The 224,167-nt window shown below is 40.0% G+C and overlaps 11 protein-coding genes across 21 annotated transcripts; 7 read left to right on the forward strand and 4 right to left on the reverse strand.

Annotated features, from left to right (window-relative positions):
* Nucleotides 1–6,046: 6,046 nt before the first annotated feature.
* LOC114361230 (uncharacterized) lies at nt 6,047–7,800 on the forward strand. Of its 2 annotated transcripts, none has more exons than XM_028316215.1 (4): nt 6,047–6,262; nt 6,380–6,574; nt 6,651–6,991; nt 7,128–7,800. In XM_028316215.1, exons 1-4 carry the CDS (start codon nt 6,127–6,129, stop codon nt 7,644–7,646), a joined length of 1,191 nt encoding a protein of 396 aa, XP_028172016.1. In that variant the 5' UTR covers nt 6,047–6,126; the 3' UTR covers nt 7,647–7,800. The 2 variants fall into 2 exon arrangements, with proteins under 2 accessions (XP_028172016.1, XP_028172017.1); XM_028316216.1 differs by having other exon boundaries at nt 6,651–7,025; nt 7,128–7,387.
* Nucleotides 7,801–10,137: 2,337 nt separating this feature from the next.
* On the forward strand, nt 10,138–28,018 carry row (relative of woc). The gene is made up of 21 exons (XM_028316206.1): nt 10,138–10,310; nt 10,376–10,626; nt 11,024–11,124; nt 11,478–11,660; nt 13,370–13,534; nt 13,982–14,191; nt 15,328–15,524; nt 15,925–16,128; nt 16,736–17,073; nt 17,467–17,608; nt 18,305–18,454; nt 19,149–19,397; nt 19,814–20,035; nt 22,085–22,264; nt 22,870–23,002; nt 23,359–23,450; nt 23,577–23,713; nt 24,573–24,730; nt 25,407–25,585; nt 26,449–26,559; nt 27,123–28,018. Exons 1-21 carry the CDS (start codon nt 10,269–10,271, stop codon nt 27,258–27,260), a joined length of 3,582 nt encoding a protein of 1,193 aa, XP_028172007.1. The 5' UTR covers nt 10,138–10,268; the 3' UTR covers nt 27,261–28,018.
* Nucleotides 27,840–28,794, reverse strand: LOC114361220 (U11/U12 small nuclear ribonucleoprotein 25 kDa protein-like). The gene is made up of 3 exons (XM_028316205.1): nt 28,547–28,794; nt 28,403–28,474; nt 27,840–28,279 (listed from the first exon to the last, which is right to left on the reverse strand). The coding sequence occupies exons 1-3, from the start codon at nt 28,682–28,684 to the stop codon at nt 28,040–28,042; spliced, it is 450 nt and encodes a 149-aa protein (XP_028172006.1). The 5' UTR covers nt 28,685–28,794; the 3' UTR covers nt 27,840–28,039.
* Nucleotides 28,795–29,710: 916 nt separating this feature from the next.
* On the forward strand, nt 29,711–30,370 carry LOC114361244 (mitochondrial import inner membrane translocase subunit Tim13). The gene has a single exon (XM_028316241.1). The coding sequence runs from the start codon at nt 29,831–29,833 to the stop codon at nt 30,101–30,103; it is 273 nt and encodes a 90-aa protein (XP_028172042.1). The 5' UTR covers nt 29,711–29,830; the 3' UTR covers nt 30,104–30,370.
* LOC114361243 (serine/Arginine-related protein 53) lies at nt 30,284–31,822 on the reverse strand. The gene is made up of 3 exons (XM_028316240.1): nt 31,309–31,822; nt 30,731–31,062; nt 30,284–30,495 (listed from the first exon to the last, which is right to left on the reverse strand). The coding sequence occupies exons 1-3, from the start codon at nt 31,697–31,699 to the stop codon at nt 30,409–30,411; spliced, it is 810 nt and encodes a 269-aa protein (XP_028172041.1). The 5' UTR covers nt 31,700–31,822; the 3' UTR covers nt 30,284–30,408.
* An 899-nt stretch (nt 31,823–32,721) lies between these two features.
* On the forward strand, nt 32,722–113,097 carry Patronin (calmodulin-regulated spectrin-associated protein patronin). 10 transcript variants are annotated; one of them, XM_028316227.1, is made up of 26 exons: nt 32,722–33,115; nt 50,320–50,415; nt 68,711–68,847; nt 69,027–69,105; nt 71,197–71,388; nt 73,262–73,506; nt 74,894–74,985; nt 77,303–77,434; nt 80,078–80,236; nt 80,907–81,143; nt 81,970–82,299; nt 83,303–83,431; nt 83,919–84,109; nt 86,975–87,034; nt 89,575–89,639; nt 90,390–90,624; nt 92,205–92,471; nt 93,257–94,096; nt 94,597–94,833; nt 96,472–96,697; nt 98,131–98,205; nt 100,748–100,849; nt 102,452–102,559; nt 105,320–105,496; nt 106,736–107,018; nt 111,992–113,097. In XM_028316227.1, the coding sequence occupies exons 1-26, from the start codon at nt 33,053–33,055 to the stop codon at nt 112,134–112,136; spliced, it is 4,902 nt and encodes a 1,633-aa protein (XP_028172028.1). In that variant the 5' UTR covers nt 32,722–33,052; the 3' UTR covers nt 112,137–113,097. The 10 variants fall into 10 exon arrangements, 9 of the variants coding, with proteins under 9 accessions (XP_028172028.1, XP_028172022.1, XP_028172025.1 ...); XM_028316221.1 differs by lacking the exon at nt 32,722–33,115 and adding an exon at nt 35,168–35,412 and having other exon boundaries at nt 90,402–90,624; XM_028316220.1 differs by lacking the exon at nt 32,722–33,115 and adding an exon at nt 35,170–35,412.
* A 2,992-nt stretch (nt 113,098–116,089) lies between these two features.
* Nucleotides 116,090–138,338, reverse strand: LOC114361227 (zinc finger protein 271). The gene is made up of 19 exons (XM_028316212.1): nt 138,124–138,338; nt 137,444–137,542; nt 137,125–137,230; nt 136,405–136,637; nt 135,783–135,963; nt 133,068–133,282; nt 131,158–131,353; nt 129,976–130,106; nt 128,978–129,118; nt 128,014–128,169; nt 126,674–126,818; nt 125,836–126,040; nt 125,495–125,776; nt 121,990–122,194; nt 120,180–120,197; nt 119,361–119,531; nt 119,007–119,075; nt 118,346–118,495; nt 116,090–116,286 (listed from the first exon to the last, which is right to left on the reverse strand). Exons 1-19 carry the CDS (start codon nt 138,259–138,261, stop codon nt 116,200–116,202), a joined length of 2,928 nt encoding a protein of 975 aa, XP_028172013.1. The 5' UTR covers nt 138,262–138,338; the 3' UTR covers nt 116,090–116,199.
* A 323-nt stretch (nt 138,339–138,661) lies between these two features.
* Tctp (translationally controlled tumor protein) lies at nt 138,662–141,031 on the forward strand. Its single transcript, XM_028316214.1, has 3 exons — nt 138,662–138,802; nt 139,022–139,280; nt 140,605–141,031. The coding sequence occupies exons 1-3, from the start codon at nt 138,775–138,777 to the stop codon at nt 140,834–140,836; spliced, it is 519 nt and encodes a 172-aa protein (XP_028172015.1). The 5' UTR covers nt 138,662–138,774; the 3' UTR covers nt 140,837–141,031.
* A 4,126-nt stretch (nt 141,032–145,157) lies between these two features.
* LOC114361219 (insulin-like growth factor-binding protein complex acid labile subunit) lies at nt 145,158–157,010 on the reverse strand. Its single transcript, XM_028316204.1, has 3 exons — nt 156,950–157,010; nt 146,873–148,324; nt 145,158–146,788 (listed from the first exon to the last, which is right to left on the reverse strand). The coding sequence occupies exons 1-3, from the start codon at nt 157,007–157,009 to the stop codon at nt 146,333–146,335; spliced, it is 1,968 nt and encodes a 655-aa protein (XP_028172005.1). The 5' UTR covers nt 157,010; the 3' UTR covers nt 145,158–146,332.
* Nucleotides 157,011–210,257: 53,247 nt separating this feature from the next.
* On the forward strand, nt 210,258–211,893 carry LOC114361246 (uncharacterized). The gene has a single exon (XM_028316243.1). The coding sequence runs from the start codon at nt 210,258–210,260 to the stop codon at nt 211,884–211,886; it is 1,629 nt and encodes a 542-aa protein (XP_028172044.1). The 3' UTR covers nt 211,887–211,893.
* A 6,162-nt stretch (nt 211,894–218,055) lies between these two features.
* On the forward strand, nt 218,056–223,571 carry LOC114361228 (uncharacterized; the record flags this gene model as incomplete). Its single annotated transcript, XM_028316213.1, has 2 exons — nt 218,056–218,496; nt 223,444–223,571. Coding segments are annotated over exons 1-2 (569 nt in total), but the record flags the coding sequence as incomplete, so codon positions are not given.
* Between the last annotated feature and the right edge of the window lie 596 nt (nt 223,572–224,167).

Below are 224,167 nucleotides of genomic sequence, written 5' to 3' on the forward strand. Positions count from 1 at the left end.
TTGAGTTTTTAACCGGCGAATTGATTCGTGTGAAGTTATTTTCTCAGATTTGGTGCAATATTACTGTAAATAAACTTTTCTGTCGTTTACGTTGAGTTGATTAAGNAAGCGTGGATGAAATAGGTATAATGTTCGTCGTACGTTAGATATTCAATTGAATTTGAGTCTTATTTTGAAGGTCATAAGTTCCTAAATGCCTTGCAGCTAACCAAACACCTAACGTTATAATTATCACGCTTGCTTGAGAGTTGTGGAAATAACTTCGTTTAAAAAAAACTAGTTTTGAAAACGTTATTCGTGATTCGAAAACCGTCGCGTTTAGTTATTTCAAAAACCCATAACGACACATCTTTACTGACCACTGTCTCATACTCTCTAATCTGTGCACTGTCTCATCCAGTGGGTAGACACTTCTCATACAAAAACTAGTCTCTATATGTAGCAATTGATATACAACCTTATCCCTTAAACAATAAAGTGCATTTTGGATTGATTTCACTATAGCAGGGGAACCCGCGGATCAATACCACCATACTAAAAATAATTGTTAGTGTCCTTATGTTGGTAGTATTGTTAGTTTGACAAATGAAAAAAAATGTCTGTCAATTGAGTTTGAGTTTTTAACCGGCGAATTGATTCGTGTGAAGTTATATTCTCAGATTTGGTGCAATATTACTGTAAATAAACTTTTCTGTCGTTTACGTTGAGTTGATTAAGTTCCTCCGTATCGGGCGTGATAAAGTTTGCTGTTCAGTGTTATGTTTTTTGTGAGATAGAGACTCTTTTAAATAAGTTGTGTTTCAACTTCTACAGAAGTTTAAACTCTTATTTACTTTTCTGTTTAATGGGTATGTTATCTACTTACTTGAAATATTAGATCTATTACAAATCTATTTTTCATTAAAAACAACCCTATGTGATGAAAATGTAAATGTACTTTCAAAACTGGTAAATGCATGAACCAGGGCATTGACACTGGTTGGAGAGAAATTATAGGCTTTGTTTAATTAATACCTATTTCATTTTAGGCTTCTACTGATAATGGAGAGTAGAAACAACAAGAAGTGCGTTATTTGTAATAAGAGGCGAAGTCGTGGTGGATCACCCTTACTTTTGAGTAGGTTTCCTCTGGATTCTGACCGGTAAGTTTCTAATAACACTCATTTATTACAAGATAATTTTACTGATTGTGTAAACTTAAAGGCTGGGATTAATATTTTTAATCATACAGTAAATAACCATAACCAATTTTTAATTTCAGTATTTTGTTTCGTACTCTGCAAATGAATTGCATAACAATACTAAAAGAAATTAGTTGATGAATAAATTTCAGTTTGTTATTCTTTTTCTTTTCTAATAGGTATTTCTTATTTCAGTTGTCGAATGTGGGTTAAAAATGCTGGCATAGAAGACTTAGCATATGTACCTATTGAAAAGTTACACCAACTGAAGTTTGTTTGTGGTGGGCACTTCACTCCTGAATCCTTCAATGCCAAAGGAACTCGGCTGAAGAACTCAGCTATTCCAACACTGGAATTGAGCAATCCCATCTTGCCAGATGAAGTTTTGACAGAGTTTCCTCTTCATGTAAAAGACTCCAATAAAGAAAACCTCAAGACAGGTATGATGATGACTTCAATTATTTTTTTTAAATTTAATTTACTATCTATCAATTTTTCTGAATTATTTAGATGTCTTAATTAATTTTCTTTGGTTTCCAAAACAAACCAACCGAATGCAATTTAACAAGGTTCTTTCTTTGTAACCACAAACATGTGTTGTATGCTTATCAATAAATAATATATAATTTCAATTATTAATTATATCTATACTTTGTTACAGTTCTTTATGATCATTCATATTGCATTCCAAAGAAGTCAAATCCAGTTGAACGAGGTATGTTTATCTAAAATTATACTAATAATATAAAAAGGAAATATTTAATTGTTTGTTTGTATTTGATCGGCTCCGTAACTCGAAGCCAAGATAGCCTAAAGTGCGGGTTAGAACCCCACAGCTTGAATATTGTAGTAAACCCACTCGTAACACAATTTAGCTTAGAATGTGTGTTGAGTTAGAGGGACTTTAGTAATTTGTGTAATACAAATTCTTCAAAAAAACTACCGGACCAATTTGAAAAATTTTAGGCAATCTACATTAATTAGCCAGGTCAGCTAGTTTAATAATATTTTTAAGCTAGTAATTTTTAATGTGAGCAAGACATGTACTAGACTGATTGTACCCTAAAGTTGGGTAAGAACATGACATTTTATTACCCAATTCACATTTCATTTTCTGCTTTCAGTTCCCCTTACAACTACAACCAAACAACTAAATTCAACATGTTTGGGAGCTGTGGATATACCAGATTCTGGTATTTCTGCGAAAACAACTTTTGAACCTCTTCCTTCTACTTCCAATGCACCAGAACATATGACCTATAAACCAATTACTCATGGTAAGTGTACAAACTAATTATTTACCTTCTAAAATATGCCTTCCCTCAAACTAAAGAATGCCACCCTGGATGCGTTCTGCAGTCTGCAGTCAGGTCAAAATCCCAACTAATATTATAAATGCGAAAGTAACTCTGTCTGTCTGTCTGTTACGCTTTCCCGCTTAAACCTCGCAACCGATTTTGATGAAATTTGGCATAGAGATAGTTTGAGTCCCGGGAAAGAACATAGGATAGTTTTTATCCCGGTTTTTGAAACAGGGACGCGCGCGATAAAGTTTTTCTGTGACAGACAAAATTCCACGCGGGCGAAGCCGCGGGCGGAAAGCTAGTGAACTTATATGTACAACATTCTAGGTCTCTGTACATTTTATATTAATGCGATTTGACCGTGCGGATACGAACAAAGAACGCAAAGCACACGTGACTGATTGCCTTATCACGACCACTTACAGATTGTCTTGACATACCCGCAGACCGCATCCAGAATGCAGAACATTAAAACCTCTAAATGCCTTTAATTTAATATTATGTCATTGTTATTGAAGGTGGGCCCACGCTTCATATTTTATGAGAAGAGCTATCATTATCCTGTCTTTGCATTTTTTTAAAACATGATAATGATTGATTGATTTGGAAATAATATGTTTCATAAAACAACTAAATAAATTTTAAACTAATTAGCATATTTATAATATTTCAGATGATAAAAACATTTGCCATCAAGATGCACAGGCAGAAATATTAGTCCACAGTTATAAAAGACCTAAGAAAAACATTGAAATGAAAGGTAAGATAAAACATACCTAATTTAAAAAACTAAGTAAAATTGCTGATTAATTAACCAATATTCAATTCAATTTGCTTTAATGTTGTTTTTTTTACTAATGGAAATGTTTTTATTACAGACACTTCATCAACATTTACAATTAAAGAGAAGAGGCTTTGGCGACAGTTACAAAATGCAAAAAAAACAATAAGGAATATAGCGAAGTCAAGAGTGAATTTAGACAAGTTAGATTCGGAAGTGCTGACATCGTTAGTAAAGGATGTAGTGCAGAATAACAAAAAAAAGTCACAAGGAAAAAGGTGGACTTTAGCCAACAAAATATATGCTTTGGCTATATTTAAACGGTCCCCTAAAGCATACCGCTATATGCAAAAGCTGTTTACGCTACCAAGCACTAAAACGCTCCAAAGGATTTTAAAAAATATACCAATGGAGCCTGGTATAAATAAAAATATAATTGATATGTTAGAGGCAAAAGCATCAAGTATGCCAAAGGAAAATAAATATTGCTCGTTAATATTTGACGAGATGGCGTTAAAGAAACGGATAATTTATAACGAAATTGCTGATAAAGTGGATGGCTACGTGGATTATGGAGAGGGCGAGAACATGGGACGAGAAAAGAAAATTGCAGACCATGCGTTAGTGTTTATGATACAGGGTGCTAAACATAAATACAAACAATATATTGCGCACTATTTTGTGGAAGGCACAATATCAACAGCAAAACTGGCAAAAATTATATCGGACATCATCAAAAAATTAAAAGAAATCGGATTTATGGTTCTAACAACAGTTTGTGATCAGGGATCTACAAATATAGGAGCTCTTAACATGTTAAAAAGAAACTGTGGACAAGGCATAGATAGCAACTTTTTCTCTGTAAATAATGACAAAATTTTTATAATCTATGACATCCCTCACTTGTTCAAATCATTACGAAACAATTTCTTTAAAAGTGGAAATATGTCTTTCGATGGAAAAATTGCACAATGGAGGCATTTGGTAGTTGCAGAAGAACACAACAGAAATTTTTTAAATTTTAAAAAACTGAATAGTACCATTGTAAATCCAACATTCAAAACTAAGATGAGGGTGAAGTATGCTGCGCATGCTCTGAGTAATACCGTGGCAGCTATTTTAAAAATGATGGCATGGAAAGAAGTTTCTGATTGCAATGATACAGCATTTGTGATTGAACAGTTAGATAAACTATTTGATTGTACAAATGGTCCATCATCTTTAAATGACGTAAAGAAAGGGATCCGGGAAAATGTTTCCACATCAAGTAATCACATTGAGTCTTGGACCTTTTATACTGATAAGTTAAAAACCATAAAATTTATAACAGCAGAAAACACGATACTAAAAAATGTTAAATGCGTAAAGGGATATCAAATATCTATCAAATCCTTAAACGATATTTGGGAAAAGTTAAAGAATGAAGGGTTTAAATATATGAACCTTAGACAGTTTAACCAAGACTCTCTGGAAAACTTATTTGGAATCATTAGGCAACACAGTGTAACCAATAGAAATCCCACTATCACGCACTTTACTGCAGCGCTTAAAACAAGCATGGTTACTGGGCTGAAAGTGCCTCATAGCAGAAGTGCTAATTGTGAAGCAGACAACAATAAACATATGCTGGAATATAAAGACATTTTAAAAACTAATTTAAAAACAACAGAAATAAAAATTAATGTTCAAGATTCCACAGACACTGAATTTTATCCTGTGTTGTCTATCCCGGACCCTGAAAACTTAGAACAGCCCATTGAAAATTTGTGTAGCCTTGAAAACCAACCAGTAGTATATGTAAGCGGGTATTTAGCTGCCAAACTATTACAGAACAGTTCTTGTTTAATTTGTGAAGAGTGTTTGAGCGTGAAAACTCCTGTTGACAATGATTTGTATGCATATATATCTCTTCGCGAATGGTGGCATGATAAAAAAAGTCTCGTTTATCCAACAATTCAATTATGTACCACCGTAAATGAAGCTAAACAATTTTATCATGACCATATTGCCGACCAGATATATATGGAAAATGTTGGAAAATTCATTTTCTTAATGTTGAGTACAAATTGTAATTTTAGTTGGTTTAAATGTCAACAACATAATAAAGAAATTTATGATAAGATGTTTAAAATATTAAGTTACCTTTTTCTAAGAAAAAGTTGTAAAATCATTAATGACAGCTTCATAAAAAGTGAAAACAATTTTGCTGACAAAAGTAAAAAAGCACAGCAACAAAGCATTGAAAAGTAATCTTGAGGCAGAGGTTCGATCAGCTGATAAGAAAATTAAAGATGTTTATAAATAAAAATCCTATTTTTTCTTAGAAAAAGTTGTGAAAATAAAAGTTTACAAAATTATCATTTCTGTACTTTGTTATAATATTCAATAATTCCTCAAGCCTACAACTGCTATGTCATGTTCAATACTTATTGTAATATACCTATTTTATTTCGAAATAAATAATTTACGTTACAAAACTTCGTTTTACTTACACATAGTATAAAATAAAAATAGCATTAAAATATTGAAAGTTCCTATACTAGATATCGATATGCAATTACAACCCTAGCAAAGTATCGATAATCGATAAGTTATTACGAACGTCACTAATACTGTCAGAAAATAATGCATTATGCTGGTAGCTCCGCCTGTAGTTTGTGCAGTTGGTAAAGATTTGCGGGTCGTTCTCTAAAATGCATATGTGTGCGTGAGCTCAAAAAATATCTATGGAGTGCCGTCTCTTACTCTTTTATGCTCTTTGCCCTGCTGTGTACTTTTTCTCTATGTCTATGGGTCTGTGGTTTGGTTTGTGAATTTTCTTCTCTTTTCTTGTTTGTTTTCAACTTTGAATTTCATTAAAATGCCGAGAAAAACGCTTTCTGTCGCTTGTAAAGAAATCGTTGTAAAGCTGAAAGAGTATTTCCGAAGGGAAAAACTACTTGATGACTCTTTAATTCCATTTGAAAAAGTAGATGAACGGGTTATCGCTGCTACTGGTCAGTACCCTAACCTTAGATTAATAAAACCAAAACTTTAAACTAGTCGTTTTGTTTACCCCTGTTTTTCCTCAAATTTGTATAGATACATAATTCAAAATATGTTTTCCTTTCTAGGCATATATTTATCGAGAATGTTGACTGGAAAGTTATCAAAAAAGATAGTTACAACTGAAAAGAAAAGCCAAATTATTAGCGAAGATGTTATAGAGCTAGTTGTAAAAGTTAAAGATTTTTTCCAAAGGGAAGCGCGATGTAACGGACCTATTATTCCATTTCAACAAACTAATCTGCGGGTTGGTGAAGCTACAGGTCAGTGTTTACCATACCAAACTACTTGCATAGTTGTTTTCACAATTAAATACCTAATCCAAAATATTCTTTCCAGGCATGTCTGCACGTACAGTAACAAGGATTATGAAGGAGAGTAGATTGGTTAAAAATAACAAATGGCCAGTAAAGAAAAAAATAACAAGGAGTGATAAAATTATATTAAGCAAGTTTGATATTAATGTACTTAGGCGAAAATTGTATGAATGTAACATCAGAAATGAAGTACCAACAGTAACAAAATTACATGAGATACTACAAAAAGAAACAGGATTCAAGGGCTGTAGAGAAATAGTAAGGAGGCGTATTAAAGAGATGGGTTTTCAATATTGGAAGACAAAAGACAATGGAGAAGAGCAAATTGACAATAATGATATATCTTTGTGGCTTGGCTTGCAAGTAGGTAGCATATTATTTGTTTTCATATTTAGAGGTAAATAGGCTTAGTTCGGGAATTACTATTGCAATACAAACTGTTCATAATTATTTTTATTCATTAATTAAAGTAAACTATCAATTTGTTCATTTATTTCAGGATCCTACTGGAGACTCAAATGAATCGCAATGCATTGAACCCTGTTTAAATCAAGAAGAGTCGAACTCAAATAGTAATGAATCTATATCAAAGGAGATTGCCTCAATTTGTCGTCGGCGCCATAAAGTAAAAGATTTAAATATTGTTAAGAAAGAAAAAAAAATTTCAAACAGAGATAGATTAGTGCTAGAGTATATTCCCACAAATGATGAATGTGACATTTATGGAGAACTTTTAGCACAAAAACTAAAGAAAATACATAGAGATAATAGATTAAAATTGATGAGTGAAATTGACAATTTGATGCTTAAATATACAATGGCAGAGAAAGAGCAGAATCAACTACACTCATTTACATCTGCCCTACCAGAAGAACTTCTACCATCATATTCAATTCATCATCGAAATAAAAATGTTAATATTCCACTAGGTTTTTCACAGTCATCAGCTCAGAAAAAAACAGAATTTCATCTGCATAGTGCTTTGAAATCAGGAACAGAAGATTTATTTATGATTTAAAATAATAAGAGATGTGTTATAAATTAACTTTTTCTTGTGCAATTTATTTTGCTACGTACCTCCCGTTTTGTTTAGTCCTGCTGTTAGTGATTCTTTATTTAAAGTTAATTATTTTGTAATGTAAATAGAAGCTTGTTTCATAAAAAACATTTTTAATTTAATAAGCATCCCCCCAACACACCCCTTAATTTCAAAACGATCTTGGCGGGAAAGTGAAGTGAATAGGCGACTTATGTTATCGATTACTGTATCTCAAACATGGAGGTATAGATGACCCACGCTGAACTGTCCCACCAAACTCAATGACAGGGGGGCGCTACCATCGTTCAACTATATGGTTTCCAACATGGCAAACATGAAGCTACAGATAAAAATGGAGGGCAGAGTTGGAACAAAAACTTGAGTCAAATACCTACTTATATCTATCTCGCTCTCTGCGGCCCTACCTCTCTTTTTAGTGTGAACTGTAGTATTGCTATCTTCTGATTTAAATCTCCTTGTAAATTCTTCGAAATAGCCAATTCACTAACCAAATCAGAAGTTAAACAAATAAATAATTAATATTTGAAACTAAGATTTCCTAGTTAAATAAAAAATCTCAAAATTGTCGGCCATTTAGGCTTAATGTATTGGCGAATCAGGGAATTACAATCCCAATTCCTGGGTAATCGGTACCATGTGGCAACATCGGCCCAATCCGGCCCATCATGGCGGTTGTTTACTATTTTGTTTATTAAGCAGTTAATTTCGTTTGAGATTGTTTACAGGAAATAATCATTGTTTTATCACAAGAATTTTACAATCCCAATTCCTGGGTAATCGGTACCATGTGGCAACATCGGCCCAATCCGGCCCATCATGGCGGTTGTTTACTATTTTGTTTATTAAGCAGTTAATTTCGTTTGAGATTGTTTACAGGAAATAATCATTGTTTTATCACAAGAATTGGTGCAAAATTTTGTAGTGCGTGGTTGCGGTAGTACGTGGTGTCCTGGAAGTGACATAAGATTCCACGCGTAAGTGTTTATTTCGTGATTTCCGACATTGGATCATTGTAAACATTTTTCACATTTTTTACAGTAATTTCTTCCTAAAACGTTTTACCAGTAATTACACTTATCATTTTTAATGATACCTATGTCAAGAAATAAAGATTTTACATTGGTTTCATTGAATTTGAGCAATTTTATATTTTTTGTTTATTTAGAAAGAGCGAGTCTGCCCACAGAGAGCGAGATAGTGATACTTAATTTGTGCTTCAAGTAGGTATTCGGAGTGTGGCCTCCATTTTTATCTGTAGCTTCATGATGGCAAAAATCGGAACCAGCGATCCGGTATTGACGGTGGCGCCCCACTGTCAATGTCATGGATAGGACAGTTCAGTATTTTGGAACTATACTTATCTCGAAGTAGATGGATGAATGGTATAGCCTGACCAGAGCCCGGATTACGGTAACTTTTATAACGTCTACAATCCAGACGCGTTTCTGATTCTGCGATACGATTGGTCAAAACAGCTGACGTACGCTGTTGAACGATCAATCGTATCGCAGAATCGAGAAGCGTGTCTGGATTGTTGACGTTAAAAATTACCGTAATCGGGGCTCAGGAACATAAAAACCCTCGCCATGTTGCGGAAAATTAATGGTACTAATTTCTTTTAATGGCAACAGTAACTGAAAACTTCATTGACATGTCACCTTGCATGTCAGTCTATTGCTGTCAAAGTGTAAACAAACTTTATTTTAAATGTGCGCAATTGATTTTGTGAATTAAATTGCTAAAATCTTTTTATAGTCGTGAAAGAAAAGTGGTTCACAAATTCACAATGTGTTAAAGTATTTGTCGAAGAGAAATACTATGGGTTCGGACAATATTTTCATTGAATAATGTTTCCGACAAAGGTTGTCAAATTGACTGACATGTTTATCGTATAGTACAGTCAACTATGAAAATTAGCTGTGGTTTGTTTCAACTACCTATTTTAAAGTTTTTTGTCACTTTGTAAGTATTGAATTTTATGGAATTGGGAAAGAAGTACCGAGTTTGAAGCGTTCATGAGCAGACATTGTAGTTGAATATTCAAGTTCAGAATTTGATTATTGATGAATAATAATAAAATCCTACTTGCTCGATTGATGGTTTCATTTAATTTATTTAAACCAGTTTACCTATAATATAATATGTTTTTGTTAATTTATAAAAATATTAAATTAGCCTATAATCCTGAATCCTGATACATAAAGTTAGCCTATTAATTTAATACAGGTACGACTGTACCCAGTGTTGCACTATCAAATGCAATTGAAGCGCCTCTATGCCAGGGTTTTTATGTTCCTGGTCAGGCTATAGATGAAAAATCCGTCATTTATCAGTCATTATAAATATTATTAAGATAAGCTAAAAAATGATGACTTGGCTGTATACCGTAATGCCTTTGCTTTTTTAAAAGAATCGAACAAAAAAAATGTCAAACAATCATGGCGGCCGAAGATGACATTTTGTTGACAAATGACAACACAAGCAAGCAAGTGGCTTCGCATTTTGCTTCATCAAAATTTAAAGAAACAAGAAAGCGTTTCTTCTTTTTGAAATGAGTTAGCGTTATAACAATATCTAACCATGAAGTTGAAAAAGTTAAAAACTGACACTGAAGCAACTGCTGTGAGTACCGTTTGTTTATTTACATGTCGGCTTCCTTTCCTTGTGCTAAAGCTAAAATTTTTCAGGAGGTTGTTCCTCCTCAAGCTGAAATCATCGAAGCGGACCTGTACAAACGTTCGTACTTTGGCCCTGACGTGCCGACACTTGAGCTTGAGTGTTGGGAAGAGGAGCTCTCGGAGGTGCAATTGCAGGCTTACAAAAATGCCGACGATGAGTACAAGAGCATACAAAACAAACTTGACGAAATGGTCAAGGAGACGGGGGGCGAGATTGTGTACAACGGCGACCAGTTCACTGCATACCAGTTACTCGGAAAGTTAGTATTTATGCATTACATTATTATTAATTTGTATAACCTATAATTTTACTTTACTGAAATTGCTTCAAACCAATACTATTTACCTATTTAATTGAAGGCATTTAGCTTGGTTATCTGGCGAAATACAGATAATTGAATTAAAGCAGCAGAACTCTCTGAAAAACATCACTCTTTTAAACTGCGATCTCCAACCCGCTTGCCAAGCGTGGGGATTATGGCAAAACTCTCCACTAAGTAGAGGAGGCTCATAGTCCAGCAGTGGACTGTAAAGGGCTGTTGATGATGATGATGATGAATTGAATTAAATCCACATTTAGACGCTTGCCAGCTATGTAATATTACATAGAGTTACTTTAATTAATCTGTATAAGTGAACTAAATATGTTATTTACAGGCAACCAGTACTGAAAGACTTGGAGAGACAGAGTGCAGACATTATCAGATCCAGATCTCGCTCACTCTCCATATCCAAGGAGAGATCAACAAGCAAAAGAGGTAATTGATTTGTTTGAAACTTATAATTAGAACAGTTAATATAAAGGTTCATGAAAATTGATAAAATGGTCTTAGAGTAGGCGCACACCGTTGATTTTTCTTCGGCCGATAGTTTAGTCGGGCAGTTGATCAGTATGGGGTGTGGAGTGCGCACACTACGCCGACTCGATTTGGCCGATTCTTCATACAATTAAAAATCGGGCACAACTATCGGCCAACTAAAAATAACGGTGTGCGGCTACTCTTAGGCTCTTTAGTTTTAAACAAAAAGGCTTTAGAAAGAACCTCACGTTATTGTCATGTTATTGTGTTTTATCATCAAGTGTAGATTGATCTCCTTTTCTCTTATTTAGGACGACCTAGGAAAATCCGGGAAGCAGATAGAGATTACTCTCCGTCCCCTGAAAGGGCTAAGTCACCGGAATCACGGAGTCATAAGAAGAAAAAGAAGGACAAAGAAAAACACAAGGAAAAAGAGAAGGACAAAGAAAAGGAAAAGGACACTAAAACTAAGGACAAGACTTTGGCACCTTCTAGTGAGTTATAGAATTAATATTTACGATAGGTTAATTCAAAAATAACTTCTAAATTATATCAGAGTAAATACAAATGGATTTCCACAAAGACCGGTCCTGCGCCGCTTGCATCCAGGTACTTCCCGCGACCTTCACCAGATCGTCGGTCCACCTAGTGGGAGGCCTGCCCACTAGGGTGTCCCGTCGTTGTATGGGAAAAAAATTTTTTTGAGCTACGGTTACGCAAGAGGTGTCAAAAGTTGCGTTTTGACATATAGATTACGATAAGCATTAAATTTAATTAGATATCTGTCATCTTGAGGCCTCTACCTGTCCTTGAAATTTTTGAAAGTTGCTATTTTAGGGGTTCCTAACATAAACTATAAGTAATACAAAAATAGCGTTTTTATGAAATTTGAGGGTACACAATGAGTCACATCAAGGTTTAAAATAGTTTAAAAACCAATAAATCCATAAATACGTTAAAAACAGAATTCGCTTTTTGACCAGAATTAGGCATTTACGCGCGCGATTTTAATGTATTCCTAATTAATCCATGGGTCAGCCAAGATATCGATTTAATTTGAGGATACTCAATTCCCTTCTCACAGCAGGTTAATAATTTTACTACGCTATTATAAAACAATGATTGGCATCTCTAAGTGGAAGCTAACAAAAATGGCAGTCAATTTTAGAAAATCAACCATAACTTGAAAACCATTTGTCCGATTTCATTACTTTTTTATTTAAATCAAAGCTCTACGTATACGCTTGATATTTTGTAGTATAAATTGTATCGATAAAATCAACCTTTAGTTAGTAATTAAAGGAAAATTGATTTTTTTTACATTGTTGTGATACTACTTTTTAAATCATTTTTTTACAAAATGTCTTATACTCTACTAAAAGTTTTACACGAGCCAAAAAAGTGTATTAAATTGTCTTTAATTTGATATATAACATGTATGCGTTTCATAACTAAAAATATTTTTTTACTTCCGTTGAAGTTCACCATTGATAAAAAACTGCGTACAGAACAAAAAATTCAGCTAGAAAGTTTATGTAACGTACATAAATGTTATTTATATTTAATAGTATGCTAAAACTATTTATCATGTCAATTAGTATTCTGTTTAAATATAATATTTTAAAGATTTTTGCCAAGGTAGTTTTTACCTGAAAAAAATCCAAAAGTATATTACTACCATGTTTGCTAAATTTTTGTTAAATTTATGCTAAAAGTATGTAATATTATAACAAAAAAGTGCGGTGCGATACCTTACAGCAATAAAACCTCAACAGAANACTGCCCACGCTACGTCTTCTTCCAGCTCGTGGTCGCCACTCAAGAACTTTCCTGCCCCAGCGGCCATCAGCTCTTCGAGCTATGTGCCCCGCCCACTGCCACTTGATTTTAGCGATTCTTAGGGGAGGCCTTTGTCCAGCAGTGGATGTCTTTCGGCTGAAACGACGACGACGACGACGACGAAATACAAATGAGTAGGTTATCTTCATAGAAACGCACTGAGCGTTAAAATTTATCGTGGATTAACGGGGAGTTGCGCCGAATATTGTCAGTGTGTGCGTGCGCGCCGCATACGTATTGGCGCGCTCACGTAAAAACCGCGCTCGGTGCGTTTCTATGAAGATAACCAACTCATTTGTATTTACTCTGATCATATTGCCAGATATTTCTTGTTATAGTTGGTTTCATTAACTTTTTTTTACAGATGTGCACAGTGTGGTCACAAATGTGCGTCCATCGGAAGCAACAGCAATTGGGGGTCTACTGACTGGCAACACAGCTAAGACAACAGCCATTGTTGATCTCACCAAAGAGGATGGCAACAAAAATGTTGCAGATTCTCGTGAAGTCTCATTCAATAAGCTTCAAGGTATGTTTTACAGGAACCTTGTATTATACTAAAGCCCGGTCTGTGAGCACGTAGAATTTCGCACACTCACTGCGGGTGCCAGTCGCACAGTCGCGACAGCAATATAATTACGCGCGAGCGATAAGGATGGGTAGCTTGGGGTCATTGGACAAAATTATACGTGCTCACAGACCAGTGACTATACTTGTGTACTGATTACAAAACTTGCATGTATGAGAGTTTACATTATGCAGACTAAGAGTGCATATCTCCCTCCCACAGATTTTGTATGGCAAAGACTAACAAATACTAAAGGCATGTCATACATGCCTTTTTGGCCAACTTGGTAGACTTACTAGATAATGAATTAAAGGCCTAAATAAATAAATAATTTATTTATATTTGTATTGTGTATGTGTTCAATCTGTCTGTTGTTTTTTTAAAACAGACCTAAAATAATGTCCCCAGGCAAAACGTTCCCATCGCTGGTGGTGGTGGCGCGGCCGTACCTCCGCTCGAAGGAAGCACCGCCGCCGTCGGACCGCTCGGCGCTGGACAGCAAGGTCAAGTCGGTGCTCATGCACACGCCCATGAAGTTCACGGAGTGGCTCATACAGCAGGGGCTCGTGCGCTCCGAGCAGTGGTGCGCTATACACGCCGGGAACAAACTCAAACTTGGTGAGTTTTCTAAACTACCTTCTGGCTATAGTTTAACCTGCAAAGTTCACCTGTTATTCGTAACCTGACTGGACAGGCCACAGATTATGTTTGGACATCTTTGCTTGCCCTAGGCCCGGAGACCGAATCCACTTAACATAGATTTCACCACTCCACCACTCTCTCGTTTCGTCATTTCCCGGTCGAGACCCCCTACAGATACTTGAACTGCTTTTTAACGACTGTAGTGACATAATATGATATCCCCAGGCCTATTCCTGGACGTGACCAAGTTCCCGTACTCGGGCGGCTACGTGTGGATTTCCGAGTGTTGCCCAACTCGCTTCGAGTCTGTGTTCTCTCATTAAACTGTGTTGTGTGCACACAGCATCTTGTTGCTAACTAAAGTTACATCTTATTTAGCAAACACAAGTGCTATTTTGCAATGAAACTTATGCTATACATACTATGATATCCCCAGGCATATACTCAACCAAGGACTTAACCAAGTTCCCGTACTCGGGCGGCTACGTGTAGATTTCTGGGTGGTGCTCCATTCGCTTCGTGTCAGTGTTCTCTCTTTGTGTGTAGTGTACAAAAAACATCTTGATGCGCTGGCGTGAACACTGCTACCTCTTATTTATTAGTTCGTTTCAGCTAAATGACGTCCACTGCTGGACAAAGGCCTCCTCCAAGGTTTTCCACAATGCACGGTCCTGCGCTGCCCGCATCCAGGCTCTTCCCGCGACCTTTACCAGATCGTCGGTCCACCTAGTAGGAGGCCTGCCCACGCTACGTCTTCCAGCCCGTGGTCGCCACTCAAGAACTTTTCTGCCCCAACGGCCATCGTCTCTACGAGCTATGTGCCCCGCCCACTGCCACTTGATTTTAGCAATTCTGCGAGCTATGTCGGTCACTTTGGTTCTCCTGCGGATCTCCTCAATTCCGAATCGATCACGCAGGGAAACTCCAAGCATGGCCCGCTCCATCGCCCTTTGACCTTGAGCCTTCTTATGAGACCCATAGTAAGCGACCACGTTTCAGATCCATAGATCAACACTGGCAACACACACTGCTCGAAGACTTTTGTCTTGAGACACTATTTATTAGTAAAATGTGCTATTTAGCAATGACTTTACTTAATATGACGTCTCCAGGCATGTACTCGGACGTGACCAAGTTTCCATACTCGGGCGGCTACGTGTGGATATCCGAGTGCTGCCCAACTCGCTTCGTGTCTGTCTTCTCGAGCTCCATCTTCGAAGGCGCCACCTTCCCGCCGAGTGTGCTGCTCAAGCTGATCTACCACTGGGCCTGCCAGACCAATGTGCAGAACGTCGTGCAGTGGGTTAAGGTAATGCTATTTATTTTTTCCCTGATCTCTAGATGAATTACTCCAAAGTTAAATATAAAATCTAAAGATCATACAATTACAGGGTCAAATGGGCGAATTTGCATTCTCAAAATACATCCACGAAGTTTGTCTAACCCTTTACCAAACACTCTGTCTTGTGTTACATACATAGAATTACCTTTTTATAGAGACCAAGAAGAGAGTTAACAATGTCAGTAGTTGGTCTGAAGTTTTCGTCATAGTCGCCACTGCTGGAGCACAATTACTTTCTCCAAATAGCTAAAAGCAAGATGCAAATGGAGGATTTGGTTCCCTATAATGGCAAGTCGGATTGGGGACAAAAAAAGACTCCTAAGTGACAAGCAATATGGTTCTATTAACATTGTACTTGGCTTCCCAGGTGGACAACCTCTACGTGAAAGGCTTATTCACGTGGCTACGAGCGATCTGCACATCAGCCATCCACCAACACATGCAGTTACTGGGTGGCGCGGGAAAGAAGGTCGAAGTGGGCGTGATCTCGTTAGGCACCACCAGCCACGACGGCACGCAGCGCCAGGTCAAGGTCGAAGTGCTGGGCGTGCTCGACCCCACTGAGAAGCTGGTGAGTGTTGTCCACAGCGGCTGCTGGGCGCCCAGCAACAAGCGAAGTGGGCGTGGGTTCGCTGGGCACCACCAGCCACGACGGCACGCAGCGCCAGGTCAAGGTCGAGGTGCTGGGAGTGCTCGACCCCACTGAGAAGCTGGTGAGTGTCGTCCACAGCGGCTGCTGGGCGCCCAGCAACAAGTGGAGTGGGCGTGGGCTCGCTGGGCACCACCAGCCACGACTGCTGGTGAGTGTTATGGAAGTAATGGCAACAGGGGCCTACGCTAAAACTCTTCTGTGTCGCCAAATATGAACGGATGAGCAGCGCAGTGTTTACGGACGCGTGCGACGAGTTTTCACACGCGTGTGGGGCGGGCATGCAATTACGTACGAGCGCACGCGGCATCCGTAACGCGTAAAGGAGCGGTAACTTGTGCTTTGTGGCGTTTCTTAGGCGAGGCATGCGTGATGCGTCCAGCAACTGAAATAATGATGACATGAGCCAAACATTTCAAAGATTTGTTTCCGCTGTTTCAAATTTGTCGTCAATCGTGATGTCTTTGTGCCTATTTTTGTTCACCCAAAGATTCAAAATGTTTGAATGAAATTCATTTTCGTTGCGCAGATTCGCCTCCGAGCCGTTGAACCTTTGGCCGAGCATGAGAAAAACTACAAGAAGCGTTTCCAGAAGATTCTCGAGCCTCTCACCGGCTGGGTGCATCCGTCCTCCATGATCCTCACTGACCTGACCGTAGACAAAGGAACCCTTGTGTCTATGGGCTTCAAGAGCGTCCACCAGTCGTCGTCACACTCTGATAGTACGTCGCGAAGCGGCAGCAACAGTAATGCCAACATAATGGAGTATCTGCGACGGATCGTGCCGAGAATGTTCCAGAATACGCTCTCGCTGTTATCCCGCCAGATTATTCAGCAGTTCCTGGATGAGCTCGTGTGGAGGGAGAAGTGAGTTTTGTATTTTGATGTGTATTATTTTGAATATGCGGTAAAGATGTATTTTTTACTGTATTGCCCCCTGCTTGTTTCTGAATGTCAATGTATGTAACACACATACAAAACTAGATATCAAACATATGAGCAGCAAAAAATGATAACCATAACTTATGATAGATTGAGTTCAAAATAAAACAAACCTTGAAATGTTGCTATCGCGCTCGCACACTCACTGCGGGTGCCAGTCGCACAGTCGCGACAGCAATATAATTATGCGCGAGCGATAAGGATGGATAGCTAGGGGTCATTGGACAAAATTATACGTGCTCACGGACCGAGCTTTAGCTCTACCATTTACTCAGATTATCTCCGAATCTAAAATGTAATACGATGGATTGTCCTCAGGTACGGTATTTCCCCGGGGCAAGCTTTCGACAACATTGTCCTCCACATTTCGGAGCAAACCAAGGTGGAGGCAAAGGACGCGATCACCGTCCGCCTAAACAAGATAGCCGCCAATCCGTTCAAAATCTGGAAGTATCCTAAGGTAACAACAGTTTTGATGAAGAAATATCTTTTCATAAATTATTTTATCAAAGTTATTGACCATCGTATAAGATTCCACATCATTAACTTCCTGAAAACCAGTTTTGTATCTGGACATAACTATAAAACTACAGATACATGCTCATAAAATGTCTTGCTTATTATCATTCTTAAAACAAGCGTGCTCGAACACCTCGAAATGAGCATGCTTATTATTAGCAATGTTTCGACACATGCTACTATAAGCAGTGAGGGTTTTCGCGAATGAAAAATCCGCCAGATGGCAATACGTAGACGCGAGGTCCAAATGCTGCATGATTGGTTATTTTTGACATGACATTGACAGATATGTCAAAATCCACCAATCACGCAGCAGTCAGACCCCACATCCACGTCCCGCCATCTAGCGGATCTTTCATTACAAAAACCCTTATTGCTCAATATTGGTATGCTTTCGTGCTAATAATGAGCATGTGTGTATCTGTATCTTTTTGACAACCAAGGTGCTTGCTATTGATTCATTTTATCGCTCGCACTCTAGTGTCTACCTCGCACCCTGGTGACCAGCTGTGATGACGTCATACCTTGACGAGCGGGTGGCGGTAGATGTAGCCGGTGCGGAAGCCGGCGTTGTCTCGCTCGCACTTACCTTGGCTACCATAGGGTATAGTTTTCTAACTCGATTGCCTTTACTCAGAAGAAGGACAAAGGCGACGAGCCCGAACCGGAGCCCGAGGCGCCGCGAGGCAAGCGCGGCCGCAAACGCCGCGAGCCCGATCCGCCGCCGCCGCCCAAGAAGAAGCGACAGAAGACCACGTACATCGACGAGGACGAAGAAGACGAGGAAGTGAGTAACCACTGGCGTTTTTAACCTTTAATCGTATAAGTTCGTTTGTTTCATAATCATTAGACCTTAGAACCTAAAGGTCCGGTTTCCACCAAACGGGAGAGGAAAGACGATGTTTTTTAAATAACCAATCAGGATTCATTATTTCCACACCTCTCGTCTCCTCCCCTTTTCGCCTTTATGAAAATCGGGCCTAAAACAAGGCAATTAAGAAGATCAAAATAATATACAAAATAATCACCTTCCTGAAGATTAAATAGATAAAAAAAAGTATTTAAGTATGTTTATATCTGTTGTCTAGTACCTTTTTACCTTTGCTTCGTTTGGGACTAGCGGCGCAGTGTAAAAATGTCCAAGGATATTTATTTATTCAATCAAAATCAAATCAATTTTTTTTTATTCAATTTAGACCACAAGAGTGGCACTTATGATTATTTTATTAATTTATTTAACCGTTTGATCAGTCACATCTTCAGTATGAATTGGGTATTGACGCATTGAAATAAGAGTGTGTTACATTTTTCAATGCTTACGGCAGTTGTACATAAAGCCATCTTAATTTTTCCCTTCATTGTTCTACGAAAAATTATACCTTATTCCACAACAAAAAGCTGGAAAAAATAATGCAGAAAATAGAGCCAACCAACAGCCGAGTATTCTCTTTTCTAACTATTCACTCCTTCTACCAAAACAGATACCGCTCGCGCTGCGTCGCACCAAAATAAAGCAAGAGAAAGACAAGGACAAAGTGAAAGACGAGGGCACGACTCGCCGCCGTAAGCAGCCGAAGACATACGTCGATGACGACTTGGACGATGTGCCTCTTAAGAGCATCAAGAAAGAGGCGAAGCCAGAAGAGACCGTCACGGTGTCCATGGAGAGATACTACTTCGGACAGATCGGGGGTGACGAACCGGTGCAAAAGGTGGCCATTGCTGTGGAGGTATGTTTATTGTTTTACTATCATAGTTTTTTACTTAACAGCTTAATTTGATTGATACAGGTAGAAGAACTGCCCAAATAGCTTCTCTTTGGGCAGTTGAGCAGCTTGCCCTTTACTTATAGCTAATCGATAAAACAATCGATTTTATATGTTAATAAAACCCCAATCGGGGCAAACAAGAGGACTTAAGACTTATCTTTTTAAAAATTGTATAAAACAAAACTTTACAGTTTGAATGAGACTGTTAGTTTTTATCAGACAGAAAAAAATGTGTTTGTTTTTCGACGTAGTTCTGTGGAACGATAGATTAATAGTGCCGACTATTCAATCGAAACGATACTGTTGTGTATCCAGCATTTAATTTTTTTGTTACTTTTTATGTTCAGCTTTTATGTAAATGAGCATCTCTTCCCCAGTGTCCATTCTGCAACATGGAGTTCACCCACAACATAGACTTCATGCTGCACGTCTTCAAGCACGTAGTACCACCACCATCGGGTGTCGACGACGCGCCACAGTGCGAGTTCTGTCTAGCTCGCTTCGCGGGAGACGAGGAGCTGGCCACCCATCTCAAGAACATGCACCCGGCTGATACCAAGTCGCCTGAGCTGTACACTTACGCCTGTCTGATCTGCGAGGTTAGTCATGTACTTAGACTTCATGCATACTTTGCAATTGCATCTTCAAGCATAGGGTCGCATCGCAGTGCGAATTCTGTCTCGCGCGCTTCGCGGGAGACGAGGAGCTGGCCACCCATCTCAAGAACATGCACCCGGCTGATACCAAGTCGCCTGAGCTGTACACTTACGCCTGTCTGATCTGCGAGGTTAGTCATGTACTTAGACTTCATGCATACTTTGCAATTGCATCTTCAAGCATAGGGTCGCATCGCAGTGCGAATTCTGTCTCGCGCGCTTCGCGGGAGACGAGGAGCTGGCCACCCATCTCAAGAACATGCATCCAGCTGATACTAAGTCGCCTGAGCTGTACACTTACGCCTGTCTGATCTGCGAGGTAAGTCATGTACTTAGACTTCATGCTACATGTCTTCAAACACGTAGTTGCAGCACCATCAAGCGTTGACGACGCGCCACAGTGCGAGTTCTGTCTTGCAAGTTTCCCAGGAGACTAAGAGCTGGCCACCCATCTCAAGAACATGCAACCGGCCGTCGCCGGAGCTGTTCCTTATGCCTGTCTGATCTGCGAGGTAAGTTTTGTACTTTATACTTCATGCATACGCATATGCATCTTCAAGCATAGGGTCGCATCGCAGCGCGAATTCTGTCTAGCTCTCTTCGCAGGGGACGAGGAGCTGGCCACCCATCTCAAGAACATGCATCCAGCTGATACCAAGTCGCCTGAGCTGTACACTTACGCCTGTCTGATCTGCGAGGTAAGTTATGTACTTTATACTTCATGCATACGCATATGCATCTTCAAACATAGGGTCGCATCACAGTGCGAGTTCTGTCTCGCGCGCTTCGCAGGAGACGATGAGCTGGCCACCCATCTCAAGAACATGCACCCGGCTGATACCAAGTCTCCTGAGCTGTTCACTTATGCCTGTCTGATCTGCGAGGTAAGTTATGTACTTTATACTCCATGCATACGCATGCATTTGCATCTTCAAGCATAGGGTCGCATCGCAGTGCGAGTTCTGTCTTGTAAATTTCCCAGGAGACGAAGAGCTGGCCACCCATCTTAAGAACATGCATCCAGCTGATACCAAGTCGCCTGAGCTGTACACTTATGCCTGTTTGATCTGCGAGGTAAGTTATGTACTTTATACTTCATGCATACGCATATGCATCTTCAAGCATAGGGTCGCATCGCAGTGCGAGTTCTGTCTAGCTCGCTTCGCAGGAGACGAAGAGCTGGCCACCCATCTCAAGAACATGCACCCGGCTGATACCAAGTCGCCGGAGCTTTATGCCTGTCTGATCTACGAAGTAAGTTTTGTATAGTCTGACTATAACGGCAGTTGATCCTGATCTGCCAGTGTGAGGCACAAATATTTATCCTTCAAGCCGGATATAAGACTAGTGTTGGTTTGATCTGCCGATATCTGTTGATAAATATCTTTTTTTATTGAAGATTATGTGGCTGATCGTGTGGAAATTCGTTTTAATAGTTGACTATACCTGCGCGGGTGAGAGTATTGTAAAGCACAAGCAAGTGGTGTCTTGTAACGTTTTACAAATTGGTGCTGTCAATAATGCATTTAAATCGCGCGTGTCGTTGGGTGTGAGCGATCCCGTTTTACCCCCTTAGGGGTTGAATTTTCCCATCTTAGTGAGCACCTACGTTCTAAAAGGCGTTGCGCGCCTTCTTGACTGGTAGCCTCAATATGGTCCCGGTCAAGAGGGCGCGCAATCCGCAATCTTCATCGTGTTGGTTCCCGCTGAAAACCAGCTTCTCGACATGGCGCTTGTTATGTCGCGAATATAGCTGAGCGGACGCCTCTTCAGCATAGCTTGTAGTTTAATGTTATATGTACTGTATTTTTATTTTATTTTTCTATGCTAAATAAAGTATTCTTATTCTTAAAAGGAACTCCCATGCAAAAATTGAGGCTCCGAGCACTTGTAGTTTCTGAGATTTTGTGATGAGTGAGTCAGTGACCTTTCGCTTTTAGAAACTATATGCATATAGATTTATTTTACGCATACTTATTTGTCCCTTCCCAGGTCCGTTTCGCAGCAGTACTGACTCTAGCCACGCACATGCAGAAGACGCACGTGCCGCTCGAGCTGCCGTACGCGTGCGGCGCCTGCGCCTACCGCGCCTCGTCGCACCGCGCCGCAGCCGAGCACTTCCGCCGCCGACACCGTTCCACTAACAACGTGCATTGCCCGCTGTGCCTCAAGGTATGAGATAGACTTAGCTGTAGTAAATTAAGCCTGGCGCTGAGACGGAGTTATAGTTAGAATATTTTGTGACAAAAAGTACACAAATAGACCAAAAGTACAAAAGGACACAAATATACCTAAAGTACAAAAGGACATAAATAGAGAAAAATATAACAAAAATCGTGCAACTGTTTATGTACCCTTTTGACAAAAAGCATCGACAGTCACAATGAACTGCTTCAAAACTGTATTAGACACCTATAAGTGTAAGCGGATAGGCCCCACTCTGGCGGCAAATGCTTTCCTTTACCTTCCCCCATGCCTTCCTGAAAAAAATGTGATATGTGTCCTATTCGCAGCCTTCCATCTAGGCACCCCACACGGAGCGTCCTAACTTAGATCGTTCCTACATCAATATCATAAAAAGATTGCTGATCAACTTGACCAACAGCAAAAATGTAGAGAAGACCACTACGCGCCGGGTTTCGCTTCGCTTTAGTTTATTGATTTGTAAAACTAATGTTGTATAAGTGTTTGACCATGTGCATCGTTAGGCCCACACCTATTACTACCAACCAAAGGAAGTACTGGAACTCTCCTTTGACCATTAGTCTATGTGCCAGGTGCTGACAATTTACGAGGACGGTCACGAGCTGTCTTCCAACATTCTGGTGTACATCGACCATCTCAAGACCCATCAGGACAAGGACTTGGAGGTCCGCTGCAACCGATGCGTGCTTAAGTTCGTGCATCTCGGTAAGTCATAATAAAAACTACATAATATGTAATTTTGAACCACTAAGACCAAAATTACCATTTTCAATAACATTCGTTCGTAGGTTCGTTTCAGCCGAAAGACGTCCACAGCTGGACAAAGGCCTCCCCCAAGGATTTCCACAAAGACCGGTCCTGCGCCGCCCGCATCCAGGCACCTCCCGCGACCTTCACCAGATCGTCGGTCCACCTAGTGGGAGGCCTGCCCACGCTACGTCTTCCGGCTCGTGGTCGCCACTCAAGAATTTTCCTGCCCCAGCGGCCATCAGCTCTACGAACTATGTGCCCCGCCCACTGCCACTGTCAATAACATTAATTTATCTTTACTTCTATCGCAGGTCAGATGAAAGAACATCAAATCCGTGAGCACAACACGGTGGAGAACGCAAACCCGTTGTGCTCTGAAGAACATCTGATTATTCAACCCAAGGTAACTTTCATTCTTCTTGCACCTTTCCTCAATAATATTGTGCAAATAATCACATGAGTTATCAAACTTGTTTCTTCTTCTTTTTTGTTAGTTTATTAATAATTGTTTAATGTTTTCAAATCGTAGAACAAGGCCCGACCACCAGTAAAGGACACCTCGAGCCACACTATGAGCGACACGTTCGAGGAGCTGACACTAGTGCTGCCCAGCGGCATGGTCTGCCGCGAGTGCGACACGCCGCTGGAGAGCGACAAGCACTTCCTGTGAGTACTGTGACGTCATAACCTATACATATAGTCTTTACTCTTACGTTTTCTGCTGGATTGTCATCCGTGCCTTTCGTGGCAAAACTGGCATTGGACTGCCTGGCCGACTGCATTAGAAATAAGTATTAGAAACAGCGCAACATAATTGACGGAACATTTTTCTTGATATCGCTGACAATCCTTCATAACTCCCAACCATCAGAAAGAAGAGAAAGGCTTTATTACATGTTGAACACTTGTTTAAAGTGACATTTAGCATGGAAATGGTCATTGTAATAAGGCCAAAAGTTCATCATATAACCAGGCCTGTTCATCTCCGCGAGTTTACATCGAAAACAAAACACGCACGATGGCCCACCTACAGGATACGATTCGACAAGGCCTCACATACGAGCGAACATTGACTCACGCACGCGTATTCTAGTGTATGATGGAAGAAAATGATGTACTAAATACTGTGCAGTATTTAACTGCCTAAATAATAATAAAAACACAGAATGTACTTTTTTAAGTTGCCTCAAGACACTGAGAGGTAAATAAGTAGTTAATATTATTCATTATAATTCATGCTAAATCATGTATTTCCTTCGCCATTTTCCGCAGTTTGGCACCTCACGTCACATCATTTTACCGAAGTCAGCCCTATAGCTTCGGCGCAGTGCCGATCACTGACGTTTGTCAACAAAATGGTGCTTGACTCAGACAGGCTAAATTACACCATATTGTTAATGACATTGAGCATACATTTTTTTAAATACCTTCGCGAAGTAAAACTTCTGTACGTAGTACTTATTATTATTCTGTGGTAGTACTTATTATTATTCTGTGATATAACTAACAAGCAACCATCTCGCAGGGGCACCACCAACTGTAGCAAGTGTCCGTTCTCGACGTCGTGCTACCGCGGCATGCTGGCCCACAGCGCGTACTGCGCCGGCCCGCATTCGCTGGAGGATGCGCCGCGGCCCGCGCCCGCTATGGCGCACTGCGTTTGCGGGTATAGCACGCGGATTGGTGAGTTTGATTGTGAAATATTCTACTAAAGCCTGGTCCGTGAGCACGTAGAATCCCGTCCAATGACCCCAAGCTACCCATCCTTATCGCTCGCGCGTAATTATATTGCTGTCGCGACTGTGCGACGCGCGCCCGCAGTGAGTGTGCGAGCGCGACAGCAACATAATTACGTGCAAGCGACAAGGATGGGCAGCTTGGGGTCATTGGACAAAATTCTACGTGCTCACGGACCAGGCTTTAGACATAAAAGTGACTGCTAAATTATACAATAGGGTGTGTAGAGTAAATAATGTGTTGTTTGTGCACTGGTTACCTTAAGTAATAAAAAATACAGATGAATTGGGAACCTCCTTTTTGAAGTTGAATAAAAATGCGCACATTACAAGATTATTGACTGGTAACTTTAGTCAATTGACATACTTTTTATGAGCAGTGAAAACGCGACTCTCTCATAGATTTTGTATGGCAATAAACAAGCTATGACGTCACTTTTTAAACAAGTTATTTTGACAAAATTGATGTTATTGACAAAATCGAATTTTTACAACCAATTGAAAAATAACTCAGTTTTGAAGAAATTGTGACTTGGAATTATTAATTTATTTGATCAAGTAAAAAAGCTGCACTAAATTAATTTTCCAACCACTTCATACTTACACATTTCCACCTTCTCCAGGCACGGACATGCTCACCCACTTGCTGATGTGCGAGCACAAATCGGCGTACGCGTCCGAGCAGGAAGCTCGCGAGAACACGCTCGGCGCGAACGACGAACAACGCTCGGAACCGCCTGCGACCGCGGGTGCTGGATCCGCGAGCAATGAGACCGCGCCTGCGGCTGAAGCGGTGGCTGAGGTTTGTGGACCCTTAATTACCTTGCTGACCAGTTGGTCACTAAAGCCTGGTCCGTGAGCACGTAGAATTTTGTCCAATGACCCCAAGCTACCCATCCTTATCGCTCGCGCGTAGTTATGTTGTTGTCGCGCTCGCACACTCACTGCGGGCGCCCGTCGCACAGTCGCGACAGCAATATAATTACGCGCGAGCGATAAGGATGGGTAGCTTGGGGTCATTGGACATAATTCTACGTGCTCACGGACCAGGCTTTAGGTGAATCGACGATTTGGTGAAGGTCGCTGGAAGAACCTGAATGCGGGCAACGCAGGACCTGTCCTTGGGGGAGGCCTTTGTCAAGCCGTCAAGTCAAGTTTGTCAAATAACCTTGCTACATTACTACACTAGCTTTTGACGCGACTTCACCCGCGTGAAATTTAGTGTCACAGATCGGCATAAATTAAAGCCTATATGTTAGTCTGGGTTACAAGCAATAATACTGTAAAGTTTCAACAAAATCCGTTCAGTAGTTTTTGCGTGAAAGAGTAACAAACATCCAGTCCAGACACACTAACTTTCGTATTTATAATATTAGTAGGATAGTGTTTGTTTACTTATGTAAAGCAACAAATCACTAGGATAATGATTACAATCTGACCCGAAGGTTGATACCTTTTCGGGTGAAAAGGTATCAACCTTCGGGTACCATACAAGGGTTTGTATGTGTAAAAAGTTGCAATGCTTTAGGAAAATTATTCCACTGTAAACTAAACGTTATTATACTCTCTTGTCTGTAAGTCTATAATAACGTATAACGTAATAAATGGAAGGAGATCACGAAATATATTTTCAATAAGTTTTGACTCTTTTATCATAATGTTTAGAACTCGGCGGAGAGCGTCCCGGCGATCGCGGACTACGCACCACCCTCGGTGCTAAACACTCAACTGTCGCTCGATGACCTCGCCCCGCCTTCGGTGTTGCAGTCGGACCAGGTAAGTCACTAATAAATAAGTTATATGTTAATTACTTTTTTCAGATACATACAATATTTGTGTGACTAGCACAGATTTGGATATTCAAATGTTAGGCGATTATCACACTGCGCCGCGCTACGCCGCGGTCCGCGTGATTTCATATAAAAGATCCCGCGCGCAGACGCGTTGTTCGTGTGTTGTGCCGCGCGTGTTTTCTATACAAACTGAGGTACTTGCATACAATGATTAAATCTGTCGTCCCGCGTACCGCGACGCAGTGTGATAATCGCCTTATTGACATCATTCAATGATTCAGTCTCTACAGATATTTTGGTAACATAGCACTGTCTATTTCACAATCAATTATTATGAAGTTGATAAAAGAAAAATCTATCATTGTTTCCCGCGCCAATGCACAAGTTTGAGCCAACAAAAAAAACGCCATACAAAATGGCCGCCCAGCATTTTTCTCAAGGGGCTGCCTTAACTGGCTGATGTGCATGGATTAAACCGCCTATTTCTTATTTGGTTATTATATTACACTCATAGAATCTTTGCTAATCGACTTAATATCCTCGCAGCACGACCAAGAGCTTCTGAAGGACGCGTACGACCGTCCGCTGGCCACGCCGCGCCACGAGGAGCCTCACTACAGCCTCGGCGACTTCGAGCCGCTGCCGCAGGAGCCGCCGCCGCAGCCCGACTTCGAACAGCTCTAATAACTAAGCCGCCAAATGTAGCCACACGCATAAACACTACTACTTGTTGCATGGGTCTTGAGTACTATTTTGTAACAATAGACTATTATAACTCTTTTACAATTAAACCACTGAACTGATTTACATGAAATTTGGTATAGAGATGTTTGCAGCCCAGGAAAAAACATGGGTAAAATAATCTTTTTTTCTAGTAGTAGAAATATCAAAAAATATTTGCATCTTTCACTTAGCACTCAAGGTCTGTGCCTGACTTACTGTTAGTGTGCAGTGGACTTATTCATGGTGTATACTTTGCTATGCATATTATGTTTTGTGTAATTTTTCAATGTATGACAACTGAAGTTGACCATCAAGAATTATAGTGTGTAAGCTAAGATGCAATATCTATTTTTATGTATTGGAACTAATACTACCTGGCTAAATTTGCAGCTATAAAAGTGATGTTACTTGGCTGATTAATAATGTAAGTAAGTAATAGGAATTATCTTCATATTTGGTAGCAGCCAAAAGCTGATACACATTTGCAATTTGACCTATGTTTCATGTCAATTCATGTTTTCAGTTCTTCACTATCCATTGTCCATCCATCAGTGGAAAGTTTGTCCACCAGTATTTCATTTCCATCTCCAAGTCTTAACATAAGTTGCAAACTTAGCCACAAGGTGGCTGACATGCCCTGTTTATTCCACTAGGGTAGTATTGAAATGAATTATAAGAATAGATTTTAAAATGGGGATATATTTAGTTGTGTAACAGATTTAATTTGAAATAAATGTCTTCTAGCTATTTTTCTTCTTTTTCTTTCTTTTCTTGAAGGTTAATGTTACTTTATTGCATACTCCGTAATCATCAATGTGACTGTAGTCGCTGTCCAGTATTATACCGTCATAGTTTAAGTCGTATGTCTTCCAGATGTATTTCCAGGATATTTTGACCTTGCTCCTCATTCTTGACTGGTATATCTCGAAGTGCCTTGCAATTGCCTTCTTGAGTTCAATGACTGTGGCATTTTGTGGAACCTGCAAGTAATGAATTGATGAGCCAACCGGTCTTTAACATTAACACATAAAACCTTTTCTCAGGTTCGTAATATGCACAATTACTAATGCCTACTGAATTTTTTGTTATTATAATATACTTACAATCACTTTCAGTGCAGGTTCATCTTCTCTGGATACATTTATTGTGATTGACTGACCATGCTCCACAGCAATCTGAGACAAAATAAATTAGTAACTGGACATTGTTGACCTGAGATTTCAAGATAAGATTATTATATCAATTACCTGAGATATAACTTCTTCTAAAATAACGTCGGAAGGAAGATCGCACAACAGCGTGTCTGATTTTAGTAGAGCCGTTATAGATGAATTTGTAACTTCTATTAGGTCGTCGTGTGATAAGGTATCGGCGATTTCATTCATTTTATAACCTTGAACCGTATTCTCATTTAATTTTCAAATAAATTAAACACAGAGCACGCAGTAAAATAAATTGGGTTTGTTTGTTTACTTTGGACTTTTTGACAAGCACCATAAGCAAGCACAAATTTGACATTTTACTTTTCTAAGTATCTGGGGGCACGGCAGTGCCCCCACCAAGTCGAGCAAAAAAGCGGCACGGCCGTACCATCCTTTTCTCGAAGCAATTCAGGCCATTTTCGACCGCCTGTAACTTCGTTGTGGATAAAACTAGAAGGCTGAATTTTCATTAGCTATGCAGGCATTGTAAAGACACGGTATATTTAAAATTTCATTCAATTTGAACCAGTAGTTTAAGAATTATAACGGGTCAAAGTTACTTAATTTTGTCACTCACTGACTCACTGACTCACTGACTCACCGATCATCAAAACTCTAAGGCACTTCTAGCAGACCTAGAAGCTTCAAATTTGGAATATAAGTAGTGTTTGGTGTATGAATCAAGGAAAAACTAAAATATTTGGGGGCACGGTAGTGCAACCGCCAAGTCGAGTAAAATTTTTCAATTTCGGTCCAGTTTTCTAGATACATAACTGCTGTCTACAAAATACAAAAAGAAATGAGATCCCATCAAAAACAATACTTGTCAAAAAAACCAAGTCTCGCAACTCAGTTGTTCTACGGTAAAAAGTTGTGAGATCCATGTAATACCAAGTCCAGGCCAGGAAATCTTTAACGTTTTACATAAATATATTGACTTGGCCATCGCATGAAAACACGTGTAAATTAAATTATTTAGTGCGATGGCCAAGTCAATAATTTATGTAAAACGTTAAAGATTTCCTGGCCTGGACTTGGTATTACATGGATCTCACAACTTTTTACCGTAGAACAACTGAGTTGCGAGACTTGGTTTTTTTGACAAGTATTGTTTTTGATGGGATTAATTTAACCCTCCATTCTTCCAACCTTAGCTTACTGTGAATGAACTAAATGGACATCACTATACTCACAGTTCATCTGTCTTGTCTGTGAATAATGTCAATCTGTCAAAAGTCACGACAAATTATTGGAATTTTGAGGTTATTTCTATAGACCGTAAAAGTGGATTTATTTGGGACAAATTAAATAAAATCATAATAATATACAATGGATTCCTTATCAACCGGTTCATTGAGTGGAGTTCAAAAGGAGGAGTTAATGGATCAAGTGAAACAGCAAATCGCGATAGCAAACGCCCAAGAGCTCCTCACGAAAATGTCAGAAAAGTGTTTCAAGAAATGTATCAACAAACCAGGCACAGCTTTGGACAATTCTGAGCAAAAGTGTATCGCCATGTGCATGGACAGGTATATGGATGCTTGGAACCTGGTTTCGCGGACGTACAGCAGTCGTATCCAGCGCGAAAGACACAACATGTGAGGGCCTACGCGAACCGATGGCAAAATCTCAGTGCCACCGCAATGCTGTAAATATAGAAGACATAGTAGTTCCAGAGTCCGTTTCAAATTGTGGGTTGCAGCTGGCTGTTGTTACGTTGTGTTCAATAAAAATATTTTAGGTTGTTATTAGTTTTAATTATTCTTACTGTTCTTATTCCTACTGCAAAATGTTTAGATCAAAGTGCATCTGACTGAATAATGCTATTTCTTCATAGTTGTTACAAATTAAATGAATCACACTGTGAAAATGTTAATAAAACCAATGTTCCGTTATTTAATTTATTATTATAAATCTCCCCTGAGCATCTTCTTTCTGTATTGATACATCTTCTTTATCCACATTTCCTTCAATTCTTCTTCACTTGGAATCTCCTGAAAGAAGTTAAATAAAATAATTATTATCAGTGCCTGATGCATCCTAAGCTAATATTTCATCATCCTGATTAGTGGGACAATGGTATAACACAAAATAGATTGTTTACAATGTGCAAAAAAAGATTTACTATGCATTTATTGCAAATAAATGATGAAAGAACTTATTAAATTTGTTTAAAATTCTAAATTACAAAAGTTACATGTATAAAAAATCTTTTAATTGTATACTTACATTGAAATCAATAATAGAATCGTCCCTCTGCACTTTGATCTCAGTCTCTGGCACAGTCACAGTTTGTGAATTCAAATCAATCACAATATTTTGGTTTTGTTTCTTGTTTCTGGACGAAACAAATGCTTTCTGAGTGAAGGATTCACTGTTGAGTTCCTCGAGCAGGTTTCTGTCGTGAATGGTGGGCATGTCCTCCTTGACTTCCACTTCTTTATACTCATATGTAGGAATTTTGGTCATCGTGAGCCCTGCTGCTTCCGCAGCTTTGATTGCTTTCTCCAGTTTTGTCTCTGTGTCATCAAGATTCACAAGCCTTGATGGTAATGGACGTTCTGAAATATAAATATTTTTGACATTATTATATTGCAATCAATTTTCACATTTAATGAGTTAAAAGTATGAACTACAATAGAGCTTCTGTCTATCATATGTTAGGGGCACTGTATGAGCTGCACATACCCTAGGGGTCAAAACAAAAATTGGTAAACTCACAAGCAACCTTGCAGATACATAAAATATAGATAGGAAGTAAAGTGGTTGAAGTGTGCATTCATTCAGACAGTAATCTATAGACTTACCTATGTCAAATGAGCTCGATCTACTGCTCGAAGAACGGGACCTTCGTCTCGAAGACTTCTTGCTCTTACTATGCTTAGTTCTACCCCGCGAACTAGACCGCGAGCGAGAATCCCGCGACATTGACTTCCTTGACCTCTTCCCTCGGGATCTCGACGTTGACCGTCTCTTCCTTGATTCATACCGGTCTCTAGAAACACTCCTTGAGTAACTCCGCCTCTTATGCCTCGATCTGCTACTAGAACGCTTTCTTCTGTGGCTACTGGACTCTGAACGATCTCGAGAACGCGACCGCCTTCTGTGTTTGCTTTTAGATTTCTTCCTTTCGTACGATGATTCGCTACTCCGAGACGAGCTCCGTCTGTCACGGTACCTGCTCTTTTCACGAGGCATGATGAATATTTATCTAAACATTGCAAAATTTTCTAATCTAATCCACATATTCCAGGACCTCGTATTCTTCTATCTTCTTTTTAGACCACAAACACGAGTTTGGATTCAAAACAAAATGTCACACGTATGTCATAATGACAACTGACAGTTAGTTGGTGTTACCCGAATTTCTCTAAATTACCCTGGTTGGGTTGAAAAAACGACTCATCAAAACTGAGGCCCGTGCGCACGTGGTAGGTAGATTTCTTCTCATTACCTACTTTCCTTGCTTTTGAACATTGATCATCATCCACTGCGTAACATTGGTCCCCTCCCCACCTTAGGTTGTCCCTCAACACAGGATGGGTCCAATCTAGTATGACTGGGCTAGCATCCAGATTCCAGCGCCTACCTGCAACCTTTTTAACAGTAATTTGTCTACTTACCTCGTGGATGAACGGAATATTCCGCATTGTGTTGTTTACAGAACTTGCTACTATAACGACTGTTTTTCGTTCGGCGTGCTATGTTCTGTCTGTCCTGCTGTGATCCTGTCCTGCCGTGCGTGCTGAATATCATAAACATTTTACTGTGTGTAAGCCTAAGCGTCGCCAAATGAGAGTAATGGCTAAATTTAATAAAGCAGAATGTTTTATAGGTATTGTAAAATCAATATGCAAGATATTTTACTCATAGTATTATCATATTTTCCTAATCAAGTTATTTAAAAATTTCTTTACATTCCTACAACATAAAAATATTTTTATCATATGGCAAGACTAAAATTTTTATTGGTCACTAGATGGCGTTGTTGGCTGTTATCCGTTGAGATTCCGTTACACGGAGTTTTATCCATGTAATTTAAAAAAATAATGTTTTAAATGGTTTTAGGGACTATAATTACTGCTTATAAGAAAATTATCAATAAGATTAATATTAAAAATGCTCTAGTTATAAATATAATTGTGAAATATGTGTACAAATTAAACAAAGGCACTTATTTTATAAAGTGACATTAGAAAAGTATGCATGAATGGGAAAATTGCGTAGGGCAGCGACCGTCAGTCGGCCTCGATGACGGAATGTGTGAAATTTTTAAGATGGTGATGAACTCTGTTTTTCGTGTAATATCCAAAAAGACTCTTGCTGGTGCTTTATAATTTTGCAGAAACATTCAAAATGTGTCAAGTTTTGTAATTACGCATTCACGATTATTTTTCCGTTGGTGTAACGAACCGAATGTGTCGAACGTGTTAGTGCAACCACTGACATTGTTTCGCTAGATTGTGGTGTCCATCGAGATTGTTATGTTCAAGCTTGTATTGTGTGCTTTGCTGACACCCTGGTATAGAGAGTTCTGATGAATTCTAAGTCATGGAGAGACAGGAACGACCCCACGCCAACATGGAGCCTGCAGACTTCGCGGACACGAAACAGGTGAGTGAGTCGGCCACGGTAGTAATTGCCGGTTGTTCAATACTGCACTGGTGTGTGCAGTGGTGAAATTGACCTTTTTCAATGCTCGAATCGGCTGCGAGTCTTTATAAGGCAATTAGTATTGTCGTTTTTGCACATGTGCATTGTGTAACTGATGTTTTGGACAAAAAGGTTGATTGGACTTGGACTAAATACTTATTTAATTAATTTGTTGAGTGTACTCTAATAAATCTAGTTAGCCAGTCGCCCATGTTACCTTTTAAACAGACTAAATGGAACCAAGGTGGCTTGTGGGCGAAGTTGGCTGCAGCCCACACGACTGATGAATAAATTATTGGTATTAGAACATTGTTATGAGCCTTATGTGTCATATCAGATGTGATTGTGTTGAACGCCATTGTCTTTAAACACATTTGATACATTCCAGTTCTTTCACATTCCAGAATGTGCTACAAATGTCATGAAATTATTTTTTATAAACTGTTCTAACATGCTCTAGTTTATAAAATATGATTGGACATCTTAACAAATTCCCATTTTATGAAGTTACTTACAATTTCACACACATTTTAACATTTAGAGAATTTGTTGATAATCGTAATGGCAAAAAAGAAAGTTGTAATTAAATCTCATTGTAGCTAGCTATTAGTCAACTTAGAGACGATAGAAATATAAATTCATAAGCATTGATTTTGATTTGAGTTAAAATGTTGAATGTTTAAAAGAAGTTCTACTTGACTGCACAATTTCGTCTGGTCTTATGTTCTGTGCATATTACCTATATCTTATGCATTTGGATGCATTTTCAGAGTTAATACAAGTATTTTATCTGTCAATACATAAGTTGAAAGTATCCATCGATTTTGCATGTCAACTACAACAACTAGCATGTCAACGCAGCCTTGCAGGACTCCCAAATGACTCATCATGAGTTGCTACCAGGTTCTCTTAAATTACACTATTATCTTCATTTTTAACAGTTGTGCTCATTATGCTGTTTATCAGTACAATTAATTACGAATTGATCATGATCACCAGGGTCTGGAGGCCTTTATAATAATGTCTGTCTTGATTTAACACTATGTCCACATTGCATGCCGTGGCAGCCTTTAATTAAGACGACACTTAGTTCTAAGCACTTTTAGTTATAGTAATTCCATGTATGCGTGTTAGTCTTGTTGGTTGTCCTAATAAATAAAATAAAATAAGTTAAGTTCTCAATTTAAAACTGTTTCCTTCTAAAATCTCTTGTGAACTAAATTTTACTACTTATGCAGGCTACATTTTTTTCTCTAACTTCTAGTAAATGCTAAGTTTTCATTATATTCTGGAATATAATAATAATGGGATTTTTTGAAATAAAACCTTTTAAATGCAGAGTATTATGTCCCAATAAATTAAAACTAGCTTTCAGAATTCAGATTACTTTCATTTAAGCTTGTTTTTTATTTAATTTACAAATACAAAGCCCTTATAAGACCAATGAGGATCTATGAATCTTTACAGTAAGAAAATGTGTAAAAAAGTACGAAATAAGGCTATGGTATGGTCTTAAGATTCACTTGTAGTCCTTGTAGATGATGGAATTGAAATTATTTTTATTGGTGTTTACATTTTTTCTGAATGCATTGAGTTAAAACAAATTATTATTTACATACTATTCATTCATTCAAAATGTTATAGTACTGTACATATTCAAGATATTTATTTACATAATGTGACCTTATAAAGAAGTGAGATTATTAAGATCTGATAAACATTATCCATTCACTTTAACACCTGTCAAAGATAGCAAAGATATTAACTTAAAAATAGACTGATGTTTTTATGCAAAACAAGTCCAAAAAAATTTAGGATTTAAAGGCTTTCATCTCTTTGACACATCTCATTTTACAGATCCAGCAATTTATAATGATATTCTATTCAAATTCGACAAAATATGCGCCGCCAAGTTTACGTCTTAAAAAAGGTTTGAGTTTAAAGTTCCATCAGTGGCGCCGGAAATACTGAACTAATAGATGGTTAGGCTTATCTTGAGCCGTTCGGAGGTATTGGTAGGGGGCTGGGCGGCGTGCGAGCGCGCAGTTGACCCGCGACAAGCGCGCACGTCGCGCGCTGCGCCACGCCCGAGTGATGTCACACGCGCCCGCGCCCGCTGTGCAGTGATTGTGACCATGGTAGCGATGGTAGCTTCAGCCTCCGGATACGGCACCCTCCGCCGCTTCATGAGCGCGCCGGAAGGTCAGCCCGGCATGGAGGAGGCCGCAGTCGTGACCAGCACATCTGTCGCCGTTTCGGTGAGAGAAGACATGCGTTGCGAACCCTACCTCTACCTGTACTAGCATATCTAGATACCGCACGATGTGATAACGTTATGCGTTCGGAATGCTCTGATAATGACTTGTTTACCCATGCGTCTTTATCGCAAGCCGAGCCCGCGAACGCGGATAAGTTTCTAACGATTAACTTATAATTCGCTATTTCTCGAATGCCTAAAAATATTACAACATTCTTCTGCGCTGTCGATACGTTCATAAACTCAATAAAATTGCGAGTGAGTAGTAACAACACATTTAACGCAATAAATTGGCTTGGTGGAAGTATTACAAAAGCTTTTAGAAAGCGGCGTGTGGCGACTACCATCGGTGTCTATAAGCAGTCGTTATTAACTTGAGAACACTGCAAATAATACTTTTCACTTTGGTATTGTAGAGCGATCAGTGTAAGCCAGACTAGAATGTGGTCAGCTGTTATTTCACAAACCGTTTTGTTCCTTTTAGATATCGTAACCGTAAGTCGAATCGATCTGTCTGTCGTTTCGTAGGTATCAAAAAGACGAATGATCAGTCCATCGGAAGCGAGCAACGAAAGGGTCATTAACCCAACTTTCCTTTTTTATATTCTGTTGCGTTATTAGCATCGATCGACAATCCGGCCTTGGCCTCGCATCACACGTGTGCCACAATAACTCTTTCCTCGATGATGTCACCGAGATCTGGCCGGGAACGCGGGATGGAGCCAAGGTTAGGTCATCAGACCGTGGCTGTATCGTGGAGACCCACGGCTCGTTGGCCACCACCGCGAAAGGAGCGCGCCGATGTGGCTACCGACCCAGATCACTCTAGCGCTTACTCGCTTTTTAGCCCCTAAATAAATGTGGGACATCTCGAGAGTAACACAGCACATTATTATATTGAATCTGATGTCCCATTTGCTCAGCCATACGGAGTGTGGTAAAGATTGAGCAGTAGCGGAATGTAGCCTTTAATCAACTGATTCTGAGAGTTATGCCGCTATTGCATTGTTGCGCTTAACTGTTTTGAGTAAATTACACGATCTATCATTGGCATGAAGTTTAAAATTGCCCGTTGCAATGTTTCGAGCGGGTATCGGCCAGGAAATCGTAAAGCGAGCAGGCCCGCCGGTGCGTAGAGAAAACGCCGCAAACTCAATACGATCGCCGTGATAATAGTGTGCCATTGGAAATGGAGAGTCGTAATTCAATGCAATTGTTCGACGAGGTTTCAAATCTCACCCATAAATTTTCTGCAATAACGATTTCCACATATTCATATTTTCCAAATTTTAGAGAATTGCCTCTTCAAAAGGCCTCGAAACCTATTAATATTTAAAATACCTCGCTTTAGAAGTGATCTTGCGTAATTCAAAATCAATGTTATTGTAAATAGTTGATAGCCCAGTGTGTGTGTGTGTGTGACGAATTCTAGTTGGAATGCTACAAACGTAAACGGTGCTGTAGGACGCAAGACCAGTTTGTCGCAAGAATTCTAAATAGAGTCAACGGAAAACTTTAATCTTTGAACCCATTCACATGCACCTTTCCGACTAAATTTAACCTGCGCAAGAAATTTTAGAAGCATTTTTCAAACGCCATTTGTGGGAACGGCTTTTAACATACCATTGCGATTACCAAATAAATCAGTTAAAGTAATCGGCCAGTTGATACGTTTAAGATTGATGTGGTCGGTTTCGACATCTGTGTCCATTGTAGCACTATGCTACCGTCGGTGTGAGCGCGCACTTCCGCCCACGGGCTTCGTATAAGGCGCAGGCGCAGGCCTTGCTTCGGCTCTACGTGGGCATGGGCATATCTGCCAGACTGGACGTTTCGCAATCACACCGTTTAAATATTACTTCGGAAGGCTGCATAGGTCGTTAGATTCACCACAACTACTCATAACTGGACCTCGCATAATTGTTTAATGTGATTTTGATTTGCTAGTCCTTGCCATCTCCTTGATGTGCAGGTTTAACTTCACAACCATTATTATTGGGTTCAACTAATTACGACGCAAAAATATGTACAGGTCCAAATGTGGCGCCTAAGGTGGTCTTTAACCAGTTTTCTCGGTTGATTAATCTCAAAAAACAATCATTGTTATTTCTGGGTTAACAATCCAAAAACGTAATTTCATTACGTAAATGAGAAGCTCTATAAACAAATTTAATTATTCAAGGCTTTGATGAAACGTAAATTTGATCGGCTGGGTTGCGTTACAATAATCATTCCCATAATCAAAGCGGTTTTATTTTAAATTAGAAACGCTTTCGAGCCACACGGTCTCTAGGAGATCGAATTCCAGATAGCAAAGAATTTCTTCGCCATTATTTATTACCTACTGCCACATTAGTTATAATAGCTATGCATAATCTTAATGTTAATGTCCAAATGTACGTCAATCTAATTTTACACGTGTTTTGAACAATCCGTCAAAAAATTCTACACGTGAAACAGTTCACGGCGACAAGTCTAGCACTAGTTTAATTATTGAGCAATTTGAAATGAAGACAATAGAAAAGCATCCATTATTAAATGGATAAGAAAGCCTTTGCATTTCATTCCACATTATGAACGCGATCGAGGAAATATTGTTGTTGAAGAGAGAAAGATATTAGTAAATGTTTCTGATATCTGATCTGCTGATGGGTTATCAATCATCGCAGTTTGCTATCTCTGTCTGATGAATGCTAATGCCATTCCTTCTAGATACCAGATACTGGTATTTAGGCACTTGATGCCACAATACAGCGGCTGATGGGCTCAGCAGAGAAAGCTATATGCGGTTCGCATCGTGTGGTTACTTTCATGTTTGAGCTTTAGATCTCATACGGCCAGCGATGAAATTGGTTTTTCTATCTAAAAAGACATAATTGTTTCTGCTGTATCTACATTGTCTTTATTGGTCTTCGGAAAAAATACTAAATTGGAATCTAGCCGACCGGGCGAACATTCCGATTTAGTTTTTGCGGTAACTGAATATTTTCAGTATTGTAAAGTCATGCACTTGCGATGTCAGTGGAGCAGTTAATTAACACGCGTTCAGTCAGTGTTTATTCAAGCATACGCTCAAGTATTATAACCTACGTTATCTCATCATTATAAAAATTGAGAAAAGTGAAATTCAAGCGCCAAAGTCCGGATGCGAATGGCCAAGACGATGTTTATTTGACACAACTAGCTATGAATGGTTAACTTTCCATCCGCTGTCAACTATTCGCTCAATTAGAAATGAAAATATCACATCACATAAAATTCATTCACCATGATAAAGCAGGCAATATTTAAATGAACATGAGATTGAAAATTAGAAAGATGAATGAGAATTTAACTGGATCTTTCTGTTCATCTTAACTATCTTCTGATGGATAGATCGCGTTGTTTCTTCTATTGATTTTTAACCGACTTCATCTTGATAAGTTTTCGCATCGAACCGATACGTAGGGGAGACCTAGGAGAGTTGTGACAATTTTTGCTTTAGGGGCCATATCTCGCTCAAAAAACATTCTACAGCTATGAATCATACAAATTAATGTAACACCGTTCCTTCTGTTTATAAAACAATCACCAAAGTTAACTAAAGTATTAGGGTTTCTAAGAAAATCACCAAAATCTTAGACCACTTCCTTTGTCACAACTCTCCTAGCACCGAGGTAAGTTGTGACAGGTACCGAGGTGAGTTGTTACCGCATTGTATTTCATCTATTAGATATAAAAATACCATAATACTCAATCAAATATGATTTTTTAGCAAAAAAGTATTTTAATCATCCTTTAGTAACAATTAAAACAAATAGTTATAGGATATCCTTACACAGATTGAGCCACATTTCTCCAGCTTTCATTTTTCTCCCACGACACTGGATTTTTTTTATTACATTTTTAGCTAATATAGTCACTTAATATATTTTCTTCCTCTTCTGTAAAAATAAAATAGTCGCGGTGGTACAATCCATAGACGGAGCTTCGCCTTCTGGGTTTACTTGATAAGCCTATTTCTTCTTAATATATCTTGACAAGTTTAGATTGTAAGAGGTCGCAGCGTATCTTAAACTTTAACCGTTTTTAACCTAATCACTTCATAAGCCAGGTCCTATATTTCGACTCCAGCAAGCAGTTCCTCTATATGGCATTCATGTATAGTTATTAGGTATTCAGAATCAAAAAAGTAGCAGAAGGCAATTAAACAAATTATGAACCTACTAACACACAAAAAAACATCTAAAAACATCGTAGAAATGGCCCATCAGAAAAATTAAGTAAACTAGGAGAGTTGTGACAGGCTGTCACAACTCTCCTAGGTGTTTAAAATGACGACTTGTATCGAATAATATTTTTTATTTTCTAAACACGATGTGCACACAAAATATCAGTGCTACATTTTGAGACCTGAATAACCATGCAACTTGAGAAAAAATAACACAACAGTGCACATATACTAAAACATGATTTAAATTGAAATAAAATTTTGACGAAAAACTTACTTTTCGCATTTTTTTGTACACAGACGTCATATTTACGAAACCGTGCCTCGTGCGCCGCCCACAGGTACTTAGTCAAGAAGAGCGTCTTAAAAGCGACAAACAAGCATTTTTTCCAGCTTCCTAACTATATTAAATAAGGAGAAATCGTCCTTGTCACAACTCACCTCTGTCACAACTCTCCTAGGTCTCCCCTAAGTGTGAAAAGATCCTATTTCTTTTATAACTAATCGTAACCCTTTAGTGTCACCAAAGCTATAGCTTTTATTGATTCCAACAACGCACCCGATGTAGTTTAACTCGACGTTTACTGTTTTTACTTTCTACATTTCGAGTTATGTCTTGTAACTGGGTTTCAGAAACGGAATGGGACATAAATTATTCATTGCATCCCATTCAATGACTAATTTATCCACCTGGCTAGCGCCTACGGTTCTCACACTTTCGAACGCTTCAGGGCATCTGGCAACGGCGTCAATGGAGACATGAAAGTGTCGTCCGGTGCTCCCAGCATCCTCGGAGGCTCTGGGAGGCTCTGAGATTCTCTGAGATTCTTGTGTAACTCCTCGCGAGAATCCAGTAATGTCGTGCTGTCGGTGTCGGTATTGTGCCGCGCAACCTCCGTGGGAAATCTCGAAATCGAGCCGTGCATGCATAAATAACTAGTTAGCATCGGCCACTTTACCAGTTTCTTCGTTAACTTTTAGCAGTCAGGGCTAGTTAATTCCGAGTTAACACTTAAACTGTGTTATTTCCAACACAAATAATAAAAAAGAAGTAGAGCATACACAATTAGGGTTTCTGCTCGAGCTTTCTCGAACTCGAGAAAACTCGAGAAATTTGGCTTCATTCGAGACGAGAAAAAAATTACCGGAGCTCGAGAATTCTCGAGTTTCGATTTTGAAGCTTTAATATTCTTGAAAGCCTATTTTCTTAGACAAAAGTAAGTTTTTAATTATTTAATAGGTTAACGTTGCGTTTAGACTGGCCTAGTCTTTCCTTTTTTAACTAATTTGATTTGCAAGTAATGATCTTAACCGAAACTAATCATGTTCACCTACGATGCTATATTTTATTATGTTTGTATAACTGACTGATTTAAAGACTGAAACTTTTTTGTTAACTATCTGTTAGTTTAGGTACTCGTAAATACGTTTATTCAAGTCGTTATCTTTAAGTTTAAAAATTTATTTAAAAGTTTTTTTTGTTTGTAAATGTAGGTTTATTATCGTAATTTTTCAATTAATTTGGACTTGTGTTCTTTGGAAAACAAGTGATTCAATTTGAGCTCCAGATATTTATGGTTATTAATCCTTAAAGTACACGCGACTTTATGACTTTTGTTCCTTTAGTTAATTACTAAGTTATAATTATTCTACTAATATTATAAATGCGAAAGTTTGTGTGGATGTCTGGATGTTTGTTACTCTTTCACGCAAAAACTACTGAACGGATTTTGTTGAAACTTTACAGTATTATTGATTATAACCCAGACACATTATAACATAAATAAAAACCCGTGTTTTTATTAAATTTCAACCAATTTCAACAGTTTTAATTAAAAGACTCGAGACCCGAGAAAACTCGAGACTTTGGCCTCGAGAATTCCCGAAACTCGAGAAAAAAAATAAGTCGAGAAATCAGAAACCCTATACACAATCCTTATTTGCTGTCGCTTTCAGTTTGCTTGTTGGGGATATAGGTAAGACTCGAGGTGTTAGCATTCTACAATATTACTTACTTAACCTGTGTTTAATGAAGTAACACAATCGGCTATTATTACATTATTGTTAAAATTAGAGGCTGATAGAACGCGTAAGAAAGTATAACTTGATTTTGTTGTAATAAGTTTCAATTTTTCCAAAACATCTGGACATGTCTATAATCTTATAACCATAAATTTAAAATATTTTATCCCTTAAGAAAGATGTCTTTATGCAACGTTGAATGCCCCTCTATTGGCAAACGCGTGCAATCTCATCCCTTTACGGCTGAACTTGCAACCTGAGCCGAGCACAGCTTATCGGCTTCCATGATTGCTTTTTGATCCTCCAGCTGTGAAGGCATCGACGTTTGCGTTGCATGACCTACTGTTTGCATTGCCAAAATGTAACCTTCACAAGGAGCGTTTGTAAATAATCCATAAAATTACACCCACGTTAAATCTTTGAATAAATTAGACGTAAACGGCTAATTTTATATTGATTTGTGATTTAAGGCATGTTATTGTGAAGTTCGCAATGGATTCATCCCTTTTAGGTTTTCTAGGTCATTCTGAATGCCATTCGTGTAACTTTTCATCCAGGAATATAAATAACCCTAGGAAATATTGCTTATGATGACTTAGAAATAGCTGAGCTAGTTTGATTATATTAAGTGACAGTAATGTAGTCTTCTGAATTACATACTGATATTAAATACCTACTTGTAATTACTTTTTTCATTGTCATTTCCAATGTAATAATTAGTTTATTTTTTAGAAATGTGTTTACAACTGTTTCTCTTCGTAACTTCCGGACTCCGGTGTCACTCAAACAACTTTCGATAGTGCAGCAGCAATTACCTCAGCCTGTAATAACATATTTGCCTATCAATATTTTGGTCAAGCAATGACGTAACCGACTATGTAACAGTAAGTGTGCCGGCACAGCCATCGCGCCATCCAGTCAGATCGATCGCCACAGTTTGCCGTCTATACCAGCGGTTACGAAATGCTGATACCTACTGACGTCTGCTCCCTTGGCCAGTCCACATAGCATCTTACTTTCACCGAGATGAATAGCGCAGAATACACAGCCTGTAGCTTACCAACTAGGTCACATCGCATCGTACCGCACTCACGCCAGATACACATCCAAAACTATATTACTCGTGATCTTACTTGGATTATAAATGTTCATTATGAAGATACAGTCGTGGAATTCTAAAATGCCTGGCAAAAGAAAGTGTGATTAGTCTGATTAAACGTTTGTAGCGTTTATATTAGTAACGCAAATTGAAAATATTGTCATTTATACTAAATAGATCTTTCTTCAATTGATGGCGTTGAAATGCACGAAATTTGAAAGAAGTTGCTCGAAAAGGAACGTCATTGTGTTCTTATCGTTCACGACTTTTATCTTTACCTTCACTGTTAAAATTTCTCTATCCATTGAACTTGCCAAGGTTTCGTGATTTTGTCAGTTTGAAACTGCGACTAGCGTGGTTTCCTGCCGCTTCCTACATGCGGTATCAACACGAGCCTCGCCTTGACAGTGCCTCGCTAATGCCAGCGTAGGCTCTGAGGCCACTGTAATTTTCATTGCCAATTGAGTTACGTTTATTTGTTTCGCTAAATATTCTACCCTAATCATAGTACGTGACAATGTAGAAATTGCTACATTTCTATCGTAACAGTGTTTGTAGAGTCGTGAGGATTTTTCGCAACCCTGATTCTATAGGATTAGCCTTTTCAATCATTCTATGTAATTATCCATGAATTAATCATAGGAGCTATGGAATTTAGTACGCCATTCCTATTTAGAAGTTAAGTAGACATACCTTAATGGACTTAATGGTTGAAGCAACTTGGTTATTATTTCCTGATTTACTGTAGTAATTATATTCATACTTAATGTAGAAGCCGTTTAAACGTCAACAAACGTGGATTTCTTTATGTAATAATTGACATATGATTGCGAAGGATTTGCTTTATGTCGAGGTTGCGTGGGCGCAATATTTATAGTTGTCATCATGACTTCATCGCGGCGTGCTGTTGACGCTCCGCTCCGTTTCAATGAGACCAGTTTACTGTTTGTCAACGTTGGATTTACAATCATATCGACCGATTTCCGTTTATGCTCCCTGTATTACATTTTTGGTATCACCTCGTAATCGTCGTGACTAAGTAACTTATTTTGCAAAAAAAGTCGGATTGTGTGACCATTCTAAGGAATCATTATGACTAACGATCAGTCGAGTGGATCGAAAAATGCAACCCCAATGACTCAGAAGAAGCCTAATCATTTCTCACTTCCTGTACTACAAAACTTAATTGTAATATCATTAGTTCCACCAGAAAAGCTGCCCTTGACTGTAGCAACCATTCTCGACAATCGATTGAATGTGAAATGTACCTAAAGAAAGCAAGTGAACAACCACCGCAAGGCTAACCACATCTATATCTTTCAATTCATCAGTCATTCCATCCAATCACTTTGAGAATAGAGTTTTCTTTGTCAAGTTACTGCCAGTATTCTAAAGTCTACAACTGTTCAATGTGTGCGGATGGAGCATTATCAGACTTCCTTTGAACATCTAAGGAAACAGGATGGATATCTTCAGATCACCTTGTGAAATTCCACACGAGATACGAATGTACTCATAAGGGATAACCATATAAGGTTGTTCAATTGAATATCAATAGATGGAGTGCATAAAAGCACATAGTTATTTTTCCCGTGTTGCGGCCTGCTCGACTGGTCTGCCATGTTTGGAAGTCGTGAATCACTTCTTGTTCCGTTCAAGTCACATAAGTCGGTTGCTCGATAAAAGATTTGGGCTTGTTCGTTAGCTTTTTTGCTTCTCAATACGATTGTATTAGAACATTAAAGTGTGTTTATTTTGTGGCTTCTTGTTCTATTTTTATTGTTTTTCATAATTATTACGTTTTTTGTTTGGAGCTTAAAATAGATATGATCGATAGTTTGACTACGGAATTTCAAGATTGGTTAAGTCGAGAAAGCTAAATCAGCATTTAATCTACTTAATCATGATACAGGTTGAAATATTAGTGAACCTATTTTCATCACAGCTTAAGAACCGGCTGAAATTGCGAAGTTCCAAGTTATTGGTTGAAGTTATATCGAAGCTTGAAGAGGCGGAGGCGGCTGCGTGGGCGCACGGCCCAGGCGCGTGGGCTGCAGGTGCCAACGCACCTTTCCAGTTTCCACGCATCGATCGACACAAATCGACTATAATCGATTCGAATAACTGTACTCGACTGTAATGGATCGACTAACCCTTGACCCCTTCCGTTCATTTGACGTTTATGTTCTCTTTGTTTTGCGTAAGCGATCCAGTCTATTCCATTCAGTATCGTATCGTACAACGGATATTACAGTTTTACGTTTCGTATTTACTCAATTAAGTGTGCATGTAATTTGCTAACCATTGGACGTTTATCGTGATTTCCATATCCATTATTCAGTGCACTGACCACAAATTGCGTTTTGCAAGTTTCTTTAATATTATTTATATTATAACTTGAACTACATACTATGTCATATTTTCAATATAGTTTCTAATACTTAAGTAATTATGTTCAGAAATAAGCTAAGCAATACATCTCAGTCAGTGTTGCCTGGAAAATTAGAAACATCTAATCTACATCGCTGTAAATAAACATGTGATTTCATTCTTTGCTTTACGGCTGGTGTGTTATTGTTTCGTCCAAATATGGCATGATGTGCTACACTTACATTCAAGTGTTTTCCAATTCTTGGCCCATTCATTCGCAATTTCCCACAATTTTACGAGGTTGCCAGCGAGACGCCAGCGATTGAATAAAGAATTGTTTTTAGATGATGGCAATAATGGGAATGTTACGGTCGAGTTCGCGACTGCAAGCGACGCCGGAGTCGTCGCGGCAGACGACCACGTCGGAAGCGGATTCTTCCGCGGCCCAAGGTACTAATGAACTGAGCCAAAACCTCTCGTTAGCCACAAGAGAGAGTGAAGTGAGTGTAGTGGCGATTCCGCTAATTGCTCGGCAATTAACTACTACGAATTGAGTGTAGAGAGTGGCCTGCCCGCTCCACTTGCTATATGTTATGGCGTGGTGCATGAAACTACTTAATAGACGGCTCTTTACGAGCGAAACGCTCCCGACGCTTGCAAATTGAATTTGTTCATACAACCGCTGTTTATACACTTTAAAATTTAATGATGTTGGCGAGAAAACTTCATTACACGCCGAATCACCAACCAAAACGGTAACATTTTCCTCCGATAAAATAATGACTTATGAGCTAGGTTTTAAATAACTCTAAAATGATGGGAAAGAGACTAAAGAAAGTGAATGAAAGATGTTGTTTGCTTGCTAGGCATATCTTTTTATAAATTTGTAAATGTGGTGAATAAATTTGCACGAGTAATGTTGAAATTAAAAGGCTAGTTATTTATAATTTAATTGACTTCATTATTATAAGTATTAACATATTCCAACTTGTTATTTTTGGGCGCGTGTGCGTTGAGATTTCTTTTCAGATTCGGGCGGATTCTTTGTAGTTGTTTATGTGTTTGCTGCATCTTCTGTGTGTTGTTTGACGTGTTCTTGTTCGGTTGAGCGTCCAAGTGGCTTCCTATTTGGGAGTGTCTCTGCATCGGCCTATTTTTAACTCTGGCATGCGCCGGCACTAGAGATTGCAAAATCCGGATTTTTCTTAAATCCGGTTTTCCGGATTTGTGTTACGTACAAATCCGGATTATCCGGATTTTTCGAATATTGGGTAAATTTTTTTAACCATCAATTTAATTTAAATAAAACGTAGTTTTTTTCAAAAAGGTGTAAGTATTTGAAGAAAAGCGTTTTATTTTATTATCGCGCATGGAATTTATTCCTCTTTTTTTCGGTTTGCACTACAAGCTTTCGAAATTATTTGAACCTTGCAATATTTTTTTCGTTTTAGTACAACTGCATTTCAGAATAAAAACTTGCTTGTACCTATAAAATATTTTTTTTATTCTTCTTGTCGTGTCAACAAAAAACCTACACAGCGTCAGTCCAAAACTCCGCCACAAGAGTGGCGTTATCAGTAACCTTCATTAAATCTTCCTGCTTGCAGTTGTTTGGGCACGAAGGGCACGACATCATGTGCTTCGTCGACTGGGGAACAAAACCACACTTCCACTCCAAGTTTGATCCATCCAAGAATCCCCACCTGACACCTGAACAGATTGTCCTTACTACGGCAGACCTGTCCGAAGTCTATAAAGATTTCCAGGTAGGCCAGGGAGCTAATTTTTTTTATTATAATTTTATTTTACACTTTTAAGTTGTATTTCAATCTCAGGGTCCTGGTCATTATTTACGACCAAAGTGCTCGGGAAGACGAATCCAATGAACTCAAACTCTATAAGTTTCTGCCGTTTCGGTTAGGAGTTCCTATGGCCACCTCCTGACTTCATCATCAGGACCCTGAACATCATCTAGCACTTAAGTGCTTGAAAAGACAAATCCAACAAACCCAAATTCGATGAGTTTGCACCGTTTCGTTTAGGAGTTCCTATGGCCAACTCCCGAATCCATCATCAAGACCCTGGGCATCATCTAGCACTAAAGTGCTCGAAAAGACAAATCCAACGAACCCAAGTTCGATGCGATTCCGCCGTTTCGTTTAAGAGTTCCTATGGTCACCTCTTGACTCCATCATCAACCCAGCTAAATGTAAGGTCTACAACCAATGTGTGTTACCAGTGATGACTTATAGTTCGGAAACGTGGCCTCTCACTATAGGCCTTATACAGAAGCTCAAATTGCACAGCGTGCTATGGAGAGGGCTATGCTCGGTGTTTCTTTACGAGATCGAATCAGAAATGAGGAGATCCGTAAACGAACTAAAGTCGCTGACATACCAGCCCGACGGATACAAGCTGAAGTGGTAATGGGCAGGGCACATAGTACGCAGAACTGACGGCCGATGGGGCAGCAAGGTTCTGGAGTGACATGCAATAAATAATTTGAATTTGGAGTGGAGGCCGCGTACCGGAAAACGCAGCGTGGGACGTCCACCCACAAGGTGGACCAACCAGGCAACATGGAAAGCATTGGGGGGGCCTATGTTCAGCAGTGGACGTCCTACGGCTGAGATGATGATGATGACTTACACTTGCAAGGGATATTTTCCGATTTAGCTGCTCTTTAAAACTCAGCGATATGGTGTTTCAGAATCAGCGTCTCGTATAAAACTCACTAGACGACTAGCGTTGTGCAGGCACAGTGCAGGTGAGAGTGTTGTGCGACGAAGTGCGGGTGCGTTCAATCAAAACTTCGCTTGTTTTGCATCCATGTTGCATTCAATACATATTTTGGTTTATGATTTTATGATAAAATTTTTGGGGTAAAAATATTCGAAAAAACCGGATTTCAAAGTCAAAATCCGGATTTTTTTATAGCCTCAAAATCCGGATTTTTCAGATATTTTCGAATTTCGAATAATCCGGATTGCAATCTCTAGCCGGCACGCGCCGACCTCTCTTATGATTTGTCGGCGTTTGATGCCGTTATTGATAGCTTAGCCACTCGCCCTTTATTAACTTGGTTGCTCTTAGCTTCACTCACAAAACATAAATATTTACTCTTAAGCTCGTGAAGTAAATATTGCCTTTGTTTTTTATCATTATACAAACAGATGGCTTGTTTTTCGGTTTGGTATTGTACGACATGAAAAACATCCCATTTACTGCATAACAATTGTTGGATGCTTAAACAGATGAAATGCATTAATTAAATTTCTTCGTCTTCATGCTAATAGGTGGTCCCCGAGACTTCTTATGGAGCTAAATATCGTTCGCTAATAACAGACTGATCCGCCCAGAGCATTGCGTGAATGCTTTCTCACTTGCGTGATGACGTTATCGTGAATACATTGAGAATATTCAAGAGCCGTTCCAATTTGTAGTATCATTAGTATTAGCTAACGGCTCTATGGAGTTACCTAACTGGCCTTGACACGACATTGGTATTGGATGCCTAGGTTAATAGTGTCACGATTAGACACTAACGTCTAAATGTTTGTCTATTCTTGGAGCGTAATTCGTTCTGCATGCATCACGTTTCTTAGGGACTAAGGCTAAGTATACAAGTTGGTAGGCACATCAAATCCATTGTAACTGGAGACATATTTTATCACGATTGAATTTAAGACTATTATGAATCCACCTGTACAAATAAAAAGCCGCTATAAGTGTGTCGCGTGCCTTCTTTTTGTCATCATCATTATCAGCAGCAAAAAGTCGGTTGCTTTCCACATAGTCATCTGCTGCATGCCTCGCAACTGCTAGTCCTGCCTTTGTTTACAACCAGTTGTACGAGCGGCTGCAGTTTTTGTCCGGCTCTATGTATAGGCCGGCCCCAATTTCCGAACTACACCTGTCGGGGCTGTCGGTCTACCATCTGGCCAGCGCAAAATAATCGGAATCGGAATGAGTTATTTGCTTCATTATGCTAATACACATTCTTATGTTGCAAGATGATCAATATGATTACATACGGTGAAGTCTAATAAGAATTTGATCAAAATATTTACGGAGATAATATCGTAACTGAGTTTGAAATTACTAGGCATGTTATCTACGCTCCACTGTTTTGGTACACGAAAACTGGGTTAAAATAACAAAAGTTTTGGGCTAAAGCCTGTCCAATAAACTAATCACAGAGAGTGCCCGCAGCTGATGTTTATTTCATTACTTCATCGCTATTCCGTTCAATTTAATGGAGTGTAAAATATGTCGCAGTGAGACGAAAATATCGCATCGCTCAATTCAAGCCTGAGTGGCGATTGCACATGATGTTGGCTGCTTGAATGTCTCGGTTATCTGATGACCTTTCGAGTTATCGTTTCATTCAACTTCTTGAGTAAATATTGTTTGTTTAATATTAGGAAAGATTCGAACAGCGACTGAAATATGAATGATGAATGAGGCTTGTATCTCTTCCAACTGACAGATAGGTTTCATATTGTCTATTTTACTAGTTCAAATGCTGTTCGTATTATTCATTCATCAATTATCGTGTCTTATGCATTACATAAAATCTTGGCTTTCGACATAGTTCCGACGCAATATTTTGACTTTATTGATAGGTATGAGGTGCAAGATCAACGTACATTAATCTTCTACTAGATGTGTTGTAATGTGATCCAACAGTCTTTAGATCTCATGTCTACATAAGATCTTTAGTCTCAAACCATCACTTGGTGGAACGATGATTTAACTTTCTTTTGCGTGACAAACTGACAATGCTGTTGTTAAGTTTACAAGGCATTCCCAATTAGTTATAAAAAGTAGTAAGTACATAACTACTAAGGCAAATTAGAGCAAGGCTCGGTTGCACTCGACGAATGAACCCAGCACAATCGGCGGACGTTGCCATAACACGGTCGACAATAATCGCGGCAATACAGCCGACAGCTCGCTCAATACCCATTCATACGGTGTCGGTACATCGTCAGCGGCGGCAACGTCGGCGGTCTTTCAGACGTCACCGGCTCGGCAATTTTGCGTTATGATGTACACTTACGCCACTAATGATATCTCAGACACCGATGACTGATGTTTTACACCGATCAGTTGATTAGTTACTGTATATTTATACTGACAAGCCAATATGTTTTAAACGGTGTCAAATTCACGCATTTCTAATGTTAGTTTTTGTTTTGTTCCAGTCAAAGCAGCGAGCGTCGATCAAATGGCTGTTATCGAAGGCCTTCAACAACAGAGTCCCCGAGAATCTTGTGGAACCGTTCTACAGGGATCATGAGGTAATTAGCATTTGCAATCCTTATCTTAATTTTCTTAGGTAAAGCAAACACACTCTTATTATCATCTAATTAATATTCAATGAGATGATTGGATGGAGAACCTGTCATACACATTATACATCTAGTTTTCCCATTCTGTGCAGATTAGCTCCTTTGACTAACTCGTAAAGCTGTTGTTTTACTCTGCAGCCGTATCCCGGCGCGGTTACGGTCGCAAAGTTTATCTTTACCGACTTTATTTTTATTTGCTCTATCTAACTCCCCAGGTTTATTGTGTTTACTGACTGAGTTAGTTTGACTGCTGAGAAGTTGCCAAGTGAATCGAAATTGATTAACTGAATTTTTAATCCTAGCACTGTGTATTACTTGGTAATTGGTATAGTGATCGTATGTAACCTAGTTTTAAATGAGATCCAGGTCTTCATGGTATGTATGTGATGTAGAGTCGAATGCCCTCGATATTTTGTAATTGTTCATATCTATTTTGATGTAATCGCATCGAATGTTTTCCTGCTACCTTCCACCTTTTTGAAGTGAAAATTAATTGTCACTTTCCCTAAAATTATTTTCAGTCACGTCACTACCTCCCTTTTCTGTCTGTGTTTTTTCAAAGCCTGACGATTGGCTATGCATCAGTTCAGTCGCTTCAACCGACTGATTTCTAATTAGATGTCAAATTAATCACTCTCATCGTAAACATTTCGTATAAATTGTTCAAAGTATAAAATTTGCAGTTCTTATCGTAATGGCCAAAACGTATTACCTAACTGAAAGATTTCACTGTACATAAAGATACAAGAATGAAGATAATGGGCCGTTGACCCTCACACCTGAACGCTTATTAAGTAGTTGCTTCTCACGTTTAATTTTCACTACTATTGTTTACCGCAGCATCTGTTTGCGACGTCGCGTGGTTATTCAACCTCCATGCTACACCATATTATAAATAAACAGGAATTTTAATAAACCCCGCGTTCTCAGCTGCATAATTATTGAATATCATTATGCAAAATTGGTTTACAATCATGTTCAGATGCGTTTTCTTTGTTGTAAACTTCTTACTCGTTATACCCATTTTGCAAGTCTCGTTTAGAGAATTGACTATGTATGAAATGAATGGAGGAGAACATAGAAATAACCTTTATTTACCAGTATTAAAATGAACTGAGTACATTCCGTTTAACATTCATAGTAACGTTAAGTTTCCTCACTTAATTCGGTATGTAGGGCAATTAGTTTGTATTGTAAGGCATATTTTCATCCACGCTATACGGTACGCTAATCGATGGCCGTACTCTGTTTAGTAAATCGTTTTGCAAGCAGTGTGTACTCAGAAGTATTATTACGAAGATAAATCATCCCTTTGATATTGCCTCGATTGTGCAACCGAAGATATCGTCCTAAATAACAGCTGTTCATGTCTCGAAACTCCTTGTAATGCGTGCTATAAATAGCGCCATTCGTTGCACATTATTCTATTCCAAGAGTTTCAGTTTTGTTTTTAATGGTTGTATGTAACGCTTTATCGAATTTATAACGTTATTGCTCTTAATAAATTTGACATTGGCACGTTGTCTCGCATTGTAATCATACAATTCAATTTCTGAAAATTACTAACTGGTTTGTTCGACTGGTATATAATTTTTTATTTGAGCTGAAACTTCGTTCGGATATTAGGTTTCGCAAGAATTTATGTGTCGCATAAAATTTTCACCCACATGTACTTTCCAAAGCATTGGCATAAAAAGTTAAATACATGGTTTCATAATGTAGTCGCGGTTGCGTAACGCGATTTCGGTACTTTCACGAAACCTGTCTAAACCTAATTCACGAAGCTCGTGTGTTAGTAGCTGTTGTTACCACAGAATTTAGGGAAAAGACACGAAGTTAATCGTAGTTATGACTTGAAGAAAACTTCAGTTCCCCCACTAGACCCCGAGGGAATCCTGAGTGTAAAAGAAAATGCCTAGGCCGACCCGGTTTCAACATATTGAACTGACCTTCTTACGTGACCTTTTCATTTTCTTCGTGTTCGTTAACTTGGTTCATATTTTAGATTTCCGAATATGGAACCGAATCAGGGACGGGTCTGATGTAAAGCTATTTGAGAGATTGAATTCGTTGTAGGGTGAAAATGTTGTTTCGCTTTTCAGAAGATTCTTTGGAATGGTGTCTAAGAATTTCTTCGAATATTTCAACCACCGATGCACTTTTCTGGTTGGATATTAGAGTATCTCTACTCCTGCCTTTGGACACCTTATTTATCTACCTTAGCATTCAGATTTAGTGACCTTGGTACAAAAATCGCAATGCCTTACCATGTCTGAGTAAATCCGAGCATGATATTGATCCGGGGCATCCATAGTTACGAGCCGGCACAACGAGCGTCACGCGAACCCACATTCAGTAGTACTCAGTACTGGTAATGTGCTCCAGGGAGTGTCTGCCGTGTCGTTGTCATGCGAGTGCTGTGCCCATGGACGCCATGCTATCTGAATAACCGAAGGATATAATGCTACAGAAATGGAAGAGCACAGTAAGGTTTCTGAAATTTGTCAAGATGCCCCATTCAAAATCATCTTTGTGTTGGTTCTTTTAAAATGTAGCTTCATTCCATTTGTATTTTGCTGCAACAGATGACGTAAAGATATCAATAATCCGTTTAATGTCATTCACAAGAGACTTTCTTGATAAACCTTATCGTGTCATATTATCTTGGCTGTCAGGCTATTTCAAGAGTGCATTAGTATTCAGTGCAGGTCTCATTTCCCAGAAGTTGTTTCTGGATACAGTGCCCGACGGATGTCCATTAAGCGAGTGTTGTTGCGAACAAGTTCAAGGACCACCGTGTTTGTCACTGAAATATCCCCGCACGCTCACTGAACGTGAAATATTGCAGTGTACCTATTTCAATGCAATGCCCACATTTTACATCTTAGGTACAACATCTAATACGTCTAAAACCCGCACTTAGTTACGAAGATAATGTGAAAACTTTGCTCTTCTTTTCGAGTTAAGAAACCTTTTTGCGAAAGTAATTTTGGCTGTAGAGTTAAGCTTAATATATTGCCAATCGACATTTAATCTAGCAAAAGACTCAGGTGGAATAAACTAAAGATTACTTGAATAATTTATCTACGAAGCAATTAAGCGCAATTTGAGTTCAACCAATTCAATGTATTATCGGTAGTTTCTTTTCTGTCTCCAGCCTCAATAGTCAATCAATTTGCCGTGTAATACGTATAATTTAGTATAGCTTGTGTATCAATAATTTGGATGGAGTTGGCTGAACCCGCCAGGTCATCAGGGGCGTTATTGCTTTGTCTCGCGATGAGGTGAATAACCAGGACATTAGACACGACTAGTTACTGCGATTTTACATCAAACTAGTGTGTGAGAAGGAATTAAAATAGCGCTGAAAGATTATTGTTTGCATGTACGATTTTACGTCTCAAAATATTAAGTTAATTAAAATAGCAAAGTCTTGTTATTTATTTTTAAGTAATTCCGATGCAGCTAACGATATTAAGCAATCAAACACATGTTTTGGTCTGTTGAACAATTGAGGAAGTAGTTGCGATCATGTTCCAGAAATAAAATATCGTCCTGTCCCTTTGAAATCCAATAGCACACGGTATTCAGCTTCGCCGGTGTAGTCTCCGAGCGTTTTCCACGATGGAAATAACCTAATGAATGCATATTCATCTCCACTCTGCAACAAGTAACTTTGCTCCTCGGGACGCCAATGTGGGCATGCTCCAAATACAAACGTCAAGGGCGTAAGGTTGAGAATGGAATGCCACAAAGTTTTTCAGCGGGGCCAATACAAAACTGTCGTTCCGTAAAAATAGTCGTGCCGTTTCCGCCTTCGGGAAACGGTGATCCTTTTGTTCTTTTCTCTATGACTCAGCTGGTTTTGTCGTAACTATTTCCAGTTATTTTCTTGTATCTTTTCATGAAAATCTGTTACATGCACAGGAAATGCATAAAAAAATACCGACCATGACAATATAGTCGATAGCCGTTCGAGCCATATTTTCTCACGTTTCCAACACAAATTACGTACTTTCAATTAATGATTCACTGTTATTGCCGTTTAATGTCGTTCTGAGTCAGCTCAGCTTCAACACCTAAATCTCGGTAGCACATGATTCATCCATTTTCTGTCTTAGAAATTGTACAATGTGCAATGAAAAGTAGTAAAACAAGCAAAATGGTAAAAAACTGAATGAGTGCGAATAAAAAAAGTTCTGCAGACTAATCACAGACGGTGCAGATGAATTTTGTAGCCGGCGCCTTTCTCCTTGACCCGTGCCTTCGGGGACATCGGAGACGAGCCACAATGCGTTTGTCATTAGCTCTTGGTCGTTTTGTCGCGCCGTCGAGGGCTGATGCGTTTTTGTCGTGTTCTATGCGTAACGTGACGCCTAATGTGTGTGTTCACTAACCGAGCTTGCAAGGGATTATAGCCATAGTGTGATACGCCTGTAGACTAGACAACAGTTGCATTCACGTAGCGAAGTAATTGCGGAAAAAAAGTCCATGAATCTGATATGAAACTTAATCTAGCTATGCTCAAGTACTGTTCTGCTTCCATGAAAAGGCTGTCTAGGTCTAAGACATATTTATTTACGCAGACACTTCCGACGAACTGACATGACACGTTGACGTGATCCAGTCCATTTATAGTTATCAAAGTATTAATTATGCCTATTAAAGTAAGTTATGTTTGTGTCTGTTTGGTATTTAATGCGTGCTTCGCTGCGATTGCGAACAAGCATTCAGTAGCATCAACCGTGCATGCATTTCGAATCGAATGTTTTGACTCAAGGTAGGGTAATTGCGCCGGTTTTCCGTCCAGCTCCTGTTTTCGTCCATTTGACCGACTTGCCACAAACAATTACGGAAAATTAGAATACAAACCTAACTTTCCGTGCAAGTTTGGACTTGTTACAATCTATAATATCTAAGTAACAGTTCTGCCTGCATGAAAATGTAATTTGACAAGTAATAACATCAAAAAAATCTACGGAAGTTGCTGCTGCACACAGGTGAATGGAAATGGTCGTCAAGTTAGAAAAAAAACGTGCCGGTAGGGAACTTTCATGGTATGTTTAATTACTGTTTAGGCTACTTTACGTAATGTTTTTGGCACGTATGTCTAATTATTAGCATAATAAACACTATTTTAAGGGTTTATTAAAGTTTTTGTATAGAAATCTTAGATAATTAAGTGGACTAATACTAGCATAACAATTTTGCAAGATTTTGGTTTTCGTCCACGTGGACGGAAACCCTGACACCTAGTTAATATTTTTAATAATCATTTTACTTCAATGGACCTACAAAATACAATGTTTTTTCTTCCAATATGATCTTTATTGCTATTACATTAAACATTTTAGTTTACGTCCACTTTTTAACAGTGATAAACCCATAAAAACCGTTAAAAAGATGTGGACGAAAACAAAAAACAGCTTTAAACGTTGTTGTGTTTTCGTCCATGACGTCATGAGCAAGCACTGGGGTGGACGAAAACCAAAATTAGCTATTCCTGTAGATTAGTTTTCGTCCATTTGTCCTTCGACCTATTGCAATATTTTCCTAAATTTAGGTAAGAAACTTATTTAAATCTTTTTGATATCATTTGAAAGCTAACAAAATTACCTTTCAAATGATATACCACAATCCATAGTTACTGTATTGTAGAATTGGTTTTAACTTAATAATTCAACTGCACCCTTTTTTCTACACAGTGGTCGAAAACTAGCGTACACTAGGACGAAAACTGATTTTTTTGGACGAAAACTAGTGAAATCGCCTCTTTTGCATAAAATATTTTTTATAAAAAAACCCGTGGTATTTACTTATTGTCATATAATATTAACGGAAAGTAGACTATATAAGGACTAAAATGACATATGATACATATGAGTAAGGGTATTTTAAGATATTCATTTCGCAACACAAAGTTGGCAACTCCGATAATTGGACGAAAACTAGCGCACTTACCCTATGATGCTATTGCCGCTCGGACATTCGACAATGGCACGCGTCAGGATCGGTGATCGTAATTCAATATGTTTACGACCGGTGTTGTGATTGAACCGTTGAATCAATAATGTAATGTGTACTGTTTAAATTATGTGCCTGAATAAATTTATAAGTGGTACACATTCCTAAGTAAATACTCGTATCTACATAGAACTAGTATTCATGGGTATAATTTATGATTTATAGCGACACAAATCACATTCGTTAGATTGTAGATAGAGACAGATTCTAATTCCTGATATGAAATACTGAAAGTTTCAAATTGAAAATATTTTACCCGACTGCGCCAGAAAGAAGGTTATTTCCATTTTGTCCACTGAAAACAGAAATAAACTGAAATGTCCGAATTGGTTCTCTCAAATTAGAATTTTGATACTTCAATGATGTACTTTCTGTAGCAGATGATTTTGGTGTGCAAATGATTCGAAAGTGACTCGTCGATGTCGGGGACGGAGTGATTACCGTAATACGCTGTAATTTCGAGCGACGACCTCGCTCGGATCGCGATGATATCCGCAAAAACTGTAATTATTGTCCAAACGACACTGGACGTTTGGTGTAATGGCTCTTCCTATTTGTCAGAGTTCACTTATTGTTCACCAAACGGTAGTTGTACGTAGCACGTGTGTAATCAACAAGTAGATAATTATGCAGAAGTAAAATAGAAGGGTTAATTTGACGACAAGTTGAACTTTTGCAGCTCTACCGAATTACTATTATTCTGTGACTACTTTTAAATCGTACAACGCACAAGTGTAACTACATATTTTGAGCTAGGCTTACTTTATTAAGCAACTAGCTTTCCGCCCGCGGCTTCGCCCGCGTGGAATTTTGTCTGTCACAGAAAAACTTTATCGCGCGCGTCCCTGTTTCAAAAACCGGGATAAAAACTATCCTATGTTCTTTCCCGGGACTCAAACTATCTCTATGCCAAATTTCATCAAAATCGGTTGCGAGGTTTAAGCGGGAAAGCGTAACAGACAGACAGACAGACAGACAGACAGACAGACAGAGTTACTTTCGCATTTATAATATTAGTTGGGATTAGTTGGGATTGACCCTTTGCCATGTAAGCACTGCCTAGCTAATCCAATATTTATACCTAGGAACTCTGGAAAATTGAATTCAAAGACTGATAAAAGTTACCAAAAATCTGCTGGTTTCAAGACGTTCAAGACATGGCTTGGGAAATGAACTATGAAAAATTTATGAATTGAATCGTATTCTGGCACTTTCATTGTAAAACTAGGGCATTCCTCGTACTACGTCTATCTGAGCGTCTGATATTGTCTCTCGACTGGGTAGTCGCCACGCCAACCCGGACCAATTTAGCTATTTTACACTCGGCTTTATCTTGACCTAACAGATCTAGATTAAAAGTTAGCTATTGAGGCCGCTTATTGTCTGGCATTTCACACGTTGGTGTCGTTTAGACCATGGCCAATGAGATGGTAATTTTGTGCCGTAACACATTGCGAAATCAAACCAGTTTTTTTATTACACCCCACTCGCTCGTTTTTGTATTGACATAAATTTATTTAGGCAATTCAAATATTTTACGTGTGGTTGTAGGTGTTTGTTTACGCGTGTTTGTTCGGCTACAGGCTTCATTTTGAAAACTGTTTCCTAAAACCAAATACAATGGAAATTGATATGATGAATCATTCACAGTGGTGCTATACAGCAGGATGTCCTAGCATAGGTTTTTTTTTGTTTTACAATACATCTGCTTCGTGTTATTTGCTGGGATCAGTTGACATTACTTATTAGTTTAGCAACCTATTCTTCACATAACATTATCTGATTAATGTTCTTCCACTACTACTAGCTTAAATTATATTTCTGTAAAGATCGATAGCGAGGTAAAAAACGTTAATAAATCCCCGTCAAGCCTCGTGTCCCTGCCTCATATAAATCATGAAGTTTCTAGGTATGAAGTTGATAGAGGTAGTGATAAGGGTGGTTAAAACCGCCCGTGACGTCATAGCGGCTGTCTGGCACTAGTGGCGGGCCGCACCCGTCGGCAAGGTTAAATTGTTTCATTTATTTACTTCACTGTGTTACGCCACTGTCACACCTTTTAATTACGTCATGTCACTTAATTATGACGCATTTTATACTGTGCAGTATTTTTGCATTTTAAAGCTTTTATAGGAGCAGATAGACGCTCTATCAATAGTCCAAATACATACTATATTATTTATTTGTCTTTCTAAACCAACCCAAAAACAGTGCGAAGACGACAAGCCATCTCCAAAGATGCTGTCAAGTCCCTTAATCATCATCTTCAAACCTTTTATGATCTAGATGACAGAACTAAAGAGCTGCCGAGCTGTGGCTGCGTTCTAAATTGGGTCGTGACCTAACATTGATCTACATTCGAGAGGCTTTTGCGTCTTCAAGCTTATTGCTTCAAAATTGACTTTGGTCTTTTGATTTGAGTAGCGTACGCTTACGTAACTACTTGTCCTTATAATGTTTCCGATAGTTTATTTTGGGATCTATTGTTGAACGAACCCATTGCCAGCCCACACCTACTTACGTTGAATGCGTAATGAAATAAATGTGTCATTTTTCTTTAGACCGTATCAAGTATCATATTTGTATTCAGGCTTGATAACAAATACTTTATATGGATTCTTTGCCCTTTACATTCAAGACGTAAGATTTGCCTTATTTGGAAAGAATGTCGGCAATTGCGAATTCAAAAGTTTTTTTTTGTGTTGATTTTTCACCAATCAGTCGCCAGACTATAATTAGATTTGTTGAGTGTCTTTGTATTATTAAAGGGAAGCTAAGCTGTTATGTTAAATCGATCTATCTCAGAAGATCCATTCACTAGATCCACGGATACTGAGATTTTATTTTTCAAATAGATCCACGGTGGAATCCAGATAGATCGCTTAAATCACGTGGTTTCTTTTTAACCTTTTAACCACGTTGTCTTCCTCCAGTAATCAATAGGCGAGTGGATTGGGGTGATGAGAATTCAAAAGTAATAGGGTAAANTTCGTACTTTAGTTTCCTTAATAAACCCTCAATATAGCCCTCTCGCTGTATTTTTGTGGCTTAAATACATTTTTAAATAAGGGCGGTAATAGAAACACTTTTCATAATTTGGTTCCTAATAACGACCCATGGCGTTGTTAGAATTTTGATAAAGTTTTTTATTTTAAAATTTATATCTTTAATTACGCATTTAACCTCCATTTTGTTGTCTTGATCGATTCATAAGAATATTTCACATAGTTAAATCAATTAACGCCATACGTTAATTGTCATAGGTTTGGCATAAAACTGCAATGAACATTAAAGAATATCTCTAATAATGTATGACAATAGATTTTATAAAAACATGTTAAATTCTTATTAGTACCTATTTGATATAAAATAAACCTAATAAAAATGATACTTCACTGATCACGTCTTCGTTAAAGTAGATATTTTAGCTGGTTACTGTTTTTTTTTACGGTCGCTAATAGAATAAAGTAATATTCATACTTGATTCTATTACCGCCTCATAACTATAACGCCACCTGCGAAGACTTATAAGCCTGTATTTTGTATATAACTAACATTTATGACATGACACCAAACCAATCATGCTTTATCACAACTATTATGTAACGATTTAAGATCTTTTGAATAATAAAAAAATAATTTAAAATAAGTATACAGACAGTGTCTAATTGTCCATAGTTTAAACTAAAATACACAATTACACACAATTAAAATCAAAAACATAAGTCAAAAACTAATTAAAAATTATAGTCAAATTAAAAATAAAAATAAAATATTAAATGAAAATTATTTTTTATTAAAACTCAAATACAGTTTAAATAATGACCCCCACTACTCACTAGAACACTGGGTTCTGCGTAATCAAGTATAATAGAGGTATTTATTATTTTACTATTTCTGCTTGATTATTTATTTATTTTCGAGAAGCGTGCCTTTTCTTTTATAATAATAAAAAAATGACTTGAAAAAAACATATTTAACTAAAACTAAAAGCAAAACAAATTTAACTTGAAAAAATCAAGTGGTTCCCGAACCTCTGAGCGGGAATCGAGCCCGTGCCTCTCGGAATATACCCAATTGAAGAGCAATATCCTTAGCGGTCGGTAATAGAAACAGAAAAAACGTTAATAGAAACACACCTCGTCTATAGGTCGGTAATAGAAACAACTGCTTTTTCAAATTAAATTGCTATTTATTAATTATTGTGTGATTGAATACTCATTGTTACTACTTGAATTCAAAGATTACTTCATCATTGTTATAAATAAATTAAAGTGTCTTTTCTATCACCACGTCTTACATCTAATTTTCTAAGGTTTATCCGAAGTCAGCTTAAACTGGCGGTAATAGGCGCATTTACGTTATTGCTTATTTATGGAATTGGTTACGTGTAATACAGATAGAATAACCGATTTAAATCCGGGTTTCGATTTTTAAAACCGGTTTTAGAATTCGTCGAAAAAGGGCGGTTTTTCCGATTTTTCGGTTTCCGATTAACCTGTTTTGCATTCCCTAATCATAAAAATCCCTACGTCTACTTTTTGCGGTTTCGATCCACTGTTCAACAGCACGGTACCAGTCAGTCAGATAAAACTGTTAAGTACCTATTGCTACGTCATTCGTACACATGTATAGTAAGGTTATTTTTGCGATGTTCAGTGCCGTAATAAGGGATTAATTTACTTACCTTCTTATCTTGTTTGTTTTTTTCGGGATGGACCGGAGCGCGCGATATGGCTCATGTATGGCAGATAATGTGAACTTACTGTGGAAGTCATGTGTCAAATTGTTTTCATAGAATTCCATACTAAAGTGAAGAGATAATTTTAAGTAAATACGTTAAAATTTGCGATATGAAACTTACTCACTAAAATAACTTCTTGAATTATTTATTTCATATTATTACAATTAATTGTTACTTTCATAATTATTGTATGCCTTCAAGGCGGAACGCAGCCGATCTATATCCATTTATAATTTGACAACCTATGTACCTGTGGTTCACAATAAACGTATTTTGAATTTGAATTTGAATTAAAAATAATTCAGGTATCCATAAAGTAGGAAAGCATTTTTCCCTCAACCATTATAAGAGTATCTTTAACTTCCTACTCTTAACATTAACACAGTAGTTTTATTTAATCATGCCAGAAATATAAATATGAGCTTATCTACTGTGCCAGAACTTCACTGAAAACTGACAGTTGTTCTTTTATTAATACGGCCCAGTGTCAGTTTAGCAAATTGATTGTCGGGAATTCCCCTTGAGATAATGTTCACCCATGCACTATGGATTGAAAATGTAAATTTTAGACATAGTGATTTTTTTCACAATTTGTATTTAAAAATACATACCTACCTATCTATGGGTTACGTTATTCTGATAAACATTTTTATCTAAAAATGATAGTTTGGTTGGAACAAAACTTATTTTTCCTTTTCGTTGTACACCAATGAAACAAAAAGTGATCAATTTCGACTAAGTTTTGACAAATCTTGCACAAAACTAACTACTTGAGCCTATTCTAAGGCTTGCTGACTATCCTAATCTATCAACGCGCGCCTAAAATTGCCCGTTTAGAAGTATAAGGTTTCGAAAAAAAAGTAAATGTCACTAGATCTGTCAAGACTTAGTCAATCGAACACTTTCTGAAACATAATAACCATAGAGGAGAAAAATAAGAAGAACCACGACCACTTTCTGTTTCATTCCATACAACGAAAAACGTAAATATTTTTTCCAATCAAGTATCAGTTTTAGAGAAAAACGTTTGATCACATTTGTTCATCAGAGTAACGAAAAAGTAAAATAATTACTATGTCCAAAATTTGCATTTCCGATCCATAGTGCGGCAGACTACGACTTTGCTCAAGGACATCAAATTATTTTTGAACAGCGAGTCATAACTCTTACGCTTTCTTAGTATTTGCCAATGTTATAGATAAGATAAAAATTATAGAATAATTTAGCACCGAGAAGAACGAAAGGCTGAGTGAAATGCATTTAGGAGGTCATTTTAGATATTAAAATACCTACTTAGGTGTTTAATATCGTCATACAAAATAGGTATAACATCATAATATTTTACTAGTAAGTTTACATTCTGCAATGATATCCACTATGCATGATGTCGTACTTATCTACGTACCATTTCAGACGAAAAAGTGATAAGGAATTATGTATATAAATAAACTTATAACTACAAGTACGAAATTGATCGGAAGTGGCTTGGTTGGTGGCCTTGGTGCAGCCGGATTGGGAACTCGTATTTTATTTTATTTTTAAATCAAAAAATTAAGCATCGAACTTATAAAGATAGTTTGAAAGTGTTTGTTAAATGACTTCAAAGAAAAAAAAAATTCTAGCAATAAGCTCTCGTTATTTTTTAATAAACCGTAACACCAGATTTACGTAACGCTACGTTCAAATAAGTACCTAACTTATCTCTTTCAGTTTCATGTCCCACCCCTTAAGAGAATTGAACCGTTGTGGTCGAAAGTTCTGCCACAAAATGTTCAGTGGGTCTAGACAAAGTGCACAATATTATACTCGCAAACCAATCGAAAAGTGGTTTTTTGTATGAAGTTTTGACGGATTCGATCAAAAAATGCAACTTGTCTGTCTAGGGGCGCTGCACGGAGCATTAAACCATTAGTAGGATAATAATAATGATTCACGACTTATTTGAGTGATATTGAACATACATGTAAACATATTATAATCTAGCTGGAAAATCCATGTTTGCGGCGCGGCGGCGTTCCTGATAAAACAAACATTGTTTGCAAATAGAATTCCTGGAAGGTCGTCTCAAAGTGCGGCTAACTAAACCAACGCGTGCAGCGTGCGTGCTCGATGGCGATGGCTTAGCTGAAACTAAGTAGTAAAACAATGCCCAATTTGCAAATACAAATTAGGTATTAATCCTTTGACTGGTATAGGGAAAAATATTTATAATTAGTTTTGTACCTTATGTTTTCTCAATAAGGTTCAAAATATGGTGGCAACAATTCTGCCACTACCAGGTAAAGGTTTAATAATCCCGTTAACCCCTCGTGGTAAGCTAAATTATGCTTGTGTACGAGTGAGTTCACACACAATAGTCGAGCGGTAAAAGTATTCGAACCCGCGTCCTCGAATCACGAGTCGGCCAGTCCGACTCCTTCACCGTTCGGCTATCGTGGCTTCAAAGGTTCATCAGGTTTATCTTCGCCGTTGGAAATAATTGACATATTTATTATATTCAGTTTGGAAAAACCGAGTCTGGAAATTCCATAATCTTTAACCTTCTGGATAAGAAATGAGAGCACATCTGAGTATAGTAAAGTCTGCAAACAATAGCGCTCTTAATTTATTACATGCAATGTGAGGTAAACAATGTACGTTTAAGTAGGTAGGTAGGTACCTCAGATCATATTCTCTTTCTATGATCTGAGGTAGGTACCTACCTATATTCTAATGATTTATAATTTTACACCAACATTACCAACGTAGGTACATTTCTTGCGCAGTTGGGCCTGGAAAACTATAGAAAATTTTAGGATCAGTCATTTCGAGAAAAGTCATTCCTAGACTAAATGGCGCACCGTGTGAAACGCGTAATGTAGGCTACGTACGTACTTATTATGAGTACCTATATCTAAAATAATAACAAGTGGGTCTAGACAAAGTGCAAATTATAATCGCAAACCAGTCGAAAAGTGGTCGAAAAGCCCCTTTTTTGTATGGAGTTTTGACGGATTCGATTTTCGATTCGATCAAAAAGTGCGTTTTGTCTAGTAGTCCAGGTTCCTATTAAATTTAGGAGTAGGTACCTAGGTACGTAACCTAATGCAAATTGTGATAACTGATAATAGGTAGGTAGGTACCTTTTTAATGTAGTGGAATCTACCATTATACCTAGCTTATAAATTACTTTGTATGGTAGATAAAATCAATGTACCTACCTACTTTTCAGCAACGTTGCCAAGTGGTATGATCTGGCGCCGCACTGTGGATCAACCCCAAACGAACGCCCGGACATGACTATATTATGCGTGGGATTATTAATATTATTATCGTAATAATTTATGAACGCTTTGACAGAAATCCATGATTTTTTTGTAGTATTGAAAAAAAAACTAGCAAAAATAAATCCTATTACCTAATAAATAATTAATTGTTTTTGTGTTAATTTTATTGTTCTAAAATATTCACGTACATCCATTTCTTACATTTTAACTTATCATGTAATTTTGCAAACTAAGTACCTATATGAATCAGTCATAATTTGTCAACCGAAAGTTCAAAATAAAACATAATATTTTTTTTTCTCTAGTGCCTGATTTTCTTTTATTTGTTTTGCTCATACTTTATTTTGGTCGATGTCACAAGCTTTCTATGGGGTCGAACCACAGTGCGCCGTGCTATAAGCGTTATAGAAATATCGCTTAAGGCCGGGTAGCAGTGAAAATGGCGAAAATGAGGTTTTCATTTTTCATTTTTGAGGTACTAAACAGTAAAATTAAAGGCTAAGATTTTATTTAGGCATAGTTGAGGATATTTTCTAGGGCTATTAACGGATGGAAACACGATTTGATGAAGTTGACTCGATAGAATAAATTTCCAAAGTTACCTCTATTCGTTTTCTATTTATGGTTTTATTTTTAAAATAAGCGATTTCAGATTCTAAATCTTTTACTAAACTAAAGTTCAGAAATAACTCGAGGGCTTTTAACGGATGAAATTTTTATATTGCGTCTTATTTAGTTACTATGTTAAAAAATGTGGAAAAAATCGTCCATGACGGCTTGGACAATCTCAATCAGTCGCGCGGTGGCGCTTACGGAGGACGGACGCGTGTCAGTTTTTTGGACGTGACAGTTCGCGATTTGTCAATATTTTTGACAATGATGACTTTGATGAGTCACAGTATAATAATATCAGTGTTACTGGAGAAAGCTAAAATTTTTGATAATTAAGAATTATCAATTTTGTCTACCTATTGAAATTTAAATCTTTCGCATCCTTTTAAACGAAGACTCTACTCATGATACATAGTACATTCCTCGAATATGAGACAAAACCAATAAGTTAAAATTACATTTTAATAGTACCTACATACAATCGTCTTACACTCTCTAGAAGAGCACACTGATACAAATAAATAATAAAAAGTAAAAATACGATCAAGCGTGAGCCGCATGTAAAAGGAGATAAATTAAAAAAAAGGTTTAACAATTTATTTGTCACATATCGTCATAAGTTAGCCTATATGTTAATCTGGGTTATAAACAATAATACTGTAAAGTTTCAACAAAATCCAGTAGCTTTTGCGTGAAAGAGTATTTTTATTGGGGTCAAAATTGTACGTTAGGGAGACCATGGCAAGGCCTATCGATGGTTACAGGGTTATCCATTGTTTTTGGGACACCCTGTATATAGGAAACCAGATTGATGAGCAATATTCTAAGATACTCCGAACTAATGAGCCATACAGTATCATCCATGATTGCCTATTCTTGAAAGTTTGGCCGTACGAGATATAAATCCCAGCATTCTATTGGCCTTATTCACCATGATGTCATAATGTGCTCTGAATGACAGGGTTGAGTCGAACATAACTCCAAGATCGCGGACAACATCAACTCTGCCAAGGGCCTCTCCGTCTATTTGGTACCTGTACAGGTACCGATGCTTGTTCTTGGTAAACGTTATAACCTGACATTTCGCTGCGTTTAACTTCATATGATTATCAGAACACCAATCATGCACGGAGAAAAGATCATTCTGAAGAGCATCACAGTCCTCCAAGTTATATATTTTGTGATATATTTTGACATCGTCGGCGTATGCCAAAAATGGGCTGTGGATTCGATAAAAAAGGTCATTCACAAAGAGCAGAAACAACTGAGTTAGTATCTAAAATTGTTAATCGTTTTTAACAATTACTTGGCATATATTTTGCTTTTATTAAGGCCATAATTTAAGAAATATCAGGCTTAGATGATTCCTAAAGGAAAATGTTGATTAGGGTACATATGATTTTTTATTTTGTGAGACTGTTTCGATTCATCAGAAGTTTTCCTAAGGACGTTATAACCCAGAATAACATGTAGGCTATAGGTAATTTATGACGATGTATGACAAACTAAATTTCACGCGGGTTTTGATACGTCGCGAGTTGCGGCCTATTTACCCCTATGAAAGCACGTGTTTTAGGATTTTTTCTTTCACACGTTGATCCATACACATCTCCGCTTCTTTTGACACTTTACCTGGGATTCTACACCTTCAGAAGCAGCACAAATCGTTGCACTATTGCAAGAAGGGCTCAGCCAGCGGGCTGTCGCACGTCAGCTCCACATTTAAGCCAGTCTTGGGTTTCGAAAGTTTTAAGACGCTTTCGGGAGACTGGTGGCTTTATCCCGAGACCAAGTTCTGAACAGCGTCGGTGCACATCGCAGAGGAATGACCGTTTTTTCATGTCAACCTCTCTATGAAATCGTCATGTGACTGGTATCGACGTCCAGCAAGAGTTTTCAATTGACTCGTACACGTCCTTAGGAAAACTTCTGATGAATCGAAACAGTCTCACAAAATAAAAAATCATATGTACCCTAATCAACATTTTTCTTTAGGAATCATCTAAGCCTGATATTTCTTAAATTATGGCCTTAATAAAAGCAAAATATATGCCAAGTAATTGTTAAAAACGATTAACAATTTTAGATACTAACTCAGTCTGCCTACGAACTACATATGAGCAGATAGAGNTATGACGGGGTAGAGGCATTACTGAGTGGTACCGACTGGCCTCCATCCAGGACTGCCTGCACGACTTCTGCCAGCACTGCCTGCCGCACAACGTGTTCCACATGCTGCCCGAGGACGTCACCTACATGAAAAGGATGGTGCCAGGGTCTGGACCAAGTGCTGCCCAGAATCAACCCATAGTGCATTTTGTTCCTCAGGCCAATACTAATGTGTAAACCGAAGTGCACTGAAATCTATCCCTGGAGTTAAGAGAAAAAAAGAGTTTTGTTTTGAATTATTAACATACAAAATATCATCGATGTATACGTACTTCGCATAAGATTTCGCGATTTTGGCATTAAATAACACTCGATATGTTGAACTTAACCATACTGCATCCGTACACCTTACTTTAGTGCGACTTAGACATTATTTATAAGCGATCTAGCGCTGTTGCAGTAATTTGGTTAGTTGACAGAAATCATTATTTCCAAAATGAACCAAGAAGTTCGAGTTCTCTATCCTTGCGAAAAATCTATTTATTGGTGTATTACAATCGATTATTGAAATTATAGTAAGCTAAAACTTCTTGCTTCATTTTGGAAATAATGATTTCTTTCAACTAACCAAACTACTGCAACAGTGCTAGATCGCTTATAAAGAATGTCTAAGTCTCACTAAAGTAAGGTGTACGGATGCAGTATGGTTAAGTTCAACATATCGAGTGTTATTTAATGCCAAAAACGCGAAATCTTATGCGTAGTACGTATACATCGATGATATTTTGTATGTAAATAATTCAAAACAAAACTCTTTTTTTCTCTTAACTCCAGGGATAGATTTCAGTGCGCTTCGGTTTACAAATTAGTATTGGCCTGAGGAACAAAATGCACTATGGTTTCATTCTGGGCAGCACTTGGTCCAACTTCCATACACGGATTGGCACTGTCCTTTACATATAAAATTCAAATTTTTGCGTCATCTATGTTTTGAAGTAGATGATTCTGTCTCTACCGATTCTGACTCATCAACATCAGCTCAAGAAATATTTGACAATATTTATATTAATAAGGCCAAACGCAATTTATTTTGAAATTTTGAAGACTGTACTACTAGAATTTAAGTTTAATGTTTTGTTTTGTTTATTTAAAGCCTATTTTGTCATTTTAAAATTGATTATTTTGTTTTAAGATACTGGGCAATTACTGTGCTTTGATGTGGGCAATTAGTGTAAGTAATGGGCAATGACTGTACTTTTTGGGCGATTTTAAATTTATTTCAATATTTTCTAAGTTACTTAAGTTTTAACTAAGAACTGTTAATATTCTGTTTAACAGTTTATTGAGTTATAAGAAAAAAGTCATAAATGGTCGATAATTAAAATACTTTCTTTAATTTTTCATCTCAATGTGTTTGAAATCTTTAAGTGGGCAATAGCTATACGGTTTACCCTACGAGTTTTTAATAAAGTTTTCTTTTATTCCTCAGGATCAGGAGCATCTGAAGCCACCAATCGTAGGGGGGCTCGCGAACGCGGAGCTGTACTGCCTCGCGCTCGCGAACATGTACTCCGACCCGAACTACCACAGTCTGAACCACTGGAACATCCTGCAGACCCTGGCCAGGAAGGGCGTGCACGTGCCCGACCCGCCCGACTGTGCGCTTACCGAGACCGTCCTCATACAGACCAACCCGCTACGAATGGTGAGTGTGCTACCTTGTCTAGTGTCACCAGCTGCTCAGATGGTACTAGTGTCAGCTACCACAGTCTGAACCACTGGAACATCCTGCAGACCCTGGCCAGGAAGGGCGTGCACGTGCCCGACCCGCCCGACTGTGCGCTTACCGAGACCGTCCTCATACAGACCAACCCGCTGCGAATGGTGAGTGTGCTACCCTGTCTAGTGTGACCAGCTGCTCAGATGGTAGGTACTAGTGTCAACTACCACAGTCTGAACCACTGGAACATCCTGCAGACCCTGGCCAGGAAGGGCGTGCACGTGCCCGACCCGCCTGACTGTGCGCTTACCGAGACCGTCCTCATACAGACCAACCCGCTGCGAATGGTGAGTGAGCTACCCTGTCTAGTGTGACCAGCTGCTCAGATGGTACACTAGTGTCAGCTACCACAGTCTGAACCGCTACAGCACAGCTACTTACCCTCATGAGACTAACAACTCGAATGGTACTCTTGCGTCAGCTGTCATCGTTGAGATCACGGGATTACTCGAGGAATAGCAGCCCAAATTATATAGATTCCCTTGAGACCAACAGTTTTGATGGTACGGGTGTCAGCTGTTGTAGTTGTAACCATTGGAACATACATCAATCCCAATTTATAGATCAGTTCTTGTCGAGCTGACTAAAATTATGCTCGTTGTTACCCTTTTGGTGACACCATAATCTTTTGAAAGATAGACTGTTATCTATTTATACACGACGTATTGATCCGTCAGATTCAAGTCTAAATCTTTTGCGCTTTAGCTACTCCACACCCCCTAAACAATTTGCAGGCAACTGTCTGCTTCAGTTATTGATAACCATATCGCTTGCCAAGAATGGCGTGATACTTGCCCCGATTCAAGCTTTCATAAATAAAATATGTATATGAGTGATCTACAATTTCATCGCTCGTCAATTAATAAATGGTGGGTAGACTGTCTTATAAATATTTAATTTAATAATGTGAGTAACGGCTGTGTTTTTTGACTGTTTACGCGTTTGCTGCGCCCAACTTATGTAAATACTGTATCTGTATCTCTACTGGTGCGGTAAAAAGATCCCTGAAATACACTGAATTCAGTGAATACCTGCGCTTTGCGATTGACATACCTTTTATGAGCTGAAACTCGGTTCTCGTATGGATTTTGTATATGGGAAAGACAAACTATGACGTCACTTTTTCCGCACCTTAATTGACTTTAATGTTTTCAAGGTGTAAAGAAATATTCTCCTAGTACAAAGCCGAATATTACCGCGAAGCTAATTGGGTCCAGAATTATTTTGGGGTCGAATGGTGTTCTCCTAGTATTTGCCCGCGAGTTCGCAGATCCTGATTCAGCATGCCACTACTGTGTAGTGTGCTCAGCTCAGTTGTTTTATCTTATTACATTTGGGTCACTGACGTCACTGTACTCCACGTATAGCCTGACCAGGAACATAAAAACCCTCGCCATGTTGCGGAAAACTAATGGTACTAATTTCTTTTAATGGCAACAGTAACTGAAAACTTCATTGACATGTCACCTTGCATGTCAGTATATTGCTGTCAAAGTGTAAACAAACTTTATTTTAAATGTGCGCAATTGATTTTGTGAATTAAAATGCTAAAATCTTTTTATAGTCGTGAAAGAAAAGTGGTTCACAATGTGTTAAATTATTTGTCGAAGAGAAATACTAAGGGTTCGGACAATATTTTCATTGAATAATGTTTCCGACAAAGGTTGTCAAATTGACTGACATGTTTATCGCATAGTACAGTCCACTATGAAAATTAGCTGTGGTTTGTTTCAACTACCTATTTTAATTTTTTTTTTTCAATTTCTAAGTGTTGAATTTTATGGAATTGGGAAAGAAGTACCGAGTTTGAAGCGTTCATAAGCAAACATTGCAGTTGAATATTCAAGTTCTGAATTTGATTATTGATGAATAATAAAATAAATCCTACTAGCTCGATTGATGGTTTCATTTAATTTATTTAAACCAGGTTACTTACCTATAATAATATTTTTTCGTTAATTTATGAAAATATCAAATTAGCCCGTAATCCTGAATTCTGATACATAAAGTTAGCCAATTAATTTAACTCAGGTACGACTGTACTCAGTGTTGCACTATCAAATGCAATTGACGCGCCTCTATGCCAGGGTTTTTATGTTTCTGGTCAGGCTATACTGCAAATCCAAAACCAGTGGGACATCTATGAGCTAACTTAATTATTTTTACTTTACCAAGCTTTTCTTCTTTTCTTTCAGAGCGCACACATGGCGGTGGTGGAAGCTCTAATGGTGCTATACGCGCGGGAGGTGGTGACACCGGACCGCGTGTCGGCGGCGGCGCAGCGGTTCGGCACATCCCAGCCGCCGCACGCCGGGCCCTCCGTGCCGCATGAAGACGGCATACTGTGCTGGATAAACGCGGCTTGTGCAGCGCTTAACAAGGCCGAGGTAATATAGCAGCTGTATAACAGCTGCTGTAGTGGTAGATAGTTATTTGCATCCAGCAGTCATGAGCCTGCAATCGCTCAATAGGAAAGATAAATGGAGGACACTTAATAGAGCGCTAATATGGCGGTAGTGGAAGCTCTAATGGTGCTATACGCGCGGGAGGTGGTGACGCCGGACCGCGTGTCGGCAGCGGCGCAGCGGTTAGGCACCTCGCAGCCGCCGCCCGCCGGGCCCTCCGTGCCGCATGAAGACGGCATACTGTGCTGGATAAACGCGGCCTGTGCAGCGCTTAACAAGGCCGAGGTAATATAGCAGCTGTATACTAGCTGCAGTAGTCGGAGCGCCTTGTGGGAAAGCGCTGTATGCGAACTGTTTACAACCGGCCAGTCTGGGAATAAAAAGTCAAAGTAACGCCTGAGACTATTCTATATTAAAGACTGAGACAGTGGGTGTTCTGATACTGAAATGATTATTATGGGATTTTGTCTAAGCAAGGCTTTGCATGAATGATGCTTAAAGTTTTGACAGTTCATCAAGTGTTAGTCTCTTGACTGATAAATGCGGCCTATACAGAATTAAAGAAGACTGAGTGATATAATATTTAACTGTCTTCCTAAATGTAAATGAAGATGTGACCTCAAGCTTAACTAAATGAAGACGAGGGCTAGATGAAACACAATCAGTAACTATTACTTCATATTATGCTGTAATGTCTAACAAACTTTAGAGTGAAGCTGAGAAATATATCATGCTTTCTTGTCATATCAGTTAGCAAAAAACTGTTCCATCAGGCACCAAGTGATTTTCATTAACAGCCAGATTACAATATGTCATGTAATTGTTGCATTGTTAAATTATTTCAACGTTGTTTGTTGACATATTAAGTTACAGTTGAGATACCAAACAGGTTAATTGTTAACCTCCTTGACTCCTTGAACCCAGTGCCAAGACAATATGATCGCCTTGCACTGCGCTGCACTGGATACAGCACAAGGACATCTTTTTATAGTGCATTGCATTTGTTTTGTACTCTACATAATACACTTTATGTTCTGCTTTAGAAAGGTCACATGTTGAACTTAAATACAGGTTGCTTTTAATTAATCTTCATTAAATACTTTATTTACTTATCACGATAATAACAATGTGGTATTTTCTGCGAAGACTTGGAGAGGAGTGACCTTGTTATTACAGTTTTGACAGTTCATCAAGTGGCTTTTGTTTCACTGATGGTTTCGTGTTTCGTCCTGTTGTGTTGTGCCCCACTGATCATGGAATAAAAATAGCTTTAAAATTACTTTATACTATGACCGTCATTATTTTAGTCTGTAGCCCTTCAGGTACCCACAAATCCAGACACATTAGAAATCAATTATTACCGCGTCCTCATGCGACTGCTTAGGATGGGATGGGATATACTATGACTGAATACCCTGTTGACTCCTTAGATAATAGGCAGTAGCATCCTGCACCCAATGACTAGCCACATGTCATAACTTACAAAAACATTACCTACTTATGACAAAGCTATGAAGTTCAAAAAAGGTATCAAAAAACCTGAAGGGCTACTCTAAAACGCTATTTACGTAATTTCGAGTCCATCTGTCACAGTCGCTCATGCTGGCATCTCGTTTTGCGTGAGAGGGATGGCAACATTCGAAACTTCGGATAACGTTTCTCGGAGTAACCCTGCTGATATCTCTATCAATCGTTCCACGCCGATGTAGTATCTAACCCTAACTAGGCTCCAAAGAAAGTAATTGGCCCTACCTTCACAGTATAAACTTCAATTTGATGTGGGCTCTGGATACCAGAGCCTGATCAAGGGCGTACTTAACTGCTAGATACGTAACGATAAAGTGTATATTTCCAGGAGGACTCGTCCCAGCACGTGCCGATGGTGAGCAGCCTGCAGGACCTGTGCGACGGTACGGCCCTGGCGGCACTCATCTCGTTCTACTGCCCCGACGCGTTGCCGCGCGCCGCCGTGCGAGTGGGCCGCATGGCCTCCATCCAGGACTGCCTACACAACCTCATGCTCGTGCACGACTTCTGCCAGCACTGCCTTCCGCACAACGTGTTCCACATGCTGCCCGAGGACGTCACCTACATGCGAGGGTGAGTCTGACGCTGCACGAGACCGGTCTGACTGGCACCGACTGGCCTCCATCCAGGACTGCCTGCACGACTTCTGCCAGCACTGCCTGCCGCACAACGTGTTCCACATGCTGCCCGAGGACGTCACCTACATGCGAGGGTGAGTCTGATGCTGCACGAGACCGGTCTGACTGGCACCGACTGGCACTGACAGGGTAGAAGGCTTTAGTTTTGCTTGACTACGTAATTCTTACTGGCACCAACTGGCCTCTAAACCATATTGCCTCCACGATCTCATGAGACAAGAACGAAATCTCACGAGATTTATGTAGATCCTGAAATACAGGATATGGAGCGTGGTAATTATTGTGGGAATAGTAACGATACTGGATGTCATTTCACACTTATCTACCTACTATAATTTAAAGAAGACCCCTATTGAATCTGCCATTCACAAAGTATGTGAACATCCTTTTTACATTCTTATTTTTTTTTTTTTTTTTTTTTTTTTAAAAGATTATTACCAATTTGTCTTGCCCAAATTACTAATAGTCCCATTAGCCCCTCGTGGTAAGCTAAATAAGCTTGTGTTACGAGTGGGCTCACCACAATAGTCGAGCGGCGGTGGGATTCTTATGCAAAACACTAATGCCAACCCTCTCGGGAATGCTTTGCCCCTTCACGGTATGGCTTCGTAGAAGAACTCCTTATTAAGTTGTTCAATTATGTATTGACGATATAATGTGCTCGAACTAAATACCGATCGACATGCGTGTAGAGTCACTTGTTCCTACTTGATAACATTTGCGGCTTGGACTAATGTAGCGCACAGATATGCGGAATGCGTGTAAGGCGCGCTAATTACGGCGTTGACATACTTTGCATGTCCCTCTCAAATTGTTCAAATACGCTTGAGTTTAAGCTCAAGTCAAACTTAATAAGGTATAAATTAGTACAGCTATTGTTTGGTAAATTCAAGTTTGTGTTGTGGTATTTGTGTTGACAATAATCAACACGCATGATCATACTTATGCAACGGACAGCGCACGAGCGTAATATTACAGAGGCAGTTAAACCCACGAATATTTCCTTATATTTTCGATTACTACTAAAGCCTGGTCCGTGAGCACGTAGAATTTTGTCCAATGACCCCAAGCTACCCATCCTTATCGCGCGCGCGTAATTATATTGCTGTCGGGACTGTGCGACGCGCGCCCGCAGTGAGTGTGCGAGCGCGACAGCAACATAATTACGCGCGAGCGATAAGGATGGGTAGCTTGGAGTCATTGGACAAAATTCTACGTGCTCACGGACCAGGCTTTACTACCTACTTTTTCCCCAACTGCGCCAGAAGGAGGGTTATATTTTTGATTGGGCTCTTATTAATTGTAATTAATGATTATTCCAGGTCAATGCGACAGAACCTTGTGGCGATGCTAGCGGATCTCTTCAACATGCTAGAAGTTCATCCAGTGAAGTCCGTCAAACACCCAGGCACCGGTGAGTACCGAACACTCAACATACCTCGTATTGCATGCTATAGACCTCTAATGGGAGTATGTGGTCATAATATCAAAGATTCTCTACGCCTACTAATTAAATGACGCGGAAAAAGCTTTAAACAATCTTATTAATGCTGAATTAAGTAGGCGAGCTGGGATTGTGGATCGTAAAAGTAAAGAAAAATGTATTGACAGTAAATTTTATTTGCAATTTCCGTGTACTTATTTATGTCTTTTGTAAAATACACTTTTTTATTGCCAAAGTTTATTGAGGTAAGTAAGGTAAATTTTAAAATAGATAAAAAAGAAAACGCTTGGCTACAAAAATATTGTCACCCTGTCTTGCTTTGTACGAGGCCGTACATTCGTGGCTGAAGTATTAGCGCATGAAATTAACGTTTTGTTTTCAAATAACACGAGTTTGTGACGCTTAAAAGTGTCTACAGGTTTAGCAAAATCACTTCGAGGAATAAAGGTTTGTAGGTGCCAAGCCATTTATGGTAAGTCAAGGCAGGGTGACCAGTCACCTAATTGGCGAACATTTACCGATGTGACAAAGACATTAAGTGCGTACTTTATGTGTGTTAAATAGTGTCCGTAAGATTTAAATTTGTGTTTACATACTGCGTTTCATATGTGGGCAATACACGCAGGAATACGTACGTAATACGTGTCGCGTGTTTGTGTGGGTACAGCTTATGAACGGGGATGTGTGGGTGGCGCGTAAACATATGTGTGAGTCTACAATGTGGCTGTAATGTGGTTGTGTGCGTTCCTCGGGTTAGCTTACGTCGATTGCAGGGTATTTTAATGTTGTATTAAATAAAAATCGTTGTTTATAATATCCACATCTGTTTTTTTATTAAAACTAAATTAAACTAATGAAATTTATAGCGATATTAGTATGATTAGTCTTTCAATGAATGAAAAAGCAGATAATTTTGTACAGATTGCAGCCATAAATCTAATTTATTGCTTGATAAATTAGCGATATTACCTAATTTAACTATTTAAAAAACAGTGTGATTTAACATGATTAATGGTTCATTCGTTTGCCTTTTTTTGTAGTCAAACGTTAAATTGGCAAATAATTTGCGGTATTAAATACTTACCATCTTTATTAAGCAATATTTTATTTACTGGGTCAAGAATATCAGTAACTATTTTTGGTAAATTTTAATATTTAACCAAACAGCTAAAACTTGTGATGCACGGTTGCTATGTTTATTTATTTATTTATAGAAACTTAAATAATATTTAGACCGATAGTATAACTAGATAACAGGTTTTCCTCATTATGAAAAAGAAATACAGTGGAGCAAACGTAAACGCAGCTGTCACGGTTACCGCCCCCCGCGCACCTGAAAAACAGTTAACCACCAAACTAATTGAGTTTTTGGTCCACCATACTGCAAATAGTGCTTCGTAGTATGTGTTCTCATACGAGAGCAAGGGCACTATTTGAGTGGTTGTTCCACATATGTCACTAGGTGCTTCGTAGAGCACGTGACGTTGTTGTAACTTTCCATTTTCCCAAACGAGCTCGCTAAATAAACGTACACTATCCCTATGTTCTTCTGATTAATTTCGTTGCGGGTCCAATGACAGTTTAACTTGACCTTCACTGGTTGGGTTTATATTGGCCAAACCGTTGATTGGGCGTGGACACGTGACGGCGTCGTGACGTAAGCTACCTCAACGCGAGCTTCGATTCGCGGTCTCATGACGTAAGCTACACCAAGCGTTTCGATGACTCTTTTATAATGCGAACAGTTAGGGACTGGAATTTGCTGCCTGCTGCCGAAGGCTATAATCCGGGCATTTTCATGGCGAGAGTGAATAGGCACTTACAGGGCAGATATGTACCATCCTAGACTGCATCCCACTTAACATCAGGTGCGATTGTGGTCAAATAACTGCCTAAATAAAAATGAAAAAAAAAAAGCGCGTGCGCCGTTGTCGCGGGTGAAAATAGTCCTGGTATCCCAGTTACGCCTGTTAATTGGTCGTGGCCACGTGACAATATCGTGGACGTAACTGACGTAAACTATTTCATTCGTACCCGTTGAGTAGGCGTGGCCACGTGACGGCGTCGTGACGTAAGCTACCTCAACGCGAGCGCCGTTTATTCGCGGTCTCATGACCTAAACTACCCCAAGCGTGTTCGCCGTTGTCGCGGTCTCATGACGTAAGCTACCCCAAGCGCGTGTGCCGTTGTCGCGGTCCTGTGACGTAAGCTACCCCGAGCGCGCGGAGTGGTCGCGCCCGCGTGACGTAACAAGCCTCGCGCGCGCTGAGTGGTCGTGGGTCCGCAGCGTGCTCGCGCAGCAACGTGCACGGCGTGCGCCACACGCGCGGTCTGCCGCCGCCGCCGCCCACGCCGATTCCGGACCTGCGAGCCGGCGAGCCCGCCTCTCCCACGCCGCACCACGCCAAGGCGTTCGCAGGTACCCGCCTATGTGTTCTATAGGGATGTAACGGATATTTATTACTTTTTGGTTATGATAAAAAAAATGTTACTTAATGTTAATTTGTTAAGGGAGAGCGACTCCTTCTGGCACAGGTGCCATTGCACTTACAAGAAAGAGTCAACCTCTAATCCTATTACTTGTTGTTGTTAACGAAATAAACTTTTTTCATTTTAATTTTAAACGGATATTCACATTCGTGCTTGAGTGTGTTCACGTTTTTTTGCATTAGTATTGTTAAAGTGAACTTTACTCAACATCAGTATTGATGATTTAGCTCTTATTAAACTCGATTATTTCAACTTTTACCTGGTAATGACAGAATTGGTTCCACCAAATTTTTAACTTTAGTGAGATAACATAAGACTCAAAACAAAAAATATTTTTCCTTAAATCAGTGAAAGGGTAATGTTCGGTTTAAATATCCAACATACCCTTTTGTGTTTGATAATAATTTATTTTGAAAATTCGTATCCGGTAATAATCAACCCAACATTCGTTACATCCCTATCAAATGTCGCTGTCTGTTCACGCGATGCTTGGTGGGGTTATTACTTTGACACATGACATGTTTTAGGAACTGTAAAAGTTGTTATTTTAAGGTTCGGCCAAACCAGCGATGGCGACCAGACCTAAATGCATTGATCGCCATTGCTGCACGCCGGTTGATCGCATAGTGATCGCGTTGGTTTGGCCGAACCTTTACATAAGTTTTATGGGCAGTAAGAGTAAATTAAAAGTATAAAAAAAGGCCAATGAAACAATAGCCTTTCCAAATACAGTTGATGGTCTTCGTTTGTGCCAATCTGCAAACATGTTCAGCATAATATTGAAACCCACCAGCACCTGCTTTAATAGACAACGACTATATTCGTCCAGCGTGTGTGTGGTTGTTCGTTTTGTGCGTGGTCAAAACTTTTATCGCCGTTTCTTTGTTTTTCCTTTTCAATGTTTTACGTTTTGTTTGTGTACTTATACTCCCGACATTTTATTTTCACCAAACGTGTTTATTTCAGAGTATCTTTATTATTTATCAGTACTTCACATAGCCCAGCTACAACTTAATATGCTTTGCCTTCGTTCGTCCGGTTTTTGGTTCTAACTCTTTTCACACACAAACTTAACCTCTAGCGCTTTGGCATGCGACTTGCAGGCTCTTGCTTTATATTTAAGCACACTAAACATAGACAAGAAGGAGTCGTTGACATTATGTCCTCAGGACTCCCAAGATGCTACATAAAGCACTTAAACATGTATCATGATGTAATTTTATATATCATGTTGATTTATCACATCAATGTCCATTTTAGAATCGACAGAGAACACCATAGTAGTGTTTTACATCGTAGTCAAACGCGTTACAATTTTTGAATTGCATTATTTGATATTTTTATTATTAAATATGTACTTTGTGTTTTATTTTGATGTTGTGTTTGTGGTATTTGTAACTAGATCACATTACATACACCGCATAGTAACATGAACTTGAATTGATACACCAGCCATTTACATTAGAAACAGATTTTTTTATGATCCAGGCTTTCTTAGAAAGGTTGCTATAAGCTTGAGTTTCCATAGTTTGCGATAACGACTGCGCGATAAGATATAATATAGCAACCCCGTGTTACGTTCAATTGTTTATGGGAACTGAAGCTTATAGGTGATAGCTAAGGCCGCGTTCCCACTATGCCAGACCGGCAGATTTGCCGGATACTTGACGCCGGACTGAGTGTTCACATTACACCGGATCCCGCAAGAAAATAGGACAGTCAAGTCATGCCCGTTTTCACCATCAATCCCTAATTTTTAAGTGACCCCTATGGTAACATATAACAAGAATTTTGTTTTCAAAGGGGCCACTTAAAAGTTAGAGATTGATGGTGAAAACGGGCTCCTATCATGAAAATATGCGAGCCGAATGACGCGAGGGGAGTTTGGACCTATACCGGACAAACTCGTTCACTGCTCCGTTCCGGTGGTTCTGCCGAAACTTCGCAGTGACACTCGGCAAAAATGCCGGATCCGGGATTAATGTGAATACCTTCATATAAATGAACATATAAGATTTTAAACTTTCGCGTTCCATTTCAAATAAAATAGTAAGACACGGGTCTTAACGCGATGTTTATTAATGAGTCACATTATGTACTCACGGCTTGACGTTTCGGCTGCGATGCTGCAGCCGTGGTCACAAGCAGACTGACGGCTCGTGTGACTTGTCACATCAAGCCGTGAGTACATAATGTAACTCGTTAATAAACGTCGCGTTAAGACCCGTGTCTTACTATTTTAATATAAATTGTACAGCCACTAAAGCCTGGTCCATGAGCACGTAGAATCCCGTGCAATGACCCCAAGCTGCCCATCCTTGTCGCTCGCACGTAATTATGTTGCTGTCGCGCTCGCTCACTCACTGCGGGCGCGCGTCGCACAGTCGCGACAGCAATATAATTACGCGCGAGCGATAAGGATGGGTAGCTTGGGGGTCATTGGACGGGATTCTACGTGCTCACGGACCAGGCTTTAGCCCTTCCGGAGTTTTACCGGTCCGGTAGATTTGCCCTCCGGCGTAGTGGGAACCGGGCCTTATTTGTTCCTTGCTAATGTGACTGGGTGACACAGTGCCTCGGTCGCCGTCAGCCCGCGGCGTGGCGTACGGGCGGTCGGCGTGCTCGACGCCGGAGCGCCGCAGCTGCAGCCCGCAGCGCGAGGAGTTCGTGGTGCACCGCGGCCGCCAGGTCACCACTTTGGCCACTATCGCGCGCCAGCACGACGACACAGGTATGACAGGACTTGTAATGTACAGTCGACAATACAACAGACAATGGGTGCGTTTTGCTGAAAATAGCACTTGGAAGCTATTATAAGAAAAATAGCGATCGCTAAACGGTAAGCGCTGTTTCTGCTAAAAAATGAATGAAACACGACACTATTGAAGTTAGCAAGTAAACGTGTCCTCGCCAAAAACTGCCTTGGTGATCGCCATTTTGCTTATAAGCGCTTTTGTCTGCCAAACGCACCCAACAATGTGTTTCTAAATAGATAGATGCGCAATAGCAATTGGATCGGCGTACTTGACTGAGTTTGCAATCCAAAGAGTTGAAATAGAAAAATATTTAATTACAGCGATAAATAAAACAGGACAAATATCATAGTGTTACAGAGTGAACTGTGCGATAAATACTTGACCGCGTAGTTGTTTATTGTAGATATAGCGGTGTGTAGAAAAAGCAGCGTCCCTCCGGGCTAGGATGACGCGCCGTGCTAAAATCTTATCGATGATTATCGTTAAAATGTGTGGACTTATCGCGTTATATCAATAAAATGGCGCGACAAACGCTTTTCACGGCGCGCATCCTAGACCTACAGAAGTTTTCTCGATTATGATTGGGCAGACAGAGGTATTATTGCAATTATAAAGAAACCACTAACCTGATTGTTCTTGTTGTAGCGTCCGTGACGTCAGAGCCGTCGGCAGCGGCGGCCGTAGCGGCGGGGCGGCCTTCGTGCCGCGAGAATTCCGGTTCGTTCGCGGGCCGGCGCTCGCGTCGCGGCTCGGTGTCAGACGACTCGCAGCTCACCGTGGAAAACTTCGGCGGCTCGCAGGACCGCTTACACTTCGCTGGACGCAACCCCGAGAAGGAGTTAGCAACTGTTGCTAACGTGCGGAAGATCTCCGCGCCAGCTGGTCAGTTTATTGTGACGTTTAACGCCGGTTGCACACCTCTGAGACAAATGTACGCACACGTGACGTCATCGCGTTAGCTTCCCCATGTATAGATCGTTTCAACCACGAAGTCGCGCCCCAATTTTTGGTCGAGGGAAGCGCGGGGTGCGGGGAGTTTGATCCGAGCAATCCGAGCGTCATTATTGTAGTGTGCGACGTGCGTGTACACTCATAGATAATTTAGCGTGTACCGATAATACTCAAACAGCTACAGCTTCCGCTAGAAGAAAGATGGGGCGCGTCTTCGTAGATGAAATGATCTATAAGGATAATGAGATGTGTAATGAAAAAATAAATCTTTTCGCTCTCTTCTCGCTTTCGTGGCGGTGTGCTACCGGCGTAAAAGTTGCTCATATTGCTACATGGCACCGCGCTCGTTTGCCGCGCTGTGTTTGGACACACCTTTAGAGTAGAGATAACATTAACTTGCGTTCTGAGTTTCAAATGCTTATCAGTGTTGCTAGATTTTTGTGTTGCCATTTTATTTCCGATCTTCAAATCTTTGAGGAGTCGCCACACTAGTCCTCTCAAGATTTATGTAGATGATTTCTTATTGTACAACTTGTAAGAAGAAGCTTCACACTTGGCACAGTTATAATAGGGTGAATTCGACCAAACAAGAGTAAATATTAATCTCAGAATAAACTTGTCATTGTGACATATTTCCCATACTAAAACTGTGTCAATTATACCAGGAGTTATTCTCGGATAAAAGTTTGGTCGAATCGGGCCTTATTTTCCATAGGCTAGGGTTACTAATCTATCACGCAGTCCGTGTTGATTCCAGGCCCGCTAGACTACAACCCGCCTCTGCGCTCGTCGCGGCAAGACATCCGCGGCTCCATACAATTCTTCCACGGGGATTTCCAGAACGGGTCCCAAGAAGAAAAGCCCAAGATGGAGCGGCAGCAGTCCCAGCCGCAAACAGACAGCGAACAGCCCTACTTTCCTATCAGAAGACAGCTCAGTAGTGACACCATAAGCTTGAACCAGCTAGGGTTCAGCTATAAGGGCGGCGGCGATGGTTTCTTCCTCAACGACCGAGACGCGACCGACGGCGACGGAACCAAAACGAGCTTCGCCGACCTCAATAGGATTAGGAGTAATGGCGATCAAGGTTTGTGCTTTTGGAAAATGGGAGGGTACAAATAAATTTATAAAAAAGTCCTGATAAAATTGGAAATATTGGAATGCTCTGAGATCGTCTACCTTCGATATTTTAATAGTGACGCGAAGTCCCATTAACTAATGAGTGACGATGTGTCACGAGACAAAAGTTATACTTGTTAAATCAATCAATTACTTTTTATGGCTACAATAATTGTGCGCTTGAGCACACTGTCACCAACGTCACTTGTTAAATCAAATAGAGAGAACATTGCATATTTTTAAATATCAAATTGATAAATAATATTACTTTTTTTTACAAAATTTCGGCAGGTGACGATAAAAACAGAAAAAGCATCCAAATAAACCGTGCAGTATGATGACATTCAAATGAGGGATGTATAGACTATCTGACATTAACAAAAATTGTGTATGTTTGACTAGTGCCGTTTAATTTTCTATCTACACAGTACTAATTTGTTGCTTATAATTGTTTAAAACACTGCTGACATGTGGTTTAATTTTCGCTTCTTTGTATGCGCTTGGACAGCTTAGCGCTATGTTGTTGTCGTTCGTATAGCATTCGACCACATATTCCCATTGTCAAAATTCAAAATTTATTTTACACATGACACATCTACATTGATATAAATAGGACATCAAAAAGAAGATCTATTGTGTGACTTGATGAAGGCGTGGTATTCTAATTTTGATTGTTATTACATAATTTTATCGCTGACATAAAGTGTCGCACCCTGTATTTTCTGATATATCTTCAAACTGTCTGTTGGCCTCGGTCGATCTTCAATGACTCATTAACAGCATTGTATCAAAAACGCCGCGTTATCAAATCACACAATAGACCTCTCTCACTGACTTAACTAAGATACGACGCTCAAAACTCGATCCTCAAGCTTGTGATTGGTCTGTAATAAATTTCAACCAATCAAAGGCTTCAATTTGTCGAGTTCTGACATTTATTGAAGGTCTAAAAGTGTATTTGGTTTCCGCAGGCGTGCAATCTCCTTTCGGCAAGGACGGCGGCGGCGGCGGCGGCGAGCGGCGGAAGACGTCGTTCTCCACGCCGCCGCCTAACACCACCACGTGGCAGCAGCAGTTCCTGCAGCAGGAGAATCAGCCAAGTTAGTTGCTTTATTTGTATCTTACATTATTATAGCTATTCAATTTTACCGCAGTGACCAAATCTATTAGTTTTTTGAACGTCTGATATTTATTTAGATATTCAAAGTAACGTAAAGTATATCTATACTATCACTCACCACTATCTCTTTACAAACACATACCTAGCGAGGGATGTGTTATGATGCGTAGCGACGCATCCACACACATCTCTGGTGGAAATGCAGCCCAAGTGTCGCCCCAGTAGAACGCTGACGCTCAAAAAGTGCTAGGGGTAGGTGAGCCTTAGAAAATCTTACAGTAAGAGCTGTTAAAACGTTTCTCCGTAGAGTTGGTACTACAGCATCAAGTATGACGGCTCTTTAAGTAATTTGGACTTCACTGATTGCGATTTTATTAGCGTTGACCGCTAACTAAGACCGTAAGTCCTTGCTGCACAAGAGATCCAGCAGTGGAAACAGTTTCTTCAAATTTGGTTATCATTCACAGACGGCGACGAGCTATCAGACGATGGACAAGCAGGTGGCGGCGGCGCGATGGCAGCCCAGCTCAACAACATTCGCCTGAAGTTAGAAGAGAAGCGACGCCGCATCGAGCACGAGAAACGCCGCATGGAGCTCGACGTCAGCCGTCAGAGGCAGCAGTTAGGCCAGCAGGCCTTCCTGCAGGCCGTCACGAGGGTAAGCCAATACTACCGCTTAATATAATAATCGAAGCGCTGCTGGTAGGGTAAAAAGATTATGAGACATGTAGAGGCTCCTTAAGAGCAAAATGACGATTTGTAAGAACTATTTATTAGTCTAAACAAATAAAGAAATTTTGACTTGACTTTGACTTGAATACTCTAAAGCCCGGTCTGTGAGCACGTAGAATTTTGTCCAATGACCCCAAGCTACCCATCCTTATCGCTCGCGCGTAATAGGGACGATAACTGGGTAATGAAATCGAAATTCTATTTAGTCCGTCAGACAGATAATAAAAAAATTTTGGACACATATTTTTGAATGTTTTTCATAATCGAATAATTACAGTATTATATTGAGTTGAAATGTCGCGTGACGTCACTTTTGAGTAAAAATTCTACTCAAGCGTGACGTTCGCGCCATTTCAACTCGATGTAGCACTGTTATTATTTAATTATGAAAGAAAATAAAAAATACGAGTCTAATATTTTCTAATTATCTGTCTGACGGACAAATAATTGAAATTTTGTCATCTAGCCTATTATATTGCTGTCGCGACTGTGCGACGGGCGCCCGCAGTGAGTGTGCGAGCGAGACAGCAACATAATTACGCGCGAGCGATAAGGATGGATAGCTTGGGGTCATTGGACAAAATTCTACGTGCTCACAGACTAGACTATACCTAGGATGAAGTACGTTCACTGCCACGTGGTGCCACGCCCCTTATGTGTGACGTGCGTATGCTTACGTAAGAAGCACGCTGCGCGCGCGCCTCTGTGGCAGTGTAATGCGTGGAAGATGCATATTGCATATCAATAGTAGTGAGCTAGACTGACATAATTATGTACGATTGTGATTTGATGTACAATCGCGGTTAACGTTTGAATAATTAATGATTAAAAGGCCCTTGTTAAAGAACTTTAAATGCAGTGTGCTTATATTTCAACCCTGCAATATCTCTAATACAATGTGTTCTATGTCAGTCTAGTTTACGGTGAATAGTACGAACTATAGCGAAAGTATTTTCGCTATTTTGAGTGTTGAACAACGGGAGTTGGGATGCTATGTAAAATAAATTAAAAACGTAACTTCATGATAAAATATTTGAGTAACTAAATAATTAATTCGTAGTTTTACATTTATTTTACATTTGCAATGGTTTTGTTTGGGGGTTTGAATCTTTGAATGTGTGGTAGATGTATATTTCCATGGGTATTGTTTAATACACATTGGTAATAACTAAAAAAATGGTGAATGATCAAATTATGTGTTGTTGGTAATGGAAAAGGAGAGTGCTCGTTTTGTAAAAGATTTCTTTAAGATCTCATAAATGTACAGTAAACTCAATACGAGTTGGATTAATTGATAATTATATTTCAGGTACTGGATTAACTAATGTTAATAACTACTCAAACAAATACACACATAACTTTCGTCTAGATGTTTCATAAAATTATATTCGCTTTTTTTATTGAATAAGAAGAATTTTATGGAACTGACGGATCGACAGCACATTGTTACTAATCTTATGTTTCGTTATAACTACGTTTGTCTATGGAAAATAAAGTATATGTTTCTATTTCATTAGGATACATATTTGCAATACCAGTTGGCCTCCTTGGTGAGTGGCCGGGTGAACCTGCGCCCCTTGGGTTTAGTTTAGTCCTTTATTAATTTTCATTTACTTTTTTACCACTTTGAGTAATTTTATTTTCATTTATTGATCGATTTTCAATCAGTTCGCTTATACAGCTTTCATTGAAGTACATACATTGAAAATACCATATTTAAAAAACTTTTGTGATTTAATCATTTTGTAGACTCACATTGACATTATTCAAATTAAAGTAAAAACATTACATATTGGCTTAAAATGCTTAAAAATAAACTATTGCCTAATCTTTTATAGTAGATTGAGGCGGCTTTATTATAAATCATTATTCTATTATTGCGTTGGCTCGCGTATACTCCATTTGGGGTATTAGTATTGTTTAATTTTTGAATCTTATTTAGGATAACATGAATCACAGTGTTTATATGGTCTGTTCACCCCCACTCTTAGTCCAATCACCAGGTAAATAACCCTAGTTGACACGAGTCCATGTAGGGTAGGATCCAGCAAACAATCACTGTTGTTTAAGTGTCACTCGTACGTTAGATTACACTCCCAAAGCATGTTTTTGTCGACTGGCATATAAAGGTTGATGTAGTCCCATCCTAACGGTAAAATGATAAAGATACTTTTTGTCAATTGAAATTGCCGCAACGGTTGCGTTTCATCAAATAACATTGTACTTAAATACCTATATGCGTTTAGTTTTGTCTGTTTAGTCTTGTCTGAAATATTGGATCTTTTCTTAACAATACCAGTTTAAAGTTATCAAATACCCTAAAATCTATCATCAAAACTTCTGATTATAAATTATTTGACTTATTGAAAGTTAAACAGATATAAAATAAGTAAGCTAGCCTGGCTACCTTGTAATAATATTGTCAACCACTAGAAACAGCAATCTGCAGAAGCAATACTCAAAAATCAATCAGTTAATGGATTTTGAGTCATAAGTCCAATATCTAATATGTTTTTGTCTACAATTTTGATAAATTAGTAAAATGCAAATAGGCATCCGTTGCGGCGAAGGTCTTTATTTCACTCATTCATAAGAACCTAGACAGTAGGCGGTATCGTTTGGATTGAAACGTGACGAACTAAACTTTTTCGTTAATTCGCGTAATTTTACTAAAGTTCTCGTGCCGCGATCGTGTTAATTTTCAAATAAACAACGTATACTCACATCATGACGTCACGTAGTGCGCCTTTATATGCCAAGCGCATTGCATGCTCACTCGCGCGTGTTGCAGGGCAAGGGCGCGCGCTCGCCGCCGCACGACGCGCCGCAGCCGGAGCCCCGCGCCGCCCAGGTACCACCCACCTGCAGGCCTAGGATGCGCCACGATAAACTTTTATCGAGGCCTTCTATCGATAACGATAAGCCCATATACAGGGTGATTTTGTTATCAGTATCCAAGTTTTTTAAATGAGCTCTATAGAACAATTTCAAAATACAACTTCATCTTAATTATTCTCAATCGCGATATTTTTCGCGAAAAAAATTATTGAAAATCTAATTTGCAGGTGCCCCACATCTTAATTTTTGAAGGTTAAGGCTTATTATCAAATAAGCTAGACGCCTCTAACTCATTATGTCTATTAAGCTTTTGTAGTAAACTGTGTGTACGTATTTTTCTATGAACGAAGCAAATTATACACGTGAGCCAAATTTGAAACAGCGCGCAGCGGATAAAAAAAAATTAAATATGAAAAAAAAAATATTTTTACGTAAATCGATTAAGTTACTGATTCTGAGTCGCTCCTAAAAATTTGGATACTGATAACAAAATCACCCTGTATTTGTTGTCTAAAGTCGTTGATAAGACTTCGAAGCATTTTATCGTTTTTTCACGATACATCTAAAGACGTCGATAAGATTTTATCATGGCGCGGGTCCTAGCTCGGCTGTCTAGCGCTCCTCGCTTGGTATAGGACTTCCTTAGCTATGAACACTCAATGTAGCCCACGGGAAGCTTGTTCCTTGATCGTAGGCTGAATATCGCGTGGCAGAAAGTATATTCTATCTATGACGTGTCACCCTGGTGTCAGCAGGGCTACTCCGAAACCAGGTTTACGTAGTTTCGTTTCTATCTCTCACCGTCGCTCATGCTGGCATCTCGCTTTGCGTGACAGGGATGGCAACATTAGAAACTTCGGATAACGTTTTTCGGAGGAACCCCGCTGACCTACCTCTGATATGAATCAATGAAGCCTACAATTTAAAGTACAGAATAATGTAGATTTTCGGATAATAAAGATGTTGTCCGTAGCATGGATTGAAATTTCTGTTCGAAAAATCGGGTTGATTCAAACCCTCAATATCCTATCCATAGTGATCTTTCACTATTCTCTTGAATACACAAAATGATTTTTCTATTTGTATCCCATTTGAGAATCGAATGACAGGTCAATCTTTAGTCATTAGTCCGCGAAGGCAATAAAGCTCATTCAGTCTTCCTACGATTATGTAAAATTAATAGCTGGCACTAATGTCTATCCAATATAGCTTGATTAGAATGACAGCTGCCATCAAAAGTAACGACATAACTTTGTAGTAGCGATCAATGAGAGCTAAATATTGGCGGACAAGAAATAATTCACGTCTGACCTACAAACAATATTTTCGACGACAGTGCTTCCAATAAAAATGTTAATTTCGTGTAAATGCAGCGTTAAATTACACCAATAAGTAGTAATTCGAAATTATAAAAATCAAGCTAGAGTATTAACGACGTCTCTACAAGGTTATCTCGAGTTACAAAAATGTTAGTGTTGGGACATATCGACAAATGTCATATTAAATTAAAACTAATTTTTTAACATATTTAACAATTTTTTTTTTCTAACTAATTTTTTAACATATTTAAGTCAAGTTTACGTTTTTCTAAATGTTCACTATTAAAAACCAAAAAACATTTCATTCTTAAATAATCAAACATCGGAAATCAATCACCGGTAATTTTTTGGGTATTCATAGCACCGATGCTCTAGAAGAGATGCCCACCGCCCTCTAGCGAGAGGAAAAAACCACTGAAAAACACTGATGATAATGACTACGACTTAGGTTGTACACCCTTGACATGAATTTTAAATTTTACTGTCTTTAAATTTAAATCATAATTGTCATTTTTATGAATACAGATATGAAGACAAATTGGGTGCATTTTTTTATATCATTTTTTCGAAAACTTATCGATACATCTATGTGAACCGTACGAAACATACACAGCACTAGTCACATTCGTTTGACAGCCGTCATTCTAATCAAGCTATATTGGATAGACTATAAAATATAATTTTTATAATACTTAGTTGAACTTTTTTTAAATTATATTTTTCACCAAAGTTTAATAAATTGGTATGTAGGCACATGAGTTCGTAGTTTATTGTTTGCTATTTTCATTTGCATTATTTTGGTAAATTATATTTGCTAGCCCAAGGAGGTCTTCAGTCATTTAACCAACAACAAAACTATAAATTCCAATAAAAACAATCTTATGACTATGTATCGGTCTTGATTTACAGTTAAAAAAGGTTGGTGGGTTTGCATGTGATTGTCCAGCTAAGGAAGTTTTATTGTTTGAACGACGAGCGTTGGAGAGTCTTGTACATCAGCATGATGTGTTTTAATGGCATGCCAATTGCAAGTTTGAGTTTTATTGGTGGTGGAATATAACTTATAATGAGGATAATTATTTGACACTTTGATTCCTCTCCTGAAAGTCAGTAAGCCTATAAAAAGGTGTGAAAATCCTTTCCAATTTTCCAACTGGTCTAAAAACATTCCAGAATGCTTATTATATTACTAGTTTAGACTCTGCAGATTGCTAATATTTAACTGTGTACATAGGAGGATGCGCCGAATCAAACCGTGGACACTGTCGCTTTGGAGCAGTACCAACAATCTATAGCCAAGTAAGTCTTTCAACATTTTCAATACACCGATACTTTCGATTTAGAATTAACTTGCCATTGGAAGTTGTGATATGGTTTAGTAACGCGTTGTCTTTTGCCCGTCTAAATTGTATTTGTCAAAGATTTGTGGCTTGCCTTTAGGCTAGTCAATCTAAAGTTATTTAAACTAGGCAAAAACGTTAACTTAATTAGGTTTTCTTTACTCGAACTATTAAAGTAATCCTAATATGAATATCCACTCTAACGTAAATGTTTCATGGCATACTCTTTTTCAAATGCCATATCTTTTACACCTTGTAAAAATTTTCACGCAATTTTAACTCAAGTGAGACTGATTTAAAAAAAAATCTGTAAGGGACTATTCCCATTCCCACCGCTGCAACTCCTTTGTAGCCAGGATCTACAGCTTGACCGCCAATAAAAACCCAACCAGTGAAGGTCAAGTTTGTCCCGGGGGAAAGTTAAACAGTCATTGGACCCGCAACGAAATTAATCAGAAGAACATAACGTCGCTTGCCTCTCTAACTGACGTATCTGACATTTTTTTCAAAACTGAGTTATCTACACCATCTTAATCAATTTTGCAAGACGAATCGATCTGTCTAATCGCCTGAAAATTTTGCAAAATGTCAGTAACGTCAGTTAGAGAGGCAAGCGACGATAAGAGTTCGAGGTTAAGTTTCGACTTTCGCGCCAACGCCGATCTTTGTAACAAACTTAAAGCACAAGTCCGCCCAAATAACTTCCCAGAATGAACACCAGCTTGCAAGACATCCAGAGCGACATCGCGCGGCTGGCCAGCCAGCAGAGCCAGATACAGCAGCAGCAGCACCAGGCCCAGCAGCTATTTCAGCCGCCCGCGTCGCAGCCTCCGCCCTCGCCTTACCAGTACCAGCATCAGCATCAGCAGCAACATCAGAATCTGCAGCATCAGATGCAGCACCCGCACCAACTCCCGCCACAGCAACCAAACATTCCACAATTGGTGAGTGGATATTACAGAACACCCGTTGTCTTAGGTGAGCGACGGAACGGGCACAAAGCGACGTGATGCGACGTAAAGGCGGCGGTTCGCGCTGCGATAGAGACGAGAGAACGCGATCGTTACTTGACTTTAAGCAGTGTATAAGCATTAGTTCGCGAGCGAGACAGAGACAGTAGACAAAGTGTTGGTAACCCAACAACGTACGGGAGGAGACGTGCGGGCGGCGAACGATGACTAACGTCACCAAGGGACCAAAGCGTCATCATCGGCAGCGCTCGGCTCGCACTCTCGCATTGGGACACCATCGTTCGTTCGTTTCAGCCGAAAGACGTCCGCTACTAGACAAAGGCCTCCCCTAAGGATTTCGACAAAGACTGGTCCTGCGCCGCTCGCATCCAGGCGCCTGGGACACCATCGTCGATGCACGATTACCGCGTACCTAAGATGATAATTGTAAATTAGACTGCCGAGAATTACAACACTTATTTTTATACATTTATATTTCTATTACTAATATGACCCTATCAGAGACCTAAGGCAAGTAACGGTCGCAGTGTCCCGTCTCGGTCTCTTGTCTCTGTCGCGACGTGAACCGCCACCTTTATGCAACCAATACATTCGTGACGTTTTATACATGTCATGATTCGCCACTACGTAGGCCACTATTAAACAGTCGACCTTCCGACTGACTAACACACACTTCCAAGATAATCCTTCAGGATTTTATACATTGCAAGCAGCAAGCGCCAGTTTAAATTAATATTATGTTTTAATTGTGTATTATATCATAACCATACCTAATAACCAAGCAAGCATGTAAAAATATATCCGCCATACTAATATAACATAGTTCTAGGGACAACTAATTACAAAATGTTTTATATTACACACACTAACAAAACCTCGTTTTGTTTCACGATTTTTTTAATGACTACAAAAACATAATTAGTCTATGATTGAAACTAGATGGGATAGTCAAGGGTTTTATCAAAGGCATCAGTATAAAAAACTACAACTTTGTACAGTTGTGTTAATATTTCAAAGCTACAGCATTCGCGTACACAAACAATAGACACTCATTACTTTCGAGACGCGCCAAATGCGATCAAAAATTGCAAAAGGTCAAAGTCTCTTTCGACGTTTGCAAAAGCTGTCACAAAAGTGTAAAGCCTCTAAGGACCAATTCGACCAAACTTTTATCCGAGAATAACTCCTGGTATAAGTGGCACATTGACAGTTTCAGTATGGGGAATATGTCAAAATATCGCATAACTGACTACTTATTTTGAGGCTATCTTTCCGCCCGCGGAATTTTGTCTGTCACAGAAAAACTATATCGCGCGCGTCCCTGTTTCAAAAACCGGCATAAAAACTGTCCTATGTCCTTTCCCGGGACGCAAACTATCTTTATGCCAAATTTCATCAAAATCAGTTCGGTGGTTTAGGTGTGAAAGCAAGACAGACAGATAGAGTTACTTTCGCATTTGTTATGTAGTATAGATAGATTAATATTTACTCTTGTTTGGTCGAATCCACCGTAAAATCGTGAAACAACAGCTGACGCGCGCGTCCGATTGCAGCACAGCCAATTCAGCTCACAGCACAACGTGTCGCGGCCCGCGCTCGCCGCCGGCTTCGGCTCCACGCCGCATCTGCCGCGAGACTTGTACCAGGGCCCGTACTACGAGCCGCACTTGTACCAGTATCGCGACATGGAGCCCGAGCACGGCCGCTTCTACCTGCACGACGCCGCGCCGCAGCGCAAGACATGGGCGCAGCACGCGCAGCAACAGCACCAGCAGCAGCAGCAGCAGCAGCAGCAAGAAGCGCAGGAGCGCGGCTGGCAGGTAGGACGCTACTCACGCTTCTTACACGGTAGCAGGGCCGTCTTTAACATACTAGGCGCCCTGGGCACTTAAGGATCAAGGGGCCCATATCATCTGGAGAAAGGTCTTTGGAGTAGACAGGGGCCCCCTCAGTCGCGGGGCCCTGGGCACGTGCCCAAAGTGCCCAGTGGGAAAGAAAGGCACGATAGGCAGGATTCACATTGACCGGCGCGAGTCAACCAAAAATGCGGTAGAATGCGCGCGTATCGGCTGGAATACGCTCGGAGCCGACCGGCTTCCGACGCATGCTTGCGCACCGTTCGGACTGAAATGTCAGTTAATCAGTTGTAACTAATTGCGACTCTAAGAACTGTTAATAAAATACTATTTTCTTTACGGCCGTGTAAGTGCGCTCCGACGTGCGCCGGTCAATGGGGATCGTACCATACGGATTGATATGGCTGCGTATCCACTGGGGCGGAGTTTTGAGTTACATTTAACGTATTTTAGCGACGTGCGTACGTGTACTGCGCTTAGCTTTAGTGGAGACCAGCCTCACATAATATAAACATCAATTTAATCTACTAGTGATGCACTTGGTAATCAACGTTTACAGCGATGACTCAAACTCAATAAATACTTTGTAGATAAGCTGAATGAATGAGGCACCGTACACATGCTTATTTTGTCCTCGCCTTGCTAACAGGACTCAACCGCAACTGCAAATAACAATACGGTTTTGGTCACCTGTAGCCATAGGTATATTAAACTCATACAAGAGCTACAACCTCCGCCTAAACTTTCAGCTCCACCAACAAAATCACCAGTACCAGCAGCCGGCGGCGGAGCCTCCGCAGCGGTCGTGGAAGTCCCCCTCCCCGCAGCCGCCCGAGCGGAACTGGACCCCGCAGGGCTTCGTGCTGCACGACCGCGCCAGCCAGCCCTTCCAGGTCCACTACAGCACCGACCGCTACCAGAACGGCACCGAGAACGCGCGGGATCCCCAAAACCATTTAAGCTACACTGTGATAAACCCCAACCAGTACGTCTCCCAGTCGCCTCCGCTCGCGGCGAGTCCGCAGCGCCGGGCTAAGACGCCGCAGCGCCAGGGCTCGCTGCCCGAGCGTCGACCAGACGCCGTCAGCCTGCAGCAGTTGCAAGCACCAGCCCCGCCGCCTGACGATATGGAACCTCAGAATATTTCCTTCATCGGCAACGCTGAAGACGACGCGCTGCGACAGGGCATCAACCGCCTCAACATTTCCTCGGGCACGCGCACCTATCGCATCCCGTCGCCCACGCGGCCCTCGCTCGGCCGGTCCTCCTTCCAGCAGCCCGACGACGACGCCAACGAGAAGGGCTTCTACATCTCCTTCGACACCGACCAGCCGAAGCGGCCGAAGCCGCCGTTGCGCGCCAAGCGCATGTCGCCCAAGAAGGAGAAGTCGGAGCTGAGTCCCGACCGGAGCCCTGAGAACACGTGGAACGAGCGAGTCGACCGGGTGGACCGTGTGGACCGGGTGGCTAGCCAGGAAGAAGAGTTTGTCGTGCACCGGGCGAATGTGGAACCGTTGCGAGCCGCGCCCGAACGCAGGGACGCGCCCGAACCCGCCGCTCTAGTCATTGGCGAGCTCAATCCTGACCCGGTGAGTTCTTTGCACACGTCACAAACAGGGTGCGAAAGGATAATTATCAATGATAATTATCAAGATAATTATCGAATAACAGATGGATAATTATCGGTTAATAATAACAAAAAAATGCGCAAGTGAAAGTGAACTGTATTCGGAGTTTTCGAACGTGTATTTCCGCACTTGCGTCTAGTGGTAGACGTTATTTAACATAGATAGTTCTAAAGCCTATCTATTTAGCTACACAACGATCAATCGTTAACTAGCTTCAAAATATTTATCTATTTTCCACAACACTTTATGCAACTAGCGATGGATAACTTGACAACAATCAGTAAAACATAAAGCAACATTTTCAATGTAACATCAGAATTTCTTATGAAACAATATGACAAATATATCTTATACTGTTGATAATTATCACAAAGCGTTTTGCAAATTTCGAACCCTGGTCACAAATGTCGCACGCACATATCAATGTTAACGCCCCACTCATCACCGTCCTATCACTACAGACGTCAGCAGAAGAAATGGAGCGCAAAAAAGAGCGCATTATGCTGCTGTCTCTCCAGCGAAGGCAGCGCGCAGACGAGGCGCGGGCGCGGGCAGAAGCGGCGGCGGCGGCGCGGCGCGCGCGGGACGAGGCGGCCGCCGAGCTCAAGCTGTCCCGCAAGGAGGAGCAAGCACGCCGTCGCGAGCTCATCCTCCGCCAGTACAAGCTCAAGAAGGCCATCGAGGAGGCCGAGAGGGAGGTATGTGTCGCATCATGCTGCTGGCTGTCTAGTGACGGCGCGCGCGGGACGAGGCGGCCGCCGAGCTCAAGCTGTCCCGCAAGGAGGAGCAAGCACGCCGTCGCGAGCTCATCCTCCGCCAGTACAAGCTCAAGAAGGCCATCGAGGAGGCCGAGAGGGAGGTATGTGTCGCATCATGCTGCTGGCTGTCTAGTGACGGCGCGCGCGGGACGAGGCGGCCGCCGAGCTCAAGCTGTCCCGCAAGGAGGAGCAAGCACGCCGTCGCGAGCTCATCCTCCGCCAGTACAAGCTCAAGAAGGCCATCGAGGAGGCCGAGAGGGAGGTATGTGTCGCATCATGCTGCTGGCTGTCTAGTGACGGCGCGCGCGGGACGAGGCGGCCGCCGAGCTCAAGCTGTCCCGCAAGGAGGAGCAAGCACGCCGTCGCGAGCTCATCCTCCGCCAGTACAAGCTCAAGAAGGCCATCGAGGAGGCCGAGAGGGAGGTATGTGTCGCATCATGCTGCTGGCTGTCTAGTGACGGCGCGCGCGGGACGAGGCGGCCGCCGAGCTCAAGCTGTCCCGCAAGGAGGAGCAAGCACGCCGTCGCGAGCTCATCCTCCGCCAGTACAAGCTCAAGAAGGCCATCGAGGAGGCCGAGAGGGAGGTATGTGTCGCATCATGCTGCTGGCTGTCTAGTGACGGCGCGCGCGGGACGAGGCGGCCGCCGAGCTCAAGCTGTCCCGCAAGGAGGAGCAAGCACGCCGTCGCGAGCTCATCCTCCGCCAGTACAAGCTCAAGAAGGCCATCGAGGAGGCCGAGAGGGAGGTATGTGTCGCATCATGCTGCTGGCTGTCTAGTGACGGCGCGCGCGGGACGAGGCGGCCGCCGAGCTCAAGCTGTCCCGCAAGGAGGAGCAAGCACGCCGTCGCGAGCTCATCCTCCGCCAGTACAAGCTCAAGAAGGCCATCGAGGAGGCCGAGAGGGAGGTATGTGTCGCATCATGCTGCTGGCTGTCTAGTGACGGCGCGCGCGGGACGAGGCGGCCGCCGAGCTCAAGCTGTCCCGCAAGGAGGAGCAAGCACGCCGTCGCGAGCTCATCCTCCGCCAGTACAAGCTCAAGAAGGCCATCGAGGAGGCCGAGAGGGAGGTATGTGTCGCATCATGCTGCTGGCTGTCTAGTGACGGCGCGCGCGGGACGAGGCGGCCGCCGAGCTCAAGCTGTCCCGCAAGGAGGAGCAAGCACGCCGTCGCGAGCTCATCCTCCGCCAGTACAAGCTCAAGAAGGCCATCGAGGAGGCCGAGAGGGAGGTATGTGTCGCATCATGCTGCTGGCTCTCTAGGGAGGTCAGTTGTTTGTCCCTAACGTTATCAAAGAGCTATCGTATTGGCGCCGAATAATAATTGTCGTCACCGGCAAGTGACAATACCTTACTCTAAAGTGGCGCCAACTGGCGACTTATAGGTAGCCACTACTTTATTTACATCTTGAAATTCCCTAACTACGGTCTCGGCTAACTTCCAAGAAGATCTTTTAGATGTGTCATCAAAAATACTACACGTAAATGTGAGTAGTATGTAAACTGTTCAAGAGCTAAAGATTACATTCGTGAGAAAGTAAATAACAACCATAGATATAATTTTGCCATTTACCATTCCAGGGCAAAGTCTTAGACAAGACGGAGTTCCTCGAGGCCCTCAACAGCGGCGGGAATCCCGGGACCGACCGGGACCGGGATAGAGGGGGAGGGGGCAACACTAACACTCGATTACGAACCAAAGCGGGCGCCGCTCGCGCCCGGCCTAAGACGATACACGTTGACAGCGGCGCGCTGCATCAGGCAGAAGGGCTGAGGGCTAAACAGCCTTCCAATACCAACCTCACAGGTACTTACGTAGGGATCGAGAAAAAGATTGGTGCCCGTTTTCACCATCAATCTCTAATTTTTAAGTGACCCTTATTTGTTAACATAACAGGAATTTTGCTTTCGTAGGGGTGACTTAAAAGTTAGGCGTTGGTGGTATAACGGGCATAGGGCTATCGGATTTGCGCCCACCAGTTGGCGCCTCTGATAAGTGATAGGATGTTGTAGTGGCGCCAACTGGTGAAAAATTTAATTCTTAACACGAACAAACACATGAAGTAAATTCCGAAATATTATTATCCGAGAAAATATGATGTTAATTTAATTACATTTTAACGACACATAATCTTAGAAAGAAATGAAGTACATGGTTAATTGACACACTTATCAGGCACACAAATACGAGTAATTTCTTTATGAACAACAACAATACACAACACAGTTGTTGACACTGTTTTTGTAAATATGTTTTATGCAACTTTTTTACACTGAAAAGTTTGTTCATTTTAGTTTTAGCTTTATTTAACTGTCGAAAGCCGCACTAAATGTTAGCTTGTCCCTAGAAACGCACATCTATCACTGGCTATGTTAACAAGAGCCATTGATAGTTTTGCTATTTTCCCAAATGGCATGGCTGCCACCTAGATGTGCTATATTTTGTGTACACATAACATTCTGCTGATTCAATAATTGTCTACGTTAGATTTATAAACTCCTTTAGAAGGATGCTAGTTTTACGTATCCAAGTAGATGAGTTTTCAGCATAATGTTATAGTAAATTAATCTTTTGGCATGATATTTCAGCGCTAAGTTTTTTATTTCGTTATATTTTCGTTCAATATCATGCTTAAAGAGCTAAATCCCAGCTATGGTGCAACAGGCGTGGCGTGACTGGCAAAATGGACGCTTTTGACGTAACTAGAATATCTATGATCGAATTTGAGTAATGCCCAGGGTTTTGAAGTTCATGAATCTAACTTGATTTTTTTGCAATTTGTATTTCTCTCACGCTAAATATAAGTTAAAATATGATACGTTCAAAACAATGGGATATAATTCCTCACGATAACGTATCTATTTTTCTCTCATATGCGAGAATGTCATAGTTATAGATACGATCCTACTATCCTACTAATATTATAAATGCGAAAGTTTGGATGTCTGGATGTTTGGATGTCTAGATGTTTGTTACTCTTTCACGCAAAAACTACTGAACGGATTTTGTTGAAACTTTACAGTATTATTGTTTATTACCCAGAATAACATATTATTATAGGCTATAATTTATGACAAATCTGTTACCATGCTATTCATTGAATATAAAATCGTGGCATTACCTCTTTCAAACTTTGAAAGCAATCAAATGGTTCAGCCATTGCGTAAAGTGTCAAAATAGCCAGCCATTTTGCCGGTCGCGCTCGCTAGCGTTCCCTGCTGACGTGTGGTGTTGTATAGCCGGCGGCACCATGCGGCGCGACTACTACCGCGGCTCGCAGGACTCGCTGGCCGAGCGCGCCGGGCTCTACCGCGGTGAGTACCCACCCTTATGCCCGCCGGGTAAGGCCGAGAGTCGCGTGGCAATGTATGCTAACGATTTATTTATCTATTGCCCCTAGACCTTAGTCGGGCATCCTACTTTACGTATAATTTTGTGATATTTTATTTTCATACAAACTACAGCATAGCGCATCACAAAGTGAGTTACAGCCGTATAGTTCCAAAATACTGAACTTTCCTATCCATGACATTGGCAGTGGGGCGCCACTGTCAATATCGGATCGCTGGTTCCGATTTTTGCCATGTTGAAAACCATATAGTTGAACGATGGTAGCGCCCCCCTGTCATTGAGTTTGGTGGGACAATTCAGCGTGGGTCATCTATAGTGGAGGGGTGACATGACAGATCTGTCACGGTATAGACCTCTGATCTGAAGTTTCACTGACATTTGACATAGCACCCCCCAACACAAAACCTACACAGTTATGTGCTGTGCCTGTAGTTCAAACATTTTGCCATGCATTGCGACTCGACTAGTGGATATTAATCTTTATTTTGTGCTGTCCCTTTGCTAAACATAAAGTTAATATCCATGCAAGCACATCAAACAAATGTGGTGTTTTATAATAAACTGTTAAGCGTTTCAAATTAATTATTTGACATTTTATTTTATAGATTTATATTATTGATTTATAGAAATAATTTTGTCCGTAAGTTAAATGTCAAACAATTGATTTCAACAAAGGATTAGCATAGTTGTTTTTTGTTTCACTTTAATTAAGCACGGATTTTATAGCTTACTGCATGGATTTTGATGTCAATGTTTACAACACGTACAGACATTTCTATCTACATTATTCAGAAACTTAAACATAGATTACGGAATATTACTTTTATGTTATCTACTACGTAATAGTTGCAGCATGAAGATAACAAAATTATTGGTGAACGTTTCTCTTTTAGAATGCAGTAGCAAGGATTTTATTTTATGAATTATTTAATTTTGATGTTTTCTATACAAAATCGGACAAAATATTTTCCTTGTAAATGTTTCAAGAGTTACATGAGTATTTCTCAAAAAAAATGTACGTAACGAAACGGTAGTAACGAAATAGTAAGGCCATAAGGCTTATTATACATTGGCGAAATATTGTGAATGCTCTAAATTTATTCAATTCGTAATATTTGTAAGTATGCACCCAAATACGGGGTAATATTAAGGGGTTAGAAATAAAATAAGGGAGTAATCATTCATACTATTTTAATAAAATTATTTTTGTTCCATCATGTTTATCCATTTTGAGTCGTTCTCTGTAAGCTTTTTGCCTTTTGGCATTGATTTTTGGCGGCATTCCTAAAAAAACAAAAGAAGTAATCACATAAAAACACATTCAAATGATTTGATTATTTCTTGCTGGTGGCACTTCTGTAAAGCAGATAGTATCCAATCCTTTTGTTATTGACGCTCTATATTTTTTAAATAAATTAAGTAGTGAATATTACTATGCTTAGTTAGGTAATAACAGTATACACTCAGCATTATGTTGTACTTTTTCGTAACGTAACGAAATTCGTAAAAAACGTAACGAAATATTAGACAAAAAACAATAAACCTAGGCCGGTATTGTGTTCGTTTGTAAACAATTGGAAGAAGAACGAAATTATCAGAAATAAAAAGAACCTAAAAGAAATTAATATTTCCGAAGATTATCCAAAGGAAGTATTAGAAAAGAGGAAAAGTCTGCAAGCTGAGTTAGTAGAAGAGAGGAAAAAAGGAAACTTAGCATATCTGAAGTATGACAAACTAATAGTTAAAGAGAATAACAGTCAAGAGAGAAGAAAGAGAGAATCGACTACCTCACCCACTGCTTACGAAAACCAGCCCAAAAAACAACAGACTGTATCTTCAATCAAGACAAGTAGGTCAAACGCTTTCGATATGATGCGGTCTAGATCCAGCTCTCTTTCCAATATCACCACTACAAAGAAACAATAGCAAATAAGAATCGGCAAACGGAAACCGAAACCAACCAAAGAAACCAACAATGAAAGAACAGGAAAACACCAACCTCCCCCAAGCCGACTGGTCCTCGTGGGGGAAAGAGACCACAACCCTCCAANATTACTGTAGAACGATAATACAAAGAAATTTACAATAATTTAGTTACGTATCGCATTTTATGAAACAAAAACACATTAAAAAGCTAGGGTGGCAAACAGGTTTTTGTATGAAAGGTAAAAAAAGGACTTTTTAAAATATCTAAATATTTGGTAATAAGTAGGATTATAGCTATAATTCTTCGTTATCTTAAAGATTAATATTCATCCTTCAAAATTGTGTGTGTGTTTTTAATGTGTGATGATTTATAAATATAAAACTTTTGAACTGTTTCAAAGCACACTTTTTTTTCAAAATGTTCATTTTTTTTGAGAAATACTCACATTAATTTGGTAAATTATAACACTTCTTATAATATAACACAGTTTTGGAATGAGGTAGTAAGTTAACCGGTGGTGGTGTACACAATATCACTGACGTCACACCATCTCTGACGTCACTCCGTGGTGGTTTCAGTGACGCCAGCGGAGTCACCCGTAGAGGAGCGCGGGGGCGCGTCCCCCGGTAGCGCGTCAAGCGCCCCCCTCGGACGACGCGGCTCGTGCAAAACGTCCCGCGGTGAGTGCCATACCCCACCCTCCTCACACTTCACAATCGTATCCTTATGGTGCGTCCATACTGGGCGAATTTTCTCGCGCGGCAAACTCAACATCCTGCTCACTCAAGAGCAGAGTGAGCAGGATGAACAGCGTGCCGCGCGAGCAAATTCGCTCAGTCTGGACGCACCATTAATCTGTGTAGCGAAATTGCGCGTGAGAGTTTGATCGTACACCTATGAATAATGTACCTTTCGTGAATATTGCGTCCGTTATTACTCGGAAGCATTCCAATATTTTTAAGTTAGTGTTTCCTAAATTAGTCTCTGACGTATTTTTTTTAAATAAAATTAGTGTAACAAGTGGGGGCAATCGGGAATCCAAGCGATGGAAATGATAAACTCATTGTAAGCTTGTGGTGTACAAACATTTACACTTATACTGTACAAATAAACAGGATTACAGTAGATTTTCAGATTTTTCAGCAATATTCTATTAATTAGAAGTAATTTCTATGATAATAATGGCGTTAACACGATCAAACGCTCATATGCAATGCTCGTGTATGTCCCACTCATTTTGCTTGTCCCGAAAACTGCGTTAAATGTGTCCCACTCGCCACATAAGAGTGTGCCACATTTGACACATTGACTCTACAACAGTAGGACGAGTGTGTCGATGTGTTGCGAGAGCATGCCGTCCCACTCGTCCCGTCTTTTGTCCCGCTCGCTCGCCACGCGCCACTAACAGCGTTCGCTTTGCAGTGCCCCAACTGCTTGTATTATAATGAGACCATAGTAAAATTTAACACCTTTTACAATTTCAAAGTTTTGTTGTGGTCTTTGTTTGGTCCTTTAATCATTACCGAAATTATGCGGATGATATGTTTTTTTTGTTATCCCTTTCCTGATCGTCTATTTATAATTAATAGTGCACTGGAAGGACCCAAACATAAATGTATCATTAGAAACTTAGTTTGGTAATATTTTTGATACCTGCGGGTCCTTCTAGTACAGTTGAAAAGTAGACCAAATTGTACACTGCAAATCATCTCCCCCAAGCTTGACATAAAACAAGTTATATCCAGATTTGACTATCATTTACAACTCATACGTAACAGTATATCAAAATCACTGAAATACAATGTTATACTGTTGCTATGATGTACATAAAACATCTCATTTAGATAAAAAGCTTGTTTGGTTTTTATTTGTAGAATGCTTAAAGTTTTATTTATTTTTTGATTGATTTATTTTATATGTGTATGATTTCAGCAACGCATAGAATTAGATACACTCCAACATGCAAAATTTATGCTTTTTATATTTTATTTGGCCGTTTATGTAGTTTGCAACTGGACTAAATTGAGAGGTTTTGAAGCTTTTTCCAAATTTCGCCCTCTAGACCTTCCGCGCATTTGTAAAGATCGGTTCCCGACATTGTACATATTGACATGGAATCAGTGAGAGTCATGTGATGAGCAGTTTTGCCGCGTCAATAGCATTAATTTTGTTTGCCATTATTCAGTGTATCCAATAATGTGAGACTAAACCGCCGCCCGCTTGTTGCATGGCGGGCGCGGGGCGGTCGTGCATGCGAGTGACGTGTATAGGAAACATTTCAGAGCGCGTCAATGAGGAACCTCAGTCGTCCCGTGGAAGGTCTAAATATTCCACTTACCAGAGTAACTTTAAGGCGGGAAGGAAGTCTAGCTCTCTTATGAACTTGTGCGGTAAGAGACGTTTGATACCACCCGATAAGCTTGACTCACGTTGGTGTAGTCGGTTTACGCTTCGGTGCGTTGGGCTCCTTTCTGTTGCGGCTGCTGGCGGGGTGGGCTTCTATGTCTGCAAACGTCTTGATGTGATGGATTTTCTTATATTTGGTGTCTTCGGAATAGACCCAGGGTCGTTTGAATTTGGACCTTGGGATCTAGACATTCAGTGATCGCCTCGAAAATCTGTCGATCAAACGCAATCTATCTACTGATTTATCACTACTTTTTAACTATTTTATTGAAATAACACTTGCCTTCAGTAAACAAATACACGCTGGTACTGAACTGAATTAACCAATTTCCAATAAGTAGCTGCAAAATGCAATGCACCTAAAATATTGAGTACACTTTAGTTAAATTGAAATTGGTGATGTAAATTAGTGCTTGTAACTTTTAGCTGATAACTATCAACTACAAGTTGATCTATTTTGAATTACTGCAGCATGGAGAAATAGTTAAATATTGTTTACAGACATAGACTTGTTTCCACTGTACCACCCCGTCAGTAGCAATTCTTTCGTCTTGTGCACTTTATATTATTTCTTTTGGGTAATTGGCGATATATAAGTATTGAAATTTATATTATATTTAGCGAGGTTGTGGTTTATTTTGTTCTGGTTAGATTTATATTAATTCGGGTCGTTGTTAGAGCATGTTTATATACTGGTGTTGGTGTGACATCGTCCGGCATTTCATCAAACTTAGCCTTTATATCTTGGATCATTGTCTTGATTAGCTATACACTGATCAAATGACACTTCTCAGTTATTGACGTGTACTATAATATTAATGTATAAATAGTTACAAATAATATGCTATATTTAACATACACACTATTTACTGCTAATTTTATCGTAATATATCTATTTATGCGTAAAATACGAAATGTGTCAAAGATATTCGATGCTTATGTATTACGTTATCGCCTACCTTATTAATTTGCTTAGCTACTGTAGAAGTACTCGTATTATTATAAAATATTTTTACATTTAGTATTTTACGCTTTATATCAATTTAGTACTAAAATTATCGAAGAATAAATATAAATAATAGGTGTCAAGGTAAAATTAATCAGAAATAATCTTCTAAACTTACTAATTTTAATTTTATGCTAGTCAATAAAACACTAATTTAAAAGGTAAGTTGTCAATGACAAAAAACTTACGACGATTATACATTTTACTATCATTATTTGTTTTGTTGTAAGTCGTAAAATGTTTTGGGAATCAAAAGCAATAAATGTGTATGTACTTGTTTGAAGTGGGAATTTGTTTATTGTGAAGTTATTTGTGTAAATAAACGGGGTTTTTGGCATAATAGTTTAGGCAGAAAGTATTTTCACATGAGCGCACGTATTTAGTCATGTTAGTTAGTTGCTTTGTTGCATTGTAAATGCATCCGAAGTAAGTTCACTGAGTTTAGCCAAGAGTGAGCGGTCAATGTACAGAATTATGTAGATAAAAGTAATATTGTAGTTTTTTTATTTTCTATAAAGTATTTTTTACATCTTAAATCTATTTAGTAAAAGATTTTATTAGCTTTTTGAGCATAAAAATAGTCTGGGGGTGGTTTTCTACGATTTACCTACTGTAATAGTACGTTCTAACGTATGTGACAGTGATTTTTTTACTTTCTATTCCTCCCAGACTATAGTGTTTGTTTATCGTGGTTTTAGTAAAGAAACTAAGATGGGAGAATATATCAAAGGGGGATAAATTGTGATCTGTGCAACCAGCGGGTTGATTCGTATCGCCGTTGCGTGTGCGCAAGTAAAGGGTTTAAAGAGAATTGCGCGTGGACAAGATGGGGCAATAATAATGCTGTGAAAACAAGGGGTTAGGTATCATACAAAATTAGTTTTGTCGTCGTTATGATGTGTGCGCAAGTTACCAGGTTAGGTAGGCAATTTGTTTCACAAGCGCGTTAGACTTGACCGTTCCGCGTGGTGCATGCGTGTTGATGAATAAATAGAACAGACAACGGGTTAGTTCGGGTATCATACTGGGTGTATTTCGTCGCCGTTATTATTCGTGTGCGCAAGTTACAAATTAGGTAATGGATTTAAGAAATGCGCGTGAGACGTGGCGTGTAACCACGCGGCCGTTAGGTAGAGAGTTTAACAAATACGCGTGGACATGCCGTGCGTGCGTGTCACGTGGTTGGTATAAATTAATAAATAAGATGGGGGAATAATAGAACAGACAGCAGTTGGGTATCATACTAGATGTGTATTCGTCGCTATTATGCGCGTGCGCTAGTTAGGCAAAGGGTTCAACAAGCGCGTGAGACGTGGCGTGTAACCACGCGACCAAGTTAGGTAGTGGGTTTGCGCAAGTTAGGCAAAGGGTTTAAAAAGTGCGTGAGACGTGGCGTGCAACCACGCGGCCGTTGGGTAGTGGGTTTAACAAGTGCGTGAGACGTGGCGTGTAACCACGCGACTAAGTTAGGTAGTGGGTTTAACAAATGCGTGTGAGACGTGGCGTGTAACCACGCGGCCGTTAGGTAATGGGTCTAACAAGCGCGTGAGACGTGGCGTGTAACCACGCGACTAAGTTAGGTAGTGGGTTTAACAAATGCGTGTGAGACGTGAGTGGGTTTAAACCGTTTAACAAGTGCGTGAAACGTGCCGCGTGGCGCGTGACATTTAACCACGGGTGCTACGCCGCGTGGCGCGTGCCACAACGCCACGCGGGCACTAACGTGCGTGGTGTGCAGACAGCGGGCTGGGCCGCGCGACGCCGCCGCGGCGCGCCGCGTCGCCGGGGCTCCGCGCGCTTGGCTCGCCGGCGTCGGGCCCGGGCTCGCTGCCCGGAGCCATCGGCAAGCGACGCGCGCACCACGACGACTCCTCCGACGTGTCTTCGACGCACTCCTCCATCATGGACTACTCCGGTGAGTTTGACACGATTACAGAGCATACACATCGAATACCAAAGTTTAGGTACTGTTTTAAGTTCACAAATGTTATGAGTGACAAAATAAACAGGCTGAAATTGTTTTACTAAAGTAGAAAAAGATATGGCTGAAACGACGACGACGACGACAGAAAAAGATATGAAAAATCTTACCCTGCTTTAGTGAAACTGTGTCTCAGTTAAAACAAAACGAAATATTAGCGTGGTACTAAGTACTACAGCGCCATCCACATACATATACGATAGTAAATACACTCGTTAAAGACAACATCGATGACACTAATTAACTCTGTTATATCATGACACCTGTAATAAATCAAACATATTTATGATACCGTACCAACATATTATTTGATATTACTTATTTCTAATAAAGATTCTGTTTTGTTATATTAATTTCTTATTAAGTATATTTCACAGATTTATTTATGAAAAGTATCATCTTCTACTATTTATTCTTAATCTTACTTTCTTAGCGAACACTCGAGAGCGACGTAAAGGTGTTTATTCGTAACATTACTAAGTAGTTAGTTAGCTCACACGAACACGTTGACGTTATCAAGCGATGTCATACCAACACGAGTCACGAGGGCCATGTTCACGTAAAAACATAGTTAAACTTAACATAAGATTAAGAGCGACAGTGTTGTTTGTCGAGTTGAATAAAGCATGGTTTGCCGCGTGGAGCATCTTGCCCTAACAACGCATTGACATACAATAATAATTTTAATATACATATCGCTTGACAATCGCTTCCTCACCAATTTGAATAACACCTGAACCAACGCACTAATATTCACTCGTGCATTTTTCTATCGTTTGCATTACTTTTCGATATTTTAACACACTTGGCAAAATTGTGTAAATACTCAATTCGATTCAAAATTATTGAAATAAGTAAATCACCTTTCTGATAAAAGAAACCTAACTTGAAGAAATATATTGACTTTTGACAAAGTACCTAGGTATGAATTCTAAATTCACAATCACTTCTAGATGGTTAGATTTAACCTGGATTTATAATTTGAGCCAAGAATTTTGTACCAATACATTTGCTACACTTTTTTACAGACAATTATCATTTGTAATGTCTAATTACTGGCTCTAATTAAAATCTACAGAGTAAAAGTACCAAACACTGTTTGCAATACATAGGTAAATAGCTGCACAAAACCACGCAAAGGCAATCACAAACAGCCTCAACTCCCATTTACAGGGCCGCGGTTATACAAGCAGCCCACGACGAAGTCGAATCGCGGCATCATGCTGAACGCGGTGGAGTATTGCGTGTTCCCGGGCGCGGTCAACGCGGAGGCCAAGCGGCGGGTGCTCGAAGAGATCGCGCGCTCAGAGAGCAAGCACTTCTTGGTTCTGTTCCGGGACGCAGGATGCCAGTTCCGCGCGCTGTACTCGTACTGTCCCGACACGGACCACGTGGCCAAGCTGTACGGGACGGGGCCCAAGAACGTCAACGATAGGATGTTCGATAAGTTTTTCAAGTGAGTGGTTTTGTTTTGTCTTGGCATCACTTTTGGTGTTAAACTACGCATGAAATTAATCGAAATCAGATAATGTAAACATGCAGTTCAGTTCGTTCTATAATTCGCGCATCGCACCCGTTCGAACAATTTAGCGCATAGTGTAACCGCGCCATTACAGTATAAAATAACGACGCGAACCTTTTGATTTTGACCGTGAGAATTCTAGTTTATTTGTGAAGTTTGATTGATTTGAATTAAGTACTAGTTTTTATTACACTTACATTATACACCAAAACCNGTGAACTTACTTTTGCGTGAATTGGAACGTAATGGTAGAAATGGTAGAAATTATTTTCACAGTTGGCAACACTGACTGAGATGACAGTCGGTTGAAGTTGACTTTGACAAGTAGTCTGACAGACCACAACCCTCCAACATTAAGAAATAACACAAGTCATAACACAAGTCATAAACTTCAAAAAGAAAAAATTTACGTCGCAGCCCTCAACGTACTTACACTAAAGAATGAAGAAAATCTCATCGAACTAATATATGCCTTAGAACACATTAATTGGGACATTGTTGGCCTGAGTGAAGTTAGAAGAATAGGCGAAAATATCACATCCTACCCAGATTATATACTTTATCACATAGGCGAGACCCCGGGACAGTATGGGGTTGGATTTATTATAAAAAAACAGATAGCAGAATACGTAGAAGGCTTCATAGGAATCTCAGAGCGTATTGCGATCATGAATTTGAAACTACCAGGATACAAAGATCCGTGGTCTATTGTACAAATATATTCACCTACCGAACAATCAAATGTTGAAACGATTAATAAATTCTATCTAGATCTAAACAAAGCTATTCAAGAGCAGGGTCACCAAAACCTTATAGTAATGGGAGACTGTAATGGCCAAATTGGGGAAAGGCGCCCAGAAGAAAATAAGGTACTAGGACCATTCACGTATAATAACAAAACCAGAAGTAGAAATGGTGAATATATTATGAACTTTGCCCTTGAAAATGACCTAACCATCTTAAATACTACATTCATGAAAAAGAACAAGAACATGTGGACCTGGATCTCGCCTGACGGTAAATATAAAAACCAAATTGACTTTATAATGTCCAATAGAAGCAACTGCTTCACAAACTTTACCGTAATCAACCAATTAAACTTCAACACTAACCATAAACTAATCAGAACAGAATTGGCAACAAAACAACCAAAGAAANTTGATAAGGATAGAGACATGCGATTTTTGGTTTTACGAAGGTAATACGATAGAGAATAATATAAAGTAATAAAAACCACCTGTTATAGGGGCATTTTTTGGAGAAATTTATCAAATAACCAAAAAAACACGAATTTCAAAGCAGAATTTTTTCAAAAAGTATCATTTTTTATTATTTTTTGGCTTTTTTTGTGTATTTTATGTATTTTTTTAGTATCGCCTGTTATTTAGCATTATAACTGTTTTTATTTTATCAGGATATACCACTTAGTTTAAAAGTTATTACGTTTTGTTTACAATAAGTAATTGGAAGAAAAAAAATTCTATAAAAAAATAAAAAAAAATCTCAAAAATTTTTTGACCTCTTTTTTGTCGATAAAAATAGGTCTAGTTTCATCTATTTTCATATGTACACTTTAACGTGACTCACAAAAAGGAGAAACTGACTGACTGACTGACAGATCAACGCACAGCCTAAACGGCTAAACGTAGGCACTTGAAATTTGGAAGGGACGTAGCTTAGGTACCGTAGAGGTGCACTAAGAAAGGAATTCCCGCAATTCCCACGGGAACGGGAATTAGCGGGAAAAACGGGATTCACGCGTATGAAGTCGCGGGCGGCCGCTAGTTTAATGTATGTACAGATATGTACCATCCTAGACCGCATCCCACTTAACATCAGGTGCGATTGTGGTCAAATACCTGCCTTGTTATGCATAAAAAAAATCCTTTATATATTAATTATATAAGCTTAATTGGTTCAGAAGTTATAATAGATACAAAACAAAATAGATGCAGACCAATTTTGTAAAAATCCTTTGCTTAAGAACTTTTACTACCTAAGTTAAATCAAAAATGCTCTAGAAATGTAATCTCTGTTCTGATTTTTGGAATAGAAAAGAGCATTGTTGTTTTACCAAGCCTTTATTAATATCAAGCAATACCCTAATAACCCTTGTTAAATCCATAAAGCCCGTATATTTCTTTAGAAATGAAATTACAACGCTGAATTGCCTACCTACTATAGATTTTTAGATTAGAACACGAACATTGCAAGGTTAATGTCCTTTATGACTTGCAAAGGTTGGATTGAAAATTTGGAATAGTCTGTCATAAACTTTCTTAAAAATAAAGGATTCCATCAAAAAGCTGGATGCGGGCAGCGCAGGTCCGATCGTTTTAGAAATACTTAGGGGAGGCCTTTGTCCAGCAGTGGACGTCATTTGTCTGAAAATATTGACTTATAATAATGCTACATCGTTAGGTTCATTTTTGAGTTTAACCGTGAATTTGGTAAATCTTACTAATATTATTGCGAAAGTTTGGATGTATGGATGTTTGTTACTCTTTCACGCAAAAACTACTGAACGGATTTTTATAACCCAGAATAACACATAGGCTACAATTTATGACGATATGTGACAAACTAAATTTAACGCGGGTGAGCCGCGGGTAAAAGCTAGTTAAAAATAAAAGTAAGAAAGAGTCGAATGCTTTGGCAATAGTCCCCCAGCTTATCGCTCTGACAGCGTCAATTACATGTTTTGTTCGCGAGGATGCATCTCGGCTTACTGACTATGCTTCCCTGACACCGACCGTTTTTATTTGCTTTGTTTATAGCAGCACTTTCGACTGCACGAAAATTATGTGCCACGGCATAAACGTGTTACTTTGTACCCGTTTGCTAGTCAACTATGTCGAAAATTGCATGTTGTTTGTTTTTAGCTTACGTTTTGGGTTGTGTATTGATCGTGTTTACTCGTAAAATTGGAGCGATTGTTTTTTGTCAATATTTAGGGCATGATCCTCCAGTAATTGATATAAGGTATAATGGGAAAGGAAGGCTCTTGATTGATAATACAAATTTGAGAGTATTGGGTGTAAGAAGCGCCTGTCCTAAAGATGAATGACCTTTTATAATCGCAGAAACTTATTTGGGGCAAACTGTCATGAACTGACCTCCCTGAAAGTCAATAAGCGCGGCCTAAATTCAAGAGTTGGCTTACCTTAATAATAGTTAACGAAAATATTTAAATTTTGAGCCTTCTATTGTGTCAAACTTCATAGAAATCTGACAAGGTTTAAATTGGAATTATGATTTAGCATCCCTATCGTTTTTCTTTCCTGGATGAAAGTTGATTTAAACAAAAACTTGAAATTTTTTGAGGCGACTACTTATAGCCTAAGGTTTTCGGTGCCGGGTTAACCGAATTGAACCCCGTCGTCCGCTGGACTATTTTGTGCTGAACCCACTCGTAACATAAGCATAGGTACTTACCCTAACCACGAGGGGTTAAAGAAAGGGCTAAATATTATTAATTAGTACAATAAAAAATTCTTTGAAAAACGTATGCCTAATGCCTGTTATAATTATGAAAGGCTTATCTAATAGAAATTGGCAACAAAACAACCAAAGAAACTAAGACCTAGACAAAACCCAGGAAATACAAAGCTCGGAAAACATCAGTCAAAACAAATAGCAATCGCTCTTAGGAACAAATTCATAGACTTTAAACTTAACACAAGGAAATTGGGAACACAAGAAAAATACAACTGGATAGAAGATATCATCCAAACCCAGATAAAACTCAGCACAAACACCAAAACAAAAACGAAAAAGTGGCTAACAATAGATACTACAAAACTATTAGAAGAAAGAAGCAAGTTAATCAAAACAAAAGACACACAAGATAGAAGAAAGCAACTAACGAGAATTAGTAAAGATATCAAAGAAAGCATAAGGAAGGATAGGAAACAAACCAGAATGGAAGTAATTGAAAGATATATAGGCAAAACAGGCGGAGTCAAAAAAGCAAACAAAGAATTGAGAAATTCAATGGACTGGATCGTCAAAATGAAAAACACAAATGGAAAATGGAATTATCGCAGAACAGATATATTAAGAACAGCTACTTCTTATTATAAGGAACTGTACAAAAGTAACGGAACTGAAAGCGAAATCAATTTGGCGGAAATATCAGACGTCCCTGACATTCTTCAAGATGAGGTTGAGAAAGCAATAAATACCCAAAGTGCAGACAAATCTCCAGGCCCCGATGGCATAAACAATGAAATCCTAAGACAAAGCAAAGAAGCTTTAATACCTATTTTCACGGATATGTTTAACAATATCATGACCACTGAAATAATCCCCCAGCAATGGACAGTGTCTAACATCATTCTTCTGTATAAGAAAGGAGATAAATACGATATTGGAAACTATCGCCCTATCAGTCTCATGTCCAACATTTATAAAATCTTTGCCAAGATAATTTTAAAACGAATCGAAAGCACACTAGACGAACAGCAACCCATCGAGCAGGCTGGATTTCGTAAAGGCTATTCTGTGATTGACCACATTCATGTAGTACGTCAAGTTTTAGAGAAGTACAATGAATACCAGCTTACATACTACATTGCATTTGTCGACTACAGTAAAGCATTTGACNTTATTATTATTATTACTAGTTTTTATTACAATCAAATCAGATTTAGAGCAGATGACTGTAAACTTTATCATAATGAAAAAAATTAATGGATGTAGCCGAGTCATGGCACGCTGTTAAATTCGTACCATCGACAACAATGTTAACTAAACATTGCCTGTCATGTCGTCTCGTTCTATCGCAAAGAATCACCATTTGATGTGAGCGAGAGCAAAAACGGAAATGGATAGTTAACAGTGTGGCCGTGTGTACAAATAATAAATCTTCATTTGATTGACATTTGACACGTTGTTTGCTGCCGCAGGTACAACTCGGGCAGCAAGTGCTTCTCGCAGGTGCACACGAAGCACCTGACGGTGACCATCGACGCCTTCACGATACACAACTCGCTGTGGCAGGGCAAGAAGGTGCAGCTGCCCAGCAAGAAGGACATGGCGCTAGTCATCTAGGCTCTAGTCGGTAGTAGCGCCGAGTCCCTAAGTTAGAGTCGGTTAGTGCATTTCCTCGCGGAGCTGTGTTAAGTTAATTTCGCTTGAGTGAGTGATGTCGCCCGACCCGGTCGGCGCCTGTGTCATATTGTACAGTTAGGACGATAGGAGGTCGTGAGCTCGAATCGAGTTAGGTTTATTTGCATTAGCTTCGATCGGTTCGCATTACATTTTTGAAAGTTTATCATGTTGAATTTGTGGCCGCTGTGTTGTGTTATTTATTTCCTGTGTCTAGCTCTGCGGCGGTTCCCACCTGCGAACTTGACGGCACTGAGCGCTCGGATGTTGACACTTTAGAGAAAACAAATGAATTCAATGTTAAAGTTTAAATAAATGATAGTAATGCAATTTATGTTAAAATGTATAAGACTGAAACTTAATTTTCATTAAATAAATCCAATATTTCCAAGAATAAGCTGATTAGTTTGTTTGACGTTTCGTTTGGCGCGCGGGTGGGGCCGCGGCGTCGTCGCTTGGCGTGTATGTTGATGCTGCGTTAGTCCGGCATTCGAATGTGTTACTCAGTGTATAAACGCAATGTTTGCCATATGTATTAGTGAGATGGTCGATACGTTCCAAATTGATTAAATTGTCTCAAATGTACCAGCCGAACTGTCGGATCTCTGGTCGTATTAGATACCTTTAAACTTTAAGTAAACTGTCCTCACGTCAAATCAAATAACATGTTCACAAACTAATATCGCTTATTTGTTATAAATATTAACTCGTTAGTGATTATTTCAATTGACTGGAGTAAGATTAAGGTGATTACGTATTCGTTTAACTGACCCTCATTTAACGTTATTTCTATTTCCATTTTTTTACTGCTTGTATAGCTAAAATAAGACGAGGCACATTTTACGTGGTAATTGTACTGCCTTATCCTGTAAATAATTGTTTTTGTATACAGCTATTTATTAAAAGAATGTTAAACGAGAATTGATGAATATCATTTTTTCATTGTTTAATGATTGGTCATCAATAATAAATATACTACCGATAGTATATGGTATGCAAATATATTGTATTATTAAAAAGCATAACGAAATAATATTGAATTTCATATTACTCAGTTGTTTTATTTCCTCTTTTCTGCTTCGTCAGTCCGGGTAGATGATATCCATTCACAAAAAATAAGTGCAGGTTTTTAGGGTAAACAGTTTTATCATTACAGCTGGTATTTCAGTCAGTATCATTTAGAGTTCAACACCGATAAAAAAGCTATCATTTTTAGAACAACAATATCCTGCACGGAAACGTTAAAGATGCGCCTACGCAACTTCCATTATGTATTAGTTCCAGACATCGCAGTAACCACGCCAACCGCCTGCGTAAGAAAGAATGAATGTGAATGGTACCTACGCGGCGCTAGTGTCGCGTGCATCCGCCAAAAGTCCCACCTACCCACTTATTCTTTGACTAGTAGTCGCCGGCACGCGGACGCAACCATACGTCGACATTGCGTTACAAGCGTAGTTTTAAAAGTGCTAAATGTCATCCGTAGACATTCTCAAATCTGTGATGCCTTAAACAGAGTAGTGAAAATATAGTGCATGTCTACGTGATCGCAGTTCGCAGACGATAATTTATAGATGTGGTTACAAAGAGCCTATGTACCCACAGACAGTTTACTGTACCTACCTAAACTGATGATGATCTAACAAACAATTTGTATGAAGTTTACTTACATTACGATTGTGTTTCGATAAGCAGTAATGGTGTTGCTGTTTCAGCGTAGAGATTAAAGGTAAATATAATATGAATATATAATAAAACTCTATAATTAATGGTTGAGGCACTCTGTTTATAGGACAAAAGGTATAAAAATAAAAGAAATGAATTGACATAACATTTTTATTAATAATATTTACATCGAATCAATCTACATAAAATTAATACTGGCTAATTAAATAACTAAAACTACATTTGTATTTTTGTGACTAATTAAAATAATAGCAAAAAATATTGAGCAAACAACATTGCTTTAAAGTAGTATTCTTTTTTCATAATATTTTTAAATGTTATCCACTACGATTACACTCACAATCATAAATCAAGCTAGATCTATATTTATTAATGATACTTAATTAAATTACTTTGTTGGATGCTGTTTAAGCGAATATAATATATTTTATATCACGTGGTTAAAGGGTTAGAATGCGGAAAAGCTTAACATTTTATTAAATTTCACTATTAATATAAATGCTGATATTATTGCAACAGTTGTTAAGGCATTGCCAGGTTTCGTTACATCATAAGAGTATACGCTTGTTTAATAATATGATTGTATATAAAATATAATTTATTTGGCTGTGGCTGACTGGTCTATTTAATGATGCTAGAATTTATATAAAATACAGACTACATTACTTAATCGTAAAATATGAAATAACTATTATTAAAATCAATTTTTGCTTCTGAGTATTATTTTCATTCAATATTTATAATAATTGTAATGTAATAATTAATCAAATGTATTGTTTCACAAAACCAATCATAAAACTACTCAATCAAAAAACAATGTTAAAAAGAATCGATCAGAAAATATAATCATCATAATAAAATTATATTTATTGTTAGTTAAAATATTTTTAATTTGGTTTTAATCATTACGTTTAGTTTATTGAGTTTATTTCAGTCTATTTAATTTCAATATTGTATCGAATTATTTATATTACCTAAATAAATTGTGTAACGTTAACACTACTTTTAGCTTCGACTACAGTGCTAAGTATTTGTCAATGGTACATATTTTACTTTTTTAATTACTAACGGTTGGTGCCCTTAAACGTAATATTTTATTAGATTAGAATATAATGTAAATAATATGAATTAGCAATCATTAGATTAAATAAGCATTCGCATCGCATTACCTAATTACGCGAGTAATTGGAAGTTGGATAATCATATTATTATCACTTTAATAATTTTTAGAAATGTCCAAAGCCATCTTACGTTTCGTATGTGTATGCCAAGATAATCACCGATTTGTACTCTAGCAGAGGTTAATGAAGCCTACTTATGTAACTCCCTATTCAAAAANTTTGATAATACCTATTCAACAAAAAAATAATCGTTCAAATTGGTTTATAATCGGCGGAGATATTGCGTATAAAAAAGTTCATCCCCAATTTTCCACCCTTGGGGGTTGTTTTTTTTATTATTAAATTTAAATGGGACCACCCTTGAGGTATTACCTATACGCCAAAAAAAGATTTGTTCAAATCGGTTCATAATTGGCGGAGTTATCGCGTAACAAACATAGAAAAAAAAAAAAAACATACGGGTCGAATTGAGACCTCCTCCTTTTTTGAAGTCGGTTGAAAATGAACTAATTTAGGCACTTGTACAAGGTATATGTATTCATCGTGCTCTTTGCGTGATATTATGTGTGACATTTTATGAGGCGGCGCTGGGCGGCGGGTTTATTAAAAGAAATGTAGAGGTTCCGCATACATACTTAATTTCCGTAGCAATGTGAATTAATGGTCACTAAAATTGTAACAGTGCGTAATATTTATGTTTGACAGTACAGCAACATTGGTAACCAACGAACAGAGTTTTAGCGGTCGTTGGTATGTTACGTGCGTGGTGTGACGTAGGGATGTTATGGATATGTAGTATCGGTTATGGATACGGTTACGGATATAGGAATAACATTATACCGGTTTCGGTTACGGTTACGGATATTTTTTTATTTCGGATATCTGAAAGTTTCGGTTACGGTTACGGATATCTGTGCTTTTTAGAATGCAATTTGCAATAGTTGTCCAACACGGTTCATACATGGCCGCACACTTTACATCAAATAAAAAGTAATAAAAAAATATAAATTGATACTAGATGGCATTATAAAGGTAAATCAGGCTGTTATGCCTTTACTAAAATGCTCTGCAAAAAAACAATTTAAACTGCATATCCGAAACTATCCGAATCTTGAATCGGTTTCGGTTACGGTTACGGATATCCATAACATCCCTGGTGTGACGTGCCGTGTCCCGCGCGGAGTGACGTCACGTGACGCCTACACGAGCGCGTAGAGGTGTCCGGCGCCGTCGACGCTCTTCTGCAGGTGCAGCTGGTGCACGATGGTGTCCGGGTTGTCCACCTCCTGCCGGACAGCGTATTATTATTACTTTTCGTAACATTTTGTTAACAATGAGGGCTATCGTTTTTATACTTAACAGTTGGCACTCCTGGCGATTGACAGGACCTTACTCTACAGTGGCGCCATCTTGATGGGTGCAAATGCGATAGTCCTCCTACCACTTTAGCGCTCACCAGTTGGCGCCACTGTCTTCGCTACTAGCAAGTGACAGGACCTTACTCTACAGTGGCGCCAACTGGTGAGCGCTAAAACGATAGCCCTCATTACATATTATGTACATAGGATGTCACAGCGTTCAAGGATTTGTCACACTGGATGCGTTCTGTCTCCGGTCAGGTTAATGTGAATGTAGCCCGTATCATGTATGAACAACATTGCCGGTCTCTATACATTTTGTATTGATGCGGTATGACCGTACGGGCACGAGCAAAGAACGCAAACCGCACCGCTGACAGATTGCCTTTTCACGACCGCTGATCAATAGCCCTGACCGACGATGTTGTTCATTCATGATGTAGGCTGCGTTCACTTTGATTTGTCGATCGGATTAGGAAGCCGAAGTGGCAATAGGCAGGGCACATAGTACGCAGAACTTACGGCCGATGGGGTAGCAAGTTTCTGGAGTGGAATCCACGTTTTTTTAATACATAACAATGCAGGTATTACGTACGTACCGGAAAACGCGGGACGTCCACCTACAAGGTGGACAGACAACCTCATAAAGGTAGCAGGAAGGCGTTGGATGCAGGTCGCTACCAACCGGGCGTTATGTAAATCATTGGGGGAGGCTTGTATTCAGCAGTGGCTAGTTACAGATAGCAGAGGTTCCAGAGTAAAACCAGGCATTTTTAAGATACCTTCCTATGTCAGTAACAAGATTATGTATATGGATAAGCTGGATACAGTGAAACAGCAAATTGAAAAGCACAGTAAAAGTTACCAACTGAGACTGGATAGTCACCGAAACGAACTCGCCTCTCAACTGCAAGGAACTGGCAGTCACCACTTCTCAAGACTGAAGAGACATAGCATTCAAATCCTAGCGAAAAGATACAGTGAAAGAATAAGAGATGACTCACTGGACTAGTTTCTTACTGAACGCCTCAAGAACCGGATTGGAATCAGACAGACGATTGGATTATTGTTTCTCAGAAAGAGATTGCCAAGTAGCAGAATAGAAAAGGAAAAAAAAATTGAGGTTTATGTTCAGCAATGGATGTCCTGTGGCTGAAATGTTGATGATGATGATGAATCGGTATAAACAAAGGGCACAGAATAATAATAAGTACTACGTACAGAAGTTTTACTTCGCGAAGGTATTTAAAAAAATGTATGCTCAATGTCATTAACAATATGGTGTAATTTAGCCTGTCTCAAGAGTCAAGCCCATTTTGTTGACAAACGTCAGTGATCGGCACTGCGCCGAAGCTATAGGGCTGACTTCGGTAAAATTATGTGACGTGAGGTGCCAAACTGCGGAAAATGGCGGAGGAAATACATGATTTAGCATGAATTATCATGAATAATATTAACTACTTATTTACCTCTCAGTATCTTGAGCCAACTTAAAAAAGTACATTCTGTGTTTTTATTATTATTTAGGCAGTTAAATACTGCACAGTTAAATACGCCATTTTCTTTATTTTCTTCCATCATACACAAGAATACGCGTGCGTGAGTCAATGTTCGCTCGTATGTGAGGCCTTGTCGAATAGTATCCTGTAGGTGGGCCATCGTGCGTGTTTTGTTTTCGATGTAAACTCGCGGAGATGAACAGGCCTGCAAAGGGTCTGACCTCGGGCTCGGCGTAGCCGTTGATCTCGACGGGGATCGTCTGTCCGTCGCGCGTGACGACCTGCAGCGAGTGCCCGTGGGCGGACGTGATGCGAGCCGCGTGCGTCCTGCATCAGACGCGAGTGTCTCACTGACCTCGGGCTCGGCGTAGCCGTTGATCTCGACGGGGATCGTCTGTCCGTCGCGCGTGACGACCTGCCTCGAGTGCCCGTGGGCGGACGGATGCGAGCCGCGTGCGTCCTGCATCAGATGCGAGTGTCTCACTGACCTCGGGCTCGGCGTAGCCGTTGATCTCGACGGGGATCGTCTGTCCGTCGCGCGTGACGACCTGCAGCGAGTGCCCGTCGGCGGACGTGATGGCGAGCCGCGTGCCGTCCTGCATCGTGAAGTGCAGCGGGTTGCCGTGCTCGTCCGTCACCTACACCATAAACACCTTTTATTTTTGACACCTTTCCACAATAATTCAAAATTACAACTTTTGTAAAAATACATTCTGGTCTTAAAAATGTAATTCATTTTAAATTACCTGTAATTTAAGATTTTTGGTTGCATTTTAATTGGAAAAAGTAGTTTGAGTTGACAAAATAGTGACGTCACTTACTTGTTATGCCATACAAAATCTATGGGAGTTTCGTTTTGACAGTTTTAAAAAGTACGTCAATTGATTGGTGGTGTCAACACGTCTATTTGATACTATAGGCGTAAAGCACTAGCTGACCCGGCGAGCTTCGTACCACCTATTTTCATCAGAATATGATTATAATGGTAAAAGGATTTTTTTAACTCGGTCCAGTAGTTTCGAAGCCCATCAACAAATCTTTTCTCTTTATAATATCAGTGTAGATGACTGCATGGTGACATGTGACGTCACAAATCATCCACGGCATAAATATGTCTGAAGTTTTGCCATATAAAAAGTTTGAGCTCACCGGCATGTGTTGCGTGGGCTCCGGCTGGCTGATCTCAGGTTCTTCCTCGGGTTCTTGGAGCTCTAATGCCTGGGGAATAAAATTAATATGTATTTGATATTACATTTGAAAAATAAATATGGTCGTTTCGTTAATCGTCTAATGGTATTGTCTTTTTGTTCTTAAAATAAAATAAGGATATTTTGTATGGTTCTGCAAGGCTTCCCCACAAGGTGAACTTATAATGGCTTATAAAGGTTGCAGGAAGTCGCTAGATGCGAGCAGCTTCCAACTGCAACCGGCTGATCTGAAAATCATTGGCGGAGGCCTATGTTTAGCGGATATCCTGTGGCTGAAATGAGTATAATTCTTCACCTGTTCAGCATCGATGATGTGGTAGGCGGGCTCGTCTGAGCCCACGTCGTAGGCCACGTAGATGACGCGCTCAGAATCCGAATCCCCAGCGTTGTCGAGCGCGGGCTCGGGCGAGGGCTCCGCTACCATCGCCACTGGGGCACCGCGCGAGGGCTCCGGCGCCAGGAGGCTCACTTGTTTGTGGACTTCTCTATATTGTATCTACAAGGCTTTACCTGTTCCGCGTTCATGCTAACTTTCCTGTATACCTGCTTGTAGTGTACCTAAATGTGCACGCACTATTCACTGGCTCACCGTCACACCAAGCGTCTTACTGCGGCGCGTCCGTCCTCGCCGGCGTCTGCCGTACGACTGTCATTCATAACGATGTCACGTGACTGCCTTTCACTTGTGTGCGTGAGACAGCGTATTGTATCTAAAGCCTGGTCCGTGAGCACGTAGAATCCCGTTCAATGACCCCAAGCTGCCCATCTTTGTCGCTCGCACGTAATTATGTTGCTGTCTCGCTCGCGCACTCACTGCGAGCGCGCGTCGCACAGTCGCGACAGCAACATAATTACGCGCGAGCGATAAGGATGGTAGCTTGGGGTCATTGGACAAAATTCTACGTACTCACAGACCGGGCTCTATATGTATCTACAAGGCTACCTGTTCAGCATCAATGATGTGGTAGGCGGGCTCGTCTGAGCCCACGTCGTAGGCCACGTAGATGACGCGCTCAGAATCCGAATCCCCAGCGTTGTCGAGCGCGGGCTCGGGCGAGGGCTCCGCTACGATCGCCACGGGGGCGGAGCGCTCGGGCTCCGGTGCTAGAAGGCTGATTTGTTTGTGGACTTGCTGTGGGGAACAAAGGTTTCAGATGAGTCACGGTTTTTAATTTTTAATCTATAGTCTGTTCGCCGAGAGTTGATAAAAAAAATTTAAATATCAGATGTTCTAAACTCATTATAAATTGCGGCCCGCTAATTATTTTTGTCTATATAATGAAAAAGTTGTTAGATTTATCATTATCTCTTTTAAATTTACGGGAATTATTCCGGTTAGGGCATACGTGGGTATACGGATCAAACACGTGGCGTCCATGTATTGGATAAAAAGTATTTCATTACTATGAAGTGGCTTACAGTGTATCCCAATGTTGGGCAAAGCCCTGCCCACTGTCATACCATTCATTTCGGTCTTATGTGAAATAAATCTATTCTGTTTCACACATTGCGGCCGGGGCGCTTGACGACAGCTGCGTGGCTCGTACCATGGTACTCAGTGCGCGTTGTGACAAACGACGCCCGCCATACAGAATGCGATAATAAAGCGACAGTCGCTATTGCAAGACATTTCATAATATTTATCAACTCTTGGCGAACAGACTTTAAGTATGTATAACTCAAAGGTGACTGACTGACTGACTGACTTAGTGATCTATCAACGTACAGCCCAAACCACTGGACGGATCGGGCTGAAATTTGGCATGCAGGTAGATGTTATGACGTAGGCATCCGCTACGAAAGGATGTTACGAAACTCCACCCCTAAGGGGGTAAAACGGGATCCACGCGTACGAAGTCGCGAGCGGCCGCTAGTATATTAAAATAAAGAAATTCAAATTCAAATTATTTATTGCATGTCACATCGATGATGTCACATGTGAAATCGCAACGAGATACTGTTAATTATTGTCATGTTGACTGCAAGCGAAGAACGCCATTACGAAAGGGTGTTTATGAGATGTCAAACGTCAGCGAGACTTCAGATATACTTCAGATTTATATGCTCTGTGACGTAATAATATGTCAATGTCACCTCTCTCGTGCCGTTCCCATACCTCAGACACTGATTGAGTTAAGCGCTGGTATAGTAATTGAGATCATATACGCATCATGTGTTAAACCACGTTAAAAAGTATGAACTGTATATTATATTGTATAAAATGTATAACTGTAATGTATAAAATGTATGACTTTGTTGGTGTACCTATCATAAATAAATAAAATAAATAGCGTGTCGGGTGTTACCTAGCGGTGCTCGAGCAGGCACTGGACAGTTACCTTGCGGTGCTTGTTCATGTTGGAGCAGTCGGCGAAGGTGCGCGGGCAGTGCGGGCAGCGGAAGGGTCGCTCGCCCGTGTGGCGGCGCGCGTGCTCGAGCAGGCACTAGGCAGTTACCTTGCGGTGCTTGTTCATGTTGGAGCAGTCGGCGAAGGTGCGCGGGCAGTGCGGGCAGCGGAAGGGTCGCTCGCCCGTGTGGCGGCGCGCGTGCTCGAGCAGGCACTAGGCAGTTACCTTGCGGTGCTTGTTCATGTTGGAGCAGTCGGCGAAGGTGCGCGGGCAGTGCGGGCAGCGGAAGGGTCGCTCGCCCGTGTGGCGGCGCGCGTGCTCGAGCAGGCACTAGGCAGTTACCTTGCGGTGCTTGTTCATGTTGGAGCAGTCGGCGAAGGTGCGCGGGCAGTGCGGGCAGCGGAAGGGTCGCTCGCCCGTGTGGCGGCGCGCGTGCTCGAGCAGGCACTAGGCAGTTACCTTGCGGTGCTTGTTCATGTTGGAGCAGTCGGCGAAGGTGCGCGGGCAGTGCGGGCAGCGGAAGGGTCGCTCGCCCGTGTGGCGGCGCGCGTGCTCGAGCAGGCACTAGGCAGTTACCTTGCGGTGCTTGTTCATGTTGGAGCAGTCGGCGAAGGTGCGCGGGCAGTGCGGGCAGCGGAAGGGTCGCTCGCCCGTGTGGCGGCGCGCGTGCTTGAGCAGCGCCCAGCGCTCCGCGAAGCCGCGCCCGCACCAGCCGCAGCGGTGCGCTCGCGCGCCCGCTTCTCGCCGCGCGTGCGCTGCGTACGCGGCCCGGGAGAGGAACCTGCGACATGTAGATGGGTTAAATCCTCGAGTTTTATTAGGAAGCTATTTAGGAAGCTATTAGGAAATATGATACACTCCCGCGAGCTACATTACGCTCACGCGAGCTACTGGGAGCTATATATAAAGCTGATTTTTTTTTATACAATTAGATTAAATATCAGACTATATCTTGCAATTAAAAATGGTTGCATATATTAAGGTATAATTGAGAAAAAAAATAAAAACAAAAATCACTAAAATAATTTTTCCTAATTAACTGAATGCGTTTACGAAGCACTTAATATGCTTATTATAGCCCGACCAGGAACATAAAAACCCTCGCCATGTTGCGGAAAACTAATGGTACTAATTTCTTTTAATGGCAACAGTAACTGAAAACTTCATTGACATGTCACCTTGCATGTCAATCTATTGCTGTCAAAGTGTAAACAAACTTTATTTTAAATGTGTGCAATTGATTTTGTAAATTAAATTGCTAAAATCTTTTTATAGTCGTGAAAGAAAAGTGGTTCACAATGTGTTAAAGTATTTGTCGAAGAGAAATACTAAGGGTTCGGACAATATTTTCATTGAATAATGTTTCCGACAAAGGTTGTCAAATTGACTGACATGTTTATCGCATAGTACAGTCCACTATGAAAATTAGCTGTGGTTTGTTTCAACTACCTATATTAAATATTTTTGTCACTTTGTAAGTGTTGAATTTTATGGAATTGGGAAAGAAGTACCGAGTTTGAAGCGTTCATGAGCAAACATTGCAGTTGAATATTCAAGTTCTGAATTTGATTATTGATAAATAATAAAATAAATCCTACTAGCTCGATTGATGGTTTCATTTAATTTATTTAAACCAGGTTACCTATAATAATATGTTTTCGTTAATTTATGATAATATCAAATTAGCCCGTAATCCTGAATCCTGATACATAAAGTTAGCCAATTAATTTAACACAAGTACTTACGACTGTACTCAGTGTTGCACTATCAAATGCAATTGACGCGCCTCTATGCCAGGGTTTTTATGTTCCTGGTCAGGCTATACTTGTAGTTTTAAGAGCTCTATGAAGTATTATAACATTTCTGAATTAAATGTTATTAGTTAACGAGTGAGAATATTTTTGCATAATTTTGAAGTAAAAAAATAGGTAACTTTGAATTTTTAAACCGCGAAAACTACGTGGAATTTTCAAACGGGAGTTTTACTATCATGTTTGTATAACTGAGCTCTATACGGTTCATCAAATAAATGAGAATGTCCGATTATACAGTCCCATAACACATTGTGGGACGTCGTGAAGTGGCGCCCGCACAGCGTGCATCCGTAGGGCTTCTCGCCGGTGTGGAGCGCTCTCGAGCTACTGGGAGCTACGACGGGCTCACGCGAGCTACTACTACTACTGCTCTCACCGCTTGCCGCACTGGTTGCAGGCGAAGGGCCGCTCGGCGGCGTGTCGGCGCGCGTGCAGGCGGTGCTGTGAGGAGGTGGTGAAGCGGCGCCCGCACAGTGTGCATCCGTAGGGCTTCTCGCCGGTGTGGATACGCTCGTGTGCTCGGGAGCAACAAGAGGCTCGCACGAGATACGATACGACCGCGTGAGTTACTGGGAGCTGCGAGTTATTGGGAGCTACGACGTACTCGCATGAGCTACCGGGAGCTGCGATGCGCTCAGGCGAGTTACTGGGAGCTAAGACGTACTCGCACGAGCTACTGGGAGCTACGACGGGTTCACGTGAGCTACAGGGAGCTATGACAGGCTCACGCGAGCTACTGGGAGCTACGAACGGCTCTCGCGAGCTACTGGGAGCTACGACGGGCTCACGCGAGCTACTGCGACCTACGNTGACATGTTTATCGCATAGTACAGTCCACTATGAAAATTAGCTGTGGTTTGTTTCAACTACCTATATTAAATATTTTTGTCACTTTGTAAGTGTTGAATTTTATGGAATTGGGAAAGAAGTACCGAGTTTGAAGCGTTCATGAGCAAACATTGCAGTTGAATATTCAAGTTCTGAATTTGATTATTGATAAATAATAAAATAAATCCTACTAGCTCGATTGATGGTTTCATTTAATTTATTTAAACCAGGTTACCTATAATAATATGTTTTCGTTAATTTATGATAATATCAAATTAGCCCGTAATCCTGAATCCTGATACATAAAGTTAGCCAATTAATTTAACACAAGTACTTACGACTGTACTCAGTGTTGCACTATCAAATGCAATTGACGCGCCTCTATGCCAGGGTTTTTATGTTCCTGGTCAGGCTATACTTGTAGTTTTAAGAGCTCTATGAAGTATTATAACATTTCTGAATTAAATGTTATTAGTTAACGAGTGAGAATATTTTTGCATAATTTTGAAGTAAAAAAATAGGTAACTTTGAATTTTTAAACCGCGAAAACTACGTGGAATTTTCAAACGGGAGTTTTACTATCATGTTTGTATAACTGAGCTCTATACGGTTCATCAAATAAATGAGAATGTCCGATTATACAGTCCCATAACACATTGTGGGACGTCGTGAAGTGGCGCCCGCACAGCGTGCATCCGTAGGGCTTCTCGCCGGTGTGGAGCGCTCTCGAGCTACTGGGAGCTACGACGGGCTCACGCGAGCTACTACTACTACTGCTCTCACCGCTTGCCGCACTGGTTGCAGGCGAAGGGCCGCTCGGCGGCGTGTCGGCGCGCGTGCAGGCGGTGCTGTGAGGAGGTGGTGAAGCGGCGCCCGCACAGTGTGCATCCGTAGGGCTTCTCGCCGGTGTGGATACGCTCGTGTGCTCGGGAGCAACAAGAGGCTCGCACGAGATACGATACGACCGCGTGAGTTACTGGGAGCTGCGAGTTATTGGGAGCTACGACGTACTCGCATGAGCTACCGGGAGCTGCGATGCGCTCAGGCGAGTTACTGGGAGCTAAGACGTACTCGCACGAGCTACTGGGAGCTACGACGGGTTCACGTGAGCTACAGGGAGCTATGACAGGCTCACGCGAGCTACTGGGAGCTACGAACGGCTCTCGCGAGCTACTGGGAGCTACGACGGGCTCACGCGAGCTACTGCGACCTACGACGTATTCATGCGAACTGCTGGGAGCTACGACGTACTCGCGAGAGCTACTAAGAGCTACGACGGGCTCACGCGAGCTACTGATGGCTACGAAGCGCTCGCGCGAGCTACTGGGAGCTACGACCGGCTCTCGCGAGCTACTGGGAGCTACGACGCACTTGCGCGAGCTACTGGGAGCTACGACGGTCTCTCGCGAGCTACTGGGACCTAATACTGCTGCACTCACCGCTTGCCGCACTGGTTGCAAGCGAAGGGCCGCTCGGCGGCGTGGCGGCGCGCGTGTAGCCGATGCTGTGAGGAGGTGGTGAAGCGGCGGCCGCACAGCGTGCATCCGTAGGGCTTCTCGCCGGTGTGGATGCGCTCGTGAGCTACGACGCACTTGCGTGAGCTAGTGGGAGTTACGACGGTCTCTCGCGAGCTAATGGGAGTTAAGAACGGCTCTCGCGAGCTACTGAGAGCTACGACGGGCTCACGCGAGCTACTGGGAGCTACGACGGTCTCTCGCGAGCTACTGGGAGCTACGACGGGCTCACGCGAGCTACTGGGACCTAATACTGCTACACTTACCGTTTGCCGCACTGGTTGCAGGCGAAGGGCCGCTCGGCGGCGTGGCGGCGCGCGTGCAGGCGGTGCTGTGAGGAGGTGGTGAAGCGGCGCCCGCACAGCGTGCATCCGTAGGGCTTCTCGCCGGTGTGGATGCGCTCGTGCTCTGACAAGTTGCCCTTTTGGCTGAACGACTTGCCGCAGGAACCACATGAATACGGCTTCTGACCTAAAAATGACGACTTTTATTAAAATCTGAGGGTTGTTACATACACAAGTGAGTTAGGCATTAATCGGCACAAACGGGCAGCTGAGTTATTAAGAATAATATGCCCCGTATAAGTTGGTAATTTCTCCGGGTTGGCTTTGTCGTTCAACAGATGAGCCGGTTCTGGAATGGAGGCCGCGTACCGGAAAACGCAGCGTGTGACGTCCACTCACAAGGTGGACCGACGACCTGATAAAGGTAGCAGGAAGGCGCTGGATGCAGGCCACTACCAACCGTGCGATGTGGAAGTCATTGGGGGAGGCCTATGTTCAGCAGTGGACGTCCTATGGCTAAAATTAAGAAGATGATGATGATCCGCCGACGAATGTCCAATTTTAGAACATTAACTCGAGGCTCCAATGGCCCCAGAGGACACTGTCGGGTTTTTAGAGAATATCCCCGCCAGAAATAGGCCGAAGGAGACAGTCAGTGGGTATGCGTATGCACAAAGCATTTCCCGACGGAAAAAAATGACGTTCAACCAACACTGCCGAAGTGACAGCAGACAGAAAGAAGTGCCGGCTGTCTTTATGTGTAGCAATCCTGATTCCTGACGCGCAAAATGTAACTTTATTACCAAGTAATAAGACATACCTGTGTGCCATCGCATGTGCAACGTGAGGCTGGTCTTGTGCGCGAACTTGTGCTTGCAAATCTCGCATGAGAAGCGCTTCACGCCTGAGTGGAGCAGCGCGTGGTTTAGAAGGTTCGCCTTCGTCTTGAACGACGCGTTGCAAGTCTGGAAGTTAGAATAGAGAAAAATTATACAGTTTGTTCGTTCGTTTCAGCCAAATGACGAACACTGTGGACAAAGGCCTCCCCCAAGGATTTCCATAACGACCGATTTTGCATTATCCGCATCTAGGAACTTCACGCGACCTTCACCAGGTCGTCGGTCCACCAAGAGGGTCTGCCCTCACTGAAGACGTAACTAATAAAAATGGAAATAAACATGCAGTATCGTAATGCGGCATAAAGATGGACGTGTTATTATTATAGGAGATCGAGTGCGACACAAAAATGACCGTGTGTGGTGGTACAAAGGTGGACATGTGCAGTTCAAAGGTGGACCTGTGCATTTCAAAGATGGACCTACGCAGTTCAAAGGTGGACCTGCGCAGTTCAAAGGTGGCCCTGTGCAGTACAAAGGTAGCCCTGTGTAGTTCAAAGGTGGACCTGTGCAGTTCAAAGGAGGACCTGTGCAGTTCAAAGATGGACCTACGCAGTTCAAAGGTGGACCTGCGCAGTTCAAAGGTGGCCCTGTGCAGTACAAAGGTAGCCCTGTGTAGTTCAAAGGTGGACCTGTGCAGTTCAAAGGTGGACCTGCGCAGTTCAAAGGTGGACCTGCGCAGTTCAAAGGTGGCCCTGTGCAGTACAAAGGTGGACCTGTGCAGTTCAAAGGTGGACCTGTGCAGTTCAAAGGTGGACCTGTGCCGTTCAAAGGTGGACCTGTGCAGTTCAAAGGTGGACCTGTGCAGTTCAAAGGTGAACCTGTGCAGTTCAAAGGAGGACCTGTGCTGTTTAAAGGTGGACTTGTGCTGTTTAAAGGTGGACCTGTACCGTTCAAAGATGGACCTGTGCAGTTCAAAGGTGGACCTTCCCAGTTCAAAGGCGGACCTGTGCAGTTCAAAGGTGGACCTGCCCAGTTCAAAGGCGGACCTGTGCAGTTCAAAGGTGGACCTGTGCTGTTTAAAGGTGGACCTGTGCAAAACAAAGGTGGATCTGTGCAGTTCAAAGGTGGACCTGTGCAGTTCAAAGGTGGATTTTTACCGTTTAAAGGTGGACCTGCGCAGTTCAAAGATGGACCTGTGCAGTTCAAAGTTGGAACTGTGCAGTAAAAAGGTGTACCTGTGCAGTTCAAAGAAGGACCTCTGTCATACCAATATCAGTTGCGTGACAAGGTGATATTCACGGCTCCTTGACTCATGACTGACCTTGCAGGTGAAGGGCCGGTGCTGCGAGTGCACGAGCTGGTGGCGCGCGAGCAGCTGCTTGTGCTTGAAGTGCTTGCCGCACTTGCTGCAGATGTAGCGCTGGCCCGCGTGCTCCGCTTCTTTGTGGTACACCACGGATGACGGGTGGTTGAGGACCTGTGGGATTGTTTAAAAGTTAAAATAGATGAAGTTCATCAGCCTTTAAGTGAAAAATTACCCAAAGGAATACTTGACGTGGAAAAGCAATCCTATTTTATGTACACGTAGACCGCTCCGCTAGACATCTCTAGCACATTCTTCTTTGGCGGGACTATTCCCACCTCTCGTTCCCACCACTGCAACTCCTGTGTAGCCAGGATCTACAGCTTGACCGCCACAAAAACCCAACCAATGAAGGTCAAGTTTGTCCCGGGGGAAAGTTAAACTGTCATTGGACCCGCAACGAAATTAATCAGAAGAACATAGGAGGAGTTCGAAAACACAACTGCAAGAAACAACAACTACAAAAACTGCAACTGCTAGTTACTTTTGAGTTGCATCTAAGTTTCTGCCATAGCGTCCGTTGAGAGACCACACATGACGCGACCAGTTTGAAACTTTCAGTTTCAGTTTCATTCATCAGAATCATCACAAAGTTGCAGTTTCGTTGCAGTTGCGTTTCACCGTCTTTTCTGGGCCTTACTCACCCGAAAGCGTCACACGATTCGCACAGCAATAGACTTACAGTTACGCACATCTCCTTTTCCTCTCGGCTCGTCTCATCTCTACTTTGGTGAAAACCCTGGCCTATAGCCTCTATACAATATACACAAAGTATGCAGTCCTATACCTTTCCGCACAGGTCGCAGGCGTATGACAGCTGACAGTTACGCACATCTCCTTTTCCTCTCGTCTCATCTCTACTTTGGTGAAAACCCTGGCCTATAGCCTCTGTACAATATACACAAAGTATGCAGTCCCATACCTTTCCGCACAGGTCGCAGGCGTATCCCTTGGCGTGTTTGCCGCGGCGGTGCGACACAACGTGTAGTGACAGCGAGCGAGGATACGCGAACTTGGCGCCGCATTCGCCGCAGGTGTATGGCCGCTCGCCCTGGTGGGTCGCCTGGGGAAATATGAGACTAATGTAGAAGAATTTAGAGGCGATAATTGCTTGTCGAGCCTTGATGTGTCGCCTGGAGAAATATGAGTCTAATTTAGAAGAATTTAGAGGCGATAATGGCCTGTCGAGCCTTAGTGGACAGCCTGGAGAAATATGACTCTAATGTAGAAGAATTTAGAGGCGATAATTGCTTGTCGAGCCTTGATGTGTCGCCTGGAGAAATATGAGACTAATGTAGAAGAATTTAGAGGCGATAATTGCCTGTCGAGCCTTGGTGGGTAGCCTGGAGAAATATGAGTCTAATTTAGAAGAATTTAGAGGCGATAATGGNTTGCCTGTCGAGCCTTGGTGGGTGGGTGGCCTGGAGAAATATGAGTCTAATTTAGAAGAATTTAGAGGCGATAATGGCCTGTCGAGCCTTAGTGGATGGCCTGGAGAAATATGAGACTAATGTAGATTAATAAGAGGCAATAATTGCCTGTGTCGAGCCTTGGTGGACTGCCTGGAGAAATATGAGACTTATGCCCGTTTTCACCATCAATCCCTTATTTTAAGTGACTTCTATGGTAACTTATAACAGAAATTTTGTTCACATCGGGGTCACTTAAAAGTTAGGGATTGATGGTGAAAACGGGCATAATATAGAAGAATTTAGAGGCAATAATTGCGTTAATGGGCTGCCTGGTGAAAGATGACTCTAATGAAGAATAATATAGAACGTTTTTCTTAACGATATCGGTAAATGCCAATTCGATGGTCGGTAGTTCGATCGAGCTGGAGGAGTTAACCTACTCTAGAACAAGAGAAATAATGTCGAAAGGTGCTTAAAAGTTAAAGTAATAAATAAATAGGTTGAGTACCTTAATGTGCATAGATTTGCTTTGCTTAGAGCTGAACATTTTGTCGCAGTGGTTGCATTTTAACTTCGGTTTGCCTTTTTTGGTTTTCTCTTCGTCTTCAGGATCATTTGGTAAATTCATTGTGAGCACATCTGTAAATAAAAAAAATAGTTGTTTGAAGATTTTCCAAAAAAAAATGTCAGTTATAAAATTTTGAATAACGTTGTAAATGTCTAGTGATTGTTAAGTTAAACCTATGCTTCCTTCAAGGATTGGTGGATAGAATGTTAGTAATTGAGATTGGTATTGCCAGTGATCAAGGGGCGTAGTGTGAGTTTACAATTTACATCAAACTTCGTCATTAGTGAACGCGTAAAAAATGACATTAAATGTATGACGGATTGTACAGCGCCCCTAGCGGAAACTTTCAAACTAAAATTTTCATATAAATATTTTTATAACGCGTTCACTAGTGAGGAAACTAACACTCGTATTCAGAAACATTACTATGAGGTCTCACAGTGAGCGTAGACGCACAGGGTGACAGACGAACCAATCACAGAGCTATTCAGCGCTGTGAGTTCGACTTGCTGCTTCACTTAAGCGAGCATCGTTTGTGAATACTACGGGCGTATGCCCTCAGAAATGCAATCGTTACTTTGGGTTGGTGTTGCCAATAATCAAAAATATTTTTTTTTATCCACAACGAGGAAGCTCTTGGCCTGTATCTCACCTGATGGTAAGTGACGATCAGGCCGAAGGTGGAAACGAGCTTCACCCGGAATCGTCAACCACAGAGGAACTGGCTATCTTACCTCTAACTGCCGGAACACAACAATGCTGTTAACATTGTTGTTATGGCGACAGACTTAGATAAGATGGTGACTAGCCAGGCGGACTTAGAACAAGCCCTACCACCAACCAAACCGAACAGAAAAATCTGCCCCTACTGGGAATCGAACCCGGGACCTCTGCGTCTGAAGCAGGTGGTCTTACCACTAGACCACAGAGGCGGTTATAGTTCCAAAATACTGAACTGTCCTATGCATGACATTGACAGTGGGGCGCCACCGTCAATACCGGATCACTGGTTCCGATTTTTGCCATGTTGGAAACCATAATAGTTGAACGATGGTAGCGTCCCCCTGTCATTGAGTTTGGTGGGACAGTTCAGCTTGGGTCATGTATATTTATGTATCTTACTGTCATCACCAGTGGTGTCGGGCATGACGTCATTGTTGACGTCACTCGTAGCCTGCTTCGTGGTCTGGGCCGGCTGCGGCGGCTCCGGGGGCTCCGCGCTAAGGTCGGGCAGGCCTTCGCAGACATTTGGCGTCTCAACGTCTGGTGCTAGCGGATCTTTGGGAGCTTCTATTAGCACTTCAGCGTGGGTCGGGAACTGGAATAGCGATGTTTTTGAATGAGTGAGTGAGCATGAAGTTTACTGATAGAGCCAAAGCTCTAAGCCATTGGTTCCCAAACTTATTTGAGACGCGCTCCCCGCGCCCCCCCTCCTCCAGTCAAGATTATTTATTGGTCGTATCAAGCAGTCTGGAATGCATTTTCTCAGCGGTCGCAGGTTTTTTATACTTAAGTACACAGATGGCCCGCGCCCCCCTTTAAAGGTCTTTGCGCCTCTCCAGGGGGGCGCGCCCGCCGCCTTGGGAACTCATGCTCTAAGCCAGCGGTTCCCGAATGGTGGTCCGCGGAACCCTGGGGTTCCGTGGAAAGGCCGCAAGGGTTCCGTAAAAAATACTATCCCACGTTTCGTGACCGACGTTGTTCGCGCGCACCGACTTGTTTACGCACAAGGGAGGGGCAGGGCGTGCGGGCGGAGTAGTTCGGGGGTTCCGCTAGGAAAAGTTTAATCAATTAGGGTTCCTTGGCAAAAAAAAATTGGGAAACCCTGCTCTAAGCTACTTTTAGGTGATAAATTATGTGATACAGCCACAACTCATAATCGGTCAAAACCACTTTTGAGTGCGAAAATCAGTCAAAAGTAAACCACTTTTGATTGATTATGAGTTTTGACTGCAACATAACAGTTTTACACTTTGTTTATTTGTGCAGTTATTAAACTTGAATTAGAGAAATTCAGGTGAAAGTCTACGTCTGATGTCCGGAGCGGTACGCGGGTGCACCGCTCCGGCTTAGCAAGTTTAAGCGTAGGTCCTTCATCACCATCTTTTCAGCCATAGAACGTCCACTGCTGTACATAGGCCAATATAATTTGCAGATTGCCCGGTTGGTAGCGGCGGCGGCCTGCATCCAGCGTCTTCCTTCTACAGGTAGTCTGTCCACCATATGGTGGTTGGTAGCTCCATTTAGCCTCCAGCTACCTCGTCGCCTGGTGCTGCTGGAAATGCAGGTGCGTGGGCAGCATCCAGCGCCTCCCTGTTACCTCCATAAGGTCGTCCGTCCACCATGCAGCAGCCACCTACCTCTTCGTCCGCGTCGGCGGGCGGCACGAGGCGGCCTGTATGCCCCGCGCGCGCCTGGTGCTGTTCAAACTGCAGCTGGTAGCGGGCTCGAGGTCGTCTGTCCACCATGCAGCGGCCACCTACCTCTTCATCAGCGTCGGCGGGCAGCACAAGGCGGCCTGTGTGTCCTGCACGCGCCTGGTGCTGTTGGAACTAGAGACGCGTGGGCAGCTGGTAGCGGGCTCGAGGTCGTCCGTCCACCATGCAGCGGCCACCTACCTCTTCGTCCGCGTCGGCAGGCAGTACAAGGCGGCCTGTATGTCCCGCGCGCGCCTGGTGCTGTTCAAACTGCAGCCGCGTGGGCAGCTGGTAGCGGCCTCGAGTTCGTCTGTCCACCATGCAGCGGCGACCTACCTCTTCGTCCGCGTCGGCGGGCAGCACAAGGCGGCCTGTATGCCCTGCACGCGCCTGGTGCTGTTCAAACTGCAGCCGCGTGGGCAGCTGGTAGCAGCCTGCATCCAGCTTCTTCCTTCTACAAGTCTGTCCACCATAATTATAGTGGTTGGTAATTCCATTTAGCCTCCACCTACCTCGTCGCCTGGTGCTGCTGGAACTACAGGCGCGTGGGGAGCATCCAGCGCCTCCCTGTTACCTCCATAAGGTCATCCGTCCACCATGCCACTGGCCACCTACCTCTTCATCCGCGTCGGCAGGCAGTACAAGGCGGCCTGTATGCCCTGCACGCGCCTGGTGCTGTTCAAACTGGAGGCGCGTGGGCAGCGTGGCACCGCATTCCCGACAGCGGTAGCGCACCGGCCCGTGCGATGCCACGTGCGACATGTAGCGGCCGACGCACGAGAATTGGAGACCGCAGATGTCGCATTCTTGGGGACCTTGGCGCGAACGACCTGGGAACAGTGGAACGCGTTGTGTTAAGAGTACGTTCTAGTGTAGTACCAGCGTTCCATAAAAAGTAAGAACCAGGAGCGGGCGGTACCTAAACACGATTGATTCTTAAGTCAAGTACCTATAAAGCTCACCCGAGTCTTCGCGAAGGCCGATAATTTCGCGCTCGCTTTCTTGCAAGTGGCCGATATGCAACGAGCACCGCCTTACCCCCAGGCCCAAGCCTGCCTTGGTCTTCGCCCTTGACCACCACAACGAGCTACCTGGAGTCTTCCCGGTGCCCGATGAATGCGCTCGACCTCCGGTCGCCCTAAGGAATATACCTGCCCCGGTCTTTACTCTTGACGACAACAACGAGCTCGACAGTCTTCTCTATGTCCTCGGACTATCAAGGCGACTAGCACTAATTACCAACCATAAAACACATCGACTCACCCTTGGGCCCCTACCACGCAGTAGCGGCGTAAGGGGGAGGGGGCGGTGGGGGCGGTCCGCCCCAGGTGCCAAGCATCAGGGGGTGACAAAGTCGCGCAGATTAGTACTACGCATCTGCATGGCAAGGACGGTCGTGATGTCAGGGGTGCCTTTATTACGCCGCCACTGCTACCACGGCCTTTGCCCTTGACCACCACAAGTAACTCCCCGGAGTCTTCTCTGTGGCCTATGACCTCGTACTCTTTTCGCAACCGCTTGCACTCCGCCCCGACTACCAGATGTGTAGGAGACATCAACTCACCTTTAGGCCTACCACAGCCTTTGCCCTTGACCACCACAACTAACTCCCCGAAGTCTTCCCGATGCCCGATGACTTCAAGCTTTCGTGGCGGCCGCTTGCACTCCGCCCCGGCTTGCTCTAAGTACAGTTCAAGCATTCTAGCCTACCAGATACGCAACAAGTATCAACTCACCCTTAGGTCTGCCGCGGCCTTTGCTCTTGACCACCACAACTAACTCCCCGGAGTCTTCTCTATGGCCGATGACCTCGGGCTCTCTCGGCAGGCGCTTGCGCTCGGCCTCGGCTTATTCTAGTCAACCAGATACCATAAAGTATCAACTCACCCTTAGGTCTACCACGGCCTTTGCCCTTGACCACCACCACGAGTTCCCCAGAGTCTTCTCTATGGCCGATGACCTCGGGCTCTCGTGGTAGCCGCTTGCGCTCGGCCTCTGCTTATTCTAGCCAATCAGATACATAAAGTATCGACTCACCTTTGGGTCTGCCGCGGCCTTTGCCCTTGACCACCACAACTAACTCCCCGGAGTCTTCCCGATGCCCGATGACTTCAAGCTTTCGTGGCGGCCGCTTGCACTCTGCCCCAGGTTGCCAAACCTATAGGATGCATCAACTCATCCTTGGGTCTACCACAGGCCTTGCCCTTGACCACCACCACGAGTTCACCAGTCTTCTCGATGGCCGATGACCTTGGGTTCCCTCGGCGGCAGCTTGCGCTCGGCCTCAGTTTGCCAAACCTATAGGATGCATTCACTCACCCTTGGGCCTGCCGCGGCCTTTGCCCTTAACCACCACGACGAGTTCCCCAGAGTATTCTCTATGGCCGATGACCTCGGGCTCTCTCGGCAGGCGTTTGCGCTCGGCTCCAATTTGCCAAACCTATAGGATGCATTCACTCACCCTTGGGCCTGCCTCGGCCTTTGCCCTTGACCACCACCACGAGTTCCCCGGAGTCTTCTCTATGGCCGATGACCTCGGGCTCTCTCGGCAGGCACTTGCGCTCGGCCTCGGCTTACTCTAGCCAATCAGATCCATAAAGTATCGACTCACCTTTGGGTCTGCCTCGGCCTTTGCCCTTAACCACCACGACGAGTTCCCCAGAGTCTTCTCTATGGCCGATGACCTCGGGTTCCCTCGGCGGCCGCTTGCGCTCACCCTCAGTTTGCCAAACCTATAGGATGCATTCACTCACCCTTGGGTCTCCCGCGGCCTTTTCCCTTAACCACCACGACGAGTTCACCAGAGTCTTCTCGATGGCCGATGACCTCGGGTTCCATCGGCGGCCGCTTGCGCTCGGCCTCAGTTTGCCAAACTTATAGGATGCATCCACTCACCTTTAGGTCTACCACGGCCCTTTGCCCTTAACCACCACGACGAGTTCCCCAGTCTTCTTGATGCCTGATAACCTCGGCTCTTTTGGCGGCCGCTATCACTCCACACCGGCTTACCCAAATGCCAGACCTACAAGCATCAACTCACCCTTGGGCCTGCCGCGGCCTTTGCCCTTAACCACCACGACGAGTTCCCCAGAGTCTTCTCTATGGCCGATGACCTCGGGCTCTCTCGGCAGGCGTTTACGCTCGGCTCCAATTTGCCAAACCTATAGGATGCATTCACTCACCCTTGGGCCTGCCTCGGCCTTTGCCCTTAACCACCACGACGAGTTCCCCAGAGTCTTCTCGATGGCTGATGACCTCATGCTCTCTTGGCGGCTACTTGCGGTCGCACTCTGCCCCAGGTTGCCAAACCTATAGGATGCATTCACTCACCTTTAGGTCTACCGCGGCCTTTTCCCTTAACCACCACGACGAGTTCGCCAGAGTCTTCTCTATGGCCGATGACCTCGGGCTCTCTCGGCAGGCGTTTGCGCTCGGCCTCGGCTTTGTTCTCCTCGTCTTCATCTCCGTCGATCACGCCCTCCTCTTTGAATATCCTCTCCAGCTCTTTGCCCTGGAAGGTGACGTTGTATCTAAATAAGGGTACCGAAATCTGTATCCAACAGTGTGGATTTATGAATACAAATGTGATAAGGGACACTAGTGGGTCTCTAAAAAACAAAATGGAAAGAAAATTCTCAGCTATGAAAATAAAGCTTAGCCCTCAAGACTATAATGTAGGTAGACATAGGGTGCGTTTCAGCCAAATGACGCTCACTGCAGGACAAAGGCATCCCTCAAAGATCCTCATTATGGATAGAAACATAGAGTAAGACATATTTATTTTTGCTAGAAATCATAATTACTTATTCTAGAAATATAACAGCGTTATTACTAAATATCTGAGTAAAAAATACCATAATTCCTTGAGTTGTCCTCAATGATTTGTCTTACTGAAGCATTTACTTACTGTCTTTTTTGAAAATATCTTGGAAATCTTTTCTACAGTACCAACCTGAACAGCCTCCTTATACCGCGTGGGAGTCTTCCTTCGCCGCTTGCCAGTGGTTTCCACCGCCTCAGTCTTGGGCAGCTCCGCCTGCTTCAGGGCGGTATCCTGGGCCTGCGCCTTCTCCATGTTAGCCTTGGTCTTCTTGGGCGGGCGGCCGCGCTTGCGCTTCGGCTTGTCCAAACCGGCGGCTGCTAGCGCCGCCGGGTGCTCCTCTTGATACACGCCGTCGGTTGTTACTGAGGAGATATGAGGTTAGTTTGGTGATTGGTAACAGTTCTTGTAGTGTTGCAAGCTTGCAAGTATTACAGAAATGTACATTTCGTATGTTAATCTAAGGTTTCAGCCGAAAGACATCCACTGCTGAACAAAAAGGTTTTCCACAAAGACCGGTTCTGCGCCGCCCGCAAATGTACATTTAGCTGGTTTCAATGTAAAACAGGCCCGATCAGTGTCAAGACTGGAGGCATTTATCCTGACACCAGTTTACAAAAAAGGTGTGCTTTAGATACTACATCTTTACTTAAAAACAAACTACGAGTAAACAAAGCATGTATTCCAGTCATAGGTGACGATATGGACAAGTAATAAAATTAGAGTTAAACTCACAAACTCATCGAACAAACCCGATGGTTAAAAAAAAGAAAATCAGTAAGCATTAGTTCTAGTTAATTTAAGTTATTCTTGTTATTTTAAGTAATAGTAAATTTTATAATTAATCCTTACTTTCATAGACCATAGTGTCCGTTAAAACATTTTCTTCAGTCATGGTGGAAATTTCATTATTACTTTTATACTCCTTCTCTCTTTGATAAAGTTCACGGATGACTTTCTGAAATGTAAATCTTTTAGTTAGTTGAATGAAGTGATAGTTGTAGATCATAATAAAATAATGATAAGCTTTTTGTTTTCTATATTTTGTAACAGAAATTGCTTGTTTAAAAATTCATATGAGTTTAAACATAGAAAGAAAAGAAGCATTCAATAGTTTACAGATCAAGGTCTATGAACTAGAAAACTAAAAGAAGATTAATCTTAATCACACCTGGCCATTGTAGATGAGAGTAAAAAATTCAACAGTAGCTTCCAATTGTATAGTACATCCGGGGCAGATGGTACGGGGCAGTTGGCCATCATCTGATACCTAGAAACATCCAATACAATAGTAATATGTTCACTGGTGTATCAAGTAAAAGAGATGTAATGGGATTTGATTTAGTGTATATTATATAAGATTTATAAGGAAAAACTTTTGCCCTTGGATGGACATAAATTACTTTTCAATCATAGAATTAAAGCTTTCTATAAAGTTGAACTATGTGCACTGAATAGTGCGTTATTCGTTACTATTAGGGGATATGAGCCAAAGCTTGGGCAGTTAGGTCCAAGAAATAGTAATCTACAAAAAGTTCAGAAAACTTTGAAATACATACAAATATTTGCATCAAAAACTGGCGCCATCAAAATTGCTGACAATGCAAATTGACAATCATTCGATTTGGTTAGCAAGACAAACGAATCATTGAAACAAGAACGCGTTAGATATGCATTTAATTGATATCATAAAACAATATAAATTTAGAGAAGAATTATTCCTAATTGTTTTGTGAAGAAAATAATAATCTAAATGTATAAAGTTATGAAAATGATAATATTTTCAAGATAATCCGCCATGTTGAATTCCTTGCAGAGTCAAAACAATTACAATAAAATTGATTGTTTTACCTTCAGGGGTAGATATGTATTGATAAGTTCACCCAAGTTTTGAGTATTTTCTTCACAAGAATATAGCAATGTTCCATTATCATTTTCTTCTCCACATAATCTACAAACTGTAGAATTGTAGAGAAACACTTCCATCATTGCAAAGATGCCAGCGCCATCTATTTCCGTTTGCGAATTTCGATTGCCATTTCTTGGTAGTATTTTTTTATGTTCAACGTTTGGTTATCCGATAAAGTACCAAAACAAAAATATTATATCAAATTATTATTTCAAGTTTAACTATTGTGATAAATTCATTAACAAAAAGTTATGAATAAAACTTTTTTTACGACTTTTTTTAAGAAGGTACCCTTAGATCAAATGATGACATTATTTTAAACAAAGGCAGGTATTTCTAAAAATATTGGAAGCAGTTTTAATTTTGATTTTAAAAAAATATTATTATTCGATAATTTTAAATACCGATTTAATTATTTTATCAACAATAAAAAAATACATTTGGTTGCGTGTTTGTGACTTGGCAATTTTTTGACTAATGGCAGCACTGAACGGTTCTTTTTTTTCTTTGAATAGCCCTTTCCGGTTTAGTTCTTGGGGCAAGAAGCCGTAGTTTCGGTTTTTATTATTTTTAATCGCCTCTAATCCAGCAAAATGAGGATCTATAAGGATATTATTACCGGTAATAATGATTATAGTGTTATGCTAGTGAATTTTGTGTCAATATTTCTTTAATCGAGTGCAATATTGTGAACTGTGATTTTGACATTTCATCGGCAGTGATGTCTCATCATCAATTTCTTTCTTCCAACATTATAAATTTGGTGCCACATCTACATACAATATGCTACCTGGTAATATGTTTTCAGTGCTTGTAAAAGATTTGTTTTACTATTTTCAGGTGATGAGATGTTCTCTGACACATACAGAATCAAGTTGGTTGATGAAGTAATTTACGAAGTCACCGGCAAACTGGTGTCTAGAAAGCAAGATGACATCAAAATCGAAGGGTTCAACCCTTCAGCTGAAGAGGCCGATGAAGGAACAGACTCTTCTGTGGAGAGTGGTGTGGATATAGTGCTCAACCATAGGCTAGTGGAAACATATGCCTTTGGAGACAAAAAATCTTACACGTTATACCTTAAAGACTACATGAAGAAGTGAGTGTTGTGCTTGTGATAATACTTCAACCCAAAGTGATTCAGTGTTGATTGGCACTGGAAAATGCAGCTGTCCTAGTTTTACAGTTAAGGAAAATACCACGATTCTTCTTTTTTGTTAACCTCATTCTGTAACAGCTTTCACAAATGTGGGCAATTCATGGAATTCCATTGGTAACATTGTTTATAGCCTGTAATAGCGTGCTCAACCTTATCTATGTTTTGGTTAGACATTCAATGTCATGGCTTATCAATTGGCCATTATTACTATCTTTTAGCTGTACTTACTATTCATGTTATATCAAAGGCAAAAGGCAACTTTTACTTGACAATTGTACCATCAAATTACTTTTATTACAGCTGCATTTTTCAGAGCAAAAATTACATGTACTTTAGTTTTAGATTACCAGTATTTACATCTACTACCTTGACAATATGCATTTTATTACAATCATAGTTTGCGACTCTTTGTTCATCTTGAATAGAGTATTATGACTCGCTTTAACTTCATATAATGCATTGGATCTTTGTAATTTAGTAATTCAAATGTACTTATTGAGATTTGTTTAAAGTTCAAATTGTGAAGCAAATATTACTATGTATGTACCACTACTAGTATTAGGTGTGGCAAAACTATGATTGTGACGAAATGTATGTAAAATTGCTTATAAAAGATTTGCTACTACTCAATTACAATAGTTTATCTAAAATGTTTAGTAAATGTAACAATGTAAGAGAAAAAGTCCCCTAGTCCTCTTTATAGTCCCCTACTGGGAACATTCTGTAAGTGTATTTGAGTCTAGCAACTCTTTATTTTTATATTTAACTACTAGCTTTCCGCCCGCGGCTTCGCCCGCGTGGAATTTTGTCTGTCACAGAAAAACTTTATCGCGCGCGTCCCTGTTTCAAAAACCGGGATAAAAACTATCCTATGTTCTTTCCCGGGACTCAAACTATCTCTATGCCAAATTTCATCAAAATCGGTTGCGAGGTTTAAGCGGGAAAGCGTAACAGACAGACAGACAGAGTTACTTTCGCATTTATAATATTAGTTGGGATTTTGTATTCCTGTCTGATCAAATTGGCTTGAAAATGTACTAATAAAATACGAAATGTATACTTTGTGGCATCATCTAATACCAAGGGTTGAATATTCAATGTCAGCCCATGGAGCTTATGATGCAAAAGCAAATAACTTTAGTGAAAAAACATTCATTCTCATAATGTTTGTTCATGAAATGGAGATGACAATAACCCAAATGTTCACTGAACCTAGAAATGTTGTTAATTCTGGCAATACTTATGTGACAACTTTATTTTTCAGATTAGTATCAAAATTGGAAGAGAAGGCCCCAGACCAAGTAGATGTATTCAAGACCAACATGAACAAAGTTATGAAAGACATCCTAGGCAGGTTTAAGGAGCTCCAATTCTTCACGGGGGAATCCATGGACTGTGACGGCATGGTCGCCATGATGGAGTACCGTGATGTGGACGGCACACAGATCCCCGTCATGATGTTCTTCAAACACGGTCTTGAGGAGGAGAAATTCTAACTTGTGTTACTGCTTAAGTGAAAGTACTCATATTCCATAACACTCTGGCGCCTAATTTTTCATTTAATTTTTTTATTTATTTACAATCATGTCTGCATCGGCTGGAACCGGCTATCTCCCCATTACAAGGCTGAACATTTTTGTAATGTTACTAAATGTTACATAATATAAATAAATAAATGAACAATTAACATATTGCCTGTTTATATTTTTGTAAACCTTTGTTATTATTTTAATTGATATCTATTTTACTAATAAAAATGATGCATCACTAGACTGGTTCGCATATCGGATTACTAGGGTAGGGTTCGAGCCCTGCTATAAACATGCAACATAGTTGATAGATCCATTCTGAAATTGTCTTGACAATCAGTTGTACAAGTACAGAAATCTCACTCATCCTTCCATCCTTATGGTAATAGATGTGATTTCAATACTGGCGAAAGTGGATTTAAGGTTATTGCTAAGATCGTAGTCTCATAGACCCTGGACTAGCCAGTGGACAAAACAGAGGGCGCTACTATCAATACTGGGTTATTAGTTCCAATTTTTGCCACGTTATGACCATAAAAATATGTCATTTACAGGAGGGCACTACTATCAATTTTATAAGTTCGGTTTTTTGCCATTTTTATTATGAAAACTGTAGGCAATAGGATCGTAGTGGTATCTCAAACTTGCAAGCCATGCGCTCCTGGTACTTTTCTGAATAGTCTCTAATGATGAAATACACACCGTAATACCTATTTCATAAGACCTAATTTAACTTGTGCTTGCTCTTGTTTGTTTGTGAGTTGGTTTGTCACGAATTTTCACCACTACCCTCAAAAGAAGTACGGATAAGAGAGATAGCATTATATTAGGGTCACATTCTAACTTAGTGTAAGAATGACGCTACGATATTATTGCACATGGATATTTGCACTAAATGTCATTGCCGGCGATTTTGATTGGCCGAGCTATTGCTAAAATTATTTCTATTGGTCATTTCAATTTTCCTTTAAAAAAACCGAAGGCAACGAGGTCATGACATTAAGTCCATGAAGCTAAATGATTAAGTCACATGGTTACCTCTGTGCGTATTCTGCTCTCCTGGTACTTTTGTGTTAAAACAGTTTATTTGTGACGGCATTTTCCAGGTTTCCTCGCACTCTTTGAAGCTTTCTTTGAAGCCTGCGAACATCCAGCCAGTGACATGCGTTGCCGTATTATAATAAATTACACAAAAAGTTAATTTTAACGAAAGTTGTATTTTGAATTTTTGCTTTTGAATTTAGGTTTTCGGAAGTAAAAAAAGTTGCACCATAGGTTAAACTGCACAACTTGTGGTTCTATAGGACCTTGGAAGGTCAGGACTGAAAGTCAATGGTTTACTAAGAATACAATTTTATTTTTCTTATTATTAATACGCTGATAATGTTCCTGATAGCTTATTAACACAAATTAAGGACTTATTTACCTATTTGTTATAATTTCTGCTAATTATCTGTAAATACGATTACTAGAGTTGATTACGTTATTCGTGCCCATGATGTTTCATGTCATTTGCGGCTTTTTCAATGTTATCTTCGAAAACACTAGGCAATAGGAACGTATTGTGTAGTGGTATTTCAGATTATTTAAGACATGCTCTCCTAGTACTTTTCGGCCAAATACTAACTTTCGCAAAATGCAGCGTAGGATCTGTGTCATAAGACATAATTTAAGTTGTGCTTGCTCCTGTTTGTTTGTGTCAAAAGAAGTACGGATAAGAGAGATAGCATTATAATAGGGTTTCATTCTAACTTAGTGTGAGAATGACGCTACGATCTTGTTGCACATGGATATTTGCACTAAATGTCATTGCCGGCGATTTTGATTGGCCAAGCTAATGTTAAAACGATTTCTATTGGTCATTTCATTTTGCCTTTACAAAAACCGAAGGCACCAAGATCGTGTCATTAAGTCACATGGTTACCTCTGTGCGTATTCTGCTCTCCTGGTACTTTTGTGTTAAAACAGTTACCCGTCTGTGGCTTGGAGCATCTGCTCCCAACGCACAGAGGGACGATCTTGTTGCACATGGATATTTGCACTAAATGTCATTGCCGGCGATTTTGATTGGCCAAGCTAATGTTAAAACGGTTTCTATTTGTCATTTCATTTGGCCTTTACAAAAACCGAAGGCACCAAGATCGTGTCATTAAGTCACATGGTTACCTCTGTGCGTATTCTGCTCTCCTGGTACTTTTGTGTTAAAACAGTTACCCGTCTGTGGCGCGCGGAGCATTATGCTCCAGACTCAAAATGGCCGCATCTGTGGCTTGGAGCATCTGCTCCCAAAGCACAGAGGGTACATATTACAATGTATTGAAATTTTTATTTTGTGTTACTATTCATAATATGGTTACATGTACGTGTTCACTAGGAACTGGGCTGTATTTGTAGCAATTATTTTTAAAGAATTTAGTTTGCTTAAACAACTTGCTCCTTTTGTTTTCCGGAAATTTTAGGGGTATATTCTATAAATAAAAACTAGTTTTTAAAGAGTCTTAGGAATAAGTATTTCTAAAAGCATATTTTTGGAGATATTGTGGATTCTAGATTTAGAAGATACCTAGCTAGTGTATCATCAATCTAGTTTTTTTTTTCAAAATTGTCACCTAGTCTTTTTGTGCAGACTTTTTATTGATAAGTGTAGGTACTTATGTAAATTATGAATTATTTCAGTGAAAATTAAGTTTTTAAATAATTTCGTGTGAAAAAAATGTCGATTTTTTTTTAATTTAACAAAAAATGTAATGCCATTCCATTCTTTGAAGTGGTCTTATTAATACCCTAGAGTTCCAGGAAATCAAAAAGAGCACGTTGTATTAGTATACCTATATTAGGCTGTTATTGTTTCTGAATCCTGATAACTTATTTACGAGCTTATCTACCTACCAATTTGCTAAGCAACTTAGTTATTAGCGATTTTGCTTAGATATTAAAATAAGGAAACGTCTTAAAGAAGCACTCAGTAGTAATAATACCCATGGATAATAAACCTAATACTGTACTAATATTCAGTAACATTGTTGTTGATTTTTGACATGACATGAACAGCAATTTTGTTGTTGATATACTTATAAGTAAGGCATAAAGAGTAGAAATTTTGCTATAAGCACGGGGATTGAACCCGCGACTTCAAGTGAAGCAGCAACTGCGCAAAATTGGTCATCTATCTGTACCCCAAGCCCCAAGTCACAAGAGATTTTTCTTTGTTAAGAAGACAAAAGGAAAATAAAAATAAAACACAATTTCGAATTTGAGGTATGTTATATTTATCGAGTTTGTATGTAGGTTATAACTACAATAAAGTACAGAAATGACCGATGATCTATTACAATGTCGTGAAAGTACACTAATCACAATTTCTCATATGTATTAATCATTTTCTTGTATACTTTTTAGGCATTCAGTAGGCACTAACGCATGCCTTTGTCGCTTAGTCTTTAATTTCTCAATATTTACAATAAAGAAATGTCACCATAAGATCAGATTATATCGTGTAGGTCCTTACTCAGTTGTAGATAATAGTCTATGGCCAACAAGAAGCAAGAAATTGTTATCAAGATAACCCTGGGATTATTGATATAGTTCCAAAATACTGGACTGTCCTATCGACGACATTGACAGTGGGGCGCCACCGTCAATACCGGATCGTTGGTTCCGATTTTTGCCATGTTGGAAACCATATAGTTGAACGATGGTAGCGCCCCCCTGTCATTGAGTTTGGTGGGACAGTTCAGCGTGGGTCATCTATATGGTGGATCAGATTTTACATGTTTGTTTTGACATTAAGTTATTTACACTGATCGAATTTCAATCCAATCTCATACAAAACATTGAACATCGAAAGATAAATAATATTAAGTAGGTACTAATAGGTAGGTAGTACCTACTTAGCTAGCTGCCAAAAATTCTTACTTCTTGTTGGAAATAAACAGTCAATGTCATGGACCTATTATAGGTCCATGGTCAATGTAAAAAGGGATTCGTTTAAGAAAATATCCTACGATGATTTTATAGATAGTTTACTAACATGGCATTTGTTATAGACAATTTTAGAATGCATTAAATAAGTACAACAAACTTGTCTTGATTGTGGGCACACTGGATTTTCCACATCAAGAGATATTGCCCCAATATATATTATGTTAAAAAAAATACATAATTAATATTTGACACGACAAACAACCCTTAACTAAAATATTAAATAGATTTAGCTGCAGATGAAATGAAAAAGTTTTAATGATAAATTTAAATTTTAATGTTGCGTAATTGTTTTTTACTTAATTGCATTACATTACAATGCAACAGTTTACAGTGCACCGGCTATTTTGAACTCTTTTTATTGCTTCGTATTCGTATATCATATTAATTAATCCAGAAATTAAGTTTACCTACCTAACGATATTAAGTCATCTGTGGTAACTTAATTTCTCGACTATCTATTTTATATTTAAGTCTAGAAAACATTTGGTTTTATATAAAGCAATCTAATCTATTTCCTCAGACAGCAAACATACACACAGTCTTCATTTTGTAATAACAAAAACAACGGAGTAAATGAAAACGGTAGCTAGTTTAAGAAATGATAACTTAAAAAATAAAATAACAACTGCGCAGCTCCAGCGATATATGACACAGTAAATAAGTAGGGCAAGTAATTCCAACAATCTTAATAAGTAAATTACAATACAATATTAGGATTGAGCATTACACAAATGGATGAGCCAAGCGAAACAACGGGTGCTCCTGTACCTACACAATACGAAGTCGGTGTAAGTGGATATTATACAATAATAGTGACAGAAGTACGAAATCTCATAAGTAGGATATCAGTCGATATAGCAAACAATACAATATCAGAAATACCGAAATAATTTTATGATAATTTTAGAAGAACAAGATCGTATTAAATTTTATAAATTTCTCAATATAGTATAAATATATTTACATCATTATCTCTAATATTCTTCATATTGGTGTCTTATTTAACGCACACTTAATTTATTCATTTATAAATAAAATATTAGACATTAAAAGATTTCTTATGGAATGGTTTTTGTACAAAATCAAATACAAATTCCACCGCACTGGTAGAAATAATTACAATCACATGTTTGCGATGGCGGCGCCGCACTCGTGCGCACACCCGGCCGCGACTAGCTGTACATTGTACGACTCGATGAAAGTCACACTTCCATGCCCGACAACCCATTGAAAAATAGATCCATCACTACTTAAATTTATAATTTACAAATAAGGTACTCTTTTAAACCGAATTACGATATAGGATAGTCCTCACTGGTCTTACGTACACCGGACCCGAGTCACTAACGTCACTAACCGCTCTAGAGCACTACGTCCCGTCACATCAGTCCGTCCATAGAAAACTTAATGGAATGAAGATTTATTGCTAGAATTACAAGATCACAAACGATTGAGGAGAGTCCGTGGCGCGAGCGCGGCTCAACAGTTGAAGGTGTTGGAGTGCGCGCAGGCGCGGTATTCGTCGCGCGCGTAGGCCTCCGGGATCACGGAGTACTCGGGCTCGCTGTAGTCGCTCTCGCGCAGCTCGCGCTCGGCGCGCGGGAAGCCGAGGATGGTCTCGGAGTTGCGCAGGTAGCCGTTCTCCTGCTTGCGCGAGTAGCGCGTGTCCAGGTTGCGCTGGAAGTTCTCCGGGTGGCACACGACGCCGTTCCGGTTGTTCTTCTTGTCCGGCAGCGAGCGCAGCGACCCGTTGTTGAGGTGGTGCGCCGGGGCGCCGTTGTTGAGCGTCATCGGCTGGTGGCGGGGGTCGCCGCCGATGTACGTGAATCCGTTGGCGGGGAGAGTGCCGCCGCCGCCTCCCGAGCGCTGCGGCCGCCGGGCCGAGCCCTGGCCGCCCGACATGAAGAACACGCTCGGGGAGGCGTAAAGCTCTAGCTACAGTTCCGTCACCGGAATCGGCCTGAGGCCGGGCGCGTGCTGCGGCGGCGCCGGGTACTGCGACGGGTGGATGCCCCGCACTATGCAGTCCTCCTCCGTGGAGATGGGCTTGTGGTACTCGAGGTTCTTGCGACCCTTGTTCCACTTGTAATCCTTCAGCTTCTCCTGCATACTCTTGCGGTATCTATACAAAATTAGCACTAGAGTGACGATTGTGGCCACGCAAGCCACGACGATTATGCCAATAATAGTCTGCTGCCGCGTGTCGTGGAGCATGCAGCCCAAGTCCTCAGCACCGAGGTGTTTCAAATTCCTTTCTTTTACATTGTCCGGAGCCGCACATTGAACTTGAGTGAAGTTTGTCTTTTCAGTTAACAATTCTTGAAGCCAAAGAATTTGACAATCACAGAATATGGGATTGTCGCTCAAATCCAGTTGTTTCAGCTCCTTGCCGATAAAAACCGAGTCACTCAAGGTCACAATAGCATTATCCCTCAGAGACACGTGCTTTAGTTTTGGCAAACCTAACAAAGTAGCTTCTTCGATGATTGACAATTTCTTGTTATTAATCAGAGTTACTGTTTCCAAATTAATGTTGTCCTCGAATGCTCCTTTTTCGACCCTCTCCAGTATTGGTGAGCCCACAATTTCAAGTAACTTGAGATTTTTCAAGCCTTTGAATGAGTGACTTTCTAACACGAAAAAGTCGTTTTGTCCAATGTACAATTCTTCTAATCTCGTAAGACCAGACAATTGCTGTGTCGGTACAACATTTAACCTATTTCCAGACAGGTTGAGGCTCCGTAATCCAGGAAGTCCTCTGAAAGCGTCTTCACTAATATTTGAGAGTCCAGCTCCATTCAAATCTAGAACTGCCAGCCGGTTCAGCCCAGCAAACGCATCGTCTGGCAGAAACGAGAACGCGTTAAGGCCAACATGTAACTCGGCGAGACTTCCCAGTAGACTGAAGGAAGTCGTAGGCACTGAACTTAGTTGATTGTCATCTAAATATAGTATTCTTAAGGCAGAGAGTCCGGCGAATGCTCTGGGTTCTATTCTAGATATTCTGTTTTGTCCTAGATTAAGTTCTTCTAATCTGGGGAGGGTTGAGAAGACTCCATTCGTGAGTTCCTCGAGGAAATTTCGTTTTAAGTTCAGTACTGTTAGGGAATTGAGGCCTTGGAAGGTGGTGTTCGTTACTGAGGATAGTTTGTTGCTGTTGAGGTGCAACTCTTGCAGCTTGCGTTGATAAGCAAAGCTTTTTATGGGTATGTTGACGAGGTGGTTCTGGGAGAGGTCGAGGTGTTGCAGTTCCGCGTAGAACTGCATGGAGCTGTCGATGGTTTTGATTTTGTTGTTGCGGATGATGAGCCGCTGGATGGAGGGGTTGAGCGCGATGGGCAGCACGTCGAGGCGGCTCTCCTGGCACACCACCACGAGCGTGTCGTCGTTGCAGCTGCAGCCGCTGGGGCAGTTGGCCAGTGCCGCCGCGCCGCTGCGCCACACCACCAGCTCCAGTGACAATAACACCACCTGGAATACAAAAAACATAACATTTTACCAAAGGAAAGCGAAACAAAACACTCAAGTTAAGCTAATTTACGAATTCATTCAAGGGACTCGGCTTTTATGAGAGCACGAGTTAACGAACGATCGAGTGAAAGCCCGTATTTTGTACTTCAATTTCGTGATGTCATTACGCTAATAGAAGCGCTGTTTGTTTTGGCAATAGAACTCCCCGTCGACGGAATTCAAATGATAGTAGGCGTCCGCGTACACCGTACCTTCACGTTACTCCGAGATACCTGGTATTAATAGGATGAAGGAATATAGTTAATGGCGGGCCCGTAAAAATAAAATAGAACCGATGTAAGACGAGAGGCGAGGTTCGCGGAGGCGAACGCAAAAGGGAAAAAAAAATGATATTGGAATGGGAATTTTGCGCAGTTTTAATTTATTAAAATGCGCTCCTCCGAGGTGCCTGGGGCAGCTTCTTTGCTTCAAAGACTAGCACTTTTATTACGTTTCCTCTTTTCAACAATTAACAGCGAGATCCGAGTGGGAGCCGAGATTCGACTTTGGAATTCCAAAGTCGACTTTAATTCTGTTACACTGAGATTTCTGATAGATGCGATGCCGACAATCCCTCGTCCTTTGGAAGACAAAGCTGAAAGTAGTTTGGCGCATAAGTAAGCTTATTAGCATTTTATGGAGCAGCGGGACTTGGAGACTCAATTGGAAATCCAAGATAGCATCGAGCAAGTTTCAAGTGTTTGTATTGCTTTCTTTGCTATCCGTACTCTGCATTCGTTTGGAACAAAAAATATTGACTTCATTTTCTACGTGAGTAGATTTCGATTGTTTTAAAATAGTTCACCGAACGCTGAGATAGCTCTGCTGGGAGTGTATTTATATGTGCAGCTGATACGAGTAATACCTACGTACTCGTGCCATTATTCAAAGGGTATTTTTTCTCGGTGGCGGGCGCGCAACCAGAAAGCTTTTTAGGTTGGCTTTTACGTCGGCTCTTAACACTGCTGAACACGTTTTCCGATGAAAATGGACGAAATGTGTGATACGTTACCGACATTCGTGCGTAGGTATCTAGTGTTTTTTGCGGGAACAAAAGCGTGTGTATTCGCAACATTTTGCATTCCATTTGCGCGTATCGTTTATGCGGCGTTCCCGGTGCAAATCAGAATCAAAACCCGATATGCGGCGTTATTTGCAGGCGGCGGGGCCGACACCGGTGAAATTTCCGCTAAAATCCAATAAACGGTGGCCGACATATTGCGATCTTGCCGCGGCCATGTTTTGAATGCGCGCGTTTTTTGGTGCATCGCGTCAGATAAGCGAGCCAATGGTTTTACAGCCTAGTGAATTGGTACAATAAAATTGTACTAATACCTATAAATAAATTACTAAGGTGCTTATTTTTGTGACAGACCGGTCATGTTTTTATGTAAGTTAAATTGCGATTTTAAACAAAAAATAGAAATAAAGCGTTATGAATTAAACCGAATAGCCCTTGTAGATTATAAGTACTAAAGAGTATAGCCTCGAAATGCAGGTGCACTCAAGGGCAAAGTGCAGTGGCCGGGTTATGTCGGCGCGGGCGCAGACGCTCGGCACTGACGCCATTGTTTTCTGACCGCACGCGCAGCGGACCCGCATGGACAATCTAGCCGTATTAGCAATGCGAATATGTAGTTTCGTAACGTCTAAAATCGAGAAAACATAATACTGATTTATCAATGCGAAAATAATTCTGTATGTAACCTTTTTTTAGGCCTAAACCACTGAAACCATTTTCATAAATATGAAATAGGTAAAACTTGAAATTGGCGAATGTAACATATCGAATTTCTCGTGGGCGATAGTTAAGTCCTATGTAATTTTATGCATCTTAATGTAGGACTTTTTGGAAAATATTAATTGAAATGATAAATAAAGACTAGAGTCATGTGAGAATTATAATGTTTGTAAGTAAATAAATAATAACAGTCCAAACTGATAAAGTTTGCTCACTAATAAAGGCGACGAAGACGATGCACACAAACTTTTTATTCCCACATTTCATCAACCGTAAGTGATTGGATGTTTTCCTTTCAATACAGCGTCGATCTAAGCTCGCGTAAAATTCTGAGCATGCTCAAAATGCTCAACACGCAACAAAGCAAGCAGCGACGCGGCATAAACTACTGCGACATAGTAGTTGACGAGCGGCTGTAATGAATTGGATCGACTTTTGTAGCTCGTAAACTTGAAATGAATTTTTGAGCTGGTAAGATAGGTTTTATGGGTTAGCATTTTCATATGAAATTGGCGGACATTGTCGGTGAAGATTCCAAACATTGACTAGCAAAGAAACGATTTCAGAAGGCTAGGGAAGAGCTTCGCAGTAGCTCTACGCGTTTTGAACAGACACCTAGGTACTATTGGTCTGGTTATGGTTATGGTCCCACATTAAGAGTGACATTTTCCTGCTTTCGTTTCTTGATAGGTACTCAAGATTTATTTCCCTGCACCTATTAGGATTCAATCGGAATAGGTACATACTCCAAAAATACATCTCCTGAATGCCCAGACGTGGAATGGTTATTATTACAGTCTGTTGTAAGCAGCGTTGCCAGTTTTTTTTTTCGCCAAGTCGGGACTTTCGTACTTTTTGAGTGAAAATAGCGGGATTCTTTCGTTTCGTTTCGTCAGAAGCGGGACATAGTAAAAAAACGTATATAATCAAAGATTTTCAAATATTTATCTTTTTATTTGACTTAAAATTACGTTTACGTGACAATAGGTAGCAAAAGTAGCTATAGAAAATGTATTTTAACAAAAAAATAATATTTTAAATCAGATTTACTCTATCGTTAAATTCGTCTTTAGAATAAAAAAACCGGCCAAGTGCGAGTCGGACTCGCGCACCGAGGGTTCCGTACCATTGATTTATGAAATTAAAATTATTATTTTTTATTTAAGTTATTAGTATGAAAGATTACGCGGTAATAAGCGGTTTACGATTTACGAGGTATTAAAAAAAAACTACTTACTAGATCTCGTTCAAAACAATTTTCGTAGGTAGTTTTTATAGTAATGTACCTACATCATATGTTTTTTTTAGATTTTTCATTTTCTTTTTTCCACTTTGGAAGCGTCTGTCACGCAAACTATTCGGTTTAGAAAAAAAGTATTTCAGAAACCTCGATATCATTTTTGAAGACCTATCCATAGATACCCCACACGTATGTGTTTGACGAAAAAAAAATTTTTGAGTTTCAGTTCTAAGTATGGGGAGCCCCCAATATTTATTATTATTTTTTTATTTTTGCATCAAAATCTTAATGCGGTTCACAGAATACATCTACTTACCAAGTTTCAACAGTATAGCTCTTATACGAGGGCGGCACTGAAAATTTCGGGAATCAAGGAAGTGAAACAACATTACTATTTAAAAATGTATTTATTGCTTTTTAAAGTATTCTCCGCGAACTTTGACACATTTTTCCATACACGAAACCAATCATTGAAGCAACCATTGCATTCGGAAGTTTGGGTCTCCAAAATGGCCGTTTTGTAGGCTTCCACAGCTTCTTCAGGTGATGAAAATCTCTGACCACGCAATTCATTCTTAATTTTAGGGAAAGTATAGAAATCATTAGGGCTTAGGTCGGGGCTGTACGGCGGATGGACTAATAATTCTATGTTTTCTTGCTCTAAAAACTCTTTTGTTCAGTGCGCGGTGTGAGAACTCGCATTGTCGTGATGGAGGATGATGCGGCGGTTGCAGTTCTCTTTACGGAGTTCAGAAACGACCTGTGGCAAACAAATGCTAGCATACTAATCTGCATTAACCGTTCTTTGTCCCCCAAGAGGAATAGTCGCAACATGGCCGGTTTTGGAGACAAACGTGGCCACCATTTTTTTTGCAACACTCCGTGAACGAACAATTTTTGTTGGCTTTAATTCATTTTCGAACACCCAAACTCGTGACTGGTTTTTTGTTTCGGGTTCGTACGCGTATATCCATGATTCGTCACCTGATACGATGTTGTATACAGCATTTGAGGATCCTGCATGTAATCTCCCGAGAGTTCTGACGCACCAAGTAACGCGAGCCGCTTTTTGCTCTTCACAGAGCGAATGCGGTATCCATCGGGAAAACAACTTTTTTACACCTAATTGTTCATGCAAGATTATTTGTATTTGACTCATGCCAATGTCTAAAGTTGCCTGAATTTCGCGGTATATCACATGTCGATCTTCTTCAATCAGCTTACGCACAGCATCAACGTTTTCTTAGGTGACTGCAGTTTTTGGACGACCTTGACGGGGATCATCACTGAGCTTGACACGTCCACGTTGAAATTCAGGAAACCAGCGATAAATTGTGGTTTTGGATGGGGCTTCATTACCAAATGCAGAAATCATCCGGTCAACACACTGTTTTTGTGTTAAACCACTTCAAAAGTCATAATAAATCATCGCTCTTGAATTTTCTCGAGTCAATTCCATTTTCTCAACGACTAAACAAGTTTGACAAGACCTTGTGATACGACCGAGAATCTTTTTTTAAATAAATAAATGGTATACGATTTTTAAAACCCTGGAGTTTGCAATTAAATAGATTTTAATATGACTGGAACAGTGGAAATATTCCATTCCCGATACTTTTAGTGCAGCCCTCGTAGTTTCGGAAAAAAATGGCTGTGACATACGGACGGACAGACGGACGGACGGACGGACGGACGGACGGACAGACAGACATGACGAATCTATAAGGGTTCCGTTTTTTGCCATTTGGTTACGGAACCCTAAAAAGAAAAAAATTAAAAAAGTTTTATTCTTTAGAATAATATGGCGTTCCAAACAAAAGTCTGGTGAAGTGAGTGTCTCTCTCCGAAAAGCGGGACCGAGCCTGTCCCGCGCGGGGCATTTAAATTTGATTTAAAAATCGGGACGTCCCGCCAAAATCGGGACGTCTGGCAACGCTGGTTGTAAGGAACGGTGACTTCCTCGTTTGTATTACACTTATTTTCAGCTTAAAAACAAACAACACAAGATAGCAAACAACCTGTAATTTTGCCCTGATTGGTCATCAAACTTGTTCTCTTCCGGCAGCTGTAAAGCACCCACGAGTCATATTCCCCGTTTCTTTTAAAAAGGTATTACCTCTCATTATTCATAACTGGAGGCGCTAGGAGGCACCTTGCTCATATTATAAGGGCTCGATTTAAATGCAAATTCGCGACCACCTATTTCGGACCGCACTCCGCACTTCTGATCCTTGGCGCTGTCATTAAAACGGTGGAAAAAAGAATGTTTTAAATTTTATTATGGACTTTTGCAATCTGCCAGATGTATTAAGTTAGATTTTATCTTTACATTTTTACGTAATTTTGTACTTATCTAGAAATTTTTTAAGTACCTTCGTAATCTGAAAATAAATTATTGCGATAAAACATAACGTTTTCTGTTCTAAATGTTATCCATCAATGAAATGCATACCCTCACGGAATTATTTACGGAACCCGCGCCCATCAACCCTTTATGGCGACACTCCTTTATTCAAATTGGCAAGTAAATTCTAGGGGATTCTGATTAAAAATGCGAGTTGCGAAGACGGCTGAGGGCGGACACCGAATTACAAATTCAGTTCGGAAATTAGGTCGGTCCGAATATCGTTATGGAGTTATTAAAATTATTCCGCCACTGCGATTTATCATATTTAACTTTGTACATTTTAGTAAAGAAAACATTAATTTTCATTTTGGGACGACGTCGGAATAACTCCGCATTAAATGTAACGGTGGGATGAAATTAAATTGTTTTTTGACAAACAGGCGTAATTAAAGAATAACTCTTCTGATAACATTATATTTTAAGCGAATATGGAATAATTATAAGGATGTTATTGCTTATTCATTAAAATATTTCAGAATGAGTAACAGAAATTACATAACAAATTAAAGACTTGCTAAGTAAGTTTTTGAGATTTTTCGAAGAGAGAATTAAATTATTTCGTACTTCTACTCCAACTGCACTGACGTCATTTTTTTTATTTTTGATTCGAAATACTAAATTCAACAGGATCTGTAACGAAAATACTTTGTCCTGGCCGCCGAGTACAGTCGTGCAGACGCACAATGGCGCTGGCCGCATATTTTATTCCTTTGCCTGTCAATATTTTAAAAGATCTACTCTGGAAAGGTTCTTTTCTTGGCATGTAACATGCAACCTTCCGTTGGTTATTTACCTTTGTTGGACCGGGTAAAGGCATTACGGTGCGGTATTGGCCATAGCTACACTGAAACTACACTACACTGTATTTGGTCTACATTTTCAGCATTTTGGTTTTACCACAAAGTTAAAAAAAATGATCTTTTGTATTACTATAAGTCAGTACCTGAGGTATTAGACTGGCTACCATAAAATTCTATGCCAAATTTCATCAAAATCGGTTCAGTGGTTTAGGCGTGAAAGCAAGACAGACAGACAGAGTTACTTTCGCATTTATAATATTACTATAGATAGTATAGATTGCATAAATAATTGAACAGTTTTTCGTAACCCAAAAACAGGGAAACAATTAGAAATCTAATAATATAGAGAACCACTTAAGGGGTTCAGTCAGACGATTGCCTCTGACAGAGACTGATGGCAGTGGAGGCCTAACCCGTGCCCGTGGATAGATACGTCACGTGATGAAATAACTTTTAATGACTAATGACTGCTGACTTTAATACGATGATCCTTCGCAAGTGGTTTTTAAATCTGTATAGGCATCATAAATTAAAAAGAACTCTTATGCCCGTTTTCACCATCAATCCCTAATTTTTAAGTGACCCCTATGAAAGAAAATTCCTGTTATGTGTTACCATAGGGGACACTTAAAAATTAGGGAAAACGGGCATTAGGCTGAGTTGCACCACCTAACTTTTATCGTAACTATAACGATAACCGGTGTTATTGTATGGAGTTTGACAGATTTTTGACGTTTGTCAAAATTAAAGTAAGATGGTGCAACCCAGCCTTAGTTAATAATAATATGATGGTTGACAAAAAAGTTGCACTTCAGGCGACTTTAGAAGCGTCCTTGTTGTTCAGGAGTTAAATAAATAATTAAAACAAATAAAAATAATTTACTGTCAGACGATATCTATAGTCCATACAGTTAAAGTGGGACTCTCTCGACTTTGAAACTCTGGGTTCGATTCCCAGAAGAATACGGTTATGTTTATCCTGGATTAGGCAAATCGCGCGTGGTCCTTACAACAACATGATTTCACCCTATTAATACAAACAGGCAGAACGCAGAATAACCAAAATATTATGATAGGCGCACCAGATAAACCCAGTTCTACACGGGGTGAAAACAGGCTGTTAGGGCGGAATGCACTGCCGTATCTGAACCAATCATCTATTAATTAATGCGGTATGTTTCGCGTGCTAGCAAGGGAGAACGTTATGTATGTATTTGCTATATCTGTGTGGAATTGAAATTCGTGAATTTCGTGAATTTGAAACCATACATACATACATACATAAAACAAGAAATCCAGATTATATGTCATATTTTATAACTTTGTTACTTATTTTATATTGTGATGCATCGTAGTTGCTACAAATGTTTATCCGTTCAAATATTTATTAACTTATTGAGCAACTGCATTTAAAGAGTCTCAGCATTCTCAATCCAATTTAAAAATAGCAACAAAAAGGCAACAATTGTTCAATCGTTCGATTTGCTGCAAACACACGCAGTTCCCGTTCCCGCCCGCAATCTCGCATCACGCGCTATTAGAGACTGCGATTCCACGAATTCACCCGCATGCGTCCGACCAGCATCTTGAGACACACGTCGCAATAATAAAGCCTACAGACCGCAGCTCCCGGACCACTGGTGATTTTAAAATAGCGCATTTCAGCCCGCTTCATTTGTCGCTCACAAGCGGCCGGCAAATGATTTCAGAATTATGCAGATTCCCAGCAGCCGTGCGCCGCTTTAATCGGGCCCGTTAATTGTTATACGGCCGATTTGTTGTTGCACAAATAGACAATAATTCCGGTTAAAGCGTAACTGATTTAATTACGAATACGTACGGATAAATTACGCGCGGGCGATATATCGCGGTGCGTCACTGCGTTATCGATATTTTCATCGCGATTTATTGGCGCGCCCTGTAATTGGTAAAGCGCACCGAATATGCTCGCAGCGGAATAACTCGCAGCAAATAGATTTTTGTGTGAGCCCGATTGAAAAGTGAATCCGGTTTTTAAATTATTTTTTATTCATAAAATGAAGAGTTCTCGAAATGGAGCAATTGTTGAAATTTACAGTGAAATGCCAAAACTAGCGGTTGCATCGCGAGGACGTAATTAACGCACACGAAACAAACTTTAATGATGGCCGTGACGCGGTGTTATTATTGTGACCGGTATTTTCCCTGTGACATAACTCTCCGCTGCGCATGAAGCAGGTAAACAAGCATTACTCCCGTGCAGAGAATCACATCTGTTTCAATTAACTCCGAACTTTGCCGCTTCATTTGACATTCATTAGAGTTTGTAAAAGCCTTTGAATGAATAATCCTTGAATTTGACTTCCAAACTGCAGCACTGTCAAATTAGCTGGTCTTAATTAAAATGTAAAGTGCTCACCACAAAAGTGTTGGAGAGAAGGAACCGCGCGAGGCCTCGCCCGAAGCGCAGCGGCGCCATCTGCAAAGAACGAAGCGGATTAACGGTGCACCCGATAATTTCAATCGAATGGCCGCTCGTTTGAGTTGCAAATTCGATCGACGAAGTCCGATTAACCGAGTGTTCTTTGAAAGGAACAAAAAAGGTCATCAACAAAATTGGTTGACAGGAGAAAAAATGGGAGTTAAATATAGGTAGGTCGCACGCAATAGGGTGTGACATGTTTTTTGACGCACCTTGGTCGGTCACTCATCATCGGCATTCGAGTTTCTACTTTACCATTAGTTCTAATAGAATTGACATTTATTTGTAAGATCAGTATTATGGTATTCATTCAAAAAGTAATAAACTAATACACCTGCAGCATAAATACTTCTCCCATATGAAGGATGTAATAAAAATTCCGCAACAAACTTGTGCCACGACAAAGTTTGCGCGATAGCGTGTTGTATCCAGTTTAGAACGCAGTATTGAATGAACTCGACTGCTAACTAACGAGTTATTTTTGCTACACATATGATGCTGATTTCTAAGGAAAAGTTGACGTCATATTCGCTTTACTAGGTATTCTACGTAAGCTTTATTATTTACTTCAATATTGTCATGTCTCTTACGATTCCATATAGTGTGGTGTATAAACTTAGGTCAGTTAAATTGGTAACAAGTGCAAATCTTAACATTTCTTCTCAATGAAAAAAATCCCGTGAAGTCTAATTCTTTCCATAATATTATGATAATACCTACCCTGTAAATAGTCGAGCGCACGCATGCAAGTGTCGGTTCCCACTAGGCGTGCGATTACCGTCGCCATGTTTATAACAATTTCATTAGGGCACTCGCAAGTCAGCGTAATTGCGTAGCGCAGCGAGGACAGTAAATCAAATCAAATCAAAAATCGGCAGTAATTTTTTTGAGAAAGTATGGCTCTACCAAACATCTCTTATACTGGTTATTATAGTTCAGCATTCAACAATTCCTTATACTGTTTTTCATGGTTCATTAATAAAAAAATGTTTTTTTAATTAATGAGAGTAACTTTTATGAGATGGAACTTGCCTGACTGGTAACTGGCCCTTCTTAGACGAAACTGTCAGACAATTTTTAACCGTCATTTTTTATGCAGAAACAAGCAGGTAATTGACTTCAATCACACATGATGTTAAGTTAGATGCAGTCTAGTCTTGCTACATACCTGCCCTGTAAACGCATTATTTACTTGATTTTGTATTTTGAGCATACACAAATCTTCCTACTACTTAATAATTGGCCTACAACTTCATTGGTATAATATCCTACTTCTGTATTAGGGCTGTGGTAATTGTGTGGTCAGTTCAAGAATCGGCAGCCATTATTCGCTTTTTAACCTGCTACTTTCCCATGCAATTTGCCGGTGTATAATTTCCAATGGGTTTTACGGCGGGCTCGTTAGGCCGCATGACTCGGGGGTTAACATTTATATAAGGATCTAATGCCTGTTCAGAAGTTAACACTAATAGACGTGTAATTTAGAATAAAAGCCGTGGGATTCGTTTGTTTGTCGTTGAAGTGAATGAAGACTTTACAATGATTGTGGATAACTAACGATATAACTACATTCAAATTAAGTGTGTTGAATGGGAATATAAAGTTAATAGTTTTTTAAAGTAAGTATCTATTAATTTCTCTTTTATTAACATGCGCTAAATTAACACTTAAAGAATGTAGAGATTTATAGATTCGCGTTCTTTAAGAGCGCTTTCACATTTAGGCGATTTAGCAGCGCGACCAACACGCGACAGACGCGCTGCCGAAAATTTCATACTATGTGACAGCGGATGCATGCCTTCACATTATAAAGACGCCGCTGTCGCGCTGCTGTCGCGCTTCTGACGCCCTAATGTGAAAGCGCTCTAAAGAGGTAGAGCTAAGATTTATAAAAAAAAAAGTAAAAATAGATCAGATCTTACGAGACTTTACGAGAGGCGTTGCTGTTATCTGTGTGCTATGGACATTAAATATATGCAGATTCGAAAGCAGACATTATGTTTGATACTGAACACCGCTGTTATACTTAGGGCTGATTTTTCAATCGTCAGATATCTTTTAACTGAAGAATAACCTTGTCATTTTGACATATTTCTCATACCAAAACTGTCAATGTGCCAAACTAATTCTTCAGTTAAAAGTTATCCGACGATTGAAAAATCAGCCCTTAGTTAAATAATTTACAAATAACTGAGAGTTCCTTAAGAATTATTAAAGCTCGAGAAATGCACTTATTTTCATTATGACTTGAGTTTACCTTGGTAAAGATATACCTTATAGCGCAGACGAGCGGTTTTAGAGCATTGAGGATTTTATATAGGTACCTACCTTCCTTTTAGGCTGAGGCTAGACATAAAGCCAGGTTTAGATGAGTCGTTTAAATTACCTACTCGAGCAAGCTACCGCTAACCAATGTTAGTTCAATGAGCATTTGCGTACCATAAGTTTATTTTACCGAAAAAAAATTTTAGAGCTACATGTTACCACAGAATAAGTAATAGTACAGGTACAGAAGGATTACTCCGCAAGACGATTTAAATAAATGCGAGTCTTGCTACGACGCGATACAGTGGAATTCAGCTCGCACAGCACTACGTACCTACAATTTTATTCACCTACAAGTTTTGTCTCTTTCTATCGCGTGCCTCTGAACTCTTCTTACGCTGTTAGGGTTGCTGTCTAGTAGTGACTAGTAAAAAAATAATTGATACTTATTTGTAATGAGGTACGTATGTAGGTAAGTACGCATTCATTATGGAAAACCTTGGGAGAGGCCTTTGTCCAGCAGTGGACGTCATTAATTGGCTGAAACGAACGAACGCATTCTGAGCAGTAGTCATGGTAGGTTAGGTTTCTATACTATCCTAAGAATTATTGATTACCTACATGGCCAACATACCTTTCAGCATCTTTTTGTAAGCGAAAAAAAAGATAAATCCGGTAGATTTCTTTTCGAATTTAAACACCCGAACGCCGCACAATAATATTTCTTTCTCTTTATGTCCATTTTTAAATAATACTTCGATCATAGAATTAGGTACTACAACGCACGCCAGCGTCCTAACGGGCGCGCGCGTGACACTCGACTGATATAATACCCGCCGGCGGGGCGCTTCGCTGTAGGTAATTATCGGATGTACCGCGCGGAGTGAGCCAGGCCTGATGTTACTCGTATTACAAAGAAGGCAGCTTATCATGGCATAATTCAATGACCACCATTGCAGCGTTTTTTTTTTGGAAAGTTTGCAGTGGATATTAGATGCCATTGTATTTTGCCTGATGATTGAACAACGGGGCTGCTCTTTCAAAGTTCGACATGTTGTTAACTCCAGAACTAGCCTAGGGCTTCAATAGCAAGTTCTGCTGTTCTGACGAGCTATTATGCGAATGGTTTGAATGCCGTCCACAACGCCGGCTGTCCATCGGGTCGGTTATTTCGCAGGGAAATGCGATTTTAGCGGCCGTTGTCCCGAATGCCGGATATCAGAATATTGCGACTACGCAGGCTCGTTGGAGAACGTTCTCGTGTAGAGCAAATAGGTTAGGTCGGGTTATGAAGTTGTTATTTTGTGATTGGACCTATCGAAGAACAACTCAGCATCGTTTTAGATAGTTTAAAAGTTGACAAATTGATGTAAATCGAATAATTAGAACATGGGTTTTTGTCCACGCGACAACTAGCTTGACATTCGATGCGTGATCAAATGCTAAGTATTTTTTTTATTTATTTATTACTTCACTACACTTTAGAACACAAAATGAAGTCGGTTAACACACAAACACAAAATGAATTTGTACAGGTTGAAATTGCAAGGGCAGTTTGACCATGCCTTCTGTTTAACTATTCTCTACGGAATCTTAGGCAGAATTTTTAGGGCGACCGCTATCATAGTCTAATAATACTTTTAAGGCATCTTTGGTTGTTTCATATACAAACATTAAGTAAGTTTGTGCTTCATCTAAGTAATAAAATCAAGCCTACATATAGTGTAGAATCAGCAACGACAATAATGTCCGCGGGAAAGCTTTGAGCTGCTAGAGTACGGACAAACTTCACTTGCCCCCGAATACTTGGCATGCCACATCAAGACGTTCGTTACTATTGATGTTTACTTCGAAGCCAAGTATTTCTGTTATTGTTTCTGAAAAATACTTTAGAACTTGCGGGAAAAGCCTTTTCTGTTTATGAATTATATTTGATGCTCGTTTGATCCTAAAAGGTAAAATCTAAGCTTGGTAGATATCCTTTGACTAAAAAGAATACAAAATTAATATCTTTCTAGGTAACACAAACATATCCTCCAATTACAGACTTATTTATGCTTTACCTTTAAAAAAGGTGTATGTTATGTTACTTCATCAACCCACCAATCCAATTAAGTTCAACACGAGTGTTTCGGCCGTAACCAGAATTATGTAGCTCTACAAATACGAAAAAAGCGTTCGCCATTTTCGAATGTGCGAAACTAACCGCACGCAGCGCAGCACTAAATAGATAACCCTTTCAGTGCGCGGGGTCTATTTGGGATCATTAGCGCGCGTCATCGGGCGCTCGAGGCCCTACACCGTACATCCATTTCCGTATACCCCGTTCTTTTTATCTCTTTTGCTCTACTTGGCAGGTTACCACGAGCGAGGGAGATAGATAAATGCGAAATATGGGTAACGGTCTTTCGGAGTAGGGCCTCAGAGTTGACGCGGCCTGAATGGCGCGCTATTCGCTGCGGAATTCCAGGCGAGTTGCTAACTTAAAACTTTTAGTTGGCGCGGTTTGTTTGCGGAGCCCGCTCGGTCATTACAACAGTGAGCGTGCAAAATTTCCGCTCTAAAGTAATTTGCTACGTCACTAGCGGTCCGAATTTAGGGAACAACGACCGAAACGTATTTACAGATGCAAAGCAAAACTGCGGTAATGACTACGCTAGTTTTGAGAAAAATCAGCTCTCAAAATAAGAGGACGGAAGGCTGTTACACTAAAGTCTGGTTTAAAGTGAAAATGGTACGGTTTATGCACTGCTCGTTTTAGTGCAGCCTTTTAATTTGCTGGCTGAAAGTATAATGGTTTTAAATTTTAACCGAATTGCGACCAACATTTTATTTTACTTAGACGAAACTAATTCGATGTTAAAAATTCTCTAGGGACGTGTGCAAATGAACGCACTTGTTCAAGAGTTGCGTAACATGAAAAGGGAATGTTTTTTCGAGATTTTTCGAGTCTCATTAACGTAAATAGACCATCTACTGAAAGTAATTTCAAAGCACGCGTCTGAAACTCCGGCTACGAGAGGCGAGTGCCGGGGGCTCGCACGATGAAGCGATACCGCCCCACACTAGACGGTGTTTACAAAGCTTGTGAGGAGGTCTCGACTATTGCCCTCTGAAAGGGTACACTAACGATTCCCTCGCTTTTTTCGCGAGAAAACGTGAAGTGGATAACGTATCACGTTGGCTGACTCGGTAAACAGTGCCGTGTAGCTTTAGTAAAATTTGTTACTTTAAGCTGTACTTTACTGAATTGGATATGGAATCGGAATGAGTTTACTTTGAAGAGTTTTCTAATAACAACTAACTAAATTAAAAATACATATTGTATAGATAGAGTCACTGGGAATTGAGCGTTATTTATTTATTTAATTTATTTATTTACACTTTTGCACATACAACTGTACAGTGGCGAACTTAATGCCAGGTGGCATTATCTGCCAGTCAACCACAGGTCGAGTAGAGAGACTAAGGCGGTGCAATAAATATGACGTTATGTAGTATTCGAATTAATAAGCCCCAAAAATGTTTTCGCAAGTGCACGGCCCATGTAATTAATTTTGTTAACAAACCGACATCACACAAAGTTAATTATTTGTGATACGTTATGGACCGTATTTAAACTTTCATTGTCTACGTTTGTAGTTGAACAAATAATGTATCTGAAATCATTCAATCGTGGGTCGTGTAAACAGCGCGCTTTGATGTCCAGAATAATAAATCAAGGGCTGATTTATTCACATCAAATCATTTCGACAGTCAATACCGCACAATGGGCCTGGTAAATAGTTTCGTGAACCGTTTTTCTTTGAACGATATTGCGTATTAACCCTAAATACACAATACTTATTCGGCATTAACCCTGAAATGCGTAATACACTTACGTGTCCCCAGATTACCATCTGGGCACATTGAGATTCATGCACTCAATGTCACACACAAAGGCTGAGCGTCTGCCGTCACGTCGCATCGCATCCTCTCAGACGCCTTTAAAGGGTTAGAAGTTGAAACTAGAGCTGAGTATTGTTGTTATCTAACAATAAAAAAAAATAACACAGCTTATGTGCAAATAAAACAAGATAGGGTACTGATATTGAATAGGTAAGGAAAAAGACTGAAAAAATCCCTTCACATCTTCGAAAACACATTTCCACGGCCATTTTGCCAAGGGCGAGTTGTTTTTTTATCAGATCAATTCCGTCCAAGAAACAATAATGGCCAAGACCGATATCCATTACTGAAAGATATAGCCACACATCCAATGTCCGGCGTCGCGAAATTGGGCGGGCCTAAACACACGGAAAACTATTTTAAAACCCCCTCCATTGACGTTACTGAGTGGGGATCTTATTTGGGAAATGTACCGTTTAACAGCCGAAGGGTTAGGTTGTACAGTCGACATCGAAAGCAGATACATGTGACGGTTTGTGGATCTTAAACTTACAGACGTAAGAGTCAATCGCTGTTAGAGTGTGCATCAACTGTTGAGGGTAACCGTACTTCGGAACAATGGGATTGGAACGACTGCAGCTGAACCGTTCGGAGTGAGGCGTTTGATACACATAAATGACGCTTTAAAAAGTTGTCTTTATGTTTATGTCAGTTGTACGTGACATTGAAATTAAATTGAGAAATAAAAAATATTATACAAAGAGAAAAATCGAGCTAAAAATCTATTAATCTTTTACACGTACATGTACTACCTACTGAAATGTAGTTGGTAAGTGGAGAGTTAATAAAATTCAATAATCATAATTGGATTTAGAATGAAGACTTTTTTATCCCAAATAAGGTATTTGTAAGGTCTAAAAAAGCTAAAATAAAAGAAATTACGCAGCTACGTGCGAGCCGGGAGGATAATATTTTCATGCAAGAAAAGAAAATTGTTAACGAAACATTTTTGCTAAGCCGCTGCAGGATTACGATTAGCTTCCAGCCAATAAGAATTCTAATATACAAACAAATTGAAAACGTGAGCGTGTATTTATTTATTTAAAAGCGTGTAGGTAATATAGGCACACGAATTTCCTTTGGGGCGAAAGAAATCTAGACGAAGAAGGTATTTATTGTTTATTGTACAATGTACAGGTAAAATATAAACCGTGCGTGCGGGTGCTAGGTAAAGGTCGTAAAGGAATTTGAATATTGTGAGATAATTTACGATAAATCCTAGTGTTGATAATTTGATATTGGAAACTTGGGAGGCATAAACAATAATCCCAAAGTGATTACGATCAATCCAATAATCCTGAATCGTTAACAGAAGGCAAAGATAAATGCCTGAAAATGACTAGGAACAAAGCGCTCGGCACATTGTGTTACAATGTATCTATCTTCTATTCAATATCCTACACAAAACACCGATACCACAAAGGAGCAGATATTTACTTTAGTCGCGGGAAACAAAGCGGTCATAACTGAAAATAACCTATTATCTCGAATCGGAACAATACCTGGTACGTAATCACCGAATCTCGTGACGTATCAGCGTTGTCGGTATTTTATCGGGATCCGAGTTTTACGGCGGGCGCAATCCCGCAAATTAACCCCGCGCCGGGATCCCGGGGATGTGATCCCTAATTTTCAGATACATCTCCGGGAATAAATAGGGGATTAAGGGCGGCGCTGCGCGTAAATAACCTCGCGTCACGCCACACAGCTACCAGGGCGCCAGAGATAAGGAGCGGTGGAATTGCCCTCGGTAGAGCTCCTTACAGCGCGGCGCGCGCGACGGGCGCGGGCGACGTAACTTACTACTCAAATAAATCTTCGGGGACATAGCACCTCAGAGTGCTCAACTCGTTATAGACACTTGGAGACTTGGCAAAATTAATGGAATAAATCTTCACAGAGTAAGAGGCTTTAAAAAGATCTGAGTGGGTAGAGGTGCACTGTACGCGTAAGCTACTAACATCAAAAAGATTTCAAAAAGTGAAGTTGACAAATGATAATAGTCTCAGCTATATATAAAAATCACGTACCAATTTCATATTACTCTTATACCACACGTCGCCAAAGCCATATGGATGTCTCTACAAAACCATTATAAGTAATGCTACCAAATTCGCATTACATTAAGATCCAATCGTCTTGTGAGACGTTGGTCCTGGAATTTTTTATCTTCTACTTTGCACGCAGCGATCATTACTCCTTGTATCCACATTACGCTAATACGCATCGCGATAAACGCTCATTTCTGGCGCTAAACGCTCCCTTATCGCCACTCCGGCGCCTGTAACTCACGCCAGCCCCTCGCTGCATGAGCTACAACGGGTTTTTGCCGAACAAAGGATTTTATTTAACGCAACTGAATAGTATATGGGAAACATACTAAACATAGAACCTAAATATGCGGTGGCTTTCTGAAGAAAATTCAGTTCTTTTATATTTTCCGCGAACATTCTGCGAAACACGCCAATTTCAGAATGTTTGATCGAATACATGAAGGAGCTTGTTTTTGTGAGGCAAGAGGTAACAGATGTCTCTTAACGTAATTTACAATAATGCCATAATACAAAAGCCTACATTTTATTTCGTGAAAGGCTTTCACCAATATCAAAAGTGTTCCAAGATAAAAAGCACTTATGCTCTTTGTTGAACACATTTTTTCTCAATGTTAGCTTTGTAATAATGTAACCTATGTTGCCCTCAATTGCAAACAAGCCGACGATATTCAGACGTTGGGACTTGGCTGTACGAACTTGACCTTCTAGGGTCGAAAACTACACTAAATATTACATGTAGGTTCTGGAGATTATTTCCTCTAAGTCCTCAAACTGTCGCCCTCCGCTTACACGAGTAATGTAGAGTTAGAGAACTCCGGGCGGGACGCCGTAACATTACGTTATCGCCAATCATAACTCGTGGGTATGAAGTACCCCGCATGAGTTACTATGGCTTTTTGTCTCGAACAATAGCTCTTGAAGCTGTACAGCGTAAGTTGCGTGTACGCAGAACAGACATTGTTCCAGTTCGCGACGGACGATTAATCTGGATGCCTATCGTCTCGGTTGTCATGGGAAACTTGCTCGTGTTTTGTCTAACCCTTATAAAGTGTGCCGTTTTATTAGAGACATTCCATATTCCGTAATGTTTATCTTTGTTGTAGTTTATTTCTCTAACATAAAGTAACTCACTCTACTCTGAATGTGCCGTTTCTTTTTTTTAATGTTTTGCGTCTGATTTTATGACGGAAGAATGTTTATTATGTAAGTAAAATAACCATCTAGAAACTCATCAACGCATTAAAAAAACATCTTGTACAAAAATCTGCAACAGTCGTCTCAATCCTAAGTTGTAAAAGTAAGAAGTCACATAATATTTTTACGGTCTCCGAATCCCCAAGGTAAATCCCTCCAGATGTACTATCTGGGAGTGTTGGCCGGGGTCACTGCGGTTCACTCCGGCCGATACGGGCTACAGTATTTGCTGCACCACTTGCGAGCTTACGGGTTGAAACAGTGTCGGAAAAATGCATTAATTTCGCTCCTCGAGGAGCCTGGATCATGTTGCTGCGAGTAATGACGGCGGGTAAAGATACCGGCGAGCAGCGGAGGGTTATCTGGTGTTTAAAGGGATTCCAGGAATAGCGCGTGTAAGCTGCTGGCTGAACATTAATGATAGCTCTCAGAGTGCAGTATCCAATTTTAGAATAATGCGATTCGGTGCGCGCTGCTAATAATTTGCAAGAAAATCAACTGTTATTGGAATGGACTGGTACATTTTCTGCTATGTATTTTGTAGTATGTTCAGCTTTACCCCGTCAAGATTTATTAACTTCAAAGGTGTGTTCTATATTAGGTCGAGCTTTCTTTTGTTTTTTTTCTTAATAAGATCTACAAACAAAATGTTTAGAAAGCCAAAGGACAATGTTCGTTCTCCATACATTGTTCGCCGTTAGATCAACAGTGCCGAAAAAATACTTTCTAGGTTCTAAATGACACAAATCTTTATGTAAGAACAATTATTCCTGGCGGACCAATTCTATAAACTTATTGATAGCAATATTGTTATCATAACCTCTTACTTACTAGTATTGTATTATATTATTTTATGCACATCGATTTGGGAGATGTTCTGTATTGTAGTTGTCGCAGCCAAATTGTATTATAATATTGGACGGGTTTTGGAAATAGCTCGGCGTTCCACTTTTATGATTTACTTACTTACATTTTGCACGTAAATAAATAACATGAATCCTATGTTTACTTTCCACTCTTGACATTTAACACGTGACTTACCAAACTAACTATCTCCATGGTTACCGTCTTAGTCTATGCATGACTAGGGATTGAACAACTTTTAATTGAATATTATTAACAATTCTCGATAATTATTATCGATTGAAAAATATTCGGTATTTGAATCGAAAGATATATTCAATTTTATCAATATCAAAATATTCAATTTTAATAATAAAATAAATATTATTTACTACTACCTATGAAATGTTCTGAACATTGCCTGGAGCGCTCCCCCAATCCTGGGTTTTCCCTTTCCAAGCTGAGAGGACATCATTTTGGTTCTATCGATACATTATAAAGGTACTTAATATTTGAAATGTATTACCAATTATTGTTATAAGCATTTTGAGCGAATAAAACTTTCAATTCTATTAGAACTTTAGACATTTCTCTCACTTTAAGCGGCATTGGATTTTTCATCGGATTTTGAAACTGTTACAGATATATTAAAGATGATCCCATATTGTTGTCATTGTCTATATCAGTGTTATGATCACAATTCTTTTTATTTTATTCATAACCTTCGACCAGTTGGACACATTAGATAGCTTCTTGTAGTATCGTGCAATATATTTTTAACTTTTAATTAAAATCTAGTCATACTGTAGCAATATGGACGATTTATTTTATTTACAAGATCGGTATCTTATTGTCTATGATGACCGCAGTCAACATCACTATTACATGGATTCCTAACAATGAAGTACGGCATTGCCTTGTGCTGATTTTACATAGATTTTATCGACACAAATTATGGAACTTCATAGGATATGGAGCAGGCCACGCCCTAAAATGACCGGATGTCGTCATAGTATTATGGAATACATATAAAAGACTTTTATTATTTCATTTTCTAATCCTCAAGTGTCCGTTACAATCTAATTAACATTTAAGTATTCAAAAAGTAAGAGATTAATTTTGATACTTTACTGCTGTGCCCAGGAATCTGAGGCGGTTTCTGACAATGTCCTTTTTATAGGTTATCAAGATGCCTCAAGACGAAAAGTAAAAGCTTAAGGTCACATCTCGCAGGTCCGTTATTAAAACTTCTGTAGCAACTTCGCAAAGCCGTCTGTCCAAAAGATATTTGTTTCGAAAGTAGTTTCTAGTTATCTTTGCTAGTTAGATTGTCTATGCTTACTTATGATTGCTTTGGATCGGTGAAACGATCGTTTGATGAAACGTTTTATTACGTTTCCAATTGTGATTCAATTGAACTAGAAAATAAGGCATTTTACGAGCCTAATGTTTTTAGAAACTTATAAAGAAGACCGAAGTATAGCGCTCTATTGTATGTTAATGATAATTGTATTATATAGTGGGTTATATTGTAACTGTATCACCCTCATCCCATATAAACTAAACATATTAAATTATAATCACAGTTTTATCATAAAAACGTTAAAGAAAACTCATTTCAGAAACTATCAAATTGCGTAGTTAGAAAAGTAGTTGGTGATGAAAAATATTTGGTAAAATCGCTCCTATTGCAATTAACACAACGTGTCATTGTGTTAAGCTTCATTTGCTTTTGTGCACAATAGTGATGTGTTACCACAGAATAATAATATAAAAACGCTCCTATTGCAATTAACATAATGTGTCATTGTGTTAAGCTTGATTTGCCGTTTTGTGCACAATAGTGATGTGTTACCACAGAATAATAATAAGTTGGTGTTACTTACATATAAAGAGGATGCAACTACGTGTATATTGGATTCAAGATTCACGGAAAAGCGTCATAGAGACTGACTACATTTAGGCACATGTATGGTAAAGATTTGGTTTTACAATAGCTATGGCTACACAGAGTCGTATGTGGTAATAGAGATAAAGCAAAGTCATTGCTAATAAAAAAGGAAATTTGGAAACGTTCAGAATCACAAGTATTTATCGTAGCATTCATAGTAATAGTTCAGTACTTAGGTATACTTGCAAATATTTTAATTTCGATGTTGATTTTGTGCTTTTTTGTCTGTTTTATGTGCTGTGTGATACCTAAATAATATCTATCTACCTATCTATTACATCTAGATAGGTACACGTACGTTTCCCATACTCAGAAACTAATCTGATTCAGTGGCTTATAGGGATGAAGGGCCGTGATTACGGGTACGTCATATACGGAACATAGCTGTGTATTTATTTTGTTCCTCCCAATCAGGTCAAGGCTTTCGGCAAGTAGGTGTATGGCTTCCAGTTATAAGTTCTAGAGGGTGTATTCGACGCGCAACTTTGGAATATTGTTAAACTCCATACAAAAAGCACCGGTTATTGGTTATTGTTACGGTTAAAATAAGGTGATGCACACATTTAAAGAATCAGATGGTATATTTAAGACCAGAAAAAAGAAATGTTAGCGCGAACTAACGCAGCACAGCGCCATCTATTAGCCAAATTAATAATCGAATTGTACTTACTTACATTGTGGGTTTGCTTTTGCACTAAACTTATACACGATGTATCGGTAATTATACCGGTATTAACGTTATTTGCATCGTTATTGGAATATTTTCACGCGTACCTGCGAGCGGTTTTGCATTCGTTCGCGCTCATATTTGTCGAGTCAGTATGCTGCGAGCATCGCGCGCGATTACCATTATTTTTAAATCCGTGTACCGAATTGTGTCACAATAAACTACGTAGTTCCATTTTCCCACGTCGCTCCAGTACGTTTCATGGTGCTATTTTTGTAGACGATTAGAGGTTTTTGGCTATACATAGTTAGGATTTGGAGGCACATCAGTATGTGGGTATGGCATGGCATAGGTACGGTATTTATAGTTTTAAATAAACGGGACTTTTCCTCTCGTTCCTCCTTCTTACTTTTAATATAATTAGGATGTAAAGTGTGACTGCAAACAAACCCAAATTTTACCTTCATTTGCTTCAGAAGAACGTTTAAAAAGTCAAAATGCTTTAGAAATCAATGTCTAAAAAAATTATATTTTTATTCTATTTGACAAAGATTTTATCATTCTGTTGCTAATTCATCGAGGCAAAAAAGTCTCGTTAAAAGTTACTCTAGCTAGAGAATTCTTTAAGAATCCCTCAAGGAGTTCTATTCACCCCATCGCTGTATGATTACTGTACGCACTCAGGGGCATAGTCATTGATTGTTTCAAAGGATTTCTTCTGCGGGTAGTTTGAAGCGTGAAAACGTCTCATTTGGCCGCCCCTGTCCTTCGAGCGGTGCTATAAAAAATGCATGGTTACTTGTGCATTGGTGACTCTGGCTATACCCTTTTGAGGGCGAGACCCTAAGCTTTGGTAGGGCTGACTCTAGCGCCAGACTAGATATTTGAATATAGTCCATAAGTAGGTACACTTAATAGCTTTCGATCGTTCATTAAACTATGATTGATATTTCAGTTATAGCCCTATGCCAAGAAAATTAAAAATAGCAATTTAGCGACAAAATTGTTCAATTTAGGAACAAAGATCAAGCTTTGTAATATATTTATTAATTTCCGATGCCTTTGTTCTAAGTTTAATGAGAAATACTACAATTTTATTTAGTCTACTTACTTTTTGGCCACGACTTCGTCTGCGTAGTTTTTTTTATAAAAATCAATCATGGCCTATTCAATAAAATCGTGAAGTCTCATCTAAATCCATCCAGTAGTTTTTGGTCTATTCCACTTTGATCACCTGGCTTTGATGACCCAGGTGATCAAAGTCCACTTCCAACGACAATTTAGTGTCCTTTGATCACCCACGGATACGATGCCCTGGGTGATCAAAGTGGACTCTAANATTTAGTGTCCTTTGATCACCCACGGATACGATGCCCCGGGTGATCAAAGTGGACTCTAAATTGTCGCTGGAAGTGGACTTTGATCACCTGGGTCATCAAAGCCAGGTGATCAAAGTGGAATAGACCTAGTTTTTCCGTAAAGGAATAACAAACATCTTCATCAACATTTTTGCGTCTCTCTTTAATCGCAATTGTCACCCCTAAACAGAAGCGTCCGAGTCAAAAAAGTCTCCAAGAGCTGGCAACCCCCGTCTTAAGTGATCCCGAGTGTGGGGCGGCCCTTGTTAGGGATCCTTGCTTTGGGGCGTGAATGGGGACTACCCTTGCATGGAGCGACGTGTAATGCGATAGAAATACATTGATATCGGGGTTTGACAGCTGGAAAATATTCATGGCGAAATTGGGAAGTTTAGTGACAGATGGAGCTCGTTAAAAAGTGTGACATAGCTGAACTGTAAACTAACGATCATACTCTTGGTGTCATTTGCTTAGATGAATCTGGTAACTGGTTTTTGAACCAATTTGAACCGAAAATAAAATTAAAGGCTACTTTGCGAAAGTCTGTAATGTTTTCAAACCTAAAATCTTGAACTCGTTTTGTTTTGATGAATTATTGTGGTTACCTTGTCGCAAAATGACCTAGGTTCAATCAAATCATTTTCCCGATATGAAAATTATTTTTAGGCTATTGAAGAATATTTTTGATCTTGGGAAAATTCTATTTCGAAGGTAAAATCTAGTTATCTTATGAGTAATCATATTATTTATGTTGCTTCAGAAATTAGGTCTCACGTATTAGATTAGGATTGAGGTCGCTCTTTCATACTCTACGGCCAAGTCCAATTTCGCGTCGCAGAAAATATAGGGCCAACAAAGGAGCCTTATAATAATTAGGTTCCATACAATGTCCAGCTCAGTCGCGAGTGTCCCGCATAATGTGTCCCGGTTTTGGCCCAGAATCAGGTCGCGCATTGGACAAGTGAGAGCACCCTGCGATTTCCACGACTTTTATCAGTAGGGCTACCTACCATGTATCATTATTTTAATTGGTTAATACAAGAAGGGGTAAGAGAGTGAGACAGACACAAAAAATAAAAACAGCAAAAGTGGTTGGAAGAACACATACAGTTACGTAGAGACGAGTTTTTAGATTTTAAAAGTCACTTTATGTCAGCATAAAGTATCGTCTTTCTTTCTTATAACAAGTATACTATTCTGGGACTTTTGGTGCTAGTAAAAGTATTCTTGAACTTTTGTAGAGTTTGTTGAATCTTTATCAGGAAATTAAATGTCTATTCAGGGCCAGACCAGTAGATTAGGTATACGTTTGAAACGAATATAATTTTCTATTTCATACAATGACAGTCCTAATAGTCTGAAGATTTATTTAGGCTTCTTTAGGTGGTTGTTCTATTGTTATCTTTCAAATGGCGAATTGATAAGAAATATCTAAGTAATCTAGTTTCTTATTTAGACCAATATTTTTCCTATAATATAGACCGAAACTTATTTTCGGTCTGAATGAGTCAGTGCTTGAGGTATGGGAGTGACGTATGATGACGTGACAGAGCATTTTTATTTATTTATAGTACTTAAATGTTATGTTTTTTGTTGTTTGTGTTATACACTATTCGAATAAGACGTAACAAAGTTCAGAATAACATTTAAATACTCATAAACAATTTAACATAAGAAACTACATAAAGCATACAAGTCTGAAGCACATCTGAAGTATCGCTGACGTTACGTCACAAATACAACCTTCCGTGCCGCTCCCATACCTAAGGCAAATACTCGGTTATGCGGTAGACCTGCAGTAATTCCATTCCATTTTTATCCACAACGAGGAAGCTCTTGGCCTGTATCTCACCTGATGGTAAGTGACGATCAGGCCGAAGGTGGAAGCGAGCTTCACCCGGAATCCTCAACCACCTAATATCTTTTGGCAGCCCTGTGTCCGAAAGGTTTCTTGGTTCTTTATCGACGGCGGCTGGAGTGTCGCCATTATGGCAGGCTGACGCGCCCGGGATAAAGGGTGATTTATCACAATTATACCGATCCGGGCGGCCGGCACGCACTTACGACTCTGACGATCGATGGAACTCGAATCGCACCGTTAAATCTTCAAGTGACAGATTCGCTATTAACTGCCGGGTATTTCGAGCTACTTGCATTGCTATAAAATGAAGATGATTGTCAGTGTCAAGAGTAGTTGGGCACGATTTTTCTTTTGGAAACAGCTGAAAGCTTTGAACAACTGAATTAAATATTCTAAAATCATGGACTTCAAACAGTTTGTTCGATTCGAGACACGTTCACATTCCACTTTTACAACTTCTAAAATAACATTAGTCGCCAAATGAATGGAGGCCGTAAATTGTAAAACGAATGCGATACTGCTCTCTTTCATTTGCCCAGAAATTATTGTACGAATGAAAGAGACAGATAGAGCCAATATATCGACTTCGTTCCACGGACAGGCATTTGACGCTGCTAACATTTCGCTAAAATAATTGGCAATCCAAACGTCACGCTAAACCGATAACGTGTGTCACATTAGGCCGCATTACAGGGCCGTATTAGCCCGCATTACAGAGCCGTATTAGCCGCACGGGCCGTATTAGCCACACGGGCCGTATTTGGCCTGTCGCGCCAAATTACTAATTCCGCTGTAGCGCGCCCAAACATCTCTCAAAATTACGACAATGCGCGGTATTAGCGAATTAATTCACGTATTTTAGGATGTAGGGCTGCTATGTTGACGATACGTTTGGCATTTGCAGAAATAATATTTTGAGTGTACGTAATTTAAATTAAAACATTGTTTTCTCTGTAAAATATTACTTGATACATGGGAACATCTCTCGTTAGGGAGACGCACAACCGCAGCAATTCTCTACTGTTAGAATAAACCTTAATAAATTTTCACTTGTGTCATTGGAAATAGACCACATTATATCAATAATATCTGGTACTACCTAGTATTAAACAATTAATCATTTTGTTTTAGAAACTAGTAATTTGATAAAATTAATGTTCTCTTCACGCATCGTAATCACGTGAAAAACTCATCAGCAATGCAATCAATGTCCAGCAATTAATCAACTAACTTAAGTAATAATTATATTTTTTGTACTCATTCCAAGTACGGTAAACGTATAAAGAAGAATAAGTCGCTTTGTCATGGCTTGAAAAGGCCTTTTACTTACTCGTACATTTTCATCTAACAGCTACAGCTATATAACATAGTAACAGATGTAAACACCCAAAAAGTAAAAGCGACGCAGCGTGCAGGCATCCCGCCAACACCCAGACATTTGGGAGCCCTCGCAAATCAAATTTACTGCGCGCTGGTGTCGACACGGTGTATATCGGTGTTCAATTAGGCCATTGTTGGCACACACGACCCAGGTGCCATATTAGACCTCAATAAAACGAATTAAGAATGACATGATTTGAAAAACTGTACTGCATTGGAGATATGTAATCTCGCATTTTGCTGTTCAACTATAATTTATCTTTTGTTAGATAAACAGCGTGTTATAACATTCTAATCTTTTGTAAGGCGTCGATAGACTTCAATTTATCTAGTCATTTACATCGGTGAGAACTGGTCCCATTTTGTTCTGATTAATCTCATTGCGGGTCCAAAGACGTTTAATTTTCTCCTGCCTTCACTAGTTGTGTTTTATGGGCGGTTAAATTGTAGAACTTGGTTTCACAGCAAAAACGAGAAGGGAGAATAGTACCGTTAGTACTAATAGTTGGTATATCATCATAAATGCTCAACTCGGTATTTCATTTACCCTTAAACAACAAAAAAGAAAAGGTACTTTCAAGAAAATCTCTAAAGTAGCACATTCGAACGTAGAATTCGTTTATGTTTCTCGGAGTTATGGACGCATCAATTCCGATGTCTAACACCGCCCGTAGTCGTTACTACAGCTATTGGCGTTAGTGTTAGAGCCTTGGACGTTAAACTGGCATTAATAACGTCAGACAATAGAGGTAATCTGCGGAGATGGACGGACGAGCCTTCCATCCCGTTTTGTTGTTCGAGCGGGCACTGCGCAACGCCGACATGTTCGAATTTGCATACTGCAGTGTACGGAATGCAATTTTTATAGAGCCACAGTACAGCTATTATGCAGCTTTTTTCGAGGCAAGTCATTCTATTACTAGACATTATTTGATAAGGAATTCAATATAGTTACAAGACAGTTATCTAGATGTAAAGGTAAAATGAAAATATTGAAAGAAATTCTACTTAGATATACCTAAACTTTTACCTGGTTATAACGCAGACAAGATACCTTAGGCACCTAGAATATGTGCGGATAACTTACAAGATTAAAGTATCAAACTTCATATTTGTACTAGCAATTTCTCAAATTGCGATCGTGAAGTCTAGATTATATTGGCAAGACTTACAAAGTTTTATGGGATCTCAATAAAACTAAATGAAGACTGAAGTCAACGACTGCGGGATGGGGCAGACGAATATCAAGGCCCTTATGGTTCTTGAACCCTAATTAACTATGTTAAATTAAGCAGGTATTCTGTACAATACTTAGTCTAAATAAATTGTTGTAGGTATTTCACGAATTACCTAGTCCCAAACATGCTTAATAGATTTTATGATTGTACCTATCTAAATGTCTACGACCGCTCGTGCTTACCTAAAACATATCAAACGTCTTTGAATTTGATAAAACAGGAGTTGATAGTAGAATAAAACGGTACAACATGAAGGGAGCTAGGGGGAGAGCCGATACATCAATAGGCAGTTTGGCCCATCCGCCTCTCCAATGATGTTGTTCGCGTTTCGCCCGGCTCGCACGAAAATTGCCTACAATTCTGTTTAGGATTTGAAATCACTGAAGCTTGGTGAATGTTAAACGGCAAACAACAATGAGCATCATCTACATAAACATTGGTATAAATCGTGACTACAGCTTTGAATCAAAATGAAAATAAGTTCTAATTAGGATTAACAGTGAAATAAAAATGGACAAGGCATATAAAACAACACTTGCGAGTAAGACGCTCGGGGACGAATGGCTCGGCTAACTTTCCAAACGCCTCGCAAAATGCAGGCAAACGGTAAAGCTGCTTATAAAGGCGGAAGTTTAAAGTGAAAAACATCCAAGAACTCTGACGTCACGGAACCACTAACATGGTAAATGGTCTCACGGTGCCGAAAATAAAGTCAAGCCGACGGTAAACTCAAATAAGAGAATTCGCAATTCACAATTCAGAAGTATAACATTTCACGTTTTTAACGTTGGGGAGGATTTTTAAAAACAGTGACCTCTGGGAAATCAGAAGTGGTGGCTTGGAGCTGCTCAGCGTGAATGTTGGATGACGCTGAGGTATTGAAATGTGGACTTTAACGGTGGGCGGTAAGGAGCTCGTGGGCGGCAGAAGGTGTTTGCGGCTTGATTTCGTGTGAAGTGACCTGCAGCGTCTATTGTGTTTGCTGCGACTGACTGTATCGGAAGCCGGAGTAATCTTGTTACGGTTTCTGTACAGGTGATCGGCATTGAGATCGCCGTGTTGATTTGATGTCGCGGAAAAGGCGGGAAATTCCTGAGATATTGTTTACTTGAGATATTGTATTTTCTGTGGGGTTTTTCTGCGGAGTTTTGTGATTAAACTAAGATGTGAAACAATACATTTTGTTCACCGTTTTTTTGGTTACGTTTCCTCATTGTCGTTGTTAATGTAATTCATACAGACCCAAAAAGCGCGCATAAGTTGGCGGAATGAGAGCTGGTGTTGCCCCGGGCGCGGGTTTTTAAATTATGGCGCGTTTCCGAGGACCATTCCGGGAATGTATCGTGCGAGTGCGTACCTACCCCCGGATTACGCTGAGCGCCGACAATTTGGGGGAATGAGCGAAATAACATTTTCTTATGTCGGGCTATTATGTATTCATAAGGCTGCGGGCACACGGTGCTTTGCAGTTCCGAAGCGGCGTGCGTGACGCGTTGTTTTTCTATCGCATGAAAAATGGCGGCGAATATGACATGTCGCAACATTAAATAAGGCTCTACCCTTTACTTTTTAAATGAAGCTATTGTGTTAAATTATTGACTCGTTTTAAGTTCATAAATTGGTGTCGATGAAAGAAAGGAACAACGTTGTTTTATGAACGTATTTTCACTTCATCATCCTGAGTACTCAGTCCTTTAGCAAAGCTCATTTATTTAATTGGTTCTACCGGGAATCTGTGTGCCTTGGCATTACAGGCACCTGTGTTCTGTGTGTTATACATATACTTAGTATCCATCAAATCAATTTTAATTTCCACGCACAACTCAGCGGATCCAGACGGCTGGTTCAGGGAATGCTTTGTCTTTGCGTTAACTCATTAATAACATTTACAATGCTCCCGGCGGGAGTCGAATGGTGTGTCTGTTACGTGCTTGCCTAATGAAATTGTCTGTGAAAGATTATTAATTAAGCTTTTGCCCGCGTCTTCACCCGCGTTAAATTTCATTTGTCACAGGTCGTTATAAATTATAGCCTATATGTTATTTTGGGTTATAAACAATAATGCTGTAAAGTTTCATCAAAATCCGTTCAGTAGTTTTTGCGTGAAAGAGTAACAAACATCTAGACATCCAGACACCCGGGCCAGACATGCAAACTTTCGCATTTATAATATTCAATAGGATTACGCCTAGATTTGAGCTTAGGTAACCTGTAACGCACCAAAGTTAATGTAAAGACACTTGACAGTTCCATTCTAAGGCACACTTCATTGTAACCCTGAAAAAATAGTTAATTTCAACTTTCCTGTAAATAATATTTTGACATATAGCTTTGATGAAGGTAGTCATTTGTTCCCTTTGCCATTGAAAATCTCCATAAATTAAAAAACGAGTCTTTCAAAAGCGGATACCACTCCCAAAAATACCAAAAGAAAGACTCCTCCCTTTCGTCAACGCTAGATGGCGACACGGCGGCCATAATTAATTCAATATCCGCGCAGATATGCGCATGCACCGTATACATGAATATTAAATTGCCTAAGAGATAAAATGCTAATTCCCAGATGCATACATATTTATCCGGACTATATTAGAGGACAGATAACGCGGCGGTTAGATAGCGAAATTGGATTAGCTGATTTAATTTAAGATTTGCATTTGTCTTCAGTTTAATTTGGCGGAATAATCTGTAATAATTCCTACTGCATTTCCCTCAGGTTAACGTGGTCTCGCGTATAATTCTGTTAGCGATAATTTAGATTCAGCGCGGGTTGTTTTCCTCTGTAGCTATTACCTATTGTATTTACATAGGATTGCAACAATAGAGTTATCTCTGGGAAGGGTTTTGGATACTGTTTATCGGATTTTCGCTATCTAAATACTTGGAGCCTGTAGTTATGGGAATGAATAGGCAAAAATTTGATTCGTCAATAGTCATAGACTTATCAGTAGTTTTTTTTAAATGACTACAATATACAAGTAGAGCTGCATTGTAGAGATTTTATAAAAAAAAATCATTGGAAAGCAATGCTCCTGGTTTCCCAGTAACAATTAGAGAGTCTAAACATAATTATTGACACATTTTTTCCTCGAAATAATTTTCCCATGGAACTAGTTTCTGACATACACAGAACAGTCAACACAGACATTAAAATATTCAAATATATACTAAGTACTTTATAAATTATTCTTGCAAACGTTTTCGTATGTCAAAAATATTCTAGAAGTCATTGCTGCTTCTACTCATTCAATTACACGAGATCACAGTTCTACACTTATAGTTGAAAGTTGCTGTGATTATCCAGATCATCAGAGTTAATGAAGGACTTAATACAAGCCAGCGCGGTGATTGCAGCTGAATTGATTGCAGGTTCAAGAGATGATGTGCATATTCTATGTTGTGTCAGTTTAGCATAGGTACACCTATCTAGAACATCCGAGTAAATGAACTTACAGATTCGTTAATTATTAGATAAGGATCTTTGAAAATCTTATTTTAAATGACGCGTAAGATATGAATATGTCGGAAAGTCATTAATTTATCAGTCTTTAGACTGCTTTTATGACGAGAAACTAAATTATTGAGAAGGAATATAGTTGGTATACCGTTCACTATGCACTGATTCATTCAGTCAGAGCATTATAGGTAAAAAATACTTGCAGACTGGATTTTTTTAATAAAACTAGTTACAGAACAAATATTGATATCCCCTTTAAAAAGTAACAGTTTTCTTATTTAGTACAAAAATGGTTCACTCTAATCAATGTTGACATAAACTGTAAAATTCAGTTCCCATCTATCTTTTTCTTCAACTTTCCTCACAAATTCCTATAACTTCCACTCATGCAAGCAACATTGCCGTATTGCGGACGCGGAGAGTAATCACCAAGCTAATTCAATTCAGGTGTGGTCGAATACTTGCTCTTAGCGTCCGGGCCGTCCGGACATTTATTAGCCGGACGCCCGGACGCTGTCGAAGGCTTTTGATTTACGTGAGCTTGCGGCACCGACATGACTTGGGGTATGTCGAGTGGTCGGAGTTTGGGGATGCTTTGCGTATACTATGAGTAGCACTAGTATACTAGTAGTTGGTTTGGTTTGCTTTAGAAACGTGTACATACTTGTATAGAGATAGAAACTGTTTGATTAAAGAAAAATTAGAAAGAAACCTGTAAAATGACATAGGTTTGGTTTTATTAGCAGTAGCAGGAAACCACTGGACGCAGCTGCGCAGGCCGCTATCAACCGGGTAACATGGAAAGCATTGGGGGAGGCCTATGTTCAGCAGTGGACGTCCTATGGCTGAGATGATGATGGTTTTATTGTAACTACAGAATACTGTCAGTTTTATAAGATATAAGTAACACGTATAAAAAGTTTAAGCTGTCTTATCGATAGGAAACGATATCTTCTAGACACTCTACTCCCCTATTGCAGGTTCTTCTTAGTATAGGAAGTTTTTGAAAGCTTCTTTTTAACTAAAGCCCTTTTATTTTCTTTACATTCGTTATGAAAATTGTGTATGTTGACAGAAAACAGTTTGTATTATATGACTAACAATAGAGTTCAAAATTGTAATAATTACAATCAAAGTAATTAGTTTTTCGTATAACAAGAATAAGCCTGACTAACAAGGCGATTATAACTTGCGACAAGAAGGTTACAACTCCTAGCGATTACTTTCGTACAACAGGTGGCGGTAGATAAAGGTGCGCGCAAAACTTGCGATGAGCAGACGCGATTCGTTACGAGCATTCGTCACGGCGACGAACGCGCGATTCATTCACTTATAATGTCGACATTTGGTTAAATAAAAAGCTGGAAGTGAGCTTTTAAATAGATATGTGCGTATGAATAACCAAATAGCATTTATGAGTATGGACTATAAGGCTGAGTTGCACCACCTAACTTTGACCGTAACTATAACGTTAACTGGTGTTTTTTGGACGGAGTTTGACAGATTTTTGACGTTTGTCTAAGCTAGCTTTTAGCTAACAATGGGTAGGTAATTTTTAAGGCAGCTTTTGGGTAATATAATGTTAGTTTCATATATTTGTCTAGAAGAATTTGCTTGGCTTTATTAATGTTGCTGAGTAAGATGAAGTACTATTAAAATATACGATAGGCGCAGGCTGTCTGTAACTCACCGTCGTCAAACATAAATGAATAAGTTAACTTCAACCAATATTACCAAGTAAAACAACGAAGATTGATTTGTAAAAAAGCTTACGAAAAGTATGTATCAAAAGTTACTTTTATAGTTCATAACTTTTATGACATTCAAGAAATATTGCCTGCCTCATCCAGCAGAACTCACATCATAAGGCGTCGCTTCTTCAATCCCATATTTACGCTTGACATCACCCAACTCGAGCACCTTACACCCTCGCAATACGGTCGCGTTTCGCGCAGCTTCCGCATTAAGCCTATGTGTTTAGGCAAAGTGCTTTCAGACGTGTGACATTTTCTGCCAAATCAACACCAACTTTGATCGACTTTCCAATTTCGAGAGTACTTACAAAGTTGTGTAAATTATTCGTCTGGCGAAATATTGACTGAGGCTGAATGAATTTTCGTCTTTTTCTGTTGTCTCCATTAAGGCCGTAAAGTACAATGATGGACTTTTATGAAGTTAGATTACATGGCATTCAATAATGCTGTTTGCTTATTCACTCTGAGCTTTCTAATATCGTAAAACGTAACTCAAAGGACGGTGGAAGTAGAGTTACAAAGTGCTCAACCCTGCAATTGGATCATTCGTAATTATGCGGCTGGGCTATCATTACCGCAAATAGCAATGTAGATGTAAAGCACCGACCACTCCAGTCTGGAATCACTCATTTCCTTATAAACTGCAGCGCACGGGTTAATTTTATTAGCGAAATTACGTCCGGCATCCAGTCAACGCGGCCGTATGAGTCCTCGGCCAGACGTTCAATTACCAGATGCTCGACTCGAGTTGCTCCGAACGCACTCATTGCACTAACGAAACGCATAAACCCGATTACACATGATGCCTTTGAGTTCTGATATTTCCCGCCACACCTGGCCATAAATAGTGCTATTACAGCGGAAACTAAACGCACGGCGCGTTCGACACGGCCTGCGTTCTTAGAACCCCGCATCGTTTTTATCTTAACAGTGAAAGATAGTCTGTCTCTACACTCAACCACTTTGCCCGCGCCGCCTTCCGTTCCCTTGCTAATGAGTTGGTCAATTAACTGCTATTTTAACGGACCACTTTGTTATGCGACAGAGCGCTAACAAAACGCGGACGGTTTAAAATTCGAATTTCCAGAGCGCTTGAAATAGAAAATTTTACTTTTTCCTTTTTTCGGTCTTAAATTCTTTTGTGCCTGAACTATTTTCATGAAATAAAACTTTATTTAGTAAAAACAAAGTGGTTCAGAATCACTTTGCTGCTTAATATAAACTTTTTGTTAAGTTACGACCTTTTTTAAATAAATAGCAAATTCATATCTAAGCCTAAGGCTTGATGGATAACTATCTGAACATAAATATGAGTAATGAACATGATTCTGTGCTTTTCAAGGCATTTTATGTCGCAGTTTTGTTTATTAAGCCATGTCACACAGAAGCTCTTTCACTTTGCTGGTTCATAAAGTCTGACACCAGAGTTATTAATTGTGACCTCATGTCTCATCTACATCAGATGGAAAACAAGATTCTACACTACTTAGAAATTCAAAGCAAAGAAACTTAAAACAAAATACAAAAGTAGAGAACACGAGAAAATTTTTAATGCAGTATTTATTAGTGTTGTGTGGTGAGGTGGTAAATAGCGCGTTGGCTTCGCGCCGTGAGCGACTTTAATCTATTCTACTTAAGAGCGGGCTTTTTGCACCTGAACGGGTGTTTTAAACGAATTTACCGCTCCTCTGCCAGAGGTACGTGTCTAATTCGTTTACTCTTCGCGAGGTTCTAATGGGAGGGCTTTTCTTGCAATTAGCCGCAATTAAGACACTCCGTAAGGAAATGCCTGCGATACTCCGCCGGCAATCGATTCGGACGATTATATCGATACTGTTTCTCGATTCGGATTCGGTTGTTTTGACTTCAATTAAGAAGTTCCATTCGGAGAAAATTAAAACGGAACTATCGTACAATTGAGAATGATTGTGAGGATTTCGAAGACTGTCTTGTCTTGTAGCTTTGTAGAGTAAAATTCGCCGACTATCAATAAACCAATATAAACAACTCTCAATTACTTTGAGACTTGTTTATTTCAGCCACTAGTTGAATTCAAGTAGTAGCTATTTATTTATTTTATTTTGTTTTAGCTATGCCTTTGTTTGTGGCGTTTACATTACCTCTGATAATTATTTATAACATTTTACGCCTAAGAACAATAGGTATTAAGAAATTAAGAAGAAAATGCTATAACTCAAATGATTAATTATTTTATTTACGGACTAGCGGCCGCCCGCGACTTCGTACGCGTGGATCCCGTTTTACCCCCTTCCCGCTTTTCTGTTGAAATTTTTCCTGAATTTTCTTTGCTATAAACCTCACGGAGCCCGAGACCTTTCCAACGAATGCAAAACTGTGGAAATCGGTTCATGCGTTCTGGAGTTATAGCGTCAGGGAGTAAAACCCGACTTATTTTTATGTAGATGAATATAGACCCAGTAATCTTCATTTCCACAATGTAGCGTGTCACGAGACTACCAGCCGCCATTATTCTTCCCTGACGTTAACCACGGCGCGTCTATTGTTCCACAATTATAAACACGCACACTTAATTTAGGCTAGGTGCGCGCGCGCAGGGTGGTCCGGCCACCCAGACTTATCGATACATCGATAGCACCGCACTAGCGATACCGAAACATGTCGATATTATCGCCGTTTAATTACAATAGGTGGCTCGGAGACGTTATCGATTAAAGAATATGAGATAGGGCGACAAGGGAGCTTAATGATGCAGATAACCGGCTCTCTTAGACGGCGCTTGTTGATAAAAATGCCGTAAATATGTCGCTGTACAATCGATATGGGGGAAGGCGAAGTAGGTGTAGAGTCAATGGGTCTGGCTGGATAGTAAGATATGTTCTTTGTGAAAAATACAACTTTATAAGAAGGAACATAAAAATTAAAAAAAATATATATCAAACCGTCATCTTTTATGGATTACTAGCTTTTGCCCGCAGTTTCACCCGCGTGAAATTTAGTATGTCACAGATCGTCATAAATTATAGCCTATATGTTAATCTGGGTTATAAACAGTAATACTGTAAAGTTTCAACAAAATCCGTTCAGTAGTTTTTGCGTGAAAGAGTAACAAACATCCAGACATCCAGACATCCAAACATCCAGACATCATGACATCCAAACTTTCGCATTTATAATATTAGTAGGATAAAAAAATCTACGTCCACGTCTTTTCCTAGGTCTGCAACTCTGTACCACTTGGACAAAACATCACGAAAGTCGAAGTCGTACCGAAATACTTTGTTAAAATACACAGTTCATTCTTTAGGAGTTGATAATAACACTAAATCGAATGCAACATGCAACGACTCTACTCCATTTAATTCCATTGTGATAAAAATGTCGTAAATACGTCGCCATACAAAAGTGTTGTAGGGTAGAGTGCTTTGACGTGTACCGAGGCGATCACTATTTAGAATGGACATTCTTGGGAGTTTAGTACAGAGCTTTGTTTGAGAACAACGCAGGGACGTGTTTTGTTGGTAGATCACTCACCATACACATACATTGTCTTAATGACGTAAGTTAAGCAACAAGAAAGTGAGTTTACCTCCCTGTTCAGAACGATGCTAACGGGTTGATAGATTCTCCAGAACTTTAAGGCTGGGTTGCACCATCTTACTTTAACTTTGACAAACGTCAAAAATCTGTCAAACTCCATAAAAAAAACACCGGTTATCGTCAAAGTTACGGTAAAAGTTAGGTGGTGCAACTCAGCCTAAGTGTAGGCGCATACAAGCGACACGCGACAGCGACAGCTCGGCGACTAGACGCCTATTCTTGACAATTTCATATATTATATTAACTTGTCGTCGCGACTCCGCGACTCTGACGCCAAGTGTGCGAAGCTTTGAACAATATTATATGAAATTGTCAACCGCAGCCTGTCGTCGCGTCTAGTCTACTAATGTGCGCCTACACTAAATAAAGTAGAGAAACTCGGGTCTCAAACGCGAATTTTTTTACATGATTACTTACAGCAGTGTTTTTCAACCTTTTCCATGACACGACTCCCCTAGTATGAAAAAATATTTGGCGACCCCCCGACCGTTCGCTTTTTTTCATGCATTTTATAAAGTTACAAAAATGTTTGTAGAGACCGAATACTTCAATCCATACAACATTTTTATGCAGTTGCATAATTAGATTTCGGATAAATCTGCCTTTATAACTAATGATATTTTACTGATGTAGTTTTTACGACCTCTCGCGATAGAGGCTTCGAGACCCCCCAGGGGGTTACGACCCACAGGTTGAAAAACACTGACTTACAGCTTAAGGTTTCAGCTATGATGCCACAGCCGTGGTCACAACCAGACTGGTGATTTTAAATAAATTGTTGCTACCATCCATTTTCTATGTTGGATTTCGACAAGCCAAAAATTTTTTTTCAGCACAAAGTCAGACTTTTTTCAAAGTCAAAAGCTTGTAGACTAAATAAATAAATAAAATAAATAATAAAAATTGTTCTTCAGCATAAGTTTTTAATACAAAGCGTCCTACTGTTTCTTCCAACATCTGAAGCGTCTTATCAAACTAACATTAAAAATGACAAATCGTTCTGACGCCGAACCAGAACAACAGCATTTCGTCACTCCAGATAGCATCTTAATAGATCACAAGTCCTCCATAATTTGTCTATGAATGAGGATGGAGCAGAATGGATCGATCAGCCGGTGGATAAATGACCGAGGGCCTCGGACTTCGGGCCGCATTATCTAAGATTTCTTGGAGGCAATCTGGACTTGGCGCAAGTTAGCAGAGACTGGCGAAATTAATTATAGGCTGGTTTGAAGAACTGCATCACCATAATAACCACTATTTTGTCTTAGAATAAGTGGAATGAAAGTGTGTTTTCACGTCTGGTTTACTCAACCTTCGTGATTTTTGGTAAAGAGATGTGTAAATGGGATGTGGGACATAAGAAAAAGACAGAGTAAATTTTGTAGAAATATAGAGAAATTTTGTAGAGTTTCTACGTCTAAGTTGGGATGGGATCTAAGTGATAATATAATATCCCAAAAGTATGTAGTTACATTTTAGTATGTTCGTTCGTTTTAGCCGAATGACGTCCACTACTGGATAAAGGCCTCCCCCAAGGATTTCCACAAAGACCGGTGTCATAGAATTATTATTTATGCCACTTAGGTCAACTTTGCTATCCAAACAAATGAAAACTGCAAAAGGTCTTTCGACTAGTATAAACGTTTAGATAGATCTAACCCCAAATTAGCCGTAATAGTAAAAGCTTTTTACAGTTGCATAGTTAATGGGTGTTTTGTTTTAAGTCGCCGCCGCCGTCCGTGGCGTAACGAGCGTGATTTATGCAGGTGCAGGCCGCAATCACGCGCCATTGTGTCGCGGCCGGACGCCGGACGGCCACCGGACAGGGCTGCTAGCTTCGACAACTACAACATTTTATGTGGAGCAAATAAAGGAAACTACAACTTGATATAAGGTCATATTCTGCATGGGGCGGAGCCGCGAAAGAATTTCTAGGCCATCTAGCTCCGATAATATCTCGCAGCTCCGTCCCAAAGACTTCGGGACGACACCGTCAGGTTTTAGTGAGTAGGCCCTGCCCGTCTGGCAGGGAGAACGTCACATAACCCACTGGTTCCCCCGGGCCAGTGGGTATGCAATTTCATTTACTTCCTGACGAAAAAAAGGTAATATTCTGCAAGTTTTCCAAGGGATCTTTATTAGTTTGACAATCTGATTTTGCAATAATAATATGTCTTAAATGGCGTCTTTAGGATGTAAGTATTATGTTGAGCCACCGTTCGTTTGGCATCGTCAAGATAGGGAGTGTAGGCCAGATCTTCCATTTGCCTCTGGTAAATTAGTAGAGAGGGCGGTGCTCTAGCAATGAAGACTAAATGATCTGATGACGATGAATCTGATTTCTAAGGCTGAGTTGCACCACCAAACTTTGACCGTAACTATAACGATAACCGGTGATTTTGTATGGAGTTTGACAGAATTTTGACGTTTGTTACAGTCAAAGTAAGATGGTGCAACCCATCCTAAGTCATTTGATTTGCAAACTTACATGACTATAATACTTGAATTTAAAGTTTTTAACTTGATATAGTCCAGTCAATAAAGCATTATAGATGGAAAACTGTAGAACACAATTTCTGACTTCAGGACTTTATTTAGACTAGTTAGGAGGTGAACATAGCAAAAGTCCCCGCCCGTAGCCCTTGAGCCGGCGGGGAGAGGGGGGTTTAAAGGTGCCACTTTTCGGTTTTTCGCTTAATCCTCGGAAACTATGCGTCCTAGTGACATGACTACTTTGAACNTATGACGCCTGTTGTTGAAAGCACTATTGGAACGATGTTAACTTCATTAAGGCGCCACATCCGCCTGATTTCATCCTTTAAATCTGTGTATTTGGATATATTATTATTATTATTATAGACACGTTTTGTGCAGGCCCCTCTTTCCCACTGGGCATTCTAGGCGCGTGCCCAGGGCCCATAATCAGGGGCGCCTCCAAATCAGTGAAAAGTATTAATCTAAATTTAATATATTTTTTTAGAGGAAAAGGGCCCCTTGGATTTTTAATGCCCTTTAACGTTAAAGTTCAACGTTAAGTTAAGTAAGACGACGGCCCTGGTTTTGTGTCCTTAACTTGTACTCCTTGTGAGTTGAACTATTCAAATATCTGATCAGGACGTCCTCTGCTAAACATAGGCCTCCTAATGACTTCCACATCGCCCGGTTCGTGCGGCCTGCCATCCAGCGCCCTCATAAGGTAGCACTTTGTAAGGTCGTCGATCCACCTTATGAGTGGACGTCCTACGCTCTCTTTCCGGTACGTAGCCCCCACTACAGAACCTCGCTGCCGCATCGGCCGTCAGTTCTGCGTGCTAAGTGCCCTACCCTAGTGCGAGCCCTGAACGTGTTTTATGACATAGCAGGCGTAGACCTAACTGGATATATCGAAGAAATAAGTCGCATAGGGAAACGCGGAAATCGACGACCTCTCAAAATTGAATTANTTTTATAAAGTGTCTTGAGTTTAAAGAAGGCATTCCTGATTTTTTCGTTTACGTGTTCAATGAATTTCTGTTCTCCATCTAGAAGCAGACCCAAGTTGCGAGCACATTTTACTTTGTCCAAGACTATCTTATTAATGGAAACTTCAATGCTACAATCCAGGACCTTCTTTATTTGGTGTTTAGTTCCTAGGACTAGTACTTGTGACTTAGAAGGGTTTAGTACCAATGAGTTCCTTTCTGACCAAAGATAAATGTTTTTTAGATCCTCATTTACTTTTTCAACAGCCTCAGTGGTGTCATTGCTTTTAAAAGAATAGTACACTTGTGTGTCGTCTGCATATAAGTGGTATTTACAGGACTGGATACACTGTGGGAGATCAGCAGTAAAAATTGAAAATAAGATAGGACTCAGTATAGAACCTTGTGGTACGCCTCGCCCGACCACCTTAGGGGATGAGAAACTATCTACACCGTCATCTCCAGTAATAGCAACTGTCTGTTCCCTGTTAACCAAATATGACTCGAACCACTTGCATGTGTTAGGTGAAAACCCATAGTGTGACAGTTTTGCCAGTAGGAGTCGAGGGTGCAGGCAGTCAAATGCTCTAGAATAGTCCAACAGTACTAGTATACTGCTCAGTCCCAAGTCCGAAGCCTCAGTGAGGTCGTCAGTAACATGGAGTAACGCGGTTTCAGTACCGTGTCCCCGTCGGAAACCAGACTGGAATTTNTGCAATTGACGCGCCACTATGCCAGGGTTTTTATGTTCCTGGTCAGGCTATACATATTTTTGCTGGAAAATATGACGTAAACTTATGGTATTTATGTAATTTGTTAATAGCGTATTTTTGATACCTTCAAAGCTTTTGATAGTGTTAATCTACTGTTTTTTTTTACTAAATGTGCTCTTCTCATTTTTCACACGATTTTGTATTTTAACTATCAATTCTATCTCCCAGGCTGAACACAAGACATTTCTAATAACTTAAATTAGTATTCTAGTGCACATTTAACAACGGGTGTACCTCAAGGGTCAATTTTGGGTCCTCTGTTTTATAACATCAATGAATTGTTTAAACTAAAACAGAAAGACACGGGTCTTAACGTGACATTTATGAATGAGTTACATTATGTACTCACGGCTTGACGGTTTCTATATTATTTGAAATGGAACACGAAATAAATAAATAACCTTGGACATTTTACACTACGCTTCTAGTCCCAAACTAAGCAAAGCTTTACTGTGGGTACTAGACAACGGATATAAACATACTTAAATACTTTTTTTTAAATACATACATATTAAACGTAGTAACACTCAGACCCATCACAGACCCGGGACCTCTCGGCATAGTAGTCCGTTCCGAACCACTACACCAAACGGCTGAAAGTAGTTTAAAATGAATTTGTTTGTTTCTTTTTAGAACTAGATGACGAACCAATGCCCATAGATGACGGGCCGTCAGACATTGATGACGCAGAAGTGAAACAGAAGAGTTACGCCAAGAAGAAAAAGAAAAAGAAAAATAAACTGGAAAGCAAAATGAAGAGGACAGAGAAAGTTGTGAAACGGTTACAACATGGACCAAAGGTGATTATATCAATAGGGATGTTTCCTGGGTAAATAATTAACTTTAAAAAAAAATAAAACTGACTTCAAATGCGTGAACACAAAAAAAAACTAATAAAAATATTGCGTATAAAAAAGTTCATCCCCAATTTTCCACCCTTGGGGGTNCATGGATTTCTCTCTACACCGTCGTTAAGGCATTCATTGACTGGACTATAGCTGTTGTCCCGAAACGGAACTTTTTCTTCCCAAAATAATAATGTAATTTTTCAGTTAACTTCGAGGGTCGCCCTAACTTGGCAACCCCAGCCGGACACGGCAAGAATCCTCCGGACGGAATTCGGACGCTGTGGGAAACTTTTCGCGGTCGAATTTCCGTGTTGCTTGACGTGAGCTATGGCGGGGTTTAGATTTCTATGATGCGGTGGAGTTTTGTTGGTGAATGAAGAAAATATGTTTGTTAGACAAATAGACGAACGTTACGGTATTTAGCCGTGAGTGGAAAAACTTTAGCTCAGTAAAGTACCGTTAAGGTTTCAGGTATTATTTGCTGTGAATAACTTTGCATAAAACAACACAGTTGTTGTTTGACCTTTGAGGTCAATAAAATCCATACTGTAGTGATGCTGCAAACTTAATTTAATATCGAGCTTATACATATTTTGGCCAAGCCACATACAGGTTTATATCTAAATTTTATGTATACTAGTCGAATGCTTTCTTTTTCTCAAAATTCGGTAGTCTAGCTAGGCTAGCTAAGCTAGGCTTCGCTTTGATGGGAAATCTTAAGTACATACAAATCGAGCTTGCCAATGATTTCTTATCAATTTCCTAGTACCTCGATGTTTGTGGCTCCACCAGCCGACCGCACTGCAATGATAATAGCATAGGCCTGCCTCTCGATATCGCTCGTAGGCAGGTATGGCCGTGATAGCGGTGTGCAACCGCAGTCAGAGATGTATTTGCAATGCAAGAAGGGTCAGAATGCCCTCGTATGTATTGAAAATCACGCTTTACATTTAGATGGGAAATTCCAGCCATTTCAATCAACTTTTAGCCAAAAGTCTATACTGAAAACATTCGCTATGTAATCAGGGATCTACTAGAAAAAAGTGACAATTTCATAGGTAAGTTCATATGTTCCGGACTACTTAGGTATTTTTGTGGAAACATAATATTTCTCATTTCCTTTCTTATGGGAGATAGAGCCGAAGATATAATGGTGTTCTCGAATGCCGTGAAAGATGCGTGACCATCCGCTTACCTTCTCGTAGATCAATTAAGTTTCAATTATCTTGCTGCTTACCTGAAACAGAGAAAAAATACAGATTAAATTATGTGTCAAATATGAAATCTTTCTTTTTAATTAATGTTGGTAATTGGAATTTTGGGGTCTCTCTTTTTAACACAATCAGTAATGTTAGCAATTTTTTTTAGCTCCGTTAGCCCCTCGTACTAAGCTAAATATGCTTGTGTCACGAGTGAGCTCACCACAATAGTCGAGCGGCGCCGGCGGGGACCGAACCGGCGTTCCCCGGGTCACGAGTCGGCCAGTCCGACCCCTTCACCGTTCGGCTATCGTGGCTTTATTTATTACTTATGTAATGTAATTGAAAGGTTATTAATTATGTTTCAGAAGTGTTCATTATGTCAAGATATTGGATAGATAGCTAATTGTCAGGATGTGCTAAGGTCTTAGGTTAACCGACCGAAACTGCCAGGCCCCGCCACGCACACATAGCTGCGGTGGTCTACGTGGCGTGGCGTGGCGTGGCGCGTGGCGTGTGGGACGTGGCCATCGCACCGCAATCCGAGGCTGAGGCATTCCACGCTTGCGGCCGCAGTGGCCGGTCGGTTTTGTTCTGTTCTCTATTCAAATATGGAATTTTGAAACGGAAAGTTTGCGATTTACTAGATCGAAAGTGTACACCTTAGGTATAATGAGGGCTATCGTTTTAGCGCTCACCAGTTAGCGCCACTGTAGAGTAAGGTCCTGTCACTTGCTAGTAGCGAAGACAGTGGCACCAACTGGTGAGCGCGAAAGTGGTAGGAGGACTATCGCATTTGCACTCATCAAGATGGCGCCACTGTAGAGTAAGGTCCTGTCAATCGCCAGGGGTGCCAACTGTTAAGTATAAAAACGATAGCCCTCATTGTTTTGTGATTGCAAAAGGTGTAACAGATAGGATCATTCCATAAGATATTGTTTTGTTCAATATGTTACACCTTGTTACAATTCATCTAGCACTTAAAATTAAACAAGCAGTTTGACTCATCCTTTTGGTGCATAAACAATTTAGTCATAGAAACGCTGCCAATTGTATTGCGTTGAGTTTAAAAAAAGCACTCTTCAATCTGCAAGGAGATTACATCAAAGTTTTAGGTATTAATTTCGATACTGGAGAGGATGTGTTTGCAAGCTCATGTCCGGAGCCTTACCAAAGCTTGCATGAACAATCATCGGTCCTATCAGTCCCAAAGGGTCGTAAAATTTGCTGATATAACTTAATATTCGCGTTTTGTATCATGTAAAAGACTTGCTTGTAAAAGAACTTAATTTACTTCTTAATGAGAGTACTTTTCAATTTCGTTCGAATACATTACACTAGGTACTTAAATACTTTAGTAGTCACGTATAAAATCACAACAACAAAACGTGCAAGCACAAAAATGAACAATTTTCAGTAGCTCTGTGAACCTATAGAGCTACTAAAAATTTTGTAAGACTGTATATTTGTGTGAAATTCCAAAATGGTTGTTGTTTAATCTTCAATCAATTAGCCGAGCGTAGCCCCGCGGACTGAGCTGGGCTTGGGGACTTCGGTCACTTGATGGATGAGGGTAGGAGACTTCCAAGAGTGGGGTAGTTGGCGCTGCGACCGACTTTAATGTGTTGTGAGCGAAGTAGTACAGTCGTCTTTGTTCTAATTGTAATAAGGTTGTTGTCAACTTTTCGGCCACTTTGTGTCACGAATTATTTATTTGAAGATGACTGTACAGCGCGCTATATTGAATTAAGTTTAATTGATTGAGAATAACGCACCGGGCTTTTTAAAAGCCTATTTGCAGCAAATAAATATTTTTATTTTTAATTCAATTTATACCACTGATTCTGGGATGCTGTGATGAATGGTCCAAAAATAATAATTGTAGATTAATTTTAAATTAGATTTTTAAATGGAAAAATCCAAATGAACATTAACTTATGTTTGAATAGGCATTCTGTAAAACATAGCCTAGCTAGAGGCTATGTTTTACAGAATAACTGATCGCAAATTGTGTCTAAATAACTACCGGAATAAACGAATACTAGCAGGTGGATTTGATCGATGGGCTAGACTAGGAAGGTTTTCCTGTTCCTAGAAATCCAGCAAAGTTGATAAAGCGATCAACGAACTGCCTTTGGGCTGTTCACTGAATATGTTGAAAAAGTTTCTTTAGATATTTACAAATATTTATTTAGGATTTCGAAATTCTGATACAAATTAGTTTTTAATTAAAGCTGGTCAATAGTTTCAGAGGGTTTGAGGGTATTATTCATACCTATTTCGACGCTCCAGGGCGATGGCTAAAAACAGATAGCCGCTCCACTGAAAACTTTACAATAAAAAGCCGGTATTTTTTAAAAAAACCCGAAAAATCCAGAAAAAAGTCCGTAAACAAACCCAGCTATTGGCAGAGCAAACACTGCCCATGCAGTTCATTTAGCAGACAACTGACATCGATTTTATTCAATCATAAAAGTTAAATTGTTTTGTTTGAATAGCTATGTGACAACGATGAAAATTGGACGGAGTTGAAAATAAATGTGCGTTAAAATTATAATGAAATCAACGGAACGACGCTCGTTAAGCGCCCATTCGGTGGTAATGGAGGTAACTGATACCGTTATTAAAAGGATAATGAAAATTATTTCGAGCAATAATTTATTCGTACGATTTTAACGCGCGACAAAGTGCGTGTGTGGAGCGTAAAAGTATTTTGATGTACTCAAACAATTTATGTAGAATTTTACGGATGAAACATGACCGTGCCTTAGAAATTTGATCAGACCAATATTTTCTTGTTAAGGTTACCTTTTATTGATAGACTTATGACTTGTAAATGTATCTTCGATTAGCATGTCAGAGATTTATCACACCGATTAATTATCACATTACCCGAGATTACATTGTTACCACGAAAAAGTATATTAACGTTGACCCAGAATAGTGACGCGCAATCAATTCTCGATCAAATAGGTAAATAATTTAGGCATTGGCTCGTCAATCGCTTCGTTCCGTTTCCGCCGACACATGCGGGCGCGTAAATAACTCAATGTAGACGTTAATTATGTCGAGTGATCTTGAACGAGCGGGCGCGTCGAACGGAACGCAATCAGATGGATGTTTGAATTTGGAACGATCCTGTTTTGTTTCTGAAGGATTATGGAAGGATTTAAACGGAGCGTTCCTTTGTTCGCCCGGCCTCTCATTTCTTTTTTTCCCACTAAATGGCTTTTGAAATTACAGTGTTTATATTTCAACCGCAATGAATAGTATATTAATGAAAACCACGGAGCTTCCAGCGCGATTAGATGGACGTTTGAATTTAGACGGTATTGTTTTGATTTATCAAGAATTCATTACGTTCTTTTGTTTTTGCTCAGGATCCCATATCTTTTTACTACAATAGCCTTTGAAATGGTTCTGTTTATTATGCTCTACTGCAAGAATGGTTCCATTAAGAGCTTGTAAAAAATACGATTTGCCTTGACGTGGGTATAAAATATGCGAGCTAGTGACCGATCACTTAGTCCAAGGGAAGCCAGACGACTGTGATGGATTGACACCCATTAGCAATTGGCTGGCAAGCCTTATATTTTTCAACTAAATACCTATTATGTAACGGACATAGTTAATATTATTTATTGCCAGGATAGTGGTTATTATGTGTGTTTTATTACCTACATCCATAACTACTTTCAGCATTGCAAAATAGTGAAAGAACTCTGGACTTTCATAAAGTAAGTGCTTTTGAATCTTTGATCAATGTCAAATCGTCTATCAGTCATGGAAGCTGAGACATTTCATAAATATATGTAATAGTAGGTATTTCTAAACAACTTAGTGAATAACTTTTTTTTTTCTTTTTTTTTTTTNATATTTACTAACTTTGATGCAAGCTGTATGAATGTTGATGTTAAAGAGTATGGGCTTTCAGACCACAGAGGTATCTCAATCACTTTAAATAATGTCTATTGAGTTATGGTTCAAATTTGTATGAAGGCAGGGATGTAAGAAACGATACGTCCACTCGCTATGATTATTTATTTTACACTAGTAAATGTTTGTGAATACATTCAATATAAGGTGTTATTTTTTGTACTGATCATACTTTACCAACGCATCTAATAAAATCATACAAATACAACCCAAGTGTTTTAAAAAAAAAATTCAGGCTAGTTTTCGAGTAAAACGACAAAGAATGTTTCGAAAAAAATAAAAAATAAATCATCCTTTGAGCGCGGTGAGTATTCGTTTACGCACTATCGTAGTAGCCGGCCGAGGGCAACGACCGCTGCCACGTGCCGCGCCGCGTGAGTCGGCCATATTGATATCGCTGCCAGTCGCTCCGCGCCCACAGCCCGCGCCGAGCCGCCGATCGGCATGCGGGAGCGCAACAACATAAATAATCGTACCAGTCCGNGATCAGCAATTGATTGAACAAACAAGTTTATCAAATTACTTTAAAATAAGTATTATTTACCCATCAGCAACTTTTATTCGCGTGAAATTTACGAAATATTATTTCAATCACTAGCGACCATTGACCGCGGCTCCACCTGCACATTTTTGATTTTTTACAAAGTTTCAACCAAATCACACTTATGGTTTTATTTATGGTTTTATATGACTCAAAATCATTTGATGTAGTTTCTCGGCACGCTTCTGTTACAGTTTTATAAAACGTACATGTACCTACAGACAATAATATGTTCCCCAACAGTGGGAGTATAGGATCCAGCAGCGTTGTGATGAAATGATTTATATAAGGCATTCCTGATAATGTACTACATAGATTATTTACTAGCNTCCTCCTTTTTTTTTTGAAGTCGGTTGAAAAGCAAGAGTTTTATTTAATTAGTCCGTCAGTTAGCTTATCAAAAACTACTCGACACGTATTTTTCACTTTTTAAAACTAATGAAAATGTAATGAGATAAAGCGTGCCAAAGTTCTAAAGAAAAGGCTTGTGACGTCAGTGAGTGCGTAAAAGTGCAGCACTTTGTGACGTCGCGCGGAACTTCAACGCACTATAACTTTGTAATTATTTGTTTGATTGACAATTCAAAATATACGTGTCCAATATTTTTTTATAACAAAATTGACGGACTAAAAAAATATTTTTAGGAAACTAGCCTATTATTTTAACCAAAATTCAGTGATAGAACAGTATGCACCGTATTTTTTTTTAGCTTATTAACCTGTCTTACCGTAAGTTAAATAATTTACTTACTTACCGGAAGGCGCAGCTACGTACTATCCTACGCTGCGCGTCTGTGAGCACGTAGAATTTTGTCCAATAACCCCAAGCTACCCATCCTTATCGCTCGCGCGTAATTATATTGCTGTCGCGACTGTGCGACGGGCGACTGCAGTGAGTGTGCGAGCGCGACAGCAACATAATTACGCGCGAGCGATAACGATGGGTAGCTTGGGGTCATTGGACAAAATTCTAAGTGCTCACAGACTAGAATATAACAATAATGTTAAACTTTCAGACCAAGAAGAAACCTCAACGCGACCAGAAGATTCTCACAATAGAGCTGACCTACGAAGAATTACTATTAGAAAGGGAGAAGGAAGAACAAAAACAGAGCTACCTATCCGCCGAGTTTAAGTGTGAGACGTGCATCATGGGCTTCAACTATAGCAAGTCTTACAAAGCTCACAACGCGTCTAAACATGCTCCGGTGAGTCTAACAATGACCTGTAGCCTTATTCACGTAACAAAACTTCAACGACAACAAAACACTGAGTTGCGATCCTATCGAGTAATCGTTCTATCGAAATGACCCTTGTGAATACGGATTTAGGACTGTTTTTCAATGGGACGACTTCTGAACGTCAGCGAGATCTTGACTGTCAAAATACGTAAATTCGTGCCGAGCAGTCAGAACAGTTGGCAAACGAAAGTGGGTTCAATTCCCACATGTTTTAGTTCAGGGTTTCTTAAACTTTCGGCTCCACTAACCCCTTTTAAAGTTTCCAGGTGACAGCGAACCCCTTAAAACTAGAAATTAAAACCCTCCTCCCCCAAAGAAAATAATAAAATTGACTATTGAAAAAAAAAATTTAATTTCAACAAATGCCAAGAAATGATTTTTTAAATATTAATGTAAAGAAACAAGCACTGTTTCTTTTCGCAAATGGAGTCAATTTTAGGAGTACTTTTGAACAATTTTAAGTGTGGCAGCATTACGTAAATTTTTTCGCGAAACCCCTACCGTCGAATGGCGAACCCCTAGGTAGTTTTTAGTTTGATATACAACTAAATGAAACTGTACCGTGAGAGAAGTACATCTAAAGAATGCTAAATGAAATACTAGAGATTGTGATAGTTAAGAGTTTATTGCTATACTAGATGAAAACCCGGCTTCGCTCGGGTGAAATTTGACTCATAATACACAATTCTAGGTGCAAAATGTAGATAGATGTTTCTGTAGTCATCGGTTCTCAAAGAATATTAAATATAGATTCATATAGCTTCGTTAGTTGTGTTTAATAAATATGGTAAATAAAAACTGCAAAAGTTTTTACAAATTATTTTTATTTTNGAGCGACTCAGAATCAGTAACTTAATCAATTTGCATAAAGAAAACACTTTTTTTCATATTTATTTAATTATTTATAACATTTACGCGTGTTTTAAAAATGGACACACTTTATTCATAGAAAATTACGTAATTTATAGTTAACTGCGAAGCTTAATAGTAGAGATGAAACGGATAGTTGCTAGGCTGGATAGCCGGATATCCGGCGGCCGGATAGTTGGCGCATTGTCTCGTTGCATGTCGTGACGACAAATATAGCGCCGCACAAGTGCTTTGAACGCGATCAGTGGGTCTATTAGTAGACTAGACTAGTCACACTTTTCGAAAATCGAATCCGTCCGAATAGAATATCAGATTTTGCTACTTGTCTAGGGGGCAGATCAATTCAATTTCGGTTGCAATCGTGAGTGTGTGATTGAATAGCGAAAATTTAATTAGTTGCATCATGTCATCAGACCATCAGTGAAAAAAAATCGCCTATTTTATTTGGCAATATTTCGACATTAACAGATATTTACTATTTATGTATTCGTCATTAGAGTGAATAGCCCAGAAAAAGAAATTAGTTTTGAAAGGCCTTAATATGGCTTTTTTGTAACTTTTTAGACTTTAAATAAAAGCAGTCATTAGGGGCCATCCATAAAGTACGTCACACGAATTTCATGATTTTTTGACCCCCCCTCCGTCCTTGTCACAGGTGGTCGCATTTCTGAGACCCCCCCCTCCCTAGTGTGACGTCACATATTTTGCAATTTCACATAGAAAAATTATTAAATTAATAGCAGTTCCGTAATTAGTTTTATTTCCATTTAAATTAAGTACTTTTTTTATGAAATCAACATTTTATCAAATATTTGACACAATTGAAATGTGATGTCACGAAACTTAGGACCCCTCCCACCCCTTGTCACACCATGTCACACTTTGTCAACCCCCTCCCCCCNAAGCAGATTTTTTTTTTAAAGTATCATTTTTTATTATTTTTTGGCCTTTTTTGTGTATTTTATGTATTTTTTTAGTATTGCCTGTTATTTAGCATTATTACTGTTTTTATTTTATCAGGATATACCGCTTACTTTATAAGTTATTACGTTTTCTTTACAATAACTAATTGGAAGAAAAAAAATTCTATAAAAAAATAAAAAAAAATCTCAAAAACTTTTTGACCTCTTTTTTGTCGATAAAAATAGGTCTAGTTTCATCTATTTTCATATGTACACTTTAACGTGACTCACACTGTATATAAATGATATTTGTATTCCTTTAGTTAATAGTTATATTTTCTCTAAAAGTGTGCTATATACAGGTACTAAAATATTTAACCATCTACCTTCACATATTAAAGCATTGAAGCAACCTAAATTTAAATCGGAGCTTAAAAAATGGTTAACAATTAATGTTTTTTATAATCTAAATGAATATTTTGGTACCAAAAATAATTAAACTCTAACTTTATTACTGTATTTTAACTATTGCATGCCCGATATGGGTAACACTGTTGTAACTATTTTTTTTGCATTGTGACCAGCACAAATTGTACACAGTTTTGGCAATAAAGATTATTCTATTCTATTCTATTCTATAACCCAGCATCCTATGTGCCATCTTGCATATATTTATTATATGCGCATGAAAGTCTAATTTACTATCTAATATTAAGCCTAGATCTTTAATGTCATATACTCTTCCAGGATGGGCGAGAGCACGGAGCCCTGGGGGACTCCGGCTCTTATGGGGCGGGGGGAGGAGAGGGAGCCATCTACTCGGTAACGAAAGGTGCGATTCGATAAAAAGTCACGTAAGATGTGCACGAGACTGTCCGGCACACCGAGTTCGTAAAGCTTGTAAATCAAGCCATTGTGCCAGACTTTATCGAATGCCTTCGCTACGTCGAAGAATAACACTCCTGTCCCTACGGGTGCTACGGGTGGCTTAGCAGTGAGGCCGCTAAGTATATGCTCCGTTAAGCGGTGCACCTGTTGTACGTGAAATATNAAAATAAACGGTTTAAATAAAAATGTTAATACTAAAAGTGAAATATTCAAAAACTTTGCTTTTAGTATTAACATTTTTATTTAAACCGTTTATTTTATATTAACATCATTTATTGAGTAGGGGGCTGAATTGTTTTTCTTTTTCATGCAGAGTTAATTTACGTTTCAGTAGTCGTTGTTTAGAATATTTTTTATGTACTAATTTATTGTGGTGATATTTTTTAATGCTAAGTTGGTGTCTATTGAGTTATGGTTCAAATTTGTATGAAGGCAGGGATGTAAGAAACGATACGTTCACTCGCTATGATTATGTATTTTACACTAGTAAATGTTTGTGAATACATTCAATATAAATATCGGACATACCGCCCACCAAAAACAACAGTTTTTCAATGAAATTTAACAATGAATCATGCAATGGACTGTAACTTACAAATTTCCAAAAAGTAACACCAGTAATTTCACACAAATGACACTCACTGATCACTGTTATTCACTTTAAATTAAATTCACTATGCACTTCTATAAATATGTAATTAATTTTCACTCAACAAAAAAAATAACTTTAATCACACTACAATGCAACACACACAACACCACTGTGCACCGCCCACCATGAATCAATTCAAACTCTCAACAGGTAGTGGTATAAGTTTTGATATTGGTCTTTTTAACTCATGGTTACCCTTGCACTGTACTGTGACCACTCTTACAAGGTTGTCTGCTCCAGGGTGTACTTTCTTGATTCTGCCAAGTAACCACTTTGTTGGGGGTGTGTCTTCGTCTTTGATTACCACCATATCTCCCACCTTTGGCGTTGAAATAGCTACTTGCCATTTATATCTTTGTTGCAATGTGTTGAGATATTCGGTTTTCCAGCGACGCCAAAATTCTTGTGTCATCTTTTGTACCATTTGCCACCTGGATAATAAACAAATGTTTTTGTGCTCATAATTTAGGTCAGGGACACTTATCAGAGGCTCACCAACGAGAAAATGCCCTGGGGTCAGCGGTGTTTCTGAGGTATTATCAATTTGGCAAAGCGGTCTTGAATTAAGGCACGCCTCAATCTGTGTTAATAGCGTAGTCATCTCTTCGAAAGTCAATTTGGTGTCCTTGTTAACTCTAATCAGGTGTCTTTTCGCTGACTGAACTCCAGCCTCCCATAAACCTCCACATGTTGGCATTTTTGGTGGTATGAAATGCCATGTTGTTCCATCATTGGCTAAGAGTTCTGCTACTTCTGCTGCCAAATTATCCTTTCCCTTCTGGAACAGTTCTTTTAGCTCTTTGGCAGCGCCCACAAAGTTTGTGCCGTTGTCACTCCACAAGTGCAAGCATTGACCTCTGCGAGCTACAAATCTTCGAAACGCCGCCATAAATGCTTGAGAGGTAAGATCTGTCACAGCTTCGAGGTGGATAGCCCGTGTGGCCATACACACAAATAAGCAGATGTAGCCCTTTGTAGCATGGTGTCCACGACCCTTAGATGTTCTGATCAATACTGGGCCAGCGTAATCGACTCCGCTGTTTGAGAATGCTCGATGTGGGTTAACCCTTACTGCTGGTAATTGACCCATGAATTGATTTTTCCCTTTGGCTTTGTCAACAATACAGGTTTTACAGGTACGTATGCATTTTCTTACAGCTGATTTTAGACCAATCACCCAGTATTTGCTTCTTAAGAATGTCATCATCAGTTGAATGCCGCCATGAAGTGTTTTGATGTGAGCTTCATGTATCAATAATTTAGTAATATGTTGGTTGTTTGGTATAATGATAGGGTGTTTAGTATTTTCAGCCATAGAAGCATTATGTAGCCTTCCTCCCACTCTTATCAATCCCTTCTCATCTAAGAAAGGCGCAAGCGTGATTAGAGAACTTCGTTTCTTGACTCTTCCTTCCTTTTTCAATTCTTCAATTTCCTTTCCATAGACTAAATTTTGATAATATTTTATGCATTCTTCTTCTACTCTTTCCATTTCATTTGTTGTTAGATGTTTCTCTCTTTTTATTGTTTCTTTTTCTTTCAGGATTCTTCTGCAGTATGCCAGTACTCTCTTCATTCTTGACATTGTCGAAAATCTTTCCCAAATTGGTTCCTCCGTGATTGTATTGTGAAATGAATGTTTTGCTTCTAAGTCTGTTTGTGGAATACTGTATCTTTGTAACTCCAATGTTTCTTCCTTTAGCCATCTAGGTCCAGTCCACCAACTCTCTAGAGCTGCTAGATCGCATGNTACCCAAAAACATGTTGTAAGTATATAATTTTAACGTTTTATTTTAAGTTGGATGCTTGATTCGTTCAATGCTTAAGTGTGTGCCCTGCAAGTCCGGGATACAGCCCGAAATAAGTACCCATTTTGGTATGGTTGTAAACTAGAGCATTAATAATACGAATTTAATCAACATCCATTAAAATCTAAATATACAGTGTGAGTCACGTTAAAGTGTACATATGAAAATAGATGAAACTAGACCTATTTTTATCGACAAAAAAGAGGTCAAAATTTTTTTGAGATTTTTTTTTAATTTTTTATAGAATTTTTTTTCTTCCAATTACTTATTGTAAAGAAAACGTAATAACTTTTAAACTAAGCGGTATATCCTGATAAAATAAAAACAGTAATAATGCTAAATAACAGGCAATACTAAAAAAATACATAAAATACATAAAAAAGGCCAACAAATAATAAAAAATNGTTGAAATATCTTGGGATTAGCGGAGCAATTAAACGCAAACGTATGAACGATTCCACGGTTTATTGTCAACTGGCACACACACATAAAAACAGTCTACCTGCATACAACAATACTTATTAATATTGAGTTACCTACATTACAATCCTCCCTTCTTATTACCAGATTCTAAAGTTACTGTGTACAGACTAGATACATGATTTCCATGCATAGTATGGTTATATTGGTACTAGTTACATTGAGTACTTAGTAATGATGATAATACAATACAACCAAATAACTAATTATTTTCTTAACAAGATACCTACAATATAATTTACTGAATATTATTTTAGTTAACATTTTAAAGGTACTTAAAGGTAACGAGATAACACTTGTATTGCAAAATTAACATATATGAAATACATACAGATAACCAAAGATAGGTAACGAAATAACATAAATTATCAAAACTTATAGCGAGGAGGTTTTTCGAGTCGACACTTACGTATCGGTCTGGCTCGGGAAGGCGTGGGACATTCGTTAGGTGGTTCGATTGCGGGTGCGGGCGCGCTCACGGTAGGGTGTGCTTCGGCGGGTAAATTTTGTGCTGAACAACTCATGTCGTTTGACTCCTCGACTACCTTCTGACTCTCAGTAACAAGTGGACGGTTTGCTGGCGCCTCTGTGACTACCGGCTCCAGAGGAACGCCGGTTGGCTCCCGAACGTCCTGACTAGAATCCGTCTGACCAGAGGGGGCGATCAATGAACTTCGAGATCTCCTTCTTAGCTGATCGATATGCCTATGCGTTTCCCTACCTATAGCATCTAAAACCCTGTAATCCGTTGAACCTAATTTATCTGTCACTTTCCCCGCTACCCATTTTTGTCCACCTTGGTAATGACGCAACCACACGTCATCACCAGGCTCGAAAATACGTTCAACCTCGTTGCCTGATATCTTTTGACGGTATTGTTTTTCTGTAACTTTAACTTCACGATCCGGTCTCATAATATCTAACTTTGTGCGTAACCTTCTCCCTAGCATCAACGATGCTGGGCTTTCCCCAGTAGTGCAGTGTTCGGTATTCCTATAATGTAAAAGAAATGTATTCAGAAAGGTATTGATGTCCTCCCGTTGACGTATCGCTTTTTTAATCACCCTTTTTACGGTACGTACGGCATTTTCAGCGGCCCCGTTAGATGCCGGATGATACGGAGCGGAAAAAATATGTTTAACTCCGTTTTTAGTCAAAAAATCGGACATCTCTTTACTCGTGAATGGGGGTCCATTATCCGTAACAATTTGTTTTGGCAGACCCCACCTGGCGAAGACCTCTCTTAGTTTTTCTAAAGTATAGTTCGCTGCCGTACTGGGTATCGGAAAAACTTCTAACCACTTAGTTCTAGCATCTATCATAACTAAATACATTTTTCCAAACATGGGGCCTAAAAAGTCCAAATGAACGCGGGACCACGGCTTCGCTGGCCACGGCCAGGGCGCGGGCGCATGTCGCGGCGGCGCGTCCGCCTCGGCCGCGCACACGGCGCACGCGCTGCATAGCGCCTCCACGGCCTCGTCGATGCCGGGCCACCACACATAACTACGCGCCATAGCTTTGGTTTTAACGACTCCCATGTGTGACTCATGCAATTCAATAAGTACTTGGTTTCTACAACTTTCTGGTACTACAACTCTGTGGCCCCACATTACGCATCCTAATTCCTCATAAAGTTCCTTACGCCTATNCAAGCACGTACATTACGCCGCATCATCAATATTTTGACCTACTTTGTAAATACGCGTCAATTACTTTTTGTACAAATCACTTCAGTTCGTTCGCATACATCATACCATTAAGTCGCGCGTTCTCACCTTACCATCAAAATCCATATCTAGCGTATCAGTTTAGAATACAAGTTATTTTTACCTCTCAAACACTTCTATCATTCCAAATCAACCCTATCAAATCATATATACGGCAACCCCGTACATTGGTCCTTCGAGCAACCGTGGCGGGACCTCTAACGCGTTCTTCAGTGACTTGAATACGTGTCAGTGAGTTTCCGTGTGCGGCCTATCACGTGTCCAAAACTTCATCACTGCGCTATCAAGTGTGCAGCAGATCAACACCATCAATACTGTGCAATCAAGCACAGCCTACTCGGTACCCGGCAATCAAATTTCGGCGTCCCGAGGCGATCAACGGCCGTGCGTGACGTAACAAGCAGCGTCCGCATAGCTACAACGGCAGGAGGAGCATCAGCATCTCCACTGCCACACCAGCCGCATCAGCATCGGCATACCAGAAACAACGGGCAGTATCTTCAATCCAAGTAAGATCAGTCCTTTATTACTTACATCTATCGACCAACAATGTCTTCCATCAGCGATATTCTTACTACTCTACAACAACTATCATCAGCTATTGAAAACGTGTATTCCAATTTCAAAAAAGACGGGTCAGATAGAAAAAATGCAGGATATATCAAGCGTAGATTGGATACTCTGGACAGTTATTGGTTCGAGTATGACAAAAACTACAGAATGTTATCACAGCTAGATTTAGATGAATCAAGTAGAAATCAAATAGATCAAGAGTATGTACAAGAAAAAGAGAGATTCGATATCATTAGAGCTGGAATCCAGAACTATCAGACATCAAAAGAGTCTCCTGTCGTCTCTCGACCTGAGACACCATTATTAAAACCTCCTACATTTGTGGCTCCTGATCCGAGTGAGTCACACATCAGTCTCAAAACCGCTACCAAAACATCCTCTTCTGCATCAAGTAGAACAGAAGAGGTGTTAAAGAAACAGCAGAGCAATTTTAAAGCACTTCAACGAACTATAAACAAAATAAACATAGCATCAATAACAGAAAAGTGGGAGTTTGAGGATCTACTACGCATTCTCAACACTCGTTGGGGCGTTATTGACGCTCTACATTGGGAGTTAGATAGCGAACTTAACGGGTCAAACAAGCAGTATGAGGAAGCCTTTGCGTATTATGAACAAGAATACGACAACATCAAAAAGGCCATAAACAAAAAAATGTGGTCTGTAGCACATCAAGAAAAATCCACTCCAAGATTAGAAGTACCATCTTTCAGTGGAAGCTACCTAAACTGGGTTTCTTTCAAAGACCTTTTTACTGAAACGATCCACAACAATCCTTCAATGTTAGCCGCGCAAAAGATGCAGTATCTAAAAACAAAAGTGAAAGGAGAAGCCGAAAAACTAATCCAACACTTACACGTCAGTTCTGACAACTACACCGTCTGTTGGGACATTCTCAATCAGAGATATAACAATAAAAAACTTATATTTACATCTCATGTAAATATCCTAATGAACATCCCGGTTGCGCATCAACAAACAGCAGCGCATCTTAAACGTATTCACGATAATACTCTGGAATGTCTCAACGCCATAAAAAATTTGGGAATTGACATCAGCTCGTGGGATCCTCTTCTTGTGCATATTTTAACACAAAAATTGGATGCCCAATCATATACAGATTACGTGGAGTCTGTAAACGACCCTAGAGAGCTACCAACACTTGAGGAATTATTACATTTCTTAGAAACCAAATTTACCATACTGGAATCAGCGCGTAGAAAACAAGATAACGTCATACCAAAAAATCAAGCATCAAATCAGGGGTCAAAGTATCAAAGTAATAATCAATTNCTTTACCATACTGGAATCAGCGCGTAGAAAACAAGATAACGTCATACCAAAAAATCAAGCATCAAATCAGGGGTCAAAGTATCAAAGTAATAATCAATTCAAACATTCATTTTCTACAAACACCAAAATAATTCCGCAACCTACCTACAACACTAAAGTAGTGTCATCAAAAAACACCAAGTGTTCGTTGTGCAATAACGAACACGGCATTTTTTTCTGTCCAAAATTTTTAGAAATGCCACCCTATAATAGACTCAAGACCGTAAACAGATTAAACTTGTGTCCTAATTGCCTCAATGGACACCATGGAAAACCATGTTTATCAGATTATGTTTGCCGCGAGTGCAATAAAGACCACAATAGCTTGCTACATGCTGCGTTTTCGCAATCGCCACGCTCGACAACAGACACCGGAACGGGGGCTGCGGGCGCGCGAGGGGGAAACGCCAGCAAAAGTGCTAACGCTGGAATTCAAGTCGGCGACAGCTCGCAAGTGACACATGCATGGGTTAATGAACCCGTCCAAGTTCTACTTCCAACTGCATTGATCAAAATACAAGCCAATGACGGTACAGATCACATCATGCGAGCCTTACTAGACCAAGGCTCACAAACATCTTTAATAACAGAACATGCAGCCCAGCTCCTTAAATTACCTAGAACGAGATGCAAGGGAATCGTTTCAGGTATAGGAGACAAGGAGAGCAACTGCAAGGGTGTCATCAGTGTAAGGTGTTCATCAATGGTCAGTGACTTTACATTTAAAACTGATGCTCTTATAATGAAACAACTTATCAAACACTTACCAAATCAAACATTTACCAAACCAGATTGGTCGTACCTACATCATATAAGACTGGCTGACCCTGAATTCCATTTAAGCCGGCCGGTAGATATTTTGCTAGGTGCCGACGTATACTCAACTATCCTAATGGATGGTATCTGCAGAGCAAGTTCATCCCTCCCGACAGCTCAACAGACACAGCTCGGGTGGATTCTGAGCGGCAACGCAAAAACTTTTCAATGCAACGTCGTTCTACAGAACATAGATGAAATTCAGAAGTTTTGGGAGATAGAGGAGGTAGCTGAACAATCAGAGCTATCCTCCGAAGATCAGCAATGCATCGACTTCTATCAGTCAACCACACAAAGAAGGGAAGACGGAAGATACGAAGTTTGTTTACCATTGAAACCAAATTATCAGGAGAAATTAGGGCATTCAAGATCAAAAGCCATAGCACAATTTTACAGATTAGAACAAAAGTTATCAAAAGACAAAAATATCGATCAAGAATACAAGTTATTCATAAACGAGTACATTTCGCTCGGACACCATGATACCTGCTGACGACAACATTCCTCGCCTTACATGTCATTTACCTCACCATTGCGTCATACGCGAACAATCAACTACAACAAAATTACGAGTTGTATTCAATGCCTCCAATAAAACATCATCAGGACTAAGTTTGAATGACGTAATGTGCCGAGGACCAAATCTCCAACAGGACATTCAGAACCTCATCATCAAGTGGAGACAACATCGTTTCGCGTTTACAGCTGATCTCGAAAAGATGTTTAGACACATCTGGCTGAGTGAAAAAGACCAAGACTTGCAGAGGATCATGTGGCGTGATCATCCTACAGATCAGCTTAGGGAGTACAAACTATCCACTGTTACTTACGGGACGAAAGCAGCGCCATTTCTTGCCATGATGACGCTTAAACAGTTGGCTCAGGATGAAAGGCCGAACTTTCAAAATAGTTCAGCTCCAAGCGTCCTCGAGGAGTCCTTCTACATGGATGACCTAATCCATGGTTCACATTCGCTAGAATTAGCTAAGCAATTGCAAAACGATATGATCAATCTTTTAAAATCAGGAGGATTCCATCTACGAAAATGGAAGTCCAATGCACCTGAACTTCTGGAAGGTGTACATGCTGACCAGAAACCTCAAGATTATGACTTTAAACAAGCAGAATCCACAAAAACTTTAGGACTCGGATGGAATCCCGAACAAGACCATTTCATCTTTCAACCACAGATTCCCATATCAGCATCAAAAATTACTAAGAGATCACTGTTGTCAGACATATCAAAGATATTTGATCCCTTAGGCTGGCTCGCGCCCCTCACAATAAAGCTGAAAATACTATTTCAAGATGTATGGAAGGCGAATGTTGAGTGGGACGAATCAGTATCATCAGATATCAGCGAAAAGTGGATAAAGATCAAATCAGAAATAGACATCATCAACCAATACCAAATACCGCGGTGGCTGCAAACGAAACACAGAGATCGCATTGAACTACATGGTTTTTGTGACGCAAGCAAGAAAGCTTACGCATGCGTCATTTATTGTAAAATAATAAAACCAAACAATGAATCATCAGTAACATTAGTTGCGGGGAAAACAAAATTAGTCCCACTCAACAAAACTACGTCACTGCCTCGTTTAGAGCTTTGTGGGGCAGTATTACTATCAAAACTTACTAATAAAGTCAAAGAATGCCTAAGTAATCACGTCATCACCGTCTATGGCTGGGTCGATTCCATGGTAGTACTAGGTTGGCTCAATGGTGACGCAGATAGATGGAAACCTTTTGTTGCCAACCGAGTCAAACAAGTCGTGTCGTCGATGGACCCCAGTTGTTGGCAATATATCAAATCAGAGGAGAACCCTGCAGACTGTGCCAGCAGAGGCCTGACCCCATCACAGCTCAAGGGTCACTCTCTGTGGTGGCAAGGCCCTATGTGGCTTAAATCAATAAATACCTACAAACCAAAAGATGAAGAGAAGCAATCATATATCACTAATCAGGACCTGAAACAAACCAAACAAGTTAATGTAACACAAATATCAACAGGAAGTGAGATCATAGAACAGATGTTAGAGAAGCAAAGCTCAGTATTTATTGATTTAAGCCACATAGGGCCTTGCCACCACAGAGAGTGACCCTTGAGCTGTGATGGGGTCAGGCCTCTGCTGGCACAGTCTGCAGGCTTCTCCTCTGATTTGATATATTGCCAACAACTGGGGTCCATCGACGACACGACTTGTTTGACTCGGTTGGCAACAAAAGGTTTCCATCTATCTGCGTCACCATTGAGCAAGAATTTCCTGAGGAAATAATCAATTTATCTAACAACCAAAGTGTAAACAAGAAAAGCAAAATATATAATTTATATCCTACGTTAGACGAAAACAACATATTACGCGTCGGTGGCCGACTCAGAACTGCAAACATGAATTCTGAGATGAAGCATCCGGCTATCATACCAAGCCGTACCAGACTGGCAGATCTTATCATAGATCAAGCGCATGAATCCACATTCCATGGTGGGGCCCGCCTGACTACGGCCTTCATACGTCAAAGGTATTGGCTCCTTGGCGGAAACAATGCCACTAAAAAACGTTTACGACTATGTGTCAAGTGCAGGAAGCATAGTCCTAGTCAACAACATCAACTCATGGGTGACTTACCCTCATCAAGAACAAATCCTTCACGCCCTTTCTATCACTGCGGAGTAGACTACACAGGTCATGTAGCTATTAAAGCAAGTAAGGGTCGTGGGATCAAAACCACCAAAGGATATGTAGCAGTTTTTGTTTGCATGTCCACCAAGGCTGTACACCTGGAGCTGGTCTCAGATTTAACGGCCTCCGCATTCCTTGCAGCATTACGCAGAATGACGGCCCGGAGAGGAGTTCCAGGTCACATCTACAGCGACCAAGGTACCAACTTCATAGGAGCTAACAACATTCTACAGCAAGAATTAGCACAGCTACAAAGCTTCTTCAATCAAGAATTCATGACAGAGGTAGCTAATATGGGCATAGAATGGCATTTTAACGCGCCGTCTTGGCCATCCGCAGGTGGTCTATGGGAAGCCGCAGTAAAAAGCCTAAAATACCACATGAAGCGAGTGATCGGCGAGCAGAAGCTGACATTCGAAGAATTTACCACTATTCTCACTCAATTAGAAGGCTGCCTTAATTCTCGCCCTCTCTGTCCACTCACAGAAGATCCAGACGAACTAGATTATTTGACACCTTCTCATTTCTTATCTAGTGGACCTTCTTTAATCATATATGATACTGAAACAGACTTGCGAACAAGATGGCATCTCACACAAAAGATATTCAATGACATCTGGAGTCGCTGGCGCAGTGAGTATCTTACTCAACTCTCAACAAGGAGTAAATGGAGACAGCCAGAAACTAACATTCAATTGAACGATGTCGTTATAATCAAAGATGACAACTTACCAGCAGGAAAGTGGGCTTTAGGTCGTGTTGTACAGCTACACCCTGGAGCGGACGGCTATACAAGAGTCGTCACCCTTAAAACAAAAAATGGGTTCATCAAGCGGCCCATAATCAAACTATCCATTTTACCAGTACATCAAGAGGAAAAACAAATCTCTAAAACAGAGAAACAAGAAACAGAACAAGTAGAGAAATCACCTACATCATGCAAAAAGAAGTAATTTTTTATGACAATGTACTTATCATTAATGCTACTTTTGTTTTTCGTTTCGCCGATCAGCTGTTCATACAATATAACTTCATTACCTAATAACAACAGTTTATTCTTCGATCACATTTCAAACGTCAATTTGATACGAGACGACTGGCGCCTCATCGTCTACTATGACACACAACCTTATCAAGATGGAAATGAAGCGCTAGCAAAATACATGAAGTACCTAGAAGATTTATGTTCAAGGATCCCTATTCAAGCATACTGTTATGGGATCGTATTACAGTTTCGTCATGAGGTGACTGAACTGCAACATTATAATAACATATTAATGAGTCACAACCACAACATCAATGAACCCACAGGACATCGACGACGACGTGGTCTAATTGACGGTGTTGGCTCTATTGCAAATACCCTTTTTGGAGTCTTAGATCAAAATTTTGCAGAAAAATACGAACAAGACATTGACCTTATCAGAAAAAATCAAAAACATTTGGCAGCACTTTGGAAAAATCAGACTTCAGTAGTCGAAGCGGAGTTCAATCTACTGAAACAAACAGAAAACATCATTGACCAAAATCACAAATTAATTAACAAGAAATTCAACGCTATAGAACAATCAGTAAATCAGATCAAGAACGAAATCCAAAATGTTTCTATCATCAATGAATTTATAACAACTTCTATAATGGCCAATAACATCTTATTCCGTTTAAAGGACATTCAGCAGACCTTACTAGATACTATCACCAATATCTACAATGGAAAATTCAATTTTCATCTGCTTCCACCAGACCAGTTGAGACAGGAACTCAGCGTCATCGCCGGACAGCTTCCGAAGGACCTGTCTATACCTATCAACAACTTTGGAGACCTATCAGAGATTTACAACCTCTTAAAAGTCAGAGCAAGGATCACAAACAATTACATCATATTTGAAATAAAAATCCCTCTAGTCAGTGGCGATTTATACGAAGTTTTAAAAATTATACCTATTCCTCACTTAACAACAAGTAATCAAGTAGCGGTCGTAGTACCGATAGCAAATTACGTCGCTATCAACTTGAATAAAGATGCGTTTTTTACCGTGACTGATCAAGAGTTAAAGTCCTGCTTGCAAAGGAACTCCCAAACGATGCTATGTCACATCAAGAGACCAATATTTCACATTACCAATGATCAAAACTTTTGTGAACGTTTGCCTACAACAAAACACTGCAAAACAATCACAAGTCCATGCACCAACAGATGGGAACAGCTGAATAAAATCAATTCATATTTATATTTTTGCTGCGAACAGTGCTTATTAAAGCTCCTATGCGACGATCAAGTTTCAGCGATACAAATGACTCACTCGGGATTCTTTACTGTCGACCGAGGTTGTACTATTAAATCAACTGACTTCTTTGTCTACTCACATAGGCAAGATGTCAGCAAAATTAGTATACACTCTAAAATTGATTCACCAGATATTTCACCAATAAATCATCTGATCAATGTCTCAATACCACACATTATTATATCTACCAATCAATCAGATCAGATAGATCACAATATGAAACTTCAGAAGATCGAAGAAAGCATAAAAACCATGAAAGAAAGTCCAGCTTTGTATGACGGAGTATCCTTTCATTCATGACGTTCATCACTATGCGGCCATATACATATTAGTCGGCATCATCGGAGTCGCTGGCGTTTATATTTTGTGACGCCAGGCGTCGTGTGGGCGTGGCGGCGCTGCAGGCGCGCGGGAGCGAGCGCCGCGCCGGCCCCAGCGGCGGCGCCTGCGCCGCTCCCAGCTCCGCGAGACAGTGTGCAAAGTGTTCAGTGTAGTGCGTCTAATGATGTTTATAGTGTAGTGCGCGAAGTTCCTAATACAAGTGCGCGAGTGTTAAAACAAAACAAGTGCTCGTCCCCTGTAGTGCTTCGGTCCGTGTTCAGCATTTCGGATGAGCGCAAAAATTAGTATATAGGAGTAAAATTGTCAATCACTTTGTAATTCATTACAACACTAACACTGGAAAACACATAGCATAATTAGCATAAGAAACAAATTGTCTCACCCTTGTAATCATATCAGCATCTCATTACTCCTACTAACCTCATCTTTCTCGCCCGGGAATATGTACGGGCAAGCACGTACATTACGCCGCATCATCAATATTTTGACCTACTTTGTAAATACGCGTCATACATCATACCATTAAGTCGCGCGTTCTTACCTTACCATCAAAATCCATATCTAGCGTATCAGTTTAGAATACAAGTTATTTTTACCTCACAAACACTTCTATCATTCCAAATCAACCCTATCAAATCATATATACGGCAACCCCGTACAGTTCCTTACGCCTATTGTAATACGGTTTTAATTCCCTTAACTCGATTTGTTCTGGCCATCCGTCTCTAATAAACATTAAGATTCTACCTAAAATGGGATCCCGTTGCGTTTGACGTTTAATAGTATTATGATCTAACAATAATTCATTTTGAGCAAAATGTAAAAATGTTTGTTCGGGAACGTCATGCGATGAGTCACTAGTCACACTATTCTGTATAGGTAGTCGAGACAGGCCATCGGCACAACCATCGGCGCCATTATCTATTGTATTTACGTATTCGATATCGTAAGTATAAGCCGATAATATAATAGCCCAACGTTGCATACGGCTGGCCGCCATCGCTGGAATCCCATGTTTCGGCCCGAAAATACTAACAAGTGGTTTATGATCCGTCCTTAAAGTGAAATGCCTACCATAAATATATTGATGTAGTTTTTGTAAACAGAAGACAATGGCCAGCGCAGCGTTGCCAGACGTCCCGATTTTTAAATCAAATTTAAATGTCCCGCGCGGGACAGGCTTGGTCCCGCTTTTCGGAGAGTGACACTCACTTCACCAGACTATCGTTTGAAACGCCATATTATTCTAAAGAATATTTTTTTTTATTTCGATTTTTGTTTTTTTTTTCTTTTTTTATTCTAAAGACGAATTTAACGACAGAGTAAATCTGATTTAAAATATTATTTTTTTGTTAAAATAAATTTTCCATGGCTACTTTTGCTATCTACTGTCACGTAAACGTAATTTTAAGTCAAATAAAAAGAAAAATATTTGAAAACCTTTGATTATACTTATACGTTTTTTTACTACGTCCCGCTTCTGACGGAAGAATCCCGCTATTTTCACTCAAAAAGTACCAAAGTCCCGACTTGGCGAAAAAAAAAACTGGCAACGCTGGGCCAGCGCCTCCCTGTCTATTTGCGAGTAATGCCGCTCGGCCTCCGAGAGCGCGCGCGAGACGTACACGACCGGGCGCTCGCCGCCGCCGGGCGCGCGCGCAGGCTGCGTCAGCACTCCGCCGATGCCGCGCGCACTCGCGTCGCACGTCAACACTAAGGGCTTACCTTGATCATAATGAGCTAACACTTCTGCACCTGTTAGAATCTCTTTCACCCTAACAAAAGCTCTTTCACACAGATTACTCCACTTCCAACTGACATTCTTTTTTAATAAATCGTATAACGGAAATAAAATAGTGCTCAAGTTATTTACGAATTTAGCATAAAAATTGACTAAACCTAAAAATGATCTCAATTCAGTTACATTGCTTGGCCGAGGAATCCTTACGATTGCGGCAACTTTTTCAGGGTCTACTTTAATGCCGTCCTTAGAAATTACGTATCCTACGTATTTAACTTCTTCCGTCAGAAATAAACATTTGCTTTTCTTAAGTTTCATGCCGTGGGAATGCAATCTATGAAGTACTTTTTCTAGCGTAGCTAAGTGTTCTAAAACTCCCCCTTTTGTACCTACAATTACGTCATCTAAAAATACTTCTACACCTGGTATATCACCAAGAAGGGTGGCCATAATACGTTGGAAAATCCCGGGACTCGAAGCTAGGCCAAATACAAGTCTATTGTATTTAAACAACCCTCTATGAGTGTTAATTACTGTGAGATCTTTTGAATCATCTAACTCCACCTGATTGTAGGCCTGTGATAAATCTATCTTCGAGAACAATGTGGCTCCATTAAGACTAACTAACAGATCATCTATTTTAGGCAACGGGTATCTATCGATCAGCAAGACGGGATTTAAAGTTATTTTATAGTCGGCACAAATTCGAAGGCCCCCATCTGATTTACGAACCGGAACCAGCGGCGTCGCCCAGTCCGAGCTGTCCACAGGCTCAATGATGCCGTCGCGCAGCATGGCGTCCAGCTCCGCGTCCACGCGCTCGCGCAGCGCGTACGGCAGCGGCCGCGCCCGCGCGAACACCGGCGCCGCGCCCGCCCGCACCCGCAGCCGAGCCTTGCCTCCCGTGAACCGCCCGAGCCCACCGCTGAACAACTCTTTATACCTGTCGATTAACATTGTAACATTACTACAGGGCTGCTCAGTGCTACGACTAAAGTTCAAATCACTCTGATAGATCGGAATTTTTACACCTAACTCTGATAGCCATTGTCGACCCAACAGGGCCGTGGTGCCCCCATCTATTACAAATAACTCTAAGTGTTTAGTCTTATTAGCATATTTCACTTCAGGTTTTATGAATCCCAACGGTCTTATAACACTACCGTCATAAAATTTAAAAATGTAATTGTTTTTCTCTATAGGTCTTGATTTAAAATACTTGTTATAGGTGGCTTTGCTTATGCAAGATACTGCCGATCCTGTATCAATCTCCATTTTAAGTAAAGTATTATCAATGATAACTGATAAGCTTACCGGTTTATAACCGTTTAAACAAAGCTGGTGTAATTCTTCAATTTCTTCTGAAGAAGTTTCCTCTTCGCACGAACCCTCAGCATGAGTTTCCGCGTGATGTAGGCTTTCCCGCCTATTTTCCGCTCTTTTCATCCTTTGGGAACACATGCGTCGTAGATGGCCGCTCCGTTTGCATTTACTACAAATATAATTTTTGTAACGACACTCCTCGTTGGTATGGCCGGCGCCGCCACACACGCTGCACTTGCCGCTCCCGCCGCGCTGGCCGGCGTGCGGGCGCGGGCGCTGCCAGCCGCCGCGCGCCGCGCTCACCGCATGCACCGTTCCCGCCACAGCTGTACCCGCTGTCGCAACCGGTTCCACTATCGCTGCGTCCCGCTCCGCCGCTTCCAACGCACACGCTATTTTGACTGCCCCCGTGTATTTTAGATCGTCTTCCGCGAATAATCTTTGTCGTATCACCTCACTTTTGACTCCACAGACTAATTGATCCCGTAAATTATCTTCCAGGTTGCTACCGAAATCGCAGTATCTTGATAAACTTTTTAACACTGTTATATATTGTGAAATGCTCTCGTCACTACTTTGTCGCCTCTGTCGAAAACGGTAACGTTCCGCCATTATGGATGGTTTCGGTTGGAGGTGATTGCGTAAAACTGTAACCGCATCTTGATAGGTCATCTCTGCAGGTGTTCTAGGGCTGGATAAGTTACTTAACAGCTCGTACGCTTCATCTCCCATACCGGTAATTAACGTAGGTAACCACAACTCCTTATCCACTTTGTTCACTTTAAAATACATCTGCAACCGTTCAATGTACTTACATCGTCCAATTTCCAGTCTTCACATCAAACTCAGATATTTTTCCTACAGACATGATGTTGTGCTATATTATTACGCCACACACTGATTAATCCTCGATCGCCAATGAAATATCTTGGGATTAGCGGAGCAATTAAACGTAAACGTATGAACGATTCCACGGTTTATTGTCAACTGGCACACACACATAAAAACAGTCTACCTGCATACAACAATACTTATTAATATTGAGTTACCTACATTACATGTGTGAGCGTGTGTGAAATACTTCAATTGTGCACCGTTTTATCATCGGTCGTTGAAAGAACAGGTATGTTTTCATGTCAATAATTTAAATTGGGGAGGCTAAATCGCGACGCCGTTTTTAAAGGCGTCGTGAGCTAGCCTTCCCAATTTATTTACTACTCATGTGTGGTGTGTATATGTGGTGTGTATGTGTTTGTTATTATTTATTTAATAATTTTTCCGTTTCTTCATAGTTCTGGCTCAAAAGCCATTTAGTAATTAACTTTTTAACTTCCGATTTAGATTTAGAATAGACTAGCGGCCGCCCGCGACTTCGTACGCGTGGATCCCGTTTTACCCCCTTCATCTATCTTACGCGGTTTAAATTTTTTAATACAAATGTTTTTTCCCGCTAACTCCCGTTCCCGTGGGAATTTTGCAACATCCTGTTGTAACTAAGCTTTAAGTTTACTAAGGTACCTGCATGCCAAATTTCAAGCGGTTTAGATTTTTCATACACATTCATTTCATACATTTCGCTTCGTGTTTTTCCGATGTATATGAAAATAGCGATAAGCTCGATACTTTGCGACCAACTATCCCTGACAATCCTGATTCACATTGCTTAAATAGCATATCTTTTTCGAAAGATGCCGTTGAAAGGGTTTTAAAAAGACTTGACCCACATAAGGGAGCAGGGTCAGATGGTATACCCCCTATATTTGTTACTCATTGTAGTGAATACTTAGCTGAACCTCTAAGCATAATTTTTAACTTTTCTGTTTCTACAGGCCAGTTCCCATCTGCATGGAAGGAGGCGCTAGTTATTCCTATACACAAATCGGGTGACAAGTCAGCAGTAAAAAACTATCGTCCTGTTTCTATCTTGCCTGTATTTGGAAAGGTTTTTGAGGTTTTGATTCATCCCATTTTATATTGGCACGTAAAAAACACTCTCATACCTGAGCAACATGGCTTCATGAAAGCCAGATCAACCTCAACAAATTTAGTCTGTTTCATGTCTGACTTGGTTGAATCGGTGGATCGTGGCACTCCTGTTGACGTTATATACACGGACTTCAGCAAGGCGTTTGACAAGGTGGACCATCAAATCCTTGTTGACAAGCTTTATCACTTTGGTATCACAGGAAACTTGCTGAACTGGNTGTTTTTTTAATTTTATAATGTTTATGAAATATTGTGAAATTTTTTGAGAAATAATAAAACATTAGCCTATAAATGCTAACGCCAATATAACATATGAAGTGTAGTGTGTGACGGTACTTGTAGAATTGAATATGATAAAAATAAATATTTAAAAACCCAACATAGTAATGTACAGTGATGAGTTTGGTACAGACATGGGCCAATTGATTAATAGTTACTTGGGACAAAGTGTAATCAACCATTGTTTACCGGGTGCTGCTTTCTATTTAGAAATTAAGCGAAAAATAACAAATTATTGTTTTCCAATAAATATCATATATTATATTAGTCATTTTAATAGGAAATAGGGGCAATGTGGGCAAAAAAAAGACCTACTAAACATTTTTGATAGCCTATGCTTACTTAATGTAGATAAAATTATTTTGTTCGTATTCTCCTTCAATTTCTGGAAAATAATCTATATCTATATATATAAAAGAAAGTCGTGTTAGTTACTCCACTTATAACTCAAGAACGGCTGAACCGATTTAGCTGAAAATTGTCGGGGAGGTAGTTTATAGCCAGGAGAAGGACATAGGATACTTTTTATCCCGTTCGAAATAAAAAAAGTCTGCTTTTTTATTGCCATTAAGGCGGAACAAAGTTCGCCGGGTCAGCTAGTTTTAGATATAAATTAAGTTTAATTGACATTGAATACATTGACATAATATAATCAATGCAAATTCCATATAATTGACATAAACAATTATTTGAAAAATAAATTTATATTGACAACAGATAACTACTATCTGAATAAATATTGTAAAAGACTAGTAGCAAATTCGCTATGCTAACAAAACTGCTTTTATTGAGCAGAACATGGATGTTCGACCCGACGACGTATCAAAGGCGTTTGACAAAGTTCCATCTTTTGGAATCCCTGTTGGCTTATGCAAATGGATCTCCGATTTTCATGTTGGACGATCAATAAGAGTAGTCCTCGATGGCTTCACTTCAAGTCAGCAACCGATTAAAGCTGGCGTCCCTCAGGGATCGGTGCTGTCTTCAACACTATTTCTACTGCACATCAACGATCTGCTCAAAGCCGGTACCTTTGGGTATGCAGATGACACAACAGTCACAGCCAAATATCTATCCATGGCAAAAGCCAGCAAGCGTGAGGTCAAGTCTTGTCATGAGTTCCTTATTAAACGCTTAAATTTGGCTCTTCAGGATGTCTCTGATTGGGGCGATGCCAATCTGTTCCAATTTAACGTGTCCAAAACACAAGTCCATTTCGTATGGCTCCAATATTCCGAGGTGTGCATGTTAAAATCACCGATCGACTTCAACTTTTGGGCATTGAAATATCCAGCAAGTTGAACTTTGGCGAGCACATCGAATCCTTAGCGAAAACTGCTAGCAAAAACTTGGTATCCTCTCGAGAGCAAGGCAGTACTTCTGTAAGAAACAAAGGCTGCAGTTATACATACCTACATATAAATCACATTTTGGCATTGAAACATTTGGCTGCTTTGGATTCGGTGGAAAGGCATCGCATGATTTTCGCTGGTTTTCAGAATAGATAAACATGCGGTCAGTGTTTAATTTATTAATTGATAACTAACGAGATCACTACTTAAGAATTCTTGAAAATCTAGTATATTAGAGACCAGACCAAGGCGACCTAGAGCATTTCAAGTACGTCGTAATTATTACAAAGAATATGGATGAGGAAGCATTTAAAATTAGATTCAGTTTGTCAAAACCTTCTGCACTGAAAATACTAAAACTGATAAAGAATAAAAGTGCTTTCTAAAAGCCTACTTGCAAAAATAAAATGAGTTTTTATGACTTTTATTTTTTTCTTAAAAGCTCCAGGGAAAGTTTAGGCCATAAGTAGGTTAAGATAACAATACATCAAAATGAAAATATCACACAAAAAATCAAATGTACTTAAGTTCCACTTTTGAAACCCCGCACAATCAGCTTCCTTAAAAATATTTAGGTAGTACAATACTTGAAGACATTGTCAACCGTATCTACAAAAATACTCGTAGATAACAAATAACAACACGTTAAGACGACGGTCGTTTAGGCCATAAGTAGGTTTAGATAACAATACATCAAAACTAAAATATCACACAAAAAATCAAGTGTACTTAAGTTCCACTTTTGAAACGCCGCACAATCAGCTTCCTTAAAAATATTTAGGTAGTACAATACTTGAAGACATTGTCAACCGTTATCTATAGTCTGGTCCGGGAGCACGTAGAATATTGTCCAATGACCCCAAGCTACCCATCCTTATCGCTCGCGCTTAATTATGTTGCTGTCACGCTCGCACACTCACTGCGGGCGCCCGTCGCACAGTCGTAGATAACAAATAACAACACGTTAAAATAATCCTTTACAATTTTACAATACCCAAACAAAACAATTAGTAAACTACCACCTGAATCATAACAATTTCTAGATAATGTGCGATTTAAAGTGACCACTTAAACCCTTTTTAGAGATAATGACCTTTACAATTTTCCAGGTAATGTGTAACAACAATACTGGGCTAATCTTTTTTTGTAGATATTTGTTCTCAGCCAAGACCTTTTTAACACCACGTGACCACCATTAGTGTTTTAGAAGTATCTACTTGGCTTCTATTAAGAATTTACGTTTATAAAGCATACATAGAAACAATGAAATATTCGACAATTTTAATTTTATATGTTTCTGAAGTAGTTTAATGTGAATTATTCTTTTTAATATTTTGCGAAATAAAAAAAGTTTATGAATGATAGTGCAATATATTCAAGGACACGCTTTTATTTTTGAATAAATAGTTTTATACTTGTAGTTTCTTTTTATTTAAATAAATAAATAAATAAATAAATACAAAAGGATTTTCCCGCTAATTCCTGTTCCCGTGGGAATTCCTAAGTATACTATAACCTGCCCAGGAGTATGCAGAATAATTGTACCAAGTTTCGTTAAAATCCGTCGAGTAGTTTTTGTTTCTATAAGGAACATACAGACGGACAGACAGACAGACAGACAGACAGACAAAAATTTTACTGATTGCATTTTTGGCATCAGTATCGATCACTAATCACGCCCTGATAGTTTTTTTGAAAATATATTTCATGTACAGAATTGACCTCTCTACAGATTTATTATAAGTATAGATGTTCAAAATTTTATTTGCTTGGTTGTATAACTTTTTGCCCAGATAACAAAAAATCTCTTAGCAAAGACTGTTCGAAATGATTCTAATGTAACTATGTTCAAACGTCTTCGAGTATTCACTACTTGGCTATTATAATAAGTGAGGGAATGCTGTCTCATTAAGCTCAAAAGAATAAATAATTGCCTTACAGTCAAAACTTCTGCTTCATGATACAGAGCAGTGGTAGGGTAAAGTCTAGATAGATAGAATCAGAATCAGAATCAGAATTTTATTTGCGTAAAAACATGGTATATAAAGATGTTACATGGTATATATAGAATTCAGTAGTGCACATGTTTCGCCATTACAAATAGCATGCAAAATTACAAAATTACATTTCAGTCAGTTAATTAATTATTTATATTATAATAAGTATAGCAATTTAATTTTACATACATTAATATTAGGTTTTGATGTCAATAAAATCTTTAATGTCATATATTCTTTTGTCAATAAGCCATTTATATAATTTTGATTTGAATTGGTTAATATTTAATTGTTTAATGTCATTAGGGATATTATTATATATCTTTGTACACATTGTTAGGCAACTTTTAATGGGGGAATTATAAAACGATCGACTAAAAATAACTTAGCGACTGATGATGGCATACTGTTTTAATAAATTGAGCGGTATGAATTTGAGTAAGCGAAAAATTAACTTAACTAACGACGAATATTGATTAATAATCAAATGCAGAACGAGTTTACAAAAAGTGGGTTATGTTTAATCCATTTTAGATATTAAAATTCTATCCGTGCGATTACATTACTAAGTGAGCGACTAGAAATACAAAGAGGGCAACTTCAATATTAAGATGGATTCGATTTTTTCCAATTGAAGTTATTTTTAACGAACAACTAAAAAGTTCACTTCCAGCAAAGTTTTGTAAGCTGCATTATTAATGACTAGCGGCCGCCCGCGACTTCGTACGCGTGGATCCCGTTTTACCCCCTTCATCTATCTTACGCGGTTTAGATTTTTTCATACAAATGTTTTTTCCCGCTTACTCCCGTTCCCGTTGGAATTTCGCAATATCCTGTTGTAACTAAGCTTTATGTTTACTAAGGGACCTGCTTGCCAAATTTCAAGCGTCTAACTTAAGCGGTTTAGATTTTTCATACAAAAGGATTTTCCCGCTAATGCCCGTTCCCGTGGGAATTCCTAAGTATCCTATAACCTGCCCAGGAGTATGAAGAATAATTGTACCAAGTTTCGTTAAAATCCGTCGAGTAGTTTTTGTTTCTATAAGGAACATACAGACAGACAGACAGACAGACAGACAGACANAAAAAGGCTAAGCTGCGTTCCACGTATACCGAATTTTTTGGAGTTTATTTATGAGGATGGAATGCGAAACCGTGTCGAACGCCTTTTTAAGATCTAGAAATATAGTAAGGCATTTCATGTTACTATCCAAATTTCTTGCCGCAAAATCCACGAATTTATTAACAGCATCATCAGTAGACTTGCCTTTGCGGAATCCAAATTGTGAATCCGATAACAGCTTGTTTGATTCGAGATAGTCCGTTAGTCTGTTGTTCATAGCGCGTTCGAAAACCTTTGATAGTGATGTTAGAATGGATATGGGACGGTAATTGTTTACGCAGTCTTTCTTGCCGGATTTGTGGATAGGGTGAAGAATTGATTTTTTTAGTGCTGAGGGAAAAACTCCAGAATTGAAGCATCGGTTTATTAGATCTGTCAATGGGGGAACAATAATTTTCGTATTGTTTCTCAAAACTTTTGCTGGGATGCAGTCATTCCCGGGAGCACAGTCTGCTTTCAGATTCAGTAATATGGATTCAATTTCTTTTTCGGTCACATCTAATAGAACAAAGGAGTTGATGTTAGTTGGTGCTGAGTTACTTAACGAATTTTGGTGTGTAAAAGATGGGATACTATCAGCTAGAGTCTTGCCCACATTTGCGAAAAAATTATTAACGCTATTTATTGAATCGCGGGTATTGTTTTTAATATTTAGTAGATCATGTGCACTATTTTTTTGTTGATTTAGGCTTGTAACGGTTTTAATAGTTTTCCATAGTTTTTTACTATTATTTTTAGCTTTTTCTAGCTCTTCTTTATCATATTGTCTTTTAATTTTTCGAAGTAAATTATTGCAAAAATTTCTATATCTTATGTATGTTTTTTTAAGTATGTCATTGTTGGGTTCTATTTTTAACTTTTTGTGCATTTTATCCCTAGATCTTATGCAGCGTAATAGGCCAGAGGTTATCCACGGCTTGATTTTTAATTGACTACGAGAACATTTATAAATAATTGTGTTTTGCCGGACTATTTCAGAGATGGTGTTTACAAACAAATTCGTGGCTTTATTCAAATCATTTTCAGCATAAACCGAGTCAAAATTAATATTAGAAATGGCCTGGTTTATTTCGTTATGATTATGTTGGTTCTTCTGCTAGCCTGGGATGCGCGCCCTTTTGTCGATTTTTGACGATAAGCCCAAATATTTGTCGTCTACAATCGACAGATTATATCGTGCGCGCCACGCCATCCTAGACCGGTTGGTCCCTATATTATGAGAGATTCCTACGCGTGCCATAGAGTCCGCACAACTCGCGGAACCACATCACTATTCGATTTAGAATGATTTTGAGAGAGAACATTAATCGCACGCTTCGTGTTGATGAGGACTCAACCTAAGGGACTAGTTGAACAGGCGCGCAGAACATTGTGTTTCGGGCGCAATAATTTGTTTCAGATTTTTTGCAACTGCTCAAGAAACCCATTGTTCTGTTATGAAATGTGCCTTAAGCAATGAGGGTTTTCGCGTATGAAAAATCCGCCAGATGGCAATACTAATGGTCACGCGAGGTCCAAATGCTGCATGATTGGTTATTTTTGACATGACTGACAGATATGTCAAAATCCACCAATCACGCAGCAGTCAGACCCCACATCCACGTCCCGCCATCTAGCGGATCTTTCATACGCGAAAACCCTCATTACATTACGTGCTATGTTGCACCACTAACATAGCTCGATGTGATCAGTGTACGAGGTTATTTCCTTCCAGATGCGGTCGGTGGGCCGCGGCGAGGTGCTGGTGTCGCTGTGCTGGCAGCCGGCCGCCGCGCGCCTCACCGTGGTACTGCTCAAGGCGCGCAACCTGCCCAAGATGGACGTCACCGGACTCGCTGACCCGTTAGTATTATAAAAGAACAAAATAACACGTCTTGGCGCTTTTCATTGCAAAAATAAAATCAATATAAAAACAATCATAGATATAATATAGCTATTGTTCTCATAATCATAGATGTTGTATATGTTCTTCTGATTAATTTCGTTGCGGGTCCAATGACAGTTTAACTTTCCCCCGGGACAAACTTGACCTTCATTGGTTGGGTTTTTGTGACGGTCAAGCTGTAGATCCTGGCTTCACAGGAGTTGCATTGGTGGGAACGAGAGGTGGAAATAGTCCCATATAGTTATAATATAGCGCATAACTGAATCGTTTTCTGCAGTTTAGAGCGGTGCTGGAGGAGGTTTTTGTTACCCATTAACATGGGTAACGCAAGACACGTCACCTCTCCTGCACCGCTCTTCTATCGCAGAAACTCCGTCAGAACTACTCAGACAGANAAAGTAGGTAGCCCTGCCCCATGTTGATGAAACGAACGCTGGCCGTAACAGCGTATTAGACTTGGACGGTTTTAATCAGTGTCTTAGTAGTTCAGATAGTTAAGAAAGAACAGTCATTCGGCAAGTGAAAAGTCGTGCGTTCGATTCCCACTTAAGGC

The sequence above is a fragment of the Ostrinia furnacalis genome, unplaced genomic scaffold, assembly GCF_004193835.3.
Source record: "Ostrinia furnacalis isolate ACB-3 unplaced genomic scaffold, ASM419383v2 OfSCF5472, whole genome shotgun sequence".
Lineage (NCBI taxonomy): Eukaryota > Metazoa > Arthropoda > Insecta > Lepidoptera > Crambidae > Ostrinia > Ostrinia furnacalis.

Bases quoted from the DNA above. Each gene is read 5' to 3' on its own strand.
- LOC114361230 (XM_028316215.1), top strand. From the start codon at position 6,127: ATGCCGAGAAAAACGCTTTCTGTCGCTTGTAAAGAAATCGTTGTAAAG. The intron at 6,263-6,379 runs GTCAGTACCCTA...TTTCCTTTCTAG, and splicing joins ACGGGTTATCGCTGCTACTG to GCATATATTTATCGAGAATG. The intron at 6,575-6,650 runs GTCAGTGTTTAC...TATTCTTTCCAG, and splicing joins GCGGGTTGGTGAAGCTACAG to GCATGTCTGCACGTACAGTA.
- row (XM_028316206.1), top strand. From the start codon at position 10,269: ATGAAGTTGAAAAAGTTAAAAACTGACACTGAAGCAACTGCT. The intron at 10,627-11,023 runs GTTAGTATTTAT...TGTTATTTACAG, and splicing joins GCATACCAGTTACTCGGAAA to GCAACCAGTACTGAAAGACT. The intron at 25,586-26,448 runs GTTTGTGGACCC...CATAATGTTTAG, and splicing joins CGGCTGAAGCGGTGGCTGAG to AACTCGGCGGAGAGCGTCCC.
- LOC114361220 (XM_028316205.1), bottom strand. From the start codon at position 28,684: ATGAATGAAATCGCCGATACCTTATCACACGACGACCTAATAGAAGTT. The intron at 28,475-28,546 runs GTAATTGATATA...ATTTTGTCTCAG, and splicing joins TAGAAGAAGTTATATCTCAG to ATTGCTGTGGAGCATGGTCA. The intron at 28,280-28,402 runs GTAAGTATATTA...CATTACTTGCAG, and splicing joins AACCTGCACTGAAAGTGATT to GTTCCACAAAATGCCACAGT.
- LOC114361244 (XM_028316241.1), top strand. From the start codon at position 29,831: ATGGATTCCTTATCAACCGGTTCATTGAGTGGAGTTCAAAAGGAGGAG.
- LOC114361243 (XM_028316240.1), bottom strand. From the start codon at position 31,699: ATGCCTCGTGAAAAGAGCAGGTACCGTGACAGACGGAGCTCGTCTCGG. The intron at 31,063-31,308 runs GTAAGTCTATAG...TTTATATTTCAG, and splicing joins ATCGAGCTCATTTGACATAG to AACGTCCATTACCATCAAGG. The intron at 30,496-30,730 runs GTAAGTATACAA...AACTTCTTTCAG, and splicing joins ATTCTATTATTGATTTCAAT to GAGATTCCAAGTGAAGAAGA.
- Patronin (XM_028316220.1), top strand. From the start codon at position 35,290: ATGGTAGCGATGGTAGCTTCAGCCTCCGGATACGGCACCCTCCGCCGC. The intron at 84,110-86,974 runs GTAAGCCAATAC...CGCGTGTTGCAG, and splicing joins TCCTGCAGGCCGTCACGAGG to GGCAAGGGCGCGCGCTCGCC. The intron at 89,640-90,389 runs GTAAGTCTTTCA...ATAACTTCCCAG, and splicing joins TACCAACAATCTATAGCCAA to AATGAACACCAGCTTGCAAG.
- LOC114361227 (XM_028316212.1), bottom strand. From the start codon at position 138,261: ATGATGGAAGTGTTTCTCTACAATTCTACAGTTTGTAGATTATGTGGA. The intron at 137,543-138,123 runs GTAAAACAATCA...GGATGTTTCTAG, and splicing joins ATACATATCTACCCCTGAAG to GTATCAGATGATGGCCAACT. The intron at 116,287-118,345 runs GTCAGTGAGACA...GCTGTCCGGCAG, and splicing joins ACGGCTACGCCGAGCCCGAG to GAGGTGGACAACCCGGACAC.
- Tctp (XM_028316214.1), top strand. From the start codon at position 138,775: ATGAGGATCTATAAGGATATTATTACCG. The intron at 138,803-139,021 runs GTAATAATGATT...TACTATTTTCAG, and splicing joins CTATAAGGATATTATTACCG to GTGATGAGATGTTCTCTGAC. The intron at 139,281-140,604 runs GTGAGTGTTGTG...TTTATTTTTCAG, and splicing joins CTTAAAGACTACATGAAGAA to ATTAGTATCAAAATTGGAAG.
- LOC114361219 (XM_028316204.1), bottom strand. From the start codon at position 157,009: ATGGCGCCGCTGCGCTTCGGGCGAGGCCTCGCGCGGTTCCTTCTCTCC. The intron at 148,325-156,949 runs GTGAGCACTTTA...TTTGTATTCCAG, and splicing joins TTCTCTCCAACACTTTTGTG to GTGGTGTTATTGTCACTGGA. The intron at 146,789-146,872 runs GTGCGGGGCATC...ACGGAACTGTAG, and splicing joins CCACGGAGGAGGACTGCATA to CTAGAGCTTTACGCCTCCCC.
- LOC114361246 (XM_028316243.1), top strand. From the start codon at position 210,258: ATGACAATGTACTTATCATTAATGCTACTTTTGTTTTTCGTTTCGCCG.